At 38.6% G+C, this 213,189-nt stretch overlaps 1 protein-coding gene across 1 annotated transcript; it reads right to left on the bottom strand.

Moving 5' to 3' along the window:
* Positions 1-22,234: 22,234 nt before the first annotated feature.
* ntng1a (netrin g1a) lies at positions 22,235-195,554 on the bottom strand. The gene is made up of 7 exons (XM_055151258.1): positions 195,306-195,554; positions 122,911-123,554; positions 79,465-79,637; positions 53,764-53,790; positions 39,034-39,201; positions 34,195-34,329; positions 22,235-22,494 (listed from the first exon to the last, which is right to left on the bottom strand). Exons 1-7 carry the CDS (start codon positions 195,552-195,554, stop codon positions 22,235-22,237), a joined length of 1,656 nt encoding a protein of 551 aa, XP_055007233.1.
* Between the last annotated feature and the right edge of the window lie 17,635 nt (positions 195,555-213,189).

The raw sequence follows: 213,189 nt of genomic DNA, 5'->3' as shown, positions 1-213,189 counted from the left end.
GACATCATCACATTCCCTCTCTTTTTCATTGTCTCTCTTTTTCTTTTCCTGTCACTTTCTTGTAGTCTGTCCCCTCACTCACTCTCTCTTATCCTCCTATCCCCTCTTTCTCTCTCCCTCTCTCTATCTTGCTCCCTTAATCTCTGCCACCCACTCTCTTCCTCTAACTCTGTCTATTTCTCTCTCCTTTACATCCCTCTCCCCCTCTTCATCTCTTTTTCCCCCTCTCTCTCGCTCTCTTCCCAAACCTCAACCGACAAAAGTGCCATTTTCCCCGCGCCTGTTCCCCAGCGTCCCCCGGAGCACCTCCAGATGTAGCGAGTCTCCATTAGTCAGTGCTGGGACTGTAAGCGTCAGCAGTTATGTGGCACCTCCACCAGGCCTCCACCGGGCGGCTGCCTCGGGTCAGCCCCACCCTTCTCCCACTCTTTATATGAGCGCCGTGATGGATAATGATGATAGTGTTGCCCTATTTAGACTGCAGCCGTAACCACGCTCCCCACGCAGCCAGCCTCATTCACATGGCTTTATTTATTCAGTGTGTGCAGGTCTGTGTGCGCGTGCAGCTACCAACAAGAGCTTTTGGTTTACTATTCAGTGAATGCCGCAAATAGAAAGAAAATGTTATAAATAGCTGAACGTGTTTTTTGTTTTATTTATCCTTTTAGTTTGTTTTGTTTAGGACCACAAAAAACAACTAAAGTGGAAGTGTGGTTTTCGAGAAGTGTTAAGACTCATTTAAAATGTCTTTATAAAGATGCAGCGTGTGACTTTTCCGGTTGCTCAGCTTAAAATGTTCCACAGTGCTGGTGTTCTGTCAATTCAAGGTACCCCGTCGAAATAAGCTATTTTACGTTTTTCCATGTACAGTTGTATAGATCCAGTGAAGCTAACCTCCCCAGTTTTACCACATATTTCTTTAGATTAGAGACAGCAGGTTTGATGCTGTTTGCACGTGGTGATCATACACATACCGTAGGTTACGTTTACACTGAACTTAATCACGTATCACAGTATCAGAAACAATTTGTGTCCAGACACATCATTTCTGTGTCCACAAGCCTTCCCTATCCTCTCAGCTTTGCACATATTTGCTTACATTTTACAGAAATAATACTTAAAACCACATGGCTAATTTGCATAAACTGAGTGCTCACAAAACAGCCCGCTGTTGTGCACTGATGCGCTTCAGCTTCTGTTGGACTAAAGGACACGACTCAGTGGAATATGAGTGTTCTCTCTGTGACAGAGGGGTGTTCTGCTGATGGTGAGTCTGTTCTGTGCTTCTATCGTGTTGGAGATGGTTCATATTAAACCTTTCAGAGATTATACGTCTGCAGGTCATACATAAATGTATATATGAATGGACATATATTCTAGCCTCTTAGTGTTTTGGCAGTGAATTACTTTGCGGTGCACAGACTTGCATCATCATATCAACGTTTTCATCCACACAGTGCCGGATCAGATCCATACTCAGATGAATTCGTGGGAGCTGGCGGCACCAGATCGCTCCGTCTCTGGGGCCATTTTCCATCGGATTAGTGTGGATGAACACTGGATCCGCAAAGGAAACAACTCAAATATGTACTAGTGTGGATGGGGCCTTAGTTATGTACAATTTCAGCTCATTTATGTGAATATGCGTAGGTAGCTCATTTGGACAGTTATTATGCTCAAATAGGGCTCCGACTAAAGGTAGCACATATCGACAGGCCAATTTATCCATCAAATAATTCTCCCACTGTAGAATCACCATTATTCACTCATTTGTATGAATTTGGTTAGAGGTAGTTAATTTCAAGAAGACTATATCTTCTATCAAATACTGCTCCCACTATTTAAGAGGAAGAAATTACTGGAAACACTGAAATCTTCATATTAAATAAATATCATAGGCTACAGCGTGAATTTCCTATTATAAAAATATAGTTGTGATATTTTATTTATACATTTATTTATACAATGCCTTTCTAAACAAAGTAACAAAGTTTTCTACACATGGAGACAGCATAAAATATGATGTAACGAAAATGATAACAATAAAAGCAAATATTAAATCCAAACTATTCAGTCATCTAACGTAGGTATTCTAACACGCACATGTCTTGTTCACATGCTTAACTGGTCAAAACATGCAATAAAACCAAGGCTTTGGAGGCAGGAGTGCTACTTGGATATGCAAAAAATTTGCAGAATTGTCCTTTTGGTGCTCTTCAGTGTAGGGACCAGTCTCAAATATAAAGTGGGGAAAAAACTGAGGCACTCAAAAAGTACAAAATAATTAAAAGCCTTTAATACCACATGGCAGATAAAGTTAAAATACGCCAACGCGAAGGCCGAAGGGCCGAAACGCGTTGCAATAAAACCAATACAATTTTAAAATGTTACTTGTTACTCCACTTCTGCCTCAGGAGCTTGAAAATTGTAACAGCGCTTGGAGGTTGTGTGCATTTGCAATAGCGCTTGGTAGCTCAAATCGACAGGACACCGGCAAGTAGGGAACACAGCCAAGTTACAGGTCAGATTTGTGGAGAGGGGGACCACGCTCACGTTTATACCAGTAATTCAATAAATCTGAGATGAAAAAATCTGTGGAACGTTATAGACAAAGCAATAACATCGACATGGAGACAATCAAGTAGCAGACCCCACAACTACGCAGTATACATTATGTAATTTATTATACAAGTTTCCTCATCAAAACCATACCCAAAGTTGTGTTTTGTTTCTTTCACACATTATTAGTTCAAATCTCCAAAGCACAAAAACCCCTACTGCACATTGTGATGTCATGTAGCGGTGGTTTTTAAGTTAGCAGCTCTCTTTTACCTTTTTTTTTTTTTTTTTTTTAGTAGAGATTGGCAATTCTAGAGTGGAAATAATCCAAATGATTCTAGAGTTAAACACTGTGAACGAACCAAAACACAACTCCAAATATGTTTTTAGTTTAGTTTATTTATTTAATGAGACAGTGACAGTGCACAATCTATATTAACCTTAACAGGAGAGATGAATTGTGCCAGGTTGTAGCACCAGTGCCAGTTTCCACCTGTTGTCCCTGGGCAGGTTGATGCTATAGTTCATAAAATCAAGCATACAGAGAGAATATCTTTATAATACTCAGAGCATCATAACAATTCTGTATCATCATTAAAACCCAGTTCTCTTAGCATCTTAAAATCATAATCCTTGTCAAAATAATCATTCAATTCATTCACTCTAGAACATTACACTCTCTCCAGACACTCATCAGTTCACATTTTGGGTGCAGGTTTGGTTTGGGCATTGTTTGATAAGGAAACTACATTATAACATGGCTCTGAAAAAAAATAAACAGTCAATATGTTGCCATAATAAAAATTGTCCTAATAAAAAATACAACCTAAACAACATATAATCACATCTATTACACATGATTCTCAGACAAGTCATCTACATTTGACACATTCATCAGTCATCTGTCATATCACTACATATTCATACATGTATTATATATGACACAACATGTTTACATAATCACACAAAACATTGACTTTTTCCTGACAGCTCCCCTCTCCCTCCAGGTTTACTCTTCACCCTCTACCAACCAGAGGGGGTAGGGTAGTCAAAATATACTCAAGTAAGAGACACGTTACTTCAGAACAATATTACTCAAGTGGAAATACAAAGTAGTGCTCCAAGAAATTACTAGTAAAGTAAGAGTACAAAACCAAACCAACTTCATTTATAAAGCACTTTAAAAACTTTAAAGGTGGCCAAAGTGCTGTACATAAACATAGAATAGACAAGGACAATCGCAGTACAAGACAATACACAATACAACTACTAAAAACACAACAACAAATGTACATGTCACAAAAGTATTTGGAAAACGTCTGCTCAAGTAAGAGTAACTTCAGCGTAATATATGACTCATAATTTCAAGTTAACATAAGTGGAAGGACAAAATATTAAACTAAATCATATCTAAAGGAGAGGTGCAAGAAACAAATGTTCAAATAATTTCATATTGTCAATATTAAAGGTCATATATTACACAAAATCAACTCGTGTGAGCTCTAACATGTTATAATGTTGTTACCTCTTCAAAAACATACCTGGAGTTGTGTTTTGTTTCTTTCACACATGTTTGACTAGTTATCTCCAAAGCTCAAATGCTCTATTTGTCCTCTTGTAATGTCATGAAGCAGTAGTTTTCAAGTTAACAGGTACTTTTTACCTTTTGTTCAGTAGACAGTGTCACTTCCAGAGCAGATATTATCCAAATGAATCTAATGAAGGTGTATGGAGTTAAAAACACAGTGAAGCACTTTCTGTATTACCACCATTTTCTAATGGAGAGAAGAATTCAGCCTAAATATGCAGGATTTGTGTGTTAAATGAAACAAAACACAACTCCAGGTATGTTTTTGATGAGAAAACAACATTATAACATAGCTCAGAAAATAGCGTAAAATGCGCCTTTTAAGATTTTGTCACTTATAAACCCACAGTGGGAAAAACCTTTTACTAATTTTAACTGTTACTTCAAACATAATGCTAGAAATGTACTCTGAAAAGTATAATATCTTTACATGTAACCTCTCCTGGTGCCAAGAACTCAGAAAGCAGTTTAATGAATGTACTATGTGTAGTTGTATTTCTGCAGATGAACAGGGGCCTTTGTGTAGCCGTGTACTTTACAACTATTTGTCATGGTGAAGAGCAAAGATTATAAATGAGGCAATTAGCAGTGTGTCAGATCGGAGGCAAAGAGCTGCTCCGCTCCATCTATTTTTTGAGAGAGGATCAGCCATCACATGACCACAGACACTTCACCACGGCAACCCAAATGTTACACACTGTCCTTGATCCTGTGTCTGTGCCAAAACCTGGAGTGGGTACAAACTTAATGGGTGTCTGTTTTACGTGTACCTGAATAACTTTATGTGTACATTTATTTCTATTATTTTATTTTTATTTGATATGAATAGTGTAAATTTATGCTGACTATAGATAATCATAGTAAATATGCTTATTTTCAAACACACATGTAGTTTTGGGGTAGTTTTTCAACTTTCCTTTGAGCCATAATGAATTTTGATTGTGTCATAGTAAATGTGTGTCATTCCTAATCTAACATCTAATAACACAAAATCAGCATACTGACTAAATTCAGTACATTTACAAACAGTACATTCATTACATTAATTCAGTACATTTATTAACCACAGATACTTCACCATGCAACTCAAATGTTACACACTGTCCTTGATCCTTTGTCTGTGCCAAACATTGGGGGTACAAACTCTCCAGGTGACCGTTTACATTTACTTATATAACTTTTGGACATCCTGGGAGTTTTGTGGCAGACTTTTTACTTTCATTTGATCAATGCAAATTTCTGGTTATAATATATTGTTTATCAATCAACAGAAAACTGCTATAAACTTCAATAGTACAATATGTTGTTTTTAGAAAGACAATTTTGATTTGAGATTAAAAAAAAAAAGAAAAAAAAAGTGTAATCTAATCTAATCATTGTAAGTAATCTTATTGCCAATGGAAAATACAATGTTATACCCTAAACATCAAAACTGCAATTTAAGAAAACTACTTTTTAAAAAATCAACGATGTAGTTTGAAGTTTTATGTGTCAGAATATACCATAAAATAAATGTTAGTACCAAACTGTCATCTAAGGTTGACTCTTGGATAGAAATAGAAAATTCTCCAGTTTAAAACTGGTTCAGATTAGTACAAAACTTTGAAATCTCTGCTGCTATATGGACCACTCCTGCATGAATGAGGGATCATCCTGTACTTTGAGTAATTACCAGTACTTTGTAGTTTTACATGAATAATATATTAATAATTTAAGCAGACATACTTTTTAGCTCCACCCATGTCTACATTTGAGTCTGTGACAGTGAGCCACATGTACACAAACATGCCCAGAGTCTCATCACACACACACACACACACACACACACACACACACACACACACACACACACATGCACGCACACACAGCCCCACACACACTTTATGCTGTTGCTGCCAGTGCAGTCCCCAGGCGAGGGCTGGGGCTGTGGAGAAGGGGAACACATTAGCCTAATAAGGCCCATCTGGTGGCCATTCATTAACTTGACCATCCTTGAAGTCCCCGACCCGAAATGTCATTTTTCACTTTGGAGAGCGATCCGTTAGGTGACAACATGTACTTGAGCCAAATGAGCAAAAGATGGAAAATCAGAACAAAACACGGGCTGAGGAGGGACGAGAGGACTGATTATAATGGAGGAGAATGGAGTGGTCAAATCATAGGGTTAAACTGTGAATACAGCAGTTATGACAAGAGCCTTTTAACTGAGAGGGAGGTGTCAGCTAGCCCACTGGTCCAGAATATTTAACAGTTTTTTTTAAATCACTATAATTTCTTTAAAAATAGAAATAAGTTAAAGAAGATGAACACTTTTATTCAGATGCCTCTACCTGATTGCCTTCATGGTATTGCTTTTGCCTGAAATGTTTCACTGTATGGCATTAAACATTAATATTTCCATAGAGACAACCAGGCTAAGTTACAGGTCAGATTAGAGAGGTGACCCCACACATGATTTTCAAGGTATTTTTGTGCAATAAGAAACTTGTATACAAGCTACAGTAATTTTCCATACTGTGAACATTCTAGGCACATCACCATAGAGACAAGCAGGTGGCAGAATCCTCTCCAGAAAAGTTACAGTTAACTTTAATGGCAGTAGAGTTTTTTTTTTTTTTTTCTCTATGTGCCAGTGGTAGGATATAGTTCCACATTAGCGCACACACACTAGCCCCTCACTTCCTCTCAGTCTCCACTTGAGCCACAGAGAATCAGTGGTGCTCCTCTGAGACATGAGGCCCTCCTGTACCAGGGGGTCTGCTTCGCTTTAATCAGGCTGTCTGATTACACTGCACCTTTCTGTCAAACCCAAATACTCCACAAGGTCGAATGCAAATCTCACTAATATTCCTTAAATTCTCTCAAGTGGCCCTGAAAGCCATTTTCTCCTCATTTTACAGCGAGCTGAGAGTTCCAGCGCCTGACAGAGCCCATAGCAGCAGTAATGGCAGTTTAAATTGTTTTGGGGTAATGAAGATACACATCAGGCATTTATATCGAACACTGAGGATTCAGTATATTTTAATATGTATTGTTAGAATGAGACTCAGTGGGCTGCTTTCAAATTTGGCCCAGCAGCACTGAATGAAGGGTCAAATGCACTGGACATGTTTATTAATAGGGGCTTTATACCTTACAGTTACATATACACTATTTGGCTACATTCAGATTAAAGGGCTTAATGCTCAATTTGGATTTATTTTTTGTGAAATCTGATTTTTTTGTGAGGTTGTTCAAGCATATGCGACTTGTATCTGATCTACAGTGTGAACTTGAAACACCCCAAAAGTGTCTTGCATGAGGAGGACACGACTGTCACACACAGCGAGTGTGCTCAATGTTTACGGAAGTCGACTAAACGCTGGGCTTGTCTCCCAAAATATGGTCCAGTTCTTTGTAAAATGGACAGGTTACACGTCCACGGCCGTTTCGTTTGTTTTGAGTCTTTGGGCTCTTTACAGGCTCTTTATTTTTTGTTGACAGTGGAGCCAGGACCGGCTGTAGCTGGGTTCGGCCATTTCTTTGACAATCATTTCAAAAACCACCCAGTTCCGATAAGACCGCTCCAATTTGGCCTGAAAACAGCGATCCCCTCAGATATTAATTAACTCGCCAACCTCACGTTCCCTCCATTGACGAGACTCCAAGCCTGACGTGTAGGTGGGATGAATGTGACCTGGCCGTTCAGACTGAAGTCACATGTCAAAAGATCGGATATGTATCAGTTTTAGGAGCACATATCCAAGTGGTCTGGGTCACATTTGAAAAAAAAAATCGGATCTGTGTCTTTCAGGCTGTCATTAAAAGATCAGATACAGGTCGCCCAGGGGTTGCATTAGGCTGCAGTCTGAATGTAGCCTATGTAATTTTTTTTGGTGGGAAGGTCTTCCACTTCCTTGTCTCCTTGGTATGTTATTGCATTGCCCTAAACAAAACAAATCATTAAACTCTTCAACAGTATATTTTTTCCCAGTTTTGAACATCATATCACAGGATTTAAACCAATTAAGAAGTTCAAAAGACACAAGTGAGGGTCTGTTGGAATGTGTGAAATAAGCTGTTTGTTTTTCCTTTTTCCATGGAGAACATACAAGAGGCTAGGCAAGGAGCTAAGGAGTTACGTAAGGAGCTAGCTCTGAGATGTTTTCACACCAAATATATGGGAGAAGATCTTCCAGAGGAAATATTTTGAATAATGGAACATTTCATCAGCCACCATCACAACAAATCAGAGTGAGGCTTAGAAGAGACTTTCCTGTTCACGTGGCTCCTTCTGGACTCTGCTGTGATGCTGCTGGACACAGAGGATGGGGCACTTTTGTCCAGACGACTGTTCCTCTCCTCAAACTGTCCTGACTCAGATCTGCTGACCCTACCTGACCAGTCCTCCTGTTAAACTGCACTGAGATCTTCAAAAATGACCGAGAAGCACAGTATGTTCATGCAGCTAAACCTGAATTTCTCTCAGGATCAATAAAGATTGTCACTCGCTCTCTGTCTTTAAATAGACCGTATATCCTATTTAAAGCTACATTAATGTATTTTTATTCAGAGAAGTCTCCAACATTTTCAAGGTCACTCCGCCATTCAAATTATTCCCCCATTAGCATGTTTTTCACTACAGCATATGGCATCTTTTATTTACATATCTGGCAGACCACCATTAGAGCTGGCGTTCACCTGTGTTTACAAGCATGCCATGTGCTAAAGTTAAAGCATTCACTACTGCTCTCACCGCGCTGGGTTTCATACAAAGTGTGTTTTTATCTTGTGAAGTTGTAGCGATCCCAAGCGCTGTTGGACTTCAGAGCAAACAAGCACTGCATAATTATTGGTCCAGCATCTGCCCGTTTCCGTGGCGATCGTGCGAAGAGAGGAGGTATTTTCCAGTGGTCAGTGATCAGGCTCTTTAATGAATCCTCCCCAGGCAACAATGAAGGTTCGCCGGTGCATTTGTTCAGTGAGGGCCCAAACGAAGAAGAGGAGCGGACCGAGATCCAGGAAGGAAAAATGTCTCATTATCTTTTCAGCATCAAAGGGAGAAATGTCACTTTGAGCTACGACGTGACAATGTTTTTCTCCTCTTTGTCTGCTCAAGTTACACACACTTTCACATGAGGATTGTCCTACTTTATATTTACTTTTAACGCTCGGGTTCAAACTTTCCTCACAGCAGACGAGTGGTTCACAGGTAGTCCTTTCATCTTTATTCTTGTTAGCATGTTTAGCCAAAGAAAACCATTTTGTCCTGGCGAGAAATACACTTTTTTAATGATAGACAAAATAATTGATAGTTTATAAATAGCCTTGTTTTTTCTGGTTTAATTTAAACCTTTTCTGTTGAAGCCCATAATGCTATCCAATATATATCTTGCTTTTGTGACCAATAACCATTATTTTACACTTGGCAAATCATACAAGTTTGTGTGTCTGTTTGTCCTGAGTGTTGGTGGAGATCGGAGGGGCCTATGGCACAGATTGGCGGTCTTCCTTCAGTCAGTCTTGCTTCCATCAGTCTGTCCCAGGGCAGTTGTGGCTACAACAGTAGTAAGGTGTGGAGTGAACGAGGAATGACTACAGTGTAGAGCTCAAGTGTAACCATTACTATTATTAAAGGTGCACTGTGTCACTTTTCTGAAGAGGGTCTGCAACCTGTTTGTTTCCATAGAGACATTAATGTGGTTACTGTACTGTGGTTTAAATTGTCCACAGTAAGGCTTTAAACTAATCTTGTATTTATTCAACTAGAGATGTTATTTAGTGGTCTAAAATATTTTTAAAAACATAATTTCTTACTGTGAGTGGGGTTGCCTCGCCACAAATCTAACCTGTAAATTAACTTGTAAATTTCCATGGAGATTCTTAACTTTATGGTTGTACTGTGGAACATTCTAGGCACATCTTCATGGAGATAAGCAGGTGATGGTCCCTCCACCTGCACCTTTAAGTAAGTTAAAAAATATATATACATATATACAATTGTTGTATAACCTATTTGTATTTGTTGTGCTTTGTTCTTTTTATGATGATTGTGTAAACATACAGCTACCTATTTAGTTTGATTACCTCTTTATCTTCTTTTAGAAATGGAAATAATAAACAATGAAATATATTTCATATGTATATATGAAATATGAAGAAAGTCGACCGATCTAGCCAATGTCAATATTAGCAGTACATGGTTGTTTTCTGAAGTGAACTTAAAGAATTATGAATAATTAAAAAAGCAATAAAAATGAATGTTCCTTAAATACACCAAAAATATATAACCATACCAAAAGAATATGCCTGCTGCTGCTTGATAAAATATAAATATTAGAAAAGCTTACAGTTGAGATAGCTTTTCAAAATGTACTAACCTAAACAAGACTCAAGAGAGATAGAAAAAAAAGGCAGTATTCAGGTGAGACAGAAGAAGTGTTGCTTTGCCGGTTTAAAGCCTGGAGCTGTCCCTGGTCCTGCCTCTGTCGTCTCTCTCTGATCCGAGGCCAGACTGTGGTATTCCCATTAGCAGAGACAGAGCACAATACATCTTTATTAGAGCTGCACGCGAGCCAGGAGCTTTGCACGGGGCTCTGTTGTTCTGCAGGTGAAGGAATGAGACACGGATATTAGCTAATGACAATGTGCATGGCCCCTGACACACACTTAGCATGTAGTATTTTGTTTGTACATAAAAAAAAAAAAAGCTGATGTATCAAGGTGTCAGATATTCCGGCTTTATGAAGATTTACAATGCACTTTTCATGTGGCCAATGATTTAACATGTCTGTAATAACTGTAAAAAATTATGGGCCTCAGGCAAAGTACTTGGAAAAGCCAACAAAGAGACAAAATAAAAACTGTTAAACAGATAGAAAATGGGAATACATGGCAATAATGAGAGAATATATCAGACAAATACATTTTAAAAATTCACTTCTATTCCAAGACTTATAATAATATGACTAAAGACTAACTATTTTGTACCTTGAGTGTTTTGCCCACTGCTCTGTACTTACGTCATTCTCCAGTTTTATTTTTGCAGGATTTGGCAGAGCGACAGTCATCTTGGTACAAAAAGCGTGATGTGCAGCTATCCATCGGCAATGCCAACTCTTTGTTGTGATGACGCTCACGGCGAAGTCAGCTCCCACTGGGCACTGCCGTTTTCTACTGAGAAAGTCAGTGGATTTTTCATTCATTAAGTCATTTTTTTTAGATGAATATTGTGTTTTAGAATGTGCAAATTATATTATAATGATCCAGAGGTGTCACAGATTATAACTAGCAGACACAAACACATCAGGTCTTCTTTAATATACTTCTAAAGTTTGGTTTAATACATATTTGTTATAGTGAGTTTTTATGTGTATTTTTTTGCATTGATAAAAGTGACAGGACAAAGTTATCCGACCATCCAGCAGAGTGAGGCCTGCAGTTTGGCTGACCGTGCCTCTGTGTAATCTGTGAGTGTATTTGAGTGTTGATCCACAGCACACACCACAGCAGTGGAAAGGGTCCAGAGTTTACACAGGTTGAGTCTCTCCAAACTGAACCAAACGGAGCCATTCACAGACAAACATGGCTGTTGTTTTCCACTTCAAATGGCTCTGGAGCAGAAGAGGAAACAGGACTGAGTTTTCACCTGCGGAAGTCCTGCTGACCTTTGACCCCTTCCTAAAGTGCATATGACAGGATTTCATAGTTATTTTAGCGTATTTTGATGGGATTGTTGTAAATATAAATTATAGTTTAAGGCCAATTAAGAAGCAATTTGTAAAGAAAAGTTGAAAATATGTTGAAAAAGATACATGATTTTTAAAGCATAAAAGACTGGAGATAAAGTCCACAGGAAGTAGAGTCACTATCGCTAATCTGCAGCTTCACCTCGATCCGTGCACTGTGTGGATGTAAACAGACACACGTAGGAACTACTCTCAGCTTTTTACTTTCAAAGAACACCTCAAACTGGATTAATCATGTGGTTTTGTGGATGGGATGTTATTTGCGTTGGACAATTTCTATGGATAATGTGTAAAAATGTACCACTTTATGAGAGGTGAGTAATAAAGTCTTCTCATTATTTTCGCTAAATCCTGAGTTTGTATCTTGTGTCCGTCACTCCGTCTGTCCCTGACGCTCTGTTTTATCGGCTGTTATCGTAGAGAGATGCTGATGTTTAGTGGTTATGATCTGACAGAGCAGCTCAGAGTCACACTGACACCACACACACGAGGTTTCAAAACCGCACATGAAGACACAAAGTCATGTCACGCCTTCCCAAGTCGGGGAGAAGCAAATCGCAGCCAAAAACGAGCAAATTCTCCTGTAGTATGTGGCGGCCTTAATCTGCCATAGTCACTTTCTTGGACATTAATCTCAAGTGTCTTGAAAGGAAGAATAATACAGATAGTTTGAGTTTTGTGCTGGTTAAATACAATTTTCATCTTTTCTGTAGTGTTTTATTTGTTGTTAAAGAGTCAATAACTTTCTGAGGCAGAGATTTTGTGTTTTTAAAGCTCCTTCTAACATTTAAATTGCACTTCAGGGACGAATAAAGTTTTTATTGAGATTACTAAACTATTCATGGCTTTCATCTTCCTGCAACTAAGGGTTCATTATTTAGTCTGTTGACCACCAGGCCCCCAATTTGTGAGAAGCAAGGTTCCTCTCATTCACAACTCCTAGAATAACAACAAATGCATGTTTTTCAAGATGTGTTTAAAATTAAATAACTGCTAGACAAGTTTAAAGGCCCCATATTCAGTTATTTTCTGATCTATGTTATAATGTTCTTCCCTCATTAAAAACATACCTGGAGTTATGTTTTGTTTCATTCACACATGTTTAATATACAAATCCAGCATATTTAGGCTGAGTTCCTCTCTTCAGTTCTTGGAGATGTAGACAGACAAATAATAAAGGGTTACTCAAACACGTGAAAATGAAACAAAACACAACTCCGGGTATGTTTTTGAGGAGGTAACAACATTATAACATGGTTTAAATCTCACAAGAATATATATTTTTTTTAATATAGGTCCTTTAATGCCATACCATGAAACATTCTAGGCAAAGAAACAAAATCTTGATGGAAACAAGCAGGCAGCAGACCACTAACCAGACAAGTTACATAGTGCACCTTTAAAACCAGACAATTAAAACCCCATAGTCTTTATAAGTCAAAGAAAACCTGCTTTTTCTTCCTCGTGTCCGTGCGGCGCTGTCACTTCTCAGTCTTCTTTTGAACAAAGGAGCATCTGACATCCATCATTGTCAGTGGGCCTCGCCGGGACCCTCTTTACATTTCAAACATCTCCGCTCTCACAGCTGGAGGGTTTGGTGAGTGAGGAGGACTTTAAAGAGCGGGGGTCCGGGCTTAAAGCTACAGTCCCCATGGTCCCACTCAGCCCCCCTCTCTGCACCGTAGACTCGCACTTGAATGGGTTGTCACCTCTCAATCACGCTGTCTCCCATTGGTCTCCTTTTCTACCTCATGTGATCAAGCCCCATGCTGAAGTTTACCAGTGTGAACTTGCAAACATGTCGCCAACTTTATCTGGCTGGAATCACGACTCAAAATAGGGAAAATATGTCTTTCAAAATGTGTGATGTACATATAAAAATACAATAATAAATATATTTGTAACTCTTATTTTAAAGAAAAAAATGAACCACGACTTATTCGGACTAACTTGGAAATTTGGGCTGATGAGAGAGGAATCGTCACTAACTTATCTGTATTGAATATAAGTACAAATTGTAATGATAACTGCTTGTGGAATCTAGAGATCTGAGATGTGATATTGATTGTGGTTTTTAAAGCACTTTGGGGGCGACAGTCGCTCAGTGGTTAGAGCACTGCTCCAGCCTGAAGGTCAGACGATCGATTCCCACTTGAAACAAGTTCTGTCGATGTGTCCTTAGGCAAGACACTTCAGCCCCCTTGCCTAGTATGAAAGTGGCAGCCTCGCTTCCATCAGCCTGTCTCAGTTCAGCTGTGGCTACAAGAAGCTTTACAGGCTTTGATTAGTCTGTATAAGTATAAGACATCATTATAATTAAATTCTGTTGTTTTAAATGTGTTATATGAATAAATCAGCTTGTCTTGCTCTCTTACTAAGTTGTGGGTGCATGATATGACCTTTAGTTTGGTCATATTTATGAATTTAATGAAATCTGACTGAATCTGTTTTAAGCTTTGTCAGAAAATCTATATTTTTTCCATATACTGTTTATCATAGGCACGGGTAGAAATCTCTGCTGAAATCATTGCATTTAAACTTGTGGGGTTGTGCTGCTGCCATCAAAACATTCATCCATTAAGATTTGAGCCTTTTAGAAAATTCCAAGTGTGTAACAGTTCCATGGTAACATCCTTAACTCTCTTGTGTCTCAGTCTCTGAAGTATTTGTGGAGAAATGGTGCCTTGAAAGTATTCATTAGTCAGACAGCCATTGAGATTACCCTCTCTAATGCTGCGAGAGTTTAGAAAGTACACATGTAGGCCAGGGATTCCCAAACCAGGACCACAAAAATATCCATGCCACTGACTTGGGACCACAGTAAATGATGGCAGGGATATTTATTTAGTGGCAAAACATGTTAACTCAGATCTAGCATTGTTTATTGGAAAAATGTATTGTAATACATGACCCAATTTAACTAATAAGATACAGTTTTCCTTGAAAGCATATAGGTTAAAGAGAGAGTATTGTGCTAAATGAACTTTTTGGAGCTTTCTATTATGTTATAATGTTGTTCCCTCATCAAAAACATGCCTTAAGAGGTTTCAGAAGTTTTTTTTTACATGAGTATACAAAAGCATGATACAAAACAATACACCATAGAAGTGTACTACCCTCTTTTTAAAAACAGCATATGCTTATTTTAAAACTTTATCAGCACTAAGCAACTCAACCCAGATACAAGCTTGTGCATCCATTAATAGATCTACTGTACATCTATATGGAGGAGCAGGACTTGGGGGTTGAAAAGGCGCGTCCGTCTCAGCCCAGCGCCCCCCAGAGGAAAAAAGTAGCAGCGATCGATAAATGCAGTGTGCCAATCGATATGTGCATTGATCATCGCACAAACAAACATCACAAACCAGAGCGGGAATAAAGCAGCGAAAGGCAAGGTCAATATCTGTCGACCTCAGCTAATGCAGCGCTGCTCCAGAACTACAGCATCTCAGCCTGAATGACAACTGTACAGTTCATTTTTCTGGAAAACATGGCTATTTTAAGATTATTAAAAGCCCTGTCTTACATGAAATTCTTGTGCGTCACTAACAATTTTATCCAATCAGAAATATTGGTAGATGTGGGAACCATGTGGAAACAACTGTGCGACTATCCTAAATACAGTACATATATGTTTTTGGTTCTCAGTCATTGTTCAACATCAGCTGTAACCTAGTACTGTTTCACTTCTTCTTCAATTTCATTTCAGACAATAGAGGTAAAACATGATGTATTACCTTGACATTCATTCATTTTATTTCGAACATGTGTCTTTAACTTAATGTATACCTGTATACATAAATATAGCCACCTCAGACAAGACATGTGTGAAGTGTGACAAGTGTGAACGATTCCATTGCTATGATTGAAAGGGAGTGGGATGAAGTGTGACCTTATAAGCGCCCACCCCTCTAATAGTAATACTAATAATAATGATGAAAAACCCTCACTTCCCGTGCTGACTCATTACACCCAACTGTGCCGATCACCAATCCTTATGAACCCATTTGTACCATTAACCTCTTTTTTTTTTTTTGGCATTTTAAGGACAATTTCAATACTGCTCACCTAGTGTAATTATTACCCTTGTTCCAGCCTATAGCTGTTGAATACCTCACATTTGAATAATAGTTTGAAATAGTGAATTTGTAGACAATCCTTTAAATCTCCCTTTAAACTATTCCACAATTTAACCCCGCATATCGAAACACAGAAACTTTTTCTTGTTGTCCTTGTTCTGGGTTGATTGAACATGCAAGAATCCCTCAGGCCCCGTCCACACTAGTACGTATTTGAGTTGTTTTTGTTGCGAATGCAGTGTTCATCCACACTAATCCCATAGAAAATGGTTCCAGAGACGGAACAATCTGGTGCTGCCAGCTCCCACGAATTCATCTGAGTATGGATCTAATCTGGCACTGTGTGGACGCCTGAAAACGCTGATACGCTGATGTAGGTCTATGCGCTGTGAAGTAATTCACTGCCAAAATGCTAAGAGGCTAGAATATATGTCCATTCATATATACCGTCTGTGAGTATGACCTGCAGACGTATAATCTATGAAAAGTTTAACATGAACCATCTCCAATGCGATAGAAGCACAGAACAGACTCACCATTAGCAGAACACCCCTCTGTCACAGAAAAAACACATATAATCCACTGAGTCGTGTCCTTTAGTCCGACAGAAGCTGAACCACATCAGCGTACAAAAGCAAGCTGTTTTTTTTGAGCACTTAGTTTATGCAAATTAGCCATGGGGTTTTAAGTTTCATTTCTGTAAAAAGTAAACAAATATGCTCAAAGCTGTGTGGATAGAACAGGATTGTGGACACAGAAACGACGTGTGTGGACACAAATTGTCTCCGATAAGGTGATACGGTGATACTGTGATACGTGGATTTGTTTCAGTGTAAACGTAGTCTCAGACTATAGAGCCCTTGTCTGTAACTAAACAAACTTGACATTCCCTTGGAAAGATATCAAAGTGGTACATCATATCTTACCCAAATACCCAAAAAACTAAATAATTTTACTAAGAAACAACACAAATATTCCCAGTTTGTTTCATTTTTATACTACCAATCAGATTATCCCAACTTTTTTCCCTCTAAAGCGGCTTGTTCCATATGAATTCTCAACCTCATTTCATCCGCCCTAAAAACGCACTGACAGACACCTGCTCCCCGGGGCTACAGTGGCCTGTAAGTGACACTAAGAGCGATTTTATTAGACTTCAACTAATTACAGCCATGATCTGAGAACGTGTGCCTTAAAAGTCTTTGTCGAGTCAATGAATCCCACATGATTCACTGTGCACTGTTTTGGCTTCAGGGCGAAAATAAAAAATCACTTCCCGATAGGTCTTTTTTAAACACTGTTCGGCGGCCATTTTGAGATTATTCGGAGGTGGTGTATTGCTCGAAGGTGTTTGGGTGATGCTTGGTGGTTTGGGTCAGCTGACAGATGCTGGGGGTGAGTGTCTGTAGTCTGTTTTAATTCAGCACACAGCACGGAGCAACTGGGCAAATACGCAGAATAAGGCCACTGTAGGAGACCTTGACAAACCAGTGACTTTGACTGGGTTTGTCAGAGAGGTCCCGAGAGGAGGACAAGATGCACTCGCTCCAAGCTGAAAATAGAGAGTCCTTACTGTGACTATACCTGATAAGTTCTGATTTGACATGATAGGTCAAAACTACTCAGTGAATCTCCATGAACACATTTGTGTACAAAACTTTTAATATGTATAGGCTATTTAAAGATCTTATATTAAACACAATTGTCTTTTGTGAGCTTTTAGCCATGTTAGAATGTTGCTACCTCTTCAAAAACATACCTGGAGTTGTGTTTTGTTTCAGTCACACATGTTCAAAAGCTCAAAATGCTCTGTTCCACCTTGTGATGTCATGTGATAGCAGATTTATTTCATATTATCATCTACATTTTATCTTTTGTTCAGTAGAAATGGGTGATTTTTACCAACAGATTAATTGACAGGTTAATTGGGAGGGGGTGTATACCTTCAACAGCCCCACTCTGGATTGGCTCAGGTTTCCAAATATGGTCCCTGGTTGCAGATTAGCTGCTGTAACTGCTAGCCTCGCTGAGTTTCATTTGGATGCAACTGAACGCTATGGGTGACCTCACACTCCCTTAGTCCACTTATTTATAGAGTCTATGTTCTTACTGCACATTCAAGTTGGTCAATCAAATGAAGGTAGGTGTGAAAAATGTGTAAAGGAACTTTTTTCTATTATCTTTTGTAAATGTACCGCATGCCAACAATTATTTGCTTTTTATTTTCCTCCCTGATCCTTTATTTGAACAGTTCAGAAAGACTTGAGAATGTCCATTCAGAAGTTATTTACCGTGACCTTAGTTTAAAAACCTTGTCCTTTCCAAGCGCTACTTTTTATTATATCCTATACCTGCAATTTGTAATTTCTAATATGATGATCCAAGCGTGGGAGCCTTTAACCCATTATCCCCATTATCTTCTATCTTTTTTTTTTTTTTTTTCCTATTTGGACATTTGTTTTAACATAATACCAAGCTTCATTAAGAAATTAGGAGAAAGATGAGGGAAACAACTTGTCTCCATGGTGATGTCATTGTTTTGCGAGGAGGTGCCTCCGCTCTATTTCATTTCTCTCCAGTGATTAGGTCAGGAATCGGAATACACTAGACGGTTTGCAAAAATCCCTGAAAGTTGTAGACCTCGCACTAGCCTAGCCCTAGTCTAGAGAAAAGCTGTGAAGCCATGACATCAAACTCAAGCGCCTGTCTGGGTAACTTTTGGGGTCAACAGCGGTCGAGATTGCTGTAGACAAAGCCATACATTCTGTGTTGGCAATGATTCGTGAGATCAGGGATTTAAAGCTGAGAATGTTTGGTGAATTTTATCAAGGGGAAAGATGTCATTGCCCTTTTTCCTACGGGTTTTGGCACATTACTTACATCACGACCAAATAGCAGTGACTGGTTGAATATAAAAAGTACCCACCGATCTTCAAGTGAACAAATCCTAATACTGCGAGTTCATGAATCAGGCTGCCACAGTATGGCATTAAACTTATTTTGCCTTCATCTAATTCAATGTTATTTATTTCTAGAAAACAAAAACAACAACAACAACAACACCTTGAAAACATGCTAACTGTGAGTGGGCTTGCCTCTCCACAGATTTGACCTGTAACTCAGGCTGAGAGCTTTGATAGCCATTCCAGTCAACAATATCTCCATGGGAACAAGTGGATGGCCCTCCCTCATAAGTTTCCAAGTACACCTTTAGTTTAGTTAATATTGTGTACTTTTTTCAAATTTGAACAATGCGGTGTGGTCACGAGGAGGAGAAGGACCAATATTTCAGGTAATAGATGAACTGTCGAGTTTCTGACAAGACCCACTATATAAACTTTGAGCACAGCGTCTGCGGGAGACATCAATACTTGTAAATATTTAATTCAGCGCCTCCGACAATGCACGCCGCTGAAACAAATCTTTAGCAGATTGGATTCAGGATAAATAGCACAAAGACATCACCAACCATACTTCACCACATCATTTTGTCAGTGCGGCCTCATCTCCGTGTGTGAGTTTGTGAGTTCGTGTGGGATCGAGAAGGACCGCTGGATACCTACCTGAATATGTGATTTGATTTGAAGCATTTAAATGAAAATATCTTTATTAAAACAAGCGTCAGTGTAGAGTGAAACGGTGTTGTGGCAGCCCCTGAAAATTATCTTGTGTTGTTGTAGCTGTAACTTAATGCAAAATTCTGACCTTTTTTCCTAAGACGTCTGACTAAACTCTCTCAAGTCAAACTGAATCTGTATCTGCACCATATGGAGCACAAACAAATATCTGGACTCTTTGTGAAGCTGAGGCTCTGTAGTTTTGGCCTCTGCTGTTTGATCTACTTTAATTTTAAATGGGAACAAGCTCTACACAGAGGAAAGTCAGATTTCAAACTGCACCTGAATTACTTGGGGTAAATATAAGAATAGGTGTAGCTGGTGTCCCTGAGGATGGTCTGAGACAGCAGACTGAGCATTTGTTGGGTTTTGACAATTCCCATGGGAAGCTCTCACTAAACATGAGATTTAGGGACTTCCAATTAGGCAAAAAAGAATTAATATAAAAGTCCAATTAAATCTTTATGATCAGAAGCTGGAAAACAGAAATTAATTAAGCAAAAGTAAGAGGATCCATGGATGGTCCCTCAGAATTGTAAGGGGCTTAAGGAATTTTATTTACTGTTTTAAGACAAATTTTTTTAACAGTTTATTTCTTTATTTATTTAATGATCTCTGTGCTGCACTTTGGGAACTGCTTTCTTTGTAAAATGTGCTATAAAAGATTGATTTATTTCTAAGGGGGAAAAAATGCATTTCAAATTTTAATAACATGACCTGTTAATTGGAGTTTTAGTGTTGGGGTGAAAGATTATTTTATAACATTCATCTTATCTTCAATTATAAGACTTAGCTTCTTATTTTCTTTTAATCAGGCAAGTTGAGAGATTATTTACCTTGACATGTTTCGGCTGCTAACAGCTCCATTCTCAGAACTGTCACAGACAGTCTGTCTGTCACAGTGTTCAGGGTTGAGGAGTGTCAAACTTCTCAAATTATGCTAATGAACTGGAACAAATGGGTTCTTCACATTTAAAAACTGTTTTAAAGCTACCATCTCTAAGTTCATTATACATTTTTCCACCGGTACATGGCAGATGTGAAACCTGTCCCCCATTCCTCCTCCCACCTGTGCTCTCTGCTCTCCTCTACAACAGTAACATAGACAGCATCTAGTGGTGATTTGTGAGAATGCAACAGGGGCGGGTCAGTCAAACTAATTACAAATGGTAGCTTTAATATTTGCCTAATATCAAGATTAAAAAAAAAAAAAAATCTAAAATTATTTTCCATCTTCACAGACTGAAGCCTAATAAACTGATATGAGACCTTAACTTTCTGTTCACCACCAAGTTAATTAGTCATTTACACAATAATTTTCTACAATAAAAAAAAAACATGAACAGATAAATCATGCATCATACCTGTAAAGTCAATAAAAACACACCTTATTTTTTAAACTTTTATTCACTTAAATTCTCAAGTGTTAAAGCAAGAACAAAACATTGATAATGTCCTTTGGTGGGATTTTATTACACTTTATTAATACTGTATATGTAAACCGATATTCTTTGATGCCAGCACGTTGCCAATACAAAGGAAAATCAAATGCACAACAAAAAGTGAAAGTAACAAAAACAAAAAATCTGAGAAATTTCACTGAAAATGAGGGGAAATATTTTGGTTGTTTGATACATTTAAGGTGGCCCTGTTCTGTCACAGCTAGGCAAAGATACAAAAGGACTACATGACGATTTGGTTGAACTTGCAAATACAATGAAGATTTTCTAAGCAGTTCTCATCAGATCAAAAGTATCGCTGGACCATGACTGCAGGAAGGTGTGGCAAAATGACTGTACGAAAGAAAATAATTGATCAACTGATTTTGTTAATGTGGGCTTCTTACATTTGTGCGTCGTCATCACTAACATCGGACAAAATCACCTTTCAACCAGCGAGGATCGTACAGGTTTTCACGAAAGCACAGGTCGGTGGCAGCATGGCAGGAAAGAGGAGGAAGAGGAGGTGAGGAGAGGAAAGAGGAGAGGAAGAACAGAATATAGAAGGGTAGTGACAGATAGACAGAAAGATATAAACAAGATGGGTTTGTCAAAATGGCACAGTCCGGTACAGATTCCCTTCTATCTACAAAGCACTGACAGCAAAGAATTCTTCCAGTGTGTAGCTCCTCTTTTCGCGTTTTTTTCGGCGATTTCGTTTTAGCTTTGTGTAGCGTTCAGCCGGGACACTTTGGAAAGTCCAGCCAACACTAGAGTAACTCATGGAGAGAGGGGTCCCACGGGAGGCCACCGTCGAGAAGAAGAGGAGCTGTTTGCTGATTGGTCGCAGCTGTTGTTGCCGTGGCGATAAGAGAGGACGTGAGGAAGTCTGTCATCTTGGGTTTGTCCCGTCTGGAAGGAGCTCAAGTACCTGGTATGGCTTTGTGGGGAGGGGAGATGTCTTTCAGTCGTCTGTTCCTTGCTCATTTTTACTCTTTTTTTAAATAACATCTGGCATTTTTAAAGTTTTTTATTTTTTTTCATATATATTCTTTAAAGTTAAATGAAAAGTTTTTGCACTCTGGCACATTCCCGGTATCGCAAGTGTCCACTGGGGGCAGCGAAGCTCATTCAAGTCCCGAAAAGCTCATGATTGTTCTTTGTAAATGGTTGATTATTTGGAGGTGGATGAGCAAGTGTGTAGTGTTGGGGCCGTGGGGCGTCTTTAGACTGGCCAGCAGGGGGCGTCTCTCAGCAGCGACCAGCCCGACAGCAGCAGCAGGAGGAGGAGCAGGGTTTTGGAGGAGGGGTCAAAGGTCAGAGGGGCGTGTCCAGAGTTGGGCCCCTGACAGCCGCCCAGTTCGTTCTCACAGCGCGCTTTCTCACACAGGACCCCGGTGAACGCCGCCGGACAGTTACAGCGCACGTTGTTGACGCACACTCCTCCATTTTGACAGCGCAGGAGTTCGTTGTCACAAACACGGGCTGAGGGAGACAAAGAAACATGAGTTAGGGTAGGACATGTTGGATTTTTGTTTCAAACTAGAAATTACTTAAAAGTAGCCCTGTTAGAAAGTACTTTTAAGTAATTTCAAAAACTGTTACTTAATGCCAAAGTGAACATGGATAGTATAGTACGATCATTTCAGGCCAAATCCTAATTTCAAACAATAAATAATGAGCTAAAAATATTGCAAAAAATACATCTAAAAAAATTACTGTGTCTATTTATGATGCTTTTGATTTTTGACAACTGAGCTCAATTTTCCATTCATTTTTCCCACAGACTCCCATAGATACAACCATAACTTGATTGTTTTAAGTCCAAAAAGCACATTTAAAACACAAGATTACGCTTAATAAATTAATGTTTTATAATGTTTCAGGAACAAGTTTAAAAAAAAAAAAACTTTTAATATACTTTTTTTTTTTCAGACAGGCTATTGAAAAAAAAGAATGAGGAATCTGGTTCCGAATGGACTTATAAAACTTAACCTGGAAGTGAATTTGACATGTTCCAAAAAATCTATATGGTGCTATAATTTTTTCCTTTTACAAATGATAAACATTGGTTGGTTGGAGGTTGTATCGAAGAAGCTATAACAGAAGTCGGCATCTGTAAAAGTTACCTCCACCCACATAATTATTTATATCTCTAAAGGTAAAGAAGGTTCTGTCAACTGGAAAACATCCTTGGCGAGTGGCAGAACACATTCACTTAAAAAAACACATTCAGTCTTTTGCTATGACCCCAATTGGACAACTGAGGGATTACTTAAACATCTTTATATCCCCAACTTATTTCTATTACTAATTGAGTTGTTATTTTCTCTTCAATTTCTTTTAAAAACCTCATCCAATAAAGCACTTCCAAACACTGTCTGCACGCAAAGCCCACCATCTGTGAGGCATTCCCCCAAAACAGCAGTGACTTTGGGCCCGCAGAACGTCAGGTGAAAATTGGTGTGTATATTTAGAAGCAGGAATGCCGAGGCCACACTATTCCCAAAGGAGCCAGGCTGTCAAGCAAGCTGCAGGCAAACAACGGCAGCAGCGTCCACCAGCTAATAATGCCACACGCACCGATAAACACTGATGAACACACAGAAGGTACTTTAGTGCTTTATAGTGGAGTCCACCGCAGCCAGGAACGCACTGGGGCAAATAACACACAAGCAAATACAAGGACTAATACTAATACTCAGAGATGGAGAGGGGGCAGAAAAGCAGGAGAGTGACAAAGAAAGGTAAGTAGTATAATAATAGTAGTAGTAGTAGTAGTAGTAGTAGCAGTAGCAGTAAAAACTGAAATAGTCACTGTTGTTACAAATTAGTAATATTTGTTTGTGATACAATGTTTACAATAATTAAACTAAAGTGTAGCAGTGATAAATTAATTTAGTTGTTGCAGCAGCTGTAGTAGTAGTAGTAGTAGTAGTAGTATTTTTATTTATTTATTTCATAGAGACAGTGCATATTCAGTACATGAACATCTGTAATTACAGAGTAAATATGCCAGATTATTGCAAAATGGTTGTATTAGTAATAGGAACAGTAGTAGTAGTAATAGTAGTAGTAATAGTAGTAGTAGTAGTAGTAGTAGTAGTAGTAGTAGTAGTAGTAGTAGTAGTAGTAGTAGTAGTAGTAGTAGTAGTAGTAGTAGTAGTAAGTAGGCCTAGTAGTAGTAGTAGTAGTAGTAGTAGTAGTAGTAGTAGTAGTAGTAGTAGTAGTAGTAGTAGTAGTAGTAGTAGTAGTAGTAGTAGTAGTAGTAGTAGTAGTAGTAGTAGTAGTAGTAGTAGTAGTAGTAGTAGTAGTAGTAGTAGTAGTAGTAGTAGTAGTAGTAGTAGTAGTAGTAGTAGTAGTAGTAGTAGTAGTAGTAGTAGTAGTAGTAGTAGTAGTAGTAGTAGTAGTAGTAGTAATAGTAGTAGTAGTAGTAGTAGTAGTAGTAGTAAAAGTTAAATTAATAGTAGTAGTAGTAATAGTTGTAGTAATAGTAGTAGTAATAGTAGTAATAGGCCTAGTAGTTGTCGTTGTTACAAATTAATATTTGGTTGTTTGATACAATATTTAAATATATTTTAAAAATAGTTAAACAATATTGCAGTAAAAATATAGTGTTAGGCCCAAGAAGTGAATTTAGTTGCTGCAGTAGCTGTAGCAGCATTAGTAATAGTAGTAGCACCAATAGTAGTATTAGTAGTAGGAGGAGATAGCTATAAGATTAATATATCCAAACTTTAAATATGAGAGCAGTGGTAGCCCTATTATGAGTAATTTTATTATCTTAGTAGTGGTAGACAGTATGTGGCATCATGCTCAGTGTAGTAAAAGTAGTACTAGTAGTTATAGGATATAGGATTAGTTCAAGAGTGTTGGTTCATTAGTTTGAAGGTTGGTGGTCCAATCCCAGCTCTGATCGGTGCACACTGTTGTCTTTGGTCAAAACACTGTCACATGCCTCGAGTTAGAATCTATAAGGTGTGAGTGAATGTGAGGAGAGCGGATGTGATTCGGTTCAGCCCGTGCGCCGAGAACAATCCATCAAGTCATTACTGAAAATATCACAACAAATGTAACGGCTCCTTGTGGATACTGGGAGGGAGAGAGATTGGACTCAGTCAAATACAGGCCTTGACAGGAGCCTCATTAAGAAACACTGAATTCTGTTTGAGAGGATATGCTGCTGTTTTGGCACGGCGCCATCTGCTGGAGGCCACAGCTCCACCAATTACCAAAGTACAAACTGATCCATCTGAACTATGTCTGAGGATTTTACCAGTGACAGTGCTTTTGATTCAGAGCCCTACAGGAGCTGAGTCGATAAACTGAAGAGCAAAGATGTACCACAGAAAGACGATTTGTTTAATTGTTTTCTTTATTAAAGCTGGCAAAGATTCAGCGTGTAAAATGTTATAAGATGTAGTGGAGTTTTTAATGCGTCACGGACAGATCTGAACCACTTTAAAGGGCCATATCACATTATTTTCTGATGTTATAATGTTATTTCCTCATCTGAAGTTGTGTTTTGCTTTGTTTATGTTAGGATGAGTTCTGATGTCATGTGGTAATACGGGAAGTGCTCTACATTGTTTTTAAACTCCATACACCTTCACTAGAATCATTTTGATGATTTCTGCCCCGGAATTACCAATATCTAACCAAGATGTAAAACGTAGCAGTTAACTTTAAAACTATCGCCTCATGATATCACAAGATGATTTAGAGTTTTAGAGAGAGATGTAAACAGACTGATAATAAATGATTAATCAAACATGCGTGAATGAAGCAAAACACAACTCCAGGTACGTTTTTGAGAAGGTAACAACATTTTAACACGGCTGAAAGCTCACAAGAATCCATTTAGCCTAATATTGGACCTTTAAATAAGCTTCCAGCAGGAGCAAATTGTTGAACAAGAAAATCAATGTAAAGTGCTTTATTTGTCACTTACTAGATAACGCCTTGCCTAGTGGATCAGAAGGAGGATTAGACTGTAGAGATGTTATTGCTTTGCCTGGAACATCCCACAGTATGGCATTAAATGTATATTTCTTGCATTTATTGAATAACAGTTGTTTTCATTGCTCAAAAATAGACTGAAAAACATACATTCTTACTTCACAGATCTGACCTAGAACTTGGCCAGGTGTCGTTCCCTCCTTGTCTCCATTAAATTAGTTTTGAAGGGCCCATCTCATGCAAAATCAACTTTTCAGAGCTTTCTACCTTCTAAGAGTGATGTGTGGGCCTTGTATATGTCGCCTAAGTGTTTTTTAGATTGATTCTGCGTTTTTTTTTTAACAAATTGAATATTTCTGCCACCCTCTCACGTGACAACGAACTAAATCTGCTACAACGATGACGCGGCCAGCTACACCTATGATGCGTTTGACGTAGCAGAAAGCTCTTTGCACAGTGTGTTGTTCTACACTGCAGTGTACATGATATAATAAGTTAATCTACTAGCATTTATTAATACTTTACCAATCAGTAATGTTCAGCTGATGTCGACCTCAAAGTCCTCTTCTGTTTCTGGGTCCAACACATGCGGCTGAACACGCTGTATCGCCATGATGAATAAAAGTTTATTACTACCGCTATCAGGGTGCACGTCTGTCTCCCCCTCCCTCCCTGAGATGGGGGGAGGAAGGGCGGCTCACTCAGAGCTTACGTCACATTTGGAGGGCGGAGCCTGTGCTTTCTCAGGACGGGCGGGGGGATGAGCAATATCCCGTCTTTCATAGTACCTGGTCTGGGACTGCCTCAAAGAAATCAGTAAGATTTCATAACTATTGTGTAATGAATCTTCCAAAACCCAAATTGTGCTTGTATATGTGCATAAGATACAATGTGAAAAGATTTTTACATGAGATGGGCCCTTTAATGCCATACTGTGGAACTTTGAAACAAGCAGGTAGCAGAGCCTCCACCAGAAATGTTACACAGTGCACCTTTAACTTGTGCGACAATGGTGTGGGAATTAATATAGCAATATCAACAGTGAATATGAGATTAGTTTTGTAGCACATAAGACTATGCTATTGTCCTATCTGAAAGACATTCATATGTGTTTGTGTGCTGAGGAGAGGAGGAAAAGAGGAGAGGACGAGAGGGAAGAGGGGGAAAGGAGTAGGACAGCTGGTGCAGGTGAGGCTGCTCTGCTGTCAGACGGAGTCACGGGTCAAGTCACAGGGCTCAGGGACATGTTCTGCCTCTATCCTCCTTCAAACCCTCACTCTTTTTCCACTGTATTTTTGAAACGTTTAATAGTTTCATCAAAATAAATTAGTGAGGATTAGACACAAAATCAGACACGTTTAGTTGTATTTTTATTGATATTTTGGTTTAGTATGTCCAATCTGGTCTCGTATATTCACTCTCATAACTACCTTTTTATGCCTGCTGGTTTTCATGGTTCATTTATCCAGGCTTCGAACCAAAAAAGGTCACTGAATTATAGCTACTCTGCAACCCAACAGAACAGAAATAACTAAAATTCAACAGCTCACATTAGTATTTTAAAGGTGCACTGTGTAACTTTTCTGCCTGCTTATCTTTATGAAAATGTTATTGCTTTTCTTGTAATGTTCCACAGTATGGCATTAAGGGTATCTTTCTCCATGGTGACTAGCTTTGACGCCTCTAGATCAAGTTACAGGTCAGATCTGTGAAGAGGCAACACCACTCACAGTACAAACACATGTATTTCAAGGTATTTCTGAGCAATATGATACTTTTAATATCACACTGCAGAACATCTCAAGCAAAGTAATAGTGGCAGACTCCTCCATAGAAAAGTTACATATTGTCCCTTTAAAATGACCACTACATATATTTATTTTTAACTCCATCCTCTCCTCCTCAAACACTGAATCCAGAGCTGTGCACAGCTGGTTGACTGGGCTTCAAAGACCTGTGTGAGAGCAGCCAACCCCTGTGTGCTCCACAGCTCATTTAGCCAATTAAACAAAGTAAAACCTCCACATGGGGCTCCTCTATCTGCTCTGATGGGGTGAGGTCCAAAAAGTTTACAAAAACACTCAAGAAACATTAAGATTAGTCTTTCTCTTTCATAATGTTTGGACCAAAAAGTTCAGTAAGTTATGCCAGAACAGCATGGCATCCTATTCATAAATTTAAATATGTTTTGCATATTTCCATGTACTCAGAAAAAGCACTTCTTGGGCCTTAAAAGTATTTTGTTGAACAGATAAAAATATATAGAGAGGGTACATAGAGGGTCCACTACCTACTTGTCTCTATGAAGATGTCGCTTTTTCTAAAATGTTCCACAGTAATGCATTAAACTTTCCATAGAGACAGGTGGTGAGATCTGTGAAGAGGCGAGCTCACGGTGATACATTTTTCAAGTTTTTTGGTAATAAAATCAACTGTAATTGGAACAGGCAAAGCAATGATATCTATGGGGACAGGAAGAAAAGTTAGATAGTCCTGCGCACACTTGATAAATTTAACAAAGACAGGTTTCAGCGATTCAAAAATGCCTTCTAAATATGTTGTGAATTGTTAATAATAATCCAGATTTCTTGTATTCTGTGATTTGTAGATTAGATTGTCAATCCTGATAAAGGTAAAATTCTTGATAAATATGATCTGTGGGCTTTTGTACGAATTACAATTTGGTAAAAGCATCTGCAATGTGTGTATGTCTTTTCAGTAGCGTTCAAATTTACCAGCACCCATGTTTGCATCTGTAACCAAAGTCAAAGCATCACTGTGTAGCTCTATCTCCTCTAACAATGAAAATGCCTGTAGATGCGTACCATATTGAGCCCCTATACAGTCTTTATTCTGTAATCATGCTCATAACGAAGCAAACGACAATTAGTGGAGATGCACAGCTGTGAGCGAGTGATGAAAGCCCAGACAGAGGCTCGGAGCTGGGCTGATCCTGGTTCAAATCCTCCTCCAGATGTAAACACAGCGCCTCTAAATGACGCCATGGCAGCCGTTTGCTTTTGATATGAGGGATAATATTTGGAAAGCTAGGTGTGCCTGTCTGGGACTGTCATGTGTTTGATGAGAGATTTGAGTTTTTAATTGCCTTCTCCAGTCTGCATGCACAAAGAGGATCGCCCCTGTGCATAAATATACAGCGGAGAAGAGGAGTGGGGGGAAAGGAAGAGGAGAGGAGGAGGGCAAGGTCACAACAAGTTTTCAAACTATTTCAGAGATGAAGAACTGCAGGCGCGAGAGACAAGAGAGTGGGACTGTCAGCGAGGCCTGATAGATGTTTTATCAAGCTGGAATTGGACTTTAGAGCATAAACAGTTTGTTGAGGACATATTTTAGTGAGCGTGTACACTAACTTCTCCGGTTTAAAGGGATCATATCACACTGTTTCTGATCTATGCCATAATGTTGTTTCCATGTCTAAAACAAACCCCGAGCTGTGTTTTGTTTGATTCACATATTTAACACACAAACTCTGCATGTTTAGGCCGAGTTCTTCTTTCAAACTGAAAACACTCTGTTCCACTTTGAGATGTCATGTGATATTACAGGAAGTGCTCCACGGTATTTTTAGACTACAAACACCTTCCCTGTGATAATTTGGATGATTTCAGACCTGGAATTACCAAGCTCTAAGGTGTCTTTTAAATTGAAATGTACTGCTTCCTGATATCACAAGGTGGATCAGAGAATTTTGAGCTTTGGAAATATAGACCTTTGTTTCCCAAAGACTGGGTCGCAACCCTCAGGTGGGTCACAAGAGATTTTTGGAGGGTCGCCTTGTCATGATCTGCAATATACAGTTCTGCCACATGTTGAAATGTTAAGACATGTTTTGTATATTTTTTTTTATCTTTTTGTAATTATTTTATTGACTATTTTGTTCCAATATTTCTGGTTCAATTGAATGTTGAAAAGAAAAAGAAACGGGCTACATTTAATGTCCAAATAGACGACTTATGGATCCTTTTATTTCTGGTTCAATTACTGTTTTTCACTGTTTAAAACTTGAGTAATACTAATTGTTCAGAGAGACACGATCACTCAGTCAACAATAAAATATCCTCATTAATGTTCAATAATGGTCAAATCCACCTTTATTTTGAGATTTACAAATAACGTCTATTGACTTGGGTTGCGGAGGTTTGTGACTTAATATAGACACACTAACAATAAAGAATAACTCAAACATGAAGGACACAAAACAACTCCAGCTATGTTTTCTGATGAGGTAACAACATTATAACCTGACTTAAAGCTCACAAGAGTCAATTTTGCATTAGTAGCTTTAATGCTACAAAGACTATCAAGATTTTTTTTTTTTATCTTTTAACTTTTTTGCCCTTTATGCTTGTTTGTATGGGTTCAAGAGGTTTACTAAATTTTCATTCTTTTCATTCCTGTTTTCATTCCTTATGCATAACTTCTATTGGTATTAACCTTCATAAACTCCACCAGAATTCTACCTGTGACGTAACACTCTAGGGAAAATGTTTTGTGAGACTCTGAGCGAGATGACCTTGTAAACAGCATTAATGAATCATGTGAATGAAGCAAAATACAACTACAGGTACATTTTTGAAGAGGGTACAACATTTTAAGATGGTTAAAAGTTTGAAAAAGTACATTCTGAATAATATGTGTCCTTTAAGATTCTGTCCTGGTTTTACTTAAAACAAATTTTAACATTAGAAAATGTACTACCAAGTATCTGTGGATGACTATTGCAATGTAATGTGGAATATTTATTTATCCAATTGCTTATATGGCTTCTGCATGTGTGTGTTGCGTAGGATTTCCATTATAATTTGGATTACAGCGCCTTGGTGACAGCACACAGTGAAGTGAATGCTCAGAATTTCACCTGCTGCTCTTTTACAGGTGATGTTTTTACAACTTCTCAGGAACACCACCGTGGGGCGTACCTAACAGGCATTCAGGAGCATGTGGTAAAATATGCCATTTGCAGTAAAAGTATGAGCAACAATAATACAGGTTCACAGATACATCCAGAAATAACCAGATCATCTGCTGTCGGGCTTGTTGTACCAAGGCTTTAAACTGTATACAGGCTTCAGGACGCGGGGGACAACACTGCATATTTTGATGAGTGAACAGTGTTTAAATGAACCATCTGGGTAAATGAAAAAGCTGCTCAATTTACACTGAAAATTCACTAGCTGGGTTTTATTACCTTCGCCAAGGAGGTTATGTTTTTGCCGGCGTTTGTCTGTTTGTTTGTTTGTTTGTCTGTTTGTTTGTTTGTTTGTTTTGTCTGTTAGCAACATAACTCAAAAAGTTATGGACCGATTTTGATGAAATTTTCAGGATTTGTTGGAAATGTGAAAAGGAAGAACTGAATTCATTTTGGGGGTGATCCGGAAGAAATCCTGGATTCTGGATCACTTTGAAATTTTAGTTAACATTGTGGTAAATGGGGCCAAAATTTTTGTTTCTCAATATCTCGGTTAATTATTGACCAAACCCCATGAAATTTGACTCAGGGATGGACAATGGGATCCTCTTTCATATTCCAAAGGCTGATCCGGATCTGATCCAGAAGACTGATTTTATCGCAATTTATATAAAAAATGGGGGTAGTCCTTGGCGGAGGTCTGCGCTCTCTGAGTGCTTTTCTAGTATTATTATTATGATTGCAAGTTTTTCGTAATATTTGTTTTCAGCAATTTTAACACAGCGATATTAGCTCCTAGTCAAACTTGAAACTGTGAAAGTAAATTTTTCATTAATTTTTCCCATAGACTAGTAAGAGTTCAAATGCAAGATTTGGTGAACTGTTGTGGTTTATTAAGTTTTAGAAAAATACTTTACACAAAATTATGGGTCTCTTCATTAGTTTTGAGTGAGCTTTCAGATTTTTAATATATAAAATCTATGATGAAATGAATGTGAAATTTACTTTTGGAGCCAGGGGGTGTGTGGTCACTGTTGAGCTTCATAGCACATACTTTTAAAGAGGTTAAACTGATGATTCTTTAGGTCAAAATACAGAAATACATTCTGTGCCACTGTCATCTTGGCTCATATTGGTCTTGGGACAACTTAAATAGTTTTCATTTTTAGTCATTTGGTGAAACAGGCCAACTATATTATGTAAATCTTGGCATGTTTTGAGCGCATTGGATTTGTAAAGTTTCTAAACATTGATTTTAGCTATAATTATCTCGCTTTTCCTGCAATATCTGCATTTAAAGGTACTATATTACGCAAAACTGACTTTTGTGAGTTTTAAGCTGTGTTACAAAGCTGTTCAGTTTCATTCACATGTTTGAGAAATCCTTTATTATTAACCTGCATCTCCAAAGCTCAAAATGCTCCACCTTGTGATGTCATGTAGTCGTAGTTTTCAAGTTAACAGCTACCTTTTACCTTTTGTTCAGTAGAGATTGGCAATTCCAGGGCTGAAGTTATCTGAATGATTTTTGATCTTAAAAATACAGTGGAGTGTTTTTCCGTTTAAGAGAATAACCTAAATGGAGGGTGTGTGTTAAACATGTGAATAAAACAAAACACAACTCCAGGTATGTTTTGATGAGGAAACAACATTATAACATAAACCAGAAAACAGAATAATATAAATCCTTTAAAACTCATAATCTTGAGCATACCCAGACTGGCCGATATTACACCAACCTTATTTCCTGTCTAAAATAGGAAGCTTTCTCCAAACTTTCGTCCAGGTGGCACGAGTTTGATTTGAACAAACAATGAAAAATTGGTGACATTTAAAAGTAGAAAAACATCACAGCGAGGCTTTGTGCTATAGCCAGGGGAAATCCAAATATATAAAAGCGTCACAAACACAAAACAAACCAGGCTGCGGTCGGAGTAAGCGGGTCCGGTCCTGTGGAAATGTTGGACTTGGATGACATTGTGGTACATTGTGGTGTGGGGGGCTGGCATGGGGAGAGGGCTTTTCAAACAGACCACGGCCAGCAGGGCACCGCTCAATATTGGCTCAGCTGTTGTGTTGGAGGCTGGTTACAGAGTACAGAGCTGCATGTATCCAGACACGCCATTGAGCTAACACTGTCTAAGTCCTATAGGGCGCCAGCTCATAATATGTTCTTAATATTTCCTATACAATAAATGAATACATAAAGATAGGCTCAGGTGTCGGGTCTGTGTGTGTGCGGCTGTGGTGCTTTGAACATACAGTGAGGAAGAGAAAGGAGAGAGGAACGCTGCTTTATAATGTGTGTCTGTCCATAAAATGTTTTGTCTTGTTTATTTGTGAGATATTAAAGTTGTATTGTGTAACTTTCTGGTGAAGAGTTCATCACCTGCGTTTCTGCACTGTAAACCTGATTAGGTTACCAGAACTCAAAGACACTGCTTTTTAGACAAGCTTTTAGTTGACTGTGTAATTCCTCTGTTCTTGTATATGTTGTTTATTGCACTCTGTAAAGCACTTTGTGATTTTATATCTGTGAAAGGTGCTACATAAATAACTTACTAATCTATGTTTTTGAGTTACGCTCACTTATACACACAATAGTTCCGAAAGTTAAAATTACTCAAAAAGAAGAACATGTTACATCAATTTGACATAATCAAGTTAGTAGGACTATTTCTAAAACTTTGAGTATACACAACTTAATCTGTGCAATTACTTTGAACTTTTGAGTTTACAGTGCATGGAGATTTTATTTCTTTGTCCAGAATATTCCACAGTATGGCAACGTATCTTTGTCTATGAAGGCAAGAGGTGATGCAGCCAAGTTATGGGTCAGACCTGTTGGAAAGTAATAACATCCAGAAAAATGTGTAGACCTTTAAAAGTCATCATAGCACGTACGGCAATACATTGTGTTGTCAGCAAGGTTAAAGTTCTATAACATAAACTAGAAGTCAAACTTAGTTTTAACTTGTTTATAACCATTTGGGATTTAAACATTCACTAATATGACCAACTAATTTGTTTAAAACTTGTGTGCAACTCCACACTACATACTATATGAGTTATACGACAAGCAAAGTTTGCCCTGCATAATTAGCATATTGCTAAAGCTATAGTTTTTTTTCTGCATCAGCACATAACATAAAAAGCCAGGCATTTTCCGAGGTGGCAATTTTTAACTCGCAAATAGCATTGCTTATAAGTGCAACAATAGTAATAAAAACATGTTTTCAAAAGGCAGAGAGCAGAGCCAAGACTGTAGCCACGAAGGAGAGGGTGAGTCTACTTACATTTGCAGCCATTGTCCCACATAAATCCGGGCAGACAGTCATGACACTTGGGCCCCGTAGTGCCCTCCTTACAAATACAAAATCCTGTGCCATTACAGCGATCACTGACTGAGCCATAGGGGTTACAATTACAATCTGGAAAAACAGAACACACACACGTCCAATGACCCTAACAGATTTTCAAGTCCATAATAATAATAATAATAAACTATGTACAAGTTAACTGTCATATTTTGCATCAGAATGCTTCCATTTCAACTGTTATGGAGAAAGAATGAAACAGACTGTGACTGAATACAGATGATAAGTTTGTATATTTCTATACAGTCAGACTTAACATTTTAGATTATCAACATGCAATGGGCAATTATGCAAAGCACTATCAATAGCTGTATATTTCAAATGTCTATAATGGAATCTCTGCACATGCTGTCTAAAACTGGAGTCATTTAGAGTTAAGAAAAAGAGGTGAGAAAAGACAGGAGCTGATGAAGGTGTGATGAGAAGAGATGGAAAAACTGACATAAAGAGAAAGATGGCTGACTTTTATGGTACATTGAAATGGGCATTGTAGAAATAATTACACAGTTTAAGCCTGACTATTTGGTCTTTATTTTAGAGCAAACCACAGCTCTTAACCTTTACTTGTGAATAATGGTTGAACTAACATCAGAAACCTACAGAAGAAATATGCTATGAAACAAATACAGTCTTGACGTTTTTCTTCAAATCATGCTCAAAATGTAATAAGAAATATTTTTGTTGCTTGATCATATATTTGATAGGTAGAAACCTGTTCCACGCTTGACCTTTGGTGTCCATCAGCGTAACACTGTGCAGTCAAAAGGGTCACAAATGTAAAACTTCACAACAAAACAGTGAGGTACAAATAACTGTAGCTAAACTTAACTGACACAAAGTTCAGAGTGAGCTTTTGTGTTAATTTATTTACTCTGAAATCTATTGAATCACTCAAAACCACACTAACTTTTGTCTCACACACTGATATTACCTGTTAAGAAACTAAATTCAGTGTATTGAAAATGTTTTAAAGCTCTCATACGACTTAGCAGGCATATACACTACCAGTCAAAAGTTTGGACACACCATCTCATTCAGTGTTTTTTTTTATTATTATTTTTTTTTACATCAAATATATATGAAATTATGTATTACAGAAAAAAGGGAAATAACTCTAGTAAATATATATTATATTTTATATTGAAATCCTCAATGTAGACACCCTTTGCTTTGTTATTTCACTTTTTCAGATTTTGCTAGTGTACCTTACCATTTTATTTCACAAGCATTATGTACATTGTGTACTGGGGGCCCAAGCAAAGCATCACAGGGGGCCCTCCAATCAGACCCCACTTTCCCTACTGTGTATATCCCTATTGCAATGCGGCTCTGGCAACTAAAGGACCTTTGGGGGGCCCTTGTGGTCAGGGCAGGTGGCCCCCAGCAGTTGCCCGTCCTGCCAGTTGGTGGCAGCGCCTCTGCTCCACATGTAAGACTGGTTCACTAACACTCATCTCCCTGTGGAGCAGTGAACAAGAGCTGCTCATTAGTTAAAGCTGTCCGCTGTGACCTTCACTTCTCCTCACCACATCCACACTGACACTGCTTTTGACAGCCTCCACTGTCACAGCACCCTGCTCCCATTCACGTGTCCTTGCACCAGTAGCACCCAAGGGTCACCCATGAGGACAGGGGTGACATCCAAAGTCCATAACCCCGTGGACAGGTGTTTATAACAATGTGGGGAAATTTGTATACACACTCTCATCATGGGGACCTACTGTCTTTATGGGGACAAAAAAGCAGGTCCCTGTAATGAAAATGATGTTATTAGATCAACAACATGATTTAAAGTCAAGATATGGGTCAAAATAGGTTAAGTTAAGGGTTTGTGTTAAGGTTAGGAGGGTTAGTGACTATGGTTAAGATTAGGCTCAGTCTCAGTGGTGTTTATATATATATATATATATATATATATATATATATATATATATAGATAGATAGATAGATAGATATAGATATATAGATATAGATATATATATCGCACTTGAATCAGCATTGCAATCTGAGTTGATTATCAAAGGGCAAAGTTTGCAATTATTTAGATAAATAATTATCTAATCTATCTAATTATTTAGATAAATGACTGTAACAAACAAAATATCCTGTCTTATTTATAGAAAAATCTTGATTAGCCTGTGGTTAAGTAGTAGATATCTACAAATATGCTCTGAAATGCATGGGATACATATTCATTTCATATTTTAGCTGTCTTTCAAGAGTGAATTCTCCTGGAGTTGTTTACAGTGTGCAGTTTGAACAATACACAGCCCCAGTCTTCAAAAAAGAAACGCAAGTCTATGTAAAGTCCCCATTACAACACATAAACCCATGTGTGTCTCTTCCCCGGTAGCACCCCAGGGTGATCTATGAGTATAACAGTGATATCCAAAGTCCAGCCATGTCTGCGTGTGTGTTTGTGTGAGCGTGCATGCATCTGTGTGTGTGAAGGGGAAGTGTCTGGGGAGGGGGAGGTAACGCCTGGCTGATCTTCTAACGCCGCGGTGACGGGCTTCAGCTGCTGCTCTTGGGGGCACTTCACGGAGCTGACACGCGCGCTCCTATGACACCTCGTGACCAGTAACATTTCCTTCAAAGCTCGCGCCGCCCGTCACAGCTGCCCCCGCGGACATCGCCAAACGCACCTGGCGCCAAGCGAGCAATGCAATCCAATGGGGGAGCCGAGCACGCCGCCGGAGGGACTACGTGCGGTTTTCACACGTTTTATGTATTTCGAAAAGACACGCAGACGACAGGAGGCATGAGCTCTCATCAAAAGGTCATGGGGGAAATAAGCAGAAAGACCCAAATTTGAAAGCTGCCTTTGAGTTCGTCTCCTCTCAACAACCTTGGAAGTTCCAAAGCAATTAATGGCGTTTTGAATTTAACAAGGTGAGGTGACTAATGTTATTTTAAGTCAAGTATCTGACAGCATTCTCACCTTTTAGAAGTCTGAAATAGCTCGGATTGAAAGGGAATTATGAACAAGGTGCAAATCAAATCCTGCTGATTTGATTGGGTCACGTAGAAGAGCAGAGTGTGTATGTGTGTATGTGTGCATGTGTATATCTGTGTATATGTGTGTATATGTGTGTATGGAGACATAGAGGAGAGTTGGACGGACAGACAACTTCCCCATGTACCGTGGATGATGAAAGGGAGAATACTACAGTGAATCCCATATGACCAGAATGTTGAGAACCAGAATGTTGTACTATACTCGTTTTATCTCCCAGTTAGGATAATCTGCATATTGTACAACAGAGTATTAAAGGTGCACTATGTAACTTTTCTTGAGTAGGCCATGTCATCTGCTCTTCTCCATGAAGATACTATTAATACTTTATCTGGAATGATAGGCATTATCTCCATGGACACCATAGCCATATTAGATGATTTGAGGAGGTGAGACCCCATTCACAGTAAAAACACATTTTGGTATTTTATAATAAAACACATTTAAATAAATAAATAAATGAAAGATTGATGCATTTAAGACTACAGTGTGGAACACCTTAGAGAAAGAATGGATACAAGCAGGTGTCGTATCCTCCAGTTACAAAGTGCATCTTTAGTTTAAAGGAACAGTCAGGAATTTTGGACATAGGACCTCATTTCCTAGTGAGCCAGAGTGTTGGAGACGTGTGGAAACACTTTTTTAAATATTCCATCCATCCTTATACTTGCAGAGGTTACTGGTGCTAGGCTAGTGCATATCAATGGTCATAGTTAGCCTGCCACTACAGTCTTACTCACACCACACAGCACCCAAAGCAAATCTGTTATTACGCCAGACTGTCCATGTAAATGTCTGTGTCAATAGAAGAATGTTTAAAATAAAACTAACCTTGCATCGCATGAATCGTCGCATGTTGAGGGACTATTTTCTCAGCATCAGCGGAATTTTACTTAGCCGGTAAGATAGGTGTGAGGTGATATCGCTGCTGCTGTTCAGACATAAATCCTTCAAACTTCTAAAATTATTCTATCGACACAGACATTGACATCGACAGTCTGGCGTAATAATAGATTTACTTCGGGTGTTTTGTGGAGTGGGTAAGACAGTTTTTAATGGCAGGATAACTGTGGCCATTGACATGCACTAGTCTAGCATCAGCGACTTCATACAAGGACTGGATGGAATATTTAAAAAAGTGTCTCCACACATCTCCAACACTCTGGGTTCACTAGGAAATGAGGTTCTATGTCCAAAATTCCGGACCTGGTCTAAAGCTACTTTTAAAGACCCCAGTGTCCCTGTGACCTGAAAGTGGCCGCACTGTGGGCTGGTGCGAACAGTCATAACAGTCATGACGGTCATGTGATGTGACTGTCATGTGTTACGTGTGGTGATAGACACAGGTTGGAGTTGCATGTCACACTAGCATCATGCAACACTCCAGAAAAAGACTGCAAGATTCAAACTGGAAATCTGGCTGCTCTTTTTGACCAGGAAATGACTCTGAAAAACTGAAATGAACTTTTATTCTCCCTAATCTTGTTTACTAATTTATGCTAGATGAATAGTTTAATGTTAAGTTTAATGAAGTTCATGAATGAAATGGTGCAAAGCTGAAATCATAAAACGATAAATTTATGTGGTGTTTTTTGGCGTCACAAAAAATAAAACATCAATAAAAACCCCAAACATTCAAAGTAGACGTGCATGAGGTGAGTTGTTGCCGTAGAGACCAGATGATTGACAGAGCAGTGTGACAGCAGTGACAGTGAGAGGGGGGCGGGGTTTAGGGGACTGACCTATGCACACATTTTCATCGTCCAGCTCGGCAGAGGCATTGCGGTAGTAGCCCAGCTTGCATAGCTGACAGTGCTGCCCCCTAGTGTTGTGCTTACAGCTGACGCAAATGACGGTGTTTAGCAGCTCGATGTAGCTGCACCGGTTGGAGTGGCCGAAGCATTCGCAGTCTTGCAGGTAAAGTTAAGATAGAAAGATAAATAGAAAAGTAGAGAGAAAAGAAAGGAGAAAGAAAGAGAGAGAGAGAGAGAGACGCGATAGATTTGTGGAGGTTAAAGGTGCGATGTGTAACTTTTCTGGAGGGGGTCCGTCACCTGCTTGTTTCCACGGAGATGTGCTTAGAATGTTCCACAGTATGGTCTAAAAATCTCCATGGAGATTTGCAAGTTACTATGCAAATTACAGATTAGATCTGTGAAGAGGCGATCCCACTTAGTCAGAATGCCTGTTTTTGCATTAGTAGTAAGTATGGATGTTTTTTAAGTCATTTTTGAGCAATATATAAGACCTGTAGTTGAATAAATGAAAGACAGATTAGTTTAACACCATACTGTGGACAATTTAAACCAAAGCATAAAGGTGCATTGTGTAACTTTTCTGGTGGAGGGTCCGTCATATGGCTTTCTCCATGGAGATGCTATTGCTTTGTCCAGAATGTTTCACGGTATTAAACATTTCTATCTTCATGGAGACCAAATCAGATCAAGTTGCAGGTCAGATCTGTGGAGAGAATGCCTGTTTTTCTATTTTTGAGCAGTAAAACCAAGTGTAATTTAATAAACATAAGGCAGAACTGTTTAATGTCTTACTGTGGAGCATTCCAGGCAGAGCAAAGACATATCCATAGAAACAAGCAGGTGACAGACCCCCAACCAAAAAGCTACATAGCGCACCTTTAACATCTACATAAAGACAAAACAGGCTGCGGACCCCGTCCAGAAAAAGTTACAAAGCGCAGCTTTAAACTGCGAGTGCTGCGGCGGTTGTTAGCAGAGTCGGAGCCGGGACATGCCATGGGACAATGAGGTCACAGATGCGAGGAGTTTTGAATGGTTAGTCTGGGTTAGTATGCGACAGCCTGAGTTAGAACACATGACACAGAAGCACAGCGTTAGTACAGGGCTGAGAGGTCAGATCACTACAGACACGACCACAGAGGCGGAGGAAGGCTGAGGTGATAGGACAATACATGAACACTGCACAATGATATGAAATGGAGCAAAAATAAAACAGTCTGCACTGTGAAAAAGCTGTGGTAGTGATGTTAAAATAATGAATGAAATGTACTGTCTCTTTAACGGAATACATAAGATCTTTAAAAGTTCACTGAAACAACGTTGAGTTTCTTCTCCCTGATCTCTTGGTTCTGTTAGAAGCCTCAATGGAGAATACAATGTCTGCAGACTGTGAGAGAAATAAACTCTTTTTTTTGTTAAGTCTCACACTTTGAGAAGTAATTAATTAATTAATCAATCATTGCATTTATATAGCACCTTTCAAGATACCCAAAGTGTTTTACAGTTCATTATTCATTCACTCAACACTCAGTGGTGGTAACCTTCTACTATAGCCACAGCTGCCCTGGATTCAGACTGACTGAAGTGAGGCTGACAATCTGCGCCATCGGCCCCTCTGACCACCACCAACACTCACACACACACAACTTTCATACTAGGCAATGTGGGTGAAGTGTCTTGCCTAAGGACACAACACAACAGTTTTTGCCACTGGCGCCTCACTGTGGCACCTGGAATTCCCAATGGTCTCCCGTCCAAGTATTACCGAGGCCTGGTCCTGCTGAGCTTCTGAGATCTAACGGGATCAGGCTTTGACAAACCGGTACGGCCACAATGCCATGTATGTACTGTACTGTTTATAATACCATGGGTTCAATGTTAAGAGAAAATTCTGTTCTTCTTGTGTTTTTTAACACGAAGGAATGAAATATTGATTCTACAATGAGTCAAAAACAACTGCACGTCCATTGGTTAGATGATAAACAGCCAGGAAATGTCCTATATAATGCAAAATGGACTCTTGTGAGCTTTAATCCATGTTAAAATGTTGTTCCCTCATCAAAAGCATACCCGGAATTGTGTTATGTTTGTGTTATGCAGGATTTGTGTGAATGAAACAATACAAAACTCCAGGTATGTTTGTGATGAGGAAACAATGTTATAACAGAGATTTAAAAAAAACAAAAAACAGCATAATATGGGCCTTTTAATCCATTTCCTTTGGCCTGGATATGTGGCATTGAAGTACTGAAGCCCAAAGCATCACCCTGTTGGGTACATTTAAAAAATATATGGGTCTCAGTAAATCTTTGAAGTTTCATTTCCGTTGGATCAGCACATCAGCACATCTCAAAACAAATATTCACCCTCCATATTTTTCTTACTTTATCTATTTTTCTCATTTTCTCATTATCACTTGAAGCTCATGGGGAGGTTACATTACTTAAGTATCATTTTTAAGTATTTAAGCAACATTTTGAGTTCTATAAAATTGTATCTTTACTTGAGTAATATGTGTAGTAGTATAATGTAATGTAACAGTACTCTTAGTTGAGTAAAAATTTTGGTTACTCTTCCCACTGTGAGTAATTCAAACAATGGCAAAAGTTTTTTGTTGACAATATTAAACAATTTCAACATTTCTGTTTCTTACACCGCTACTTCAGTTTGTTTTCTGTTTTTTTTTTTTTTTTTACATGTTACCTCCAGTTACTCTTGCACTTACTCTAACCTGAAAACTTTTTACGCCTGCCTTTTCGAGAAATGTGCTTTTCTGGTGTTTATTGTATGTAAATATATATATTTTTTTTCCTTTCTTGGCACAAACTCAAAATAAAAACAAATCAATCAATCAGTCAATCAAAAACTTCTATGTGATAATTTCTTGGACCATGAAATTGTACTTTTATTTGAATAACAGCATTTTGAAGTACTTACTTAAGCACATTTTCTGCCTGCTCTGCCCACTTCATCTGCATTTTACAGTGACACTAATGTGACTAACTCCTCACACAGTCTCTTGCCACAGTGGCAGTGCTCCTCCATGTTAGCGCTGAAGTGTTGTGTCACTTTAAATCAAAACTGTGCGACTTAAACGTGCAGAGAAAGAGCCAGGGCCCCTCTCTACCGCCTGTGACAGACTGTGGCAGCTCTGCCCTTAGGTGCTCTGGCTCCGCTCGTCTCCCTGTGAATCTGGATCATTGGCCCGCGCTTTACTGACCACCGACAACATGTGTCACAACGCAGACAGATGCGACCCCAACCACTCCTCTGGCAACTGCCCAAGTGCCCAACTGCCCCAGCACTGATTCTGAAACACAGTTAAGAAGGAGGAAGAGGAGGAGGAGGAGGAGGTTGGCTTTCTTCCAAGGGATTGTGGTTGTTAAGAAGTGTATTGGGGTCAGGTCCGTGTGTCCATTGCTAACCACCCGTTTTGGGAAGAATAGTTTGAAAATGTACACTCAGCACTGCAAAAAGTACCACTCAGGTAAGTTTAAAGGTGCAGTGTGTAACTGTGTAACTGTGTAACTGTGTAACTGTGTCTGATGGAGGGTCCATCACCAGCTTGTCTCTACGGAGATGTGCCTAGAATGTTCCACAGTATGGCCCTAAACTTAAGAATCTCCATCTTACAAGCCAAATTACAAGTTAGCTTTGTGGAGAGGCCACCCCACTTGTTTTTAAAGCAAAAAAATAGCACTGCAACTGAATAAATGCAAGGGAAATTAGTTTAATGCCATACTGTGGACAATTTCAACCACAGCATTAACATCTCCATGGAGACAAACAGGTTGCAGACTCTCTCCAGAGAAGTGACACAGTGCACCTTTAAACTACTCAATTAAAAACATTTAAGTTGATTTGAGGAGACTTGACTTGACAAGTAAAATTATCTACCAATGAAGAAAGATTTCTTTTACTTAATTCAAGCTAAATAAGATTTAGTTTCTTATTTTATGTGCAAAGGGTTGTTGTTTTTTTTCCTTATTTTTTTGTATAACAAGATGTACTTTCCTATTTAAAGTCCAAAAAGTCTTGTTCCAGTGGTAGATAATTATACTTTATTCAAATCAAGATAACTTTTTTCTTAATTCAAGTATTTTAAACTTGGTGAATTTTAGTTTTCACAGTGAGCTGCCAAAATGCATAAAAAGTAAAATTTAGCAAAGTTATTGTGACTTGAATTAAGAACATTTCAGTTGGTAAGTAAATAATCTACCTATGGAACAAGACTTTTTGCACTTTAAATAATGAAATACATCTAGTAAAAACTTCACAGATTGTTTCTTTCTTAAGATAAGAGAAAATGGCACACATGCTAGATAATTTTACTTGTAAAGATGAATCTACTCAAATCAAGTAAAATGTTCATAATTTCATTTATTTTTAACTTGCCTACATATTACTGTTTGCAGTGTAAATAAAGAATTTTAAATATTCTTTTTAAACAAAAGAGCCTTGGATCTTTCATTACACAGTTATCATGGTCTGTATTCAGCTGATCTGTACAATTACATGATCTACTACTCCTTCTACATTGAGTCTCATTATGTTATAATATAAAAAAGGAGTAAAATAAATTGCTTTAATGCATCATTTGTTGTGCATTTATCATACAAGCATTCATCACAAAAGCTGAGGAATTTTCTATTTTTTCTCATTAATATTGTGTTATAGAGATTGACCAATATGTCACGCCTATATTTGGACTTTTTAGCATATTGGTTTTTGCCTTTAAACCACCAACACAGACCGATCTTCTGTTTTTATCGATCTTTTGCCTAAAAAAATACAGACAAAGCTTTATATTAACACTTTAATACTGTAATAAAAGAGATCGCTGATCAAAGTATGACTAAACTTCTCTCTTAAAGGTTTGTGGAAAAAAAAAAAAAGTTTGGGAGGAGTTTTTAGTCAATTCAAATGCCATAATATGTGGCAAATAATCCAAATCTGCCTTACATATTGGCCCAAAAATATCAGCAGACGTTATCAGCTATCGGTTGCTGTATATTCAAAATAAAGAGTATCCGCATCAGCCATAAAAAAAACATATCAGTTGATCTTTGCTGTTCTATATTACATGATCAAGTACCAACAGATTTTCCTTTGATTTAAGGGAAGTAACTAGATTTTCAATACCACCAAATTACAAAGTACTGCACCAAAATACAGCTGCTGAAAATATACATTCAGAGTTCTAATTTTGGTATCCTGTATGAATATTTTCGGTACATCCTGTATATTTGGTTACTTCTCAACACTGTTAACAATCCAGCAGAACAGATCAAGTTGAAATCTCTGTACTAGTATATCACCTGCCGCCAGAGAGCTTTTTCTCTGGACTTAACCACTAAGATCTTGCGCATTAGATGACTATAACTTTCACCGACTCGCCGAAGACAAATAATCTCCCCTTTCCAGAAATAGGGTAAGGTCATAAATCATGCACGCCCAGGGAATAAAATGTCTCCAGTCTCAGAAGCATGGTCCCCAAAAATAGTCGTATATATAGCCTCACACATCCACACGAGGAAGATTCCGGGGGACTTTTATAGTGTTTAGAAACAATTGCATAGATGAGTGAATCCTTAATGTGCCTTGAGCCATCTTTTGGGCAGTGAATCGTGAAAAAGTTGACGTAAAGTGCCTAAGATGTCTGGTAAGGACTAAAGGGTTAAAAGGACAGGAAATACAGGGGAGAGATTTGGAGTCATCCAGGGGGCAAAGCAAAAATACATGGTCCTACCTCGCTTGCTGTTTGCAACGTGGACACTAGGGGCAGTAGTCAACGCAACTTGAGGAGCTACTACACAAATTAAAAGAAGAAAGAAACAAAAAAAAGACATGAAATTAAAGGTGCGCCGTGTGACATTTCTAGTAGAGGATCTGCCACCTGTTTGTCTCCATGGAAATGTTATTGTTTGTCTAGAATGTTCCATACTAAAGAAGTAGATTACAGCACTACGTTACATTACAGCTCAGATCTGTGGAGAGTCGCCCCTATTCACAGAAGGAATTATTGTGTTTTTGAGCAAAAGAAACATCCGTAATGGATAAATGCTAGATGGATTTGTTTAATATCACACCATGGAACATTCCAGACAAAGCAATAACATCCCCATGGAGACAATTAAGTAGCAGACCGTCTATCAGAAAAGTCACGCAGTGCACCTTTAAACATAAAACATGATGTAATGTTAAGAAATAGACAGCAGTGTACCAGTAAACAGAATATAATAAGCAACAATGAGCATGAAAGATGTTCAAATTAAAATAATGGTTTTGGAAAGTGATTTTGTGTTTTATTCAAAATGCTTCAGAAACATATTTTGGTTGCTTTTTCTTCTTCTTCACTCCATTTCACTAACAAGTGCTAAGTATATTTCAAGCCCTATGAGGACGCCTCCCCTGACACAATGTATCCCCCAAAAGACCTTTCTCGCTGCACTGGAAGCTGGCCAACATCACCACCACATAAATCTGTGCACAGTACCGTGGATAAGGGGGAAGAACTGCCTCTGTACCACTGAACGCATCAATCTAGCCTTTTCTTTACGGTCATAAAACAAACACTGGGGTAATAGGAATAATAGGCCAAGGCTGCACCCATTATATCTGCTGTCACATACGCTGGCTGCATTCAGTGGCCGTAGAAGAAACAGACCTGTGCATGGTGGAGTAAGTGATTGGTCAAAGTCAGTGATTTAAGCAGTATGCACAGCTGAACTATTGACTCAGTGGAGGGTCCGGGGCCTATTAAAATTTCATGCGTGTGTTAAAATGCACATGGTTATTGTAGGAGAGCCTGTAATTCTAAGATGTGGGTTAGAGTAGTCCAGCACACGGAGACTGTGAGGGAACGTACGCTGGCTTGAATATTATTGACAAAAGGAGTGATTTCTTATACTATTTCGTTCTACCAGAGAATTTATATTTAAAGGGCCCATATTACATTTTCTGATTTATGCTATAAAGTTTCCTCATCACAAAGAGACCTGGAGTTGTGTTTTGTTCCGTTCACACATGTTTAAGATGAGTTCTTCTCTCTAGCAGAAACCACTCTGTTCCAATTTGTGATGTCATGTGGTAATACAGGAAGAGCTCGACTGTGTTTTTAAACTCCAGACACCTTCACTAGAATCATTTGGATAATTTCAAACCTGGAATTACCAATCTCTACTGAACAAAATGTAAAAGGTCGCTGTTAACTTGAAAACTCCTGCTTCATGACATCACAAGGTAGAACAGAGCATTTTGAGCTTTGGAGATGTTGACAAACTAATAATAAAGGACTACTGAAACACAACACAACTCCAGGTGTGTTTTTGATGAGGTAACGCCATTATAACATGGCTTAAAGCTCACGAGAATCCACAGTGTGTAATATAGGACCTTTAACATACACTACCGGTTAAAAGTTTTAGAACACCACACATTTTCCAGTTTTTTACTGTTGACCAAAACATATTCTAAACTTTTGATTCATGAAAGTGTCCTCCTTTGGCAGATATAACAGCTGAACACACTTCGTGGCCTTCTTTTTACAATAGAAATCAAATATTCTTTCAAGTCTGTTGCAGAAGTTCCCATAAATGTGTGGCACTTGTAGGTTGCTCGGCTTTCACTCTTCTGTCCAGTTCATCCCAAAACCAGCTCAGTGGGGTTTAAGTCTGGAGACTCTGCTGGCCACTCCACTCCTGTTTTCATGTTCACCATCTTGTTCTTTTTTTCCTGAGGTAGTTTTGGCAGAGCTCGGACTTGTGTTTTGTATCTTTTATCTTTTTTTAACCTCTGGCTGTTCAGTTCTTACCTTTGTACCATTTCAAGCTCTTCATTGGACTTACATGACGTGAATTGCAATAAATAACTGGAAAAATGATGGTGTTCTAAAACTTTTGACCAGTAGAGTATTTGGATGTTATAGACTGCAGAATGTGTATTCCCTATTATGGTTTAAAATATTAGGAAATCCAATTATAACAGCAAAGTTACAATGAAAAGTCACCAGAATGTCTTTGCTTTTGAATGACTGATTGTCCAAAACAATATACAAGCCTCCAACCAAGACCAAATCTTTTCCATATAATTGACATCACATTGGAATCACATGGCTTCATTGTTGTGGGTTTACCTTGTCCATTTCAAATCATTCTCCTGTATTTCACACTTATTTTCATCTTTTTCTTAATAACTGTGATCCACACTTCTATACAAACCTCCAACCATCACCAATCTGTTAAATCATGGGAGTAGAGCTCTCATTGTCTTCTTGTACTAACTTTAAAAAATATCTGGCATAAAAAGTGTTTCCATAATCTTAAAAGCCTACCTTCTTTTCGGTTAGCGACACCTAGGGAGGAGGCATTCGTCCGAACTGCGTACAATTGAGAAAAACCAGGAGTTATTCAAGGGCACTTCTTGTGTTCTATAACAATATAAATACATAATCTTCATCATAGGGTAAATAAAGGGGAGTTTGGGGTCTAAGTGGCAGTGGACACACACAACTGGAGACACGGACATGTCCAGCAAACCGTAAAGTCGTCAAGGTAACAGCAAGAAGAATGGACAGGCAAAATGCACCCAATAGATTCAATATTGGAGGAACATTGTAATTTCTTGCTGTATTTACGTGTATGGCGATGAGAATGAGTGAAAAGGTGAACACAAAAGTTGAAAATAAGAACATAAAAATCTCTTTACGTTGCTGGATCTGGACAAATTAAGATGTTGGGGACGTTGTGTTTAATTCATCAAATCGACTACGCAATCGATAGCTCATTACGGGACATTTCTGGCGGAGGAATAACAATGAATAAGTAATGGTAGGAGTAGAGCAGGGAGCAGGACCTCATAGTCACATACACGGCGGTATTTCCGTGTCAGGGAAATACTGCGCGGTAACGGAGAGGCCCGGGATAGGTTTCCATGGTCACGATCCTTCATCTCTGTACTTGATCTTACTGTCCTCTGCCTATTGACTCCATGAATCATGCAATCTGGACTCATTAACGTCCAGTGGCGTCTTGGCCGTGTGCCGCGTTTTGCGAGCGGTGTGTAGCAATTTGGCGGCTTATGCTGTATCCTGATGATTTATAAATATGGGAAATATACAGTATGAGGAAGATTTTTAGAGCTCAAATCAATATCATGACTATAAAGTTTTTAAATGTTCATGTTAAAGGTGCACTGCGTAACTTTTCTGGTCTGTCACTGGCTTGTGTCCATGGAGATGTTATTGTTTGCATTGGAATGTTACACAGTATAGTGTTAAATATAAATCTAGTGTTTACTTCATTACATCTTTTAACTAAAAAAAAAAAAATCTTGAAAACGTGAATTCTTACTGTTACTGAGATAGCCTCTTCGCAGATCTGACCTGTAACTTGGCCATGGAGATACATCAGTTTGCTGTCATACAAAGCAATAACATCTCCATTGATACAAACAGAAAGCGGACGCTAGAGCCCTGCACCTGAGGGACCCGACGCAAAACAATGTGGCGCGAGTAAGCAAGACTGCACAATGCGGGAGCGGGCGGGATGATAAACTGCAGTCCCACAAACTAAATATGAGTGTAAAGTAAAATATAAAAATGATTCGTATCAGCCTATCATACATCATTTGTGCTGGATATTTTATTTGGCATTAATAAAAACATTTTATACAGCCTAAATGTGTGGATGTGGTCTAATCTCAGGCACATTTTAGACAATTCCTTTCCATTTCTTCATGTTTGATAGAACTTAAGAAAGCGAACGACCCCATCTTAAGGGATTGGTGGGCAGGAGTGGGACAAAATATCGCAGATGTGGGCAGGAGTGGGAATGAAAATTTGCAATTCTTTGCGTGCGGGAGCGGGACTGAAAATTCTGTTCCGCGCAGACCTCTAGCGAACACACTACAAGTAAAGTTACGCAGTGCAGCTTTAAATGTTATAGCCAATGTTAGATAAGTCTGAATGCCATGGTCTACATTAAACCTATGTCAATATATGTACAATAAGTGGCCATTCTCACTTGGGTACAGTTTCATAAATCATTTTTAGTGAATAATTTATTTGTCATTTTTGTGTGAGAGTTGACCATTTGCTTGCTGCTTGCTTGCTTTGCCTGGAATGTTCCGCAGTAACACATTAAACGCATCTATCTCCATGGAGACAAGCAGATGATGTTGCCAGGCCAAATTCCGGGTCATGTATTTCTAAACAATAAAAACAGTAATTGAATAAATGCACAAAAGCGGAACATTAAAGGCAAAGCAAAATCATCTGCACAGCGACAGAGCCATCACCCGCAAAGTGACACAGTGCACCTTTAAAAATAAATAATACATTAGCTTGGCAACTGTATAAAGTGTCTGTTTTAGCAAATTGATTTCTTAAGTATTCCAACAAAACAGCACAATCTTATCCTGTACGTTTTATCCATAAAGCGTTTTCAAATTGATCTCACTAAAAGAATCTGTAAATAGCTATAATGGGAACCAGATCGCCTCTTTGAATGAGACGTACTAAAACCAGGCAAAAACCACACTGTCCAGCTCTATAACATCTAATTGCAAAGATAATATTTTAATTTTTGCTGTAATTGACTGGATAAATTGCACACTTCTGAGTCTGGGTAATGACTTCCTTATGGGATCAGCGCAGGTAACGCCGGCCAAATGAGCACTGAAGGATTTTAATCAAAGCCATAGATATAATGAAACGCACTCACAGACGTGCTACTTTTTTATATATTAATTTTGCTTTAATGGTGTGCATTAGGTGATTCTGCGGGCTTAATAAACCTGAAATAGCATTGAGAAAAAGTCAATAAGGAATTCAATTACCTTTGAACAACATGAAAAGTGGGAGCTTTATTCTCACTGCTGGCTCTTTATTTTACTTCACCTGAATGTATGACTTTTATATACTGTGGAGGTGTTCACATTGTACACAACAGAATCCAGTGTAATTATGCTGTCTGGCTCTTGGAAATATAATGAATGAAATCATTGCTGGGTTCCCTGATAACACAGAGAGCCAAAACCTAAAAAGCACTGTGTAAAAATCTACAAAAATAACAACGGCTGTCCTTATATACCATTTCCTTTTCCTTTTCTTTTTTTATAGTAGCAAATATATATTTTATACCACAATGCCCATTTGGTTAATTAAATTAACATTCAAAGTAATTATTAAAATGTTATTAAAATATTAAAATTAAGTTACTTGAAAGAAGAAACCAAAAGAAAGCAGACGAAAAAGGTGCCCAAATTATTTCACCTTTACAATATGTAATTTATGTGAAATAAACCAAAACTTTTTTTTTCCTGCAACATATCCATGGGTCTCAGGATGATGAAAATGTAAAAATATATAAATAAATACAATTTTAAAAAAGCAATTAACAAAATATTTTATCTTTTGAATGGTAAAAAGTCCTCAAAATGTCACCTAAGAGGAAATTATAAAGCATATAGTACAGCATATTGAAACTGTACTAAAAACTAAATATAGTACAGTAAGTATAGTAAATTAATATAGTACGTACTTAAAAAAAAAAATAATAATAGTAAAAATAAAAATAAAAATAAAAAATCAAGAAGGGGTTTAATTCAAATTTAATCAGAAATCTTCATTTACCTTGAGCCGTATTTACTAAGAAACCAGATCTTGACCACTTGTTTTCCCACAACATATCCACTGGTTTCAGAATGATGACAAAACTAGGACTGTTGCCATAAAAATTTACAATTTAAAACTAAAACTAAAAATGCTGTATTTTATTTTTTGACTCTTGAAAATTCCTCACACTGTCAGAGGACGCTGAAATCCATGGATCGTATATACGGTACATTTCATACAGTCTAAAATAAATCTAAGAGTCTGTTTACATTTCAGAAATCTTAATAATTTGACTAGAGGCATTACTTTATATTTAACCCAGATTTTGGCCACTGTTTTGCTGTTACCGTGTGAACACATCCACACTCTGCTCCTCTATAATCTCTGTGTCGCTCTCTCTCTCTGTGCTGCCTGTGATGTCTGTGGTTTGTGGTCTCTGGCTGACAGCGCTCCTCCTCGTCTCTCTGCACCTCCCTATGAAACCTTCTTTAATCTTTAAGTTTATCAAACCACCCATCCCCCACCCCCCCCCCCAACACAAACACACCCGTAACACATGCACAGAGACTCCCCTAAAAGTGGCTCGTATGTGGACAGCCGCTGGACATGGCCTAGCATAGTGATGGCGTGTCAATATAGAAATCTTTACGTGGATTCGTAAACAACATGGATGATAAACATGCACTTACTTAGGCACATGCAAAAGGTGAAAGGTCAATCCCGAAGATGTGAGGAGGGAATATGTGACAGCTTAAAGAAGGGAGGAGGAGGAGGAGGATGGAGGGGGAGAAGGGGAAGGAGGGAGTGTGCGAGTGTCCATTTCTGACCTAAATCTTGATTAATGACAATCCGCTGGGGAACAATCTGTTTTCTTTGGTTTTGGGAAAGATGCCCATCGCTCGGTAAGCTTTTAAATGATGAGAAAACAAGAGAAGAAGTGGCAGGGCTCTGGGCAGGGCTAACAGAGCAGAGGAAGAAGCACAATCCCAATACTTACAAAAGATGCTGTGATGAATTAGGAGTCACTGGGGAGAGGCTTCGCTTTGGAGTGTTTAGTGATATTGACTTATAGGTCAATATATTACTGATGTGTTGTCAAGTATTCTACAGAAGGAGGCTAGAAGATTATTGATTATAACTGTTAAACAGGTTTACAGAGATATTCCATGGAAATAGCAAAAGAAAATCTGGACAAAAGTTTCTTTTGCTATGGACCCTACCTGGACCAACTTTTTACCACTTCAGTTTCTACTGTTGAACTGTACATGCAACATAATTCTCATGTGTTTTGTCTTTTCATTACTTAATATGCAAAACAGTCACTATTAAAATATATAACACCAAATTTAAAGTAGACCTACTACGTAAAATTTACTTTTTAGAGCTTTTAACCTTGTCATAGTTTATTCCCCTCTCATTTTCGTACGAATTAAAAAAAAAAAAACTATTTCTTAATGTTATGTGTGCGGACCACTCCCTCTCTATGAGTTTTAATGTGGCCCGAATGGTGGGGGAAAAGTCCAGGGTCGTCTTTTAGTCGCAGTCCGCCCCTGCATTAGCCTGATTCATCAGCTGGTTTCATTTCCTGGAAACTGTCTGACCTCGCAGCATTAGGATTCGTTCGCTCAAAGGTAGGCAGATACTTTTTAAATTAACCAATCACTGCTATTTGGTCGTGACGTATGTAATGCACCAAATCCAGTAGGAAGAAGAGCAATGTCTTAACATCTTTCTGTCTTTCCCCTTCCAAACATTCTCTTTGTTCCGGCTTTAAATCTTCGATCTGGGGAATCGTTGCCAACACAGAATGTATGGCTTCGTCTACATCCATCTCAACCACTTTGTTTGCCGTTGTGCTGTACCACAAAAGGGACCCAGACAGGAGCTTGAGATTGATGTCATAGCTTCACATCTCTTCACTGATTGGCTGGGGTTCTTGCAAACTGTCTAGTGTAGTCCAATTCCTGACCTAGTCGCTGAAGAGAAATGGACATGAGCATAGGAGTCGCTGACAAGTTCACGACTCTTTGTTGTAATGACGTTTACAGCGACGTCAGCTCCCAATGGGCACTTTATTGGGCAACTTATTTCTTTTATTATTAAGGAGTTTTAAATAAATATTACAAATTAGAATGTCTGAAATTAATATTAAAATTTTAAATTTCCACAACATTATACGATAATAATGCATGTAGGTTATATTTTATAAGTATATAGCAGACACAAGCACAATAGGTCTTCTTTAAAGTTCTCTTTGAGTAACAAATGAATAAGTAAGAAGTGAGAAGTAGGTCTAACATTAATGTATATTCTGTAACTTAATTAGTGTTTTATTTTTCAGTCCATTAAAGCGTTTTCATGTATTCAGTATTCTACAATTGTAGTTTAAAACAGAACCGCTCTGGATTATAGACCTGTGAATTCAGTTGTTGTGAGTTAATCAAAAGTTCACAGTCTTTACAGTCAAACAGACTTGCAGACTGAGGTAGAGAGGGGACAACTCTCCAATCAATGTGGTGCCATGCCAACACGCCAATACGACACTGAAGACACCCATCTCCACAGTGAACCTCTCTTGTTCAATACACTGCTTTAGTTCCTTCCAGGCAGTCGTAACAGGAGCCATGGCACCTCTCGGCTGCCTCCTTCTCTTCCTCGGGGGCGACTGGTTGACGAAGATAATACCAACCCAGGACCGAACACCAGAGCAGATTATATTAAAAATGACCTCCTGTGACATTACGCTACTGGCAAGGTCCTGGCACCTTAATAAAGTCTAGATGCCATTTATTTATAATGCATGGAGGAGGGGAAATACACAAATGACACAGCGGATTCAGGGCTAGCCTCGTGTTATCTAGATGGTCGCGATAAGAATTAATATGCTGGCGTGGCATTTCATTCCCGAATATTGTTTATGTATTTATCTAAAAACAGTTGTGCAGTGGTTGTACAGAAAAAAAAAGATTAGATCAGATATGAACACAAGTTTGGAGGGAGAGTGGAGGTATGGGAGGATGAGAGGAGGAGTTGGAGGGGAAGGGGCATCGCAGGCAGAGCAAAGCGTCATGCAGTCTCAGAGATGGGTAAAGTTTACTTACTAACTGGACCAATGTTATTAGGGACACCTGCAAAAGAGAAGAGACAAAGACAAGTTTATACGAAGATCATTTAAAAGACCGATATTATGCAAAATTTACTCTAGTGGAGCTTTTAGCCATGTTATAATGTTGTTACCTCATCAAAAACAGACCTGGAGCCGTGTTTTGTTTCATTCACGCATGTGAGTAATCCAACATAATTAGGCTGTCTGCTTCCTCAAAGATCAAAATGCTCTGTTCCACCTTGTGATGTCATGAAGTGGTAGTTTTCAAGTTACACAAGCTACTTTTTACCTTTTGTTTAGTAGAGATTGAAAGTTCCAGGGTTGCAATGATCCAAATGATTCTAGTGAAGGTGTATGGAGTTTAAAAACACAGTGGAGCACTTCCTGTGTTATCAAAGAGACATCAAAAGGTGTTTTCAGTTTGAGAGAAAAACTCGGCCTGGATATGCAGAATTTGTGTGTTAAACAGTGTTGTTTTTAAAAAAAAGTAATTATCGAGTTATTTTTCATGTTATGGATTATTGCCCGAAAAACAGAGTTTGACTTTAATGCAGTGGCTCTGTTTCCATCTTCACTAGAGCTCACGCTAACTACACCGGGGCTCGGGGTTAACAGCAGTGAGAGGTGTGTTACATATGACGATGTGAGGCACTTCATTAGATTCAAGTTACTTGAGGCAGACGCAGACAGAATTGTTTTCCCAGAGCACAGTGTACACTTAACATACACACTCTTGCCCTTTATTTCAATGAGGGAGAAATAGTGTCAGTATTTTCAGTTTTAAAACGCTGCCTTTGAATGCCCCTGGCTTGTCGTTGAGTTTGTCTTATTTAGCCTGAAGTGTGCGGGTAAGAAACAACAAGGCAGCGTGAACAGAGACTCCGCCCACCCAACTTCTTAGCCAATCATGTTGATCCTGCTCTCTCCTGAGCTCTCCCCGCTCCTGCTAATGATGTGTGTCTGTCATCAGAAAAGAGTGTAATATGGACCATTTTTTTAGAAAATATTTGAAGCAAGACATGATCCTACTTGCTGATATGATTGTGTGTGACGATGCCGTAATCAGAGAGAACACTGTTGGATTTCATTGAGAAGTCAGTGAGTAAGGCAACCAAAAGCATTTCTGAATAAAGAAAAGTGCTACAATACAATCCAATGCGTTTTTGCAAGTATGAAAAGCTGTCATTTAGGATAAAAACACATATAGAACTAATGTGAAGAAAGTTTAAGTTAATAATATTATTTTTAAAGTAAGAAAAAGAAACAGTGACCACGAAGCCTCTAAAAACGTTCTTGAAGTTGGACCACTGCTTTAGAAGTTTTGACTGACAAGTAATTTTGCACAATGTTGGAAAGTAGCTACAGCACAGGCATACAAACAAGTGGAAATGTTTCATATTGTAGCTGGAAGCATCCCATATTTGTTTTTATTGCTGGTTTAATATCTGCACTGTTGGGACTGCCATAAAAGGTCAGTCCTGTCCCTTTGCTCAACTTTGTATATTACTATAAATTACATTTCTTTGGGCTGAGTTTGACGGACACTTGGACATTTATGCTGGTATTTTTCAAAAGAATGTTGGGTAGGAAATGCTGAGAGACATTTCAGATTTGCACACGGGCTTGTCATGTGCTCACAGAATAGTACACACGATATGAAAGAGCAGCGGGAGGGCATCTGTGATCTCTGTCCCTCCATAAGAATCCCTCTGTGTTCAGGACAAACCCGTTACCATGGAGACCCAACGGGATGCTGTCTAGGCCTAAACGTGACAAGGCATTTTGACTTCAGGACTAATATACTAATAAGGGATGGATACCTCTATATGAGCACATCAAGCTTAAATTAAGAATCTTTTTTTTTTTATTAATTTTTTTCTTTCACAAAATATAAAAACACCAACAGTGTCACAAAGTTAAACACACAAGAAATTCATGAAAAGGAAATGTCCTTCTTAGTAACCTGTATTCTGCTTTCAAATAATTTTTCAATTTCAATGCCACAATGGATGACGATATCCAAGTTCATTTTTTACTCATCCAGGCATAGCAATACTCAAAACAATATTAGGTCAACTGGATTTATTTATTTTTTTCCCGTTTTCAAAAATAGTCTTATAAAAATCCTATGAATAGATGATACACACATATACAAAACTAAACTAAAATAAGTAGTAGTAGTAATGATTTAAATGGTAAACGGTCATATTTTTATATAGCGCTTTTCCACATTCAAGGCACTTTAAGTGTTTTACATCAAAGAACCATTCACACACTGTTACAAACCAGTGCTGGGGACAAAGGAAAGTAACACAAACAAGATGTGAGTGGCTTTTATAAAGTGAAAGTAAGTACAATGACAAAAATAAAGGTCTTTTACATTCGAAAAATCTAAAATTCCCAATACAACTAAACAATAACTCTAATGGGATAAATGACTCAAAGAAAATACAAATGCTCAAGGGCCAAGCCAAACTAGCAATTACTTAAAACTTTGTAAACAGCAGACAAAAAGAGATGTGTCACTGAATGTGGCAAACCGAAACTGAAATCCAGCCACGAGGAGGGACAGGCGCACAGCACTTTTATTGGATGTGGCGATAGATGTGTAGGAAGGAGACTTGAGGATTGGGACGTCAATCCTCCAACCACAGCACGAAGGACATTGGAGCCCGCCCAACTGCAACGGGACCACACCCCACCAAACAGACGCCAGGTTCAACACAGCACATGCAAATACAGAAGGCACAAGCGCGAGCCATAACACACACACATTCACATTCACACACCAGTGTACACAGACACTGGGGGTGAGGTGGGTTAACTGTCTTGCCCAGGGACACAACGACAGCATTTATCTGTGGGAGCTGGAATCACACCGCTATCTGAACGCTCAATCATTGATGTTTATGTCGATGATATTCAAACTGAACCAACCTTCGAACCAGTGGACATTGACAAATATTCTACCAACTGAGCTACTGTCACACGATTTTTTTACTTCAAGATCTCTGAGAAGATGCCAAAAAAAAGGTATCATATTAGAAACAACTGCATATTTGTCTTTGTTTTAGTTGCAGCTCTCTTCTTGTTCTTATTTCATATCAAATGCATTCAGCGTATGATTCTTTCTGTAACAATGTAAAAAAGTTCCAGTGCTCCATGTTTAACTTTTAGCACAGTTTTGATTTTGGTGCAGTTTGGGCCTTTGCGGACTCAGATGCCAGCTCCACTTGTGATAATCATCCGTTTGAACAGGGCCCCTCCTCCCTCGGCGGGACCTGTGCCCTCAATAAGCCTGTGCCCACTGAAATAAGCAGAGCACAGGCACTGCAGCCCAGCACACCCAATGGGCACAGCGCAGGAGGTATTAAAAAGGTGATTTCTTCTTCTGTTTGTCTGAGGCTCATATACTTTTATCATGTGCTAGTCTACGCCATAAACACAACAAAGGACCGAGCAGAAATTACAGCAAAAATAAATTGTTTTCATATAAGACATAGAAAGCAAAGATATACTGAGTTTGTCCATAAAAAGCAAATGGTGATGCACTTTTTCTGATCTGGGTACATGAAGGAAATGACTTTTAAAGATTGTAAGTATATTATTCACAATCAACTTTTAAAGCCTTTTAGAGTTATAATGGTTCCCACTTATCATTAACTCACGGCTCGCTAACTCGGGCTGCAGCTATCCACAGACGAGGCCATTAGCATCCAGCAGCACAGCAAAGGAAAGTGTAAAAATGGGTTATTATCTTGGTGTAAAAAAAAAAAAAAAAAAAAAAAAACATTAAAGGACTATATTACACTATTTTCTGATCTGTTATAATGTTGTTTCCTCATCGCAAACATACTGGAAGTTGTGTTTTGTTTCATTTACACATGTTTAACATACAAACTCTGCATATATTTTTTCTGAGTTCTTCTGTCAAATGGAAAACATTAATAATAGGAAGAGCTCCACTGTGGTTTTAAACTCCATACACCTTCACTAGGATCATTTGGATAATCATAGCCCCAGAAATGCAAATCGCTACTTATCTAAAAGCAAAAGGTAGGTGTTAACTCGAAAACTACCACGACATGGCATCACAAAGTGGGACAAAGCATTTTGAGCTTTGGAGATGTAGACAGACTAATAATAAAGAGTTACTCAAACATATGTGAATGAATCAAAACACTAATCTGATTCATCAGCCGGTATCTCTTCATAGAAACCATCTGACCTTGCAGTATTAGAATTTGTAGGCAGGAACTTTTTTTATTTAACCAATCACTGCTATTTGGTCGTGACATATGTAATGCACCAAATCCCATAGGAAGAGGGGCAATAACATCTTTCCCCGTGATAAAATTCACCAAACATTCTCTTTGTTCTGGCTTTAAATCCTCGATCTCGGGAATTGTTGTCAACACACAATGTCTGGCTTCATCTATACCAATCTCGACCGCTGTACCATTAAATGGACCCAGACAGGGGCTTGAGTTTGACATCATGGCTTCACAGCTCTTTGCTGATTGGCCAGTGTGAGGTCTACAACTTCCGGGGTTCTTGCAAACCGTCTATTGCAGGCATGTCCCAAGTATGGCCTGTGGGCCAATTGCGGCCCTCAGACAATTTTTTCTTGGCCCTCAGGCTTCCAGGTGAATTGGCCCAAATTACCTTGCATCAATAAATAATGAATTATTTACTGCAAGTTTTTTTGAAAATCTACCTTGGTAAAGCCAATATTTAATATTTAGTGTGTGGTTTTGAGGATCTTAGCATGAATAAAAGGTCATTCTAACATTATAAACATGCACATATTTGTATTATTCACTGTACTGTATTCACCTCGTCTGTGTTTAGATATGTGGCCCTTGATGAAAAAAGTTTGGACACCCCTGGTCTACTGTATTCCGATTCCTGAACTAGTTGCTGGAGAGAAATGAAATTTAGTGGAGGCACTAGGTGGCGCCAGCCTGATTCATCAGCCAGTTTCACTTTGTAGAAACCATCTAACTTCGCAGCGTTACAATTCGTTCATTCGACAGTAGTTGGGTACTTTTTTTATTTAACCAATCACTGCTATTTGGTCGTGACGTATGTAATGCGCCGCTAACGGGCCTAACTTTTGCATAATATAGGTACAATCAGAGTTTTACAAACATCTAATTCTATTATTTCTGTAATAGCATTTTTATATAATCCTCAACAAATCTTCAGAATCTTATTAGAAATAGAACAATTAAACAAGAATGAAATCAGCCTTGTAACTTTCCATCCATTTTCATAAAAAGTCTAATTCTGGTGTGTGTTAAAAAGCACGTGACAGCACACAGACATATAATGATTTGACTCCAAGCTGCCGGGGTCACACTGACATATGGAGATACTGGACAGATGTGAAGACAGAGGACAAGGACGGCCAAAGTCATCGTCATAGCGACACTTCAGCAAATCACTTCCTGTTTTGGAATCTGTTTAAAAGTTACAGTGGCTCTTTTCTTCTCCCAGTTAAAGGTGGGCCTCTGCTCAACACTGCTGCAGCCCCGGTGAACAAAACACTTTAATGCCGAGCTAAAATGGTCCTGGTTAAGTAGCTGACAGGGCAATACCACACTATCTCCATCAGTCTGCAAGATTAGCTGGGGACCCACTCCTTTAAATGGACTAGGGTATAAATATAAAACCGGGACTTGGAGAGGGAGGAGGGGGAGAGGGGGAAGAGAGAGAGAGGGAAGTAGGGGGAGAGAGTGAAGGAGGAAGAGAAAGGGTGAGAGAGATGCAGGGGGAGAGAGGATGAAGATACAGAGGAGAGATACAGGGGAAGAGGGAGAGGATAAAGAGGGAGCGAGAGACAAAGAGACACAGTGGAGAAGAAAAAGGGAGGAGAGAAAAGAGAGACAGGGATAGAGAGGATAAAGAGGGAGGGAGTGAGAGAGACAGAAAGGAGAGATAGAATGAGAGAGACAAAAGGAGGAGAGAGTAGAGATACAGGGGAAAAGAGGAGAGATACAGGGGAGAGAGAGAAACAGAGAGAGGAGAGATAGAGTGAGAGAGAAAAGATACAGAGGGAGAGAGAAAGAGAGACAAAGAGACACAGTGGGTGAGAAAAAGGGAAAAGGGAGACAGAGGAGAGAGAGAGGATAAAGAGGGAGGGAGAGAGAGAGAGACAAAGAGGAGAGATAGAATGAGAGAGAAAGGGGAGGAGAGAGAAGAGATACAGAGAGGGAGAGAGACAGAGAGAGGAGAGATAGAGTGAGAGAGAAAAAGGGAGGAGAGAGAAGAGAGATACAGGGGGAGAGAGAGGAAAGAGATGCAGAGAGAGAGAGAGAGATACAATGAGAAAGAAAAAGAGAGGGAAGGGGGATAGACTGAGCAGGAGATGCAGTATAAAGATGTAGAGGGAGAGAGAGAAAATAGAAGACATGGAGGGAGGGAGAGAAGGAGGGAGGGGGAGAGGCACAGAAGAGAGATAAATGAAGAGAGGAGAAAGAGCGAGGAAAGAGATACAGGGAGATACATTAACAAAATTGAGAGATGAGATGCGGGGAGACAGAAGAGATAGAACTGAAATACAGTGAGAGAATGAGAGAAAGAGAGAAATAGAGAGAGAGATGGGGGATAGACGGAGCGAGAAAATAGCCAGCAGAGAGATACAGGGAGAGAGAGAGGATAAAGAAGGAGGGAGGGAGAAAGAAAAACGGGGAGAGAGAAGAGAGATACAGAGAGAGAAAGAGAGAGAGGATATACAAGGAGAAAGAAGAAGAGAAAGGGATGGGAGATAGACAGAGCAGGAGAAGCAGTATAAAGACATAGCGGGACAGAGAGAGAAAAAAATAGAAGAGATGGAGGGAGGAGGAGTGACAGATAAATGAAGAGAGGGATATAGGAGAAAAAGAGAGGGAAGAGATACAGGGAGATACATTAGCAAAAGAGAGATGAGATGCAGAGGGACAGAAGAGATAGAACGGAGATATAGTGAGAGAGTGAGAGGAAGAGAGAGAGATGGGGGGGGTAGACAGCAAGAAAATAGTAAGCAGAGAGAGGGGAGAGAGAGAGATGCAGGGGGAAAGAGGATGAAGATACAGAGGAGAGATACGGGAAGAATGAGAGGATAAAGAGAGAGGGAGTGAGAGAGAAAAAGGGGAGAGAGAAGAGATATAGGTAGAGAGAGAGATAGAGAGAGAAAGAGGGAGATACAAGGATACAAGGAGCGAGAAAAAGAGAAAGAGAAGGGAGACAGAGCAGGAGAGTATAAAGACGAAGAGGGAGAGAGATAGAAGAAATGGAAAGAGGGAGGACGGGAGGGAGGGGGAGTGACAGAGAGGAGAGATAAATGAAGAGAGGGAGATAGGAGAAAAAGCGAGGGAAGAGATACAGGGAGATACATTAGGAAAATCGAGAGATGAGATGCAGAGAGACAGAGAAAGCAGTGATATAAAACGGGGAAGAAAGAGATAGAATGGAGATACAGTGAGAGAGACAGAGAAAAAGACTAAGCAGAGAGAGAAGGGGAGAGAGAGATAAATGAAGAGAGAGAGGCGGACCGTAGAGAGAGAGAGAGAGAGGAGACTGCCTGTTGTTATTGTGCAGCACATTTCTATTAGTGCGCTGTAACACTGAGCTGAAAGTTTGGGGCAGAGGAAACATGGCTCACTAACGTGTTTTTAAGAGCTGCATTCAAAAGTGTGGCTCCAGACACAATGCTGCGGTGTTAAAGAGGAAAAGTCCACAGTTATTTTTTGTTTTAAAACATTACATCATTTTATTTTTATAGTCTTTGCTAAAGGTTCGTTCTGCCTTCAGTTTGTTCATAATTTATTTATTCTATTCAAATTTTAGCAATAAAAACACCAGTAATTGGTTAGATGCGAGATAAGTTTAATGTCATACTGTGGAACATTCCAGGGACAAGCATTTCCTCACCAGAAAAGTTACACAGTGTACCTTTAATTAAGTAAATGCTCCACTACTCTGCAATAACTAATGTACATTGTCAGATCTCTATGCTGTTTTTTTGTGTTTTGACCATTTTTTCCTTTTCCTTTTATTTTTAGTTTGTTATGGACAGTGTGAAGAGATACATTTAGGCTGCGTTCAGACTGCAGCCTGAAGTGACCCAAATCTGATTTTTTGGCTTCTATGTGACCTGTATCTGATCTTTTAATGACAGTCTGAATGACACAGATCTGATTTTTTTCAAATGTGACCCAGGCCACTTGGATATGTGGTCCTGAAACCGATACATATCTGATCTTTTGACATGCGACTTCAGTGTGAACGGCCAAAGCGCATTCATCCGACCTACACGTTATCAACAAGCCACAAACGTCACTATTCTGCGCTGAAGTTGGTGAAAATTGTTAATGAACTCCGTGTCACTGAAGTGAAGCACATCACCACTCACCACTCTTGGCTACGTCTCCACATCCACATGTTCCTTTCAACGGACTTTGGTGCCACTGTCCCACAAAACGCCACGGCCAAAAACCTCGTCCTTCTCCTTCTCAATCTCCTCCTTAAAACAAGTAAGTTGTTCATGTTCTGGCTCTGGTACAAGAGAAACTTTAAAATCACCAGGTGCTCAATGCTCGCGTCCATGTTTGGACAACTTCCGTAAACACAGAGCACGCCTGCTGCAGTTGACGTCATCGTGTCCTCCAGTGCACATGCGGGACACTTTCAGGCCGTTTAACGTTCACACAGGGGATCGCATACAAGTCGCATTTAATTGGAAATGTGAATGACCTCGCAAAAACATCGGATTTCACAAAAAAATCGGAATTGAGCGTTAAGCCCTGCAGTCTGAACGTAGCCTTAGATTGTTGTTTAGTAACGTGCAACCAAAAAAATCAATTGTTAACCTCTGAGTATAGCCTATTATAGAAAGATTTTAAAGGCCTGTTTACATGAAAATGACAAAATATTTTATAGGAATTGTCTTTCGTTTAGACGTTGACGCTGTTTTTGGGGCTTAAAAATGCAAAAAGTTGAATACACTCCGCAGTAGCATTTCCGTCTACTCTGCCCAAGACGCAAAACTCTGGTCAGATCTGCTCACGTCGCATACACGTTTACATCACAGACATAAAGTACACAGAAACAAACATGTTGGATGGCATGCATACCCAATCGAATTCCACACACTTTTGCGTCATCGTATGCACGCAGATTTCTTCCCGAAAACACTCGTCTAAACTTGGAATAAAAAGTGAAGACGCAATCGCCACTTTTGCGTCTTCAGTTCAAACTGTCATCATATAAAAGTGGCCTAAGTTGACTTTTTAAAGCGATGGTTTCCCCTGCATTCAATTGCAAATACAAAAACATGTACTGTAATAAAGACATTATCTACCAACAGTGAGCTTTCCCAGCAGTCCTCCTCACTCCTTGTTAATTCCTCAGATTTCTATTCCACACTTTTACGGTCGTACAACCTTATCTTTCAGGTCAAACTCCAGCTCAAATAGTCGTTCAAATGTCCTGTCCACGCAATTACCGAGCGCTTTATGAACAACCCGGGGTCCGAGCAGATGTCCAGGAGCTCGTGGTGGGTCATTCCATTAATTCTCCGTCTCTGTGGCTTCACCTGCCCCAGCGCTGTCATTAAGGGCGGCGGATGAAATCTAATTTGGTTCCATCGCGCACAGGAAGAGCATTAGGAGCTGCTTATGTTGTCGGCGGGCTTCATTGATTTTTATGGGCATGTGTGGGGGATAGGGGTCGCCAAAGGAGGAGGGACAAGATCTCAGAGGAGCGCGTGATTGGTCGAACATGATTTTTTCATTTAAAAGTCCTACAGTATGTCATACAAAATGGATTCTTTTGAGATTTAAGCCACTTTATAATGTTGTTGCCTCATCAAAAGCAGACATGGAGTTGTGTTTTGTTTCATTCACACATTTGAGTAATCCTGGTTTATTAGTTTCTCTTCATCTCCGAAGCTCAGAAAGCTCTGTCCCACCTTGTGATGTCATGAAGCAGTAGTTTTCAAGTTGCCAGCTACCTCCTAACTTTAGTTCAGTAGAGATAGGAAATTCCAGGACTAAAACCAGATCTAAATCAGGGGTTTTCAAATTGGCTGAATGTGAGCCTCCCTCCTGTACTGCATGACTCAGTCTTGGTTAAATCCTGGTTTAGACCTGGTTTATATCTGATTTTAGTCCTGATTTTTGTCCTGGTTTAGTCCTGTTCTAGCCCTGGCTTTAGTTCTGGTTTAATCCTGATTTTAGTCCTGGTTTAGACCTGGTTTAGACCTGGTTTAGACCTGATTTTAGTCCTGGTTTAGTTCTGGTTTTAGTCTTGGTTTAGATCTGGTTTAGACCTGGTTTAGACCTGGTTTTAGTTGTGATTTTAGTCTTGGTTTAGTCCTATTCTAGTCCTGGTTTTAGTTCTGGTTTAGTCCTGGTTTAGTCCTGGTTTAGACCTGGTTTAGACCTGATTTTAGTCCTGGTTTAGACCTGGTTTAGACCTGATTTTAGTCCTGGTTTAGACCTGATTTAGTCCTGGTTTAGGAGGAGGTTAGGAGGATTCCAGTGAAGTGGAGTTTGGAGTGGAGTTTTGTGTGGCGTTTAAAACACAGTGGAGCACTTCCTGTATTACCACATTACATCACAAGGTGGAACAGTGTTTTCAGTTTGAGACAAGAACTCACTATACTAAATATACACAATTTGTGTGTTAAACATGTGTGAGTGAAACAAAACACAACTCCAGGTATGTTCGTGATGAGAAAACAACATTATAACATAGAGCAGAAAATAGAGTAATATGGACACTTTAAGGTATTCATAAATCCAAAATGATGAAAATTTCATTTAAACCAAAATATTACATCTTTAAATCCTCAACATCCTCAAAATGTTGCATAGAACAGGAGGTTGTAACCCACAGCTACTCACATGTCTGACTATTCAAATACACTATGCCTGATTAATGTAGATTATCTATTGAGCTTAAACTATATTCACTTCATTAAGCATAAATACGAGAGTGAGTTGGTTTAACCCTGCACACACAAATGTACGATTGACTTGTCTGAAGGGCAGTTACAATAGTAGCCGAAGGGAAAAGGATGATGCAACCCTGGGTAAACGATGCATGAATACTATAAAAGGACTTTGTGAAACAGTCCGTTTAATTATTTAGAGGTTAAATAAGGTAAGAAACCAAGGCCGTAGTGTTTTGGGTATGGGAGATGTAAGTATAGCTGATATTCCTAACTTTTATTATATTTTTTTAAATGAAGATGCAAGCCAAAAAGTTAAATTAAAATACATTTAAAAATATATTACACAAAACTGCCTCTTGTGAGCTTTAAGACATGTTATAATATGAGGAGTTGGGTTTTGTTTCATTCACACATGTTTGGCTAATTCTTTATTATGAGTTTGCCTGTCTCTCCCAAGCTCAAAATGCTCTGTTCTACCTTGTGATGTCATGAAGTGGAAGTGAAGCTTTCAAGTTAACAGCTTCATTTTACCTTTAGTTCAGTCGAGATTGGCAATTCCAGAGCCATAAGTATCAAAATGATTCTAGTGAATGTGAAATGAGTTTAAAAGCACAGTGGTGCACTTCCAGAATTACCACATGACCAGAACTCAGCCTAAATATGCAGAATTTGTGTGTTAAACATGTGTGAATGAAACAAAACACAACTCCAGGTATGTTTGTGGCGAGAAAACATTACATCACAGATCAGAAAATAGTGTAATATAGTCCCTTTAATGCCATAGTATGCACCTTTAATTACGTCAATGCTTTGCTACGACTACTGCAATAACAAACTTACAATGTCTTAATGCAATGCTTATTTTTCACCACTAAACAGCCCAGTGTGGCAGATCCCTACGCGGCGCTGTGTTTTGACCATTGTTTCCGTGTTTCGTGTCAGCCTCTCTCAGTCGTGACCTTCTCTGTGTGAATGAGGCAGTTTGCAGTGACATTACCTGCCTTATCTCCTGCATTTTCACCGCAGGCTAAACTTGGTAATTACTTTCCCTGCCAACGTCATTTTACCCCGATCCTTCACCGCACTGTGCTTCGGCCAGAGGAGAAAAAAAAACAAATACTGACAGCCATGGGTACCTGGTTAGCAGAAAGAGGTATGGTATAATTTCAATTTATACATAAAAATACTGCTACAAAAATAAACGTAATTCAATACATTCAAACAGCCCCCACAGTGGAGTGTTTTAAGTCTTGTCTTAAAACCCACTTTTATTCTCTGGCTTTTAACACTGTGTGAGTTGTGTGGTCCTGTGTCTTTTATTTATTTTACTGTTTACTGCTATTTTATGATTTTTATGGTTTTTGCTTTTATTTAGATTTTACTGTTTTTATTGTTTTAGGATTGATATGACCACATTTTTGCAATTTACCTTTTTGTTGTCTTCATTTTATGATCTCTGTGCAGCACTTTGGAAACTGTCTTGTTTGTAAAATGTGTTATAGAAATAAAGTGGATTTGGATTTGTAAATATAATTACTCTATATGACTATATTTAACTTAATTGTGAGGAGTAATATAGATTTGAAATACGGAAATTATAGTTTTGATCTATGGTTAAGAGTTGATTTTGAAATGTTTCAGAAAAAAAAGTTACTTTATTTCTTTATTTTTGTTTGTTTTGTTTTTAGAAAATAAGCTTAGAATAAAATAAAATCTAGTTCCCTATGATTTTTTTCAGTGAAGAACAGCCCCATCCACTTAGGCTACGTCCACATGACAGCGCTCCTGGATTTTAAATAGTTTTTTTTTTTTTTTGCGGGTTGAAAAAAATTTGCATCTGATTAATAAATATGCACATCCAGACGACAACGGAGCACTGAATGAAAACGATGTAATACATATACCACACCTGTATGTGCTGCTGTAAACAGGAAACAGCCAGAGCCACTGGACACACAATACTACAAAGAGTAATAACTCTTTCCTTTTCTGCAACAAACAAGCACAAGAAGATGATGATGGCGAATGCATGCACAAAAGCCGACTTGCTTGTTTGGTCACGTGGCGATGACGGGGTCGCGATGTCATCGTTTTCCAAAAGCTGCAGTTTGCTTGTCCACACGACAACGCGACGCCAGCGTTTTTAGATTTCTCCACCCGGCTCCATGTGGACAAAAGGCCAAAATAACTAAAAAAAAGTTCACAATTTTGACCAAAAAACCTTAATTACCTTAGTATTGTCTCTCATTTTAATGTTGAACCATAACAAAGAGATAGATATGGTTCTCATCTGGTAATTCTGTAATTGGATAAAACTGTCTGCTCTTATCAGTGGCTTCCTTGTGGTTTTCATCCCACAATACAGCTTTTAAAATGTATAGGTATTTATTTATTTATTACATATTTCTATTTTTACAGCATGGAGTAAGACACACTTCTGAATACTGTAAGGACTAAATGTCAGGTACATGCCTTTTAACATAAACAAGATTGGTGATATGTCTTGCTCAAGGACACAAAAGCAGTATGGTCAAAAAGGGAGAGCACTGGGCCACTTTAGACACATTAGGACGACTATTTGAATAATGTGATGGGACGACGCTTTAGTACGACGTCGCCTACTCCATCCCCTCTACTTATCAGCGAGAAGAGTGCACCAAAACAGGCCATTGTAACCTGATTGAATTCTTATGGAGCAGAATGACTGGTGCCCGCCCCGTCTCCCTCTCCGCAGCTCCAGTTGTGTCGATGTAAATTGGAGGTGGCAAGTCTTAAAGTGCCCTGAGCCAAGTAGGCAAGAGGCAGTTTAGGATTTCAAGAGGTAAATTGATGCGTGTACGTCATAGATGGTGAGAGAAAATAACAGGGAAGCAGAATCTGGAGATGGGAGAAACAAATATTTGAAAGACAGATTAGCGTCACAGCTGCACAGAGACGAGCAGAGTAAACAAGCCCGTCTCCAGGGACGCGAGGAGGAGAGGAGTTTTAACAAAGCAATATGACAACTGTGTGAGGCTGCCGCAGACCGGGGAAGAGGGAGAGAGCTGAAACAGGCTGGAGAGAATGGTGGAAATTATAGACTTAATTCACAGATGGCAAGGTCTGAGAATATTTAAAAATAAGAAAATTTTATTTAATCCATTACAGTTTTAAAGTTGTTATTCCGTTGTGGTGTTTCAATGCAGAATAATAGTAATTTTTTTCCAAGGTAGATTGTGGTTGAGAAGAGCATATGACACCAAACCTTACCAACCATTTTACTTAATATTTTACTTAATTTGAGTGGTTTAATAATGCATTATGTTTAAGTTAATGTGGTATAGAGAATTGTGTAAGACTTTTCTTAAAAACAGAGGGTAGTGAAGCAGGTTTAATGGAAAACATGAATATAGGTTTCTTTTTTGTTTACATTATAAGGCTCTGTGAGTTATGTAAAATCAATATCCAGCTTCCACAGTGGCTCAATTGGTAGAGCATAAGCCCATTATAAAATTCCTCTAACTTCCTGCCATGTTATAATATTTTTAACTCATCAAACACACACCCAGAGTTGTGTTTTCCTTCATTCACACGTTTGAGTAACCCTTTATTATTATTATTAGTCTGTCTACATCTCAAGTTTTCAAGTTAATACTTTTTACCTTTTGTTCAGGTTGGAAACTCTAGGGATGAAATTATCCAAATGATTCTAGTGAAGGTGTATGAGGTTTAAAATACGGTGGAGGACTTCCTGTATTACTACATGACATCACAAGGTGGAACAGAGTCTGCAGAGTTTTCTGTTTGAGAGAAGAACTCAGCCTAAATATGGAGGATTTGTGTTAAGCATTTGTGAATGAAACAAAACACAACTTGGGGTATGTTTGTGATGAGGAAACAACATTATAAATCAGAATATAGCATAATACGGGCCCAATACATGCCAAAAAATTGACAATAAAGCACAATCAATAAGCATATTTTGTAGGGATGTAACAATAACCGAAATATTGTGATATCGTATCTTCAAAGTTCTCACAATAATATCGTGGGACCTCACAATATATCAAATTACAAGTCTCTTTGCTTAAATTAAGAGTTATGGTGCAGCAACAGCTAAAAAAGACAGAGGGAACTACATAGACCATGATCCTTTGCTCCATTTCAGTGTAGACTACATAAAGAAATAACAGTTCTAAACACTTTTAAGTCTTAGTTCTTTGGATTAAGTCTTGTCAAGGCATTTTAAGAGGAAAAAGTAGCATATTAACACTTTTGTAAGCCTCCACAAAATATTGCAATAAATATCGTACTGTGAGATGTATATCGTGAAAATATTGTACCGAGAGATTTGGATAGAGTTACATCTCTAATCCTCCCGACCATATCTTGAGCTTTCCCACAATATTGCAATAAATATCGTACCGTGAGGTTCATACCGTGATGACAACGTATCGTGAGACTTGGATATCGTTACACCCCTAATATTTTGACATTCATTAAAGTAAAAAACAATGGCAGTAACAGGATATAACAAATACGCATATTAATCCCTTACTACATCTTTCATAATATGATTAGACTGATGCTTAAATCATGTGTTACTCCAAGCCTCATTTCTCCCTTTTAATGAAAAATAAATCTGCCGGCGTACTCATTTACAGTCATATCCTTCTCTATGACATTACAGTAACAGACTTGCATGACCCATATAATATACTACTACATTCTATTGCAAGTGTATCTATATAGGCCCTCCTGGGAGATGCTGTTGTCACCACATAGGAGCCGGATTCTTGCATGTGCACAAGTCTAAATTTGGTCTGTAAACAAGAAGACAAATATAATGCAATGGGGCATCTGCTCGCAATAAATTTATGCACGCTAATTATCAAACAGTGGAGCAAGACATATGTAACGTGGAAGTGGTATGCAGTAATGTTTGTTTGTGTTGTGGTTGCTGCGGTGACAGGGGTTTGTGTGCATGGTCATATGGGACAGTGTAGGATTGGTAATAGGGCCGTACATGACTAATGGGCTGTTCAGGAAGGCTCTGGGTGAATTATTACAGTGAAATCCTCGCCATGTCCACGGCTGCGACTGCTTTGATCACACAAATCTATAAAGTCTGGGGCCAGCTCCAGCTAAAGTGGAACAAGTGTTGAATAATCCGCCGATGATGGGAAAATCTGCACATTATATTTGGCTCAGCACTGAGGAGTCTAATACAGTTTTGTAGTGCTCCGAGTAAAGCTCTTGAGAATATTATAGAAATGGCGCATGGTATCCAGGCTTTGTCCAGGTGTCTATGTGTTTAATAACAAATGCATGGTCACTAACATAATATTAACCTACAAACCTGTGTAATTAATCAGATTGTAACTGAGATCAAGGATTCACTAATTTCTAATCATCAGTAAAAGCATTGGTTTGGAGCAAAGTTCAGATTTTGGAGGAAGAAAAAAAAAAAAAAAAGACTATTGTTTGTGTTAAATGGCTATGATTTTAACTGCCAGTGTTCAAGAAATTCATACTGCAACTGCCAATGTGCTGCGTGTCTTTTAAAGGGGAGAAAAATGATACCCCAGTTCTTGCTTCGTTGCACTGGCTTCCTGTTAATTTAAAGATTTTATTGTTTGTTTTTAAAGCTTTGAATGGACTGGCCCACAATACATCTCGGACCTCATTCAGATTTACTCCCCCGCACGTGTGCTGAGGTCCGAGGACCAGCTCCAGCTCATGGTGCCAAAAACGAGAATTAAAACCAGAGGGAACAGGGTTTTCTCTGTGGCTGGCCCCAAACTCTGGAACGTTCTGCCCCCCCACATCCAAACAGCCCCCACAGTGGAGAGTTTTAAGTCTCGTTTTAAGATCCACTTTTATTCTCTGGCTTTTAACACTGCGTGAGTTGAGTGGTCCTCTGTGTGCTTTTTTTTTTTTTTTTTACTAAAATGATTTATATTGCTATGTGAAGCACTTTGGAAACTGTCTTGTTTATAAAATGTGCTATACAAATAAAGTTGGATTGGATTGTTTCATACAAATCCATAAATAATAACTAATCATCCATTTCGTAGCATTTCTCAAGATGACACACAATGCGACACAGGCAACCTCTTCCCGCCTTGTCCATGGATGAATGTGGCGTGTGCGTGTGAATAGAATGTGGTCACACATTGGCAGCCACGCTTCTCGCAGCCTGTCAGTATGGAGTGAGTGAATATTGACTTCAGTCAGAGCTTTCAGAGGTTTCGGGAAATGTGTAAAGCACATTACAAGTGTAAGGCATCATTTTAAATACTATTTTTGAGTTTGATGTCTTTTTCAACAGTTTATGACTTTTAGTTGATTTGTTGTATTTCACACAGCCTCAGAGCACTCTCTACATTTATCTGTGCACAAACCCGTCACAAAGCACATCCTGTCCTCATATGATTCCAGTCGTATTTAATCACGTCACTGTGTTTATGTCATTTGTTTTGCCTTTAGAGCTGCTCCAGAGCTGTGTAAATCTAACAAGGTTGTCTGGTGGACACATTCTCCTTACATAACTCCAGCTTATGTCACCAGGTCACCACCTTGACAAACTGCAGCGGGAGCCTTTATTCAGCCTATCGGCCGAGTTGTTCTTTTCTTTTCTCTTTCACTTTTTTCACTTCAGTTGGCCCGTCTACTGAACTCTGAATGTTATGAGCTGGATCAATACATTTCATGGTATTACAATTTCCTCCAATATGAGGTGACATTTACTTTGCAATTCTCTACAGTGTTATTAGGCTCCAAACACAAAGTAGGGCTTTTATGGAGTGCGCTGCAACAATACATCATTATTTCATGCATACTCTACACGTAGGGCTTTTATGCATATGTAAATGAGACCTTTCGATCAACCGTGTCCCTCTTGTCAATCAAGGCAGAGGAATACTTGGAGGAAGTTTGAGCACTTTCTATACTTTCAACGCCAACGCAAACTTAGATTTAATGTATAGTTTAATTATTAAATTAAACAAAATACATATAAATACTAAAATATACTGTGTCTATATAAAGTAGAATCAAGATTTACATTTGTCTTTCCTTACAGACATTGTGAGGTAAGAAGGTAGACAGCAATTATGGGTCTTAGGTGGGGAAAATGTAACACTTTAAGCTGACACATTTACCACTATATTCTCCAGATAAAAATAAATAAATAATTACACAGAATATATACATAGAATTTATATGTTAAAGGTGCACTGTGTAACATCCGCTTGCCTGTATTTCCTCTAAACATTGCTGCTCTCCACAGATCTGACGTGTATCTAATGAGTTTTCTTTGCTTCTCTCCATTATACTTTGATGCGACTTTCATGTCTCCATGGAGGTAGATAAAGTCATAGATATGAAAGATTTAATAACATCAGCATGGAGACAAGAAGGCTGCGCACACTCGAAGAGAAAAGTTACACAGAGCATCTTTACCTTTCTGCGATGCCTGCATGTTTGATTTAGCTCTTTCGCACCTAAACTGCAATCTGTACAAGACTTAAACATGTGACTGTCTCTGCAAACTTGACTCTAAAGATAAGAATAGCTCTGTCATCTGTGTAAAGCCTTTTGGATGTGTACAAGAGTTTGTGAGATTGAAAGTGCACTTCTCCGAGGCCACAGAGCTGCGGGCGCGTCCAAAAGTGTGTGCTGTCTGCGTCAGTATTCCCAGGCCTGCAGTGGAATGAGCTGCCACGCTTCATTCAGAAACTGATCCTTCTCCTGCTGTCTGGGCACAGGAAGAGGCCGGGCGAGCGAGACCGAGTGAGACAGAGGAGAGGGAGAGGGGGAGGGCACAGACAAGCCCCCCCCACCCTAACCCCACATACACACACACATACACACACACAAGAGCCGAATGAGCTGTGACAAAGAGTGATGTACGCTTTCCTTGCTTCCTATATCCTACATCTCACTCCTGCTTTGAATCTCTTGCATCCATTTCTTGTTTCCTATTTCCTACATCTTTTCCCTGTTTCCCATTTCCTACATCCTTGCCTCCTATCACCTACATTCTTTTCCTGTCACATAGATCCTTTTCCTGCTTCCTACTTTCTACATCATTTCCCTGCTTCCTATTTCTTAACTCGTTCATCCTTCCTTCTTATATCCTACATTCTTTTCCTGCTATTTCGTACAACCGTGGGTCCTATCTGCTACATCCCTGTTTCTTATTTCTTAAATCATGTTTTATTACTTTCCCTGATTCCTACCCCCTTGCTTCCTATGTCCCAGATCCTTTTCCTGTTTCCTACCTCCTACACCCTTTCCATCTCCTTCACATTTCTGACTCTAAATATGATCAGTACAGTAGAGAGCAGCCCCTCCCCCTCCTCTCCGCTGTGGTGATTCATGGAGCTCCTTATCGCCTCCGACGACTTGATGGGCATAGTAAAAAGAAATTAAATCTTAATTAAATTTTCATCTTTGACAAATTTGTCTCTGTAGAGCTGCCATATGCTCACTGGCTTTGAAAGAATGAATAAAAACACCCTTTTTGACGTTTGGAGCTTGGATCGTAAAATAGTTTTGTTTTTTGTCTTCCTGTCTTACAATTTTACAGGAGATATTGAGAATTTTTATTCTAACGTGATAAAAAACACATAATCAATATAAGTTTTATCACAATACTAAAAACTCAGATTTCAGTACTAAGAAATAGACTCGATACTCAATACCGATTCTGATACTACAAATATAATACACATAAAAACACTCCTTATGTAGAGAGTAAATTTTCAACATTAAATCGTAGTACTTTGTGGCCTTATATCTGTATAATCCCTCAGTGGTCCAGGTAGGTTTCCATAATGGTCCAGGGTGTATACTCGTCTATCTGCTCTTATACTTGCTCGAATACAGCTCAAGATAATTCTAAAGCTATTCAAAGGTTCATTTCTGTCCTGTGAATGTGACTTTTTAGTGTCGATATCTGTTCAAATGAGTATCTAGTTTCAGTACTAGTTTTTGTATCTATTAGTGTCTCACTTATGATACTTTTGACAACTTTAATCATAATAATACTTTAATAGCTTACTTTAATTAATGCAGACAGTACACATTCATGCTTTGACCTCAAAAGTTCAATTTTTTTCATTCTTCACTCTTCTCTCAATTTGTAACAAAGGATCTATAAAGAACATCTTTTGATATGAATTTAAACTATTTACTATTTAGTTAAACTATTTAAACTAACTGCAATTAGAATAAATGCCCAAAGAGAAAACATTTGACTTCAAGTTCCCTCTCACAAAAAGTTTAAATTTCTGTCAAATTCCTGTGATTTTCTTCTATTCAGCGGGGAGAAAACCTTGCATTCCTATAGGTTTCCACAGCGTTATTGCATTATGGATTTTCAGCCCTCCAAGACAAAGTATAATAACAGACCTGAGAGTGGACGTTTTCCTCCATCTCTCTCTCTCTCTTTCTCTCTCTCGCAGGGCAAAAGGGAGCTGTGTGTGTGGCATCTGGGCAGGCTGGAGTTTGTGTGTCCCTTTTTTAATAATGTACTGTCAATCTGCTGCCCCTCCCCTCACAGACTCATAACACTGGTCCTGGGGGGAGAGAGCATGCCAAGGAGCGCACCAAAGGACAAAAATCACCAAATGCAATATAAATAGGGCTACAGTAGAGAGTCTGTTTTCAAATGAATGTAAAAAGTTAAACGAAAAGGAGATATCAGTATAATGCTGCTAATTTGGAGACATTCTTATACGGCTCTGTATCTGTATTTGAACAAAATATCAGCTTTAAAGTCAAAGTGTGACCTCTGTGTACTGTCTGCATTTAATTCTAAAGTCCAATAATCAGAGTGCACATTAACATGCTAGTTGTTGCTTATTGCAATGGCAAAGCACTGCTCTGTTTGTGAAAGTTGTGAAAAGTATTTATAAATTCAAAGAAGTTTTAAATCAGTAAAAATAAGGTACAGAACCATTTAATATGACAAATACCTTTCCTCATCCCCTCTTCCTATTGGCCTGCCTCCATTTATTTATGAATGAGTCACAGGTGGATCCAACCAATCAAATTGCTTTGTGATCTCAATGGGGAAGGTAGCTTTAATAGTCTGGTAAAGCAATAAGAAACGCAAATTGTACACAAAAAAGAGTACACAAACTGAGATAAAACTGAAAACATGGCCATTGAAATTGATCCTTTGCACTCACATCACTCTAGGGGTGGTCTACATGTATCTCTAATGGTGGATTTTTTAGGAGTTACCAGGGAAGCACAATGCACAAATTGGCTAACATTGACAAAAAGTTTTAAGATAGTCTGAAAAAACACAAAATGGATTTAAACAGCACATTTTCAGGAGCCTGAGTGAAATTAATGCTATTTGAGAGGGACTTGTTTAACAGCACAAATCAACTCCACAGCTAATGCAGTTCTTTATGTACAGATTGTGTTAAAATAAAGCTCAAATTAAATCTAATAAAGCCTCAGACAGAGCAGAGCCTGCAGTTAACACTATACACTGAGGGAACGTTTATGCCATCAGCTGCATCAATATAAATATATATTTTTGTATTAAATTGCCCATGTCTATGATACAAAAGGAGTAAAACAAGGCAGAGGAGTTTAATAGCCGTGCTCACACTGGGAGTAGCACACGGGCTGACAGCTGGTTTATCTGCAGCTGTTGGAGCAGGAGGAAAGTCTAACAGGGACACCATGTACCTGGATTATTAGACTTTCCAAATGTGACTTCCTGCTTTGTTTTAGCACTAGAAAAGGATTCAGAGTGGAAGAGGAAGAACTTAATATCTAAAGTACCTGGCTACACCACTTAAAATCATTTGCAGTTACACAGTACTTCAACTTCAGTAACTACTTCTTTGATTACTATGAAATTTTGCACCTGCAGGTGAATCAGCTATATGTAAAAGTTATTCTATCTCACTTTCATTCACAGGAGAAGCTTTAGTAAAGAAGTTTGTCCAGGGAAGTAGATAGGAATGTTTCCCAACTACTACTGGACTCACCATCTCATTCAGTGTTTTCCCCTCTCTCTCTCTCTCTCTCTCTCTCTCTCTCTCTCTCTATGCAACAAAGAAAGTTAAATAACTCTACTCATGATCATATTAAATATTGTATAACCAAACTCACTAATTAGTCACCTTTTGCTTTGTCAAAAAATATTTAGTAGTTATTTAAAGGTGCATTGTACAACTTTTTGGTTAGGAGTCTGTTACCTGCTTGTTTCTTTGGATATGTCACTGATCTGGCTGGAATGTTAAACAGACATTAAAGAGTTTTACCTTACAATTATGTAATCACATCTCAAAATACCTACAAAAACAGACATTCTGACTGTGAGCGGGGTTGCCTCTCCACAGATCTGACTTGCTCTGCTTTGGTCTCCATGAAGAAAGGAATGTTTAATACCGTACTGTGAAACATTCCAGACAAAGCAATCACATCTCCATTGACAAAATCTTTATTGACAAAGCAAAAGGTGACTAATTTGTGAGTTTGTTTATAAAATATTATTATTATGATTGTCAGTAGAGTTATTTAACTTAATGTTTCTTTATTGCATAATTCCATATATCTTACGTCAATGAGATGGTGAGTCCAAACTTTTGACTGGTGGTGTAGTTTGGAAACATTCCTATCTACCTCGCCGTAAAAACATCCTTACTAAAGCTTCTCCTGTGAATGAAAGTGAGACAGAATAACTTTTACATACAGCTGATTCACCTGCATTTGCAAAATTTCATAGTAATCAAAGAAGTAGTTACTGAAGTTGATTATTTTAAGTGATGTAGCCGGGTACTTTAGATGTTAAGTTCTTCCACTTCTTTTCTAAATAATTCTATATATCTTGCTTCATATATTTGATGTCTTTTGCATATATATAAAAAGTCAAAAGTAGTAAACATATACAAGAGGGTGAGTCCAAACTTTTGACTGGTAGTGTTGTTCTTGTTATTATACTAACAATTGTCTATGTATGTCACTAAGTCATGCATAATATATTTCACATTTAAATTGACTGACTTTGTATCTTTAGTTAGTATATGACCTTGTTTAGTTTTTTAGCACTTTTTTCTGGAGCCATACAACTACCTAGTATATGAAAAATCGAAGTATTTGCACCTTTATGTCAGTCTATAGCTTCCTGTGTACATTATTTAATCCATAATGGCAGTGAGATGATGAGATGTACAAAAATCCTCACACACATTTGAAATCACACAGTCCTGACCCATTTGTTTGAGCTCAGGCAGAATAAATAATTGGCTGTAACCTGCTTTGTGCGCAGCCACTGCAGCTGGATAGTTATTCATAGGAATGATTCACTTTCTTTGCAAAGAGTTGATTACAAATGTCTTCTGGTATGATGAGACTAGAATATTTGTCTCAGTACACTACTTCTTATTTCATTTTTTTGACAATAAGGAAGGAAAACTGCACCAAGCTGTTTATATCATGACTAATATTTTTTGACTTGAAATGCAAAACCTGAGAAATTTCATGCAAGTTAAAGGTGCACTATGTAACTTTTCTTGTGGGGCCACTACCAGCTTGTCTTCACGGAGATGTTATTGTCTAGAAATGCTGTATAGTATCACATTATACACATATTTATGACTGAATACTTTGAAAAACATTTGCATTTGTATTGTAAGAGGGATCGTCTTTCCACAGATCTGACCTGTAAACTTCAAATTCTGTGTTATGTGTTTAATTTCATGGAGAAATTAAAGCCGTACTGTTGAATATTCCGGGCAAAGCAATGACATTTCCATGGTAACAAGCAGATAGCAGGCCCGACAACAAAAAAAGTCACACTGCGCACCTTTTAAATAATCTAGGTCATTTACACTTTACTCAAATAAACCTGAATATTTTGTAATCATTTAACCCATGATACTAACTTGCAGTGTATTCAGCCGTTGAGCAGTTACATTCATCTACCAGAGTTGGACCAGTCACTTGCCTTTTTGTGCAGGTTAAAAAAGCTTGAAATTGAAAATGTGAACTGTTCCAAAGGGAGAGGGGAGCTCAAAGGGGCAGAGAGAAGGCTACGTGTGGGTGTTTTGTGAAAGATGAGAAAATGGTCAGAAAGGCCATGGACGGCACAGAGCGCATCCACCTGCTGCTGCTGCTGCTGCTTGTGTCCATACGACAGAGAGGAAAAGTGTAACAAGGGCCTGACACAGAGGACACATGGTGGATTCATATCTGCAGACAGGGGGCGCCGCGCTGGGGGAGGTGGACGAGGTGTTACAGAGGATGAGGAAGAGATTGAAAAGTGAAAATAGGTTTCTTATGCAATGGTTTTGTAAGGAAGGATCGTCAGGTTGAGTTGCTTTGCTCTTTTCATTTGGTCTGGTCACTTTTGGAAATTGTTACTAATCCAATCTAATCCAAGTATTGCTCTTATGACCAAAATGTTTTATCTTTTATGTATTTATTTATTTACTTTATTGCTGTGACTTTTGACTGTGTATCTTAATATTATCTTCTTTTAGTGTAAAATTAATATTTAGCCATTTTTAATTTATTATTTGTCTTTTACTGTTTTCTTTTGTGTCACATGTAAATAACTCTGACATTCAGCACCATGGACAGCACCGATTCAGTCACAGGGCAGATATGAGCCTCATGTAAGAATTCAGTTTAAAATTAAAATTTAATATTCATTTATTTTTATCTCAATGTTATCAATAAAACTTAAGTGGAATATGTTTCACTTTTTCTTATACAAAGTCATTTGTACAAATTACTGCCTGACTGTTGTGAATCTTTGAAATAATGCATACTGTGTTTTCATAGATACTTACAGACTTTAATAATATCTTAAATGTTACTAAAAGATATTATTATTGTCTTACAGATACTTTGCAGTAGGCAGTACTCTGTCTGAAGCTACTTACTTAAGATTACTCAAGTTACACTTAGTCTGTGGCCATAAAAAACTGACTTAGCTGGAACTACAACAGATATTATGTTGACTGTTTTGCATTTGTGACTTGATACCTTTTCATTAACAAACATTGCCCTACTTACTTAATGAAATAATGCACACTTGACCATAGATACTACACATAATACTTAATGTTACAATACAGTATATGTTATTTTTTGTTTTATTACCAGATACTTTGCAGTAGGCAGTACTCTGTCTGAAGCTACTTACTTAAGATTACTCAAGTTACACTTAGTCTGTGGCCATAAAAAACTGACTTAGCTGGAACTACAACAGATGAGATTATTTGTGCTGTTAAACAAGTCCTTCCCAAATAACATTACAGTTACAATCTAGCATTTACCAACTGTTTTTCAGTCACATCACCTAAACAGGACCATGAAATCCGTATTTATGAAAATATCTTGTTTAATCCATAAAAATACAAACAGAAACCCCCCAGTGTGATGTTACTACAATGCATCAGTGTGTTACCTGTACAGATTAGTTACTTACAGATACTGACGGGGTTATTATATGTTTTATAGATCTTGTTTTTGTTACTCACAGATATTGGTGGTACCCTTATATATGTAGAAGTACTCGTTAGTTACTCACAGATATTGGTGAAGCATTATATAGTTTATAGCTCTTGTTTTTGTTACTCACAGATATTGGCGAAGCCCATATATATGTAAAAGTTGTCATTAGTTACTCACAGATATTGGTGGTGTCTTATATATATATTTTTTATAGATCTTGTTTTAGTTACTCACAGATATTGGCGGGACATTATATATTTCATACTTCTTGTTTTTGTTACTCACAGATATTGGCGGTGCCCTTGGGGATGGGCAGGTAGGACCCTGCGCTCCAGGCCCGGCCCTGGTAGTTCCTCTTGCAGCGGCCGCAGTCCGGGCCCGTGGTGTTGTGTTCACACTCGCAGCTCAGCTTCTCTTTGTCGTACACACAGCTGTTGGCGTGAAGGTTGCACTTGCACCTGTCGCAGAGAGAGGGCACAAGGGAATCAAAACACAGACACACAACACAAGGGTTTATTTAGGCAGACAGTCTGGCTCGAGGGCACAATGTCAGGGCAGGAGTGGGAGCAACAACAACCAAAATCAAGAGGAGTTAGTTTAGAATAAGCACAGAGAGAACATGGCACTATCATTGTTTCGTTTAGAGTTAATCCTTTGTGCTGTGGGATTTGAAGTGGCGAGAAATGAGTTAAAATTCAAGGTAATGTTGCAATATTGATACTTTGGAGCTGGCATCATCAACATTCCCTGGGCGTGTGATGCTAACCGAAGGCACTGCTCTTTCTGAGGCTTTGTTAGACTTAAATCTGAGCTCTATTAAAACACACAATCTGACCAGAAAGAGTTGGTTTAGAACAATTACGACTACAACATCTGCACTTAAAACGTACACATGTCACATGTACAATTAAATAATATAAACATTCCACCATAGAGCTAAATGTAGAACACCCCCATTTTGTGTGAATTCTGAAAACTGTATGTGTGTATTATTTTAAAGAAAACAGAGACCTTGCTTATTTTAATGCTATCTTGTGCATATTTTTCCAATGAGCGCCCCCTGTCTTTTGAGGGAAAGAACTGCAACACCATATAAATCCACTTGACCGGATTCTTTTACTTCCTTGTAAAAAATGAACCTCGTTATTTCCAAAATATTTATCGGAGGCTCCAACTGCTTGAGCTACTTCTAATAATGGATAATAATCATGGGAACAAGGACATCACATTTCTTTGCAAAACACAAAGTTTCAAGAACCAAAACTTCATTTTCACATTTTCATAATAAGAAGATATTTGTAAGAAAAAATGCGGCTGTTGAAAGTATGATCTCTGAGAGGAGGTTGGTAAAATGGAGTCGGCTGGAACAAGTGCGGAGAGAATAGAGAGATAAAAAAAAGAGAGAGGAAGATACAGGGAGAGATATAGAGAGGAAGGGAGACAGGGAGAACAAGAGGGAGGCAGAGAGACAGAGAGAGTGACAGAGAGAGAATGGAGGGCAGAGAGAGAAAGAGATAGAGAGAAAACCGGAGAGACATAGAGCAAGAGAGAGAGAGAGAGAGAGAGAAGCAGAGAGAGAGAGAGAGAGAGGGGAGGGCAGACAGACATGGGAGGGCAGAGAGAGGAGGGGGGGGGGGGGGGGGGGGGGGGGGCAGAGAGAGAGAGAGACAGAGAGAGTGACAAAGAGAGAGGGGAGGGCAGAGAGACATGGGGAGAGGCAGAGAGAGAGAGAGTGACAGGACAGAGAGAGAGAGAGAGAGAGAGAGAGAGAGAGAGGGGGGGCAGAGAGAGAGAGAGACAGAGAGAGTGACAAAGAGAGAGGAGAGAGGGCAGAGAGAGAGGAGGGGGCAGAGAGAGAGAGAGAGAGAGAGAGAGAGAGAGAGGAGGGCAGAGAGACATGGGGGGGCAGAGAGAGAGAGGCAGAGAGAGAGAGGGGGGGGCAAAGAGACACAGAGAGACATAGAGAGAGACATGGGAGGGGGGTGAGAGAGAGAGTGAGAGAGAGAGAGACAGAGAGACAGAGACAAAGACGGAGAGGATGACAGAGATAGCAAGACAAAAAGAGAGCCACAGAGACATAGAGAAAGAGACATAGAGACAGACAAATAGAGAGAGACAGAGAGCGAGTCAGAGAACAGAGAAACATAGAAAGAGACAGAGAGAGAGACAGAAAAAGAGAGACAGAAAAAGAGAGAAAAAAGAAGAGAGAGATGCAGGGTTACACACACTGTCTCTCTCTCTCTCTGTTTTGAGAGAGAGTGTGTGTAACAGATGAATAGTGAGTGACCTGGAGGGGGCAGCAGCATCATGACATCTTCCATGACAAATGAATGAGAGACAGAATCAGGAGCATGTTTGGGTTTGTGAGAGGGGAGTCCTAAAGGTGCACCAAATCTGTACTCGCACTCACTTCAATCGAAAATACACCAGTCTCCAGTGGTGGAAGAAGTACTCAATTGTTACTTAAGTAAAAGTGCAGATACTGGAGCAAAAAAAACAACAAAACACAAGCAAAGGTAAAAGTATCACATGAAAAAGTTGATTTAAATAGAAATATATTGTTCAAAAGAAATGCTGAATTGATTGTTTTTTCCTTGCTGTTTTGAATTGTACATTTCTGTTTGCTCAAATTATGAAATAAAGCCTCAGCCTTTTCAGAAACTCTCAAACAATCATAAAAAAAATACCTTCATTTTTTAGTCCAACTCAAAAATGTAGTGGAGTAGAAAATACAGACCAAGTATCTGAAGAAAGTATAGATACATAACATTTATATTTCAGTACAATACTTTACTACTTTTACTCCATTACCTCCCACCACTGACGGCAGCACATTCATTTCAACAGCGTATGGAGGGGAAATCTATTAAATTAATTCATGATCTTGAACTTGAAACAACTACTTTGAAGATTACAGAGAGCTGAATGAATTCTACACGACATTCTTATTTTGTAACAGTTCTTAAGACCACTCTTGTTCCTTATCATGCTGTGTTACCATTACAAAGTCCCTCAATTGTTTCCTTTGCAAGTGAAAATTCTCCCTGTTTGATTCTTGACACTGGAACAAGATAAGAACATGACTTATTGTTTCTAAAAAGCACCCTGCAAACCAAAAATGCGTCATCGTAGAATAATACCATCGTGTTTAGTTTAGAAGGAAAAATATGAAAATCCAGGTTCCTGTATTTTTCTCATTTGAGTGTTTTGTCAGTGTTGGAAGGGGGAGATGTGTCTTTGTTTGCTCCTATGGCAAAGTGAATGTAAGGAGGAGCTATAAGGAGAGATAACATATAAACCTGAAGTGAACAAGAGCCCTCTGCCACTCAGAGCATGTGAGGTTGAATCAAGTCCAAGTTCATTTGTGGTAAAGAAATACATTGATTTGTCCTATTGTGCAAATCTTATTACTAAACCTTGAGGCATGATTTTGGTAAAAGTGCAACATACATTTTTTTCTCAAGTATTATATTAGATTAAATTGTGTAAAGATAAACTCCTGTATCCATTTTCTATTGCTTTTTGTTATCAATTCCAGGAGATGTAATATTGCCACTTCAGGACCATGGACAGCTCCACCTCTGCTCAATGTGTTTCCAAGTTTGTTTGTAATAAAGAAAAGAATATTGTTTTTGAATTAGATTTTTGCAAAAGAAAAATGTGTATAAACTGTATTTTGAAATGGAAACTATTTACTTAAAAAAAAAAATTATTTCATTAAATTTCTCTTAAATAAGGGTCTGTTTAAACAAGAACACTTAAGGTTAAAAATGACAAAATATTTTATTGGAAGTGCCTTTCATTTAGATGGTGACGGCATTTTTGGAGCTTAAAAATGCAAAATAATGATATACTGATATATGATATACTGAATACCTTCCGCCGTAGCGTTTGCATCTACACTGCCCAAGACGCAAAACTCTGGTCAGATCTGCTCACGTCGCGTACACATTTACGTCACATACATACAGTACACAGAAACAAACACAACAGAACAGAGAAGGATCTGTAATCACCTCTGTCAAATTCTGGGTGGACCAGTTCATCGCAGGCGAGCCAGGCGGCTATGGACAAGACCTGCGAGAACCAATCGATAGTGGGATAACTTTGTGGAAGGAGTAGCTGATGAAAATGCAAGACATGAAAACTTCCACACAGGTTTGCGTCACCATATGCACCCATATTTCCTCCCAAAATCGCTCATCTAAATGCAGAATAAAAAGTGAAGATGCAATGTCACTTTTGAGTCTTCTGTTCAGACCGTCATCATATAAATGTAGACTTAATTCATGGATACCACAACAAGAATGACAAGTTTGGCGATTTATTATTCTATACAATTGATATACGCAACTACTCTTATTTCATAAATCAGTATGAATATTAATATGAAATAAGATCCTTTTATATACTGATATTTTGCAAAACAGTACCAATATTTATTTTACTGTCTAAAAATAAAATTCATATTCAACTTCTTTGTAAAGTTGATGCATGAAAATCTATTCATCAATCAATCCATGAACTTTATAGCTCTCAGAGTTCAAGATCCCATATGTTTATACAGTTAAACTTGTTATTTTCCATTTTGTCCTTGTCTCACTATAGTAGCGTTTTCGATCTCAAACCAGTGCATGAATAGAGCCATAGTGTACAGTGGCTCCACTTTACACGTGGGTCCTATGTGATCTAACCTTCATCTCCCTTTAACATCTCCAACATTTTAATCAACGTCCAGAAATGATCACGCCGTCGGCATAGTGATGAGGAAGCCCGGGGGTCCTGTTGCCGGCGGTAACGCTAGCCTGCCAATCACCACTCCCTTTTAGAAAATGGCTACCAAGGGAAAGACACTGGCCAGCGCTATTTCGCTCAAAGTAAATGTGTAGTTAAGTGTGTTTCATCTGGTTTTCTCGTGGGTGTCTTTTACATATCTACTATTGGGATTACTTCACATCGGTAGCCCATTAGGACATAGGCATATAGTCATACCCTTTTATATTACTTCAATTTCAACCCATAGTACGCCATGTTCTCTTCTTTCTTTTCCCCATATATTAATATTCACAGCTCCAAGCCTCTGTTGTTTTGGTGTGGCCCTCTCAAAGTGATATTGCTGAAGGCATTATTGAGCGAGCCTGCCGCAGCCTGTGAACTAAAGGTCCTGATATGTATTCGTAAAATTACCCAGGAGGCTTTGGGCTCAAATTGCAAGGAAGGGGAAAAAAAAAAAATCTCCAAAGCAAACCAGAAAAAACGCTTCCTTAGATCGTAAAGTTGCCCTTGAAATATGGCGGGGCAGAGTGTTGTGGATGTATTATTTTTGGCTTTACCCGGTGGAGGGATAAACAGGCCGGAGCGAGGCTTTACCTGCAGAGCTGTGTTCCTGACCTCTCCATAATGGGATTGTGATTGACACTGTGGGGCGGGCGGCGTACTGAGACTCCCCACCAACAAACAAACAAAACACAACATCGGGCTAAAGCTGCTGCCGTATTATTCAACCTCTGGACTTTTTCATATTCATATCATAGTTTTGGGTAAAATAAAGAAAAGTTAGGTATAGGCCAAACTATGCAGCGTGCACAACATACTGAGCAGTCCAGCCACAGGAGGTAAGGAAATTAACAAAACAAACACTGTAGGATGTGAGGTTAAATCAAGAAGGGCATCTCAAAGGAAAACCTGTATGTCAAATTCATAAGGGAGTTACTATAAACCAGAACTAACTTACAGCAACATTATACATTTAATTAATTCAACTTAATTAATTATTACATTTAATTAATAGAGGCCTTAAAACCAGCAATGAATGTTAGAATTATATTTTCTAAATTTAATGACAAGTAATCCCTTTATCACTCACTGAGAGCGTGTGACTTTGAATAGAGCCCAGAGTCATTTGTGATAAAGAAATACTGGTCCTACTGAGCAAATCTTATTACTAACGAATGAAACATGACATAAGTGCAACAATTACTTTATTCTCAACTATTATATTACATTTGAATCAATTATGTAAAGGCAAATCCATGTGTTAATTTTCTTAAACTTTTTGGCTTTTGTTCAGGCTCCCAGGAGACATAATATTGGCACTTCAGCACCATGGACAGCTCCACAAAAAATCCCTCTGCTCAGTATTTAAGCTTGTTTGTAAAGAATATTATTTTAAATTTAAACAACAGATTTTATTTTATTTTATTTAAATTTGCATTTGTAAATATATTTTCCAATCCCCAAGCAATTCCGTTATCACTCTCCGACCTATCTGTGAATGCACATCACGACCAGTGGTAGTTTCAAAATAATAAGGCTCATGTTTACGATGTTATTAATCATTATAAAAGTTCTTAAGTATTCAACAATGTATGGCTGTATTCCTTTGATCGTTGACAAGATTTTCTAATCTTTTTCATATGATTTATGCATTACACATCCTCAGCTCTCACCAAAGCACTCAAATATTGTTTTATTTTCTACTAAAAAACACCAAAGAGAGTCCCCATAAACGTCTTGTTTTGCTAATCAAATCCACTATAATTGCATGAGGCAGATTTATAAACAGCCTCTTCTCCAGAGCAGCTCCTTCAGATCGCTCTATTTTGCTCATTGCAGCTTCAAAGCTCAAACTATCAGCCACTAATTAATAGTAATTACCCACAATGCAATCTGGCTGCATCCCTGACGCACAACGCTGCTGATCCCGACAAATGAGCAGCCCAAACTCAACACGGCCCTTAAGTGGGTTAACTAAGTGAAGCAATTAGATTCAATTGAAGGCCCAGGTGCTTCCATATACATGAAATGGGTCAAAATCCAGGTTAATAAATCTGCTCCAATCAGAGATTGTGCTGGTGTAGCTGTGTGCTGGGCTCAGGGGGAGGCAGGGGAGTGTGTAGGCGGCTCTCTCCATTACTACTATATTAAAAAGAAGGATAAAAATCACGAGACAGTCTAAAATATAAAACTTATACAGTAAGTAATATTGAAATACAGTTCAACAAATAAAGACAGTCATTATTATAATTTGTTCCTTTTCTGTTCTTCAGTTCACCTTCTGTACTAACTATACTCTATTCCCAGTTTGTCAATAGAACAAGATCCTCTGACTATTTTTGACTCCAATTATGCTGGACTTTTGAGACCAACAGCCCTGGGTGTAGTCAGTTTTTCCTGGTCCCGTTTAGTCCTTTGTTTAGTCTTGGTTTTTGATGGTCCTGATCTATTTCCATGGAGACAAGCAGGTGATGCCCCCAGCCCAAATGACAGGTCAGATCTTTTCACAGGATGAATGCATATTTTTGAGATATTTGGGGGCAATCAAAATATATATATATATTTTTTATTAAAGGGACAGTCAAAGGAGTGGGTAAGACTGTTTTTAGTGGCAGGCTAACTGTGGCCATTGACATGCACTAGCCTAGCACCAGCGACCTCTGCAAATACACGGATGGAATATTTTTAAAAGTGTTTCCACATGTCTCCAACACTCTGGCTCACTAGGAAATGAGGTCCTATGTCCAAAATTCTTGACTGTCCCTTTAAATAAATGTAAAACTGTTTAATGCCAATTTCGAGACATTCTAAGCAGAGCAATGGCATTTCCATGGAAACAAGCAAGTGACCAACCCCCCCACCTGGAAATTTAAAGTGCACCTTTCAGAAATTCCTAACAATTTTCTAATTTTCTTTGCTTAGGCAGAATCAATGAGCAAAACACTAAATTCTGTTAAAGGTAAGACACATACAGATGCAGATTTTATTTATTGATGATCAATGAGCTCCTTTGTTTCATATGTGTCACTGAAAAAAACAAATCTGACTGGACGATCACGTTGAGATACAATGGAGGGCATGGGGACCAGATTGATATGAATCTGTATTAAAAAGAAAAAATACAGAGACAGATCTTATGATATATAACTACATTTTGAGGAAACGCAGATAAATATATTGAAAACTACTGTGAAACAAAGTTAAAATTGAAGTTAGCAAACATCCATGTGGTCTGTTGTAACTTTCAGACCACAACACAATGAGAACAACACTTTTAACAATATATTTAGAGAGATTTCTCTTGACACCGCTCATCCCCCTCGCCGTTGCACTCCCAGCTGCTGTCCGTACCTTCTGCTTACGTGTTAGCTGCTAATTGCCTGGTGCACCTCTCACTCCCCCCAAACAGCACTGCATTGTGGGTAGAGAAAAGAGTGAGAGCTCAGCACAGGGTCCCCTGGGATGAACCTGGGCCCAAAACCTCCTCCCTAATTATATCCTCCTCCACCGTCCCTCCTGCTCAGAGAGGGCTGCAGCCAGTTAGACGAAATATCAGGCCAATCTCCTGAAATGTCACTTTGTGCTCTAGGAAAATGTGCTGAGCTGGCATTGGTGTTTACACTATTGTTTTATTAGCTGCAGAATATACACAGATGGTTTAATATTCTGGTTATGGTAAGTGGATTTGTGAGTTGACAAGTGGCACATTGCATTGGCTGCTTGATTGGGTAGGTACATGTACAAAAATAGACTATAATATGGTGGTCTGTATTTAAAGGAGCACTGTGTAACCTATCTGGTGGAGGGTCCGTCATCTAGAATGTTCCACAGTTTGACCATAAACTTATGAATCTCCATGAAAACCTGCTAAATTACAGGTTAGATTTGAAGAGAGGCGATCCCACTCACAGTAAGACTGAATGTTTTTTAAGATATTTTTCAGCAAAAAATAAAACCTGTAGTAGATTATCTCAGTACCATACAGTGAACAATTTAACCCAAAGCATTAACATCTCCATGGAGACAAACAGGTTGTGTACCCTCTCGAGAAAAGTTACACAATACACCTTTAACAAAAGTAATCTAGAGAAAGCTGTGTTAATCTTACAGCTAATATCTTGCTTCTTACAATGGTTCAGTTTGCCTCGAATTGGGAGATGATCTGATGCAGCTTTGTCTAGCTCCATGGAGAAAAGCAGGTGACATCAAAGGGCCATGACAAGTCAGATCTGTGGAGAGGTGACCCCACTAACCCATGGTATTATTTAGCAATAAAAACACTTGTTATTGAATAGTTGCATAATATGTGAAACCATTAGTTGACCTATAATTACATTTTAATTGTTCAGTTATATTATACCTATTCCCATAGAAAAATGACAAGCCGTTTATACAAGTTTGTAGGGTTTGTAAGAAGCTATCTTTCTAAAGAGGTCTCAGACACAGTAATTAAATACACAGAGTCTGAGAAGGTCTGGTGTTATTTTATTCATTTAATTTTTTAGCCTCTTGACAAGTCAGAGAAAGTATCAGTCTTGAAATCTTCACAAAGATTTGTCTTATTTAAAACACACACACAAAACTCTCTTGAAGATAAATACTGCAGGGAATTCCAATAGAAACTGACTGGTAAACAGTATATTCCTCATGAAGTAAAAGACATTTCTGATAACATAACCCAGTGCAGTCCAACCACATGATCAGACTTTTAAATACCCCCAGAGCATTTTGTATTTGTTACTTTGAGGTAAGTGTAGGAGCAGATCCATCCGTGTATTGAGTCCTCAGCATTACTAATGTATGGGCTCAGACATGCTATCCAAGCAGGAGTCAATCAGGAGGTCTTTACCGCCTGTGACATGCCAGGCCCGCTCAATACCATCGACTGTGGGCCTCTCTCATAGCGCGCTCAGCTAAACACTATCGGCTGCACCATCAGCTCCACAAATGCACTCCCCCAACGAAATTTAGCTTAAGGATGGCAATAATAACAACTGGTTTTGCCTTTCTGGGAGCAGTTTTGGGGGACTCAACAGGAGCAGGTCCCAGAAGATCGAAAAGCATTGATTTGTTGGTGGTTTTGAGTGAGACCACAGGCTGTCAAAGGTGAAGATGTATTTGATGTATTGTGTGAGTACAGAGAGACATCAAGTGGTTTTCTTCAGACTGAGCCTTAAAGATTAAACACTGAAGTTAGTAGTGGTTGCTTTGCATACAGAAATCCTGCTTTTTCTATTCCAATACCAATGTCAATACTTTGGCTTTATGTTATATATTTATTTACTTATTCATTGCTCATACTGTTATTTTGTTGGCATCAATTTAAAGAGAACAACAACAACAACAAAATCTGACAATAAAAATAAAAGCATATTTCTACCATTATTTACCTTGTCTTTGCTACATGAACAAAAGGAACAGAAAGAAGATAAGTCTTATGAACCCTGCTCCTTTTACAGATCAAAAAATTAAACATTTCTTTAATAATCATTCCCCCAAATCCAAATCAAGTTACCAATCAATGAGCCATATGTATGTTACAATATCTCACTTGTGCTTTCATTAACCTTAAACATTTTCCTTAGTCACATAGTCCATCATTATTTTATTCTTGTACATTTTCTTGAATTTAGAAACACTAGTGCAACTTTTTAAATCATGATTTAACAAGGTCCATGTGTATTATGTATCTGCCAATATCAACAATACCAATGCAGAGACTGAAAATAGTAATTATTTTCTTTAAATACAGGTAAACATGATCCAAATGTGCTTTGTAATTACAGAGCAGCTTTGTAAAAATACAAGTTTAATATTATGACACATTTTGGGTCAACATTGGCCAATAAATTGGTGTAGAAATTAGTTTAATCAGACATCAGCTGAATCATCTACGAACCAATCCAATAAAATTTTCAAATTTGGAAAAGTAGCTATACTCCTTGAATGAATGTGTGTACTTTGTGTTTTAGAGCCTTGTAGCAGTGCAATGTTTCAACTGGCCCACGTGTTGATTTGGGGGTTTTCGGGTTTTTTGAAGTCTTATTACAATCTGTTAATTTAGGACATAACAGACCACATTTCCAGAGCGCTATGAGGAGGGCACTGGCCAACCTAGAGGGTCTGGTGCTCTGCTCTTTCTTCCATTTGCTTGTTATTGAACTCCACAGTCTGGATCAGGTCTGCACTATCATCTGTTTCTCCATCTCTCCATCACAGACGAGGCTTTGGCAGCAGGTGGAGTTACAGCAACACCAGGCAACCTTCAACCTTCTGTGGAGATACGCAGCTCCCAACGGCCTCGAAGCAAAGACGGTGGTTACTATATTTCCTACAATTAGCATTCCTTTATTCTAGACAAGCAACTATAAATGAATAGTTTTTTTTTCCAAGCATGCATAATCAAAATAGCAATTAAGGGCAAGTAAACACTACATACCACGTGAAGCATATAGGCTACTACTTTGTTGCTCTAACAGAATATAATAAGGTTCATTATGTAATCTAGCCACATATGTCATGGAAAGGGCATATTATTCTGATGCATTAACGGTTTAGTACAGCTGAGTGAGAATTGTACTTAAAGCAGTATTTGGATAATCAGGTGTAAGATATGTGGCTTCAGTATATAAGTAAGCATATATAGAAATGAATGTGCAGGCCGGTCACAGTAATTACTATATCGACTTATTGTTTGATATATGAAAGAGGGAATATTTTTGGGCTCAATATTTATCCTCCTGGGACCCAAAGAAAAAAGTGTATTGCAATATATATATATTTGTAATTTTCTATCTATTTGGAGGTAAACGAACACCTTAGCAATTCAATTTTGTTCATTTAAATTCATGTGAAGTTAACAACCTAACACAAACAACTTTTTTGATGACCAATATCTCTGACAAGCTTCTACAGACTCCGTTTTAATTTCTTTTTTGTTTGTTTTGTTTTGTTTTTTTGTTGAAATCATAGTGCAGCCAAAAACTAACACCTATTGAGTTTATTCTTTATTTATTTATTTTTTTTATCCTGGACATGATTTCTTACCTTATAAACCCTCAGCCCTATTTAGGCAGAGGAACCTAGTCCCCCCATAAAGAGTCTGTCTTAAAACACTTGGAAGATCAACTGGTTAACTCAGTGTCCACTATAAAGGACACTCATGAATGGGCCAGGTCTCAGGAGGTTATAGTGTGTACTTTTTCTTTGCACTACTGAGATTTTTGGGGGGGTTCTCTTTTGGCTATATGATAAGAAGAAGTCATAAAAGGTTGAATACAAAACTTCTATGGGTCATTACAGATACAAACTAAGAACCAAAGTGTTGCATTCTGCTGTTTATTTATTGCACCCTGTAATTTTTAAAAACATTGTACATTTTGAATAGTTTTTGAGCTTTAAATCTATTCTCTCATAAGTTAGTTTGAATATTATCATTTATAGTCTATATACTTCAGCAATACATCATCATCAATCATATATCAAAATGTGTTACTGTGACAGGCCTATGAATGTGAGAAATGTAAAATAATAATAATATATGGTGCCATTACTGTATTTACATTAACAGCTGGATCTGCATCAATGACACAATAGTACTTTGAAGTGATTAAAACTGTTAAGTAAGAATTAGACAGATATAAGACCACATGGTAATAGATGACCATATGGTGAAGAAAGTAGTACAATTTAATGTAGAAAATCACAGTGTTTTTTTTATTAATACCAAAATCAAAATAGCATTTGAAATGTTAGTATCCTGAGGACATTATCCTGTACCATACTTGTCCTTGTGGTACCTCAAAGTCAACTCAATAAGTCAATTTTTTTGTTTGACCCCAAAACTTCATTCTCGTGTCTCCTGTCATCAGCGTCTCCACCGTGCTCCAGTAACTTACATTAGCTCACAAACCCTCAAAGCCCTGGGCCCTTCAATACATTTCCTCTGTGTGATTGTTCTTCCCCATTTCTTTTGTGTGCTTTTGTGATCCTCTGTTCTGCTCCAAGGCTAAGGCACCGTCCAATGGCCACACATAATGAGCATCTATTGGGCAAAAGATAACTCCGTCAAAATGGCTTTTCATGACTCAATGGTCCCATTATCAAGGCGTTTTTATTCATTGTATTCAGATCACAATCGAAAACGTGGCGGGGCGAGTTTGTAAAATGGTTTTAAACTCATGGCGTGCTTGTTTGTGCTTATGAGGTCAGGTGGAGCGTGGACAAACAGAAAAAGTCAATAGATCAGGTGAAACACAATCAGTTTGAAATTACAGTTTGAACTGAACTGAATTAAGGCGGGACGGGGGGCTTTCTACAATAATGTTAATGTAAGCAGATTTTTTTTAGCACAGAAAAGCGCTAAAACATAACTGCAAATGAAAAAATGAATGGACTGTAAAGCTGAAATAAAAATACAGAAACATCACCTTATATTAACTTTTTGCTTACTCTATTGATACTTTGCAGCTGATGCCGTCCATATTCCGTGAGAGTGTGATTCTAACTGAAGTTTTTGCTCTGTCTGAAGCCCTGTTACTCAAGTTAAACTTTAATTTGAGCTGTCATTTAATTATCAATGTAAGGTAATTATTACAAGTTACCAGGGGACCCTAGGTTAAATTAATTAATTAATTAATCCCATGTGAATAGGGCTTAAAAGGCCCATATTACTCAATTTTCTGATCTATGTTTCCTCATCAAAAACATACCTGGAGTTGTGTTTTGTGTAACACAGAAACCCTGTATATTTTGGCAGAGTTCTTCTCTCAAACAGAAAGCATCTGTTACACCTTGAAGTCATGTGGTAATACAGGAAGTGCTCCACTGTGTTTTTAAACTCCATACACCTACACATACACCTTCTAATATCATTTGGATAATTTCAGCCCTATTTCCAATCTCTAGTAAACAAAAAGTAAAAGGTAGCCAGGCTGACCCCACCTAGTGTCTCTGCTCAATTTTATTTCTCTCCAGCAACTAGGTCAGGAATCACAATACACTAGATGGTTTGCAAAAACACTGGAAGTTGTAGACCGCACACAGGACAATCAGCAAAGAGCTGTGAAGTCATCTCTGAGTCCCTTTTGTGGTACAGCACAACAGTAAACAAAGTGGTCGAGATGGATGTAGACAAAGCCATACATTCTGTGTTGACAACGATTCCCGAGGATTTAAAGCCGGAACAAAGAGAATGAATGGGATTTGGCGCATTACATACATCACGACTAAATTGCAGCAATAGGTTAAATAAAAAAAGCATCCACCCACCGTCGAGCGAAGGTCTAATGCTGCGAGGTTTATTTATCGAGACTGATGTATCAGGCTAGGTAAAATGTAGCTGTTAACTTGAAAACTACTGTAGACAGACTAATAATAAGGGGTTACTTAAACATGTGTGAATGAAACAAAACACAACTCCAGGTATGTTCTTGAGGAGGTAACAACATTATAACATAACGTAAAGCTCACAAAAGTCAATTTTACATAATAAAGGACCTTTAAGTCATATTTAACATAATTGTTCAGACCCCTTATAGCAGACTGGATGTATTTAAAATGCAACTACTCATCAGAATTAAAATTTTAAAAACAAATCATCAATCAAATCAAAATGAAATATTTTTTTCCCCATGCAGCCCACAGACTCATCTCCCAGTGTTGCAAATGCCTGGCTTTTGATAGTGAAGCGTGGCCATATGGTGTTTTCTTTCCGGCCTCCACGCTCTTCTCATGTTGCCGTGCCGATATGCCAGCTCTGTGGGATGTCTGCGCCATGAGAGGGGCTAATAGAGCTTTCTGCTTGTTTAAACCTGATTAGTGCGTATTTACAAATGCTGCTAACTTTATGAGTCAGCAGGCCATTACACAACCAATAACGCATTAAGGAATATATGAGAATGGGGCTGGAGTTGACGTGAGAGGCAGTTAATGTGGATGTTCACTATATTCATGGGTGTCAGTTATTTTTATAAGAGCCATTTTGAGTACTTTTCATCATTGGAAATATTTACAGTTTTTCTTTTTAACAGTTAGCTGTCATGGAAATTGGGCTAATTTCTCATCACTCTGAAACTCATGGATAGTTGAATATTATAATTTGATGTGGTATTTATAAAAGTAGTAGTAGTAGTAGCAGTAGTAGTAGCAGAGGTCGTTGGTTTGGTCGAGTCGTTGGTTTTGCAAGTCTTAGGTAAGTCTCAAGTCTTTGACCTCAAGTCCAAGTCAAGTCCCAAGTCAAAGACAGGCAAATCCAAGTTGAGTCTCAAGTCACTGGTCCATAACTCCAAGTCAAGTCGTCTGGTTTGAGCTTCAAGTCATTTCAAGTCTTTAAACCAAAGAACCAAATAGAGCTTCGATTTTTGTAATTTATATGACTTTTAAATTAAATTGTACTTAAAAAGTCTTGGTATATTTATATGAGTATTTATATAAGAGTTGCAGAAATGCAAATGTTTCCTTTTTAAATGTCTTGACAAGAGAGCAAATCATTACAGTCAGAACAGAAAGAATGAAGAATTAAGAGTGCTTAATAACAGTTAATTTGTCAACTAGTCCAAGCATCAAGTCTTCTCAAGTCACAGGTCTCAACTCCAAGTCGAGTCACAAATCTTTGTTTTATCAAGTCAAGTCTTAAGTCAAAAAAGAATAGTGACTCAAGTCTTACTCGAGTCAAAGACACAACTTGCAAGTCCCCAACTTAGAGTAGTAACAGCAAGTACTGGACTAAAAGTATACAATTACATATTTATACTAAAAAAGGAGGAAATGGAAACATGTCAAAAGAAATAGTAGTTTTTTTTCAGTAGAGGAGCAAAAAATCATGACTCTGGATCAAGATAATAATATGTTAATTAATAGAGTAAACGCAAACTGTAACAAATCATAGCCTGGTAAAAAGTACAGAGAGTTTAAAGGGCCCATATCATGATATTGCATCATCAAAAGTCTCACAATAATATCGTGGACCATCGTAATATATCAATATCACTATATATTCTTTGTAATTTGATGTATTGTTATGGTGGAGCAACAGCTTATAAACAAACAGAACTACATAGACCATGATCCTTTGCTCTATTTTCGTCCAATCTACATGATAAAGCAACTGTTATTAAGCACGTTTAAGTAAATATTAATCATTTGGATTATGACAGAAAAATAGAGTATTCACAAGTTCGTTAGCTTCTGCAGAATATCGCAATAAATATCGTACCGTGAGATGCATATCGTGAAAATATCGTATCGAGAGATTTGGATATCGTTACATCCTTAGCCCACATTACTCTATTTTCTGATCGATGTTAAAATGTTGTTTCCTCATCACAAATATACCTGGAGTTGTGTTTTGTTTCACTCACACATGTTTAACACTCAACTCTGGCATATTTAGGCTGAGTTCTTCACTCAGACCTCAAACTCAACAAACTTAACACTCAGTTCCACCTTGTGATGTCATGTGGTAATACAGGAATGTGTTTTTAAACTCCATACACCTTCACTAGAATCTAGAATCTAATCCAATAAAAAGTTACTCAAACATGTGTGACCAAAACAAAATTCTTATACTCTTATGTGTTTTTAATGAGGTCACAACATTATAACACGTCTTAAAGCTTCGTCTAATATAGGACCTTTAACTGCGACATCCTTATTGGCTCAGGTGAGAAGAGATCTGCAGGTACACCACCTTGTCAGCCGTCAGCAGTTAATGAATCATCAGCATATACAAGAAGGGGGTGGGGGGGGTAAAGGAGAGGTCAATGAAGGAATTAGTCATGAGCCCAGTGACAGGACGGCCCATTAGAGAAGAAGGGGAGATGGGGGGGAGACGCGCCGAAACAGGACTCTACATTAATGAAATGGGTCAGCATGAATGTTCAATGGGCTTCGTCGACAAGAAGGGGAGAAAAATGCCTCCAATATGGCCGACCGCTGCACCCCAGACCTGCTTCTTGGCACACGGAGAGGGAATTGGCTCCTCTAGCATGCAGATAAATGAGGATGAGACCGTGCTTTGTGACCGATGAGATGTCACGATTCGGGTTCAGATCTGGTTAACTGCTGCTCGTATGTTTGGCTGCTTGAAAGTGAAGGGGATTAACAATAACAATGCCGGCAAAGTCTGTGCACAAAACATGACTGACTAGATTGGTTTCTGGGGACACTATTTACAATATAAAACAAATATATTTTCAGCCGTTAAAGGTGCATTATGTCATTTTTTTTAGGAGGGTACATCAATCCGTGTATCATTCGTTCATTCGTTTTTCAATATAAAATCAAAAATAAGAAAACGAAAAAGTAGTTTTCGATTTTGTGTTTAAATGAATAATGGAAAAAGTTTATAACTGCCGTTTCCCGTTTACGTGATTTAAACTGCAATGACGAACTGAACCAGGACTAAACCGTTTGTGGTCCCGGTCTCAGTCCCGGTCTGGTCCCGGTCTCAGCCCCGGTCTGGTCCCGGTCTCGATCCTGGCCTCGGTTTCAGTCCCGGTCTCAGTCCTGGTCCTGTTCCCGGTCTCAGTCCTGGTCTCAGCCCTGGTCTGGTCCCGGGCTAAGTCCTGGTCTCAGTCCCGGTCTGGTCCCGGTCTCGATCCTGGCCTCGGTCAGTCCCTCAGTCCTGTCCTGTCCCGGTCTCAGCCCTGGTCTCGTCCGGTCTGGTCCCAGACCTGTTCTAGTCCTGGTTTAATTCCTGGTTCAGTCGGGCATCGCAGTTTAAGTCACGGAAACGGGAAAGGGCCGTTATCGTTTTTTTTTTTTTCCATTATTCATTTAAACACAAAATCCAAAACTGAAAAAAACTAATCGTTATCTGTTTTTTCATTTAGGTTTTAGAGACAAATTGAAGAACACTGTTGTTTTTTTGTTTTCTTATTTTTGGTTTTACATTGAAAAATGAATGAATGATTCACGGATTTACATCACCTGCTTGTCTCCATGGAGTTGAATTTAAAATTGAATATAAAAGTATGTTTCCTCATCAAAAACATACCTGGAGTTGTGTTTTGTTTCATTCACACATGTTTAAGTAACCCTTTATTATTAGTCTGTCTACATCTCCAAAGCTCAAAATGCTCTGTTCTACCTTGTGATGTCATGAAGTGGAAGTTTTCAAGTTAACAGCCATATTTTACCTTTAGTTCAATAGAGATTGGCAATTCCAGGGCTGAAATGATGCAAATGATTTTAGTGAAGGTGTATGGACTTTCAAAACACAGTGGAGCACTTCCTGTATTACCGTATGACATCACAATGTGGTACAGTGTTTTCTGAAAGAAGAACTAAACATGTGAATGAAACAAAACACAACTCTAGGTATGTTTTTGATGAGGAAACAGCATAACATAGATCAGAAAATAATGCAATACAGGTAGGTACGCCACCTGCTTGTCTCCATGGAGTTAATATTGCTTGTCCTGTAATGTTTCAGAGTATGGCTTTAAATTTTTCCATGGAGATAAGTGACACCACCAGGTCAGATTACGAGTTTTTCCGAGATATTTCTGAGCAATAATAACACCTGTAAATAAACAGATGTAAGATTGAAAAGTTTAACGTGATACTGTGAAATATTCCAGCCAAAGCAGTAACATCTCCATGGAGACGAGCAGGTGACGCAAGTTACACAGTCCACCTTTAAAATCTGGGTACAACACGTTTTTATTAAAGGTTAACTGATTTTCAAAACCTGAAAAAAGCAGCAGGTATTTAAACTGATGTAACTTGTTCCTGGCTCTCTCAAACCCTTTGGGACATGGCGGACAGCACACAGCAGCCTGACCTTTCTTTTACAATACACTTTTGGGGAGAAAACAGAGTTACGCTATAAACCTGATCCTCTCTCTGTTTAAGTTCAGTCAATATAAAGAAATTATGCTTTTGTATTTTTAAATCATTTAAAAACATGACAACATCACAGTAAGCTGATGATAAATAAGTGACGGACACTATGAATATTCAGACAATATTGCAATACTTATTTCACCATAACATTTTATATCATTTTATAGCCGTACATATTACACTGTGAGATTGTAACATTGACAGCAGAGCCATTTTAAAAGGTCCTGCATTACACAAAATTGCCTCTTGTGAGCTTTAAGCAATGTTATAATGTTATCTCCTCAAAAACAGACCTGGAGTTGTGTTTTGTTTCATTCACCCTGTATTATTTGTCTGTTTACCTCTCAAAGCTCATCTCAAAATGCTCTGTTCCATCTTGTGATATGATGAAGATGTAGTTTTCAAGTTAACAGCTACCGTTTTCGTTTTAGCTCAGTAGAGACTGGCAATCTGAAATAATCCAAATGAATCTAGTGAAGGTGCATGGGGTTTAAAAACACAGTGGAGCACTTTCTGTATTACTACATGACATCACGAGGTGGAATAGAGTGTTTTCTGATTGAGAGAAGCACTAAATCTGCAGGGTTTGTGTGTTAAACATGTGTGAATGAAACAAAACACAATTCCAGGCGTGTTTGTGATGAGGAAACATTATAACAGAAATTAAAAGGGCCCTTTAACAAAACACAAATAAGTAAACTTTTATCTTCTTCTATCTAAGCTGGAGACAACAGTATTAGCAGCACATCTCATACCAGGGCCTCATCAGCAGAGCGCTCTTCCAGTTCAAGACATAAACTCAATCTGCTGTCTGCGCTGGCTTACTAATAAAGAGATCAATGCTGTTAACATGACATCTGCACTATCAGCATTATGTTTAGTCTAACACAATGCAAGCTGTACACACCGTCTAGTCTGAGCAGAAACTTTGCTCGGCAGAGAGAGAAATAACTACAGTAGAGGAGGATTTAAGGGAGGTAGTGCCATGTTTTTCTATGTTGATAAGATCTCCATGTTGCAGTTGCCCTGGGTCTCATATCAGTGGTCTTCTGTTTGTGATAAAATGCTGTGGACCGACCTGATAGTCTGTGTTATCAGTGGAGCATGTTTGGAGAGAAAAGCTTTCAGGTCACTGTGTTGTATCGCACTGTTTCTAGGATAAGTTTTTCATGTTTGGGATTAAAAAGAGTTGTGGATATTCAAAGATAAAATAGCCAGGAAGGTGGGAGAAAAAAAAGTGGATTATTTACTCAAAGGTGCATTGTGCAACTTTTTTATATGCTTTTGAGATGTTATAGCTTTGTCTGGAATGTTTCACAGTATGGTATTAAACCTTTCTATCTTCATGGAGACCAAACCAGGCCAAGTTACAGATCAGATCTGTGGAAAGGCAACCCTGCTCACAGTTGGAACACTTGCTTTTCTACATATTTTTGAGCTATAAAAGCACCTGTAATTGAAGAAATGTAAGGTAGAGTTGTCATACTGTGGAAAATTCCAGGCAGAGCAATGGCATATCCACAGAAACAAACAGGTGATGGACCCCCAACCAAAAATTTACACAATGCACCTTTAAGATTGGTAATAAATATGATTAGATTAAGAGGTGTAAACATACAAGAAGCACATAGGGCTCTGTTAAGGCACTAGTCCTTTACTATTTATGTGTACTTGGATTTGAGTTTCAAAAGTGTTTTTCAGAGATAGGTAAAATTATTGGGCCTCATTCATGAAGCGTTCTCGTACAAATTTCTACTTAAAGTCTTCTTATGAACATTTTTGGCATTCACAAAATATTTTTTTTACTGAACATGTTCTTCTGGAAGAACCAATTCAGGAGCACACGTAAAAACAAAAATTAAACTATTCTGATAATGTAACAAACATTTAATTCCTCCATGATTGAAAGTTATATATTTTCTTAAATAATTTCTTATAAAAATATTACAACTGCCCCACTATTCATCATGGGTCTGGTACTTGGAGAAAAGTGTAATAAATTCAATGAAAATCCTTGCTTATTTTAATACGAAGTTTAGAGGGTGTTTTTTACTAAATACATATGAATCTGTATGTAAATGAAATGTAAATAAGTGTTGTGGTGTTTGTGGTGTTCCTGGATGTTGGTGAAATATTTGCAACTATCATTTAAGAAGAAATTCGTCTGCTTAAGAATGCTTTGTGAATGCTCTCTCAGTATCTTAAAAATGGAAGCTAGAAAAAAAATGTAAGGAAAACATTTATGCAGGAGACCCAGTAAACCTAATTTATACGCAATCTTCTGTATATCTCAACAGAAAGAAAAAATAACTACTACAAACCTTGGAGTTACTATCCTAGTTTGTTATCACAAGTTATAAGTAAGTACTACATATCAGGGGTACATGTATTGTTTATTAGAACACAAGCTCCACAGTAGACATCACTACTACAGAATACATACAAATTATATCATCATAATCTTTTGACAATGTTTTTCTTTTACTTTATTTTTGCGAAGAAAGTAAAATCCATTAAAGTTATTCTGGCCTCAGATGACCTTACATTAGGTTTTGCTGTTGCAAGATAATTAAAAAGTTAACAACAATATTATTCTCAAACTTGCAAAAATGAGGAACTGTGGGACATGAAAAGTAGAAATGACAAAGATCAAAAGATATTAACCACTTCACCTTGAAAACTGCTCTAAGAAATATAACTTTTGAGGAAGATTTGGAAATTGTAGCTTCTATTAAAGAGCCCATATCACAGTATTTTCTCATCTATAATGTTGTTTCCTCCTCAAATGGTTAATAGATAGCTGTTAACTTCCACTTCAGGTATGTTTTTGAAGGGGTAACAACATTATAACATGACTTAAAGCTCACAGGAGTCTTTTTTCTTTAACTACTGCCAATGACTAACTTACAATCCACTTTATACACCTTTGTAAATTATGAGTAAAAAAAACATATTATAACTTCACTTGAATCCCAATTTAACTTCAGGAAAGATGTTAAACTGTGTGTGTTTTCAGGCTGACTTTTGCTCTATAAAAGTGTCAGAGAACGGAGAAGAAAGCGTTTGAAAAGATGAAGAGGAGAGTTAGCCGATCACAAAGGTCAAACAGTCTGTGGTTTATACAGTAAATCTCTGCAGCACTTTGAAACAGAGCCTCACTTTGACAATGCATTTGTCTCAATGAACTATCGCCCAAATCAGCATCTTTGTTGGAGACATTTGCTCAAAACTTTTCTCAAAATCTGCCATTCGTCTCCTCATCTCCATTCTCTCATCTGTCCCTTGTCTAATGAGCCACAACATAGGCCTACAAGGATCTGACAAAATAAATGGCTAAATAAATAAGACTGCACCAAATATTTAATAGCTGCTGATCAAAAATGCCAATTCCTTAAAAAGTCACTTAATAATAGTAAAATATGCAAATGTCTCGGAGGCACAGAGGAGGGAATTCATTTATTGATAAAGGAAATTAAAGTGGCTATTTGCTCTACAGATTAACTCCATTAATCGTATTGTTTATGCCTTGGGTTAGGTACAAAATTACTTCATGGCCCTTTAACTCCTAAGAAAGCTGCTTCCTCCTAACTGAGATGTGGTAAGTGTTGCCATGATATGCATTTCCCATTTCACGTGGACAACTTTCCACATTATATAGCAACAATATAAAATACTGATACTAAAAAACTGATTTTGATGATTCTCTACTTCTAACTTTTGGTGGGATAATAACTATTGCGAATATAAATGATAAAAGTAGAAAAATAAACTATAAAGCACCAGATTTTAAGGCACAATATCAATAATGTTAAGTTCCATCATCTATTTTCATACATAAGGTGCATCAGATTATAAGGTGCATTAAGTGAAACAAACGGACGACACTTGAGACTGATACCTCAGCCCAGGCACCCATGATCCATTGGCAGGTCGTGATGTAATTCGCCCAGCGTTACCTCCCTGTCTTGGTGAATATTATGAATGTGAATAGGGGTGGATAATTTAAGTTTGTTTATTTTTATTTCCTATGAGGAGCACTCATATATACATTGAGTAATAATGTGTTTAATTCAGCTTTGTTTATGTTTTACTGAAATGAAACTTAAAACCACCTTGCATAAACTATAAGCTCTGAAAAAACAGCTCGCTCCTTGTGCCCTGATGTGTCAGCTTCTGTTGGATTTAAGGACACGACTCTGCGAGGCTCCTATGGTAGCCGTAATGCTCCGACAATCCATCAAACAGTGCGGCTTCACAGTGTACCAAAGTCATACTAGAACATTTTGACAGATTTTTCAGTGCCGTGTACCATATAAAAATCGGTTTGAGGTCAGTCAGCACACCTAGAATTAAAACATAAGGCGCACTGTTGATTTTTGAGAAAATTAAATGATTTTAAGTGCGCCTTATAATCCGAAAAATACAGTATATTGAAAATTACAGGAAGTAGAGACTTCACTTCACTTGGGAGAATTCTGTTAAAATTTACAAGAAGAAATATAATATTGTCACGGGTTCGTCCGAAATAAATGTAAAAATGATGGCTCAGTCAAAAAACTTCACTTAAGTGGGTTTTTATTCGCACCACAGCTCCAAGTGCAGAGTGAAATATTATAATTCATAAAATTGTTTCCATGGAGATGTTATTGTCTTGAATGTTCCACAGTATGGCATTAAACCATGGTGATGCTACCTGTGTGTCTCCCTGTCGATATAGACTTAAACAAACTTTATTGATCCACAAGGGAAATTACTTGGACACAGTAGCTCACACATCACAATATAATATAATAATAAAGAGTGAAAATATAAATGGTAATAATAAATTCTAAATAAGTGGCAAAAAAGACAGGTGTCAAATAGGACATAATTATATAAATGTAAATGTATAGTAAAAATAAAATAGAAAGATAAGTAATAAAATATAAAATCACAGCTTTATACAAGGGTGAGTTGTTGTTGTGTTGTTGTACAGTTGTAGGGAGTATTATCAATATTAGGGAGTGTATATATATATATATATGTTTAATACCATACTGTTAAATATTTCAGGCAAAGCAATATTGATGGAGAAAAGCAGGCGGCAGAATCTCCCCTAGAAAAGTTACACTGTACACCTTTAAATGAGAAAGTTTAAATCAGCAAACAGCCTGAGGAAAAAGTCATCTAAGCATCAGTCTATTGAATAACAGATCCCTGGTTATTTCCGTCCCTGTTCATTTGTGTGTATTTCTGTTTAGATGATATTAGCCTGATTTCGCCTGCAGCTACATAATACACAGAAAACAGAGGGGCAGCTGTGCCTTAAAACCCCACCTCCTCCTCTCTTTGGTTCTATCCACAGCTCACACCACACATCATCACAAACTCACGGGGCTCTGTACCCGCCCTGGAACATCGTGTGTGTTTTTACCTTCACGCTTCACATGTGCGTGCCTTGAGGAGGTTTTGACAGCTGGGAATAACTGATTAATTGGAAAGAGGGGGGCTGCTCCGGTATTAATACAGTGTGACAGAGAACACCCCACACAGCCGGCTGTAGCACCGAGGTGAATTAGAGAGTGTGAACGGGCTCAGGGTAAACCAGCACAAGACACTTCCTATTGTATCTGCTGTTTACTGTAAGAACACGATGGAAGGAGGTTTGTATATGGGATGTAAGAGCAATAACAGCTCAGTGGAAATTATTGTGGTAAGTTATATGTACATTTTTCAGAATCAGAATCAGTTTTATTTCCAGTGTCAGTAGAAAAATATCACAATCTTGCTTCAGTGTTATGGTGCAACATTAAACAAAGAATAATAGCATAAACTGTGGAGTTCAGAATTGAAGAAATTGTTTGCATGAGCTTCGAAATTAGAAAAAACAACAACTTTGTGAGGGATGTGAAGTTAACTGTAGGCACTGCTCTGTCTGGAGCTCTGTTACTATTAGACTTTAACACAATTTGACCAGAGCTGACTTGGTGACAACAAGTGAGCTGATTTTGTGTTGTCTCTCGCATGTAAAATTACAGTCACAAGTTAGTTTTTCAATCAGTCACTCTCACCTTTTTGTTAAACTTAAAACTTTTAAGAGTGTTTGCTAATGTGTGGATTGTGTCACCATAGTAACTAATCAACATTCTGCAAACAGAGATACTTGACATTGCCAAAACAACACATTTACTTTTCCTTTTCCTTTACCAGCCAATGACAAATCCATGACAAATAGGGATATAACAATATCCAAATATCGCAGAACAATATTATCACGATATACATCTCATGGTACGATATTTATTGCGATATGTTAGAGAGGCTGATATAATTGTAGATAGGCCACGTTTCTGCTTTTAAAATACCTTGATAAGAATTTGGTGTGAATTATTTCATAATCCCAAGAATTCAAGTAATAAACATATCTCTTCATGTTGTCTGCACTGAAATGAATCATGGGATATGTAGTTGCTACTGTAAAACCATGCATTTAAGCAAAGGAACTTGTAATTCAACATTGTGACAGTCCACGATATTACTGTGAGACTTTTCATGATACAAGATAATGAATTTAATATGAATGTGGATAATTTCAGGCAAAGCAAAAACATGCACTAGAAACTAGAAAGTGCACTATCTTTAAGTAACTACGGTACTAAACCAGATCTAAATATTGACTTCAACAGAACTCCAAAAGGTCCAAACTTATTAAAACATCAAATTTCCTTTTCCTTTTCCTTTACTTTTTGACAAATCCCCTGAACATGGAGACACATCTAAATACTCCTTAAATAACACATAAAAGTTCTCTTCTCTCACACGAGCAAAAGAACGCAGTAGTTTGTTCCAATGGTAGGATTTGGCGCCTGGGTCGACATAAAGGATGGTGTGTACGATGAGAGACCAGAGCAGTACAAAGTGGTACGCAGGTGGCTGTGCTGGGGCTATAGAACAGGTGGGCCTCATGGATCACACTCCACATTCATCACACGGGAGGAACTGCACTTCTGATTGGACAAACTTTAGCTCCAGGCAAACTCCAGAGACAATATCTACAACTCAGGGGCAATGGTGGGAATCGGACGCCATTTTAGTTTTGCAGTTTCATGTTTTGTTTGGTTTGTTTTGCATCCACAAATCTCCCCTAGGCAGATCTTACCTTTGCACAGGTTTATTCACATTTTCATAATCTCTCCAACCAAACATATGAACGTGATGTCCGCTTACTGCTGTGTCTTATTTTAAAGTTGCTCTGTGTAACTTTTCTGATGGAGAGTTCACCACAAGGTTATTGATATTTTACAGTTGATGTCATCGCTCTGTTTGAAGCCTGTTAGACTTTAATTTGACCTTTATTTTAGCACAATCTGAGCAGAAAGAACTGACTTAGTTGGAACTATGACAGGGGAGCTGATTTTGTGCTGGAAAACAAGTTCTGGTGCTTAAAATTACAGTAACAAGTTTGTCAGTGTCAGTTTTTTTTTTTTTTTTTTTTTTTTTTTTTTTTCAGTTAGTTACTCTCAGTTTTTTTGTTGAAGTTTACTAATATGTGCATTGTGTCATTATGTTAACTAATGAACATTCTGCCAGAAGAGATACATGTAGAATACCCCCAGCTTGACGTCACTGCTAAGTTTCAATAGCTTTGCCTGGAACATTTCACAGTATGGCATTACATTCTATATATCCATGGTGACAAGCAGATGCCTTGTTACAGGTTATGTGTGAAGAAGCAACCCCCCTCACAGTAAGAACACATGTTTTTCATTGTATTTTTGAACATTAATGACACTTGAAACTGAAAACATGCATGGTCACATTTTTCTATAGCGCCTTTCCACCTTCAAGGCACTCAAAGCGCTTTACAACAAGGAACCACTCACCCATTCACAGCATTCATCTGTGGGAGCTGGAATCACACCAGCCAACCTGTGGGTTGGTGGATCTGACCGCTCAACCTGAGATGTTTATGTTGAGAGCTGGATTCGAACCGCCAACCTTCAGATCAGTGGGCGAATGCTCTACCAACCATGCATGATAGATGAATTCAATATGGATGTGGGTCATTCCAAGCAAAGCAAAAATATGCCCATGGAGACAAGCGAATTCTAACCATATTGGCGCCACCTAGTGCCTCCGCTCAATTTCATTTCTCTCCAGCGACGAGGTCAGGAATCAGAATACACTAGATGGTTTGCAAGAACCCCGGAAGCTGCAGACCGCACACCGGCCAATCAGCGAAGAGCTGTGAAGCCATGACTGGGTCCCTTTTTGTGGTACAGCACAACAGTAAACAAAGTGGTCGAGATGAATGTAGACGAAGTCATACATTCTCTGTTGGCAACGATTCTGGAGATCAAGGATTTAAAGCTGAAACAAAGAGACTGTTTGGTGAATTTTATCAAGGGGAAAGATGTTATTGCCCTTTTTCCTACGGGATTTTGGAAAAGCTTAATATACCAGTTAGCCTCGTTAGCACCGCATAGCATACGTCACAACCAAATAGCAGCGATTGGTTAAATAAAAAAAAGTACCCGCCTACCGTCGAGCAAACAAATCCTAATACTGCGAAGTCAGACGGTTTCCACAAAGTGAAACCGGCTGATGAATCAGGCGAAGCGAATGGTGGACCCTGCACTAGAAACTAGAAAGTGCATATTTAAGGAACCAGGGTACTAAACCAGATCTAAATACTGACTTCAACAGAACTTCAAAAGGTCCAAACTTACTTGATAATTTGCAGTGCTTCTACCTGTATCTCTATGACAAGAATGTTCAGGGGTTACCATGGTGACACAATGCACACATTAGCAAACACCGCCAAAAATAGTATTAAGAGAAAACTCATGAAAAATACAGAATGGATTTAAGCATTCATGGTCCTGTTTACGTGTTTGATTTTCAACAAAAAGGCGACATCTTGTTACAAAGCTCAGATTGAAGTCTAATTTGAGTAACAGCGCTTCAGACATATAAATGCCTACAGTTACCGTCAAACCCTTGGGAATATTGATGACTTCAGTTGCGAAGTATCAACAGTTGGATCAAATCAAGACTACACCACTGAAAACTGGGGTTAAACATTGCTTTTTACAAGAAAGAATGGTTCTAAATGGTGGTTCAGTTTACTGTCTTAATTTAATAATACTATCTTAACTATTTTAATCTACACTTCATCTTTAACTATTCTAATGACAAACCACTTCTCATTAGTCCCACACTTGAAACAGACCTCACAGGACAATAAGCACACAGCACTTTTGAAGGCCTTGGTTTCATTGTGGACTTATTTGGATCCGAAGCTGCACAAACTTCAAAGCAAATCTGGGGAAAACTTCAATAAGAAGAGAGATGATATTTGGGCTTTAACCTGGAAGTCATGGCTTCATAAAGCATTCAGCAGCAGCAGCTCCCGGAGGATTCACGGCGGTGCAGAGACAGAGCAGACCTTCAAACTGAGCAAGCACATCTCACGGCAACTTTGAAGTGAAGAAGAAGAGGATAAACACGCCCAGGTCCAGAGGAGAAGAAGAACTGCACCAGGCACCAATATGCACTGTATGAATGCACCGCAGGCTATAGGCGCGCAGAGGGGAGATGTTTATTTACACACAAACTAAGGGTGGTTTGCTGAATGTTTGGAGTGTTTGCTTTAAAATGTAAAATGTATTGATTGGCTGATTTATGCTTTTGTTTTTGACTACTCTGGGGGAAAATTGTATGAATTACAAGTTGACTGAGAATATGTAAGATCAGGCTATAAGTTGCAATACTGTAAAACACCATTTTGAAATCATGTATGCTTCAGTTACCTCCATAGACCCAAACACTGTTTAATCATTTATTGAATTATTCAATTAACTTCAAAACATATCTAAAAATCTATTAAAGTGACAGTCTGGAATTTTGGACATAGGACCTCATTTCCTAGTGAGCCAGAGTGTTGAAGACATGTGGAGACACTTTTTAAAATATTCCATCAAGTCTTTGTATTTGCAGAGGTCGCTGGTGCTAGGCTAGAGCATGTCAATTGCCATACATCGCAAGAATTGTTGCATGTTGACGGACTGTTTTTTCAGGAGCAGCGGAATTTTACTATGCCGTTAAGATAGGTGGTAGGTGATATCAGTCGGCCGCTGCCAACCTTTCTGTCAGGAAGTACAACTCACTGCTGCTGCTCAGACATAAATCCTTCAAATGCAAGGTTGGTTTTATTGCATACATTATTCTATCAACACAGACATTTACATCGACAGTCTGTTGTAATAATAGATTTGCTTCTGGTGTTTTGTGGAGTGGGTAAGACTGTTTTTAGTGGCAGGATAACTATGGCCATTGACATGTTCTAGCCTAGCACCAGCGACCTCTGCAAATACAAAGACTTGATGGAATATTTTTAAAAAGTGTCTCCACACGTCTCCAACACTCTGGCTAGCTAGGAAATGAGGTCGTATGTCCAAAATTCCGAACTGTCCCTTTAATTTTAAATTACCAGGAAAATGTATGTAATTACTCACTACTTACTTACTTAATTACACATTGTATATGATTACAGTACTGATTTCATACAGTTATGTCACATTCTCTGTCATACTGGGTTGTATATTTAGATAAACAATGGCTTTTCTGAATCATCTAACAGTGAAGACAAGAAAAAATAAAATAAAATAATCCAAGGGACTCTGATCACATAAAAAGTCCTTTATTAAAGGTCCTATATATTATGCAAAATTCTTGTGAGCTTTAAGTCATGTTAGAAGTATGTTACGTCCTTAAAATCATACTCAGAGTTGTGTTTGTGTTGTGTTTCATTCGCACATGTTTGAGTAACTCATTATAATTAATCTGTCTACATCTCAAAAGCTCAAAATGTTGTGTCCCACCTTGTAATGTCATGACTCCTAAATTTGCAGGTTTGTGTGAATGAAACAAAACACAACTCCAGGTATGTTTGTGATGAGGAAAATACATCATAAGATAGATGAGAAAACAGTGTAATAAAGGCACTTAAAATAAGGCATCTAATACTGTGTGTATAAGCAGACGTTAACAAAAACAAGACCCCTAAACCGTCCCAGAATGCATAGTTTTGTTTTGCTGTATCTTTGAAGCGGTGCCAGCACAGACAGCAGACAGGATGACAAATGAAGAGTGAAAAGAACCAGGTCAGATCACTTCACTGTCCTTCCCCACACAACAGCACAGCCCCCCCCTCTCCCCATTACAAAGACGACTGTACACTTAAATGCTTTGAATCACAGCCTCATTGACTCCCATTATAACTTACTTAAGCTGTTTTTGGATCCACTGAAAACAAACATGTGGTGTGGATGTTGACAGATGGACACAGTGATGCCGGACCTGCTTGGCCTGTCCTGCTAATATGGCATCTCCCACACAGTGACTAATACAGGCTGCTCGGGCCCGCCAAAATACAAGTCCACATGGGAAAACTGAAAAGTTCGCAGTTATTTTTTACTTGTTAACCTGAATTGTTTGTTTATTTTGGACATGTGCAGCTTCACATTTAAGCTAAAGAAAGTACATAGAAATAAATAATACAAATAAATAAATAAAAGACATCTCAGAAACAAGGAAGTACAAATTTATCTCTAAGCATGAAGACATCCATTTGCATTGTTTGGAGTGGAGTGGAGAGAGTGGTCAGAGGGACTGTCAGATCAATAAGTTTATTATTTTAAATTGTTTTAAATTATTTAAAATCACAAAATACAAGAATACAAATCTACTAGTAAATACAATTTGGTTGCAATTACTATTTTAGTAACTTTAATTTGAGTTTTATAAATCCATTATTAAACATGTAATTGTTAGCCTGATTCATCAGAAAATTTCATTTCCTGGAAACTGCTTGACCTCACAGCATTAGGATTGTTCACTCGACAGTAGGTGGGTACTTTTTAAATTTAACCAATCACTGCTATTTGGTCGAGACGTATGTATTGCGTCATTAACGGGGTTAACTGGTATATTAAGCTTTTCCCAAATCCCGTAGGAAAAAGGGCAATAACGTCTTTCCCCTTGATAAAATTCACCCAACATTCTCTTTGTTCCTGCTTTAAATCCTTGATCTCAGAAATCATCGCCAACACAGAATGTATGGCTTCATCTACATCCATCTCAACCGCTTTGTTTACTGTTGTGCTGTACCACAAAAGGGACTGACTTCACAGCTCTTCACTGATTGGCCGGTGCGTGGTCTACAACTTCCACGGTCCTTCTTGTGTATTCCGATTCCTGACATAGTCGCTGGAGAGAAATGAAATTGAAGGATAAACCGGGACGAGGGGGCACTTTTACTCTCCCACACCTGGGATACTGTCCTGAGGAAGTCAGATTGCAGATGGCGCTGTCGTCCTGCCTCCACCGGTAGGAAGACAGTGCCAAAACCTGTATAAATCAGCTGACCGGACACGTCACAGCAACATCACGTGACCACTGTGGAAGACCGCTAGTGAGCAGTCGAAACTGTCAGGTATGAAAACAAACCCTTGGTCTGAAAAAAGAACCATAATAACATAAATTATCAGAAGACCAAATGAAACTCATTGGACTAAATTGAAGGAGGCACTAGGTTTCACCAGCCTGGCTATGTAATGGTAACCCATACAATAATATTATTTATCTAAAATGTATAATCTTTTGCACCAGTACTGAAAACAAATGCATCAAAAATACGCAATTACTCTGAATGATTTTGTTAATTGTCAACTACTTCAACTTGAAAAATATTATTTTGAAGCAACATTTTGGCTATGACCTTCAATGACCTGTATGTCTAACATGCATTTTTCTATACCTCTTGATTAACAGTAAGAATTAGTTCCAAAATTCAGATAATGAGTCTAGAATTTGACTAAACTAACCTGGATTATAGCGGACTAAACCAGGACTAGACCAGGACCAAACCAGGATAAGTCTGAATGACCCCAGAGTTGCCTGTGCAGGGGGCGGGGAGACGAGGGGGGGGGCAGAGACTAAAGAGGCCAGACAAGTAGAATGACTTATTCAAGGGGGAAGTGGGCAGGAAGAAACATGGAATTAGCACAAATGGATTATCTGTCCAGAGAAAGCCAGTGCAGGGCGTGAGTCAAGCAGTGTGCACGACAGCAGAGAGGAAGAGAGAGGAGGAGGAGGAGGGGTGGAGAGGAGAGGAAGAGAGGAGAGGGGAAAGAGAGGAGTTAGAAGAAAAGAGAGGATAGAGGAGGAAAAAGATAAGTGAGAGAAGAGAGAATGGGGGAGAGGGAAGAACAAATAAGAGGAGAGCTAGAGATTACAGAGGGGGAAGACGGAATGAGAGGAGAGAGGAAAAGAAGAGAGAGATGGAGTAAATAAGAGAGAGGAGACAGAAAAGGAGAGGGAAGAGGAGAGGGAAAAATCGGATTGACTTGTTGTTTGTTCCTTCCTCGGGGCAGATCCAATAAAGCCATCACTCACCAAATTGCTGATCTGTGTCTGAAACAACTGTATGGAGAAAGCACTCACACTCCGACTACAGGCCAATTAGAATGGACCCTGTGACCTTTGAACCAGGAAGTGGATCAGCTGTCGCCCCACTGTATTAGCATGTCTTAGAGCAGATCTTTGTCAGAGAAGGAGGACAAGGGCAGGCAGCCATATTGGATTTACAGGTTTATTCTTATAGTAATTGAATTAACCACAAAGTGTATTTTGTACTATCATATTGAAGATTTAAAAACTGTAAAATACAATCATATCAAATCAAATACAATACTTTCCAATTTCATACAAAGTTGAGCAAAGTTTTTTTTTTGTTTTTTGTTTTTTAATTACAGTATTTTATTATATTTTGCGTCATTTTTATTTGTAACTTTAATCTTATAACTTTATTAGTATCAGAAGTTAAACCATAAATGTGATCCTTATCAATGTCAAGTTACAGGAAGTGCTCCACTCTGTTTTTAAACTCCATACACTTTCACTAGAATTATTTGGATAATTTCAGGCCTGGAACTGCCCATTTCTACTGAACAAAAGATAAAACACAGGGTTCCACATTCACCAAGAAAATTGTAAAACTTTTACATGACTTTTTCATGACCTAAAGTGAATTTTCCATGACATCACCTACGTGTGTAGAATTGATCAGACTTTTAGGGATAAATATGAAATGTTAACCCTTTCCACTCACCTTATGGTTTGGTGTTATAATTTTTTAACATTCAAAACACTGTCAGTGCATTTATTGTTGTCTCTTTTAAAGAAAACATTCAGAAATAATCATAATAGTCTAATGATAACTTGCCAGAATGCTGTAGTTTCTGTGAAAGAGATACTAAAATTCCATGGCTTTTTTAGGCCTTGCAAATGACATTTTCAATTTCCATGACTTTTCCAAGATTTCCATGACTGTGGGTATTCTGATTACATGACATCACAAGGTGGAACATAGCATTTTGAGCTTTGGAGATGTAGACAGACTAATAAATAAGGGTTACTCAAAAGTGTGTGAATGAAACAAAACACAACTGTTATAACATGTCTTAAAGCTCACAAGAATCAATTCTGCATAATATTAGACCTTCAAACAATAAAATCTGCATTTCAGATTAATCCTAATTTTTAGGATTTCACACAAAATGTCTACAAAAACAAAAAATAATAACATTCACAATTATCTAAACATCATCTGCTCCGAGTCACGCTGCTGAGTCAGGCATTCCCTTGTTCACCGGCCTCCCGCTGAGAAACAGAGTATACAGCCGCTACATCAGAGGAACATTCTATCACAAACTCCTCTGCATCTCCACAAACAAACCTCAACGTAACAGTCAAAGCTTTGTGTTGTACCAGTTCATTTATTTTTCTCATATTTCTGGTCAGACCCCTGCAGTTCTGAAAGCTCTGAACCTAGGAGCGTGTGTCTGACCTTCTCCGCCGATACCCTGCGGCACTCACCCGGGCTGCTTTGAAAATTCAATTAGGACTCCACAGGCAAATAGATACAATTGGAGAAGCACAATTTGTTTTTCTGTTTAGCAAAGAAAGGCAAATACACTAACTAATTAATTAATTAAATAAATAAGCGTTTAGTAGGCATATATATACTACTATATCGACTTCAATATACTGTATGAAAGTGTGAAATACATTTTTGGGGGGTCAGTATTTATCGCGTGTACATTTTCTTGGTATAACTGGGAATTTTTCGGTTATTTTTTTTCTATATGATAAGATCTGAGCCATAAAAGGTTGAACGAAAAACTTTTATGACTCATTGCAGATGCAAACTAAGTACTAAAGTGATTCTGCTATTTATTTATTGCACCTCATGGTTTTTTAAAGGTGCATTATGTAACTTTTTGGTTCGGGGACAGTCACCTGGATTCCGCAGTGTAACATTAAACAGCTCCACATTACATTTATTCAATTACAGGTGGTTTTATAGTGCAAAAATACCTAGAAAAAGGCATTGTGACTGTGCGTTGGGTTGCCTATCCACAGATCTAACCTATAACTTGGTCTGGTTTCCATCAAGATAGAAAGGGTGGAATAAATGAGTTTCAGTGTTACTGTGTATCATCTATATTTACTTCAAAATGTGTTATGGTGACAGGCCTAGTGTTTAGAGATTAAAAAGTTGTATAAAAAAATAAATGGTGTTTTTACCCGTGTTTAGCAGGTAGACTGGAAGAGAGCAGGAGGTAAGTGGTGGCCTTAAAGTAGCAAGAAAAAGAGAAGTGGGCCGGGCTAAGGTCTTTGTACATTATTCAAAGCAGAGACCCTTTAGAGACAAGAGTGTTCTGCAGCGAGGAAATAGAGCGCGACAGAGAGAGAGAGAGAGAGAGAGAGAGAGAGAGAAGAAGAGATAAGGAGGGAGAGAGAGCAAGAGAAAAGGGAGGGAGAAAGAGGAAGGGAGAGAGAGGAAGGACGGAAGGAAGGGTGAGAGATAAAGAGAGGGGTGGGGTTGAGACAGAGGAAGGGAGAGAGAGAGAAACAGATGGAGGGAAGGGTGGAGCGAGATGGGGTTGTAGAAGTGAGTGAGATGATAAGGGGGGCAAAAAGAGAGGAAAGGAGAGAGTAACAGAGATGGGGTGAGAGAACGAGACACAGAGAGGGTGCAGAGAGAGAGAGAGACAAAGACAGAGAAGGAGGGGACAGGGGTAAGAGAGTGACAAACAAAGGACAAACAGTGGGCGAGGGAGAGAGAAAGGAAAGGCTTGGGAAAGAGAGAGCAGGGAAGAGAGCAAGAGATAGACAGAGACAGAGACAGACAGACAGACAAACAGAGAGAGAGAGAGAGACAGACAGACAGAGACAGATAGACAGAGAGAGAGAGAGACAGACAGAGAGAGAGAGAGACAGACGGAGAGAGAGCGAGACAGATGGAGAGAGACAGACAGACCTACAAAGACAGAAGACAGAGAGAGAGACAGACAGAGAGAGAGACAGACAGAGAGACAGTCAGACAAAGAGAGAGACAGATGGAGAGAGAGAGAGACAGACAAAGAGAGAGACAGACGGAGAGAGACAGACAGAGAGACAGTCAGACAAAGAGAGAGACAGATGGAGAGAGAGAGAGAGAGACAAAGAGAGAGACAGACGGAGAGAGAGCGAGACAGATGGAGAGAGACAGACAGACCTACAAAGACAGAGACAGACAGAGAGAGAGACAGACGGAGAGAGACAGACAGAGAGACAGTCAGACAAAGAGAGAGACAGATGGAGAGAGAGAGAGACAGACGGAGAGAGAGAGAGACAGACAGAGAGAGAGACAGACAGATAGACAAAGAGAGAGAGAGAGACAGACAAAGAGAGAGAGACAGAGAGACAGACAGACAAAGAGAGAGACAGACAGAGAGAGAGATACAGAGAAAGACAGACAGAGACGAGACAGACAGAGAGAGAGAGAGAGAGAGATAAGAGAGAGAGAGAGAGACAAAGAGAGACAGACGGAGAGACACAGACAGACAGACAAAGACAGAGACAGACAGAGACAGAAAGAAAGAGAGAGAGACAGATAGACAAAGAGACAGAGAGACAGACAGACAAAGAGAGAGACAGACAGAGAGGCTGAGACAGAGAGAGAGATACAGACAGAGAGAGAGAGACAGGCAGACAGACAGAGAGACAGATGCAGACAGACAGACAGACAGATAAAGAGACAGATAGAGAGAAAGGGTAAAAGAGTAAGAAAAAGGTGGTAGGGTGCAAAACAGACCAAGCCCTAAAGAACAAAACACACCAAAATCCTTAAGTCGCCTGAATCCTCTCCAGCTTTAATTACACTGTATTGATCAATGACAGAGGGGGAGGAGAGGGAGGAGGGAGGAGGAAGAGAGAGCGGAGAGGAGGGGAAGAGGCTTTCACAAATTACTGTAAAATCATGTAAAATAAGACCAGAGAGTTTGGGCAGATGGAGCAGAGATCATTATGAACCTCTCTTGTTCTTTCTTTGGGCTGGTGTTGAAACAGAGTCCGGTTCATTTAAACAGCAGGACACACACACACACACAAACACACAAACACACACACATATCCATCACAGGGACACGCTTGGTTAGACTTCAAATTTCTTACATTGATTTTTTACCCCCGTGCTCTGCTCCTCGTGCTCTGCCTTGTAATCAACCTGAATAAAAGAGTCATGCGTGAAACTACAAACAACAACACCAAGAGAATATTTAAAGTACTTATTCTTATTCAACTTCTTCAATTAAGTGGTTTTGTATCAGTGGTACTCTAAAATTCATGTATGTATAAACTCATATTTAATTCATTCTTTGCCGTCTGTGGCTTCCTTTTTATTTGGAGTAGCTCAGGAAATAGTCAACAAACTCAGAGGTCAGTAGTTCAATTTCCTCTTTCAGTTATGCATATATATACTCTCAGTGTCTCTTTCAGAAACACACTTCACACAACTTAACACAACAGAGATGTTTTTGAATTAAACAAAACTCATAGTCTGTGATTACATTAAATAAATACATTCTTGTTGCTTTATACAAAAACTCAGTGTGTATGGTAAAAGACGTTGAATTAAAAGGTTCTACAATTACACCATAATGACTCTTGAGCTTTAAGCCTTGTTATAATGTTGTTTCCTCGTCATAATTGGATCTTATTAGGCCTTATTAGTCTGTCTATATCTCCAAAGCTCAAAATGCTCTGTTCCACCTCATGAAGCAATAGTTTCACAAGGTTGAAAGAAGAACTCAGCTTAAATATGCAGGACTCGTGTGTTAAACATGTGTGAATGAAACAAAACACAACCCCGGGTATGTTTTTTGATGAGGAAACATTATAACATAGATCAGAAAATAAAGTAATATGGGCCCTTTAAAGGGACAGTCTGGAATTTTGGACATAAGACCTCATTTCCTAGTTACCCAGAGTGTTGGAGACATGTGGAGACACTTTCTTAAATATTCCATCCAGTCCTTGTATTTGCAGAGGTCGCTGGTGCCAGGCCAGTACATGTCAATGGCCATAGTTATTCTGCCACTAAAAACAGTCTTACCCACTCCACAAAAGACCCGAAGCAAATCTATTATTACTCCAGACTGTCGATGTGAATGTCTGTGTTGATAGAATAATGTCTGAAATAAAACTAACCTTGCATCGCATGAATCGTCGCATGTTGAGGGACTATTTTCTCAGCAGCAGCGGGATTTTACTTTGCCGGTAAGATAGGTGCTAGGGGATATCAGTCCGCCGCTGCTGAGCATTCTATCAGGAAGTACAACTCCCTGCTGCTGTTCAGACATAAATCCTTCAAATGCAAGGTTGGTTTTACTTCTGGTGTAATATTTTTTTTGCTTCGGGTGTTTTGTGGAGTGGTTAAGACTGTTTTTAGTGGCAGGCTAACTATGGCCATTGGCATGCACTAGCCTAGCACCAGCGACCTCTACAAATACAAGGACTGGATGGAATATTTAAAAAAGTGTCTCCACACGTTTCCAACACTCTGGCTCACTAGGAAATGAGGTCCTATGTTCAAAATTCCAGACTGTCCCTTTAAGGTATTCTTAATTATCTCTGTAGTATATGGCCCATCTTTTAAAGGGCAATATGTCAGGAGCAGTGGGAGCCGGGGACCTGTCTCCAGATCTTGAACTAGTTTTGGTCAGGACTGTAGGATTTTACCTGTTGTGCATGTTTTAGGTTGATGGGAGACACCGTACTTAATTTAATTTAAACAAACAGCATCGTGTCACTTAAAATGTCTGTACTATATGTCGTCTTGTGCAACATGTTTGAAAAGAATGTTCAAAGTTGGGCATTTGCGCTTCTCTGAGTTGACCTACTTTAAAGGAGCTTATGGAGGTCTTTGTCTCTCACTGCCTGATCTTCTTCTACTGTACTTTTTTGTGCCATCTTCTTCTTCTTGATCCAGGCCAATGGAGACAGGGTCCACCACAGCTGAAGTCTACCCACCTCTGCCCCTGCCAAATCTCCCAGCCCCACTCTACTGTATCTGAGGTCTTAAGAGCTTATGCCTGGAGAACTAGAAGGACAGGCCTGGCCAAGGGAGGAGTTTTCAGAGAATCTCATTATGACTGAACTGTGAGTTAACTTTAAACTGTAGTGAACATTTCTCAACAAGTTGGGTGTTTGCTCGGTGTTGAGTCTTGGTGTAGTCCACATTTACATTTTTTTAAGATGATTATTTAGGTTTTGATCTGTTTCTTGAGTTTTCACAAATCTTTCCTGTGAGATAAAAAATACATACACATACTTCAAACTATTTTAATCATTATTATTTGATGGGCAATGCTAGTTTTTCCTCTGATCAAGTTAACTGATGCAAATTTTGAAACATCCAGGAATAAGGAAATATTATAAGCGAGTTAAAATAAAAACAAGTGGACTTACTTTGCTTTTTGAAGCCAGCGTTTCACTACCAACCACATAAATTCCTCAGGGCAGTCCGGTTGATAGCCAAATGTTGACTTCAAAAAGCTACGTAAGTAAGTCTAGTTGTTTTTATATTATTTAGAAGACCTAAAAACTCTTAAAGGTCTCAAAAGTGATATATTATGAAACAAGTCAGCTCTGGGCTTTGATTAAAAAAATGCTTTGAAATTCAGAAGGAAATCATAAATCAGATTTAAGATCGAAATGTAATGTCTTATAGTCCGTCACCTATATCTCTTTAGCACTGTGGTTTCCCGGTTTCCTGCGGTCACCTTAAAGCCCAGAGGGAGGCCAGCTTCAGTCATGATTAGTCCAACAGAATAAATAAATCTCATGACAGCTCTATCACATGTCCATCAAGTCCATTGTATTTCCAGATTCCCTCCAGGTATGTTTTTCCTCTCCTCAGTGTCAGTCTAAATCACACAAAAGTCAAAAATGCAATCTGGTTAAGGGCATTCATTATCATAGTCCATGTGCTCAAGGGCCCAGAAGAGGAATGCTCCAGCTTTGTTTTAATGGGATACTGGGCAAATCAACACATTAGACATTCATGGAAAAGCTATAAGGATTTGGAAATGTGCGAGTAAATAATGTCCAAAGCCATAAATTCTGTGTTCATGTGTGTATATCAGACTGAATGTTAGGTGGATTGATCCCTGTATTCAGTCAGTCTTTTGTCCATGAAGCTGTATTGGGCCCAAGAATAAAATGGGGTTGAGTCATATAATAGCTGGATAAATAATATCTGAAATGCCACCTATGGAGTTTAAAAACACAATTACAGTGTTGGGAAGGTTACTTTTAAAATGTATTCCCCTACAGATTACAGATTACATACCCAAAAATGTAGTTTGTAACATAATCCATTAAATTACTTAAAGTGAGTAACGTAATCTGAATACTTTGGATACTTGATTTGCTGTAGAGAAGCAAAGACTTGGACATCTTCACATAAGATGTTTTGTCTGCTAAAAGATAATAAAAAAGACCAATCAAATAAAAAATATTATTGATAGAAGAGGAGGAGACACGTCCACGCAGAATGGTTTAGTCCTGTTAAATCCTGTTTTAGTCCTGGTTTAGTCCTGGTTTGGACCTGGTTTAGATCTAGTTTAGACCTGGTTTTAGTCCTGGTTTAGACCTGTTTTAGACCTGGTTTTAGTCCTGGTTTAGTCCTGTTTTAGTCCTGGTTTAGACCTGGTTTAGATCTAGTTTAGAGCTGATTTTAGTCCTGTTTTTGTCCTGTTTTAGTCCTGGTTTAGACCTGGTTTAGATCTAGTTTAGACCTGATTTTAGTCCTGTTTTTGTCCTGTTTTAGATCTAGTTTTAGACCTGTTTTAGTCCTGGTTTAGACCTGGTTTAGATCTAATTTAGTCCTGGTTTAGTCCTGGTTTAGACCTGGTTAAGATCTAGTTTAGACCTGGTTTAGCTTCCGGCAATGAAAAAACAAAACAAAACAGGAAAACAGGAAAATCCCGCCGTGTAATCCATGTAATCCATTTATTTCAACAAAGTAACTGTAATCCAATTACCACTCACTGAAACAGTTACTGTAACTGAATACAGTTACTCATAATTTCTACTCTGATTACGTAACTCCGGTACACGTAATCTGTTACTCCCCAACAATGACTATATATTATTAACTATTATATTACTATTGTGCATGTAAGGTGTTTTATATATAGGGATTTAACGATATCCAACCCTCTTGATACGATAGTCTCACGATATCTATCTCACGGTACGATATTTATTGCGACATTTTGTGGAAGCTATAAATAATAATAATATAAAATTGTGAGTAGTTAGTTAAAGTTAATTAAGATTTCAAAGTGCTTATAACAGTTATTTCAGCATGTAGATTGGACTTAAACACAGCAAAGGATCATGGTCTATGGTTTTCTCTACTTTTTAGCTGTTGCTGCACCAAAACAATGAATGTAAGCAGAGAGAATTGAGATTTGTTATTTTGTGACGGCCCACGATATTACAATACGATATCACGATATTTCGATTATTGTTACGTCCCTAGTTATATAGTGTGTTGTCTGGACATCTACTGACGAAGATCCACTGATCGAAACATTGTCATTCATTAAAAGCAGTTTCTATAAACACTATTCACAATTTCTAGGAAGCTCACTCATAATATACCCATAATATAACCTAAGCTTTTTTTTTTTCCCCCAGAAATATAGAAATGATTAATGATAATTATTTTTATTCCTCCTTAAATGCTACTTATGTTGTCCATTACTTTGGTAAGCTTTTAGTTTGCTATGTGTGCTATACAAATACATTTTTGATTGACTTAATGAGTTTGATTGATTATACTGACTCTTAGTAAACTCATATAGCAGTAGTAAATATCACATCTGTGAATAAGCTGCTAAAATAAAAGATGTATCCCTCATTACAAACAATACTCACATACTGTACATACATACTCACACACTTAAACACACAAGACTGGATACAATAGCCTCAGAACAGCACAAGGTTTTGCTCTTAACACTGTAATGAACAACACTATGCTAAACTCGAGGGTCACAAGACTTCTGGAACTACAATATTATATTATTACAACTACAGGTGCATCATGGGTAATGTAGTCTCATGCACACTGGATTTGCAACACTAATAAAAATTCAGAGCAATCATCAAACACTTACAAACGTGGCACATTTCCATGGAGATGCAAAAAGCAAAAAGAATACAGAAAAGTAAACACAAATCTCATTTCTCAACAAGTTGGGTGTTTGCTTGGTGTTGAGTCTTGGTGTAGTCCACATTTATGTTTTTTGTGATGATTATCTATATTTTGACCTGTTTGTAATGGCGATTTTAATGTCTTTCTTATTCTGTAAAGCACTTTGAATTACTTTGTGTATATACTGTACAAACAATACTCACATACTGCACATACATACTCACACACTTAAACCTACAAGACTGGATACAATGGTCTGAGAACAGCACGAGGCTCCGTTCCAAACACCGTGATGAACAACACTGCTTTAAACTTGTGGGTCTCAAGAAATGTAAACACAAATCTGCAATCAACCAAAATAAATGTGGTATGTTGCATCTTTACTGTAAATCCCCATTGGTTTAACGTTTGGTGAACTGAAAATGCCCAGCCTCTATTAGCAAATTTTACTGTCTATTGATAGCTATTCCTGTAATAAGTAAGACTGAAAGTATGTCAGGGTACAGAAGGACTATAATTAGAAGAAAACTCATTCTTGTTAGTTTTAGTAGTACCTTCAAATCCAAACTATGCCAGCACTTTGAATTACTTTGTGTACAAATTCCGCTATACAATTAAACTTGCCTTGCCATACACTTTATTACTACAGCCTGGAGACCTTCCCGCTCTTTCCATGTTGTTGTGACGTTCAGCTTCTCTGAACTTGTACACCAGAACCCCTCCATGTGTGAACAACAAAATAAAAGCAATTAAATCTCCCCTCCTCCACCCTTCACCCCCATACTCACATCTGCTAAATTGAAAACCCACATTGCATAAAACAGTACAGCTTAAACTCTTGCCTTGTTGTTGCTCGGGTCTAGTTATAATAAGTCAAACGCTACACTCTTGTCAACCATCTCCTCTAAACATGATCAAAGCAGCTTGTTTCCATGTCATATGAACTTTGCATGAGACGCATATATCAAACACTAATTACAATGCGCGATGACCCGACGAAAGGGGGCACTGGCTGAAATGTCTTGCGTGAGAGCGGAGACAGTTGAGTGAATTTGGAGGCTGAAATAGAGAACTGGAGCCAGCAATAAGCAGCTTGGTTAATTAAGACATGCTGACAACAACTGAACTGTGCACATCATTACACAGGCACGCACTAATGGGAACAAATGGCAGCAGTAAACACTTTTTTTGCATGAGTTGTATAAGGGAGCACTAGGTACAAGGCACATGTACTGTTATAATACAGTATGGGATTGGCAATTGATACTTTGCAGGTAATGTCATCAAGACTCCCGGGCGGTGTGATTCTAATTAGCAGTACTACTTTGTCTGAAGGTCTGTTACTCAGGCTATGTTTACACAGAGCTGGGTATGTTGAGAAACAAATATTTCCCTCCCACCGATTTCCAAGATAATATCGTGCACATTAGCCTGATTCATCAGCCGGTTTCACTTCGTTTCACTTCCTAGAAACCGCCTGACCTCTCAGTGTTAGAATTTGTTCGCTCAACGGTAGGTGGGTACTTTTTATCATTTAACCAATCGCTGCTATTTGGTAGTCACGTATGTAATGCATCGCTAACAGGACATATTAAGCTTTTCCCAAATCCTGCAGGAAGAAGGGCAATAACATCTTTCCCTTTGATAAAATTCACCAAACATTCTCTTTGTTCTGGCTTTAAATCCTCGATCTCAGGAATCGTTGACAACACAGAATGTATGGCCCTTTGCTGCCTGGCTGGTGCCCGAACTCGCACTTCCATGGTTTTTGTGAACCACCTAGTGTATTTTGATTCCTGACCTAGTTGCTGGAGAGAAATTAAATTGAGTGGAGGCTCTTGGTGGCACCAGCCTGGCTACATGTACATAGCATTGTTTTCAAAAAAGTTTTCATTTACATCAACCCGCATAAATACGCCATCGAGCACCATCATAACTGCGCCAAGCTTCTGGGAGGCACCTGGATTAGACTCAAACCTGTAGCTTTTATTTCATTACAGTTGTAAGTATTACTCAAAAATACCTTGTGTTTGCACCAGAAAAAAAGTGACTGCTGCTCTGAATGCTCCATGATCATCATAATCAATATATAGCATTGTTATTGTTTGGAAGGTGGGTAAGTATCTTGAAGTAAAAGAGGTATACTAGTACTAAATGCAAATGTAGTCTCTTTTCAAATATTTATTTGAGATTATATGATTTTATATATTATATCAAACAGATTTGAGATTTAAATTTTTTTCCAGTCAAAGGGCATATTTTTATTTGATCAAGTAGTTCAGTTATTATTTCTCTTAGTCATAGACTAAGAGAAATTTTGTTTAAGTAACACTGAGAAAAAAAATATAGAAGATAAAAGTAATTCATTTATATGTAAAATTAAGTATTCAAACTTGCTTTAGTTCAAGGTCCATTTAGCATTACAGTTTCTTTACAGATTAATTCACAAATAAAAGCAACCATGAAGCCAGGGAAACTGCATTGAACTATAATACGATAACTTTTCTGCTTACCTGCCCTGGACCTTGATGTCTGAAATGGCATAGAAGTATCTGGACAGGTTGGTCTCGTCTACCATGGTTGCTCCGGTGGCGGGTCTGAGCAGTCGGATCCTCAGGTCTGTGATGGTGAAGAAGTCCCTCAGGTTCTTGGTGGTGTCCAACTGCCCGTAGAGTGACGCCATGTTGTGTAGACGAGGCCCAGCGAAAAGCGCAAATCGATCTTTGATTTCAAACCTCACAGTCTTGTCATACTTCCACACGTAGCCTCTGGAGTAGTCCTCTGTGCAGATAATGTCCAGTAAAGTGTGCTGGGTCAGATCGCGGACTGTTTTGGGCTCCATAGTAAAGGCGTCCAGGCAGTCTGTAGCGTAAAACTGATAGGGTTGCCATGTTCTTCCATAATCTAAAGACTTTTCTAGGACCATTTGCTCAGGTCGTCCAGATTCGAATGTGAGGACGATATCATCTGTTAGCTCGATTGTCTTGTTCCAGGAGAGGGTGATGTTGACCAGGAGAGGTTTGGGATATTTTTTCCAGGAGGTGGACTGCCAGAAGGTGGTGGGGTTACGTCCCTCGATGTCGAACATGAGCTCCGGAGGGTGGGCCAGCTCCTCCGTGGTGGCGTCACATTCGTTGTTGCACATGTACGGGTTTTCCTGCAACAGACAAAACAAAAAAAGAGTTAGTTTTGGTGATAAATAACAAGTGATACAAGTGAGTTTGGAGAATGCGTTTCAAACTGTGTTATGATAAGGATGAATCTGTATGGTAATTAATTTAATAGGATAGTATAACTTTTTCTTAATTATTATTGTGGAACTAATTTTGTGTTACAGAAATGTGTATTTCTGACTATTTAAAACCCCAGGAAGAATGGTGACAGCTTGACCGTGCAAATGGGGATCCACAGTAAACATTAGTCTTATAATCATTGTGAGAAAAAAAAACTAAACATGATTTTACAATTATTCAAAATGACTGACATTAAGACCAAAGACCAGTAAACTTCTTCATTTCCATTATTCCTCAGTATCTGGACATAACCATTTCTATGTGACCAGCCAAGATTACAGTTTATGAAAGATAAAGTCAAGTTACTGTGATATAAACTACAACATTACATATAAGTTTGCAGTTTTGTAGTAAAGAATGAATTATAATAACTTAAGTTTGCTGCCAGAATGTGTGGCCATCAGCTGAATAATTGTGTTTCTAGATTAACCAAACAATCTTGACATTCCAAGTATTGAGAAATTTAATGTAAGCTCAGAGCAGAGTTTGTATGGAGGACTCAGCCGTGCATAATAATACAGAGATTTTTCAAGCTCAAAACCCAATCAGAAACAAAGACTGAATCTCAATGAAGATCTCTTACTCCCATTGAGAGCAGCTCGTGCACAGACACTGGACACAAGAAAAGAATGTATTATCTATTCACTAACAGTCTCATTCTCCTAACGAATATCTAGGAGGAATAAAGTCAAACATAAGTATTGTAGGGATGGATGATATGGCGATGACTAAGACTTTTAATGATATGGTGAATGAACATAAACAAGGCAGAGGTTTTAATGAGGTCACGTCTTAAACAACAAATGAATGCTTTACACTCCAGTGAAATGTAATGCAATGTAACGCACAACTAAATCAAAGTTACTCCACTAAAGTCCAAACTATGCAACAAACAACTTCTACTACCACAACTTTGAATGTACAACCTGTCCATTAAAAAGCTCCAAGCTGATCAGTGGCTGCAGTTACATGCACACTCTAAACTCTAGACTAATCAGATTTTGTGATTTTGTGATTGCCTATCATTTAATGGGCCCATATTACTCATCTACAGATTGTGATAATGTTGTTTCCTCATCAAAACATACACCTTTTATTTGTTTTGTTTTATTCACACATGTTTAACACGCAGACCTATTTAGGCTGAGCTCTTTTTTCAAACCAGAAACCTTGTGATGTCATGTGGTAATGCAGGAAGTACTCCAATGTGTTTTCAAACTCCATACATCTTCACTTAGTCTAATTCATCAGCCGGTTTAACTTTGTGGAAACCATCTGACCGCGCAGCATTAGGATTTGTTCACTTGACGGTAGGCAGTTACTTTTTTTTTTTTTATTTAACCAATCCCTGCTATTTGATTGTGATGTATGTAATGCACCAAATCCCATAGAAAGAAGGGCAATAACCTCTTTACCCTTGATAACATTCACCAAACATTCTCTTTGTTCCAGCTTTAAATCCTCAATCTCAGGAATCACTGACAACAGAATATATGGCTTCGTCTACATCCATCTCGACCGCTTTGTTTACTGTTGTGCTGGACCACAAAAGGGACCCAGACAGGCACTTGATTTTGACGCCATGGCTTCACAGCTCTTCGCTGATTGGCCAGTGCATGCTCTACAACTTCCGGGATTCTTGCAAAATATCTAGTGTATTTTAATTCCTGACCTAGTCACAGGACAGAAATGAACTTGAGCGGAGGCACGAAGCGGCGCCAGCCTGGCTAACCTTCACTAGCATCATCTGAATGATTTCAGCTCTGGAATTACCAGTCTCTACTAAACAAAAGGTAAAAGGTAGCAGTTCACTTCATGACATAACAAGGTGGAACAAAGCATTGTGAGCTTTGGAGACAGCCTAATAAACCAGGATTAGTCAATTATGTGTGGAAAAAAAAAAAAAAAACTAAACACAATGACTAAAAGCTCACGAGTCAATTTTGTGTAATATAGGATCCTTAAATCTTAAAATCCATAAATTAGATAATAATTAGATCATTTTGGTGAGCATGGGAACACAGCCATTGATAGTTTTAAATATTTCACAATTCAGTTATATTTCAGCAGATTGCAAAGCCTTATCTCTATGTCAGCATTGATACTTGATGCAAACTTTGACATTCATTCATGATAATTTCAAAAATTGTGAGTTTTTCATTTTGTTTTGTTTTTTTCCCCCTGAGGACTCAATATCTCACACTGACCCTGATAATGCACATTTAAAAGTGCCCTGAATAAAGTGGCGATACAATACCAGTGGAATGAAACAGATTACTACATGTAGCCCCAGTCTCCCTTCCACATCCAAACTGATCAGACTCCTGCTCGAAAAGAGGTCTTTCTAAAAACATTTGTCCGCTTCACCACAAATCATTACGAGTCTGTGTTCTGTGCTTCTCCCGGGGGCTCTATCAGACTGTCACAGGGAGAACCGCTCCTGTCCACGAGGCCCTTTCAACTACTACAAGCTCCAATTTATCAGGACAAGATAATCCACTACTTGATTAGGTGGAGATGTCAGCGCAGGATGAGGAGAAGAGGGGAGAGAGAGGAGAGGGCCTGGTGTAAGGGGGTCTAATGAAGCTCAGAGACACCAATTCAGACGGTTATGGAGAGAGAGGGACTGACCCATTCGGCTAATAAGCTTTGCAACTTTCCCCCCGTCCTCCAAAGACAAGGTGACAATGAACCAGAGTCTCACTGTTGGAGGGTCCTATTAAAATCCAGTCTGCACCCATAACACCGGATTTACCAGCTCTGGACATGGTCATACCAGCTGGGAATGGGGAAATCATCCAAAGAGTTCATTTGCGAAAACAAAAAGTACAATTTACAAAAAGGATGAGGATTGTAATTTACTTTTTTATAGCACTTTTTCCCAATATATTTTACTGTAGTCCATATGTTATTAGGTCATTTGTTCTGGTCACATTTGTATATAACCTTTTCCACCTTCAACACACTCACATTGTTTTACATCAAGGAACCACTCGCCCATTCACATACAAATTCATACTTCAACAAATGTTTATGTCAAATTGGGATTCGAACCGCCAACCTTCACATCAGTGGATAAACACTCTACCAACTGAGCTACTGTCACGCCTTTTTGATCATATTCACACAGCTTTACATTAAACCTACTCTCTGTGATTCGAATGGCTGGCCTGCCCCTGTTGTATTCTCACATATCACCACTAGATGCTGTCTATGTTACTGCTGCTGTCTGACAGTGTGCCAGCTTTGGCCTGACAGAAGAAGACCAGAGAGCACAGGTGAGACCAAACAAAGGCCGGGTGAGGGAAGGGGGAAACCAGTTTCACATCTGCCAATGGTGAAAAAAAAACAATCCAATAAACTTGCAGATGGTAGCTTGGAAGGTGCAATGTGTAATTTTTCTGGTGGAAGGTCCATCAAAAGCTTTTCTCCACGGAGATGTTATTGCCTCATCTGGAATCTTTCACAGTATGGTGTTAAACCTTTCTATCTACATGGAGACCAAATCAGATGAAGTTACAGGTCAGATCTGTGAAGAAGCAACCCTGCTCACAGTCAGAATGAACTATAAAACCGTATGTAATTGAATAAATTGAATAAATGTTTGTTTAATGTTTTACTGTTTAATGTCATACTGTGGAACATTCCAGGGAAAGCAATGCTATATCCATAGCAATAAGTAGGTGATAAGTTTTAGCGCTCCTTTAAGTGCCATTTTCAAAAATTAGGTAAGGTTTGTAATTGAAGGTTTGTAAGGTTTGTATGGATTTTAGTGCAACACTAACATTATTACATCCCTGTTTGATCAAATCCATGCAACATTTCTTTCACTGAGAATCACTGTAGAGAAACTACATACATACATACAATGTAGCTCCTAATAAATCTCACAGTTTGCAAGTAAGACGGTGTGCAGGATGTTTCTCTATGTTCTCAGGCTGCTTCCTCTCCTCCAACGCACCTGTCTCAAGTAATTGATGTGTGAAGTTCTCATTCTTTTAATGAGAATCACTGTGAAATACTTTATAAAACAAACAACATTGCAACAAATTTTCAAAAATAAATTTTATTTTTGCAAGTGAAATCTTTGCAAGTGAAAAATTTGGACTTGTAATTGTTGCATTATGATGGGAGTTTAGGTGTGCCATTAACAGCAGCATCTGTTGCATGTGTAGCACCAACACAAGTGATAAGGCAAATGTGACACTTTCTAATATAAAATGGCTGACTGCATTAACGCTCTCAAATGTGCATCTGAGCAGCAAACATGAAGGGACAGGTCCAAGTGTGATTTAAAGACACTGAAGCGTGGAGCTTCACATTCTAATGCAGTCCTTGATCACGCTCATAGTACATTTTAAATACTAAGAAATTATTTATTTTGTACTTTTTTACAGTTTAATATAAGGGCTACTTAAAAGTGCAATATGCAACTTTTCTGGTGTAGAAGTTCACCACCTTGCTTGTCACCATGGAGACTGATTTTGAATATCTAGTCACAGGTCAGATCTGTGAGGAGGAGACCCCACCCAGAGTAAGAATACATGTATTTCAACCTACTTTTGAGTTGGGGGTCTGCCACCTGATTGTTTCTATGGATATGGCATTGCTCTTCTTTGAATGTTCCACAGTATGGCATTAAACAGCTCGGCCTTACATTTATTCAGTTACAGCAGGTGGTTTTATAGCTCAAAAATACATCAAAAAACAACCATTCTGACTGTGAGTGGGGTTGGCTTTCCACAGATCTGACCTGTAACTTGGTCTGGTTTGGTCTCCATGAAGATAGAAAGGGTCTGTACCATACTGTGGAACATTCCAGATAAAGAAATAACATCTCCATGAAGAAAAAGCATTTGACGGACCCTCCACCAAAAAAGTTACACAATGCCCCTACAGAAAAGTTACTGTATTTACATAATTTTTCACTGAAGCAATAATTATAGGCCGTGAAAACCTGGATAGTCACAGTGATATCTCATTCTACATTCATGTGGTTTTGATGTGTATTGTGGTGTTAAAAATACCAGTGTTATTCTAAAAACCCTTTTTTTTCTATCATAAAAAGGATTTGATTACCGCTGCTTGCCACCTGACCCTCTACATCAGCTGAACCCAGCGCCATCCAAACACCAGAAGTGAATCTACTCTATCTATTATACATGAGGTCAAACGCTATGGGCCACTTTACAACTAAATCAGGCACATTCACCGGCTATTACTGTAACAACCCCTCCCTCCCTCCTCTCACACCCACACACACACCACAGACGCACCGGCAGCTCCTCTCCTCTCCGTAATCAGACAAAGATGTATCCTTATCGATTTCTTGCGGCCGCGAGGAGCTGAAAATCTGCTGTGGCTAGCACCTGGCAACCTTGGACAGAGCTCCGCCGCTCCCGCCGTACACAGGGTTAAAAACCTTTCATTACTGTCTGCTGTGCTTCTCTCCTAACGACAAAATACTGCCTTTATGAAGATCAATACGAGGAGACGGAGATAAAATGCTGAGTATACAGGCCTGTTCAAATCAATGGAGGACTCCTGTTTTACTGTGGGGCTATCGCTGAGAGCTCGGTTCACTGATTAACGCAAGCCACATATTTTAATACCTGACATGACAACGCTATTTCGGTAATTACAAAAGATGTTGCGATTAATCTCGGAGGTGGCCGGGAGACAGAGTGGATTATCAAACCAGTGTTGGGGCTGCTGGAGCGGAGGATAGGTCACGCCAAATTGGAACTAAAAGAGGCGCAGAGGGCCCACCCAAAACTCAGAGGCTTAATCTGGTTATTAACATTGTAATGCGCTGGAATAGAGAGCGGACTGTGGAGTGAGAGGTGCAGGGATGGATACAGACACGGAATATTTTGAGTTAAGGCTACTTTACCAATAAACGAGTCATGAAATAAAGCAGGCGGCTACAAAAGGTGTAATGAATTAGATTAGCTTGTTGTTCTCAAGAGTTGTTAGATCCTAAAAAAGAACTTGCCTTGCTTTAAAATGTAAGTATTTGTCTGCGTTAAGGAACTACACTGCAGGTAATGTGGGACAGGACTGTCTCTTGGCTCAAAATAACTTGATGGTAAAATATTTACAAAAAACAAAGTGGATTTCATTAATATATTTGATCATTTTACATCATGACAAATAAAACATGAATACCCTCAAAGGCCAGATAAATAAGTCCTATTCACGGAGCTGCTTGGCTAGTTTCACTTCTCTGAAAAACTTTTAAAATAGATTTATTTTAGCACATGAATAGAGCCTATAAAGTGGGTTGTGTACGGAAGGGCATCTGGCATTAAACTTACGCCAAATCAATATGTAATCACTACTCACTCTGAGGCAAAAGTGCTGTGCCAACCAAGGAAACCAAGGAATAAAGTTGTAAATTAATATGAATTAAAACCCATACATCTTAGGGCCTTATGTGCAAATGCATCACAGACAAAGTTAAAAGTCCTATATTAAGCAAAACTGATTCTTGTGAGCTTTAGCTTTAAAATGATAATGTTGTTATGTCATCAAAAATCATACATGGTAGGGATGTATTATCTTGGTACAATATTATCACAATATGCATCTCACAGTACGATATTTGTTGCAATATTTTGGAGAGGCTGAAATAATTGTAGATAGGACTGTTTGTTGCTTTTAAAATACCCTGACAAGATTTTAGTGTGAATAATTACTGTCATTAGGGGTGTGCAAAAATATTGAAATATCGATATATCGTATAATTTAATGTGATGATACAGTATCGATATTGTGGGCTGCTGTATTGATATATCGCCATGATTATTTTTTGGTATATTTTACAAAATTATTTTGATACAGCACTACAGTTTTGTTGCTTGTTGAGAGGAAGGAAGCTCATTTATGCAACACATTTGATATTTTCACTGTTTTGATGATTAAAATGGACGTGTTTCATTTTAACTTTGCAAAAGAAGTGCTTTAACAAAGACTTTTAGTATCACAGCCATGATTTAGCTTTTATTTTTTTACTGAACCATAGCGAATAGATTTGAAATATATCATATCGAATCAAAAGTGCACTGTATCAATATGTATCGTATCATGGCCTATGTATTGAGGTATGTATCATATCGGTAGCGTCTTAATGATATCCAGCTCTAACTGTCATAAGCCCAAGAATTCAAGTAAAAAACAAATTACTTCATGTGGTCTGCACTGAAATGAATCATGGGATATGTAGTTCCCGAGTTTATTAGCTATTGCAGCGGTAAAACAATGCATTTAAGCAAGGAACTTGTGATTCGATATATTCTGACACCTAACAGTATTATTATGAAACTTTTGACGATCCAACAATATCACAATATTTCGGTTATTGTTACATCCCTAACACATGGAGTTGTGTTTTGTTTCATCTACATCTCCAAAACTGAAAATGCTCTGTTGCACCTTGTGATGTTTTCAAGTTAACGGCTACTTTTTACCTTTAGTTCAGTAGAGATTGTCAATTCAGGGCTGAAATTATCCAAATGATTCTAGTGAAGGTGCATGGAGTATCACAATGTTTGAGAGAAGAACACATTTTAAATATGCAGGATTTGTGTGTTAAACATGTGTGAATGAAACAAAGCACAACTAAAAGAACAATAACACACTAACTAATCAATGAAACCTTTAAAATAGTAGAATATCTGTGTTTAAACTGCTTACAGACGCACTATGTTAAATCCAGGTGTTTATTACTGGTAGGTAAGCATTATGCATTAATACGAACAGTGACATGATTTTGGCAGAGTCTGGTCCAAATAAGATATGGCTGTGGGTCTGACAGCCTTGGCCTGGTCCTGCGTTCGGCCCTGATAGAGGATTGGACTTGGGGGGAATATAAATTTACTAACTGCCGACGAAGCTTGAGGATAGATGGCCCCCACATATCAGGCCAATCTGTTTGTCTGACACATGTCTCTGAGTCCTGTCCCACACACAAAATCCAATCGCAGCATCATCCGCCATCTTTCTTTTCTCCCTCTGTGACACTAATATGTGGAATTCTTTAAATGATCAATGGGGAAGCGTGGTCTGGCATGAGATGTTACGTTGGAGGGGCTTTAAAGGGCCTCTATTAAATTTTCATGTACCTGCCTTATATCCTGCTCATAAAGTGAAGGTTTATTTATCTAGGGGTTTCAGACAGTGTTGGGATATAACACAATTAAACAGATAAACAACTGTTTGTAAATATATGGCATGTTTTTTACACAATATAATATAAAGTAATTCGACATAAATGTATTCAAAGTATTCAGAATATAGTACCATATTTTTCGGACTATAAATCACACTTTGTTTGGATGGTCCTGCGACTTATACTTCGGTGTGATTTATATGCCAGACTTGTGTGCCAGTATCTGCTTCTCCTGTACCACTGTCATTTCTCTCTACTGTGCATGGCTCCTGCAGAAAGAGCCTCTGTCCTGTCTGTATCATGTCAGTCAATTACATGTATCTGTACCACTGAAAATTTTACATTTAAGCAAACTTATAAAAACAACTGAGAAGACTGAACACAAATGCCCCCTTAAAGAAAATCATATTTTGCAGATTACAAGCTGCAAGTAGTGAAATATTCAGCCAAACATGGTAATCGAGCAGCAGAAAGAAAGTTTGGAGTGAGCGAGAAACTTGTGACACCGGGAGGGTGCATCATGAAACTTTCTTGGAAGACACTGGATGGATCAACAAAGCCTGGACTTCAGTGACAACCGAAACCAACCATCCTGTCGGGATTCAGAAACTAACTGGAACTGATGCTGAGTCTGACGACAGCTACACAGAAGAGGAAGCGGCGCTGTTTACCTCCTGAGGTCGAGGAGTTGCTCAGAAGTGACGCCGAGGATGAAGAATTCAATGGATTTAGTGATTTGAATTGAAATGGAGAGTTTGGTAATATGTTACATTAACAGCCTGTTGTTCTATATTCTATTGTTATTACTATAACTTGCCTTTCAAGGTGAAATTTCGGTTCTTGGTTTTTGATTTTATAAAATAAATTTCACCCAAAGAGTGCGACTTATAGTCATTTTTTGGCTGGAGTGACTTATACACCGGAGAGATTTATAGGCCGATAAATATGGTACTTTGATTGGACCATGCTCTGAAATACATCACAAGATACATTTAAAGGTATTCATGTATTCTGAATTCTGTAGCTACGAGTATTCTTCCCATCACTGGTTTCAGAATGATAAGAAATTAGGACTGTTGCTATAGCGATTAAAAATACACATTAAAACATTAATAACACATTAAAAATATATTTTTCACTACCCAAGATGTACTACATTTCTGGTGGAAGGCCCAAACGATACCTGCTACTTTTCACGTTACTGATTTTACTGAAAAGCTCCACAGTACGGCACAAAACGTATCCCTCTCCATGGAGAAAAGCAGATGATTTCATGTCAGATCTCTGTAGAAGCAAGCCTGCTAAGAGAACATGTCTTTCCAAGTATCTTCGGAAACACTTGTAATTAAATACAAGCAATTTTAATGGCACATTGTGGAACATTCCAGGGAAACCTCCAAATCTCCATAGAGACAATGCTAAAATTCCCTCTGTTGTAAAGGTTAAGCATTTTTCCCAGCTCTTTTTAGCTTTATACAAACTACTACTTTTTTCACTGCTCTGGCCATTGCAGTCGTCCCACCCTCTATTGGAATTCTGTATACATTTCAGGCCAAATAACGTTTCTATTTCACATACACAAAAACTGTATTTATCTGGTTGCTCATCACACATCGCTCGTCTCAACCTTTGCGAAATGTTACAAACAGACAGTGCAGTGAAGTTTGGATAAAAGAAACCAGCACTCCAACTGTCAGGGAGCCCAAAGATAAACAGCCTCATGGCAAAGAGTCAGTAGGGTGCTTCAGTATACACGGATTTTCTTATTTTTTACTTTTTTGGTCATGAACAAAATATTACTTTTGCAGTGGATTAAGTTTTCCCATCACATAACAAAATACAACGCTGTGAATTATTAAGACTTAGCAGGTGATGTGATTCTAACTGTAAGCACTGCTCTGTCTGAAGCTCTGTGACTCAAGTTTGACTTTGATCTGAGCTTTATTTGAACACAGTCTGACCAGAAAGAATTGATTTAGCTGGAAGTACCATAGGTGAGCTGCTGTTAAACAAGTCCCATCACATTTTTTGTTGAAAATCAAACTCCTAAACACGACCGTGAACACTTGTATTGACCACAAGCCTCTGAAAATGTGTTGTTTAAATCCATTTAGTATTTTTTCTTGAGTTTTCAGTAGTTATTGTTATTTTTAGTAGTTACTGCTAATGTGTGCATTGTGTCACCATGGTAACTGATTAACATTACACCATAGGCACACATGCAGAACACACCCCCAGCATGATGTCTCTACAAAATAGCAATTGATCCCACTGCCAAGTTCTGTTCCTTATAAGTGAGCCATGGTTTATGTCTGAATATAGTATTGGGTTAGTCAAGTTTTTAGTCAACATTCTGTCAGTAGGTTTTGATATTATTTTTGTTTTGTCAAGTAAAGTTTGATTGATTGATTGACATTATTTTATTGTTTAAAATAAGATGAAAACAGGTATTCTTACAACACACTGAGATGTCTCTCCACAGATCTGAACTGTATCTTGGCTTGGTTTTGTTCCTGCTTATCTTTGTGGACATCAGGGGTGTAGTGGGCGTGGTACGTGGGGGTATGCTGTCCACCCACTTCTCCCGAAGTGAGTTATAAAAAATAACAAATATAAAATAGCTACAACTTCAATGCAAAACCAGAGCTATTGACAATGGTGAAAACAACCTGCATAGGCTCATGATGTCTCCAGTACTGTCCTATAATGACCTGCCACATGAGGGACCAGGACCGGACAAGGACTAAAACAGGATTAAACCAGGACTAAACCAAGACTGAACGAGGAATAAACCAGGATTAAACCAAGACTAAACCAGGACTGATGCCAGGACTGGACCAGGACTAAAACAGGATTAAACCAGGACTAAACAAGGACTGAACCAGGACTGAACCAGGACTAAAAAAGGACTAAACCAGGACTGAACCAGGACTAAGACATGAATAAACCAGGACTAAACCAGAACTGAACCAGAACTAAAACAGGATTAAACCAGGACTAAACCTAGATTGAACCAGGACTAAAACAGGACTTAAAACAGGATTAAACCAGGTCTACGAGCGACGTCACAAATCACGTACCTCCACTTAAAAAATCCCCATTACCCCCCTGGTGGGCATAGATGAGGTTAATGTTTTACTGTGGAAAATTCCAGACAAAGCCATACCTTCTCTATGGAGACAAGTAGTTGGCGCACCCTCCACAAGACCACAGTGCATATTTAAGCCTCAGAAATCTGCTACTTGGAGAAGAAATACCCTATAAAAATGCTATAAAACCTTGGTGCCTGTAGTATTTTGCATTGGATTTGGTTTGCATGTGAGTCACTCTGATTGTTCTCCATAATAAAAAGAGAGGAGAATATTCCACAGCTGAACAGTGTTTGTGGATGACTTCCCTGCAAACAAAGCCAGCCCCACAGTGTCCCTCTCCACAGCACAGCAGACACAGGCAGATGGAGAGTGATGTGAACAGTTTAGCACTAAACACATATCGATACCCGGGCCCGGACACTCCTAATGACACTAACAAATTGCTTCCTCACCAATGCTCCAGGCTGCTGCAGGTTCAACAACAAATATTTTAACGTGTGCTGTCCATGAGATACAGTTTTCACTAGAGATGTTTTACGCTACGTGTTACAGCAAGGATTACAATGATTGTGCAAGATGTAATTATTTATTATATTTAAATTTAATACAGAACTTACAGGGTCCATCCATCCATCCATCCATCCATTTTCGTCCGCTTATCCGGGGCCGGGTCGCGGGGGGAGCAGCCTAAGCAGGGACTCCCAGACTTCCTTCACCCCAGACACGTCCTCCAGCCAGCTCCTCCAGGGGGACCCCGAGGCGTTCCCAGGCCAGCCGAGAGACATAGTCCCTCCAGCGTGTCCTGGGTCTTCCCCGGGGCCTCCTCCCGGCGGGACATGCCCGGAACACCTCCCGAGGGAGGCGCCCAGGAGGCATCCGGAACAGATGCCCGAGCCACCTCAACTGGCTCCTCTCGACGTGGAGGAGCAGCGGCTCTACTCCGAGCTCCTCCCGTGTGACTGAGCTCCTCACCCTATCTCTAAGGGAGCGCCCAGCCACCCTGCGGAGGAAACTCATTTCGAGCGCTTGTATCCGCGATCTCGTCCTTTCGGTCACTACCCAGAGCTCATGACCATAGGTGAGAGTAGGAACGAAGACTGACCGGTAAATCGAGAGCTTCGCCTTTCGACTCAGCTCCCTCTTCACCACAACGGTCCGATACAGCGACCGCATCACTGCCGAAGCTGCACCGATCCGCCTGTCAATCTCACGTTCCGTCCTTCCCTCACTCGTGAACAAGACCCCGAGATACTTGAACTCCTCCACTTGAGGCAAAGACTCCCCACCCACCCGGAGAGGGCAAGCCACCTTTTTTTCCGGTCGAGAACCATGGCCTCGGACTTGGAAGAGCTGATCTTCATCCCAGCCGCTTCACACTCGGCTGCAAACCGCCCCAGTGCACATTGCAGGTCCTGGTTCGATGAAGCCAACAGGACAACATCGTCCGCAAACAGCAGAGATGAAATCCTGTGGTCCCCAAACCGGACCCCCTCCGGCCCCTGACTGCGCCTAGAAATTCTGTCCATAAATACAATGAACAGAACCGGTGACAAAGGGCAGCCCTGGCGGAGTCCAACATGCACCGGGAACAGGTCTGACTTACTGCCGGCAATGCGAACACAGCTCCTGCTCCGGTCATACAGGGACCGGACAGCCCTTAGCAAAGGGCCCCGGACCCCATACTCCCAGAGCACCCCCCACAGGACACCACGAGGGACACGGTCGAATGCCTTCTCCAGATCCACAAAACACATGTGGACTGGTTGGGCAAACTCCCATGAACCCTCGAGCACCCTATGGAGAGTGTAGAGCTGGTCCAGTGTTCCACGGCCAGGACGAAAACCACACTGCTCCTCCTGAATCCGAGGTTCGACTATCGGCCGGATTCTCCTCTCCAGTACCCTGGCATAGACCTTACCGGGAAGGCTGAGAAGTGTGATCCCCTATAGTTGGAACACACCCTCCGGTCCCCCTTCTTATACAGAGGGACCACCACCCCGGTTTGCCAGTCCAGAGGTACTGTCCCCGACCGCCACGCGATGTTGAAGAGGCGTGTCAGCCAAGACAGCCCCACAACATCCAGAGACTTCAGGTACTCAGGACGGATCTCATCCAACCCCGGAGCCTTGCCACCAAGGAGCTTGCCAACCACCTCAGTGACTTCGGCCAGGGTGATGGATGAGTCCGCCTCCGAGTCCCCAGCCTCGGCCTCCTCCTCGGAGGACGTGACGGTGGGATTGAGGAGATCCTCAAAGTATTCCTTCCACCGCCGGACAACGTCCCCAGTCGAGGTCAACAGCTCTCCCCCCGCACTGTAAACAGTGTTGGTGAAGAGCTGCTTCCCCCTCCTGAGGCGCCGGACGGTTTGCCAGAATCTCTTTGAGGCCGTCCGATAGTCCTTCTCCATGGCCTCCCCGAACTCCTCCCAGCTCCGAGTTTTTGCCTCCGCGACCACACGGGCTGCAGCACGCTTGGCCCGCCGGTACCTGTCAGCTGCCTCAGGAGTCCCCCGAGCCAGCAAGGCCCGATAGGACTCCTTCTTCAGCTTGACAGCATCCCTTACTTCCGGTGTCCACCACCGGGTTCTGGGGTTGCCGCCGCGACAGGCACCACAGACCTTACGCCCACAGCTCCGAGCAGCTGCATTGACAATAGAGGCCGAGAATGAAGCCCACTCGGACTCCATATCTCCAGCCTCCCCCGGAATCCGGGAGAAGTCCTCCCGGAGGTGCGAGTTGAAGGTCCCTCTGACAGAGGGCTCCGCCAGACGTTCCCAACAGACCCTCACTACACGCTTGGGCCTGCCAGGTCTTTCCGGCTTCCTCCTCCACCAGCGAACCCAACTCACGACCAGGTGGTGATCAGTTGACAGCTCAGCCCCTCTCTTCACCCGAGTGTCCAAGACACGCGGCCGGAGATCAGATGACACGACGACAAAGTCGATCATCGACCTCCGGCCTAGGGTGTCCTGGTGCCACGTGCACTTATGGACACCCTTGTGCTCGAACATGGTGTTTGTTATGGACAAACTGTGACTAGCACAGAAGTCCAATAACAAAACACCACTCGGGTTCAGATCGGGGAGGCCGTTCCTCCCAATCACCCCTCTCCAAGTGTCACTGTCGTTGCCCACGTGGGCGTTGAAGTCCCCCAGGAGAACAACGGAGTCCCCGGTCGGTGCACTGTCTAGTACCCCTCCCAAGGACTCCAAGAAGGCCGGGTACTCAGCACTGCTGTTCGGCCCGTAGGCCGACACCACAGTGAGAGACCTGTCCCCGACCCGAAGGCGCAGGGACGCGACCCTCTCGTTCACCGGGGTGAACTCCAACACACAGCGACTGAGCTGTGGGGCAATGAGCAGGCCCACACCAGCCCGCCGCCGCTCCCCGCGGCCAACGCCAGAGAAATGGAGAGTCCAGCCCCTCTCAAGGAGTTGGGTTCCAGAGCCCAAACTGTGCGTGGAGGTGAGGCCGACTATATCTAGTCGGTAACGCTCAACCTCCCGCACAAGCTCAGGCTCCTTACCCCCCAGCGAGGTGACATTCCATGTCCCCAGAGCTAGTCTCCATGTCCGGAGATCCGGTCGCCGAGGCCCCCGCCGTCGACTGCTGCCCAGATCTCTCTGCACCGGCCCCATATGGATCCTCCTGCGGGTGGTGGGCCCACGTGAGGACGGCCCCACGTCGCTCCTTCGGGCTGAGCCCGGCCGAGCCCCGTGGGGGGAGGCTCGGCCACCAGGCGCTCGCTGGCGAGCACCCACCCCAGGCCTGGCTCCAGGGTGAGGCCCCGGTGACGCCAATCCGGGCGACGTAACTGGCCTTGCTCGTACACTCATCATAGGGGCTTCTGAACCGTTCTTCGTCTGACCCGTCCCCCCGGACCTGTTTGCCTTGGGTGACCCTACCAGGGGCATGAAGCCCCCGACAACATAGCTCCCGGGATCATTCGGGCACTCAAACCCCTCCACCACGATAAGGTGACGGTTCAAGGAGGGGCACATATTACGCTATTTTCTGATCTATGTTATAATGTTGTTTTCTCCTTAAAAACATACCTGGAGTTGTATTTTGTTTCATTCACACATGTTTAACACACAAATCCTGCATATTTAGTTCTTTTCTCACACGGAAAACACTCTTGAACCTTGTAATGTTATGTGGTAATACAGGAAGTGCTCCACTGTGTTTTTAAACTCCATACAAATTCACAGGAATCATTTGGATAATTTCAGCCCTGGAATTGCCAGTCTCTACTAAATAGGGTAAAAGGTAGCTGTTAGGGATGTAACGATATCCAAATCTCTCGGTACGATATTATCACGTTATGCATCTCACATATTTATTGCGATATTTTGGAGAAGCTGATATAATTGTAGATAAGACACGTTTCCGCTTTTAAAATACCTTGACAAAATTTTGGTGTGAATTATCTCCATTATAATCCCAAAAATTCAAGTAAAAAGCATATTTCTTCATGTTGTCTGCACTGAAATGAATCATGGGATATGTAGTTTCCTATGTTTATAAGCTGTTGCTTCTATAAAACAATGAATTTAAGCAAAGAAACTTGTAATCTGATTATATTGTGACAAACCCATGATATTATTGAGAGACTTTTGATGACACAATATCACAATATTTTGATTAATGTTACATCCCTAGTAGCTGTTAACTTGAAAACTACCTCTTCATGACATCACAAGGTGGAACAGAGCATTTTGAGCTTTAGAGTTGTAGACAGACTAATAATAAAGAAACACTCAAAACAACTCCAGGTATGTTTTTGAGGAGGTAACGACATTCTAACATGACTAAAGGTTCACATGACTCAGTTTTGCGTAATATAGGACCTTTAAATTGATCATATATAACACAAATTAACGGGATGTCTCCTAATCCCAAGATTTAAACTAATAAATAAAAAATAGGTTTATTGTAAGATATCTTCAAGAGAAATTGCTCTAACTCTGCCTGTATATCACAAATCTTAAAAGCATTTATTTCATTTTATTTGCTCACAGTACTGGTTCCTGATTGTTGTTTTGTGATGGAAAAATAGCAATATAAAATCCTGCTTTGTTGTTGGCATTATTGCAATTACTATAAGAAAAAAAAGCACAAAAGTTTGCAAACAGATAGCTGAAACATTTTCTACACTACACGTATATGGCATAGTTTTCCACACTCTTCACAAATGCGTTCATATATGGGTTGTGAACTTAATCGAATTTTAATCAAGATCGAGGTTCAATCCTTTCTAATCGTCGGTGATATGCCTGGGTGGCTTTAATCAAGGGGTCTACAGGCAGTCGCGGTTTGGAGCAGAGCGCAGATTTAGAGGGACTATTTTTTATGTTCAATGGCACTGAGCCTGTATTGTTTATGTTCAGGAAATTAAGGATGCTGTACTTTTTTACTGTGAGAAAAAGTAAGTAATTCATTTCAAACTGTTTTCGGTCCAAAGTTATTCCTCAAGTCCCTTTATGCATTCCAAGCATCCTAACTATTCATCATTTATAAGAGATTTTCACAACTTTTAGAGACCTGTGCTGAGTTAACAACAATTAGCATGCTAACTGTGCACTTCCTTATAATCGAACAACACAATGCTTTGTAATTCGATGCAGACAATATGCAAATACAGCAGACTTATTTTGACCCCATGAACTGCTTATACAATATACTACAACTTTTGGTCAAATACAAAATCAGGTACTGCCCTAAAAATGAAAATGAAAATGAAAGGTCACAAAGCTCAGTTTCATTTCATTTTCTATCCCACGTCTAGGTCAGGAATCGGAATGCACTAGATGGTTTGCAAGAACCCCGGAAGTGCGAGTCACCAACCAATCAGCGAAGAGCCATACATTCTGTGTTGGCAACGATTCCCAAGATTGATGATTTAAAGTCGGAAGAAAGAGAATGTTTGATGAATTTTATCAAGGGGAAAGACATTATTGCCCTTCTTCCTACGGGATTTGGGAAAAACTTAATATACCAGTTAGCCCCGTTAGCAGCGCATTACATACATCATGACCAAACAGCAGCGATTGGTTAAATTTAAAAAAGTACCCGCCTGCCGTCGAGCGAACAAATCCTAATGCTGCGAGGTCAGACGGTTTCCGCGAAGTGAAACTGGCTGATGAATCAGGCTAAAGGTGCACTATGGAACTTTTTGGTTGAGGGTCCTTCACCTGCTTGTTTCCATGGATATGTCATTGCTCCAGCGGGAATGTCCCACAGTATAACTCTACCTTATATTATAAGCTCTACCTTATATTTATTCAATTACAGGTGGTTTTACTGCTCAAAAATACCTAGAAAAACACACATTTCCACAGATCTGACCTATAACTTGATATGGTTTGCTCTCTACAAAGACAGAAAGGTTTAATGCCATACTGTGAAATATTGCAGACGAAGCAAAAGCATCTCGAAGAAAAGCATTTGACAGGCCTTCCTTCAGAAAAGTTACACAATTTGCAACTTTAATATGAAGAACACAAGTTTGAATATTGTGTCTCATATTTCTCAGCTCTTATACCAAGACATTCCTCCTTTTCCATATAGTTTTGTTTCTTTTATTGATATTTCCTCCTTGGTATTCCTTTATTTCCTTCTATATCCCCCCATTTTTTTTTCTCCTCCACCTGTATAAGTGTGTATATCGTGTGTGTGTGTGTGTGTGTGTGAATGGTGGCTGGGGTTAAAGCCATGCCTGCTGCTTTAATGAGACCTTGTGTTCCTCCCCACATTTCTCCAGCTCCACCCAGGGGCCTGATTGAAGCGCTCCTCTCTCAATTTCCAAACCTTTTTTTTCCCCCAGAATTCTGCTTGCCTGCGTATCCCATGGCGACGCACAGAAAGGAGAGGGTTTAACCTGGACCGCGGATGAATATTGGATGCCAGTGTGACAGATTACAGCGGTAATAGACACCCGGGCCAAATCCTCACAAGGATTACAATCATATTTTCAAATGCTTCAGGGTCAGGCGGAGGGCGGCCATTTTGGACTCTGGTCAAAGGGAAGCAGAGGTACAGGGAATTGTACTCACTGACAGAGGACGGCATTAACAATAGAGAGATCGTGAGTGGTCTTTACATACATTTACATACACTGACAAGGTGAATAGGTCAGTGGAGGACAAGTTATTATGGTTCAAGTCACATTTTAGGTCTACAACATATGAGAGAGGGGATTTTCTAAATTATTGAGAAGATAAAATTGGTTACCGTGACAATATTTTCTAAAGGTGACATGTACTAGAGTCTAACCCAGCAGAGACCTTTCCACACGTATGACACTATCATCTGTATTCTTTCACAAATTCACTTATAAAGTTCACTGTGTTACTTTTTTAGATAGAAGGTCTGCAGTCGTCTGGTCTCCATGGAGATTTTACTGCTTTGCCCATGTTCCACAGTATGGCATTAAACAAGTAATGTATTTTTCGGACTATAAAGCGCAGTACCAATAATGTTGAATTCTTTCATCTATTTTCACACATAAGTCACACCAGATGATTAGGCACATTAAGTGAAACAAATGGATGACACTTGAGACTGATCTCTTAGCCACGGCGTCCACGATCCACTGGCAGATCGTGGCGTAATTCGCCTGGCACTGCCTCCCTGTCTTGGTGAATGTGTATTATGAATGTGAATGTGGGCGGATAATTTAAGTTTTTTTTCTTTTTTTTTTCTTCCCTACGAGGAGGACTCATACATACATTGAGTAATAATGTGTTTAATGCAATTTAGATTGTGGAAATATTTCTCTCAATCTGTGTTTATGTAAATGAATGTGATTTCTACCTGAGAACAGACCTTCACAGGAAAATATTGATTATGATTGATTACATTAAAATAGTGATTAGTTTATCTTTTAGAAACACATTTTCTCTTGTAACTAAAACTCCTTTGGTTTGTTAGAAAGACCCTTCAATGTAAACACTTTTGTTCCCTTTTGCTTGCTAATCGTGCCAGGAAGTGACAAATGCAGGTGAATATGGATGCAAATCAAGCACATCGGGCCACACCTCAGTAGGAGTCATCACCTTCTCAGTTTGAAATGTATGTACTCTGGTCATCTCAGGCTATATGAACTTGGTGCTTTGTAACATTCGGAGCAAATGGGGCAAGATGTGGTAGGGACATACTGTTGGTTAAGAGAGGCTGTTGGGCTCTGGCCAGGGCAGGTGCGGCCCTGTCCATATCTGCTGTAACAAGAATAAAATTCGGTCTATATTCCACAAACTCATCGGGCTTTGCAAATGGATTAATTATCAGGAGATATATCATTTTTATAAATTTTTCAACAACAGCAGCTTTGCGCACATTTGTTTATGTTTACAGAAACAAAACTTAAAGCCACATGGCAAATTTGCATAAACTATGAGCTCAGAAAAAATAGCTCGCTCCTTGTGTGCTGATGCAGTCAGTTTCTGTCGGACTTACTCCACAGGGCCCCTGACTATGGTAACTGAAATGTTCCGATAATCTATCAAGCGGTGATGTTTCATAGCTTACCAAAGTCGTATTTATTTTGACAGATTTCTGAGTGCCGTGTACCACATAAAATCAGTTCGAAGTCAGTAAGCACAACCACAACCAGGCGCACTGTCGATTTTTCAGAAAATTCAAGGATTTTAAGTGCGCCCTATAGTCCGAAAAATATGGAAGAAAAATACCTAGATTTTTGTTTTGTTTCCTATGTCCAACAAAAGGTAAAATGTAGCTGTTTGAAACTTGAAAACTATCACTACATGACATCACCAGGTGGAACAGAGCATTTTGAGCTGTGGGGATGCGGACAGTCTAATAATAATAGATTACCCAAACGTGTGAATGAAACAGAAAACTCTGAGTATGTTTTTGAAGAGGTAACATGGTTTGAAGCTCACAAGAGTCCATTTTGTGTAATGTAGGACCTTTAAGGAATAAATAAAAACGATGAATCTAGAAACCTTCTGCAAAGCCACAAACAGAAAATCGTTTAAAAAGAGAAGCTACACTTTAGTTATATAGCGCCTCAGTGGGGAATTTGCCACAGCTTTCACTTACACTGTCCGCACACTTGAGTCTGTTATTGAGGCCTGTCCAGTGGAGCGCGAGGGCTTTATGAGGTGAGACGCTGTGTAAATGTCCCTCTCTCACGCTCCCAGTCATCAGAGCTGGAGTTATGAGCCTTAAAACAATGCGCAGGAAAAGCCCCTCTGCCCACCACAACGCATACAACAACACTGTTATGTCCCATTATGTTTTACAGTGCAGTAAAGAGCCCACAGGTGCCCGGTGTGAGGGGACACTGTTAGCCGCTCTTTAAGAGGAGGTTTATAGTGTGTATGAGAGCTACTGCTGTCCTGGGAGATGTGCACAAATGGTCCTAATGGTGAATGGTGTAATATGCACTCAAGTCCTGGGCAAGTGGAACAATAACAATAAATATAATATGAAAACAGTAAGTAAATGTAACTACTATCTTATATAGCGACTCGTGCATTTGACATAAAAGCTTAAAATCTGCCCAGAATCCAACCTTGTCATTGATGTAAAAAGGTAGATGTTTTTGAAAAAATACTGATATTTTTCCTCATCAAAAACATACCTGAAGTTGTGTTTTGTTTTATCCACACGTTTCACACACAAACCTATCTGAAAACACCTTGTGATGTCACGTGGTAATACAAGAAGTGCCCCACTGTGTTTTTAAACTCCATATCAATCAATTAAGAATGTAACACAAAGTACTACACTGATTAAAAACAATCTCACTTTTCCTTCCACCCACCCACCTACCCAACCCAGACACATACACACACTCACACACACTAACATGCTAAAATACAAAAAAACTACAAATAGCAAAATGTGAGGGTGAATACAGGCAAACTAGTTGAGAAAGCACCTTCAGAGGAGCCGTCTACACCAGAAGCAGAGAGCCGTCCACCGCCAAACCGCCACAGGGCCCAGGAGAGAGATGAAGCCCAAATACCAACCCTCCACCAGGAGCCCACGGGACAGAACCAGGCAGCCGCAGTCGACCACCACTCCTGATGCAGACGACTCCTACAGAGGAAACACTGGAAATCCTAAAAATATGCCTAAAATAAAAAAAATATATAATACAATAGAAACAAGTAAAAGTATAAGATTTCAATCTGATTCACTAGAATCATTTGGATGATTTCCGATGATTTTCTGCTAAACAAAAGGTAAAAGGGAGCTGTTAACTTGAAAACTACAACTACATGACATCACAAGGTGGAGCAGGGCATTTTGAGATTTGGAAATGTAGACAGACAAATAATAAAGAGTTACATAAACATGTGTGAATGAAACAAAACACAACTATGCTCATGTTTTTGAGGTGACAAGGCTTAAAGTTCACATGAGTTGATTTGGCGTAATATAGCATCTTAAAAGACAACACAAAGTCACCGGTCAGTGAATTCTGTATGCAAACTTAGACTGATGTATGATTATTTAAGCACAATTTCCACAGATGTATTAAAGACATTGATATATAGGTGGGACCATCAGCTTCCATTTATAATAACTGGCCCCACTTGGGACCTCTCTGCTCCTCCACATTTTCAGACAAGCTTCATTCATCTTCTGTTGGTGGCACTTCTTCTGTGGGCTAATACACTGGGGTAGAATTGATCCATGGACTGCTGCAATGCTACATCTCTCAATCAAACCGAACTGTCAGATAAGGCCAAGCCCCGGGACCTCTCTGCTCAGTATCTATTAAGACTCCAACCACAACCAATCCCCATCAACCCCCATCTTTTACCCCCATCTCTTACCCCCAGGAGCTGAAATGACCAACTATACTGCCCCCCACCCACCATATCCATTCTGTCCATTTACACAGTTTTAATGGTATTATATCCCACATTTCTGGTAACATGGATCACTGTCACCTTGACCAGGCTAAGAGGCTAACCCCCGAGCGGAGAGCTGACCAGGCTAGTTCCCCGTGGGCCCAAGTTCAACCTGATCTCAACAGTACAGCAGCAATCTGAACAAATTAGTGCTCCATCGTGTTCTGTCCCATCGGCGGAGGAGGAGGAGTAGCACGGAGCCACGCCAAAGGGGAGCGAGCCAGGTCAAAGGGGAGGGGTGTGAGTAACGCTGATGTAGCAGAGTGTGAGAAAACGGCAGAGCATTTCTAAATGAGACAATGACGCTTCATCGTTCTCTAACTGCATATGCTTCCAGACACGACTTTTCATTTAATAATTACCTTAATGACACCTTATTTATTAATCACTTTGCACAATTTATCTTTCACTATTACTTATGTTACTACTACTACTACTACTACTACTACTACTACTACTACTACTACTACTACTACTACTACTATTACTTACTAAAACTACTACTACTACTACTACTACTTACTACTACTACTACTACTACTTACTACTACTACTACTACTACTACTACTACTACTACTACTACTACTACTACTACTACTACTACTACTACTACTACTACTACTTACTACTACTACTACTACTACTACTACTACTACTACTACTACTACTACTACTACTACTACTACTACTACTACTACTACTACTACTACTACTACTACTACTACTACTTACTACTACTACTACTACTACTACTACTACTACTACTTACTACTACTACTACTACTACTACTTACTACTACTACTACTACTACTACTTACTACTACTTACTACTACTGACTACTATTACTTACTAAAACTACTACTACTACTACTACTACTACTACTACTATTACTTACTAAACTACTACTACTACTACTACTACTACTACTACTACTACTACTACTTACTACTACTACTACTACTACTACTATTACTACAACTACTACTACTACTACTACTTACTACTACCACTAATACTACTATAACTTACAACTACTACTACTTACTAGTACTACTACTACTACTAACTACTACTACTACTACTACTACTAACTACTACTACCTACTACTACTACTACTACTACTACTACTACTATTCTACTATTACTTACTACTACTATTATTACTTACTACCAGGGATGTAACAATATCCAAATCTCTCGGTACGATATTATCACGATATGCATCTCACGATACAATATTTATTGCAATATTTTGGAGAGGCTAATATAACTGTAGATAGGACATTTTTTTGCTTTTAAAATACTTTGACTAAATTTTGGTGTGAATTATTTCCATCATAAGCCTACGAATTCAAGTAAAAAACATATTTCTTCATGTTGTTTACACTGAAATGAATCATGGGATATGTAGTTTCCTATGTTTATAAGCTGTTGGTACTATAAAACCATGTAATTAAGCAAAGGAACTTGTAATTTAATATATTGTGATGCCCCACGATATTACTGTGAGACTTCTGATAATACAATATCATGATATTTTGGTTATTGTTACATCCCTACTTACTACTACTTCTACTACTATTACTGAAAAATTCTTTTTTTGCACGGCATACAAGAATGACCCAAAAATGTTTGTAATTTAGTTGGTTTCAGAGTGAAACAAAAATGAAAATATTTGCCTCATGAGTCAGTTTCTTTGGAGCCGTAGGTCCTTGTAAATTATATCAAACAGAGGAGAAAATCTGATCAAAGATTAACAAGCCAACAGCTCATCCTTGCAAATCCTTCACAAAATACAAATCTGATATTTGATATAATGTGATACATTTCTGAAGTAAATATAGACAATGAATGATATTATTGAAACTAATTTATGCCACTAACACAAAAACCCATAAGCAGATTTAAACCATAAAATCTACACTATTGTTAAAAATCAAACACTTTAGTTGTTGGTTATTAACTTTAAACCTTTATGGCCCAAATCTCACCATATAGCCAAAAAATAACCAAAAATACCCCAGTAGTGCAAAGAAAATGTACGCACAATAAATACTGATCTTAAAAATGTAAAGTTTTAACAAAATGAACATTAAATTGATCTAGTAATTATCGTGACAAGCCTATTTCAGTATAATATAATTTAGCTTACAAACCTCCACCAACACATCGCACACTTCATAATGATATTTAACGCCGCTCGTATCACTTCTCTTACTACGTTTTAATTGTCACTTTGGACTTAAGCAGCGAGTGTCGGTGACACCATTTCTGTTCTGAAAGCCCTTTAAGTTTCATGTAAGTGCCATCACATTTCACTGTTCAATCAGGCTCCAGTCATCAGCTCCAGTGCTCATTACTGCTGCACAGACCGCCCCAAACGCACACACACAGCCCAGATAACAAGCACGGAGATCGGGCAGCAGAGGTCTGAGCAGGGGGTATATAGCACTGCATAGAAACTGCGGTTATAGAGAGACAGAGGAGGAAACGACAGAATGCAACCAAGCTGAAAGAATAATAATAATAATAATATGGTAACAAAATAAAACATGAACACATACTTTAAATGTATTGCTGGGTTTGAGATGATGTAATAGCATTTGGTCAATAATATTTAATACAGATTAGGGCAGAAAAAATAGTTTTTTTTTTTTGTTTCTAATATAGTGAGGTATGGATGCTTGAAACCAAAATTATTTATTTTTTTATCTTTTAAAAAAAAATAATAATAATTTTACCATGTTATTATGTATTTATTTTATTTTTTAGATTTTGATTATCGTGATTATTTGTAAATTTTGGGGCGTTTTTTTTCATCGTTGGTGTGAATATGATGCATGTACATCCTGTCTGTTTTCTGTTGAGAAAATAAAATAAAATAAATGCATTAATAAATAAATGCATGAATAAATGCATGAATAAATAAATAAAATATAATACATTTATAGACTATCACTGACCCCTGGAAGAATAGTTGCTGTTTTTCAATAGCTAATGGGGATCTAAATAAAAACAACAACAAACAACAATGTTTTCAATTATTTGTCTTTACGCCTTGGATACTCTTATATAAGTCTCAATAAATCAATAAATCTCCTGCCTGTTCTGGCTTTGTGAATCATCTCTCTACTTTTTAAAAAGCAAATCCAATATTTTGCTATTCTCGCCAAATATGAAATCTTGTTTATTTTTTTGTAAATCTATAAACAGTTATGATGCACATTTTGTTAAAGGTTTGTAAAATGCAGGTATGAGCACAGGTCAGAACAAAACAGCACAACAGAGCGAGCCGAGACTGTCCTGGGGTCTAAAGAAATACTGAGGATGTGAAAGGCCAAAAACGTCTTTGGCTGTAGCTCCAAAACTTAAGTCCTCATCATCTTTTTGGAGAATTTTCTATTTTTCTACACTCAAGTCATCAGGGTCTTCTTTTTATTTATTCTTTAAAAGTGCGGGCTTTTAAGAGATGATTAAAATCGATAGTGTGGTAAAACGCCATGCTCCCAGTGTGGCTATTTAGAGGAGCAGTCTAGTGTTTGGGATGCAGCTCCAGGCTCCTCTGTCAGATCACTGAAGCTCTATTTAGCCATTCTACTGGGAGCCTTTCTTCTCTCTCCCTCTTTTTTCTCCTGCCTCTGTCTCCTTCCCTTCACCGCCATCTTTCCTTCTTTCTTTTTTCCTTTTTTGTGATTCTGTGGAAATGATTGGCAGATGACTCTTGGGACAAAAGTGCTCGGCTTTTTCCTCACTCCGAGCTCTGAGGATCATGACACAGACAGACCAGGCGCACACACACGCACACACACACACACACACATACATGCACATACGCACACACACACATATAACATTTTACAGGCCAGTCACATAGTACACTGCAGAAAATGTACACATAGGAAATAGCATGTCTTGGGCAGTTTATGTACTGAAAACTGGAAATGTTGCTTTATATTTTTACATTTTTTGCTTTATATCATGGACAATATATGAGAATTATTCACTGTTAAACGTGCACTATGTAACTTTTCTGGTGGGTAGTCTTGCTGCTTGCTTTTATGGAGATGATATTGTATAGCCTGCAACGGTAAATGGTCAGATTTTATACTTTCATGTTTATGTTGAGAGCGGGAATCGAACTAACAACCTTCAGCTCAGTGGACAAACACTGAGCTATAAACAACAACAAACTTTTCGACTTTGCGTTTATTCAATTACAGGTGGGGCCAAACAATATTGCAAATCAATGAATCTTAAACTTTTTTTTTCATATTAACCGATTTTAATAAATTTTAAACTGAAATTGCTTTCAGTATTGACTTTCTGAAAATAAACAATGTAGATGTTACGACCCAGCTCTGCCACTGTTAGGCGAAGCAACACAAAACAACATGTAAAAATGGTAAAATAACAGCCTACAAACAGAATCAAGTGACAAAACAATGAGAGACACAAAAATATGAAATAATGTAGAGCCTCAAAAACACAGTCAAACACAAACACAGTGTCTGACAACTAGAGACACAATCAAACTGGATACGGGCCAAAAAAGCCGTGGACAGCTGCAGACGATCTCTTTAAAAAGCGGGAGGTGGCTGCTCTCACATTTCCATGGGGACAAACAAATAAATTAACACAGACGAACACAAAAGATAAACCAGTGTGAACTCTGCTCCAAGCCACATGCTTTTACTGACAGAGAATTGTGCTGTTTTTACTGCTAAAAAATAAACACCTTGAAACCTCTGAATTGTGAGTAGGGTCACCGCTCCACAGATCTGACTTGTAGATTGTCATGTGGCATCGCCTGCTTATATTCATGGAAATACATACTGTAAGTCTAATGTAAGGCTGCGTAATTAATCAAATTTTGATCTCGATTTTGATTTGTGTGACAAACGATCTCCAAACTCATATAATCGAGCTGAAACGATTTTGCTTAACAATGTTTATTTTGGGCAAATTTTTATATATATTTTGTATATTTATTTTATTGTAGAACAGCTGGATATATTGTTTATTTTGGATGCATTTATGTTTTTCTATGCCTTACTTCATGTTCAAAGTATATTTTATTCATTTTATGTTTTATACATCGCAAAACTGCTCTATGGTACAGATTTGTTGCCTGAATTTATTTTCAATGTAAAAGTTTTGTGTAAATTATCAATAACAAAGAGAGAAATGCTGAATAAATGCACAGTGTAACTAAAAAATAATCGCTTGAATAATTGTGATTTTAGTATTGACCAAAATAATCGTGAAAATGATTTTTTCCATAATTGAGCAGCCCTAGTCTAATGCCATACTGTGGAACATTCCAGGCAAAGCAATAATATCTCCACAAAGGCTGATCACAAGTAAAACAAAAAGTAAAAGGTAGCTGTTAATTTGAAAACGATCACTTCACGAAGTATTTTGAGCTTTGAGGATGTACACAGACTAATAATAAAGGTGTGATGTGCAAATGAAACAAAACACAACTCCACAAAGTTTGTTTTTGATGAGGTAACAACAGTCTAACATGACTTAAAGCACAAGTCAATTTGGTATAATATAGGACTTTTACACAGCAGGGTCTCCACCATAAAAGTTACTTAGTGCACCTTTAAAACTGAGTAAAAATCTGTTGCTCAGTAGTTCTATCCAGCGTCTTCATGTTGTAAAATGAATGGCTCCATGCTATGAGCTGTCATCTCCATGTAAAATAATTGTGCACTCCAAACTTCACAGGCTGTAAAGATCTTTGACAAAATCCTTCTGTAGTTTCAACAGCTTTCAAACCCCCATGAATAACAAATCAAATTCTGAAATATGTAGCGCTCCCTTATCACAGATCAGTAAAACCACCGTTAAATAAATGCTCAGAACGTCAAAAGAATGCATTTTACCAACCATTTATCGCATTTCAATTTCACAAAGAGACAGCTGTCAGTGCGGTGAGAGTGAAAGAGACCCTAATGGAGGGCTACAATAAAACAGGAGTGGATCCACTTGATTCTCTGACAATAATTCTGAGCCTGTAGCCGAGCGCTGTAATCACACTCCTCATACAGAGTCAAGAGGGCCCTTCAGCTGATTGTTTCAACGCTTTTGATGAGCTGCCAGTGTGAGGCCAGCAAAAAAAGAATACAGAAATAGAAATAAAGTCATTCCAACTTTAACAGCGCAAAAAGGAAATGCAACACTAATCACAACTATTGAAGTGATAGATGATTTAAAGCTACAGAATGTATTATTTTATTTGTTTTAAAGGTCCTATATGACTCAGAATTGACTCTTTTGACCTTTTAGCCATGTTATAATGTTGTGACCTCCTAAAAAATATACCTTAAGTTGTGTTTTGATTCAGTCTCCATTTATTATTAGTTTGTCCACATCTTTAAAGCTTAAAATGCTCTGTTCCACCTTGTGATGTCATATAGCAGTAGTTTTTAAGTTAATAGCTTTCTTTATTCAGTAGAGACTAGGGATGGGCATGATTAGTCGATTAATTCATGATTGATTATTACGAATTTCATCAATCACGTTCATTTTTAATCAACAAACCGAATGTAGGTTGCTGTAGCATGAGGAGACAAGGCTGAGTCTGACAGCGCAAATACTGGAGTTGCAACCTCACAGTCCCACGTTTCGGCTCTGGCACAACTCCTTGGAGATCACCATATCCCTCAGTGAGTGTGTTTACACGCACATCAGTTTCCCGAGTATGATTGGGTTTTTGAGTATCCCGGTTTCATCATGGTGCATGTATACACAGTATCCCGGCTACTGCTACATAAAGTTGAGTGTGCATTTGTCCAAAAAACAAACACTTTTTCAGTCTTTTCATCACAACGGCAGCCAAAATAAATAAAGTGACCAACATAAATAAAGTGAGCGAAATGAGTGAAATGCTGCACTAAACCTGCACACGTGTGATCTCTGAAGACATGAACCATCTCCAATGTGATATTGTGTCCTTTCGTCTGACAGAAGGTGACCGCATCAGCACACAAAGAAAGAGCTGTCTTTTTTTTCAGCGCTTATAGTTTATGCAAATTAGCCATGAGGTTTTAAGTTATGTTTCTGGCAAACCTGCATTAAACACATTAAAATCTCAAACGGGCTGATGTGGCTCTATAGTGGTTATGGTTTATATGTTGTAAAGTTGAGTTTATTTATGCAGATTAGTAATAGTAATAATAATTATGATAATTGCAATATAAAAACGTTAATGATTAATCAAAACTCAATTGTTAATTCTCCCAACAACCGATTAAGAAAATTTAATCAAATCCAGGGCTGAAATGATCCATATGATTCTAGTGAAGGTGTATGGAGTTTATAAACACAGTGGAACACTTCCTGTATTACCACATGACAACACAAATATGCAGGGTTTGTGTGCTAAACATGTGCGAATGAAACAAAACACAACTCCAGGTATGTTTGTGATGAGGAAACATTATAACATAAATCAGAAAATAACCCTTTAAACTATGTGAAGTTTACAGTGTTATAATGTCACGAGAAGCCAACCTAATGAAGTTATATTTTGGATTTTAAATCGAGTAGACTAGATTAAGGCACCGGGGCTCTTGAACGGCGGATTAGACAGTCTGATCTGGTGATAACTATGCAAAGGCTCAGCTCATTAGAAGTCAATGGGCACACACCAGGAGAGGGGGTCCCAGGACGCCCATAGTGGTTGGTAGTTGGTGGAATATTAAACATGAGTTAAAATCTGATAAACAGCGATATAAAAGAGCCATTGAAATCTGTCATGTTTCCTGGTGAGCTGTGCTGCCTGTAGCTGGAATAAGCTCCTCCCAGTCAAGAAGCTGAAATATTAATGCATACCTTGGATGTCCCAAAGCAAAAAATAAATAAATAACCAAATATATAAATAAATAAAGGTGTGAATTAAAGCCAGACATAACTTAAAGTGTAATTTTTCAGAAATCAATTTCAAATTGGCACAAATCTATGTATGTTATGGATCTACGTATATTATACAAAATGAAATACACCGTGGTTCAGTGAAAGAAAGAAACTCGATCTAATAGAGATCGCTTCAAGTATCAATACTGGCCGATACTGATGCAGATTTGTCACTGATAAAATTATTTTTTTTTGCTTTATCTGATTCTCTGAGGGCCCTTTTTGAACAGACTAATGAGTAAATATGGAAAGAGAAGAGTGTTGCAGTATATTTTTAGACAAATATGTAAATGCATACATTTTTTTATTATTTTTTCAAAAATTAAAAGTTAATTTGCAATCTTTACTTCAACTTAAGATGGTATTTAGGGTCTTAAGGATTTTAATAGCTGAATATCAGTATTTAAAGGTTAAAGGCCACAACAGCAGACCAAATATTGGATATCAGTATCGACTTAATAAAATTCAAATCAGCCCATCCCTACTGACTAAGGCTGTATGCCCAAAAATTACATTTGTCAAATGAGTGTGATATACTTTTTATTTGTATTTTTTCAGTTTTGCAGTTGTCTTTCCTTGCATTTGCACTGGTGCAAATTTACCAGTGTGTTAGTGTTTTGTTTGATAGATCAGCGTTATAACAGGATCTCCTCGGACTGTTGCTTTTACGACAGACAGCAGTAGTAGTAGCAGTTACTTACAAAGCTCGAAACAACATTTTAAAAATGCAGTGATAAAAGAACAAAAAATACTTCTCTGCTAAATTTACTGTACTATCCAGACAGGCCACCCATGTGGAAAGTGACTGATCAACTTGAACTACACATCCAGTGTCAAAAATCTTTTCTCTTGTAAACTGAAACTGAGCAACAATCCCTGCATTAGTGCATTAGTAAACTGTCACTGAAACTAGACTGGTCATGATATCAAAATTTTAAGTCGGTGAAGAAAATATAGACAGTAAATTACAATACTGAAAGTAATTTATACTGATACAATAAACTTAAAGCAGGATTATCCCCAAAATCTATTCTAAAAACATGAGCTGCAATGAATAAATAGCAGAATGAGACACTTAAAGGTACAATGTGTAACTTTTCTGGTGAAGAGTCAGCCACTTATTTGTCTGATGGAGATGTTTTGTCCTGAATGTTCCACAATATCATATTAATACAGTAATCTTTCGTTTACATCGATTTAATTCAATTACAGGTACCTTGAAAAGAATGCATTTGTACTGTGAGTGGACTCACCTCCACAGATCTGACCTTGCCTGACCCCTGTAATTTGGCCTGGTGGTGTCACGCATTTGTCTTTGTGAAGATAGATACGTTTAATGCCATACTGTGGAACATTCTGATGAAGACAAACAAATGGTGGACCTTCCAACAGAAAACTTACACAGTGCACTTTTAACTAGTTTGTATCAATAATGAATCAAAAAAGGTATTTATTCAGCCCTTTATAGCTCATATTTTATCATAGTACTGAAAAATACCAAAAAAGTTCCTTACTAGTACAAAGTAAAAGTACCCACATTAAATACTGATCCCCAAAAACTATTGTTCTAACATATATTGAATGATAAGTCAACATAGTAATCATCACCTTAATGAAACAACCTTTACTGTGTTGGTTATCAAAAGTGTAGCTGTTACTACAGTTGTGGGACAATGCTGATATTAAAGGTGCAGAGTTGTTGGAAGTGTGCGTTTATGTAGTTTGGGTTTGTACAATGAAACAGAACAGTGCTGACTGCAACGTGTCCTATTTCAGGGCCTGACTATTTCTGGACCCCTACAGAGATATGAGCATGATTTGAGTGGATAAGTGCAAATACAAGCACTTTACAAATCTAAAGGAGCTCTGCTGTTTGACAATGGTGAGTCATGAAGAAAAATATATGAACATTTGGAATAAAGTGGATATTTAAATTATTCTATTATATTTTGTGATTTAAAGGGCCCATATTACACTATTTTCTAATGTTTGTTATAATGTTGTTTCCTCGTTAAAATACATACCCGATTATGACCATCTTGCTGGTCGAAAGGCATTGGCGTCCCTTCATGTAATAAAGAACTTTTAATATATTCAGTCAGAGTGCCTCAGGTTTGCCCACATTTTTCAGTAAGGGCAACTTTCTGTTAAGACAAGTTTAACCCTCGTAGAGCACCTGGACTGCTATTTTTAACTTTTTATGACCCAGTGAAGCGCTCTACCTCTTTACTTTATCTGACATACCCAGAGTTTTGTTTCATTCACACATGTTTTACACACAAACCCTGCCCTGGAATTGCCAGTCTCTATTGAACAAAGGGTAAAAGGAGCTGTTGACTTGAAAACTACCACTTCATGACATCAAAAGGTGGAACAGAGCGTACTGAGCTTTGGAAATGCAAACTGCAGCTTTGGAGATGAAAAAATGCAGACTGATAATAAAGTATGTGTTTTTCAGCAGCCATAATCTTAAAGGTGCATTGTGTAACTTTTCTGGTTATTCTCCATGGAGATGTTATTCCTTCATCTGGAATGTATCATATTAAATCATCATGGAAACCAAACCAGACCAAGTTACAGGTCAGATCTGTGAAGAGGCGACCCTGCTCACAGTTGTTTTTCTAGGTCAGGGGTCTCCAACCTGTAGCTCGGGAACTACCAGTAGCTCTCTACCTCCTTCCAAGTAGCTCACCAAGGGATTTCTAAATTATACTTACTGCGTTGAATAACTAAAATTTGACTGATTAAATGCCTATTTCCTTTGTAACTGTACCATTTTGATGCCTAATTTTGTGCACTGATAACTGGATAATGTTTTTTTTTTTTTTAAAAACCTAACTATACCTCATCTTTGGATTACCATGGCTCTTATATTTATAAAATTTCTGGCGACCGCTAAAATTAGTAGCTCTCTCATTTTACAAAAAGTAGCTCACAGGAGGAAAAAGGTTGACCCCTGTTCTAGGTATTTTCAAGCTGTATAACCACCTATAATTGAATAAATGTAATGTACAATTGTTTAATGATGTATCCATAGAAACAAGAAAGTGGCAGACCCCCAACCGAAATGTTACGCAGTGCGCCTTTAAGCCCTTTTACCTCTATTTTCAGTCAGTCTACAAACAAGCGCATCAGGGATCAACATTGTCAATAGCACTCAGCGCCGCATTTCATTTCAGTGTAAATACGCTGTCATTTGAGTGGTGACGGTAAAAAAAAACTCTAATGCTTATTGCTGTGGAGTATCAGACTTCCCCTGTTTCCTCTGACTCAACAATATCGACCAAAAACATGGGCTGGATGTAATTTATCCCTTCTCATAGACCTAATCTTTGTGGCATTATCAGTTGGCTGCACAGATTAAAAAGTAGCTCTGCAGAGATGGGGTGGACTTAGGGAGGCTCAAGGCGTGACCGCGATGAAGAGGAGCACGCATTAATCACAGGGTTTGGAGGAATCAGGAGTTAATTGAGGGAGGATGAAGAGGATTTTCAAACCACTTTTCTCTGAGAACCATAATGATGTGTTGTTTTAGTGCTGGTAATTCTCACTGATAAATCAACTGTGTGGGGTTTGGAGTGGTGTTGTGTTTAGCTAATTATTTATGCAGTGGAAAAAACAAAACAAATACAAGATATGGGAAACAGTAGGATAAAATAGTGTTCATATTATAGATTATGTAGTTGCTTTCAGTGTGTAGTTATTCAAGGGCTTTCTAATCTATGTTATAATGAGTGTTGGGGAGTAACAGATTACATGTACCGGAGTTACGTAATCAGAGTACAAATTATGAGTAACTGTATTCGGTTACAGTTACTGTTTCAGTGAGTGGTAATTGGATTACAGTTACTTTGTTGAAATAAATGGATTACATGTCGGTAATTTTCAGTTTTCACATTTTGGGCTAAACCAGGACTAAACTAGAACGAAACCAGGACTAAAACCAGAACTAAACTAGGACTAAACTAGAACTAAACCAGGACTAAACCAGAACTAAACCAGGACTAAACTAGGACTAAACCAGAACTAAACTGGGACTAAACCAGGACTAAACCAGGACTAAATCCAAAACTAAACTAGGACTAAACCAGGACTAAAACCAGAACTAAACTAGGACTAAACTAGAACTAAACTAGGACTAAACCAGGACTAAAACCAAAACTAAACTAGAACTAAACCAGGACCTAAACCAGAACTAAACTAGGACTAAACTAGAACTAAACCAGAACTAAACTGGGACTAAACTAGGACTAAACCAAGACTAAAACTAAAACTAAACTAGGACTAAATCAGGACTAAAACCAAAACTAAACTAGGACTAAACCAGAACTAAACTGGGACTAAACTAGGAACTAAACCAGGACTAAATCCAAAACTAAACTAGGACTAAACCAGGACTAAAACCAGAACTAAACTAGGACTAAACTAGAACTAAACCAAGACTAAAACCAGAACTAAACCAGGACTAAACTAGGACTAAACCAGAACTAAACTGGGACTAAACTAGGACTAAACCAGGACTAAAACTAAAACTAAACTAGGACTAAACCAGGACTAAAACAAAAACTAAACTAGGACTAAACTAAAACTAAACTAGGACTAAACTAGAACTAAACTAGGACTAAACCAGGACTAAACTAGGACTAAATTAGGACTAAACCCAGAACTAAACTAAAAAGCATGACAATATCAAGTAATCCAAAGTATTCAGATTACATTACTCACTTTAAGTAATTTAATGGATTACGTTACAAACTACATTTTGGTGTGTGTAATCTGTAATCTGTAGGGGAATACATTTTAAAAGTAACCTTCCCAACACTGGTAATAATGTTGTTTCCTCGTCACAAACAGACCTGGAGTTTTGTTTTTGTTTGTTTATCTTGACTCGATCAATACAATAATTTTTTCTGACGTCTTAGTTGTAAGATTTAGCGGCTAGTCTTCCTTGCAAAGATACAGAACATTTTCAAACATACCATTTTACATTCAATACTTCAAGTCTCATTTGTTTGTTGCTCTTTCCTTAATGAATCATTACAAGTTTTTTTTTTTTTTTTTTCATTTTCAAAGTCTTTTTTCCTTGCTTCCAAACAAACACACCGTAACCTCTGTGGTGCATCTAATAAAAAATACCCTTTACACTTCTCTGTGATATTTGCAAGCATATGAAGTTTAATGTTTGGTTTGGAGATGGAAAAACAAGTTGTTTGGTGAATCCTGTCTGTGCCCTTATATCAGGACCACAGCGCGTCTGTTTTTGTTGACATCCTGTACACAGCTTTTGTTTAACTTTTATTTCACTTTGTTTAAACACGGCACATAAGTTACTATTTTCATTCACACAGGAAAATGCTACAACACAAAAAGTAACATCTATCCAAGTTAAAATGACCTGAATTAATAAAGTTTTATCATGAGTTTTAAAAGGATTTATCAATGGAACATGACTTTTTGTACTTAAAACATGAAAATACATCTTGGTACACTTTTTGGTTGGGGTCTGTCACCTGCTTGTTTCTATGGAGATGTCATTGCTCTGCCTGGAATGTTCCACGGTATGACATTGAACAGATCTGCCTTACATTTATTCAATTACAAGTGGTTTTGTAGCTGAAAAATACAGAGAAAACTGGCATTCTGACTGACTTCTCCATGGTGAAAAATATTTGATGGACCAGAAAAGTTACACAATGCTCCTTTAAGATAAGAAAAACAACAACTCTTTGCACTCTTTGCGAAAAAACAAAATCTAATGATGTTTGAATTAAGAAAACACACTTATTCGACTGGTAGATAATTTTACTTGCCAAGCCGAATCTACTCAATAAACTAAAATGTTCTTAGTTTAAAGGTGCACTGTGTAATTTTTCTGGTGGAGAGTTCTTCATCTGCTGGTCTCCATGGAGATATGACTGTTTTCAGTATGGAAATAAACTTGGTAATCAGAACGGAGACAGGTTAGTCAACAGATCTATGGAGAAGCAAGCTTGCATACGTTAAGAATTTGTGTTTTTAAGGTATTTTTGAGCTATAAAACACCTGTAATTGAACAAATGGATTGAAGATGGAGACAAGCAAGTAGATTAAGTTACACAGTGCACCTTTAAGTCATTTTTACTTACCTAGATATTGTTTTATGCAGTGTAACAAGGCCACAGTGCAGTCTATTTCCTGCTCGCTGACTCTGGCCCTGGGAGAGAAGCTGCTGGCAATCCAACCGCCAACCTCTGCCAGAAGAACCCCCAGCTCTACCTTCTTAATAAGAATATGGCCGCCCATCTACCTGGATTAACTCAGCCGCTAAATGTCAATAAAACCACACGCAACAAGCGGCGCTGCACAGAGGAGAGGGGGATGATGGGGGATTAGTGTCCATTAGAGACAATGGGGAATTCTGCAGCGGTGCCAGATCCTAACAGCAAAAGGAGTCCATCAAAATGTTAACAAAACAATCAAGAAGCAATACACACACACACACACAGAGCTGGATGAGTTTAGGAATATTATATCATATTGCAATTTATGTTACAGGTACTAGATCAAGATCCAGAATGTTTTGATTTCTGAAATAGTGTTGAAACCTTTTCTATCTTGGACCTCTCCTGGATGAATAAAATAATACACAGAACCTTTCAAGCATTGCCATTTATGTTATTAACCTCTTTGCCGCTCTATGTTAAAGGTCCTATATTATCAAATGAAACAGAAAATGCACACCAAGGTTCTTGTAGAGGTGCAAATGCAAGGGACAGTAAAATAAGTCAAGTGAAAAAATGCATAGCACACTCAGATGGCTGATGTCCAAAAGCTTTTTAATTTTTTAAAATAATGTTTCGGCAAAAAAGCCTTTGTCAGATTATTTTTCTTGCTTTGGATCACATTATACTGCCGAAACATTATTAAAAAAAAAAAAAAAAAAAAGCTTTTAGACATCAGCCATCTGAGTGTGCTGTCATTTTTTCACTTTTAAAAGTCCTATATTACACAAAATTGTGAGCTTTAAGTCATGTTATGATGTTGTTATCTCACACAAACATACCTGGAGTTGTGTTTTGTTTCTTTTGCACTTTTTTAATCATGCTTTATTATTAGTCTATCCATCTCCAAGCTCAAAATGCTCAGTTGCACCTTGTGATGTCATGCAGTGTTAGTTTTCCAGGTAAAAGTGATCTTTTTACTTTTAGTTCAGTAGAGATGGCCAAGTCCAAGGCTGAAATCATCCAAATTATTTCTTCTAGTGAAGGTGTATGGAGTTTAAAAACACTGTTTACAGTTTGAGAGAAGAACTCTGAGCCTGAAGCCAGAAGCTACAAGGTTTTTGTGTTGAACATGTGTGAATGAAACAAAACTCAACTCCAGATATGTTTGTGTTGAGGAAACATTATAACATAGATGAGAAACTAATGTAATATTGGCCATTTAAAGTCCAAGTTTGGTTTGAAGAGCACATATCCAGGAGTATTATCGCTTAGAAAAGAAGAAACTAACTGCTGAAAAAGTACAGGTAACACATAACATTAATAAATAACAAATAGATAAATACATTAGTAGGATGTATTCAAGAATTATTATAAATTAGCTGAATACATGCAACACACAAAAAGCCCTGACCAAACCAAAGTCAAACCTTGAATCCTGTCTGCACTTACATCCCATTGTCGTCCCTTTCAGATTCAGCATCAGTGTTACAAATCTCCTCCTTCTCATTCTCCAGTGGCGCTAAAGACCCAGGCTACGCTAATGAGTCTCTTCAAACCATTAGCCCTGCAGCTATTAGCCTCTGCAGCCTAATTAAGTCCACACACAACCACAAACAAACAGCACGGAATTTAATCCAAATTACAAAGCTTTAATTAGCACATTTTTCACTGGTTTCCTGACATAGCCTTGGCCTGTGGAGCTGACCTGGAGCAGAGATGGGAGACTGGGGCTTAGTTCTTCCACTGGAGTTTGAGATGTTTGGGGCTGGGAGCTAAAGGTTGAGGAGATGAAAGATGGGAAAAGGCACAGGTGAAGTTTTACTGTACAGCACTGTTGTGTCTTAGTTAAAGGTGCACAGCGTAACGTTTTCTGGTGGAAGGTATGGGGCGTGCTTGTTTCTTTGGAGATGCTATTGCATTCCAAGAATGTGCACACAGAAAGGCATTTCATTCACATGTTTAACACACAAACCCTGCATATTTAGTAGATGTATAACAGTAAACAAAAATCACAGTTCGGTATGTACTTCGGTTTTGAGGTCACAGTTAGTGCAGTATGGGAACAAAATGCAAAACTATTTATTGTTTATTTGTGTTTTTATTAAAAAACAACAATTTGTTTCACCATTACACAAACAAAAGGCAAAAGTGAGGAAAAGGGGCAACATCTGTAGTTTTGAAAGGATTCACGTGGTGCGAAAGACATAGTCAAGGCGGGGGGCAATTGTTATCAAGGCGGCCACGCTAACTATAAAGCGCTGCAGAAGGAACTTGTCCATGTCCCAATCATGGACAAATTCCTTTCTGAATATTAAAGAGCTGAGCCTTCCGTGTAGCTGCACATGTAGTGACGGAATGTAAACACACACAAATTGCGTGAATTCACTCGTGCACAGTCCTGCACCGAACCAAACATCCTGTACTGAAACGGTTCCACACGAATACATGTACCGTTACACCCCTAATATTTAGGTTGAGTTTGTCTCTCAAACAGAAAAAAAAAAAAAACACAAGTCATGTGGTAATACAGAAGTGGTCCACTGAGTTTTTTTAAACTCCGTACACCTTCACTAGAATTATTTGGATGATTAAAGCCCAAGATTTGCCAAACCCTACTGGGAAAAAAAGAATCTCTTTACTCTCTACTGCTTATAGAACCTTTAAATACTAGGTTGTCTGTTCACCAACCAACCAGATGGGAGCCAGTTCAAACCTTGCCTGAGCACATAATGATCTTGTGTCCCTGAGCAAGACCTTGCAGCAACATAAACTGCCTCTTGTGCTAGGAAAGACATTCACAGAATCCCTTATCTTTGCATATGTGACTACAGCAATTAAAAAAAATAACTAGAATTGTAGAAAAAGTGTGTTTACTTCCCTTCAGTGTAAGCTCACAGTTCTGGCGGGCTGGGCTGTAGCTGGCACTCCTCTCTCTCTTTCTCTCTCTCTGTGTCATCTGATTAAATATTATGGTTTGTTGCTTTGCGAACATTAGCTGATTAGTCCACAGGCTCCACTTATGGCATGTTTTATGGGAGACAATAAGCTTAAATCATAGGCGTAATGCTGCTGTAATTTAAGCTAATGTTCCATGTAATGATTGTGGTGCTGTTTTACATGCAGACACTGCGTGGACCATTTAAAGGGTTGAAGAAGTGCCACTATGGGGAAAGGAGCATCAAGTCAAAGAGGATTTAACTAGCTTCTTTGGTTTGTTTGCTTTTAAAATGCTACAAGATAAATTTAAAGAGAGGTTATGGATCATCTTGGCTTTTCTATGTTGTATGTCTTTGTCCATGCAAGACAATTCACCTCAGTGACCCAGCGACAATGTAGGATGGGTCTAATGCAATGTTCGTTAAAGGCTGTATATTATACAAAATTGACTCTTATGAGGTTTAAACCATGTAATAATGTTTTATCTCATCAAAAACATACTTGGAGTTGTGTTTTTTTCACTCACACATGTTTGGGTGATCCTGCCTTATTAGTCTGCCTATAGCTCCAAATCCCAAAATGCTCTGTTCTCCAGGTATGTCTTTGATGAAGAAACAACATCATAACATAAATAAGAAAATGGGGAAATATGGGCCCTTTAAACCAGTACAATGTTTTCATTTTGTATGTCCGAGTAGTTTTCTGTTCTGAGACTATAGATTCGGCACATCTCCTGCAGATGTAGACACAAGACAGAGATCCACTAATTTGAAGGTAAAGTAAATGTGAACACGGTTGCTGTGACGACAGCTGTCACAGACGTACGATCAGGTGGGACTGTTGTCTTTGCTGGAGGCAGCGAGCCGGTCCAGACGGGATTCACTCACAGGTTTGAGAAGAGGAGCTGTGCTTAGTGACTGTCGCTCAAATACTGTATCAGTGTCTCACTTCAGCTCACATTCTTTATGTAAAGTGTGCAGACTTGAATATTCACAAACAATTATATAACAGCGGTAAACACAGGCTCATTGAGTTCAAGCTAAAAAACAACATTTTCTCCTCACTAGGCATCTTCAGGCATTGAATTGAGCAAGCCTGTATAAAAACAAGTTTTCTTTGTTGTGATCCTAATTAAGTTTTCAGCATTCGTCACAGAGGAAAATTAAATGTCAAATACAATGAGGTGATAGTCTGACCTGCAGTTCTCTTACACCGGACATGAAGACACGTATTACGAGTGTTTCTTGTTTGACCACTTTACTGACCAGGAGCAGGAACAGCCCACAGGAGTGGGAGTTTTGAAGAATCTCTGGCCCAAATGACAGGAAATCATCACGGCTCACATCTCTGCTTAAAACTTCCCATTCATCAAAAGACGGCAAGATGAGATAACAGGAAACAGACACACGTCGTCCTTTTCAGGCTGAACCAGGCACTTGCATTTGAGCCCCGACCCCAGGCGTGGCTCCAGGGTGGGGCCCCGGCTCACCACCAGGAGACGTCATGGTCCTTAATAACAAACTGCTCATGGGGGTTTGGTGAACTGCGCTTAGTCTGACCCGTCACCTGGACCTGTCACCTGGACCTGTTTGACATGGGAAAGCTACCAGGGGCATAATGCTCCGGGCAACGTCGCTCCTAGGATCATTCCGGTACACAAACTCCCACCACAAAAAGATGGCACTTCAAGAGAAAGTAACAAAATGTATTCACTTCAAAAATAAAGTTTGTCCAGCTGACAAAAATTTGTTAGTTTTAGGTTAAATCATCTAGAAAATGCACACATTCATAAATAAGAGCACTGGCTTTGTTTATGCACATAAATTCAAAGCACAGCAGCATAAAACACCAAAGAGCGCGCTGGGACAGCATTGTAGTGCCCGTTCTAAACAAGCTCTGATACGCTGTGTATTTGAGGCTACGGCCCTGTGCAGCAGAAGCCATATGCCCGCCTCCGCCTACACTTCCCAGCAGGCTTTGCCCTCTTGTTGCAGACCTGTTTGCCAACTGCTGCCAACAATCACTGGCACGGAGATAGTGCAAGGCATGCCTCCAGTCAGAACAACAGTCTAACACCTTTACTATGAGCGCACACTGCACCGCATCAGAGATCAGAGAGAGTTTACATTATCAAAACAATTAGAGCTCGTTTTGACACGCTAATATCCCTTATCGCTACACAATTTACCACTTTTGTAGGATTTAACCTTATCTCGTATCGCATTTGCTCATAAAGCTATTTTGAATCATTCCCCTCCGGAGCAGAACAGAATTTAAAATCAATATGGCGCCCTGAGAGAACTGCCACTTTTGAAACCGAGAGGCAACAACAACTTTGAACAAAGCTGGTCGGGAGGCAGGATGCGGAGAGCAGCTTAGACTCCACCACGTCTTATCTTTTGGCAGAGGAAAAGGCGAGGAGCTGCTGCCACATGGGCCCGGAAACACACTGAGAGATTCACACACAACACGACGTACAAACATATAGCAGCCATTGCAAAAGGAAACAGCTCTGCATTGAAAATCAGAGCCAGATCCTGCTCTTAATGCCATTATTACCAGCGTGGGATGTACACAGATGCTTTTTTAAATGTATTTGAATGATTTTAAAGGTGCATTGTGTAACTTTTATGATGGACGGTCTGTCAAATGCTCCCCACTTATGGTCAGAATGCCTGTTTTTCTAAGTATTTTTGAGCTATAAAATCAAAGGCACTTTAATAAATGTAAGGTAGAGCTGCTTAATGTCACACTGTGGAACATTCTAGCCAGAGCAATGACATAACCATAGAAACCCCCAACCAAAAAGTTACATAGAGCATCTTTAAGGAAGTTATAAATGAGTATAATTTAACCCTCTTAGGTACATTTTTGTGCATCTCAACTTTTCATTTTTGCATAACTTTGGCTATATTGCACCAAATAGCACCAAAATGGGTCAGTATTTTGTTATGTATTTATAATTTCTGTGTTTTATTTCAAGATCACATTAACTGAACCATGTATAATCAAAATAATCACACCTGTGGTACGTTTTTGCCCCATTGACTTCCGTTCAAAATGATTTTGTTTACTAGCATAACTTTGCCAGTGTATTTTTACTTTTGGATTTATTTTTCATTCTTTGGTGTTAAAAACATATCAATAGAAAGACATTTCTATTTGGTATGTATGATTAAGGCAGAAGTAAATGAAGACAATGACATAAAAAAGTTGAACACAAATCTATAGTGCATAAAAATAATGTGGTATTCTTTTTCGATTTTTGTCACGAAGGACCACAGGTGTAACTATTTGAGTTTGAGAAAAAACTAAAAGAATGTAAAAATCAGTGTTGGCTCTATTTTATGACAGCCCCAGTCTCTGATAACCCCAACACAAACAAATTAAAATGATTTGAAAAATATAGAAATAATCCATCTCTTTCATTTTTTTTTTCATGCACAAAAATTTGAGACTTTTGCTGTCAAAAATGGTATTTAAAGGGCTAAAAATTCAAAATATTATATAATATTTGGTATGTATGATTATAGCAAAAGTAAATAAAGATACTGATATAAAAAAAGATAAAAAATATTGTGATATTCTTCCGATGTACATTTTTGTCACGAAGGACCACGGGTGTAACTATTTTTAAAGGGGTGTCCAAGGGTTAAAGGTGTTTTATGAAACTTGCCTGCTGCAGGGTACGCCACATATTAATGCTTATCTCTGCAAAATGTTCCACAGTATGACATTAAACTTAATTATCCCCAATGGAGACAGGCATATGGCATGATAGGGGAAAAGTTATAGGTCAGATCTGTGAAGAGGCAAGCCCACTCAAAGTAAGAATGCATGTATTGAAGGTTTGTTTCGATAAAAAAAAAAACACCTGTAATTAAATGTGTTTAAAGCTATACTGTGGAATATTCTTGACAAAGCAATAAGATCTCCATGGAGACAACCAGCTAGCAGTTCTCCACTAGAAATGTTACATAGAGTGGCTTTAAGTCTCCCATGCATTTTGCCTTAAAAAGCAGCAGACGTTTCAGTTTCATAATCGATTACATTGCAACTTTGAGTTTGAAATACTTTATAATTTTTTGTGTTACTTTTTACTATTATTCACATTCACACAGCACAGTGTATAAACATATAGTAGCGATTGTAAGCAGAATCAGCTCCGCATTGAAAACCAAAGCCAGATCCTGCTCGTAATACCATTATTACCACTGTGGGACGTACACAGCTTCAGACGCTAATGCTAGGATAAGTCTGCACTGTTTAATTGAATCCAGTACATTACTAAGAAGCATTTTTGCTAACACAACAGTCTTACAAGTGCTTAATCCTCGCAAAGAAATGCAAACATTCAAAATATGTAGGGATTTTTACTTAGAACTTTGCAGATATAAACAATACTTGGAATAATACTTTTACAAAAACAACTGCTATGTTGGTTTAAAGGTCCTATATTATATCAAATGAAATCTTGTGAGCTTTAAGTCATGTTATAATGGTGTTTCCTTGTCAAAAACATACCTGGAGTTGTGTTTTGGTTCATTCGCACATGTTTGAGGAATTCTGTCTGAGAGAAATCCATCTAAATATGCAGGATTTGTGTGTTAAACATGTGTGAATGAAACAAAACACAACTCCAGGTATTTGAATGAGGAAAAATCATAACAGTGCAGAAAATATGTTCCCTTTAAAGTTTTCCTGGGCAGCCATCAGTAGCAGGAGACCTCAGCTAACCAGAGGAAGCCCTTGGTAATGAAGAGATCCATTAGAACGGCTAATTGGGATTATTAGCAGCACATATTCTGCTCAGCTGGGACTTAAACAAATTGCTCAGTCATTGCAGAGTGAAATTGGAAATGGACTTAACTGTCAGCATGATTCGCCATCTACGATGAACCAGGAGTGAAAGAAATTGGCCTTGGTAGTAATAGAAATTAATGGCAATTCCTTGTCAGCCAGCAGTAAATTGCAAAGAAAACAGTACTGTGATTTGGACTGACACGCGTTGATTTTTCAGATTACTTCAAAGCCTTAAAGAAAAGTTTATCAAGTATTTTTATACGGTCCTATGTCATCAAAAACATACCAGAGTTGTGTTCTGTTTCATACACATATATTTGATTAATCGTGCATTATTAAGACCTATTCGCAAGGGATTAGTTTTACCTGTGGACTTTTGTGATTTGTAATAATTACGGAGAATGCCTGAGGTATTAGTCCCGTGAGAATGCGCCATGTCTGCAATTTGTAAAGTAAAAATTCCATCGCAAATTACCTACCATATTTAGCCAAACACAGACATCTCAGTGTTTGTTGTTGTAATTGCGCGCCTCTTTCTATCACTTTCTTTCCTTTCTGCGTTCTTTTCTCTTTCAATCTCTGTGCCAATGTCAGTAAAACAGACTAATTTACGGACTTTCCTTAGACCGTGCGAATGCGCTGCGAGTAACACAGATGTAGGGCGCTAATTTGCAAATTACCAGGCGTCCCCATGTTGTATTTATCCCGTGCGACTAGGGCTTTAGTCTGTCTACATCTCCAAAGCTCAAAATGCTCTGTTCCAATTTGTGATGTCATGTAGTGGAAGTTTTCAAGTTAACAGCGACCTTTTAATAATACATTTTTATTTATTAAGTGCTTTTCTAAACAAATCAAAGATGCTGTACAAAGAATACAATTAAAAGGAATATATACAAGGGAATAGACAAAATACAGGCATGATTTAAAAGCAGAATAGACATTGTAAGTGGTTTTAAATAGTTAGTTTCTTGAAGGTAGAGAGTTCACTATGTACAGCCACAGGTGATTATTTTTTAATGCAAAATTGTATAATACGAACAAAATGGCAATGTTAAATGGTCAAGTAATTAAGCATGACAAATGAGAGATCAGACAGAACAATGTAAATTCCAAAAATAAATTAAATTAAATGAGGTGCTGGGGGTCTACGAGTTCAAAGCTAGTGAGTTCTTGTCCATAAAGGTGAGAAAGGCAAAAAAAAAGTTTCAGTTCTTTGATAAATGTTATCAAAAGGGGTTTACATTTCACGTATTATACATGCTTTTATGGATGAAAAATTGTCCAAGTATAATAATAACATTCAAAAATAGTTCATGTTTTTTATGCAGTCTAAAGATAATGTCTTTCTTGGTGAATTCCTTAAGACGTGGTATTTTAAAGAACATAAAGTCAGACTATGGACACATTCAAAAAAGAGGTGCTCTGTTGCTTCTATGTCCACATCACAGAACAAACATTTATTACATTCTAAACCAAAGTGTGTTCTCATGAATTCATTGGAGTTTTATAAGAAATGAGGAGATAATTTGTTCTAATTTTGATCTTTATCTGTGTTGTTCATGTACTGCGTTGTGTATGAATGGATATATGATTTTGTTAAAACTGAGACTGTCAATTCCAGGGCTTGTGGAGCAGTTCCTGTATTACCACATGACATCACAAGGTTTGAGAGAAGAACTACATATGCCTAAATATGAAGGATTTGTGTGTTAAACATGTGTGAATGAAACAAAACACAACTCCAGGCATGTTTTTGATGAGGAAACAACATAACATAGATCAGAAAAGAGTGTACTATAGGTCCTTTACGTAACAATGGGAAGGTCTACCATTTTGTAAGCGCTATGAGAAATAATGGATAATTGATCCCTTATTCCCTTATGTATTGCAGCTGATGGCACAGGCCCAAGTCCGTTAATAATGTGAGGAGAGCCTTGATGAAATCCAGAGGAAACCAGGCGTACAGAGGCTAACAGGCTCTTCCCGGACGCCAACGCTCTAACGCTAACACGGAGCAGTTTGGCGCGATGCCCTCGACGACGTGGAAGAGCGGTGAGGGTGATGACAATGTGCGTCCTACAGAAGAAGCTAATGCCTGGCACCTCATGTTAAAGCTCTCATTTAAATCCTCTCATGTGTGACAGAAATGCAAAATACTATAGATTTCAGAGTCTCTGCTCTCGACTCTCCCTCTGCTACATAATGAGCGTCAGGCCCTTGTCATGGCCCCTCACAACAAATGAAAAGAAAAAAAAAAAAAGGCAATTTAGGATCATTTACAAGTTTATTTTTTGTGTGTTTGAATTTTTTAAAATAATTAATTCCAGACCAGTCCAAGTTTATTTGTAAAGCACCTTTTATAAACAAGACTCTAAAAAGTCAGCAGGATGTTCTGGACAAAAGAAACGAATAGAAACAATTAGGGGTGTGCAAATATTTTTAAATATCGGCATATCGTATCATTTAATGTGATGATACAGTATCGATATCGTGGGGTACTGTATCGATATATCACCAAGTGTATTTTTTTGGTATATTTTACTAAATTATTTTGTTACAGAGCTACACTTTTGTTGTTTGTTTAGAGGAAGGAAACTCATTTATGCAACACATTTGACATTTTCACAGTTTTTGACGATTAAAATGTTTGTGTTTCATATGAACTTTGCACAAGAAGTGGTTTAACAAAGACTTTTAGTATCACAGTCATGATTTAGTCTTTATTTTTTATTTAACTGTATCAAATCCATTTGAAATATATCGTATCGAACTGAAAGTGCACTGTATCGAGATATGTATCGTATCGTGTCCATTGTATCGAGGTATGTATCATATTGGCAACTTCTTAATGATACCCAGCCCTAAAAACAATAGGTGAAAATACAAAAAAAAAAAATAAATAAAAATTATAAAAATACTAAAATCAATCAATAAAAGCAGGACTTAATGAAATAAAATAGATAAAAACAATAAGTAATAATAATTTAAAAAGAATAACAGACAAATATGAATACTACAATGTAAAGTTTCCTTATGTAACTCGTCTGATGGAGGGTCCACCACATATTATTGCTTATCTGTGCATTGAATGTTCCACAGTATGGCATTAAACTTAATCAAAGTAGTTTCTGCAATAAAAACACTTGTTATTGAATAAATGCAAGACTGATATATTTAAAGCCATACTAAGGAACATTCTTGAGAAAGCAATAAAATCTCTATGGAGACCATCAGTTAGCAGACCCCCGCCCCACTAGAAATGTTACATAGTGTGCCTTTAAGTTCCACAAAAAAAGTAGAATGTTTTAGTGAAGTTGTACAGAACAGTTGTTGGATAATGGATTGCAACATAAACTGTGTTACTTTTAACTGTTAATCAAGCCTAGTAACTTGACTTGGTTTGCTCATGCTCTATAGTCCTGTTTTAGACCTATATTAGACCTAGTTTAGTCCTGGTTTAGTCTTGGTATAGTCTTGTTTTAGTCCTGGTTTAGTTTTTTGTTTAGTCTTGGTTTAGTCTTGGTATAGTCTTGGTTTAGTCTTGTTTAGTCTTGGTTTAGTCTTGGTATAGTCTTGGTTTAGTCCTGGTTTAGTCTTGGTTTAGTCCTGGTTCTGGTTTAGTCCAGGTTTAATTTTGGTTTAGTCCAGGTTTAATTTTGGTTTAGTCCTGGTTTAGTCCAAGTTTAGTCCAAGTTTAGTAGGAACTGTGCAATGAATGGGAACTGTGCAATGAATGGAACTAATGAGTGGAGTGTGCAATATTTTAGTGTCTGGCCCCTGTGACCCCAGCCCTTGGGACAACGGATGGAAATTAGCCTTAGGCTACAATCCGGTGTGTTTACATTCATGTTGTCATGTTTGTTCATTAACATGCTCTGTCCCAATCAAATAAATAAATAAATAAATAAATAAATAGTTCTGGTTCTGGTTTAGTCCTGGTTTTATCCTGGTTTAGTTTTGGTTTAGTCCTGGTTCTGGTTTAGTCCTGGTTTAGTCTTGGTATAGTCTTTTTTTAGTCTCAGTTTAGTCCCGGTTTAGTCCTGGTTCTGGCATAGTTTAGTCCAGGTTCTGGTTTAGTCCTGGTTTAAGACACATTTAGTCCTGATGTTGAATTGGTTTGGTCATGCTCAAAGTAGCTTCTGCAATAAAACACTTGTTATTGAATAAAGTATTGATATATTTAAAGCCATACTGTGGAACATTCATGAGAAAGCATTAAAATCTACATGGAGACAATCAGTTAGTAGACCCCTCCACTAGAAATGCTGCATAGTGTGCCTTTAAGTTCCACAAAAAAAACAAGGTTAGTACAGTTGTAGTACAGTTGTTGCATAATGGATTATAGTGCAACTTTGAAACTGTATTCATTATTTTTTGTGTTACTTTTTCCTGTTATTGGAGCCTAGTAACCCTTTTTGTTATATAACTAGAACTGCAACCACAGCCTTCACCTTCCTAACCACCATTTTGAACTTTTTTTGCAAATCCCAGACAATGAAATAAATCCAAACTAGTTTCGCACACAGCCACAGGGAATAAAACAAGTTGCTAATTAGCGCACATAGCATTGAACCAGAGCGGGGTACTTCCTGGGCGGATGGAGCTGCGAGATGGAGCCGCTAAAATGCCAAGTGTCTGTTTCCCGGCACCTTACGGCCATAGTCCTGCTAGCGCTGCAAGTCTGGGCCCATTTACCAATTACTCCATGTCCTGACTGGGGTTAATAAAATGCAAAGCGTCTCAGTATCGGCTAACTACCTCCCCTCCAGTTAGATTCAGCTCTTGTCCGCTCCCATCCTGCAGAAAGAGGTTGTAACTCAGCCAGAGCCTAATCAAGACCACTGCTTAATAAGGGGAATCTCTGGGGGGGACTTCTTAAATTGGAGGCAGGACAGTCTAGCCACGCAATAACTGTAGATTTATGTCAAAATGAGGGGTAAATAGCAGCGCGAGTTGGTTCCCTTCTTTAATTAAGCAGGCGCATTATATTCTATGGTTCTGTGTAATGCTGAGTGCGTTTCTTCCCTTCGTGGAGAAACAGCTCAGTCATGTGTGGGACAGAAGTAAACTTTAAATGGGATCTAAACTCATCACTTGTAAAATGATTGCTTATTTGTTTTAATATACTTTATAAAAAGCAAAAGGATTAAAAAGCAACTCTTTTTATTTTATTTAACCTGTATTTAACCAGGAAAAGGTCTCCTTGAGATTAAAAACGTATTTTTCCTTAGTTCTTGTTTACTTTTGGTTTATGTTTGGTTTAGTCCTGGTTTGAGCCCAGTTTAGTCCAAATTTCGTTCAGAGTTAGTCCAGATATAATTTTGGTTTAGTTTTGGTTTAGTCCTGGTTCTGGTTTAGTCTTGGTTTAGTTTTGGTTTTAGTCCTGGTTTAGTCCAAGTTTAGTTTTGATTTAGTGCTGGTTTAGTTTTAGTTTAGTCCTGGTTCTGGTTTAGTCCTGGTTCAATTTTGGTTTTAGTCCTGGTTTAGACTTGATATAGTCTTGGTTTAGTCCCAGTTTAGTTTTGGTTTAGTCCTAGTTCTGGTCTAGTGCTGATTTAGTCCTGGTTTAGTCTTGGTTAAGTTTTAGTTTAGCCCTAGTTAAGTCCTGGTTTAAAACACATTTAGTCCTGATGTTGACTTGGTTTGGTCGTGCTTTTTAGTCCTGTTTTATTCCTATTTTAGTCCTATTTTAGTCCTGTTTCAGTCCTGTTTTAATGATGTTTTAGTCCTGGTTTGTCCTGGTTTAGTTTTGGTTAAGTACTGGTTCAGGTTTAGTCCTGATTTAGTCTTGGTTTAAGACACATTTAGTCCTGAGGTTGACTTGGTTTGGTCGTGCTCTATAGCCCTGTTTTAGACCTGTTTTAGTCTTGGTTCAGTCCTGGTTTAGTCCTGGTTCTGGTTTAATCCTGGTTCAAACTTTTAGTTTAGTTTAGTTTGGAAATAGTGACAGTTTTAATGTATTTTGATGTGTTTAGGGTGAACACCGCCATAGAAATTCACATCCATCTAGCCCTCATTGTCAAATCAAAATGACACCAGCACTCATAGTAAAGCCTATAATATCACCTATCACTGAAAGCTCTCTCTCTGGCCTCTCATCTGTCTATTCCTGATGTATCCTGACAAACTTTACACTTGTGTGAACGCTGCTTGGGCTCCCATCACTCACAGTAAAAATATACCTGAGGAGTGGAGCCCAAAAGTGCTTTCATCCAGGTCAGGAGGTTTGTATCCAGAGTAGTGTTACCGTGGGCGATGGAGAAGCTATCGATCTGGAGCGCGCCCTGTGCTCGTGTGGGCCAGGCTCAGCAGAGAGGCTGGTGTGGGAGATGTCAGTCAGAAACATCCAGGAGACTATTTCTGAAGGCTATCCAGGTGAAATGTACAGCTTCAGATTTCTGTCAAACTAGAACAAGGACACAACAGAATCCAGCGGTGTAATGTGTTTCTTTTTCTATCTGTCAGATCAGTTTTATTCTCAAGGTGGCCATGAGTGAGTTTGGTAAAGTTTGTAGCATTTAGGAAATTTTTCTTAGAAACTGAGCATCCAATAATTTTCTCACACCCAGCTGTATATATATTTGAATGTTTAAAGTGCGTATGACAGGTTTTCACGGTTTTCTAACTCATTTATTTGTTCAGTGGGATGAGATCTGTGTATAATATTTAAGTTTTAAATCAGTCAAGTGGCAGTTTCTGTAGAAAAGTTGAAAGAAAAGTTGAGAAAAAGTTGAAAATTGCAGGAAGTTCAATGCACTGAACTCTAATAAGAAATCTCTGTGTATATATGTTGTCAATATACAAAATTTAATCAAAATTGCAGGGAAAATTCAGTACAAATTTGAGCAAAATATTAAAGGTTTTCTGCTGTATGGGTCCATAAATGCTTCTTTCCATGGTGATATTGTTTGGAATGTTCCACAATATGGCATTACACTTATTTATTTATTATTTAGAGACAGCAGATGATGCCACAGGACCAAATTACATGTCAGATCTGTGGAGAGGCGAGCCCACTCACAGTAAAAATCTAAATATTTAGGTCAATAAAAACCCATATTATTAAGTACATGCAAGACAATACCAAACTGGGACATTCCAGACAAAATAATAACATCACCATGGAAACAAGCAGGCGTTGGACCCTCCACCAGGAAAGTTACACAGTGCCTCTTTAACTATATCTGCCAATTGCACCTAAAAGTAATTTAATTTTAAAGTAACAGTACTATTAACTGGATTGTGATTGTTGGCTATACTGTAGGTCGGTATTTATCAATTGTTTATTTCATGTTTTAAGTTATACAGAATACAGAAAATCAAGAAATCTGGATTTGGGCTATTTATACTTAAACTTCTCTGTAAGTTTTGTTTCAGCTTTGTTCATGTGTACACAAAAATGTTCAATGAAGGCTTATTTCTCGAATAAAAAACTTAACCTAAACAACATTAGATATGAACTCAGCCGCAATAGGAACCTTTTGATTTATTAGTTTAAAAACACAAAAACGTCTACCAGCCCAGTTTGGTGAAATATAACTATACAAAAGAGCAGAGCTGTGCAGAACAAACCAAGCAAAACCAAAAAACTTCTGTAAAACTGCTTTAATTACTGCCACTTTTTACTGTGAACTACATGAAACCCCCATTAACACTTTGAACCAGTGCAGCGAGACCACTTCTGCTCCTTCTCCCTAATGGGGCCACTGTTTACCATCAGCTCCACTATTTTGCCTTCAAACCATTTCATTATATGATACTTAACTTCCTTTGGCTGCCTCTGCGAGTGGTCTATTCTCTCCCATTATCTCATTACACACAGACAGACTTTCACATACAGATATGAGCTGCTATGGGCCAATTCTGGAGTTTTTTTTTTTTTTTTTTTTCCTATTCCAGCAGTCCTTACTAAGTGACTGTGGAAATGTGTTTGTTTAATTAGATTTAAGCATGAATTTATACAGTATTAGCTGCATGTTAAAAAGGCTATGAATAAATAGCACTTTATTAAAAGGGCTTATATTACGCTATTATCTGATCTATGTTATAATGTTGCTTCCTCATCACAAACCACAGCACATGGAGCTGCGTTTTGTTTACATGTTTAAAAGGGACAGTCAGGAATTCTGGGACCTCATTTCCTAGTGAGCCAGAGTGTTGGAGATGTGTGGAGATACTTTTTAAAATATTGCATCCAGTCCTTGTATTTGCAGAAGTTGCTGGTGCTAGGCTAGTGCATGTCAATGGCCATAGATATCCTGCCACTAAAAACAGTCTTACCCACTCCACTGTGCACCGGAAGCAAATCTATTATTACAGTAGACTGTCGATGTGAATGTCTGTGTTGATAGAATAGTTTTAGAAGTAAAACCAACCTTGCATCAGAAGGATTTACATCTGAGCAGCAGCAGCGAGTTGTACTTCCTGATAAAAAACTCGGCAGGGACGGACTGATATCATCTCGCACCTACCTTGCCTGCAAAGTAAAATTCCGCTGCTGATGAGAAAATAGTCCCTCAACGTGCAACAATTCATGCGATGCAAGGTTACTTTTATTTTCCAAAATTACTCTATCAACACAGATATTTACATCAACAGTCTAGTGTAATAATAGATTTGCTTCGGGTGTTTTGTGGAGTGGGTAAGACTGTTTTTAGTGGCAGGATAACTATGGTCATTGACATGCACTAGCCCAGCACCAGTGACCTCTGAAAATACAAGGATGGATGGAATATTTTAAAAAGTGTCTCCACACGTCTCCAACACTCTGACTAACTAGTAAATGAGCTCCTATGTATAAAATTCACACACAAATCCTGCATATTTAGGCTGATTTCTTCTCCCAAACAGAAACCACACACTATTTTTAAACTCCATATAATTTCACTTGAATAATTTGGATAAGTTCAGCCCTGAAATTGCCAATCTCTACTGAACTAAAAGTAAAAGGTGGCTGCTAACATCAAAACACATCACAAAGTGGAACGGAGCAGTTTGAGCTTTGGAGATGAAGCCACACTAATAATAAAGTCTTACTCAAATGTGTGTGAATGAAACAAAATACAACTCCAAGTATATTTTTGATGAAGAAACATTATAACAGACATCAGAACAAGCATAAAATGGGACCTTTAAAATGATGGATATCAAATGTGTATTGAAGTTTTGTCATTAATATAATATTGCATGGCTTTTAAACACTGTGCATCTCCATCTCAAGGCATTTAAACTATCTGAATTAACTTCCAGACATATTTTTGCACCTACTGACACTCACTGCTCAAAATACATTGTCCTGTGAAGTACAGATATAGCTTCTAACTGCAGCATATGTTACTTTGCATCCGTTAGTAGCGTTCCATTCATTCACAGCCTAAAATAGACACAGGAAGTAAGCACAGTCCTGAAATCCTAAAATGCATCGGTGTGGATCAAGATATGTGGTTGCCAGTGGACACAACTATAGTGCGGAGTGCAAACATGTCCGTGGGAGGAGATAGTGCTGATCAGATAGGAGTGTCCTGCGGGCTGGTGGTGCTGAGTGGTCAGTGCGTCCCGGACGTGAGGGCATCTGACTCACAAGCCAAAGATAAAACAAACAGGGAGCTGATCATTTTGGGAGCTCATATCCGCTGCCGTTTCCTGTAGGATCAACAGGGCCAGAATAACTGATGGTCATTGTCAATACATGAGGACAAGGAGGTGAATGTGAGAAAAGTGGAAATATTGAATGCAAATGATGTATGTATTTTGCTGTGATAAATAAAAAAACAAAACAAAAACATTACTATTAAAATTATGTAATTTGGGTTGCAGGAAAGTTAAATGAATGGACTAAAACATCTAATTTTAAATCCAGACAAAATTAGGGCAATACCAACATATTTCCTTTGATTAAAACCGAACCAGCATTCCCAAAAAATCCCAAAATGTAACTGCATGATGATGTATGACGCAATGTCCTGGGTCCTAGGACAAGAGGCTAGATATTATCAGGTCATCTCATGCAGTAAGTTGCACACACCTGAGATACATTTTAAACCAAATGCCCTATCTAACCTAGTCCAATGAGTTAATTTGATCGATAATTTATGTTATTAGGTTCTTTTTTTCAGACCAAGAGTTTGTTTTCATACATGACAGTTTCGACTGCTCAGTGGAGGCAGGACGACAGCGCCATCTGCAATCCGACTTCCTCAGGACAGTATCCCAAGTGTGCAAGAGTAAAAAAAGCCCCCCTCGTTCCAGTTTACAGCTCTATAGCCCTACCTAACATTTTAAAATACTTCAAATATTAAACATCTCTATGAATCAGCATTTGTTTTAATCATTTTTTAAAAGAATACAGTGTGAAAATAGACTTTATCATAGGGGTGTAACTTATTCCAAAGGGTTTAAATTATAATTCAAATGATATTGCAATGTTCTGAGTCCAATGAGAAGAAGCTACATACTGTATTACCAGGTATTGTTAACACACCTGAGATACCTTTTACACCAGATGCCCTGCCTTATGCAATACTATCAAAATATTAGAGTATAAAAGATTACATTTCGTCATGTAATTTTATCATTTGAGAACAAGTCAACAACACAAGCATTAAGCAAAAACTATTGAAAAAAAACAAAACAAAAAAAAAACTTAATTATTTTCATTTCACTGGAGCAAATTTAGCAATTTGATGTGATCACTGTGGCAAATATTCACAAAACTCATTTCAATCATTCATAGTTGATAGAAAATTAATAACACGTTTTCAGTGGTGCAACAAACTGACAACTCACTCATTACCACTTGTGCTGTGAACACAAATAAACGGTCCCAGCATGTAAATATGCATGTATCCGTATGTCACGTTTTCAAGTCTATTTCCAGCAGCATGTCTGTGACGACCTCCAACAGAGCTCGTTCGTTACTGCTGTCCCAAAAGAGAGAAGAAATCTGCGTTCAACCAAGTGAGAGCCAGACTCGCCGAGTGGTTCAAAGAGCATTTAAAGGGCCCATAATGTACTATTTTCAGATCTGTGTTATGTTGTTTCCTCATCTAAAACAAAAAAACACACAAACCTCTGCATATATAGGCTTAGTTCTTCTTACAAATGGAAAACACTCTGCACCACCTTGTGTTGTCATGTGGTAATACTGTATTTTTAAACTCTTAACATCTTCACTAGATTCACTGGATGATTTCAGCTCTGGAATTGCCAATCTTTACTCAAAAAAGGTAAAAGGAAGCTGTTGAAGTTGAAGTTTTCAAGTTGAAACTTGAAAACTACCACTATGTGACATCACAAGGAGCAAGAGCATTTTGAGCTTTGGAGATGACAATAATAAAGGGTTACTCAAATATACACTACCGGTCAAAATTTTTAGAACACCTACTTTTTCCATTTTTTTTTTTTTACTGTTTACTGCTGACTAAAATGTATTCTGAACTTTTGATTCATCAAAGTGTCCAGCTTTGGCAGATACAACAGCTGAACACACTCGTGGCATTCTTTTTACAATACAAATCAAATACACACAATAGAAATCAAATATTCTTCAGAAAGTTCTTCCCAAGTCTGTTGCAGAAGTTCCCATAAATGTGTGCCACTTGTAGGTTGCTTCACTCTTCTGTCCAGTTCATCCCAAACCAGATCGATGTGGTTTAAGTCTGGAGACTGTGCTGGACACTCCATGTTTTCAAGTTTACCATCTTGTTCTTTTTTTCCTGAGGTAGTTTTGGTAGAGCTTGGACCTGTGTTTTGTATCTTTTATGTTTTTGGGTTTTTTTTTAACCTCTGGCTGTTCGGTTCTTACCTTTGTACCATTTCAAGCTCTTCATTGGACTTGCATGACTTGAATTCCAATAAATAACTGGAAAAATTAGGGTGTTCTAAAACTTTTGACCGGCAGTGTATTTGAATAAAGCAAAACACAACAACTCCAGGTATGTTTTTCAGGAGGTAATATTACAACATGTCTTAAAGCTCATAACAGGCAATGTAGCATAAAATAGGACCTTTAAAAGTCTTCTTCTCCTTCTCCAGTCCAAGTCTCAGTGCTGTGTCTCTGTTCGGGACAGCGGGGAGGGGGGTCACAGAGCGTAATTTTCCACGACTGATGAAGGGTGAAATGTAACAAAAGCCCCATTACTGCGAGAGGGATTTGGGATGCGCAGAGCAGAGGCTGGATGGGTGGGGGGTAAATGGGGAACATGGAAAGAGAAAGTACCATACAAATCTGTGAAGGACTTTCTGTTCTGGAGTCACCATTGCCGATAATCATGCGTGCTAGTGATTATGGTTTGGTATACATGTTATGTCAGATGCCCTTCCTTATAGGGTTGTCAGAAATTGATACACAGATACTAATCAATACTAAAACTGCAACCTAGAGACTCATTTGTATTAGCCAGGCTGGCCCTACCTAGTGCCTTTGCTCAATGTCATTTCTCCTGAGCAACTTCGACAGGAATCGGAATACACTAGACGGTTTGCAAGAACCCCGGAAGTGCGAGTTCGGGCACCAGCCAATCAGCGAAGAGCCATATATTCTATTTTGGCAACGATTCCCGATATCGAGGATTTAAAGCCGGAACAAAGAGAATGTTTGTTGAATTTTATCAAGGGAAAAGACATTATTGCCCTTCTTCCTATGGGATTTGGGAAAAGCTTAATATACCAGTTAACCTCATTAGTGGCACATTAATCAAATAGAAACAATCAAATAGCAGCGATTGATTCAATAAAAGAAGAACAAAGTGAAACCGGCTGATGAAACAGGCTACATTTGTATTGGGGGAGAATAGTTTTGCTCTGATTCTGAACTAAGAACTATTATAAAACCACACCATAATACTGAAGAGCCATTATTTTATGTTGAAAATGATATTTTTAATTTGTTTTTGCATGATCTTTGTGCAGAATCAACCCCTTTACTTGTTATCTGGTTGAACTTTTCATATTGTGAGTTAGCTCAAAAATACCTACAAAAACAGGCATTCTGACTGTGTGCAGGATTGCCTCTCCACAAATCTAACCTGTACTTGAGTCTGGTTTTGGTCTCTCCATGAAGACAGAAAGGCTTAATGTCATACTGTGAAACATTCCAGACAAAACACAGTAACTGGAGCTCCCTAAATAGAAAAAGATGATAGAAGATTGGTTTCACATTTTGTGAAGCTACGCATTACAATGAGGTATTACACATCTAGGAAGTCAATAGTAAAAGCCTCTGAGATATTTGGAAAATAAATTGACACTAAGAGGTATCAGTCTTGTTCTGACATCTACTCAATAATAACTTTGAACAAATGCATCTTTCTTAAACAGTGAAATATGATGTTTGCATCCTAAAATACTGCATTATACATTCTGCTATTGACTGCTCCCTCTGCAGCCTGACATACAACTTCACATCATAAAAGAATCCAGCCGGGTTTCCTTTCTCTCCCAGCTCACTTCTGCATACTTTATGGCAAAGAAAGAGACATTTTTTGCTCCAAACTTTAGTAAAAAAAATAAAATAAAAAGGCAAAGTCAACAGAAAACCCAGTGGGAGGCTGGAGTCACAAGGCCCGCTGTTATCTTGCTCTGGCAGTGTAAACGGCTAGAAGACACGCGCACACACTTTGATGGATAGGTAGATAGACGCACACATCACACAACACCTGATACCGTCTGCATACAAACTCCACAAAACTTTACTTTAACAACTTTACTTCCAAGGAGATGACTTTTCCCTCCTCACTCTGGCAACGCTGCATACCTAAAACATGTAAACAAGACAACAAGGAAATAGACGGAGAGAGGGAGAAACGGTGGCCCAGGAGATTGTAAGGTAAAAACATATCCACAACTGGCTGCTTCTCTGCTCTTGGCTATAGATTTCACTGGTGTCTTACTTGATTAATGTTGGATAACTGTGTTTATTTGTGTTTATTTATGTTTATTTTTATTTAATATGGGACAGTGCACATTAGTTCAGCACGTATATATTCCATAATTAGTCATACAGGCCAATTTTATATATATCTATCAACAGTTATAGAATCAATAGTTATCTTAAATATTATTAGGACCTTCTGTTGCTACAGAAAACACTTTATTCCACCTTGTGATGTCAAGTGGTAATACAGGAAGTGCGCCACTGTGTTGTTAAACTCCATACACCTTCACTAGAATCATTTGGATAATCAGCCCTGAAATTGCCAATTTCTACTGAACAAAAAGTTTTAAAAAGTAGCTATTAACTTTTTAAAACTACCACTACATGACATCACAAGGTGGAATGGGCCCAGATTGCCAAATAGTTTCTGAACTGGCCATTTCTAGACTTACTTAGATTGATTTAGACTTAGACAAACTCTATGCGTAATTCACCATAGAAAATTAAAAGAACATAAGACGAGTGCAAAGTTGTTGGTGGTGTTGTAGTCAAGACCGCTAATCGAGACTAAGACCAGTCCGAGACCACAGGGTCCCGAGTCCAGGACAAGACCAAGACCTCTGAGGGTCGAGACTAAGACAAAACCGAGACTTTTAAAGGCCAAGACCGAGACAAGACCGAGACCATGGCCCACAGAGACCAAATCGAGACCATCTTTGTAATTTTTGTAATTTAGTTACTTTGGCACATTTATATCAATGTTTTTTTTTTTTTATAAATCTATCTCTAATCTATCTTCCAGACCGAGACAAGACTGAGTCCAAGTGCCTTCAAGGCCGAGACAAGACCAAGTCCAAATGTGGTCGAGTCCAAGAAGAAATCAAGACCACAAAAAAACGGTCTCGAGGCCGGTCTCAAGACCAAGACCAGTCTTGAGTACTACGACAATAGTTGTTGGTACTGTATTAAGCTGCATTTGCCTCCCTTTTGAGTTCTGATACTTCACAATAACACACAGTGACTTAGAGCAGCTGTATTGTGTCAAATTGATGTAATACAATGGTGTTTTTACAAAGCTTTGGGGACAGGTCCTGGCAACATAACTGACAGCCATCGCACAGTGCATTGTAATAGTCGACAAAATGTGATGTGCTTTCTCCTCTGCTGCCATAGACTTGGCCTCTACATGCCCAGCATAGCGCGAGAGGGATTTTCAAACCAATACCTGTTTAATGGACTCCTCATGAGCCCCACAGCCTGTCAGGAATAACACTGGAAACGGAAATAAGAAAAACGATCAGAATTCAGACCATGGCCGACGCTCATGCAAACTTTATGTGGCGAGAAGAGGTGGATAGAATATGAAGTGCTGTGTGGGTATTGGGTATATAACCTTCACATTGGTCAGAGAGATGGACACTGTGAGGGATGGACTGAACGCAAGAGACATAAGACTGGGGAAAAGGAGACAAAATGAAAAGTTGTAGAAGGGTTAGAAGCCAGAAGAGTTTAACTTGAAGCAACAAAATACTATGGTCTTGCGATATTATTCTACAAATAAAACGTATCCACTTTGGAGAGGTTTAAAAACAAGTAGAATCCGTTGATCAATCAGGCAATCAAGAACATGCATAATTTGTCTGTTTCAAAACAAATATACGGCTGCTTACGAGGAAAAGATTTCACAAGGGACTGAAAAATATTGCAGATTTATTGATGAAGAAAATATAGACGATAATATTGAAACTGAGATATGCCGCTGACACAAGAATACTAAAGCAGGATTACACCCTCCATAAAGCAGTTCTAAATGTAAAATATTGTTAGAAAATCATGAGCTTCAATAAATAAACAGCAGAATGAAACACTTTGGTAGTTAGTTTGCATTTGTAATGAATCATAAAAGTGATTTATTCAACCTTTCTCATCTTATATCTTATCATTTGGTTAAAAAAAAAGTATTGCAAAGAAAATGTACACACGACCTGACCTCCAAAAATATTGCTGTTGTTTCATATATTGAACAATAAGTTGATATAGTAATTATATATATAAAAAAAAAACAGGCCAAAGTGAAAAATCAATGAGTAAAGTACTAAACTGTTTAATCTGCTGTCAGAGAAATTTCTCCTTGATGAGCTCCTTATTTCTTAAAAAAATAATCTGATTGTACGATCATGTGGGGGTCATATTCATATCCATCTGTGTAAAAAAAAATAGAGATAACATTCTGGATGTGCCAGACTAATCTAATACACACTACCTGCTCTTAAATATACAATGCACTGATATATAAATGTAATAATTCTATTCAAAGCAAACAGGACCCATACAAAAGAGTCCTGCTGAGTAAGAGTTTATTACATTTATCTGGAGATAGAGGCAACACTTCTTACTGAAATCCATACTGAAAACCACTCACAATCCAGTAATAAGTTATAACATATTTACAGTGTATTCTACAAACTCTCCCTTTTAAAGAGTCATTACATTACAGGGACAGTCCAGAATTTTGGACATAGGAACTCATTTCATAGTGAGCCAGAGTGTTGGAGACGTCTGAAGACAGTTTTTAAAATATTCCATCCAGTCCTTGTATTTGCAGAGGTCACTGGTGCTAGGCTAGTGCATGTCAATGGGCATAGTTAGTCTGCCACTAAAAACACTTACCCACTCCACAAAACACCCGAAGCAAATCTATTATTACGCAAGACTGTCGATGTGAATGTCTGTGTTGACAGAATAATGTTTGAAATAAAACTAACCTTACATCGCATGAATGAATTTTGCTGGTAAGATAGGTTCTAGGTGATATCAGTCCACCGCTGCCAAGCTTTCTATCAGGAAGTACAACTCACTGCTGCTCAGACATAAATCCTTCAAATGCAAGGTTGGTTTTACTTCTGAAATGAGTCTGGTGTAATAATAGATTTGCTTCGGTGCTTTGTCGAGTGGGTAAGACTGTTTTTAGTGGCAGGTTAACTATGGCCATTGACATGCACTAGCCTAGCACCAGTGACCTCTGCAAATCCAAGGATTGGATGGAATATTAAACAAAGTGTCTCCACACGTCTTCAACTCTCTGGCTAACTAGGAAATGAGGTCCTATATCCAAAATTCCAGAATGACCCTTTAATAATATTGTATTTCAAACCTGCACTCACTGTCCTGTAAATTTTCCATTAATTTTTCTCATAGACACACAGAGAAAAATTCAGATATTAAGAGTTCAAAAACATCGCAGAGGCAGCTAGGTGGCGACCACCATTCATAATGTGGTTATTTTAAGTCCAAAAAGCACATGTAAAATGCAAGATTTGGCGAAATGTTTTAATAACTTGGCAGTGTATAAAATCTCAAACAGATTTTTGTGCTCATTAGTTACCGGCTGATTATGCCTGAGCAAGCTTTCAAACTTTTAATATATATTTTTAGAATTGTCTATGGGAGAAACAAATGAGAAATTTACTTCTGGAACCAGGGCTGGGCGGTCACTCTTGAGCTCCATTCAAAGAGTAATTTATAAACGTGCTACTACTTCTAATTAAAATGCAGATTGAAAACTACTCACAACTTTATAACATATGTTCAGTGTATTGAATAAACACATCTCTCCCTTTTTAGGAGTCGTTGCATTATTAACAGTGCATTGTAAATCTGCTGTAGCTGTCCTGCTGTATTAGTTGCATAGACTGTACAGTATATCTATTTGTGCCATCAATTTACAAGCAGGAAGTGCTGATGAGAGCTGAAACCCGAGCCCCGGCAGGCCGCTGTATTTCAGACCAATCCAGACTCAATGAGGCTGTGGGGAGGGCGCTTACATGGAGTTTACACTGGTAACAGGAGGCAATTAAAGTGGGTTATGAAATTCACTAATGGTGCTTTAATTGGTCATCCCAGCTAATAATGAGAATAATGAGAACTGATGGAGAGCAATGATTAGGCTATTGTAATTTTTAGCAAGCCTGGTATTCTGGAAAATATTGATTAAAGCTAAGTTACAATTTATGAATCTAATGTAAAAAAAAAAAAAAAAAGTGTTCTTGATATCCACTATAAAATAATTAATACTATATAAAAACAGATAATGATATAATTGAAATTCTATAGGTAATAATGTGTAAACAGACCATGTCATTGGATTTAAAGTACATTTCCAGTTCATTTAAAGGTCTTATATTAAACAAAATTATTTCTTGTGAGCTTTAAGCCATGTTATACTGTCGTTACTGTTGTCTGTCTACATCTCCAAAGTCCAAAATGCTCTGTTCCACCTTATGATGTCATGAACTGGAAGTTAACAGCTACAATTTACCTTTTGTTTAGTAAAGATTGGCAATTCCTGGGCTGAAATTATCTAGCTCTAGTGAAGGTGTAAGGAGTTTAAAACACAGTGGAGCACTTCCTGTATTAACACATGACATCACAAGGTGGAACAGCGTATTTTCTGTTGGAGAGAAGAACCCAAGTATGCAGGATTTGCGTGAGAATATAACAAAACACAACTCTGGATATGTTTTTGATGAGGGAACAACATAATATAGATCAGAAAATAGTGTAATATAGGCTACACTCTTCCCTCATTTTAACATATAAAACTTTGAATTGTATCTAGCAATCTAGTTTTCAAATTTTGTAAAAGAAATAAATAAAAAATCAATGTTAAAATTTGAAAAATGACAACGGATCCTATCAAATTATATTGCATCAACCAGACTTTTTTAACTACCTTATGTTTCAACAGATGATACGTGTTCCAACACAACAAGCGATTCTTCTGTCTCATTTTGAAATCCACTCAAAGCAAAATCTGTCATATTTTGGCACAAAGTGAAAGGCATCTTGTAACAGTAGGAGGAGCAGCATTGTCCTGAAATGTGTTTTAAGATTCTGTTTCTAAAACCACCTACAGTTTAATCTGAAGGAGATTAGTGTCGAAAAACAAGCCCGCTGTTGATCCAAGTGAGTTAGTGGGTGGATTCAAAGCAGATTTTCTCAAAACTGATTGGTCAGTTGCCTCATTAAGGAACAGTTGTGACAAACAAAACCACAGATGAGACTTTTGTGGCTGTTGAAGTTAACGGCTTTGATGCTACATGTTGCAGTAACAATTAAACTATGCAAATAAATAGCATTTCCATATAGTCTGCTGAGAATGTGAAAGACTAACTGCATCTTAAAATAAACATGTAACAAAGCCTACACAAAGTGATAGCCAGACAGTTGGGCTTTTTAACAAGATGTTCATATTCAGTCCTTATTCTTCTGTATTTGGGAAGCGCTTACTCAGTAAATCCCAAAATGTAGATTTGGTACAACCTTGACAACCTTCACATATGATAGCTTTAATATTGGCTATTTTAAAGGGCCCATATTACTCTATTTTCTGATCTATATTATAATGTTATTTCCTTATCACAAATATACCTAATTCACAAAACCTGCATATTTAGAGTTCTTCTCTCAAACAGAAAACACACTGTTCCACTTTGTAATGCCATGTGGAAATACAAGAAGTGCTCCACTGTGTTTTTAAACTCCACATGCCTTCATTAGATTTACCTGGATATTCTGCTGTGGAATTTCCAATCTCTACAAAACAAAAGGTAAAAGGGAGAAGTTAACTTGAAAATAATCACCACATGACATCTCAAGCTGGAAGAGAACATTCTGAACTTTGGATTACTCAAACATGTGTGAATGTAAGAAAACAACTCCAGGTATGTTTGTGAGGAGGTAATTACAATAAGACTTAAAGATCACAAGTTTCAATTTTGTGTAAAATTGAAACTTGTAGAAAATACTAATTTTTCCATTATTCAGATTTATTTTAGCTCTTCCATGCTCAAGGATGAATTACAAGACTAACTATTCACTTGCACTGGAAAGAAGAGGAAAACTGCAAACTCTGACTTTCCAGTTTATATTACGGCTGTGCAAAAATATTGAAATATCTATATATCGTATCGTTTAATCTGATGATACAGTATCAATATCATGGGCTGCTGTATCGATATATTGCCAAGAGTCATTTTTAGGTATATTTTACTAAACTATTTTGTGTAAGAGCTACAACTGTGTTGACATTTTCACATTTTTGAGTAAAATGGGTGTTTTTCATATTCACGTTGCACAAACTTAGTGGACTTTGAGTATCACAGCCATGATTAAACCTATTTACATTGAACTATATCGAACTGATTTGAAATATATCAAATCGTATTGAATCGAAAGCTCACTGTATCGAGGTATGTATCGTATCGTCAACTTCTTAATGATCCCCAGCCCCAGTTTATTATACCATATGTCCAATGATATGGTGTATGTTGTCACCTTCTTCTATTCTCTGTAAAGCATAGCAATGTTTTCAAGTGTGTTACAATGCAAATAAATGTGAAATAAGCAGCTACATTCATACAAACAATAACCTGTTCTACGTTGATCTTGATTACAGGTGTGGGCATATACAAAGCTTTTACCACCTGATAAACCACACCTACATCCACACAACTGTATCACCAACGGCGTGTCTAACATTTCTTTCTGTAGCGGTGCACTGTCAGCAGCCCTCTGCCTTTTCCCGATCATATTCATTGCAGGGTTAGAGGAGGATGAGACTGAGCTGCTGTTGTGACATTCTCAGAAGTTGTTTATACCCTGGATTTTGTCTGAAAGGAGGAAAAGTCAAGCATCGCAGGCAGCCATCTGAACTCGCCGATTACCTCCTAAAAAGGTCAAATTCGCACGAAAAGTAACAGCAATTAAAGCGCATTGAAAACCCAATTATCCATTCAATAGAACTGTTTGACATCACAGCGTTAGGCAATTTGAGGCATTTCCGGCAGCGTGTTTCATTCCTGCACAGAGTAAAAGTGAATTAAAGGTGGATTGAATTGAATTGTAGAACACGGGACACAGGCAAAACATGAATAAATGGTATTATTTCCGTTCTTGTTATGACAATTTACCTATTAGCAGCTAAAGGCTCTTCATTGTAAAAAGGTCATTTTAACAGTGAATATTAGTGTTGAAACTAGTGCTCATATCATTACTCATCACCAATTTTGATACTTTGCAGCTGATGCCAACAACATTCCCCAGGTTGGTGATGCTAACTGTAGGCACTGCTCTGTCTGAAGCTCTGTTACTCACGTTAGGCTTTAATGTAAGCTTTGTTTTAACACAATCTGATAGGGATGTAACAATATCCAAATCTCTCAGTATGATATTTTGAGCTTTCCCACGATATCGCAATAAATATCGTACCGTGAGGTTCATACCGTGAAAATATCGTATCGTGAGACTTGGATATCGTTACACCTCTAGTCTGTGTTGAAGAGAGTGGGGACTGAACTACTGACTTTTGGGTCAGTGGGACAGTGCTCTACCAGCTGAGACACTGTGCTTACCTACACTGTACCTGAATCAGTTTTGAGCAATGAAAGCTTATTTTATTATACTAATAAACCAATTCCACCAACCACCCTTTAATACAAAATGTAAAATCTATACCTGGTTTAAATAATTATTTTCACATTTTTATTCTAGTTTCCCCAAAAACTCCCTCATACTGGAGTCAAAGCCACAGACCTGTCCAGGCTGTTAAAGGCCAGTCCAGTCTAACTGCAGGGGAGGCTGAGATCTCATAATATGGCAGATTTGCAGACGGAGTGCAGTGAATGCCAGCTTATTGCAATGGGAAAGGTCACGGGGCCAGAAGGGGGAATAAAACGTCTTTAGCCAGAGAGAGGGAGTGTGTGTGTGTCGGGGTATGTGTCTCTGTGTGTGTGTGTATGTGTGTGTGTGTGCACGCGGTGTTTTCTTCACTATCTTTGACCCTGGATGATGGTGGCAACTGGAGATATCCTGGTTTATATAGTCTGGCCATGCCCTATCCGGCTCATGTGTGTGTCTGTGGGTGCAGCTCTGTTTGGCACTCAGATAAGACGGGTGCATTTAGAATACAATGGATTATGCAAAATCCACAAATAGAAAAATATATTCAGCAATAAACTGAGCTAATGATAATTGCAACATTACAGTAATCTCGGTAAAAAACATGACAAATGGCAACGGAGGCTGTCAAAATATATTGAATCAACCAATCATGATTAGAGACATTAGTGACAGTGAAGATACACAGCTATGCAAAATCAGGAAATAGAAAAATATTTCCTGCAATAAACTGAGCTAATGATTACTGCAACAACACTACAGTAATCTAGATTTTTTTTTTAAAGTGGCAATGGCAAAAAAAAAAAAAATAAGGAACTACCCCAAGACATATCAGGTATCAGTGAGATGTTAATCAAGTGGGAAAATTAAACTATAGAAAAGATCAACATAGAATTGACAACACTGTTTTAAATCAACGACAAAAAATATCCACACACTTCATACAAGCACCTAAAGCTGAAACGTTTCCAGATACTTGAAAATTTAAAACACTTTTTGTTTCCTTAAAGGTGCTCTGCGTAACATTTCAAGTGGAGGGTCACGTACTGCTATTGCTTTGTCTATAATGTTTTACAGAATAGAATAAACCAACCTGGCACAAGGGAAACAAGCAGGTTACAGTACTGCACTACATTACAGTTCAGATCTGTGGAGAGTTGAAATTTGTAGACCGCACACCAGCCAATCAGCAAAGAGCTGTGAAGCCATGAAGTCAATCTCAAGCACCTGTCTGGGTCCATTTTTGTGGTCCTAAGATCGAGGATTTAAAGCCGGAACAAGGAGAATGTTTAGTGAGTTTTATCAAGGGGAAAGATGTTATTGCCCTTCTTCCTACGGGATTTGGGAAAACCTTAATATACCAGTTAGCCCCGTTAGAGGCGCATTATATACATCATGACCAAATAGCAGCAACTGGTTAAATTAAAAAAGTACCTGTCTACCATCGAGCGAACGAATCCTCATGCTGCGAGGTCAGATGGTTTCCACGAAGTGAAACCGGCTCATGAATCAGGCTATACAGAAACACCTGTAATGAATAAATACTATGGATATGTTTAGTGTTAGGCAATAACATCTCCATGGAGACAAGCAGGTGGGGGACCCTCCACCAAAAAAGTTGTGCAGTGCATCTTTAAAGGTAACATAGCTCCTTTCTGTCAGCTTGACTCATATTGGGCTATTCAATGCTAAGAAAGAGATAATGGTTTTATTATTTCATACCGTTTGCACTAACTTAGGTTTAAGTAAGTATTGACAACAAGTTAAGGTGCTTTGCATAACGTTTTTGGTGAAGGGTCCACCATCTGCTGTGATGTTTATTGCTTTGCCTTTATATATCTTCTATTTGTTCAATGACAGGCGTTTTTATTTTTCAAAACTACCACATCATTTCTGTGAGTGGGTCCACTTCACAGATCTGACCTGTAACTTGACCTGGTGATGTGGCCTGTCATTTACTTCAACTATCCCCATGGAGTTGAAGTAAATGACATACTGCAGAACCTTTCAGGAATAAACAACATGAAGTCAAGCGGGTGGCGGACCCTCTTCCAGAAAAGTTGCACCTTTAATACAAGTGCTTGAACGCAGCATAGCAATTGCCAAAATGAAACAGGCTTGACAATGATGATAACAAAATCATAATAAGTAGGTTTCAGACGTGCATGTCCAACCGGAGCAGCTCCCATCGGACACGGATCACTGCTGCCCAGAAAACATGCTCCAATTTATCCACGAGGAAACAGAGCAGCCGCTGTGAGGCCAGCAGATCAATCAGGGGTTAAAGGGGAACCGCAGACAAGAGACCAAGACAACAAACATGGAGCCTGTTATTAGTGCAGTATACTGAGTCATATCTACGCAGTGAGGGAATAGTGGCTGTAGTACCAGTAGGGGTTTGAATATATGGGAAATTTCATCTGGAGGCTCATGTTTCAAATCAAAAATAATGCGATGTCTGATGCTATTTTGGTTACTGACAGCCCTAAATGACAAGGACTGAATAGCAAATTTGTTACGCATTGATTTTTTTATCCAACTCTTATTATAAATTTATTTTGTATAATTTTACCGCATGCCAAGAGCAAAAGTAATTGCTTCAACTTATCAAAGATTTACAGGACTCCATCTATGCTAAAAAGGAAAAAAAAAAATTGTCTTTTATTAGTTGTCGACAATAGTGGGAACTTTGTCAACCATATAAGTAGTGTAATTCGAACACATCAATACATTTATTCCACAACAGAAATTTGAATAACATTTGCATAAAAGTCGAATCATGATGTTTCTCCTGTGATGACATGCATTTTCATGTCATGATCATAGTCCGTATAAAAGAGTGGACATAGCTACCACACTAGCCGCCATGTGCCAAATAGGAAGTGCACCATGCGGCTCTTCCGGCTCCTTCTGACCCTGGCTCCAATTGACTTACGTTGAGATCTTGAGGCCCCTCTGTTTGTAACTGCTGTAGTAAGCCTCGTCATTTTCGTCTTAAAATCTTCATATTAACCCGCTCTACATGATCCTGATTTTTTTTTTCCCCCTATTTTTTCAATCATAAAAAAACACATTCATAACATATAGCCTGGCTCCAGATTCGCTCCTCTAACCGTGAGCATCACAAGCCTCATTTGAGCGGCGCTGAACGCTATGGGTGACATCACACTCGCTTACTCCACTTCTTTTATACACTCTACGGTCATGATTCACTATTGATCTTATTTTGCTGTGTCCACTTTTGCCTCTAAATGTGACTCATTCTTTGTAGTAGCACTTCCAGTTAAGTATGATTCACATTAATTTCAAGAATTTGATAAATGTTCTGCCACTAAAATATGATGAAATGTTCAATAATCTTGTGAACCGACCAGTCAGCACTGCACCAATTTTCTGGGAGAGTTTAAAACAGCTTTGTGGTGAGTATAGAACTTATTTGCTTTTAAGATTGGCAGCCTCATGTAAAATAATGTAACACCAAATGATGATGGCAAATTTTGGAATAAGGTAAATATCTGTTTAATGCTCAAATACAGATACTTGTTCCTTTTTAACTCATTTCCTATTGGTCACTGTCTGTAAGAGTCAGCTAGAATTTTTACTTTGAAGAATCAGGGCTTCATTCAATTACAAGACAATGTAAAAATACTAGATGTACATGATGAATTCAAAATCATGATCTGACTCCACGAAAATTGTGATTTTTTTAATACATATTTTATCAACCACTCCCAAAACGTCGGTAAACAATAGTGAATAAGTGAAAACCAAAATGATACTAGCCTTCTGAAGCCAGCGTTTACTAGCCTCTGCTTCCTCTCTTTTCTTTCTTATTATATGTGAATGTAACCCACAAGCAGAGCTCAGACACACAGCTCCGCCCTGACCCTTAAACCACAATATTCACCTTCATAACCTTGAATGGGCCGACCCTGGCAGTCAGCATTTCCCTCTGAGATGTCGCCTTGAATAATGTGTCCTATGAATAAAACACATTAGCTACAAAACATGTTAAATTATTCACAAAGCCGCGCGCCTATCCCACCCGATGGAGCCGATATTAGTTCTTCAGACTTTGAATATTTTGTCCTTTGAGTCCCTCTCCCTGACGTTCCCCCTCTTTTCTAGTCATTCTTGATCTTTCACGCAATGCATTTTGTTCAATCCTTACAGTACATCCCCTCAGCTGACTCAGTGCTGGCGGCAGATACTATTTATACTTCACAAAAATACTACCAAAATACTTCTAGTGAAACATCTCATTTATCTAAAGGGCTCTTGAAGCTGTTGAGGAATACATTTCGTTCAGAGAGAATCTTTGATGACTTGAAAACACGCAACGCCCCAAAATGGAACCATCACCACTTAGTCGAAGCCGCACACTGAGCCTCTCAAAGTCAAAGGAGCCGAAATGAGAAGGAGGAGGGGGCTTTGCTAATTAAATACTTGACCCGATACGCCTCGCTCTGGGCTCCACTGGGAATGTAAGATTTTCATGATTGTGAGTTCATTTTCAACATCAAGAGCGCCACACGTGTTTTCAAAAAGCCAGACAATTACAAATCCAAGCTGTACTTTTAGATCCAACTGAATGCACGAAACAATAGTTCATTTACTGGTTTGAAAGCTTGAAAGGATATTGTGGTTTCGGCAATTTTCAAATCAAGAATAGATATGAGTTCTAAATCCGCGGGCTATTAATTCAAAAGGTAGAGCCAATTGGGGCTAAAATGGCTTTTATCAAGAGAACACCAAATGATAAGCTACTACTCTACTACAAAAATGAAAGCGCCTTATTTTGGAGTCAGCCTCAACACATGGCTCAGTAGCATTTATTTGATGGAGTTTGATGTTTCAAAATAGATGAATTAACTACTGAATGTATTATTGTTTAAAATGATTATACATTAAAGGTGCACTGTGTAACTTTTCTGGTGGAGTGTACGCCACCTTCTTTTTTGCCTGGTATGTTCCACAATTAGAGGTTAGATCTGTTCACAGCAGGGTTGGGCGGTAATACTGTATTACGGTATCCTGCGGTATCAAAAAGGAGCAACAATGTCAGTTTGATTACTGTCATTAAAAAAATGTGCAGCACATAAGGACCTAATATAATATTATAATGTATTGATACCTAAATTTGTTTTGCACATGTATTTTTAATTTAATGCTATCACGATTTAAAACTGATAGTATCTATAATGTTTCTTTTAACTGCATGGGGAGATGACGTTTGATTAGTTTTGTTCCGTTGTCACGTGACGCTCATAAGAGAGACCAAGACAAGATGGCAAGTCAGGCCATAAGCAAATTGGTCCCCCCCCCAAAAAAAATACTACTATTTCTGCGATTTGGCAGCATTTTGTCTTCAGGCGCACATTTGTTTATGTTTTACAGAAACAAAACTTAAAACCACATGGCTCATTTGCATAAACTATAAAGCGCTGATAAAAACAGCTCTTTCCTTGTGCGCTGATCCCTGATGTCAGCTTCTGTGGGACTAAAGGACGCGACTCTGTGGAATATGACTGTTCTTTCTGCGACAGAGGATGTGCGGCTGACAGCGAGTCTGCTCTGTGTGTGTATCACGTTGGAGATGGTTCAAATGAAACTTTTCAGCAATTATAAGTCTGCAGGTCATATTAATAGACCATACAGCGGTGCAGATTCGTAACTTACCAAAGTAGTACTAAAACATTTTGGTAATACCGTATACCCCAGTAAAATCCTGAGAAGGTTTAATGGTATAAAAATTTGGATAGCGCCCAACCCTAGTTCACAGTAAGAATATTTGTTTTTCAAGGTATTTATGAGCAATGACAAACTGCTATGCAATACATGCAAGATACACAAATTTAAAACCATCCTGTGGAATTTTTTAGACAAATTTGAGATCTCTACACACACAAGCAGGAGGTGAACGTCCATCAGAAAAGTTACATAATCTTTAGTGTTGAGGGCTCTTTGTTTTGTTTGTTTTGTTAAGTTTTTATTTATATGGTGGGTAGTTTCCTACTGGCCAAAATTAACCATGAAAATGAATTCACTAAGTGTGATCTTCATTAAATCACTTATGACAATCAATTATTTATCAAACAGCAACAGAAATCAAACTCAGCAGACTGGCCAAGGATAACACAGAAACAAATATTCACTCATCCTCTAGCCACAACTTGATGCAATTCTTAACAAAAAATATGATTCCTGTTCCAAAACGCATATAAACTCATTTATTCCAGCTTTGAGTTTGCTTTTGTACTCACCAGAGCGCAGTAGGTCTCTGGGGGGTCTCCACAGGTGATGTTGGGGGGGTCCAGCGTCACCTTCAGGTACTGGGTCATATCTGCAGCTTCAGGTTGACAGGCCATGTAATCCCAGGTGAGACCCTCGTCCGTGTAGACCTGGGACTTACACACGTCGTAGTGCCCCCAAGCTGTGGGGTAGTGCTGCATGGCTGCCTGGCAAACCCCACTCCACAGAGCTTGCAACGCTAACGCTAAATGAAAACGCATGGTCTTCTCCTCTTCTCACTTCAACTTGTACAAACTGGAATCCACTTAAAACAGTTTAGCTAAAGTAAGGTAGCATGTCCTTGTAGCTATTCGGTCTCCTAATGTTTTGTATTTGCCACAGATGGCCGTTGTCTGCAGGATTTCGAAGCAGTCACCAGTCCATTGAAGAAGAAATTTGCAGATAGGATGACTGGCGATGCCCTCAGCTCGCCCTGCCGTCAATCATAGCTCCAGCTCTGTCTCGTGATCTGAAATAAAAGAAGACAAGACGTGGTTTGACTATACACTTTTTAATGGAAATAGATAGTGAAAAGGCATTAGCAGGCGCCGCGACTGAGGTGTCTGGGTAGGTGTGAATAACATGGAGGGAGGCCATATTGGTGTCTGCTGTCAGTCAGGAAATTAGTGCGTGAGGCCTTCGGGGTGAATAGGAGATTTGAGTTTTCACACCCGAGTCGTCACTCAGATTCACTGTTACAGATCCTCACCTGATCGCAGCACTCACACTTCTAACATATGGGCTGTGTTCACACAATACTGCAAGGTCAAAAAAGAGGAGCATTACTGATTTATATTGGTTTTATATTCTGGGCACTGGGGTGGAAAGCAAAAGTGCAAGATTATGCTCCTGGATGTGTCGGACTGAGTCATAGTTTTGAAACATAAAATCCGTCTCTAATTTGTAGAACGAATTGAAGTTATATATGATTTTTTAAATTTATTTTTTTCTGCGCCTAGGCGCAGTCAGGGGCCGGAGGGGGTCCGGTTTGGGGACCACAGGATCTCATCTCTGCTGTTTGCAGATGATGTTGTCCTGTTGGCTTCATCGAACCAGGACCTGCAATGTGCACTGGGGCGGTTTGCAGCCGAGTGTGAAGCGGCTGGGATGAAGATCAGCTCTTCTAAGTCTGAGGCCATGGTTCTCGACCGGAAAAAGGTGGCTTGTCCTCTCCGGGTGGGTGGGGAGTCTTTGCCTCAAGTGGAGGAGTTCAAGTATCTCGGGGTCTTGTTCACGAGTGAGGGAAGGACGGAACGGGAGATTGACAGGCGATCGGTGCAGCTTCGGCAGTGATGCGGTCGCTGTATCGGACCGTTGTGGAGCTGAGCCGAAAGGCGAAGCTCTCGATTTACCGGTCAGTCTTCGTTCCTACTCTCACCTATGGTCATGAGCTCTGGGTAGTGACCGAAAGGACGAGATCGCGGATACAAGCGCTTGAAATGGGTTTCCTCCGTAGGGTGGCTGGGCGCTCCCTTAGAGATAGGGTGAGGAGCTCAGTCACACGGGAGGAGCTCGGAGTAGAGCCGCTGCTCCTCCACGTCGAGAGGAGCCAGTTGAGGTGGCTCGGGCATCTGTTCCGGATGCCTCCTGGGCGCCTCCCTCGGGAGGTGTTCTGGGCATGTCCCACCGGGAGGAGGCCCCGGGGAAGACCCAGGACACGCTGGAGGGACTATGTCTCTCGGCTGGCCTGGGAATGCCTCGGGGTCCCCCCGGAGGAGCTGGAGGACGTGTCTGGGGTGAAGGAAGTCTGGGAGTCCCTGCTTAGGCTGCTGCCCCCGCGACCCGGCCCCGGATAAGCGGACGAAAATGGATGGATGGATGGATGGATATTTTTTTCTTTTTTAAACAGTCGCCCCTATACTACCCTGATTCATCAGCTGGTTTCACTTCGTAGAAACCATTGCAGCGTTAGAATTTGTTTGATCGACGGTAGGCGGGTACTTTTTTAAAAATTTCATAGCTACAATTTGGTCGTGACGTATGTAATGCGCCATTAACGAGGCTAACTGGTATATTAAGCTTTTCCCAAATCTCATAGGAAGAAGGGCAATAACATCTTTCCCCTTGATAAAATTCACCAAACATTCTCTTTGTTCCTGTTTTAAATCTTTGATCTCAGGAATCGTTGCCAACACAGAATGTATGGCTCTTCGCTGATTGGCTGGTGCCCGAACTCGCACTTCCAGTGTTTTTGCGAACCATCTAGTGTATTCCAATTCCTGATCTAGTTGCTGGAGAGAAATGAAATTGAGTGGAGGCACCTAGGTGGCGCCAACCTGGCTATCCCTACATAGCACTGTGTTTTAGTTTTGGCTAACTCGTTTACTGTGTCTCCATGGAGATGTTGTTGCTTTGCCTAGAATGCTCCTCAATGTGGCATTAAATATATATCCACACAGACAAGGAGAAGATGCCACAAGGCCAAGTCATAGGTCAGATCTACAGATAAACAGTGAGAATGCATGTTTTTAAGGTGTTTTATAATAACACCTGCAATTGAATAAATAGTCAATAGACAAGTTTAATGCTACACTGTGGAACATTCCATGGAGACTCAAGCCTTCCACCAGAAAAGTTACAAAATGTACCTTTGAATTATTGCCACGTTCCCACAAGTTCTTTGGAACGGATGAATGGCAAATTGCTGACTAAATTGGCTTTAAAAACAAACAATATTATGCGATCTTTTACAAGCCTAATAAAGACATTTGAAATAAGTGGTTGCTAAGCACATTTGTGATGGCATTAAAATAAATGGCAGCAGCTGTATTTGTACAACAAGTGTAGAGAAGTTAATTATGGGTTGTGACGGATAAAACCGCTTTTCATTTACAAGCAAACAGTTTATGGTTGGTTTATTTTCACTGAGGAATGGGTAAAAATACAAACAAATCTCTGTGGTATGACCTCCTGTCTGATGAGAAGATCATATTTACGCACGCAATAAAACCTGGACTGGACCAGAAGTAAACCAGGGCTACACCAGGATACAACTAGGCTCAAGGATGAACACAGTTTATATATTGTAAGATAAAAGACTTCTGGTCAACAGGTCAGTGCACCCATTCAAGACCGAGACAGAGAAGAAGAATGAGGAATTGATCAACAACTGACTCACAAATGTGTTTATGTCAAAGCTGTTTACTTCACCATAAACTGTAATTTCTCTTTGACAAGATGTCCGCCATCTACTTGTCACGATGGTGATGTTATTGCTTTGCCTGGAATGTTCCACAGTATGGCATTAGACTTATTTGTGTCCCTGTTGTCTCACAGGTGAAGCCAACAGCTGGAGACCTGAGCCAAGATATATATGTTTAATGCCATATTGTGGAGCATTCCAGACAAAACAGTAACATCTGGATTAAGACAACACAGACTCTGTAAAGAAGTGAACTAAGACAGTGTGACATCAACCATAGCGTTCAACTCTAGTCAAATGAAGCTCACCGAGGACAGAAGTTATACGGCCAAATTTGTTGAGTGGAGTTATGAATTTATTTATGGACAAAATAGCAAAATAAAAACTGCAGGATCATGTAGAGTTGGTTAATACATTTGACAAGTCGAACAGAGAGAGGGGCACCACTTTTTCAATGTTAAATGAATTGGAACCAAATCGATGGAGCCAAAAACATGCCCATGCTCACTTCCCATTTGGTGCCATTTATATTTATAGTCTATGAAAGACAAGCAGGTGCATGGTAGATCCTTCTCTAGAAAAAGTTTCACACTCTTTCATGATAAAAAATCCATAGTCCCCCTTTAATGTTGTTATAGTCCTGACCTTCGTATGTCCCTGTAACGACCATGTCCCATGTGAACAGTGACTCCTGGCTGGCCCTGTCTCGGTGGAGGGACACTCGTGGTGCAGTCCTCCTCAGCTGGGTGTGGGTGATTGATGGAGAGCAGAGCAGCGGTCAGAGACGGAGGGACAGACTGGGAGACGTTTGACTGGAGCTTAATCAATCACTGCGGTGTGACGCTGTGTGTGACCAGTACAGACACAGACAGCGAGACCTCACACAGGGCCCATACAGGGACGTTACATAAGGAGGATTAAGACTGTCTGAGCATCAGTCCATATAGGGGGAAAACTGGAGTAAAGCCAGTAGTGGATAACTAATGGATTTGTACATATATACCTTTATATAATTATGACTTATTTGACAGCTGTCTCTTGCTATTTTTGCTATTTATTTTTTAGAATTAATTATTATTCTTTATATTTTTGGTCTTTGTTATTATATTATATTGTGATGTGTGAGCTACTGCGTCCAAATTATTTCCCTTGTGGATCAGTAAAGTTTGTCTAAATGCAATGTCCACGCATCTTATTCTGTTTATACAACTAGAGGGTGCAAGTGGTCGGGGAACGTAACTATGGGTCTTAGATGGGATTACTTTACTGAGAAAGGTATCACTATACAACAATGTACCACATCAACCAAAAAATATGAACATATTAAAGATGCTCTGTGTAACTTTTCTGGTGGTGGGTATGGTACCTGCTGGTTTCCATGGAAATGTTATTGATTTGTCTATTGTGCATGGCATTGAGCATGTCTAGCTTAAATTCATTTAATAACAAGAATTTTGTTCCTCAAAAATGCATCTCCACTAGGGGTGTGCATAAATTTAAAAATATAGATATATCTTATCATTTAATGTGATGATACAATATAAATTTTGTGGACTGCAGTATCGATATATTGCCAAGAATATTTTTTGGTATATTTTAGTCAATTATTTTGTTACAGCGCTACAGTTTTGTTGCTTGTTTAGAGGAAGGAAACTCATTTATGCAACACATTTGACATTTTCACTGTTTTGATGATTAAAATGTTTGTGTTTCACATGAACACAAGAAGTGGTTTAACAAAGACTTTAGAATCACAGTCATGATTTAGCCATTATTTTTTACTGAACCATATCGAATCGATTTGAAATATATCGTATTGAATCGAAAGCTCATTGTATTGAGATATGTATCGTATTGTGGCCTATGTATCGAGGTATGTATCGTATCGGCAACTTCTTAATGATCTGACCCTTAACTGGTGCCGTCACCTGCTTGTCTCCATGGATACAGATAAATTTAAAGCACTACTGTGGAAAATCCCAGGTAAAGCAATAACATGTTTATGGAGACAGGCAGGTTCACCAGAAAAGCAACAAAAAAAATGTTGTGACTTATTGGTTAAAGGTAGTGAAAGATTGGAGTCGCAGTTATTTATATTCTTTGCAATTATATGACAGAACTTTTTTTTTATATATATATAATTTAGTTTAATAGCAGTTCCCTGATCAGTATGTTATAAAATGTTGGACAAATGTAATGTACACAAATTAAAACAAAAAAACTGAAACTAAATGTATGCGAGTTAGAATTTAGTATGGTGAACATATGTGAAAAACTCCAGTGCTTTAAGTGAGAGCTGCATGGAGGAATGGTGCAGAGGTGAAGGGGGACAGAAATGTACCGTCTTAAATGTAAAACACATCGTTGTCACGGCGATAGTGTCAGCAGGTGAGGAGGCAGCCAATTATCCTGTGCACCTCCTGGCTCTGTTCCCCGCGCCCATTACCACACATTATATTATCATGTTAGGAATAAAGAGAGGGACCCAAAGAGTATCTATGTGCGTGCAATGCTTAACCCACACACTCAGATAAAGGGGCCGGAGTAATGAGACAACAAGCCTGGTCCAGACCTCAGTAACAAGCAATAGACATCACAAAAGAGAGGTCATTATAGTACTCCCCGGGCGGACACAGCAGACCCTTACCATCATTATAGCCAGGTTATAACTTCACTGGTGCAAGAGAAGGAGAAGAAATACAGACGAAGTGTGAATGTGCACTATAAGGTCATACACTACAGGTTAATGTGGTTTTAAAATAACTATAAGATGTCTCAATGTGTGAAGAAATGCGTTCGTTGAGTTGGTATATTTGAATCGCTTGTACACTGAAAGCATATGGAATGAATTATGAATGTCATTTGGCATGAATATGACAAAAATCCATAATTTCAATAATTAAACTATAAAACTTTTGCTTGTAACGCACAAATAAAAAATAGTAGGACAGATTAGAGATAAACCATATTCTGATCAATGTTATCATCAAGTCAAAGACAGACAAGTCCAACTCAAGTCCCGAGTCACTAGCCCATAAGTCCAAGTCAAGTCCAAGTCGTGTGCTTTGAGCTTCAAGTCATTTAGCTTAGATTTTTGCAATTTATAGGACGTTTAAGCTAAATTGTACTTAAAAAGTCATGGTGTATTTATATAAGAGTTGTAGAAATGCAATTTTTTCCTTTTTAAATGTCTTGACAAGATCTTAGTGTGAATCATTATGGTCAGAATAGAAAGAATTCAGATTTAAGAGTGCAGTTATTTTATCAGGTAGTTTGCACTGAAATGGAAGGATCATGTTCTTTGTAGTTCCTCTGATTTACTGTATTGTACTGTGTATTACTGTAGTACATTTGCTCATACCATCTCACGTACTTCGGTTTCATCCAAAACAAAGAAGTGGGGGGGGCATGGTCCAGTTTGTCCTGTAAAATTCAGCACCACATTTATCAACTGTAAAGAGAAAAGTATATTCTAAAAACATATATTTTTTTAGCAGAGGCATCACGTCTTCTCAAGTCATAGGCCTAAAGTTGAGTCTTAGTCTTAGTCTATTTTATCAAGTTAAGTCTCAAGTCCTAAAAATTGTGACCCAAGTCTGACTTGAGTCCAAATCACGACTTGCAAGTCCCACCTCTGGTACAGGAAGTGTTTCAATGTGTTTTTAAACTCCATACACTTTCACTAGAATCATATGGATGATTTCAGCCTTGGATTTAAAAATCTCTACTGAACAAAAGGTAAAATGTAGCTGTTAACTTGAAAACTCCCACTGCATGACATCACAAGGTGGAACAGAGCATTTTGAGGTTTGAAGATGCAGACAGACTAATAATAAATATTAACCATTAATCAGGTTAATGAGGTTTTAAAATAACTATACAAAGTTTAAGCATCTGAAGGTAACAGCATTTTAACATGGCTTAAAGCTCACAAGAGTCTATTTGTGTAACATAGTAACATAGAACCTTTAAAAGCAGAAAATTTAGTAAATGCCCAATAAACCAGGCAGGAATTTTTTCAAGCATTTTAAGTGAGGATGATGAGATGTTAGCTAAATAGTTATTACTTTCAGACAATACTTTTAGGCTACACCACAACTCTTACATTTGTCCGCTACATGATAAAGCAGTTTTTCCCAGCCGAGTCTTGTGTTAAGAGAAAATAAGTGGTATATTTTAGATCAGGTCATTTCTTGGGAAGCATCGATCAAAGGGAGAGGACATGAAGGGGCTGTCCTCTCGAAGACAGTCTCCAAGTCCTCCATAGACTGGAATAAATAAAGTGTAACATAGGCTCACCCACACAACCTCACAGAAGCAGTGGGAGGTCTGTGCTACAGTCAGAGGAGAGCAAGAAATTATTTTTAAGAAATCTAAAATAAAAATGTTTCAGTACAACTTCAACATGGGTTAAAAGTAAAGCAGGTTCAAAGGAATAGAGCAACGATGTAAGGAGTTATAAAAAGACTTTGGCAAACAAATGACATGTTGCAGTTCTAGGAAGTATTAATGAAAAAAGTGCTTTAGCCTATCAAAACTTTAACTTTAAAACTTTTTCAAAGCAATACTGGTTACTGGATGTGAAGGAGCTACTTGAAATAAAATGAAAAATCTTCAGCAAAACATATGTACATAATTTGTTTTTTATCTCACTTAAAGATGCATTCATATTTCTGATTTTACCTGTTTCCATGGAGATGTTATTGCATTGGCTGTAATGTGACGTAGCATGGCATTAAACCTATCAGAGGTGGGACCAAGTCGTTGTTTTGCAAGTCTCAAGTAAGTCTCAAGTTTTTGACCTCAAGTTCGAGTCAAGTCTCAAGTTAAATACAGGCAAGTCCAAGTCGAGTCACTGGCCCTTAAGTCCAAGGCCCCGTCCACACTAGTAAGTATTCGAGTCATTTTCGTTGTAGATACAGTGTTCGTCTACACTAATCTGACTGAAAACGGCTCCAGACACGGAACGATCTGGTGCCACCAGCTCCCACAAATTCATCACGGATCTGATCTGGCGCTGTGTGGACGCCTGAAAACGCTGATATGCTGATACGCTGATGTAAGTCTACACCGCAAAGTAGCTAATTCATTGCCAAAACTCTAAGAGGCTATCACATATTCATATATACGGTCTATGCATACGACCTGCAGACGTATAATCTCTGAAAAGTTTCACATGAACCATCTCCAACGCAATAGAAGCACAGACCAGACTCACCATTAGCAGAACACCCCTCTGTCACAGAAAGAACACATATAATCCACTGAATCGTGTCCTTTAGTCCGACAGAAGTTGAACCACATCAGCGCACAATAGTGAGCCGTTTTGTGAGCGCTCAGTTTATGCAAATTAGCCATGTGGTTTTAAGTTTAGTTTCTGTAAAATGTAAACAAATATGCTCAAAGCAGTGTGGATAGGAGAGGATTGCAGGGGTTCAAGTCAAGTCCAAGTTGTCTGCTTTGAGCTTCAAGTCATTTCAAGTCTTTAAACTAAAAGTACCAAATAGAGATCATAATTTTGCAATTTATAGGAATTTTAAACTAAATTGTACTTAAAAAATCATGGTATATTTATATATGAGTATTTATGTAAGAGTCCAAGTCCAAGTCGAGTCCAAAGTGTATTTTATCAAGTCAAGTCTCAAAATCCCTAAAATTAGTGACTCAAGTCCCCACTTCTGAAATCTATATCTTGCATTTATTCAGTTACAGGCATATTTATTGAAGAAAAATGGGGCCTGGTGACATGACCTACTTGTTTCCATGGAGACTGTCAAGTTTTATGCCATACTGTGGAACATTACAGGCAAGCAATAACATCTTTGTATATCCAAATTTAGATGCACCTATACAACGACTAAAACTGTTTTCCAAAATACAATTCCTATGACAACATCACCACGGCAACAATCCCTTATATTTTCCCATTTTATTCCAAGGTACCACCCAGTTCAAACTTCATATTTAAACACATCTAAATCTTTCAGGTGATGTACCACAGTCTGTCTGTGAGGTCAGGACGAGCACCCAAACATCCACCCACCACCTCTCTAACCTTCTCCTCTCCTCCCTCTCACACTCACCTCTCTCTCCCTCTTTTTCCCTCTCTTCCTCCCTCTCTCTCAACCTCTCTCCCCTCTCTCTCCCCCGGACACAGCACGGAGACAGCCTTCAGGTGTCTCCCGCCATCTTGTCCCCTCGGCCGCTGGAGCAGAACAGAGTGGCTCTCTTGGTCCCCAGGAGGAACAGGGACAGACACACAGCTTTTTACTGGTGCGGCGCTAAATCATGTATGTGACCGAAGAGCAACGGAGGAAGTCACTGCGTATTACTTATCACGTCAGCTGTCACCACAGGGCTGCATATTCAACATGTTGTGATGGGACGAGTTTGTTCACTTTTATGTGGAGTGGTAAATTAAGGTGTTAGGAGTTTTGAAAGCACTGTTTTTTTCTGTTACATTTACAATATCAGACAAAAGTATGGACTCCGCCTCTCTTTTTCTATATTTTCTATATGTTTACTACTTTGTGCATTTGATATACATACAGAAGACATCAAATATATGAAGTAAGATATTATTATATATATATATATATAATTATTTAGCAAAGAAAAAAAAGTTTAATAACAAAAAAAGAATAGTATAACCAAATCGTCAAAGTAGCCACCCTTTGCTTTGTCGAAAAATATTAAGTACTTCATACATTTGATGTCTTCTGTATGTATATCAAGTGTAAAAAAAACATTAAATGAGAGGGTGTATCCAAACCTTTGACAGTAGTATTCACAATAAAAATGTTTGAAATTAAATATATTCTTAAAGAAAATATAGATGATAAATGATCATATTGAAGCTACTTTTTACCACTGACACAATAACCCTAAAGCAGGAAAAAACTATAAAAACTTTTCTAATTGAACAATATTGTTAAAAACATGAGCTGCAATTAATAATGAGCAGAAATGAAACACTTTAGTATGAACTCTGTATCTATAATGAGTCATAAAAGTTATTATTTTGACTCTTTATAACTCAAATCTTATCGTAATACAGAAATATAACACATAACAAATAAATAGTAATAAGAAATAGAGTCCACAAAACATACTGACCTCCAAAAATGATTGTTTCATCAATCATATATTTAATGATAAGTCAATATAGTAATTATGGAGACAGGTCTCATACATGTAATCATGCATTATATTGAAAGTTTCGTGAAGATTATTTACGTTTTGATTTGTTTTTATTGTGATTTTAAAGTATTTCTTATTCTGTAAAGCACTTGGAATTACTTTGTGTACGAATTGTGCTATACAAATAAATTTACCCTGCCTTAACTTGAAAAAACAGATTATAGATTACAGCCAAAAAGTCAAAAAGTGACTGCAGTTATATCCACAGTCTAAATCTGATTATTATCACATTTTTGGAGTTATAAACACTATTAAATGACATGTACCCAGGAAAATCAACATATTTCATTCTAATCAAAGTCCCTCACATCAGATTTTATGGTTTGCATGCAATTTAAATCATCTTTAATGGCCAGAAATCAGATAATAAGTACATTTTGGTGTGAACGTGAACCATACACGCCATAAAAATGGACATAACTAATATCGACTTCTCCGATTGATTTAACAAGGAAAAATTGTCACATCTCTTCTGTAACTACTGCAGTGAGTCTCGTCACTTTGCTCTTAAAATGTTTGTATTAACACACTCTACATGGTCCTTTTCTCGCTATTTTGTCTGTAAATAAATTCCTATTCCTAACACAGAACTGACTTCAAATTTATCCATTTAACCGCTGGCCTCATGAGCTTCATTTGACTGAACGCTCTGGGTGATGTCACACTCCCTTAGTCCTTCGTACCGTCTATGATTTGAACATTTCCTGATAATTAGTTATAAAATCAAAAGCAAGTTCATCAATGTGTGCTTCATTTTTAAAAAGGTGTAAAAAATGTGCTCCAGCCACATCAGATAAGAAGCTAATAGGCCTACAGAATCATCCAAGTCTGATTAAAAGAGAATCACTCATTTATGTTATCTCAGTTATAAAATAAGCACAGGTGACTTGCTGTTTTAAACCTGAAAGGAATTCAAATAAAAATAATATTATACAAATAACATTATCAATCTTAACATGAATGAAATACAGGTTAATTATTCATGTGATAACCCACCAACAACACGCCTCAAAGATTAAACAAAACACAAAGAATTATGACAAAAAGGCAAAAAATCTATTCAAAATCCACATTGTTCACAGCCAAATCGTCTCATCTTTCTTCCTGATTTCTCATATTAAGTGAATTTAAATGCCCCATGCGGAGAACCAGCTGCCGTTACGAGGAGGAGGTAGAATCAGCCCTTATATCAAAGCTATTTTTATGCTTTCATTTTTAATTTCACGCATTTTATTCACTTTCAAGGGCAATTTCTGACCCTGCCTGCATCCTGCTTCGAGATCTCCACCAGAAGCCCGGAGCGAGTGAGAATCGGAGGATCACAGGAGCGGACTGGTGAAAGATTGAAAAAGACGGTAGAGCCAGGAATCTCTAAATTATGACGTAAAGGTGCATTGTGTAACTTTTCTAGAGGAGGGTCCGTCAAACACTTTTCTCCATGGAGATGTTATTGCTTTGTCTGGAATGTTTCACAGTATGATATTAAATCTTTCTGTCTTCATGGAGGCTAAACCAGACTAAGTTATAAGTCAGATCTGTGGAGAGGTGACCCCACTCACAGTCAGAATGCCTGTTTTTGTAGGTAGTTTAGAGTCATAAAACCACCTATAAATTAATAAACGTAAACCTTTAACAATACAAAATTATGATTGTGATTAGATGTATGTTTTTTAAGTTAGGGTTCTATTAAGAGATCACATTTCAACAAATCAATAAGTAATAACAGAAAGATTGAGAAAGACAGTAAGCCACGAATCTTTAAATTACGACTTCACAATACTGGAAAATCACTTTTTTTTTCTGATAAATATTATGAGCACAATTAGATGTATGTTTTTAGTTAGGATTCTATTAATACTTCACATTTCAACAAATCCAGACAGATTAACAGAAAGATTAAGCCAGAAATCTCTAAATTATGACTTCACAATACTGGAAATTTTTTTTTTTTTCTGATAAATATTGTGAATGTGATTAGATGTATGTTTTTAAATGAGGATTCTATTAAGAGAACACATTTCAACATATCCAGAAGTAAAAACAAAAAGATTGAGAAAGACAGTATGCCAGGAATCCTTAAATTACAACTTCACAATACTGGAAAATCAAATTTTTTTCTGATAAATATTGTGAGTGTGATTAGATGTATGTTTTTAATTTAGGATTCTATTAAGAGAACACATTTCAACAAATCCAGACAGATTAACAGAAAGATTAAGATAGGAATGTCTAAATTACGACTTCACAATACTGGAAAATCACAGTTTTTCTGATAAATATTGTGAGTGAGATTAGTGTTATGTTTTTAAGATAGGATTCAATTAAGAGAACACATTCCAACATGTCCAGGAGAAGTAACATTTGAGAAAAGTCTAAATACAAGAATCACATACATTTAAAAACAGGTTTATACAGGTCTAAATCAGTTTTAAATAAGAAGGAATATATCAAATTGCATTTTTTCTGATAAATATTGTGATTGTGATTAGATTTGAATTAAAAGTGTAGATTCTGTCAATGCAGAGCACATTTAGGAGAAGGAAGTAGTATAAACATTTGAGAAAAGACTCAAATATGAACTGCTACTAATATAAGAATCACATGGATTTCAGGACATTGTACAGATCTAAACTACAAGGTTATCAGGTTTTCTGTCTATAACATAAGACTTTTTTGTGATTGGGATTTGATGTAGGTTTCAATATTAGGATTATGATAAAAGAGCACATTTTACCCAGGAGTATTAACATTTGAGAAATACTGAAATATGAATGAACTGCTACTATAAAAGATCCCATGCATTTTTCGGGCGTCTTTTTTCTAACATAATAAGACAAGATATATAGATTGAACTAGGGACGTAACGATATCCAAATCTCACAGTACGATATTTAGTGCAATATTTTAGAAGAGGCTGATACAATTGTAGATAAGACACTTTTTGCTCTTAAAATACGTACCTCGACAAGATTTTGTTGTGAATTATTTCCGTCATAATCCTAAGAATTCAAGTAAAAAACATATCTCGTCATGTTGTTTGCACTGAAATGAATCATGGGATATGAAGTTCCCTATGTTTATAAGCTGTTGCTACTAAAAAAACATGCATTTAAGCAAAGAAACTTGTAATTCGATATATTGTGACAGACCACTATATCATTGTAAGACTTTTGACGATACAATATCATGATATTTCAGTTACTGTTATATCCCTAGGACATACAATTTATTTTTTTCCATTCACACCATCATTCAAATCACAAATTTTACCACTACTTGCTACTTTAATTTTTTTTTTTTTTTGTCTTATTTTTTCAACCACCATACAAAAATTTTGACAAATTTTTCCATATATACTGTTTTATTATGTTAAAAAAGACCCTCCGTCTTTTTTAACATAATAAAACAGGATATATATTGCTTGCAGAGGACATACGATTTATTTCTTCAATCACCATTCAAATCACAATTTTTACTCATTTTTTGTCTTTTATAACTTAAGACAAGATATAGTAGTAGATTTATTTTTTTCAAACACCATTCAAATCACAATTCTGACTCCTTTGCGATTTCGCTTGCAGCCTTAGTCCAAATTCCTGTGTTTTCTTCCCTGACTGTAAGAACCTGCCAATAGCTCGCTGAACTGCTGTCCTCATGCATAAACAGAGCGGACATGACAGCCTGCGGAGAAGCCTGCTCGCCGATAATGCGTCCCTGGGGTTGGCCTGGCAGGAAGCACATCACTTAGAAATCCTCCCCACTTCTTAAAAATGTCACTATAGTTTCAATCGGCACAGGCTATGATCTTTTAATAACGGCGACAGGTAGAGCGGGCTGAGAGCTGACAGCTGGTTAAGGAGGATACAAGCGCCGATTGGGACAGAACACAGAGGAACTAGAGCGGTACAAATCGGGGAAAATCATTACTATTGTGATTACGATCAAAATGTGAACCAAAATGACTGTTGCTACTACAGTTTAAGACTTGAGTGTACGTTTTAAGGCAAGTAATAATTACAGCAGATATTAAGTCTACATATTTATTTTGCATTGCTCAATCAGAACATGTCAGTGTCACAATAAATGTTTAATGTCAGTTTTCGGTTTAATATCTTAATCTACTACTCATATTACTCCACTTTTAAGAAAAAAAAAGGTGATTTGGTATAAAAAATAAGAAAAAAAAGCAGCTAGAAGTCAAATAACATGGTATTAAGTGGTTTTATCTGAGATCTTTTCGTTGACTTGAACCTGATTAAGAAAAAAAAAAAAATCACAAAGCTCTGGTAAATAAATAGTTGTAAATCAGTAAGGGCATCTGGTATAAAAACCTGCCCATACATTATGCAGATTAGTGCACACTAGAATCCAGATGACTTGGCATTGGGAGGTTTTAGCTGGGGTGTTATGGCCGACTTGAACCTGACTAAACTAAAAAAAAACTAAAAAAACAACAACTTATGAACGCATGGCTCTGATGAATAAAAAGGTGTAAATCAGGAAGGGCATCTGGTATAAAAACCTGCCCACACATTATGCAAATTACTATATGCCAGACGAGAAGTGGAATTATGGGATGTTATGGCAGACTTGAACCCGATCAAAAATAAATAAATAAACAAAAAAAGCAAACACACAGCTCGGATTAATAAAAAAGTGTACATCAGGGAGGGCATCTGGTATAAAAACCTGCCCAGACATGCAAATTACAGCGTGGTAGAAGCCAGATGACTTGGCATTAAGTGGTATTATGGGATGTTATGGCCGATTTGAACTTGACCGGAAAAAAAAAACAAAAAAAGGATATGTGAACGTACAGCTCAGACGAAATGAAATGAAATGAAAAAATGAGCATTAGGAAGGGCATCTGGTATTAAACAAAAAAAAGCCAATGCGATATTATGCAAATGAGTCCATGCTAGAAGCCAGATGACTTGGCATTAAGTGGTATTAGCTGAGGATATTCTGGACGACTTGACCCTGGCCCATGTTTCAGACCGCAGCATCTGCCACAACACTGCTCATCTTCTCTCTCTCCTCCTCCTCCTCGCTAGGGGGGGGGCCATACTGACAAAAATGAAGATCTCAGGATTTATTTGCATTAACTCGATATCCGTATTCAGACAAAGTTTAAATATGGGTCAGAAATGTATTAACATGTAACTTGGTTGAGGTTAAAGTATTGCACAAAAAGAGAACGGACCATAAATGAACCAACAATCGTTTTATTTAAGATGATATCCTCCTCATTTTTCAATAGATTTCTTTTCAATATCTCCTACGCCTCTACTTCTCTCTCATCTCTCCTCCTCTTCCTCTGTCCCACGCTTCACCAAGTCTTCCCCCTCTTCACCCATGGTCCCAGAAGCCCCAGCCACATGTGCTCTGTAACTTAGGCTACAGTGAGAGGAGAGGGACACCCCGGGGCTCCACAGCACGCCAGCATCCAATAAAACTCTCCCTCCCGGATCACGCCTTCCTCCTTTCCTCCTCGACTCCTTCACTTGCTTCCTTCCTCGCTTCCTTTCCTTGGCTTCTCCTCGCCACCAAGCAAGCGAGCGAGCAAGCATCCTCCACCACAACGTTGCGACACAGGAACTCCGTATACATTATTAAACGCGCTTCTCCTAAAAGGCTGCTGGTGACATGCCAGAGGAAAAAATGTCCACTTTAGCTCCAAAGAAGGCGCATTCCCAGGTACAGGCCACGCTCACACTAGCACAGGGGCTTTAAGAGCACAGAGGATGACTCATTAGCCCACACAAGGACCACGGAGCAAGGTCGGACCCCTTTAAGATTGCAACAAGACATATTTCTGCTAATGTGAAATCAAACATAAACATTTCAACTATCAGAGGCAACAGACTAAGCAAACTAAACTATAATGACATCCAATGGCATCTGGGATAACTGAAATAACTGCACTAGTAGTCAGGAATTTGCTTTCAAACTGGAGCTATTGCAATGTGCCTTTGTAAAAAATAGACTCCAATGGTTAAATATTTCAGAATTATAATTAAAACTCCAGTGTTCAATCAGTTTTAGGTATTTGTAGTATTAATGAAACATATTACAAATACACATTCATTAAGCTTTTACCAAAATAGTCTTAATGGCCAATTAATAAATCAGTTAAAAATGAATTTGAAAGCACAGTATCCTATTAAAAAAATACAATAATGAGGAACAGTAGTTAGAAATTTCGCTTCAGATTGTCAAGTGAACCATCTGTCTCTTTCCAAACAGCACGTTGTACCTGTTAAACTTAACAATCACTCACTTTAAGCAGTTGTAAAGTGTGCGATACGTGAAGCGAGAACACGCATCCAACAAAAACGGGCCATTAAACTGTCTGCTCCGAAAAATGCCGTGCTAAGGAGACGAGGTCAATTGGCTGCAACATTACACAAATGTAATTATATTTGATAGATGACGGAGAGCGATAAGTGCGGGGTTTTCCACAAGGGGGCGCTTCAAAAGATGACACGATAAAATGATGAAGTTTTGGGACGCGTTCAAGGTGCTTCAGGAGTCAATTAACAGGAAATTGTCAATAGCGTGCCCGCGGAGTAGAATATGCGCATGGTTTTACGCACGAAACTGGAATTAAAGTTTGTAAAATGAAATGGTAACTTACATCTCTCCACACGGATCAAAGCAACCACAGCTCCCAGTGCCACTGCTTTTTTATCAACAAGTTCAGAGCAGCGGAGTGAACAAAATGAAGAAAGAAAGAACCTCTTTAAGACACGCTCCTCAACGTAAATGTGATGAGTGCGCACGACTGTCGCTCAGGGATCGCCTTGCGCGCAACATCTCACTCACAGTTTGGGTCCGAGAGGCGAGGGGGGCTTTAGGAAACGATCAACCAACTGTCTCCCACTCTTCAAAACAAATGAGTGATCGGTGTCCTGGGGGTTCCGTCAGCAGAAGTGAAAAGCCCTCTGCTCGTGAGCTTTGTGCGCGAGACGTTTGGTGCCAATGTGTCCATCATCGTCTCGAGGCAGGCATCACTCCTCTCACTGAAGCGCCAGGAAAAGGACAAGAAACTTTAAACTCGTCCAGCTCTCCTGTTATAGTCCCGTCAACGCCACACGCTCGTCTCCTCCTCGGACGTGACTCAAACCAGATATCCGCTACGTGCCCGGTGTCTCGCGGCCGCAGACAAACCGCCAAACCGCCGCGTGCGATCAGATGGAGATGTGGGAGCAGATAACGCGCCTCCTCTGTGTCTGCGCCTGCACGCGCACCTTTCTCTCTCCTCACACCCCTCTCGCGCCCGTCCCCACCTCACACGTGCACCCGCGAGCGCACCGGGACCGAGGAGACGGAGGGGGGAGGAAGCGCCGAGGAGCTTATTTAAGTGGATTTACGGTTAGTTTTTGCAATAAAGGTGGATGGAGTGCATTACTGACAATAAAAGCTGCCGTATGCTGTGTTTACAAGTAAAAAAAAAAAAATAGAGGAAAGATTAAAATGCCATATCCTTTCTAGGTTTCATTTTAAATTCAAAG

The sequence above is a fragment of the Boleophthalmus pectinirostris genome, unplaced genomic scaffold, assembly GCF_026225935.1.
Source record: "Boleophthalmus pectinirostris isolate CB_2022bp ecotype Guang Dong unplaced genomic scaffold, ASM2622593v1 HiC_scaffold_15, whole genome shotgun sequence".
Taxonomy (NCBI): Eukaryota; Metazoa; Chordata; class Actinopteri; order Gobiiformes; family Gobiidae; genus Boleophthalmus; species Boleophthalmus pectinirostris.
This window is presented reverse-complemented; position numbering and strand designations above follow the sequence as displayed.

What these genes read in the sequence shown, in the direction of transcription:
- ntng1a (XM_055151258.1), bottom strand. Translation starts at nt 195,554, where the DNA reads ATGCGTTTTCATTTAGCGTTAGCGTTGCAAGCTCTGTGGAGTGGGGTT. An exon ending in GACATCAAGGTCCAGGGCAG is followed by an intron (nt 79,638 to 122,910) that starts GTAAGCAGAAAA and finishes TCTCTGCGACAG; the next exon opens with GTGCAAGTGCAACCTTCACG. An exon ending in CGATGAAAATGTGTGCATAG is followed by an intron (nt 34,330 to 39,033) that starts GTCAGTCCCCTA and finishes CTGTTTTTCCAG; the next exon opens with ATTGTAATTGTAACCCCTAT.